Here is a 288358-nt window from a genome sequence, read left to right as displayed (position 1 = left end):
AGTATAATGTTAATTAAAAAAAAGTGTCAAAGATTATTGGAATAAATATCAAGTGCTAATCAGTGCATTAAGCTATGCATTGATATAAATAGCATTCTATTATTAACTTCAATCCAGTATACTAAGGTTCTCATGTAGAAACATAGGCATTGTGTGCAGCATACATGATGGAGGTGCAATATTCATAAGCTTGCCATGTTGAATATTGAAATGATAACTGTTTTCATATTAGAGTTTTGCGTACAGTGAAACTTGTGATAAGTAGGTAATAAAACCCACTTACTACATAATTGCATTATTATACACAAATCACAAAGAGACAACACATACAAATATGAATATATACAAGGGAATTGAAGTAGGAAAAAGAAACAGCAATTGTAGCAGAAAGTGTTCATAACCTAACTGATTACCTTTATGCAAAGAAATGATTGCTCTGTTTCAAAGCTGTTACTTACCCTATCTATATATATCACATGATGTGTCTGGACCCTAAGGAAAATAGTGTGAGTACAGCATATAAAAATATGAGCATATACAGGGAAAGTACAGTAATAAAAAAACATCAAAAGTATCAGAAAGTGCTGATAAATCTACTGATAATTTTAATGCACAAAAAGGATTGCTGTCTTTCAAGGTTGTGACTTCTCCTATGTATATGTTTCATATGACATGACTGGACCATAAGGGAATTATTCTAAGAACATACTTGAAGGATAAGTCTACGAACATAGTAATTTACAATTTTTAGTTCCTGACTGTTACTGAAGAAAATCATGTGGCCTAGATATGTCAGGAAAGGAAAAAAAGGGAGAGCCAGCCATGTGATGTCATCAGTGATGTCATCAATCACATTTGTGATGTCATCTTTGATGTCCTGGGTGTTAGTGTTAGCAGTGCACGGTGGTGGCGTGAGTTATGGTTGCTTATCTTACCATAACTGCCGAATTTCAGAGGTTTTTCGGTTTTACTTTGAACCATAACGTCCCTTTAACAACGTTTTTTCACTGAATTTCATAGGTTTTTAGTAGCGCAACTTAACCATAACGTCCCTTTAACAAAGTTTTTTTACTGAATATATATATATACATATATATATATATATATATATATATATATATATATATATAGTCACAAAAAATAAAAAACTTTGTTAAACGGACATTATGGTCAACTTGCTGTACCAAAAACATGTGCACTTCACTAAAAAAACTTTTCAAACGTGCCATTATGGTTCAAAGTAAAACCGAAAAACCCCCTGAAATTTGCCAGTTATGGTAGGCTAAGCGACCATAACTGCCCGCACCACTGTGCTCTGCTAACACTAACACCCAGGACATGAAAGATGGCATCACAAATGTCATTGATGACATCACTGATAACATCACATGTGTAGCCACTTTGTTTTTGTTCACTGCCATATCTAGACTAGGTGGGTGTATTTACTTGGACTGAGCGCCTGTCTGCGGACGGGGGCGGAAGAGGTCAACACTACCCAAAAAGTCAGGGGGTATCTGAAATTGTACTATTGTGTTACACACAAAATGCTCAACTTTGAAAAAGGACACATAAAGACATTATACGTACTAGTAAATAAGTAGGGAAACCTAAACGTCTGAAACCATAAGCATGCATTTAATGACCATGTAGAATGAAATGGATTATACCATAATAAAAGAAAATATGCCTCCAACATAATTACCTCACAGAAACTCTGCGCCAAGACCGACAGTAGATGCACGCACTACAACGAAGACAAATTACAACAAAATAGTAAGTGAACTTAATTTTTCTTATATGTGTGTGTACTTTTTTGGTATGAGTGGCAGAAAAAATAATTTCTTTCTGTTGTTTTGACACAGAAATATGCAGCACTTTGGAGTGGCTAGAGGAGAATTTTTCCGAATGGGGAAATGTCCGAAGATAGCGATAATTATGCTACACACTGCTCTGCATAAGCAAAATAATGGTCAGTATTTTATGGGCATTTAACATATGTATATTTATTATTAACAGACCAGGAAAAAAAAGAAGAAAGGCCAACAAACGTAACAGAGGAAGACAGGCTGAAAAGGATAGAACTGAAAATGGACACACCAAATGACGATTTTTACACTTTAATACAATTTGTGGAGGAGTTTGTGAGAGGAAAAATACGTTATCACTGTCCCACCTGTACCTTCTCCATTTCCTAGTGAGCCATCCCCAAACCTGCAAGAAAAAAGTAACGGTTTTGAAGAAACATCCATCCCTTCATCCCATCACAAATCATCCCCTTCCAACCAGCCGATGTTGAACCCTAATTCCCCTATATCCGTGTCAGTATCCGCTTCCCCCTTTATTTCTGTTGATTGATGTGTGTGTGTTTTTTTAAATGTTTTTTATATTAGTTATAGTCGAAGGGTTTGAGGAAAAAAACTTGTTTTAAAAAGACTTACAATGTCTGTGGACAGCACGCCTGTTCGAGCTAGCCGTAATCAATACAATATGGATGTTCTAACGGCAATACAACTACCAGTACCAATGCCAACCAAGATGAAGCTGATCTTGGTTGGCATTGGTCTGGCCATTTACGCACCATCTGTTCAAGTTGCGCGTAAATGACCAGAATGTGGCATCCTAAGGACATTGGACCTCTCTGTACTGCTCACAAATGAGATAAAACATGTTCGTAAAACACACCAGGTGTTCGGGATGTCCGTAATTGAACAAAAATGGGAGTGTCCTAAGGACACTATACCTGTCCGTACCGTCCTCAGCCAAGATGGAACCGTCCGTAGAACAGGCGTGGTGGCGTAGTCAAACAAAATGGAGATGTCCTAAGGACACTGGACCTGGCCGTACAGTCAGCAGATCATGTACGCACATGCGCAGTACAACGATAAGTGCTGCGAACCTTTTGCCTGTCCCTAACTGTCCGTCTCACTTTTAATTAGTTTTAGGACCTGAACACTGTCCGTAGAACACTTGCGCCCATGCGCACGTTTGTTAGTCTGCATTTGCTATCCAGCGGGCACCCATTTCCCTCGCGGATGTGTTCAGGATGTCATCATGCGACCGCACCTGCGCTGAGCGTGTTGACTAATTTGCACAGTTTGTCTGCTTCCGCAACATTGCAAAAGAATTTATACACACAGGGAAAATGATTTTACAGTATAAAATCACCCTTTCACATGTCCCATACAATAGCTCTACCCGTGAACGTGTTGTTTAGAATTTTTGCAGTGCTTTTGAGTGATCAATATGCTCTAGAGGCGCACCCCTCCACCCCTATAAATGGCCACACCCCTGAGCTCATCTTCATTGTGCTTCTGGCTATAGCAGATTGAGTTGTGCTGCCTTTACTGCTGTAGCGACCATTAGGCAACTAATCCTTATGGCATCCATGGCTACTGTTGCTTCATTAGCCTCAGCACCACCCCCAAACCCTCCACCGTCACCACCTCCCCAAGGGCCTGCAGAGGGATTTATGGGTGAGGATGTAGAGATCGAGGAATAAGAGAATGAGGTGGAGGAACTCCGCACTACAAGCACTTGCCGGGAGTAGAGGGTATGGCGGTTGTTTTCCGTTTTTGGGAACGTACCAAAAGCACGTGCGAACCTGGACAAGTGTAACCAGTGCCAGTTGGTCGCAGGAGACCTGGTGCATACAGCTTTGGTACGACAACCATGAAGCAACACCTAACTTTGTTCCACAGTGCAGACATTCACAAGGTGGTGCCATGTGAAGAACGTAGTAGATTGAGTTCCTCCACCGCATCCTCCGTGTCTGATCCTTTCACCACAAGAGACACTCCTGTGCGGGAGCGCATCCCTCCAGCTGCCTCACAAGCCATTTGCGATGCTGTTGACCCTTACTTTTCGAAGGTCACAATATTGTGTATGTCCTATGACGCAGTACTCTGCAGGGGGAGAGTTTTTGAAGTGCTTTTGAGGCTACGGTCACGGAGCACCAGAAGAACTGCTCCCTACCTAAGTAAACCCCACCCTATATCTTTCTCTGTCCACCTGCTCCTTCTTATCCCTGTGGTCGGTGTCCCTTCCTTACCCTCCTTTGCCCTCCTCTTCTAGTGTGCCATGTGCTCAAAAGCAGTAAACTGGAAAATAACAAAAATTACAAAAAAGGCTCTTTTCAGAGCCGCCTTTCTCAGTTTAACAATAGAACTATTAAGTGACCGTTGTAGGCCCCCGCGCATTTTTGAAAAAGTCAGCGGACAGTTGTAGGACACACTAAAATGGAGGGTGCAAGCAGAGCAAAACCAATGGACTTTTCGCTGGGAGTAAGTGGTGGCTCTGAAAAGAGCCTTTCGGTGGTGTTTTGTGTGCTTCAAAAACTGTAGGTTGGAAAAAACGGATTACCAAATAGGTGACTATGAATCCCAAAAAAGGTTGCAATGCATTTTGCACATTGCGAAGAAAAATCTGATTGCCAGCATATGTGAGATGGACTCCATCTCTGCCAAAAATGAAAGAGCTGCGAAACAAAATGTTTTCTTTGTGGAATGAGGACATGCCAACATCCCTTAGAAAGGCACAAACAGCCTTATTCACATTGCGCCTCGCTTTCTCCATTTGTGGACCAAATGCAGAAGAACGCAGCCATATTTGTCTTTGTGCAATACGGGAAAAAATTATTTGGCAATTTGGAAACATGTCCATGACCTTTGCAAGTCCTTCCTTCATTGCAAATTGCAAAGAAATTCCAGAGACATGGCCTAAACTGTTTCCTCCGCAATGAATGATAAGTATATCAGGATGACGCTCTGTTTGTAAAGTTGCACAGAGAGGTACCAAGTTCAGCCACCTCATTCCACGCACACCATGCCAGTGCACTTCCACATGAGGAAATCCAAGATCTGCACATAGACCGCAACTTTCTGCATGCACCTTCAACCAATGTATCCATGAGTCTCCCCAAATCCAGGTAATCTGTTTTCGAGCACACAGAGCCATGGCTGTCTGTTCTCCTGTAAGGGAGAAGACCTTCTCAACAAATTTCTCCGTTCAGAACACACCCACTGAACTTTACTGACCAATCCCTACCTCCCACATTCTCATTTGCATGCGTCTCCTCCCCAGAATCCCCGTTGGTAATACGCGCTGCCTGCAAACTACTGCCATGTCCTCGGACACGTACAGTATCAGAGTATGACGACTGTACATTTAAATATTATTTCCCTTTTCCCCTTTAAGGTGGGCTCTGCAAAGAGGCATTTTTTTTCTTTTGGGCAGATGCCTTACAGACACGTGTTATTTTGTTTTTTTAATATATTTTTTGTTCTTACTTTACTCCTACAACCATTACAGATCCTTATCCAAAGCAAGCCTTATAGTCCAAAAGAACATTGCATTTCCCAAAGAAGATAATGCAACACCATCTACTTCAAAATAAGCTGCATTACTGTGAACAATGTTCTCGTGGCTGCAAAAAAACATACCAGCTCGTAACATAAAAGCATGCATGCCGCGATTGATGTTACACCTCCCAATACTTTGATCAGGACAGAAAACAGAACTGTTGTCCCATTTTCCTCTAGGAAGTAACCCAGAAAAAATGAATTTCTCAGTTGGAAAGATGTTCATGACTGCTTGAAGCAACTGTTCCAAATCTTCCAACAAAGTACGTGAACTCACGTAGCCCAAATGGAAAGCACCGTAGTGCAAAGGTACCACATGAAGAGTGGTCATCGTACGCATCTCTGTGCAAACTTGGATAATTGCCGCAACATTGCGATCAGTGTCAGCGCTCCACACCACCTCCACTCCTCTCACATCGAAATTGTATGCCGCATGCCTACTTTTGGCATACTGCTGTAAACCATGGACAAAAATATCTCCAAGTACCAAAACCCTGACCCTCTGCACCTCTGCCATCTTCAGTATACGCACCGTCTTTCGACACAAAAGAGCAATGTGAACATCTGATTGACTGATGCCTACAGTACCCTTTCCATGCTGGATTTGCTGCACAAACCCATATGCGACACGCCCTACCCGCGGACAAGCGTTGTCTACGTGCAGAACGTAACTCTTAGCCAGTCCTTCTACCCTTTCCACATCACTCGCAAATCCATTCCCTCATTGGACACAGCTAAGCAGTCACACAACCATCCACCAATCAGATTCAACATCTCTACATCTAACTCCGTCATCAAAATTTTCCACTTCAAATGTATTACTGATCACTCTGAATGCAAGACGCATATCATTTCAAAGCACCTACTTCAAAAACTACTGTGCAAGTGTCACATATTTCTATTTACAGCTCCATGCATTCGCTCATGCATGAGTATAAAGTACTGGTACTGGTATGCATATTTTAATCAGAGAACATGTGCAACCTTTATGATTTCATTTAAACAAATGAATGCCACTAAATCTGCATAGCCAATACATGCCAATGCGCCCCCTTTAAGTGCAAGATGTCCGATTTTTCATTGATAAACCGCACTACTTCTTACTGTCTCCCGTATAACCTATACATATGTTACAACCCTCCCTATTTAGCGCGAAACTCGATTTTCCATTAGAAAATGGCACAATGTGTTACTGTGTCCCGCCTACATAAATGTTACTTCCGATGCGATTGTTTGAGAAAAATAAACGCTCCCGATTGCTGTGGTGACATCTCCCTCTGAAGGTCTCCCGATTTTTCGAAATCGTACTTATAATATGAAAGTAGAGAAATTGTTCCCATCTACTATAATGACCTATTGCTTACAAACCTATCTGCTATAGATAACACAGCTTACAAGAAACAAGGCATTTTCATAACCTAATAATTATACTCATTTATGAATCACGTGCAACTAACATACTGCAAGTAACATACAAAGACAGCACATAGTGAAGTGAAATGCACACATGCACTGTGTTGAAATATCAAAGGAGAATACTCTGACGAAAGATGCAAAATTAACGTGTACAGTAACATCACTGCTTTAAACACACAAAGTTACTAACTTCTTCTTTTTACAATCGCAGCGAAGACTAATTTCCTGAAAATCAACAGCACCTACACTGCAAAAGACATATCAGAAGAAACCTGGTCATTCTGCAAAAAAAAGTACAATTCTACTTTAATATTCTAACTATTCCTCAAAGAGACTGTGTGGGTTATGTATTTAATTTGCGCACCAAAGCAAACAGTGATTTCTGAACCATTCTACCCACAAATCCCTATTTATTAAACAAAGAATAACAGGCAGAAATGCTCACAAATCCTTGTGTGTTTGGAACTCAAATAACATACAGAAGCCTTAGAATGTTAGTACTAGAAAACAAATAGCTGTTTCAATTTTATGCCATTACGTTTACTATTAATGCTTCTCCTCACCACTAGCCCACTTTGTACTCTCATCTGAAGCACATTGTAGTAGTATACAAACAGAAAAATAGCCTTCCCAAATCATTGTAAGAGGCCAATGAACATTCACACACCACCAGAAAGAGCTTCCCCATCAAACTCATGCACGCATGCACACAGCACACATACATTGTACAACAGACCAAACCATGCCTTTTTTTCAACAGACCCCAAAGAATGCCTACCAAAAATCAAGTCTGTAGAAAGGAATGCAAAAGTAGAGAAAATAACAATGAAAGTGTCCAACCTAAGCATCCATCTGTAGCAGAGTTTGTAGAGAACGTTGAAATAAAACAGCTAATACAGTCGTTTAGCGAAACAAAGGAAGCTTCAACTACCGAAACTTTACCGCCTCCAACAAAATGTGGCACGAAACACAAAACTCTTCACAAAAAATTGGCTACCAGTACTGCTAACAATGCTCCTATCAATACTGACATAGTAACAAGAACCTATAGTAAAAAAGTATTTTAGCAAAAATGTTTCACCACAGAGTCCTTCAGAATCTAATAAGAAGAGGACCGAAATCATCCTCAACCCTTAAAACCTACCGTAGAAAATAAATCGAACAAGCTCTCGCGGTCAGTGCAATCCTTCTCAAAAGGAAGTTGTTTATATTAGTGTTAAATAGGATGATAACACTAACAAAACTAATTACCAAACTACAAAAGAAACTTATCAATAAATGGAATGTGAACAAAAATAACTTCTTACATATTTGTGGAGGTGAATGTGTCACACAACAACCACAGAACCATATTTTAATGAAGAAGCATACAAACAAAATCAAACAAAAAACAATTGCCATCCATAGCAGTGGACAAGGGTATGAAAAAATCAATAATACCATCATGCAACAAGAATCACTGCTTAGAAAAGTATCCCCTGAAAACTCAGAATTAGCTCTCGATTCGACTGAACCAGACCGTCCAATATATAAATGGCCGTGCACGTCAATGTGTGCCATTCCTAACAAATCTTTCAAATCTTTACGTCAGTTCCTCAATCAGTATGTGAAAGGTAAAGACAAAATTAAAATGAAAGTGCTGCAAAATGTGTATATCTGTCCACTGCGCAAATACACAGGACTACAAGGACATTAATTAGCCTGCATTTCTTGACCTATTTGCAAAAGCACCTTTCATGATATCAAAAGGATATCAATACATCATTCAATTGTAAGAGATCTAGTGTATAAAATACAATGCTAAAAGTCCAGCTTTAGAATTAGCCAGTTTAAATAAAACTCTTCTGCATGGTACACCCAAATACCTACAAGAAGAAATTTACCGTATCCAGAGAAAATATTTTGAAAGTGAAAGCCACTTACATAATGCATTCGTTTTAGAACAGACTAGCAACAATTCTGCAAATAGCAACCTTCTATTACACACATACAAAAAAGAAGTATTAAAATGTAGAAGTGCATCGGCTGAAATACCAAACCATGTGTGTGTGTGTTGCCGCAGAACGTTTTACAAAAGGAACACAGAAAATATAGACATAGCATACAAAATAGAAGACAATGAAGATTCCAAATGGTTTAATTAGCTAGGTACCTTTTAGCAGAAAACTAATATGAAATAAGTGAACCCCTAATATGTTGCAGTGACTGCACCACAAAACAAGACAACAACCAAACTCCTTCACGTGCTATCACAAATAATTTGGAATTGTTCCCAATACCAAAAACCCTGAAACAACTCAATTTGTATGAGAGCATCATCATTCAAACAGTTAACCCATTTCAAGCAATTATATGCCTTCGCCCAAAAACAGCAAAATTACCTCCTTCTGAATTGGTGAAAGGCATTTGTGGCAAAGTAGTTTATTTGCCATTAGATCTAACAGAAAATGTACACACTCTAGGAGTGCAATGTTCAATACAGCATTCTTTAATTGTCTTGGTAAATGGTGTACCAAGAAAAGACAACAAAATTTGGCAACAACTTTTGGATTTACATAAAGTTAGACATGCCTTGCCATATCTAAAAGACAATAATGAATACTACAATGAAATAAATGTTGAAGAAAGCTTAAGGGAAACAACTGAAATAATTGAAGAGTCATCAGAAACTGGACAATTCGAATTTCTGGATCCTGCTGCAGTATCCACTCTTTTGGACCAGTACACAATTCATCCATTGCATTCCAATGAAAGCATAGATGATGCACTAGAAACTTACCAAATGCGCCAAACCAAAGGTTCACCGATGAGCATATGGGAAAAAAGTATAGAAGCACATGCTTTTCCACTGCTATTTCCTACTGGCAATGGTAGAAGATACGATGATAGACCCACTCAGATTACAGCATCAGAAAACTGCTCATTACGAATGTATTCACAAGATCCCAGGTTTAGACAAAAAGTGGAATACATATTCCACCTACTCTTTGAAAGTGAACTAGCAATCCTATGTTACGAAGTTGCACACACTTTGAAATCTGGAACCCACTTTCAAAATATGTCAGCTACGAAATTAATACAAAAGTACAAGAAAAGGATGAGGTTTTACAATCAAGTATAACAAATTTGTTTGCAAACATGCGTGGTACAAAAGAATACTGGTTCTGACGGCATCGGGAACGTACATTGTATGATCAGAAACCTTGGACCACCGACTTGGTTTGTTACACTAAGTTGTGCAGAATATACATGGGGAGATTTACATGAGTTGCTACGCATATCAAACAACAACAACACCAACATAGATGTATTAACACCTGGAGAACTTTGCTCTCTAGATCCAATTAATGTGTCAAGATATATCCATCATTGTTTCATTGCTATGCTACACTTTATTTGCAATAAAATTGTTCCTCCCATTGGAGAAGTGGAACACTTCTTTTGGAGAAAAGAATAACAAGCGAGAGGAGCACCACATATTCACATGCTTTTATGGATCAAAGGTGCACCTAAATTTGGTCACAACACTGATGCCACTGTTTTGCAGTTCATCCAAAAATATGTCACTTGTGAAATCCCTTCACAACGGACACATAGTGACCTGCATGGGCAGACTTTACAATTTCAAAAACACAAATGTGGCAAATATTGTTGTTGCAAATATAAACACAAAGGGAAATACTACACCAAATGCTGCTTTGGTTTCCCTAGACTAGTTACAGAAAAAGGTGAAGTGAACAACTTCATGTCTTCAGTTCGACATAGTGTTAAAGGTAAATCACCTCAGAACACGTATTACATAAAAATACAGAAGAATCAAAATATATCAATGATTACAATGTAATAATTGCCTTCTTATGGAATGCAAACATAGATGTGCAGTACATTGCAGACAATTCCACTGCTGTTGCACAATATGTTACAGCCTACTTAACAAAAGCAGAAAAAACAGAGCTGCAAGACCTGTGGGATGACCTATCATCAGACAAAACACTATCTCAGAAATTGTACAGCCTAGGCATAAAAATGCTCTCTCATAGAGAATGTGGCGCCTATGAAGCGGCAGATCGTTTAACCGGTACTGCTTTGTACAGAAAATCAGACAACATAGTATGGCTAAGTCTTGTTCCTGATAAATCTAGAAAAAGAGTTCTGAAATCATATGAGGACATAGAAACAATTGGCAGAAATGATCCCAACAGCCAAGACATTTAAAAAAAACAATTTACTGGACACATACTATCCGAACAGGAGTAGCACTTTGGAAAGCATGTGTCTATACCACATAGCTCAAAACTTTGCATACAAAAATAATATAAAACCTGATGAAAGCAAAGGCAGATATAGAGTCACAGATCGTGAAGGCAGTTTAGTGAAACTTACCAAACGAAGCTTAATTAATCATGTTAAATTGTCATTGACAACTCCTCAACAGAAAGAACTATATTACATGTCTGTGCTACAACCTTTTAAACCATGGAGAAAAGAGGAGGAGATACTACATAACTATGACTGCCATGACGATGCTTTCAAAGCAAATGAAAGCGCTATCACCGATGTGAACTTTACCCAGTACAAAACAATGTTGCACAATGAACAGCAACATGAAGAAGAACTTCAGGCCTAACTAGATAAGGACTCTTCTGACAATAGTCAACCTTCTGTAACAGGAAGCCAAGAACCACTAGGACAGCCACTAATAGCAAATGAGGCAGAATTAGCTATGACAAAAGTGGAAAACACCATGTGTCACTACCAAGAAGATATACAAGACTTAACTGTACAACAATCAAAACTTAACAAAGATCAGCGCACCATTTTTGAAGATGTAACAAAACAAATTGCAAATGTTGTACAACACGAAAATAAAGAATGTACCTGCCAAAATTACAAACCTATACTGCTGTACGTCAGTGGTGAAGCTGTGTCAGGAAAAACATTCTTAATCAAAATCATCAGCAAGTTCCTTCAACAATTGACAAACAACAAACTGTCAGCTGTTGTAACTGCCCCCACAGGTTTAGCTGCCTACAACATGGGCGGTGTCACTTTACACCGATTACTACTTCTTCCAGTAGAACACCAAAACAAATTAAACTATTACAAACCTTCTGCAGAAGCTGCAATGGAACTACGCAGAGTATTAAAGCAAATGAAAATGCTACTAATAGATGAAGTGAGCATGGTCTACAACCTAATGTTGGCTTTGATTCACTTCAGATTGCAAGAAGTACTTAAAACAAACTACGAAGAACTCTTTGCAGGGAAACACATTATCGTTTTCGGAGATCTTCTACAATTGACACCAGTGAAAGGTGAACATATTATTAAAACCTTAGGACACAAACTTTGCCGTAAAACTGTTGGCAGCATAGGAAATGTCAACCTTTGTCAACATTTCCAATACAGAGAATTAACAGAAAACATGCAGCAATCTGCAGATCTCACTTATGCCAACATCCTAAAAAGTATTAGAATGGGTGTATTATCTCAAGAAGCACAAGCAATATTGAAAAAACGGCACAATCATGTACTTTATGGCGATAATGCTTGTGCTACTGATGTTATGGAACAATTAGCGCACACAAATGTCAATTGTATAGCCTTAATGCCAACTCTGGCAAGCTGTTTCAAATTTAATGAAACAATGTTAAATAAAGAAATGCAACCAATAATGGAAATTTGTGCAACAAACTAGACTTACATGGTATGACACTACCGATGTGTGAGCAAGCCGCAACAAGACTAAATAGCTTAGAAAATTCAATCTCCAACACAGCTGGGTTGGAAAAAATATTAAAATTATCCTTAAATTGTAGAGTAATGCTAAAACGTAACCTTGACGTGGATCAAGGGCTAGTTAATGGGGCACTGGGTACAGTTGTTGGCTTTCAATCATACTCACGTGACAACAATATTCAGTTTGTCAATATTCGCTTTGACAAACTTTCAGAAGTGAAAAGGATAGGGCGCTCAACTGCTTGATTCTTTCTCATCAAAGACATGTATGTACGTAGAGAACAATTTTCACTAACTCTTGCATATGCAGTCACCATTCATAAATCCCAAAGTCTTACCCTAGACAAAGCATTGATAGATATAGGAAACACAGTCTTTATAGAAAGCATGAGCTACGTAGCACTATCACTCTTAGGTACACTTGACGGTCCATTTCTAATTAACTTTGATGCAAGTAAAGTGAACGCTGATATTCCTTGCATTTTAGAACACAATAGACTGCGTTCACTGTACACCCCCCATCTGAAACTATATCCTGTTCCAGAAAAAAGTAAAACGTGGTAAAAGAAAACTTATTCAAAGAGAAATGCGACAGAATTTGACAGCAAATCCTTCAAAGAAAACAAAAGAAGCTAAAGGTTCATCAATTACCACAAGCAAAGAAGAACCTATCAGGGAAAGTAAACCAGGTACTTCTTCAAAGAAGGAACAGAGACTCTGAAAAAAGCACTCACATACAGAACTAGCTGGTCCATTCAAATTTTCAAATGAAACTGGTGTAAGTTGCTATGCAAATGTAGCAATGAATATTCTATTTCAATTGCCACCAATTGTTAACAATATTTACTTACACAGTACAGACCGATTGTGTTTGCAAATGTTAGTCCTTCATAGAAACGCAACAAACAATCCTGACAACATGTACAGTGTTCACGAAATAAGACAAGAATTGGACTACTGTGCTGGAATGGTGAGATTCACTATAAACTCACAAGAAGATCCACAAGAAATTCTAATGTACTTACTGCAAATACTGGAAAACAAAAGCATACCTATAAATGAAATCTTCCAGATTTCATACATGTGGAAACATTCATGCACTCTTTGTAGCAATGTGATACAGGAACAAATCCCAAATTAGCGATTTGTATATGTATCCATACCTAATTGTGAATCCATTCCATTTCAGCAACTTGTACAGAATGCAAACCATGGCAGATTATGTACTATGTGCAATTCAGACAATCACTCCACCTTACTGATACAAGCACATAGTAAATACATAATAGTTATGCTGCTACGTTATAATGCAGATGGTACCAAAAACAACTGCAAGCTGACTGGATTCACACACGGTCAAGTGTCACTTGGAAAGAAAACCTTTACAAAGTAGGTATAATCTACTATGCAGGAGCTACAACCAATGCAGGTCACTACACTGCATACATTAAAAAGAAATGTAGATGGGTGGAATGTAATGATAGCACCATTACTCTAAAGCAGAGATTGCCAGCTAATCTTACACATGCGTATTTAATCCTCTTAAAGCCAAATTATTTTAACTAATGTGTACTTCAACATTACCAAAGAATGAAGTGAAAGACTACACACAGTTAGAATATGCCAACAGGTATCTAACTGCCCAAGAGTGTATAACAATGACACAGATAAATGAATACCACAGAACCGTAACAACAAAAGCACAGTTAGAATACGCCAACAGGTATCTAAATGTTGTTAAAAATCGGCAACAAACATAACATTAATCAGAAAGAACAAGGAAACACTCAATTAAGCAAAGAAATTGTTTGTAGCATAACAAATAAAGTTTTTTTTTTTATCCGACAAGGATTTTTTTCCCCCAGACTCAAGGATTTGAAAAACAAACACAGAAAGTGAGCAAAATGCACAGTACACTGGTTTGTAAACTAAATATGAGGGTAAAAAAAGCTAAACTGTCTATTGTACAATGTAATAAGTCTTCATAAAATGCAAACACTAACATGCTTTTTTCTTTTATCACATAAATTAACAAAGGATAGTTCCGCCAAGTACTAAAATCATGTATAAACAGTAAGTATAATTACAGTCATTTCATACATATGCAAATCTACATGTCTAATCTATGGCAGTAATATGGTGCAGTGGCTGTAGGCTGGGCCTAACATCTTCGATGTATTACCTACCACCTACACCCTACGGCCAAGCAACCAAGACTATAGGTCCTACCCACAGCCATCGCTGCATATGAAAACCATGGTGCTTCTAATTTGACTACTTATCAGTTTAGTCTTGGGTGCATGGTCTGCAGCCATGCAGCCAAGATGCTAGAACGTGCACACAACCACCGCACCACACCACACCCATGTTCACTTATAACCTCACTGCTTATGACTTCAGTCTTGGGTGCATGGCCTTTGGCCATGCACCCAAAACTCTGGGTCCTGGCCAGAACCACCACAGCATATCGCAACCATTGTGGCATGGCCTTCGGCCATGCTCTCAAAAACGATACACCCTCCCCACAACCACCTGAATGATGTTTCATAGTATGAGTGTACCTATACCTGTGATATGCTGCAGTAGTTCTGGCCACAGGCTACAGACTTGGGTGTAAGGCCATAGATTTTTCAATGTATAGGTATGCAGTATATAAAATCCATAATGGCTTACAACTGCAGTGCTTATAACTTTGTTCTTGGGTGCATGGCCTTGCACCAAAGACTCTACGTCCTGGCCACAACTACCACACCATATCACACCCATTGTGGCTTGTAACTACACTACGTATAAATGTGCTGTTGGGTGCAGGCCCTCCCCACAGCCACCTGAGTGATGTTCAATACTACGGGTGTATCTATAGCTGTGATATGCTGCAGTGGTTGTGGCCAGGGCCTAAAGTCTTAGGTATATGTCCATACATATTTCAATGTATGGGTGTGAAGTGGCTTATAGCTACAGTGCTTATAACTTTGTTCTTGGGTGCATGGCCTTCGGCCATATAGCCAAGACTCTACACACTCCCCACAACCATCTGATCGATAACGAATCCTATAGGTGTACCCATTGCTGTGACATGCTGTGGTGGTTGTGGCCAGGGCCTAGAATCTTGGAAGTATGGCCTACTGCCTACGGCCTATGGCAATGCACCCAAGACTGTAGGCCCTGGCCACAACCACCACAGCATTTTACACCCATGGTTGATTATTAATCAGTAGCACACCCACAGAACGAAACATTGTAACTGCAGCATGTACTCAATTTGTACCCGAGACTCTAGGCCATGCCCACACCTACCAGTTACATAGTCGATTGGTTGTGATGTGTGAATGTGATATGCTGTGATGTGTGAATGTGATATGCTGCAGTGGTTGTGTGCAGTGTGTACATGCTTGGGTGTAAGGCATACAGCCTGCAGCCATGCAGCCCAAAAGTCTATGTCTTCCCCACAACCACCACACTATATAAAACCCATGTTGGCTTATAAGTTAAGAGGTAATAACTTTGTTGTTGGGTGCATGGCCTTTGGCCATGCACCCAAGAATGCAGGGCCTCCACACAACCCCCTGAGTGATGTGCGATACTACGGGTGTATCTATAGGTGTGACATGCTTCAGTGGTTCTGGCCAGAGGCTAGACTCCTAGCTGTATGTCCATAGATATTACAATGTATGGGTGTGCCTATGGCCTATGGCCATGCATCCAAGACTCACCCACGGCGGCGTACTAATGAATAGCACACCCATAGGAAAAAATAATGTAATAACGACATGTACTCACTTTCAATGTTCGCTAACATCATGCGTGTCCTTAGAACAGTTTCAAGGTGCCTCTGCACAGCACGAACTGAAATACTACCCTTATTAGACCCCTCATATTCTGTACGTACACACATCCCGAACAAGGCGGGCATAGAGAATACATCATTAACACCTACCGCCTGCAAAAATACATTATTTCACCCATCTCTTACTGTCTGAACCTCCCCAAGCACTATGACACAGCAAAATAGTTTTCGAAATAGCATGTTGCCGCTGGTCGGCGCTGCGCTGTCGGTGGATCAAAGATGTCGGGCGCATCCAAAAAATCTGATGCAGAACACATCTCACTGCAGCCAACGGGCAGTGACTTCGCATGTCTGTGGTCATGACGCCAGCCCCTTAGCCAATCAGTATCTTGTCCGCGGAGCAAACAGGGAAGTGTGACCGCGGAGCGGACATAGATATCACTAATTTATTGAGACCTATTTTTTGGTCATTTTAAATAAAAGTATTGCACGGATTGCCACCAAATTTACAAAAGCACGCTTTCAGGACCATGCCCCTGGCCCTGCTGCAAATTTGGTGAAAATCCGTCGAGCAGTTTGGCCTGTAGCCGTGCGCAAAGTTTTTCCCCCATTCAGTCTATGGGAAAAAAAGACATTTTGGGACCCCCCCTTATAACTTTTCCATCCCTAGACGAATCCTCACCAAACCTTTCAAAAAATTCAGAGTGAGGGAAAACCAAACACAAGATTACAACAAAAGAAAACATAGTGATAAATTTGTCCTCAAGGGTGCTCACATCGAAAGAGATTCAGACTCTACAGAAAGGACTCAGTTTTGTTCCTACTTATGACAGTACCCTCTTTGAATCCAAGATCAAACTGGATAAATTAATTTGCAAGATGAAGCTTAAAGTGTTTTTTAGTGAATTGGAAGAAAACCACCAAGCAGACGACGATCCACTAGATCTAAAAGAATTCAGGGTTAAGAGTAATTTCATACCTCCTATCACTGTACCATCCGTGGAGATATTTCAGAAGCAAGTCACCAGAGACCTTGAAAAGATCAAGTTTGGTCACTCCAAAAACCGCAACATGAAACCACATGAATTTAGATTAATCAGAGATCTATATGGAGACAAATCGATAACTATAAGATCTGCAGACAAAGGAGGCAGTCTTGTACTACTGAACAGTAAAAGTTATTACCAAGAGCGTGTAAGACAACTCAATTATACCAACACCTATGCTCGATTGGACACTGACCCTATTGAGGAGATAAAAAATAACCTTGAAAAACTACTAACAAGAGCAGAAGAACTGGAATGGATCAACCACAATACCAAGAATTTCTTGACTAAGTCCCATCCACGAATACCACATTTTTATATTTTACCTAAAGTACATAAAGATCCCTTAAAGCCACCAGGAAGACTGATAATGGCCGGTATGGACAGTGTTCTGGAACGATTGGGTAAATACATTGGTTACTTTTTACAACCCATCATCCAGAAGACCAGCACTTACATTAAAGATTCCACCCATTTTTTACACCGACTCAAGGCTATACCATTCAATCGCAGCCATATTTGCTTTACCATAGATGTCAAGAGTCTTTATACCTCCATTCCGCATGACCAAGGCCGAGAGGTAGTGGAATGGTTACTCCTGCAAGAAGATGAATTTCTACCACAGAAAGAATTTATAATGGCACTTCTTGAGTTTATTGGCAAAAACTCCTATTTTCAATACAAAAATTCATATTTCCTTCAAGTTGCAGGTACAGCTATGGGGGCCACCATCACGCCTCCATACGCTAACTCATTCATGCATAATTTTGAAACAGACTATGTGTTAAAGAACCCCTACTGGCATAACAACCTGTCAATATGGATCAGATACATAGATGATATCTTTGATATCTGGACAAGTACGGAACTTGAACTTTTTGCCTTCTTCAACTATCTGAATAGCATAGATCCCAGAATTCAGTTCACACATGAACATTCAAATAAAGTCATACACTTCTTGGATGTTGAAATAAAGATCACAGACCACGAGTATCGCACCACAATTTTCCGGAAGAGCACAGGCCTTAATAACCTTCTACAAAGACTGAGTTTCCATCAACTCAGTTTAATCAGAAAATCTTCCTTACAGTCAAATGCTTAAGGTTAAAAGGATAGTCAGCGACCCAACAGATTATCAAGAGGCAGTAAAAGAAATGGGAGATACATTTTTGAAGAGAGTTTACTCCAAGGAAGAAAAAGAGGCAGCTACGGCTCACACAACCACACAAGACAGAGAAGAATTGCTTAAATCCAAAACCAAAACAGCACTGACACCTCCGTTGGTCTTTGTACCCAAGTACTGCAGACAAAGCTGTCGGATAAACCATAATTAAAAATAATTGGAACACCATCACTTGTGACCAAAGAATAGAACATCTATTTAAGGAACTCCCCACTTTTGCATATCAACGCAGTCAAAATTTGAAAGATAAACTAGTGAACACTAAACCACCTCGAAAGAAGAAATTAACAGATCATACTGGCACATTCCCATGCTTGAACTGCAGTAACTGCAATTACATCATGAAAGGATCGACAGTCAATCATCCATATTCTGGAAGTAAAATCAAACTGAAGGATTATGCCACTTGTGACACACAGAACATCATCTATGGGATCAAATGCCCATGTGGGCATTTTTTCATGATGGACAAACACAATGTACTGTCAAGCTTCGGTGGAACGAGCACCGTTCGTGCATAAGAAATCGCACAGTTAGCTCGGCGGTACCCAGACACTGACAAGAGAAACATCACAATCTGGCACAAATCAAATTTGTGATTCTTGAAGTGGTCCAAAAACTGAATAAGCATGAAGATTTACAAAAGAGACTCGATCAACAGGAAACTTATTGGATTGATCGTTTTAACTTGCTTACCCCCAAGGGTATAAATGAAGAAATAACCTATATGTGTTATTTGTGATAACAGACAGACATTTGCATTAACTTATGGATTGTGTGGAAATTGCAAGATCTCCAGTTTGTTTGTTTTGAATATTGTTACTTTGGCACCTTCTTCCATAAGAAATATGTGTCATCATGATGTTTTCGAACATACTACTAGCCTCTGATGTACCCTTTAAAATAAGCTGTTGGAATATACTTTTTTTGATCTGTTTCAGTGATTGATTTTGCTATAGGATTTTGAACCTAATAGCTTTGCGCCTTGATACACTTACTTGTGATATTTACCTTTAGTATGCCCTAGTTGGGTGCACACACAAAAAGGTTTACACCGTTCAGTATGATCACCCATGAGATTTGTAATTAGTAGTTACATATGCTCACAGATTGATTTTCACTAAGCAGAAACCTTTACTTGGAGTTAACAGCACGGTTGTTTAGCCCAACCGTTTTCATCCTAGTCACCCTGATACTTCTGATTCTCCGCCACTTATTACACAGTATGCAATAATGCAGATACACATCTATATTGTTTTTAACGCCGCTTATTAGTGACGTTTTCTTCATCTTTTAACACTAAGGAGGATAGCTTGATGCATGAAAATTGGGTCATGCACTTGATTTAAATACTGTCCTACTCCGCCCTTAGTAGGTCGCACAAGCTCATTTTATACCTCTCTTTTGAGAACTATTAGTACTTTGTTAGTGTGAAGCCTTTATAGGCAGAGCGTAAGTGCAAAGCCTTTGCAGGCTCATCATGATTAATTCTCGCTGCTGCCGTGTGAGGGCCACTGCTTTACTTTCACTTTAGATTGTTGACATGCTGCAATGGTGACAGTACCGCCTTCCTTGTTTCAATGGAGGTGGGACCCAAGGCGTATGTGCCATGGCACGACGCCTTTAGCTCACCATGGCAACATATAAAACCTCTCGCTGACATTCGTGCTCACGCCCGTGTCAATACGCCAGTGTTTAGACACAGCGTTCTCTCTATAGCAAGGTAAGAACTCTCCTTGTAGTCCCCTTGATACTGGTATAACTTTTGATAGCCACTGATTAGTTTTCTTTGTGGCATTAACAGGAGCACGTACTCCAGCTAAATCGCTCTCTATGCGAGTTGAGGAATTATTAGAATCATAAGGTACTTTCAATCTTTACAATCTTTTTTACATGGCTAAACAAATGGAGTCAAAGTTACTGACACCTTGTTTCTTTTTCTCAAACATGTTGGGACATTTTGGTGCACTTTGATCCGGTATGTGTATTTTTTTTATAATGCATTTTTTCTAAATCATATTGTGGTTATTCACTTGATTTTAAAATAGCAGAATTGTTGGGCTTATTAGAACAACATATCATGTACCGCCCTGATGAAGGTTCTTTAACCGAAATGCATTGGCAATTATACATGAAACCCTAGCCAATTTTGGCCTGACCTCATTGAATATGAAACATGAATATTCGATAAAAGAAATACGAGATGTGAATAAACATTTCCTTGAAGAAAAGCATAAGTTGCACTAATAAACACCTATGCAATTCAATTGACAAATGTTGTTACAGGGATAAAACCGAAAACCCCCAGAAATTCACCATTTATGGTGAGCTAAGCAACCATAACTTGCGCTACCACTGTGCACTGCAAGGACTAACACCCATGACATCAAAGATGACATCACAAATGTCATTGATGACATGCCTGATGACATCACATGTGCGGCTGCCTCTTTTTTTCAGTGACATATGTACACTGGGTGCTTTTATTCACTCTGAGTCAGGAACAAAACATTGAAAAGGTACTATATGTGTTGACCTTACCCTTCTCATATGGTCTTACACTACGTTCACGCACATGATATGATACATACACAAAGGGGAAGAAGTAAGCCTAAAACCCAGCAATCATTTCTGTGCATGAAGATAATCAGTTAGGGTATGAACACTTTCTGGGAGTACTGCTACTGTTTTGCTATCTGTACTTTCCTTGTATATGCTCATATTTGTGTGCATTTTTGTCTCTTTATGTTTTGTAAAAGTAGTACCATTCTTTAGTAAGTAAGGCATTCTTAGCTACTTACTACATGTTGCACAGTACACAAAATATTGAAATGAAAGCATTTGTCATTTTCTCCTCCTCTCCTTCCCTCATCTCTGACTGTCCGTCTGCCATCCAGGAATGGTGTGCCGCCAACGACCTCTGCCTTAATGCCAGTAAGACTGAGATTCTCCTCATCGGCACACCCACTCCCTCCTTCCCTACAGCTCTCTGGCTGGCCTCTTTTGGGCCTCCTCCCACTCCCACCTGCAAGGCCAAAAACCTTGAGGTCATCTTTGACTCTTCACTCTCCTTCTCCCCTCACATCTCTGACATCTCTAAGAAGTCACACTACCAGCTGCACCTCCTTAGAGGTATTCTTCCTTTCCTCTCCTTCCCCCAGAAGCTCTCTGTCTCCAGAGCCCTGGTCCTCTCTAAGATGGACTACTGTAAGCGCCTCTATCTAAATCTGCCTGCCTCCAATCACCGCCCTCTACAACTTACCAGAACAGGACTACGAAACTTGTCCTTGGCCTCAAGCCCAGGGATCATATCTCTCCAGGACTGAAATCTCTGCACTGGCTCCCAGTGACTGCAAGGATTCAAAACCCTCTGCATTGTTCACAAGGCCTTCTGGGGTCTGGGTCCGCAGTACCGTCAACTCTCTCTCCCTAAATATCTTCCTTCTCGAGCTCTTCGCTCATCTGCCTCCAACTCCCTCAGGGTCAGTCGCTTCTCCAAGCAACAAGTTGGTGGAAGATCACTCTCTTCGGCAGGGGCCTTTCTCTGGAACAGCCTTCCTGCCTCCCTGAAACTCCAGGAGAACCATCTCCAGTTCCCGAAACACCTCAAAACCTTTCTCTTTGCTTTTGCCTTCTCCCCACCCATCCCCTGCCAAATTCCTGACTGAAACTGTACTGGTTACCTGGCCACCCTTTCTGATCGCTGGCCCAGGCCCTCATCAGTTGCCCACCTGCACTGCCTCCTTGGTAACCCCTGCACTTGGGGACTTTTTTTCTGTATCCCTTCAGTCCCCCTACCAGCACTTACGTCTGCACTTCCAGCACTTGCCACTAGCTGGCTGTTTTATTTGTCTTATTTATCTTATTTATTCCGCTTTTCCCATGTACTGCACTTCCCCTTTGCCCTTCCCCCCGTGCACTTCTCCTTTCCCCCCTTCCCGTGCACTTGCGTGATCTGAATGACACCTGGCCTAGTAGGATCGTTGTCTGTCCTCCCTCTGTCCCCCCCTTGCCTCGTCGCCCCTTGAAACACTTGTGTATAGGCACGTTATAAAGGCCATATCATATGATATCACATCATATCTATCCAACATGGGAACATTTTGAATAGTTCACATGTATGATGCATGCTGCCGGCAGTGGCTACGTTTCTTCATGAGTTGTGTCATGTACTGGAAATAACTCTGTAATGCTATGGTGTTTATAGAAATTCATTGATTAATGAACTGTTTATCTCATCATAGTTCTTCAAATGATCTCTGATAGTTTTCTACCAACATTACAATCCCTTGTGGAGGATTTTCATGAAAACTAAGTACACATGAGATGTCATCAGTCATGTCATCAATGACATCTGTGATGCCATCTTTGATGTCATGGGTGTTAGTCCTTGCAGTGCACAGTAGTAGCGCGAGTTATGGTTGCTTAGCTTACTATAACTGGTGGATTTCTGGGGTTTTTCAGTTATGCCTTTAACCATAATGTCCCTGTAACAACGTTTGTCAATTGAATTGCACAGGTTTTTACTAGTGCAATTTAACCATAATGTTCCTTTAGCAACGTTTTCTGTCAGTGTATTTCATAGCTTTTTAGTAGGGCACTGTAACTAGAATGTTCCTTTAGCATAGATTGTTCAGTAAAGGTGATAGGTTTTTAGTAGCACAACCTAGCCCTAACATCCCTTTAACAATGTATTTGCTAGTGAATTTCATAGGTTTTTAGTAGGGCACTGTAACCAGAATGTTGCTTTAGCATAGTGTTTTCTGTAGAGATGATAGCTGTTTGGTACTGCAACATTACCATAACATCCCATTGACAATGGTTTGCCACTGATTCCTTGGCTACCCTCATGATAAACGTTTGGAAAGGCCAAATTGTCTGGTGTATGTATCCATTTGTGCTAACCCTTCCTTATATGAATAGTGTTGGTGTATCTTTGCAATTACAAATGTACATGGTAAGTGTTGGTGAGTGTTTGAGTAGTTTATCTTATTGTGTTAACATTACAAGGTGAATCTGTGTCGCATAGTACTGGCTGAGATGACTACAGATGAGCAATATGGACGTTTCCTAGGGAGACTATACCTGGCCGGTGTATGTGCAATCACACTGCAAGTATCCATAGGACTCCATTAGCGCTGCGTGTCCACATCTTCTAATGCACTTTTAAATAGTTGCAGAAGTGCACGTGTATCCGTTGCACACCTATACCGATGCATAGGTCATACACTGTGTGCTGGTAACACCGCCCCTGTCGCCAGCCCTAGGGGTTCATACGGTAGGCTACTGCATTTCAAGGTCTCCTGCCGACTACGTGGGTGGCTCTGCAAACCTACCAATGTGTGGCTGAAGCACGCCTGGCTATACGACTCCCACTGATAAACAAGGAACAGCAACCTGCAGTGTAACATGGATATGTTAAATGTTACATTAATTTGAATGATGTGCTGCTTGCCTTACCATGACCCGTGAAACAGAAACATTCTGTCTGCACTGAGCAGTGTAAAGCAAAGTTTCAAGAGGTCGCCTGCGGGTTGTACAGTTGAAGAAAACATGTAACTGCAGGTGGGACAGTTTGTAGTGAGTCTGCAAAATGGCAAATCTGGTGCTGCTTGGTCACGCAGGTACTAGTGCATGTAAAGGCAAGTAAGCAAACAGTAGAATGTTCAGTGTTGGTTAGAAAAGTACTGTAGCTACATGGGTTGCACAGAATAAATGCCTTCCTGCTCCATGTAATAAAGCTGGGTATCACATTGTTGTAAACATTCTTGTGTTCCAGAATGTATGCATCTCCGTGAATGCTACTCCTAAGACTAATGGCGTAGCAGAAAGTGTTTGTACTCCATGTGACGACAACTGAAATGAAAGCATGAAGGACCAGTGGGCAGTCTACCGCCCTGCCAACAATTATGTAGGGTAATTTCATGTACAGCATTAGCCACTTCTGCTGCGGCCAACAAGAGGGGCACTCCTGTAGGGCAACAGAGCTCTAAAACATCACTGCAGACCAAATGCCACATCACAAACCCTTACTCTGCAGAGGGCATTGTATTATGCATGTACTGCAATGTGCTACTCTACAGAGGGAAGGTACTTGGAAGTGCATGGGAAGGGTCCGTCCAGGAGCATGACAATGACTGGTGCCTGGGTAGGTGAGGGCCACCCAATAATTCCGTCTCTCAGCATGTCCCCTATGGTATACATGCAGGTGCTGCCCCTTCTATACCGGGCCTTACCTGCCATTCCTTCTGTGGCGTGTGTCAGAACTGGGAAAGGAAAAAAAGGGAAATAAAGAAAGTACCTTTCAGAGATGAACAATGGAATTGTCAATGAACAGATGCAGGGCAGTAGGAGTGGCACTGTGCAAAACACTGTAGTTGAATCGGTTAGAAAGGGGGTCGGTGTAGAAAGAGGTTTCTTTACGTGTTGCACAGTGTTTTGAAGAGTTTCAGTGCACAACACTTACTACAAATATTTTTCCACTACTTTCAAGAAGGGCACCAAGGCAATTTAGATGGGATGTGCAGAAATTGTGACGGCAGGCATTGCAAGATGAACGTTATAGCTGGGTAAAACTGTTTGTGTTGTGAAACATCATATCCCCATGTGTGAAGTACGCCATTGGCACATCACGTAGAAAGACACAAATACACTTCTTTGCAATGTACCTTGCTTTCTCCATTTGCGGAAGAAATAAGAAATGATGCAGCCACATCAGTGTCTGCATAATGCTATAGAAAGTTATGCAGGAGATCAAAAACAAACACATGACCTGGGCAAGTTCCTCCTTCATCGCAAACGGCAATGAAACTCGTGTAACATGCTGTGCAATTTTCCCTCGCCAATGAACAACAATAATGTTGGCATGATTGCGTGTCACAAAGTGTCACACAGACAAACCAAAATCAGTCACTTCATTGTAGGTACTCCATAGCACTATACATCCACATGATAGATTTCAAAATGAGCAGCCAGTACACAGTGTTTTCCATTCACTTTCAATCAATGTATTTAAAACTCCCCCAAAACCTGCATGCTGTGGCTAGTGAAGCACACAGCCATAACCGCACCATCTGCATTTCTGTCCACAAATACACTGTGTACCACAGTCTGTGTGTACACACCACACCCAGAAACTTTATTGACCAATCCCATTGCATCTACAGGCCCATTTCTATGACCATCATCTGCAAAAGGGGCATATCTGCCAGGTGCCACCCTGCAACTATCACAATATTCGGGACTTTTCATGGTGTGGGTGTGTGGGAGAGGTGAAATAACTTTCAACCAGGGTAGGGGATGTCGTTAGTTGTGGAGGCTCTTAAAAGAGCCTTTTTTTTAAAAAGGTGCTTCCATAGAAACACCTTTTTGCGTTTTTGTGTGTTGTGTGTTTTCTACGTCAGCTCACATTCTTACAATAGGGTCTTCAGTGCAGCCTGTAGATTGTGAAACAAAATGTAATTGCCACTGGTCGACAAAGACATGCCATTTCCTTTGAAAAAGTTTATATATCGAGTATGAATATTCTCTTTCTCACAGGAGAACATCACAGCAGCGTTCAAGAAGTCACACATGCTTCTGTTGATGAGACCCATTCCGACCTCTGGCTGGTGACAGGAACCATTAAAATAGTTCCACACTATTCTTGGGGGTATACGTGAGTAAAGCACCTTGGCAGTGGGAAAAATGCACTGCACTGCTTTCATCATCTTCTTCAGTTGACGGGACATACAAGAACAAGGCATGGAACCCAAAAAGAAGGCTCCAAAGTGCACGACCACAACATGTACAGTTGCAGAACTTGTCATTTGTCGACATTCTACAAGCACTCCGCCGAAACAGCATGCTTCGACACTGCACCACAAAGCCTCCACTCCCTACAAACCGAAATTGCCACAAAGGCCTTCTTGGAGGGAATACACGAACAGATCTTCGGCAAAGGCATCACCCACGATGAAAACCGTGCATCTTGCCATGGTTACCAGCCGCATTACACACAGTAATGAAAACAAATGTTGCTGCCCTTTCCAGAGACGCACACCCTGAGCAGCTGGTTGGACAATACCCACTGTCCCATTTCCATTTTCCAGCAAGGTGAGGAGTGCAGAATGTGGCACATGCTCTTCCCCATGTACCGCAAGGGCCGCTCCCTAGTGAAACAGGAGGAATCCGTTTTCTTATTACTGCCCTTTCCTGTGAGGCACACCCTGAGCACCTGATTGGACATTCCCCACAGTCCCATTTCAATTGGCCACCATGGTGAGAATCGTAGAATGTGGCACATGCCCTTCCCCGAGTACCACGAGGGCCGTGCCCCAGTGAAGCAGGAGGAGTTCTTCTCCCTATTAGTGCCCTTGCCTGTGACACACACCCTGAGCCCCTAATTGGATAATGGCCACAGTCCCATTTCCGTTGGCCAGCATGCTGAGACGCACAGAATGTGGCATGTATGCTTCCCCAAGTACCGGGAAGGCGGTGCCCCAATAAAGGAGAAGGACTCTTTTGTTCCCTGTGCACTATTTCTTGTCCATCACTACCTCATTGGGGACTGTTCAGTAGTCACACATGCATCCACCAATGACATTCAAGACCTTAGCATCGTACACTGTCACTTCTGTACAACACGTCAGTAAAATAGTGCAAAATGTATGCATCAACATTCATCTACGTGAGCACCCATCACCAAAAACTGGAGGTATGAATATTATTTCTGTGAAATGTACAGAACTCTGTTATAAGTACCTGTGTGCATGGTATGTCCCACCAAGCATCCATTACAATAGTAAAAATATTACTCTTTTTTTCTCCCATCCACTGCCATGAAGTCACACATCAATTGTATATGCTTGCAACGTTTCCATTTACCCATAGCACCCATTGTTATATTGCAACAGGAACTCTCTTCTTTCCTTTCGACAATAGTAGAATTTAATTTAACCACTAACCCATGTCTTACAGAAATTGTGAACATGTGGCTTCAAAACCAGCACTTAATATACAGTAGCAATGTATATCAAGGTCCGAAAACCTCTCAGTCTCCACAGCAGTGGTTCTGTGTAGGCTGCACTATTGAAACAGCCTCTGTCAAAATGTGCCTCCTTCCACTCTACACCCTCTGCAACTCACCCAGGAGAGGACTGTGCAGCTTGTCCTTGACCTCAAGGTCAGGGATGGTATCTCTCCGGGACTGACATGTATGCACTGGTTCCCAGTACCTGCGAGCAATAAGGTCACAACCCTCTTTATAATGCACAATGCGTTCTGGGCCCTGGGGCTTCAATACCTGCAACTGTCACTGCGTAAATATGTGCGCGCTCCAGCTCTTCCCTCATCTGATTCCAACTCCCTCAAGGTTACTCGCTTCTACAAGCATCCACTTGGTGGTAGATCTCTTTCTTTTGCTGGGGCCTTCCTCAGTAATAGCTTTCCTGCCTCCCTGAAACTTGAGGAAAACCATCTCCAGTTCCTGAAGCAACTGAAAATCTTTCTCTTTGCCTCTGCTTTTGCTCCTCCTCTCCCCTGCTGACTTACTGCCTGAAACTGATGCTGCATTGGTTACCTCTGATATCGGGCCAGGTCCACTCCAGTTGTACCCCTGCACTGCCTTTATGGCAAAACCCTCACTTGGGGACTGTTTGCTGTATCCCTAACAGTTCCACCACCTCCAGATGTCTGCACGTATCCTTGCACTTGCCACAATCGGGCTTTATTTTCACTTCTTGTCAGTTTTTCTTCTTACAATGTAGTGTCATTTCTCCTCCCCCTTCCCATGCACTTGGGCGATTTCAGTGCCAACTGTGCTAGTAGGTTTGTTGTCTCTGTCTCCCCTCTGTCCCCCCTCCCTTGCTTCGTTGCACCTTGCACAGCTAGTGTATAGGTGCACTTTAAATGGCATATCATACCAGTTGACAACATGCATGCAAGGTGCTAGGCCCTCACCACAGAAAACACACCATAGCACATGCTATGGTTAAATGCTCATTCATGTGCATTGCACTCCTCATCTGCATTTGAGCCTGCAAGCTTTCACTCTGGGCACAGATTTGCATGCATAGCAGCATAACATTGCATTGGGTGTGCTGAAGGGTATGTAGGAGGCTGTGTACGTTAGCCATAGTTTACATGTGTGCTGCTGAGCATGGCCTTTCATGCTGCAATATCTTAAAGCACTCCCAAAAGCAAGGGGCTTGTAAGGGCCAAACCATAGGGAATGCACATGGTGGCATGTGGCTCCCTGCTGTTCAACAGGGGCAATTATGTGCACCCTATGGTAATGTATGCATACCAGCTCACTTCTGCTTGTCTACCAAGTCTACAATGTCATCCACAACCATTGTGTACAAGTCACCGTCAAGTGCATGCAGACACCATCGTACATGCTATGTTTAAATACACATGTCATGTGCACTACACTCCCCATCTGCAACTTAGCCTGTCAGCTTTCACCCTGGCCACATATTTGCATGCATGGCTGCATAGCGTTCTGTTGGGTGTGTTGAACGGTATGTAGGAGGCTGTTTACATTAGCAATTGTTTGCATGTGTGCCGCTGAGCACATACTTTCATGCTGCAATATCTTAAAGCACTCCCTAAAGCAAGGGGCTTATAAGGGGCAAACCATATGAAATGCACATAGTGGCATGTGGCACCCTATTGTCAACAGGGGCAATGATGTACACCATATGCTAATTTACGCTTAGCAGCTCTTTTCTGCTGGTCTACCAAGTGTACAATGTCCTCCACAACCAGTGTGTAAAAGTCACCTACTTCAAATGCATGTAGAGTGACAATTGCATGGCTGGATTATGTTGTCGTGTGGTGCTGTAATGAAGGCCTAGGCTACTGGGTGCAGGTGTGGTGACCGGTATGTTGGAGGCTGTGTACATTGGCTATATTTTGCATGTGTGCTGCTGAGCATGTCCTTTCAAGCTGCAATATCTTAGAGCACTTCCTAAAGCAAGGGACCTAAAAGGGCTTAAGCATAGCAAATGCAAATTATGACATGTGGCTCCCTATTGTATAACAGGGGCAATGATGTACATAGTATGCTAATGTACGCATAGCAGCTCACTTCTGCTGCTCTACCAAGTCTACAATGTCCTCCACAACAATTGCATACATGTCACCAACCTGACATGCATGCATACTGACAAGTGCATGACTGAATTGAATTCTAGAGGATGTGATGAAGGCCTGTTGGGTGCATGGTCTATGGCCTACGGTCTTCAGCCATGCACCCAACAGTCTAAGCCTTGCCCACACCCACCACAACATAACAAAGCCATGCAGGCGAACATGAAGGCATGTGCCACAATTCAGAAAGGCAACATAGGCACCAGCACTTCTAACCAACCTGTGCACCTTAAAGCAAGAATGCAAGCACACATGTTCCACTTACCATAATGCACAAACATACCACAGTGTTGTGCACCGCTACCCACTTCCATTCAGAAACCATTGTAATAATGACAACCAAACCATACAATCTTCACAACATTGGTCTTTCTCTCCATACTCTACTACGTACATACAAGCAATACTGCATAGTGCACTGCAACACTTAATAATCTGTGCAATGCACACTACACAATCACATATAAGAACCATTTGCACCGTAACCTCTTCAATATGTACACTATTACATTAGTGCACCCAGTAGATACACTTCACTACTAGTCACTGCAGCATCTCCACCCATACACCGACAACTTTAGGATGTCTACCAATCACCATACCCATGCAATCAACAATGTGAGCAATGCAGCCAAACCACACACACAAAGCAAGAACGTGGTGCCACCTTTCAACCAGTATATGTATATATTTATATATATATGTATATGTATTACATGGCCACTGTATTGGCCATGTAGTGATGGTTAAGTTGGTGTTTTCATAGGAAGAGCACTTTTTGGGCGGCTTATAACTTCGCTCCCCCTGGACGAATCCTCACCAAACTTTGCAAGAAAAGTATATGGCTCACTCATTTTTTTGCAAAGTTTGGTGAGGTTTGGTCCAGGGGGGGCAAAGTTATAGGGGGGGTCCCAAAAAATGTTTTTCCCCATAGACTGAATGGGAGAAAAAACGTAAACTTTGCTTGCGCCTACAGCTAAACCGCTGGATGGATTTTCACCAAATTTGGACCAGGAGCAGCGGCTTGGTCCCGAAAGTGTGCTTTTGAAAATTTGGTGAAAATCCCTCCAGTAGTTTTTTTTTAAATGATCAAAAAGTAGGTCAGAAAAAATTAGTGATATCTGTGTTCGCTTCGCGGACACACTTCCCTGTTCGCTCCGCAGACAGGTTGGGGATTGGGCAAGTGGCTTGTGTGATGTCCGCGGACATCTGACGTGCTTTTCTATTGGCTGCCGTGAAGCGTGCAGTGCGTCTTTTATCAGAGACGCCCGCCATCTTTGTTTATCGCATGAGAGGCTTTGTCAACAGAAGCGGGATCTTCTGCCTGCACAGTGTAGACGTGGGCTGCATCGGCTCTGCATCGGCCACGAGTGTACCTGTAGGCAGTAATGTTTCTTTCAAGGTGGTGAGGCGCAGGCCCTCGTGTCTCACTCCCCTTCCCACGACCCCCCCGCTCATGGCCCGTTTCTCCCCTGTAACCCCCCCCACTGATGCTCCGTGTGTTCCTCCTGTTTCCCCCACCCCTCGCTCATGCCCCGTGTCTCCCTCCTTTTCCCCCACCCCCTGCTCATGCCCCGTGTCTCCCTCCTTTTCCCCCCACCCCCGCTCATGCTCCGTTTCTACTTCCCGTTCCCCCCACTCATGTCCCGTGTCTCCCTCCTTCCTTCCCCCCACCCCCTGTTCATGCCCCGGGTCTCTCCCCTGTCCCCTCCACCCCCCGCTCATGCCCCGTGTCTCTCTCCCCTTCCCCCCACCCCTGCTCATGCCCCATGTGTCTCTCCCCTTCCCCCCCACCCCCCGCTCATGCCTCGTGTGTCTCTCCCCTTCCCCCCCACCCCCCGCTCATGCTCCGTGTCTCCCCTGTCCCCCCCTGCTCATGCCCTGTGTCTGCCCTGTTCCCCCCACCCCCCCGCTCATGCCCCATGTCTTCCTTGTGTTCCCCCCACCCCCGCTCATGCCTCGTGTCTCCCTTGTGTTACCCCCCACACCCACACATGCCCCGTGTCTCCCTTGTGTTACCTCCCACCCCCCGCTCATGCCCCGTGTCTCCCCTGTTCCACCCCACCCCCTGCTCATGCCCCATGTCTCCCTCGTGTTACTCCCCCACCCCCGCTCATGCCCTGTATATCCCCTGTTCCCCTCACCCCCTGCTCATGCCCCGTGTCTCCCTTATGTTAACCCCCGCTCATGCCCCATGTCTCCCTTGTGTTACCTCCACCCCCCCGCTCATGCCCCGTATCTCCCTTGTGTTACCCCCCACCCCCCCGCTCATGCCCCGTGTCTCCCTTGTGTTACCCCACCCCCTCGCTCATGCTCCATGTCTCCCTCGTGTACCCCCCACCCCCCGCTCATGCCCCGTGTGTTTCTTGTTACCCCGACACTCCGCTCATGTCCCGTGTCTCCCTCGTGTTCCCTCCACCCCCTGCTCATGCCCTGTGTCTCCCTCCTTTCCCCCCACCCCCTGCTCATGCCCCGTGTCTCTCTCTTTCCTTCCCCAACCCCTGCTCATGCCCCATGTGTCTCTCCCCATCCCCCTCACCCCCCGCTCATGCCCCGTGTGTCTCTCCCCTTCCCCCCATGCCCCACTCATGCTCCGTGTCTCCCCTGTCCCCCCCACCCCCTGCTCATGCCCCGTGTCTGCCCTGTTCCCCCCACCCCCTGTTCATGCCACTTGTCTCCCCTGTTCCCCCATCCCCCGCTCATACCCCATGTCTCCCTCGTCTTCCCCCCACCCCCGCTCATGCCCCGTGTCTCCCTTGTGTTACCTCCCACCCCCCGCTCATGCCCCGTGTCTCCCCTGTTCCACCCCACCCCCTGCTCATGCCCCGTGTCTCCCCTGTTCCACCCCACCCCCTGCTCATGGCCCGTGTCTCCCTTGTGTTCCGCCCACCGCTCACGCCCCATGTCTGCCCTGTTCCCCCCACATCCCCCCCTCATGCCACATGTTTCCCTTGTTCCCCCCACCCCACCGCTCATGCCACATGTCTCCCCTGTTCCCCCACCCCCTGCTCATGCCCCATGTCTCCCTCCTTCCCCCCACCCCCAGCTCATGCCCCGTGTCCCCCTCCTTTCCCCCGCAACCCCGCTCATGCCCCGTGTGTGCCCTGTTCTCCCCCACCCCCCGCTCATGCCCTGTGTGTGCCCTGTTCCCCCCGCTCATGCCCCGTGTCTCCCTTGTGTTACCCACCACCCCCTGCTCATGCCCTGTGCCTCCCCTGTTATCTCCACCCCCTGCTCATGCCCCGTGTCTCCCTTGTGTTACCCCCCGCTCCCGCTCATGCCCTGTGTCTCCCTCCAATCCCCCCACCCCCGCTCATGCCCCGTGTCTCGCTCCTTTCCCCCCACCCCCCGCTCATGCCCCGTGTCTCTCTCGCCTTCCCCCCACCCCCGACTCATGCCCCGTGTGTCTCTCCCCTTCCCCCCACCCCCCGTTCATGCCCCGTGTGTGCCCTGTTCCCCCCCACCCCCTCGCTCATGCCCCGTGTCTCCCTCATGTTACCTCCCCACCCCTGCTTATGCCCCGTGTCTCCGCTGTTCCCCCCACCTCCGCTCATGCTCCGTTTCTCCCTCATGTACCCCCCCACCCGCCGCTCATGCCCCATGTCTCCCTCGTGTTCCCCCCACCCCCCGCTCATGCCCCGTGTGTCTCCTGTTGCCCCCCACCCTCTGCTCATGTCCCGTGTCATCAGTGATGTCATCAATGACATTTGTGCTGTCATCTTTGATGTCGTGGGTGTTAGTCTTAGCAGTGCACGGTGGTGGCACAAGTTATGGTTGCTTAGCTTACCATAACTGTTGAATTTCAGGGGTATTTCGGTTTTACTTGGAACCATAACGTCCTTTTAACAAAGTTTTTTCACTGAATTTCATAGGTTTTTAGTAGCGCAACTTAACCTTAACCATAACGTTCCTTTAACAACGTTGTTTTCACTGAATTTCATAGGTTTTTAGTAGCACAACTTAACCATAATGTCCCTTTAACAAAGTTTCTTCACTGAATTTCATAGGTTTTTAGTAGCACAACTTAACAATAATACATTTGACTTTATGTACATGTAATATGGAACATACTGAACCCCTTCTACTGAATGTAATGTCCGCAAACTTTTTTGATGTCCGCGGACATGTTCGGACAACAGTACCACTACCTAAAAACTCTGGAGTGGTATGTTTAATTGTTATATCATAACATAGGAACATTTAACAAATTCACAAAGCAGCACACATACACATTATATGTAGTAATACATAAGAAATGTACCCATATATGTAACATACTAACCATTCATTTAAATACAATATGTTCTAAAATGGAATATACCAAAAGAAGATACATTGACTTCCAACAGAATTACCTCACAAACACTCCACAACTAAAAGCAAGACCAGACCTACAGAGTACTCAGAACATATCTTACCTGAAATAGTAAGTGTACTTCATTTTACTCATGTATTTATAAAAATGTTTGTATTGGATAAAAAATATATATTATCTTTTCTTTTTCTCACAGAAATGTGTAGTACTCTGGAATGGCTAGAGGAGCATTTCCCACATGAGGAAATGTCAGAAGATAGTGAAACTAATGGTAGACACTTTACAATATAAGCCATTTAATTATTATTATTTTATATACATAACATATATTTTTTTTTGGACAGAGCATACCAAAATAGAAAATACCTCTGAAGAAACTGTTAAGGATAACACTCTTTACAGCATAAAAGAAAAAATTGATTTATTGTTGACCAATTTTAATAATTTGAAAACTTTTGTTCAGGATCATTTTAAAACAAAAACCTCATACCATTGTCCCACATGTACTTATCCCCCCTCACCATATCCCAGTCAATTATCCCAAACCCTCTCCATAACCCAAAACGTTTTGATGAGACTTCCATCCCTTCTTCACCTGATTCCAATCATGTTGAAACCCCTAATTCTCCTGTTTTTGTTTCCGTTTCTGCCTCACCTTCTCTGTCATAAATTGTTAATATATGTTAAATAAAGTTACATTTTTATATTTTGTTGTAATTAGTTTCAGTTTAAAAAAAAAACAATTTAGCACGGTTGTTCTGAAATATTCGTAAATAAACAAAAATGGAGGTGTCCTGAAGAACACTATACCTGTCCGTACTGTACGCTAGCAAGTTGAAACTGTTCTAGAACACACGTGGTGTCCTGAAATGCTCGTAAAGAAACGAAAATGGAAGTGTCCTGAAGAACATTATACTTGTCCGTAGTGTTCGCTAGCAAGTTGAAACTGTTCTAGGAACAGACGCGGTGTTCTGAAATGTTTGTAAATAAACGAAAATGGAGGTGTCCTGAAGAACACTATACATGTCCGTACTGTTCGCTAGCAAGTTGAAACTGTTCTAGAACAGACGCGATGTCCTGAAATGTTCGTAAATAAACAAAATGGGGGTGTCCTGAAGAACACTATACCTGTCCGTAGTGTTCGCTAGCACGTTGAAACTGTTCTAAGAACACAAGTGGTGTCCTGAAATGTTCGTAAATAAACAAAAATGGAGGTGTCACAAAGAAAACTATTCCTGTCCATAATGTTTGCTACCAAGTTGAAACTGTTCTAAGAACACAAGCGGTGTCCTGAAATGTTCGTAAATAAATGAAAATGGAGGTGTCCTGAAGAACAGTATACCTGTCCGTACTGTTCGCTAGCAAGTTGAAACTGTTCTAAGAACACACGCGGTATTCTGAAATGCTTGTAAATAAATGAAAATGGAGGTGTCCTGAGGACGCTATGTCTGTCCGTATTGTTCGCAAGGAAGTTAAACTGTTCTAAGAAGAAACTGCTGTCCGTAACTGTTAGTTTGACGTTTGACGCACATTTAATTAGTTCAGGACCCGAACAGTGTCCATAGAACATCAACGCGCATGTGCAAACCATTGTCTGTGCATTTGGTATCCTGCGGACAGCCGCTTCCTTCGCGAACATGTTCGCGAAGTGATCATATGACCGCGCCCACGCTGATCACGTGTTCTGAATGCACAATTTAAAAGTACTTTTTCAAGTAATCCACAATATTTCTCAATAAAAACTCACCATAGCACAAGTCCCACATACTAATCCTGAGTTTCTACATACTTTTTGAAACTTTTTGAACTGTTTTTTGTGTTCAATCTGTCCGCGGACAGCTCGCATGTCCGTGAACTGCATACAAACACCCTTTATAAAAGACCACACCCTAGAGCTTATTCTCATTGTGTTTCTGGCTATTCTTCAGAGCACAGCTATTTTTCCTGCAACTTGCAGATTATACCATCATCGAGATGGCATCCATGGCTGCACTACTGCCACCTGTTGCGGCACCTGCTTCAGCACCACCCCCACCCCTTCCATCACCACCACCTCCCCAAGTGCCTGAAGAGGGGAACAGGAGTGAAGATGCAGAGGAGAAAGAAGAGGATGACGAGAATGAGGTAGTGGAAATCCCTACTACCCACACTCGGCGTGAGTCTTGGGTGTGGCAGTTATTTACCATTCATGGGAATGGTCCTAAGGCTTGTGCGAACTGAGTCACCTGCAATGAGTGCAAAATGGTACAACGTCGCGGGAGGCATGGTTGGTATAGCTTTGGGACCACCACCATGAAGCGACACCTCAAGTATTCCACATTGGGGCCGTTCGCAAGGTTGTACCTTGTGAGGAGCGTAGCAGGTTGACTTCATCCTCTGTTTCTGATCCTGTCACCACAAGGAACACTCCTGTGGGACAGGGTCTTCCTCAAGCTGCCTCACAGGCCCTACGCAATGCTGATGACCCTTACCTTACAGTCTGCAGGGAGGAACAACTTCGCAGTGCTTTTGAGACTATCGTCTCAGAGCACGAGAAGACCTGCTCACTACCCAAATAAAACCCACTCTACATCTTCCTCTCTCAGCTCGCCTTTCTTATCCCTGTGGTTGGTGTGTCCCCCTTTAGTCTCCTTTCCCCTCCTCTCCTAGTGTGTCGTGTATAAAAAAACAATAAAAATATAAAATAACAAAAATAAAAAGAAATAAGGCTCTTTTCAGAGCCGCCTTTCACAGTTAAAAAATAGAAGTGAAAATAAATGAAGCAGGGCCCTTTTTATTTTTTAGAAGTCTGCAGACAGTCCGCGGACATCTAAAATTTTGGGGTGCTACCCTATCATAACCATTGCAATTTTCTCTGGGAGGAAGTGGTGGCTCAGAAAAGAGCCTTTGGGAGGTGCTTGTATTTCAAAAATTATAAATACTCAACACCTACTTCAAAATGGATGCTGTAATTATAAAAAAGGTTGCAATGCATTTTGTATGTTTCTTAGAAAAATCTGATTGCCAGCATAAGTTAGATGTACTCCATCTCTGCGAAAAATGTATGTACTATGAAACATAATATTTTCATTGTGAAAAGAGGACATGCCACAATCTCTTAGAAAGGCACAAACAGCCTTATTGACATTGCGCCTTGCTTTCTCCATTTGTGGACCAAATGAAGTAGAACGAAGCCACATTTGTCTCTGCGCAATCCGTGAAAAAATTACTTGAGAATTTGGAAACCTGTCCATGACCTTCCCAAGTCCTTCTTTCCTTGCAAATTGCAAATTAATTCCAGACACATGTCCTAAACTGTTCCCTCCACAATGAATTATAATTATATCTGGATGTTGCTCTGTCTCTAAAGTAGCACAGAGAGGTAACAAGTCCAACCACTTCATTCCACGTACTCCATGCCAGTGTACCTCCACATGTGAGAATCCAAGATCTACAGCTACTCCACAGGTTTCTGCATGCACCTTCAACCAATGTATCCACGAGTCTCCCAAAATCCAAACAATCTGTTTTCTGAAACACACAGCCATAGCTATCTGTTCTTCTCTCAGCAAAAAGAGTATCTGAGAAACTCTCTGCTGGCACAACACACCCACTAAACTTTCCTAACCAATCCCTTTCTGTGCTGATTCTCATTTGCATGACTTCCCAACCCAAAAATCCCCAGATGTAACACCCGATGTCCGCGAACTACCGCCATGTCTGTGGACATATCGTAACATGGACAGCCCTTCTGCCATTTCCACTTCACTCTCGGTGCCATTCCCTCATTGGATGTAGCTAAGAAGTCACATGACCATCCACCAATCACATTCAAGACCTCTAAATCTTACTGCATCATCATCGATCAGCACTGCAAATGTACTGTGAATCTCTCTGAGTACAAGTGTCATATCATTGGCAAGCACCATCTACATGAAATACTGTAAAAGTCTCCAAGATTTCTACTTGCAGCTCCATGCATATCCATATGCATTTACACAAACTACAGTTATGCATATTTTCTGTACAGTACATGAACACATTTTCTAACTGACTTTTAGCGTGTATAATCTGTAAAATGAATCTACTGTCTTTTTTTCAATCTCCTAAAATCAACTGTCACTTACAAACCTTTACACTATTGAATTTCTTTATACACACACACACTCAAATCATGTTAAACTAACATTTTTTAAATAAAATATATAGACTACATATAGTCAAACAAAATTGCATGCACACTCTATGTTCAAATCTCAAACAATAATACTTGCACAATTACATATTTTTTAAATTTCTTTATTTATTTAATTACTTACATTTATATAGGACAATCAGCCCATGACATTGAGGCACTATTACTTGGAAGAGCATAGTAACAAGAATAGTGGTATTCAGTGGTACATTATGAATTTCACTAGGCATAGTAAAGATATTTTGTTTGCTACAGTTAGTCATTGCAATACAATTTATTCATTAAGAACATATGATATGTATTCAACTGGTGTGACGTATCTTATGTAAACAAGATAGTTTTAATGGTTTTGAGGAAGGCACTGAGGATTTCAATTAAAAAAAATCAATGTCTAAATTAAAAACAGTGCTATATACAAACAAAATTACTAATTTGTTTCTTTTACAATTGCAGTGAAGACCATTCTCCTGAAAAGAAGCAGCCGAGTTTGAAGTACAATGAAAAACTAAGAAGTAACCTGCTCATTTTAGAAAAAAAGTAAGTAGAATATCACCATAATATTTGTACTATTACTCAAACACACTGTAAGGTTAATTCATGCTATTTATGTGCCTAAAATAGAGATTCTGCACCATTCTGTCCAAAAATCCCCATGTTTTAAACAGCGATTTACAGTCATTTAGTGAAACAAAAGAAGTTTCAAGTACAAATATTTTGCCTCCTCTATCAAAATGTAAAACAAACCAAAAAACAATTAACAGAAAATCAGCTATCACTACAGATAAAACTGCTTCTTTAAATCTTGATATAGTGCAAAGTAACCATTCCAAGAAAAGTATTTTAGCCAAAATGTTCCGTCACAAAGTCCTTCAAAATCTTATAAAAACAGGAGAGAAACCAGGTTCAACGCTTAAAACATATCCTAGGAAATTAATCTTAGAAGCGTTGATAGACAGTGCAATTCTTCTCAAAAGAAAGTTATTTATTTTAGTGTTAAACAAAATGAAACCACTAACAAAACTAATAACTAAATTACAAAAAAGACTTCTCAATAAACGAAATGTCAACAGAAAGAACTTCTTAAGTATCTGTGGAGGTGAATGGAGTCACACTACGAGCACAGAACCATACTTAAATGAAGAAGCGTACAAACAAAAGCAAACAAATACAATTGCCATACATAGCAGTGGTCGAGGTTATGAAAAAGTTAATGATACCATAATGGAACAAGAAGTACTCCTTACAAAAATATGCCCTGAAAATGTACCCCTCCATTCAACTGAATCAGAACGTTTAGTGTACAAATGGCCATGCACGTCAATGTGTAACATTCCCAAACAATTTTTCAAGTCTTTACGCCAATTCCTCAATCAATATGTGAAAAGCAAAGACAAAGGGCCTCATTATGACCCAGGCGCTAATGGGTTAATGGCGCCATAAAAGGCTGCGGCGCCGTTGACCTATTAGCGCCTAATTACGAGGTCCCTTTGCGGGACCCGACCTTAACGGCTAGTCTGGACCAGCCGTTAAAGTAGGGCCCAGCAAAGGGACCTTGCTGCTAAGTACGGTGCCGCAATTTGCGGCACCGTACTTAGCCCCTTCCCCATTCCCATTGAGTCCTATGGGGCAAAAATGGGAATGGGGAAGGGCCATGGAGGAAGGGGGAATTACTGCCCCGCCAACCTTGTAATGGGGTGGTAATTCCCCCTTTCTCCATGGCAGAGTCGGTAACTTACCGGCATGAACCATGGTGCTAATAGCACCATGGTCTTCCACCAGGGTCGTAATGAGGCCCCAAATCAAAATGAAAGTATTGCAAAATATTGGATACCTGTCCAGTACGCAAGTACACAGGACTACAAGGGCATTCATTGGCCTGCATTACAGGACCTATTTGAAAAACCACCTTCCATGATATCAAAAGGATATCAACACATCATTCAACTATTAGAAATCTAGTTTATAAACTGTACTATGCTAAGTCCTGCTTTAGCACTAGCCAATTTAAATAACATTCTTCTAAATGGTACAGCAGAAGACCTACTATAAGAAATCGACAATATCCAGAAAAAATATTTTGGAAGTGAAAACCACTTACAGAATGAAATAGCTGTAAACCAAATTAGTAACAATTCTACACATGGCAACCTTTTACTACACACATACAAAAAAGACATACTAAGACATACTAAAATTTAAAAGTACATCATCTGAAGTACCAAACCATGTGTGTGTATGTTGCCGCAGAACTTTTTATAAAAGTAACACAAACAGGCCGATTCATTCCTCACAAAAGTGTCGCACGCGGCTGGCACACAGCGTGCCCGTGCGAATGTCTGCGCCAGCCGCGTGCGATAAAATCAATTTCCGCGCACAGCGTATTCATGGATTCTCGCCTCCAAAAGCAGACGTTGCGCAGAGTGGCGCAGCGACCCTGCAGCAGCGCCAGTTACACCCCCAAGAACGCCCTCGCGCAAGGAAAAGCCATCAAGATCGCAAAACCATCGCAAAGGGCTGCGCCAACCCTGTACCAGTTTACCGGACTGGCAAACAGCAAACGCAAAGCGGGGACCGTGTATTACGGGTTTTGGGAACACGCATGCGCGAGAAGTCTCACACGCGATCTGGCCTGGGGAAGCGTGTGCGTGTATTTCAGAGGTGCGCGAAAAGTTCCACACGCGATTGGCCTGGGCATGTGTATTCCAGAGGTGCGCGAGAAGTTCCACACGCAATCTGGCCTGGGGGAGCGTGTGCGTGTATTACAGGGGTGTGCGAGAAGTTCCACATGCGATTGGCCTGGGCGCGTGTATTTCAGAGGTGCGCGAGAAGTTCCACACGCGATCGGGCCTGGGGGAGCGTGTGCGTGTATTACAGGGGTGCGCGAGAAGTTCCACACGCGATTGGCCTGGGCGCGTGTATTTCAGAGGTGCGCGAGAAGTTCCACACGCGATCGGGCCTGGGGGAGTGTGTGCGTGTATTTCAGGGGTGCGTGAGAAGTTCCACACGCAGTTGGCCTGGGTGCGTGTATTTCAGAGATGCGCGAGAAGTTCCACACGCGATTGGCCTGCGCGCATGTATTTCAGGGGTGCGTGAGAATTTTCACACGCAATTAAAGCAGGGTACGTGTATTTAAGGGGTGCCGGGGAGTCCTACATGTGATTTGGCAGTGTGAGTCCTCCCAGGTGTCCCCTGTACACCCTCCACGGCCCCTGCAGGCAGCCCACACCACAGGGGACTACCCTGCATCCCTGGTCATGTCCCGCAGGCAGCCCACCCAACATGGGCATGCCCCCCAGCAAAGGCACATGTCTCCTTGCACTACTGATCACCAACTCATGTCCCCTTGCACCCCCACCCCCAGCATTGCGGGGCACATGCCAGCAGGCCCCCACTCATGTCCCACTCATGTCCCCCTGCACCCCCAGCATTGCGAGGCACCTGCCAGCAGGCTCCTGCTCATGTCCCACTCATGTCCCCCTGCACCCCACCCCCCAGCATTGTGGGGCACCTGCCAGAAGGCCCCCACTCATGTCCCACTCATGTCCCCCTGCACCCCCACCCTCCAGCATTGCGGGGCACCTGCCAGCAGGCCCCCACTCATGTCCCACTCATGTCCCCCTGCACCCCCACCCCCAGCATTGCGGGGCACCTGCCAGCAGGCCCCCACACATGTCCCCCAGCCAACATGTCATCACAATCTAGATCCCTGGCCCTTATGGTCAGCCTCCAAATGCAAAACACCCACTTGAGTATTGCATCCACCCACTTAGAAATGGCAATGACATGATAGAACCCCAATAACAAGTTTGGAAATGAACACATGGCCCTCACATACACCCAATGGGTGTCAGTGAATCTCAAAACCCATATCATGATATGCATGATACCGATGAGATGATACTACACATTGAAGTTTGATGAAGAAAATGTATTAAAAACAGCATAAATGGAATTAAAAATAAACAAATGACAATGGGAATCAAAAAACCAAAAGCAGCATGTCCGTAAAATAATGAAAAACGACAAATCATAATCCAAAGGAAAGGTGTCCAAAGTCACAGTTCAAGAAAGTAAATCCAAGGTAAAAACAAAACTGAAAACCATTGCTCCATGGGTAAATCCAAAAAAAAAAAAAAAAATCCAACAGTCAACTATATACAGATAAACAAACCAGGGTCCATGATCCCAACTGAAGAAATGAAACCTACATAAAAATACTACCTAATAAAATAAAACTATATACAAAAATGTGGCCCATTGTCCAAAAGGTCCAAAATAAATAAAAAAGCAAAGGAAACCTAACACTAACTACATAACTATTTACAAGGGCAGCGGGCTAGTCCGACGGCTCACTGGTTGTTGTCATGGGCCAGGGCATCATCGAACTCCTGTTCAATGGCTTGGAGGCAGGCATGTTCCCTGGCCTCGAGGTCCCGCAGGGATAATGCAGTGTCCAGCTCCAACTCCCTGCGAAGACCCTCGAGGCACTCAGCCTGTCTCAGCGCCCTCGGCATGGAGTTCTCCGCCCTGACCATTGTGAGCCGTTCCTCCTCTGCCTGCTGCCGCTCCGCACCTATCTGCTGGCCCAACCGCTCCCACATGGAAGCCACTCCCATTCCAGTGTTCTCCTGCCCTCCGGCCGATGCCTGCACCCCTGATGTTGATGGCCCCGAGCCATGATGCCTCCCACGTCGAGCCTGCCGCTGCCTCTGACGCAACTGCCTGTGCCAGGCTGATGGAAACCACTGACGCCGTTGTGCACGTGCCCTGCCCGATGATGCCGTCACATCCTCCATCTGCTGGGGTCCAGTTGCTGGTGTGTCCACCCCTGCTGGACCTCCGACTCCCGACTGTGGCAGGGATGGGATCCCCACCGAGGTGGCTGCATTGGTCGGGTCAGGTCCACAGGGGGCCCTGGTGGCATCTGGGCCGGAAGACGGCATGGAGTACGACTGGCGCATAGCCTTCACAGAGGAGGAGAGGGTCGCCAGAGTGCCCGACACATGTACGAGACCCCCGACCATGACCGCTCCCAACCGGGCCACGTTGGCACGATGCTCTTCGTGATGACGTGCGTGCTCCCCCCAGGAAGCACGCACCTCATCATGAATGACAGCCGTGCGCAACGCGACACCAATCAGGACCTTCTCCATACGGCCAGGGGTCCCCTCGTCCGCAGGTGGAGGGGAGTCAGATGACATGGACAACCCCCTACCTGCGGACAGGCCTGGGATGGGGCATCCCTCCTGGTGCATGGTGGTGCAGTCACAGTGTCAGGGACAGTGACATGCACAGGTACCTCCTACTGCCCCTGCCATTGGACTGCATCACTTGCACCAGCAGGGATGCCCCCACCAGGCCCCATGTGCGGCTCAGTAATGGCCTCCTCCTCCTCTGTGGAAACCCCCAACCTGGATGGCTCCACACCGTCTTTCGCCATTGCAAGCCCCTGTGGGGGCTCACCCACCCCTTTCGCTGCAGCCGTGGGGGCATTCCCACCGCTTAGCTCCACAGCACCGTCTCCGCCCTCTTCTTCACTTTGCGCTGTGTAGAAGGAGATGTAGAACACAAGCATCAGGGTACTGTACAATGGTCCCCTAGACAGGAAGCAATAGCAGATGAGTGGTACTGTCAAAGATCACTTCCATCATGTCCCTCCACAACACATGGGTCAGTGCAGGCAAAACACATGCAGTAACAGTCATGGCGCATGCTATGGACATAAGCAAACATGTCCAAGGGACTCTTGAAGCATACAATGTTGTTTTTGGACTCACATGCATCATGGGTCATGCCTATCACATGCACACACTTCAACGTACTTTCATCCATCTGGACTCGTACACCCCAGACACAGTGGGTGCAAGGATAACTAGGCTGCATCAGTGAATCTGAACATTGTCACAGACATGCATCCATGGCATCCACAAGTCACAGACACGCGGGTCAGAAACATAGACATGGACACCATACATGTACATGGCATGAGCACCCATCCATCACCCACACCCATGTCCAGGAAGAGAAACTGGCATGCTCTCATGTGTCCATTCCGCATAGGGCTCCCGATGTTACATTTAAACACATACACCAACCGTGTGCTTCACACATTACTGGTCTCACATGCATGACCATGATGTCCCTGCACACACACACGCGTACATGGCCTATGTCACACATAGAGGCAAGTATCAGACAACCAGCAGGCTGCAACATGCCCTGTCTCACACAGCAATGCTTGGCCACTTACCGCTTGACTCCAGACGGGTCTGCCTCTCAAGCATCTGGGCATGGAGCGCGTACGCATTCCAGGACCCTCAGCTGGATGGTACTCATGCTGCCCCGACCCCCCTCCATGAGGCGCCGGGCCTTTATGAGGGTCCTGGACCTGAAGTCCTCCCAGCGCTTCTTGACTTGCTTGATGTTGCGGGTTGCCACCCCCTCCGCTTAGATGGCAACCACAAAGTCGTCCCAGATCCTGTCCCGTCCTTCCTTGTCGGCGCGTGGTGATCCGAAGAGGGCATCATAATGCCCCAGGTCAAGCTCCACCAGGACACCAACTTCCTTCTGACTGAAGCTAGTGGCCCTCTGACCCTCTGGCTGGGGGTCGCCAGTGGTCTCGGATGGTGTTTGCCCCGACATGGCGACCCCCGAGGCAGGCGTGGTTGGGCAACTGGGTTCTGGGGCTGGGCTGTGGAGCGATGGTATCCCAGTCGGGAGTCTTCTGTTCCAGCAGGGGTGGACACAGCAACTGGACCCCTGCAGATGGCTGATGTGCAGGCACCAAATGGCAGGGCACGGTGGCAGCAGGCAGGCAGGCAGCAGCAGATGGCTCGTGGGAGGCTGCTCGGGGCTCTGGGGGGCAGTAATTTGGCCTTTTGGGCAGGAGCGTGGTCTTCCGTGTGCTTACGCATGGCCAGCTTGATACGGAGTGATTTGGCACGTGAAAATTCTGCACGTCAGCGTGTGAATCGAGGAAAGACCCTTAGCGCGTAAGCGCATCAGCACGCATATGCGATTCCTTTGGACCAAAGGCCCTTAGCGCGTATGCGTGTCTGTGACGTATCGCGCAAGGGCGTTGCTTTTTGTGGGGTGCGGTGCGTGTGTTTTGCAGGCGTTGGGGTTCACACGCTATTACTTCACAGCGGGTGGGTGTTGGCTAGGCGTTCTTCTACACTCAAGGCAGACGGTGAGTGGTACCCTGCTCCCCCAGGCCCGATCGCGTGTAAAACCACCCGCGAGCCCCTGAAATACACGTACCCCGCTCCCCCAGGCCCGATCGCGTGTAAAAACACCCGCAAGCCCCTGGAATACACTTACCCTGCTCCCCCAGGCCCGATCGCGTGTAAAAACACCCGCAAGCCCCTGAAATACACGTACCCCGCTCCCCCAGGCCCGATCGCGTGTAAAAACACCCGCGAGCCCCTGAAATACACGTACCCCGCTCCCCCAGGCCCGATCGCGTGTAAAAACACCTGCGAGCCCCTGAAAAACACGCGCCCAGGCCAATCGCGTGTGGAACTTCTCGCGCACCCCGGAAATACACGCGCCCAGGCCCGATCGCATGTTGAACTTCTCGCGCACCTCTGAAATACACGCGCCCAGGCCAATCGCGTGTGAAACTTCTGGCGCACCCCTGAAATACACGCGCCCAGGTCAATCACGTGTGGAACTTCTCGCGCACCTCTGAAATACACGCGCCCAGGCCAATCGCATGTGGAACTTCTCGCGCACCCCTGAAATACACGCGCCCAGGCCAATCGCGTGTGAAACTTCTCGCGCACCTCTGAAATACACGCGCCCAGGCCAATCGCGTGTGAAACTTCTTGCGCCCAGGCCAAACGCGTGTGGAACTTCTTGCGCACCTCTGAAATACACGCGCCCAGGCCAATCGCATGTGGAACTTCTCGCGCACCTCTGAAATACACGCGCCCATGCCAATCGCGTGTGGAACTTCTCGCGCACCCCTGAAATACACGCGCCCAGGCCAATCGCGTGTGGAACTTCTCGCGCACCCCTGAAATACACGCACCCAGGCCAATCATGTGTGGGAAACTTCTCGCGCACCTCTGGAATACACGCACACGCTCCCCCGGGCCCGATCGTGTGTGAAACTTCTCGCGCACCTCTGAAATACAAGCACACGCTCACCCAGGCCTGATCGCATGTGAAACTTCTCGCGCACCTCTGGAATACACGCACATGCTCCCCCAGGCCAGATCGCGTGTGAAACTTCTCACGCACCTCTGAAATACACGCACACGCTCCCTCAGGCCTGATCGCGTGTGGGCCTTCTCTGGCGCACATTTTTTTCCTGCGCAGGGATGCTACCGCCTGCTTTCGTGTGGCGGACATGTATGGGCCTGTGCGCGTCTTTTTCCCTATTCGATTCCATGAATACGTGTTGCAGGCGAGCGTGTGGGCGTTCTGCGCACTTGCCTCCTGTACTTCGCCCACATTTTCACCAGTTGTTCCCCATTCTGCGTGTGACGCCCCGTGTTACGTCTACTTTTGTTATGTGTGCCGCGCTACGTGCGAATTCGCTGTGGCCTTATCGCACAGCGTTCGATGACCTGTGCGCCAGCGTGCGCCGTGCACTTTTTCAGCGCACATCCCACATTTTGCGCATGCAAGGACTTCCATGAATTGATGTGCAATGTTTTCTGTGCGATAATTGCAATTGCACTGCGATTTTCGCTATTTCACTGTGATTCGCACGTTTTCGCATGCGTGCGCCGTTTTTTCGGCGCACATTGATTCCATGAATCGGCCTGAAAAACTGTAGACCTATCATACAAAATAGAAGACAATGAAGATTCTAAATGGTTTGAATTAGATCTCTACCTTATAGCAGAAAACAAATACGAAATAACTGACCCCATAATACTTTGCAGTTACTGCACTACAAAACTTGACAATAACCAAACTACTTCACGTGCTTTCACAAATAATTTGGAATTATATCCTCTACCAAAACCCCTTCATCAACGTAATTTATATGAGAGCATCATAATTCAAACAGTGCACCCATTTCAAGCAATAATACGCTTCAACCAAAAACTGCAAAATTACCTCGCTCTGAATTAGTGAAAGGTATTTGTGGAAAAGAAGTGTGTTTACCATTGTATCTAAAAGAAAATGTGCACACTCTAGGAGTGCAACATCCAATGCAACAATCTTTAATTATCTTGGTAAATGGAGTACCTACAAAAGACAAAAAAATTTGGCAACAGCTGGTAGATTTACATACCGTTAGAGAAGCCTTGCAATATCTTAAAGAGAATAATGAATATTACAAAGAAATTAATATTGAAGAAAACTTGAAGGATACAACTGAAATAATTCAAGAGACACAAGAAGCTGGTCAATTTGAGCTCCTAGATCCTGCTACAATATCAAACACTTTAGACCATTATACAATTCATCCATTGCACTCTAATGACACCATAGAAGATGCACTGGAAACGTACCAAATTCGTCAAACAAAAGGATCACCAATCAGTATATGGGAAAAAAGTATAGAAGCACATGCTTTTCCTCTACTTTTTCCTACTGGCAAAGGAGGAAGGTACAATGATAGATCTATTCAAATATCAGCATCAGAATACCGCTCATTACGGATGTATTCTGAAGATCCCATATTTAGACGAAATGTGGAATACATATTCCACCTACTCTTTGAAAGTGAACTAGCAACTTTACGATACGGAGTTGCACACATATTAAAATCAGGATCGCACTTTCAAAATATGACAGCTACACAATTATTACAAAAAGTTCAACAAAAAGATAAGGTTTTACAATCAAATATTACAAATCTATTAGCAAATATGCGTGATACTAAAGAGTACTGGTTTCGACGTCATGGAGATGTACGTTGTATGATCAGAAACCTTGGCCCACCCACTTGGTTTGTTACATTAAGTTGTGCAGAATATGCATGGGGAGATTTACAAGATTTCATAGGCATATTAAACAAAAACAAAACAAACATAGATATACTAACACCTGGAGAACTTTGTTCTCTGGATCCTGTTGATGTTTCAAGATATTTTCACCATGGCTTCATTGCTATGCTACATTTTATTTGTCTTAAAACTGTTCCTCCCCTTGGAGAAGTGCAACACATCTTTTGGAGAAAAGAATACCAAGCCAGAGGAGCACCACTAATCCACATGCTTTTATGGATTAAAGATGCTCCTAAATTTGGTCAAGACAGTGATGCCACTGTTTTACAGTTTATTGAAAAATATGTCACTTGTGAAATTCCATCAAAATCCACAAATAGTGTTCTTCATGCACACATTTTACAATTTCAAAGACACAAATGTGGCAAATATTGTCGTCGCAAATACAAAAACAAAGGGAAATACTACACCAAATGCAGATTTGGTTTCCCTAGACCAGTTACAGATACAGGTCAAGTGAACAACCTCATGTCTTCAGTTAGACATAATGTTAAAGGTAAATCACCTAAAAATACATATTACATAAAAAGAAAAGAAGAAGAAAAATATATCAATGATTACAATGCAATAATTGCCCAATTATGGAATGCAAACATAGATGTGCAGTACATTGCAGACAATTCTACTGCAGTTGCACGATATGTCACAGCATACTTAATCAAAGCAGCAAGACCTCTGGAATGACCTGTCATCAGATAAAACAGTGTCTCAGAAATGATACAGCTTGGGCATAAAAATGCTGTCCCATAGGGAATGTGGATCCTATGAAGCAGCTGGTTGTTTAACTGGTACTGCATTGTATGGTAAATCTGAAAATATAGTATGGTTAAGTCTTGGTCCAGCTAAATCTAGAAAAAGAGTTCTAAAATCATACGAAGATATAGAAACAATAGCCAAACATGATCCCAACAGCCAAGACATTTTAAAAAAACAATTTATTAGACACATACTACCCAGACAGGAGTACCACTTTGGAAACCATGTGTCTATACCACATAGCCCAAAACTACACATACAAAAATAATATAAAACCTAATGAAGAAAATGGTAAATACAGAGTGACAAAATTTGAATGCAGCTTAGTAAAACTCACCGAACCAATTTACTTAATCATATCAAATTGTCATTAAAGAGTCCTCAACATAAAGAAGTATATTACATGTCCCTGGTACAATACTTTAAACCATGGAGAAAAGAAGAAGAAATACTAGATATCTATGACTCTTATGAAGACGCTTTCAAAGCAAATGAAAGCACTATAACTGATGTAAACTTTACACAGTACAAAACAATGTTGCACAATGAACAGCAACACGAAGAAGAACTCCAGGCCAAACTAGATAAGGACACTCCTGATAGTAGTCAACCTTCTGTAACAGGAAGCCAAGAACCACTGGGAGAACCACTAATAAAAAATGAGGCAGAATTAGCTATGATAGAAGTAGAAAACAACATGTGTCAGTATAAAGATAAAGAAGACAACTATACTACAATCAAAACTAAACAATGAGCAATGTAGCATTTTTCAAGAAGTAACAAAAGAAATTGCACATGGTGTACAACATGAAAACAAAGACTGCACCTGCCAAAATTACAAACCTATACTATTGTACGTCAGTGGTGAAGCTGGTTCTGGCAAAACATTCCTAATCAAAATCATCAGTAAGTTCCTTCAACAATTGACAAACAACAAACTTTCAGCTTTTGTCACTGCCCGCACAGGTTTAGCTGCCTCCAACATAGGTAGTGTCACGTTACACCGATTACTACTCCTGCCAGTAGAACACCAAAACAAATAAGACTATTACAAACTTTCTACAGAAGCTGCAATGGAACTACGCAGAGCATTAAAACAAATGAAAATGCTACTAATAGATGAAGTGAGCATGGTGTCCAACCTAATGTTGGCTTTGATTCACCTCAGATTACAAGAAGTACTCAAAACAAACTATGAAGAGCTCTTTGCAGGAAAACACATTATTGTTTTCGGAGATCTCCTTCCATTGCTACCAGTAAAAGGTGAGCCTATTTTTAAAACATTAGGACACAAACTCTGCCATAAAACTGTTGGCAGCATTGGAAATGTCATCCTTTGGCAACATTTCCAATAGAGAGAATTAACAGAAAACATGCGGTAATCTGCAGATCTCACTTATGCCAACATCTTAAAAAGTATCAGAGTTGGTATACTTTCTAAAGAAGCAGAAGCAACATTGAAAACCCGGCACATTCAAGCACTTTATGGTGATAATGCATGTGCTACAGATGTTATGGAACAATTAGCCCACAAAAATGTAAATTGTATGGCCTTAATGCCAACTCTTGCAAGCTGTTTCAAATTCAATGAAATAATGTTAAGTAAAGAAATGCAACCAATAATGGAAATTAGCGCCACAGACAAACTAGATGTACATGGTATGACACTACCCATGTGTGACCAAGCCACAAGACTAAATAGTTTATAAAAATCAATCTCAAACAGAGCAGGCTTGGAAAAGATATTAAAATTATCCTTAAATTGCAGAGTAATGCTTAAACGTAACCTTGACGTGGACCAAGGACTAGTTAATGGAGCACTGGGTACAGTTGTTGGCTTTCAAACATACCCACGTGACAACAAAATTCAGTTAGTCAATATTCTCTTTGACAAAATTTCAGAAGTAAAAAGGATAGGACACTCAACAGCTCGATTCCTTCTCTTCAAAGACATGTATGTACGCAGAGAACAATTTTCTCTAACTCTTGCATACGCAGTCACCATTCATAAATCACAAGGTCTTACCCAAGACAAAACAATGATAGACACTGGTAACACAGTCTTTGAAGAAGGCATGAGCTACGTAGCACTATCACGCTTACGTACACTTGACAGTCTATTTCTAATCAACTTTGATGCAAGTAAAGTAAATGCTGATATTCCTTGCATTTTAGAATACAATAGACTTTGTTCACTATACACCCCCCATCTAAACACATATTCTGTACCACAAAAAGTAAAACGTTGTAAAAGAAAACTAAATCAAACAGAAATGCAACAGGATGTCACTGCAAATCCTCCAAAGAGAGTAAAAGAAACTAAAACTTCATCAAGTACCACAAACATAAAAGAACATATTAGGGAAAGTAAACCAAGTACTTCATCGAAGAAGGAAGACAAACTAAAAAAAAATCATTTAGATACAGAACTACCTGGACGATTTAAACTCTCAAATATAGTTGGAGTAAGTTGCTACGCAAATGTAGTAATCAATATTCTATTTCAATTGCCACCAATTGTTGACAACATTTGCTTACATAGTACAGACCAATTGTTTTTGCAAATGTTAGTACTTCACAGAAATGCAACAAACAATCCTGACAACATGTATAGTGTTTATGGAATAAGACAACAATTGGACTACTGTGCTGGCATGGTTAAATTCATTATGAACTCACAGGAAGATCCACAAGAAATTCTAATGTACTTACTACAAGTACTGGAAAACAGAAACATACCTATAAATGAAATCTTCCAGATTTCATACATGTGGAAACATACATGCACTCTCTGCAACAATGTGACACAAGAAGAAATCCCCAATGAACGCTTCATATATATATATATATATATATATATATATATATATATATATATATATATATATATATATATATATCAATACATAATTGTGAATCCATTCCATTTGAGCAACTTGTACAAAATGCAAACCATGGTATATTATGTACTACCTGCAATTCGGATAATCGCTCCACGTTAGTAATACAAACACACAGTACATACGTAATACTAAGGTTTCTACGTTACAATGCAGATGGTACCAAAAACAACTGCAAGCTGTCTGGATTCACACATGGCCAAATATCACATGGTAAGAAAACCTTCACAACAATAGGTATAATCTACCACGCAGGAGCCACAACCAATTCAGGGCACTACACTGCATATATAAAAAAGAATGCAATGATAGTACCATTACTCTAAAGCAGAGATTACCAGCAAATCTTACAAATGCTTATTTAATGTTCTTAAAACCAAAATTTGATAACTAAACTGTACTTAAACCTTAAGTAAACTTGTAGTAAAAAAATATAAACTGTTAGAATATTTCAAAAGCTATCTAACTGCCCAAAGATTCTACAACAACTAGCTCAGATAAATGAATACCACTAAATTAGAGCAAAAAATAGACAGTTAGAATACACCAATTGGTATCTAACTGTCCCAAAATTTAACAATATCCAAACATATAAATCAATACCACTAAAATATATAAAAAAATAGACAGTTAGAATACGCCTACTGGTATGTAACGGCTCCAAAATTTTACAATATCCAAAAAAATAAATAATATGTTACTGCTCCAAAAAACTGCAACAAGCCAATGTGTAAAGCATTAGCCAGAAACAACAAGTGAACACTGAAAACAAACACACAAATAAACTGTAGCATAACAGAAAACGTTTTTTTTTAATCCAACATGGATTTTTTTTTCTCCCACAGACCCAATGATTTTAGCTACAAACACAGAAACTGAGCAAATTGCACAGTACTCTGGTTTGTAATCTACTAAATATGAGGCTAAAAAAAAAATGTTGATTATACAATGTAATAAGTCATTACAAAATACTAATACTAACATGCTATTTTCTTTTATCACAGAAATGAACAAGAAATACATGTACTCCAGTTACTAAACCAAACAGTAAGTATATTATAATAAGTACAACCATCACAGCAAAGCACACCCATAGTGGCTTATCCATGCAAGACTCTATGCCCTGGCCTCAACCACTGCAGCATATCACACCCATAGAGTCAAACATTTCAACTATGGCCTGTGGAAACTTTTAATGTCCGTGGACATAATGACTGTTCTTAAAAGACTTTCAACTTGCCAGCGAACAATACGGACAGCGTCCTCAGAACACCCCCATTTTTTTATTTTTGACCATTTCAGGACACCGCGAGTGCTCTTAGAACACTTTTAACTTGACAACGAACAATAGGGACAGCGTCCTCAGAACACCCCCATTTTGTTTAATTGCGAACATTTCAGGACACCGCGGAACACATTCAACTTGCCATCGAACAATACGGACAGCGTCCTCAGGTCACCCCCATTTTGTTTATTTACGAACATTTCAGGACACCGCGCCTATTCTTAGAACACATTCAACTTGCCAGAGAACAATACAGACAGCGTCCTCAGGACACCCCCATTTTGTTTATTTACGAACATTTCAGAACACAGTGAGTGTTTTAAGAACACATTCAACTGCCCATCGAACAATACGGACAGCGTCCTCAGGACACACCCATTTTGTTTATATATGAACATTTCAGGACACCACGAGTGTTCTTAGAACACATTCAACTTGCCAGCGAACAATACGGACAGCGTCCTCAGAACACCCCCATTTTTTTATTTTTGACCATTTCAGGACACCGCAAGTGCTCTTAGAACACTTTTAACTTGACAACGAACAATAGGGACAGCGTCCTCAGAACACCCCCATTTTGTTTAATTGCGAACATTTCAGGACACCGCGGAACACATTCAACTTGCCATCGAACAATACGGACAGCGTCCTCAGGTCACCCCCATTTTGTTTATTTACGAACATTTCAGGACACCGCGCCTATTCTTAGAACACATTCAACTTGCCAGAGAACAATACGGACAGCGTCCTCAGGACACCCCCATTTTGTTTATTTACGAACATTTCAGAACACCGTGAGTGTTTTAAGAACACATTCAACTGCCCATCGAACAGTACGGACAGCGTCCTCAGGACACCCCCATTTTGTTTATTTACAAACATTTCAGGACACCACAAGTGTTCTTAGAACACATTCAACTTGCCAGAGAACAATACAGACAGCGTCTTCAGGACACCCCCTATGAACATTTCAGGACAGCGCGAGTGTTCTTAGAACACATTCAACTTGCCATCGAACAATACGGACAGCGTCCATAGGACACCCCCATTTTGTTTATTTACAAACATTTCAGGACACCGCGAGTGTTCCTAGAACACATTCAACTTCCCATCGAACAATACGGACAGCGTCCTCAGGACACACCCATTTTGTTTATATATGAACATTTCAGGACACCACGAGTGTTCTTAGAACACATTCAACTTGCCAGAGAACAATACGGACAGCGTCCGCAGGACAACCCCATTTTGTTTATTTACGAACATTTCAGAACACCGCGAGTGTTCTTAGAACACATTCAACTTTCCATCGAAAAATATGGACAGCGTCCTCAGGATACCCCCATTTTGTTTATTTACGAACATTTCAGGACACCACGAGTGTTCTTAGAACACATTCAACTCGCCATAGAACAATACGGACAGCGTCTTCAGGACACCCCCTACAAACATTTCAGGATACCGCGAGTGTTCTTAGAACACGTTCAACTTGACAACGAACAATACGGACAGCGTCCTCAGAACACCCCCAATTTGGTTATTTGCAAACATTTGAGGACATCGCAAGTGTTCTTAGAACACATTCAACTTGCCATCGAACAATATGGACAGCGTCCTCAGGATACCCCCATTTTGTTTATTTACGAACATTTCAGGACACCACGAGTGTTCTTACAACACATTCAACTTCCCATCGAACAACACGGACAGCGTCCTCAGGACATCCCCATTTTGTTTATTTACGAACATTTCAGGACACCACAAGTGTTCTTAGAACACATTCAACTTGCCAGAGAACAATACGGACAGCGTCTTCAGGACACCCCCTACGAACATTTCAGGACACCGTGAGTGTTCTTAGAACACTTTCAACTTGACAACGAACAATACGGACAGCGTCCTCAGAACACCCCCATTTTGTTTATTTGCGAACATTTCAGGACACCGTGAGTGTTCTTAGAACACAGTCAACTTGCCATCGAACAATACGGACAGCGTCCTCAGGACACCCCCATTTTGTTTTTTTGCGAACATTTCAGGACACCGCAAGTGTTCTCAGAACACATTCAACTTGCCATCGAACAATACGGACAGCATCCTCAGGACACCCCGATTTTGTTTATTTACGAACATTTCAGGACATCGTGAGTGTTCTTAGAACAGTTTCAGCTTGCTTGCGAACAGAACGGAGACATATTGCATCCTCAGAACACCCCCCCATTTAGTTTATTTAGAACATTTCAGAACAGTCGTGTTGCCCTTTTTGTAAATGGGAACTATTATTGCTTCGCGGCAAGACGCTGGTATCGTCATTGTTGATGATAATCTTGAGAATAAAGTTTCTATGAATTTCGCCTATTCAACTTTGTTGTTTTTCAGCATTATATTGGTTATTCAGTCTGGACCGGCGGGGTTTGAATTCTTCAAAGACCGAATGGCCGTTTTTATATCTTCAGCAGATATTTGAATATCCCATGAAGGAAGGTTTTGTTCAACGCAACCTTCCTCTTCGTTTTGTGGGTTGCTGAAAATATTTGCAAAATGAAGTTCCCATTGCGCTGAATCAATCCAGTTTGTTACGATGGCCTGATATATTGAGTTACCAGTGTTGAGGATTGCCCAAATTTCACGTGTGTTCTTCTGGACTATCTGTTTCATTCGTAACTCTGTCTTGTCTTGTTCTATTATGAATTTCTGAGATTTTAGCCAATTTCGATACAGTTGGCGACGTTTATGGATTGAAATTTTAATGGAGGTTGTATCGTTGGCGATCATATGCCTCTTCTTCAGGTTCCTCACATCCCGTCGCATCGCTTTTTTGGCTTGCATCAGTATCATTGATGATAGATGTTTATGTTTTTGACCCATAATAGAGTTTGACCCTCGTACAGTTACAAAATCTGAAAACAAGGGACCGTACTCAAACGACGATTCTTCGTCATTAGTGAAATTTTGATTGTTTTTTGTATTTTTGATCTATCGATCCTAAGACGATTTCCGCCAGCAGTCACTAAAACAGGAACGTCATGGGATCTAGTTTTTGTTGACCATTCCACTGTGCAAGTGAGCCGCATAAGATTGTGGTCACTATTTGGCATAGGTAGAATTGATAATGACAATTCTTTTTCAATTAGATTTTGTGAAACCCAAAAGTAGTCAATGATTGAATGAGCCTTGTCGAAAGCAGTGAAAAACTCATCACCCATTTCAGATTGGTTTTGATTAGATGGGGCTGGTCTCACTGCACTCGGTTCAAAAGGTCGTAAATCAAGTAGAGATAATAATGGTCTTTGTCGAGGACTGGCGGGGTGAACAGCCTCATTATCCAAGTCTGCCGTTGCAGCTGTGGCCTCAACTTGGCTCTCAGAGGCGAATTCGGACACACAAGGATCCGCAGGATTATTTACCTGACTCTGCCGCACCTCATCGATAACGAGATCGTCGGCAGACGTTGCATCAATACTTCGATCAGCGTGATCATACAGCGATGGACAGTTTAAGGTGTCAGCCTTATCGAGTGGAATGGTAAGACTCATTGAGCCTGCATTTTCGGCCCGATTCTCAAGTATGGATGTTTCTGCACTGGCTTCAGGTGCATTAGTAGATAAACCTTCAAAAGTTTTGTTTGTTATTACAGGGGGCGTACCGTCTGTGTGCAATTTGTCACAATCAATGGAGGTCAAGTGTGAGCAAGACTCCAAATTTTCTTTGGCGCACGTTTACGTGACACAGAGCTTACCTTCAAAGTCTCGAGTGACGAGTCCGCTTTAAGAGCAATTTCAATATTACAGTTGGTAAACGTGTTTTGCTTCCACTTTGTCTGTAATCCCAACTCCACTTCAGTACTTCTGAGGATTTGTTTACAACATTCACCATGCCTACTGGGTGCATGTCTTTTCTTGAGATAATCTGATATCATTGGTTAGGAGTTGGTCCTTCTGGTTCCTACCCGCTTTGAAAGAAAATATTGGTGATTCAAATGGAGTATCACCTATTGTAATATCTTTCAATTTCTGATCACAATCTTGTTAATGCTATTTGAAAGGTTCAAGAAAGTACTTACAAAAACAATATTATTATTTTATGTCTGGGAGCATCTTTTAATAAAGCTTCGTTGCCATCATGTTTTGCTTTGTTAATTGCATTCATAACAAGTTTTTTAAGATACTCTTGATTTCATAACTTAGTGCATAGTTTATCAGACTTCTGTATAAAGTCTTGTCTCTCTGAACTATTTATTTTTAACCTTAGAAATTATACAAAAGGGAGGTTGTTTCATATATGTTTAGAGTGGTGGCTCGAGGAAAGTAGAAGGGAGTTTTTTTCAGTCTCTGTCTTCCAAAAAATAGAACATCTTGAAAGTTGTCTCTTCTATTATGAAAAGTGGCTGTAAATTGTAAATATCTATCTTGGTTATTAAGCTAACATTCAAAAGACCTTGCTGAACATTCATCTGCTGTCCAAATCAATATTAGTTTATCATTATAGCATTTCCAGACACTTATTTGTTTCTGGAAAGGGTTTCGCTCATTATAGATTTGAGTTTCTTCTAGCTTCTCGACATACAGGTTTGCCACACTTGGTGCCACGGCGGCCCCTATGGCAGTGTCATGTATTTGATGGTAAAAATCATTCAGAAACATGGGATAGTTTTCATTCAGTGCCATCTCCATGCAGCAAAGGTTAAATGAGTTTGGTGTGACACGGTTTGTCCGCTTGGTGTATATTAGATCCCCTACCATGTAAAGTGAAGCAGCTTGTAGTACAAAGTGATGTGATTATCAGAGTTATTAACAGTTATTTGTCTGGATTGAATTGATGTCCCTCTATAAAGCTGATGACAATGGTTGTATCATTAAGGTATGATTTCATCACTTGTACATATGGTTGGAGTTAGACCCATGCTAAGGGTGGTGCAGGGAGACAGCAGATCTGTTTGACAGTCTGTTCAGGGCTCAGTTATGCCTAGTTTCCAAGTTCTATATCTTTGTCTTTATTGGATGCCACCTGTGCCCCCAGGGTGCTCAACCCACAACCGGTTTGCGATCATGCCAATGATCTATAGAGCGCTATATAAATGCCAAATAAAATAACTTGCCAGCTGCGTGGCAAGCGAACCAGAATGAGTCACCTAGGTTCCATATCTGGCTGTTTTGCACAGCATGAATAGATCCGCTGGAAGCAGTGGTCTTTGTAACATTGCTAGGCATAGCAGAAAAGCAGAGGGCTCGAATAGGGCTGTAAAGCCGTGCTTTCCAAGGTGGGAGTATTGTGTTAGTAGGTCCGTCTTTAATGTAACGTGTAATGCAGACTTTCTGTATAAGTACCATTGTGTAAAACGCGAAATTGTGTTTCTGGAGGTTACATTTATGGGACAGGGTTAACTGTCAGTTCCTGCCCATTACTGCAAATCTTTATGGAAATAATAATAGCTCTATCTTTGCTAGACTGGTTTCCCTTTTAGATTATTTGGTGAAGTGATTATCTTCTCTGACTGTGCTCTCCCTGAGGAAGGAGTTATCTCCCCACGATCCGTTTTAATGTAGGAACAGGGGCGACGGACCTGACTGCAGAAATTTGATTTGCATCTTGTGGGTGGGTGTTAGTCGTATGTAGGTGAGGACCCAAACGTGTCCTCCTTCTTGCGTTATGCTTTGCTTGGATTGTTCTTGTTCATTGCTGCAGGTTCTTTTTGCCTTGGTTCTTCATCTGTTGTAAGATGCCTGAAGGGGCCAGTGTTTCCGCTGTGATCTATAGTTCTGTCTGGCATTTATTTAGCTCTGGGATCACTGTTGAGATTGGTTCTGGGCCCCAATTTAGTCCCGTATTTAGCACATCGAGTGAAGTTTGTGAAGAGTCAGGTGTTGGATGTTTTAAAGTATTGTGGTCTTCCTTTGAGCAGAATCTCAGGGATTTAGTGAGTTTAGTCGATTGAAATGAGAATGCGGATCCATTATAGCATGCGTAGTTGAAACTTGTGTTGCTCTTAAGACTTCCTTGCCGTGCTTTGGTTGTCTTGTAGTGGACGAGTTTCTTAGTGGGCGACTTGTCAGGCCTTGACTCCTGCATTTGGCAGGGAACCAAAAGATGGAAAACGCCAATGCTTTCTCATGATGGCAGCACAACAAGGAAGAACTAGTGCAGGAGCTTTGCCTATTCTCTTGTGCGATATTGAAAACAGTGTGTGTCCTTCCATGGCCAATGATGTTTTTTTGAGTCATGGAGGATATTTATAAGCGACAGTTGTGGCCATTTCTAGTCTAATGTGAGCAATTTAATCCTAAATAGCCTTTTTAGTAGACTGATTTTAGCACACAGACGTGGCACCAGCCAATCGGGAGGCTAAGAACGCAGGCTTTCGTACTCCTGTGTTTATAGGCAGCCTCTACGCCACTCCTAGTGTAGCTAATTTTTGCCCACCATCACAGGTAAATCCCCCTCCACACTAGGTGCTTACTAAAGTAGCCACTTTATTGCAATGGTAGTTCAATTATGTACTCTGCTCCAACAGGAGCTGGCCTTGAATCAGCACAGGGAAGCAGAACACATTCATTCATGTAAAGCATGAATGGTCCTATGTACTGGACCGTTATGGTTGAATCTCAATGGGAAGTTAGATTTATTGCATACAGTAACAGAGAGCAAGGTGAATGAGTGATGAACCGTGTTATCACCTGCGTTTGGTGTATGTTTATTATATTGATGAGGGGTTCAAGAATGGATGCTGCATGTGCCTTGTTCTCGCGCCACACCCTAAGTGCCACGGGGGTTAACTTGGAGAAAAGGACCAACGGCAACTTCGTGCTTGCTATGTTTGTCAAGGAGCTCTCTCCAATGTTTTATTTGTCAACAATGTGATGGCACATTCAGTAAATGCAAGAGGCGTTACTCCAGTTTTTTTTTTTTTTTTTATATTGCAGAGTCTCGGGGCTTGTTTAATAAGTAACAATCGATCTGAAAAATAAGGGAAGCGGGCTACCCCTCCCATATTGGTATCCAGGCACCCGAGGTAGGGATCCACTGCATTTTTCTCATTGTTTTACTCTTGGGGCTACTGTGAACTGTTTTTTTTAAATTCCTGGTGTACCGTGTAAGTGCTGTTACGCTTGTGGTCTCTCTATCTGCTCCCCTTCCTTCCATGTTGCCTGGCCTCTCCCCTCGTCCCACCCGCTCTTCCCCATTGGCTGGTTGTGTTTGTACTCGAGCGAGGACCTAGTCCTGCGCTCGCCTACCTCACAGTCTCAACTTGGCATCCAGGCACCCGAGGTAGGCATCCACTGGATTTTGCTCATTGTTTTACTCTTGGGGCTACTGTGGACTGTTTTTCTTTTAATTCCTGGTGTGCCGTGTAAGTGATGTTACGCTCTTGTCTCTCTATCTGCTCCTCTTCCTTCCCTGTTGCCTGGCCTCTCCGCTTGACCGACCCTCTCTTTCCCATTGGCTGGTTGTGTTTGTACTCGAGCGAGGACCTAGTCCTGTGCTCGCCTACCTCGCGGTCGCCACTTGGCATCCAGGCACCCGAGGTAGGCATCCACTGCATTTTGCTCATTGTTTTACTCTTGGGGCAACTGTGAACAGTTTTTTTTAAATTCCTGCTGTGCCGTGTGAGTGCCGTTATGCTTGTGGTCTATGTACCGGCTCCGCTTCCTTTCTGTGTTGCCTGGCCTCTACCCTTGTCCCATCATCTCTTCCCCATTGGCTGGTTGTTTTTTGTACTTGAGCAAGGACCTTGTCCTGCGCTCACCTACCTCTTGGTCACCACTTGGCATCCAGGCACCCGAGGTAGGCATCCACTGTATTTTGCTCATTTTTTTACTCTTGGGGCTACAGTGCACTGTTTTTTGAATTCCTGGTGTGCAGTGTAAGCGATGTTATGCTCTTGGTCTCTCTATGTACTCCCCTTCCTTCCGTGTTGCCTGGCCTCTCCGCTTGTCCCACCCCCTCTTCCCCATTGGCTGGTTGTGTTTTGTACTCGAGCGAGGACCTAGTCCTGCGCTCGCCTACCTCGCGGTCGCCACTTGGCATCCTGATACCTGAGGCAGGCATCCACTGCATTTTGCTCATTGTTTTACTCTTGGGGCTACTGTGAACTGTTTTTTTTTAAATTCCTGGTGTGCCGTGTGAGCGCCGTTATGCTTGTGGTCTCTGTACCTGCTCCCCTTCCTTCCATGTTGCCTGGCCTCTCCCCTTGTCCCACCCCTTCTTCCCCATTGGCTGGTTGTGTTTTGTACTTGAGAGAGGACCTAGTCCTGCGCTCGCCTACCTTGCGCTCGCCACTTGGCATCCAGATACCTGAGGTAGGCATCCACTGCATTTTGCTCATTGTTTTACTCTTGGGGCTACTGTGAACTGTTTTCTTGAATTCCTGGTGTGCTGTGTGAGCGCTGTTATGCTCATGGTCTCTGTACCTGCTCCCCTTCTTTCCATGTTGCCTGGCCTCTCCCGTTGTCCCACCCCCTCTTCCCCATTGGCTGGTTGTGTTATGTACTCGGGAGAGGACCTAGTCCTGCGATCGCCTTCCTCGCGGTCGCCACTTGCCATCCAGGCACCCAAGACTACCCTGCCCCTCCGATTGGTGGCTTGTTGGTCATGGCTGCCCTCCCTAGGGCAGCCCTCTGCCTGGCAGCCCCGCGGCTAAGAACCCCAAGGCAAAGGGCGGTTCCTACAGAGGCGGCTCCAGATCGTGTTTGCAGGTGTCCGCAGGAGCAGCGAGAAGCCAGTAGCCTGCCGTCAGCCAGCACCAACCACTGAAGTAAGTGTGACACGGGTGTGGACTGAAGCATTCACTTCACTCCAGAAATCCCGGCCACGCTTAATGAACAGTTCTACTGTGTTAAATTTGCATCTAGATAGTGTGGCCAAAGAATAGTGAGTGTGCCCAAAAGTATCACTTTGTTGAATTTTGCACATAGACAGCGTGACCAAACATCATTGAGCGCCCTCTAAAAGTTTACTGTGTTGAAGTTTGCATCTAGATTATGAAGCCAAAGAATATTGACTGTGCTGAAAAGTATCACTGTGTTGAATTTCGGATCTAGAAAGTGAGGCCAATGATTATTGAGTGTCCATTAAAAGTTCTACTGTGTTGAATTTGCATTTATATAGTGTGGCCAAAGACTACTGAGTGTGCCCAGAAGTAACACTTTGTTGAATTTTGCATCTAGACATTGAGGCCAATGAGTATTGAGCATCCACTAAAAGTTCAACTGTATTGAATTTGCATCTAGATAGTGTGGCCAAAGAATACTGAGTGTGCCCAAAAGTATCACTGTGTTGAATTTTGCACCTAGACAGTTTGACCAAACATCATTGAGCGCCCACTAAAAGTTTACTGTTTTGAATTTTGCATCTAGATAGTGAGGTCAAAGAATTGAATGTGTTCAAATGTTTTAATGTAATACATTTTGCATCTAGATAGTGAGGCCAGTGATTATTGAACGTCCACTGAATGTTTTACTGTGCTGAATTCTGCAAAGGTTTTACTGTGCTGAATTCTGTACCTAGATAGTGAAGCCAAAGAATATTGAATGTTCCCAAAAGTATCACTGTGTTGTATTTTGCATGTAGATAGTGTGACCAAACAACATTGAGTGTCCTCTAAAAGTTTACTGTGCTGAATTTCGCATCTAGATAGTGTGACCAAACACAAAGAATATTTGAGTGTGCCCAAAAGTATCACTGTGTTGAATTTTGCATCTAGATAGTGATTATTGAGCGTCTACTAAAAGAATATTGAGTGTGCCCAAAAATATCACTGTGTTGAATTTCGCATCTAGATAGTGATTATTGAGTGTCCACTAAATGTTTTACTGTGCTGAATTCTGCAAAAGTTTTACTGTGCTGAATTCTGCACCTAGAGAGTGAAGCCAAAGAATATTGAATGTGCCCAAAAGTATTACTGTGTTGAATTTTGCATCTAGATGTTGTGACCAAACAACACTGAGTGCCCTCTAAAAGTTTTACTATGTTGCAATTTGCTTCTAGATAGTGAGGCCAAAGAATATTGTTCGTCCCCTAGAATGTCCATCGTGTTGAATTCTCCAGCTACATATGATGATCAAGCAATACTGAGTGCGCCCTAATAGTTTACTTGTTGAACTTTGCATCTTGACTTTATGGTAAAACAGCCTCTAGATAGTGTGGCCAAACTACTCTGAGAGTGCTCTAAGGTCTCATTGTGTGGAATTCGGCATCTACATATTATGAACAAGTGATGCTGAATGTGCCCAAAGCTTCACTGTGTTGAATTCTGCACCAAGATATTATGGTAAAGCGGCATTGAGTGTGCCCAAAGTTTCACTGTGTTGAATCCTGCATCTAGATACTTTGATCAAGCGATAACTCCCATTGCTCCACGCCATGACTCCATCCCATCCATCTAAATCGAAAATGAGAGCTTCACTCTGGCGGGCCTCACACCTTAAATCGTCCCCCTTCCTGTCCCAAACAAACCCACTGCTCCCATCCCACCCTCCACCCGCCATCTTGAACGCACCAGTGACCCTCACCATACCACCCCACCCCCTTTCCAACTCCCAAGCCAGAAGTGCCCAATGGCGCTCCAAACATCCAAAAGCTTCTGTCTCTTCCACCCTTCCCCCCCCTGTAATCATCTCCTGCTCTCACCCTCCTTTCCCTCAGAATCCACACCCTCATCCCATCACTGAACCACCCTCCCACCGGCGCAGAACCACCCACACCTCCCCATTCGCTGCCCTATCCTCCCTTCAACACCAACTAACATTCCCCACCCCCATATCTCTTCCCCTCCCTGAAAACTGAATGTCACACCCTAGCAGAACAGTGGCCTCATCCCCATCACCCTCTGCCCCCCACCCTCTCTCACACACTGACTGCACTGAAAAACCTGAAAAAGAGAAAACGAGCCTCGTCCCCTTCTATCTCTCTCTACTCCTCACCGCTCCTACCTCGGCTCACAATCTCTCAACCCCACCATCACCACCCTTCCCAATTCCCTCACCCGCTTCCAACCCCTCTCCCTAGACTTCTCCCCCAGCACACCTGGCATCCCCACCCCCATAAAATCCACACACAAATCCCCAGTCCCAAAGCCCTCCCGACCCTTTGACCAACTGCCCACCCACACCCACCCTGCCAACTCCATCCTCAAACCACTCACTCCCTCCTCCGCACGCCTACTCTTCCCAACCTCCATTGGCCAGTCCGCAACATCCACCAACCAGAACCCACTGCCACCCCATCCCCCTTCCCGTCCCACCCCTGTACCACACCCACCACCCTACCCCACCACCCCTCCAACTCCCCCCACCCACACCCCAACACCCTCCAGGACAACCCCCCACTCCGAAGTCAAATGCATCCTCTTTAATGCCCGCTCTGTAGAAAAAAACAGACGTAGCATCTTTGATCTCCTCTCCTCTGACAATCCCAACCTAGTCTTTATCACAGAAACCTGGTTATCCGATGACTTTGACCCTGTTGCTCATGAAGCCTTCCCCTCCTGATTACTCCCTCATCCCACTCAACAGACCCTCTAGAGCAGGCGGAGTGGCATTTGGTTTCAAATCTCACTTCTCCATCTCGCTCGTCGATTCCCAGACATGCATTCCTTCTTGTGAATCCCTTCTTGTTAAACTCTACTGCCCCCAACGTTCTCTCACAGCTTCCTAATCATTTACAGACCTCCTGGTTATGACCATCATTTCACAACCTACCTCTGTGACTCAATTGCCACCATCCAAGTAATCCACCCGTCTCTGACCCTTCTAGGAAATTTCAATATATGTCTAGACATTCCCACCAGCCACATGACCCACTCACTGGTTGACTGCCTTGATGCGCTTAACCTCTCCCTTCACATGAAAGGCCCAACTCATTCTAAAGGACACACCCTTGATGCCATCTTCAGCTCCCACGACCAGATACATCTAGCCCTGCCCGTACCTCTCATCTGGTCTGATCACTTCATGGTCCCTTTCTCCATCCGCTCCCCTGCCTCTGTGCCCAACCGTGAACCAGCCGCCCCCCTGCACTGCAAATGCTGGAAGAAACTAAAGATCCTCCCTGACCTAGTCAAAGCCCTGATTCACAGACCGCCCACAATCATCCCAGTGAGGAACCATTAACCATCGACTCCTTTGACGCATGGCTCAATAACTCACTAATCCTGCTCACCCCCTCTAGCAACTCCTCCTCATGCCTTGGTCCTTTTCCCAAATAGTTTACTCCTGAGCTGAAGATAGACAAACAACTAAATAAATCCCTGGAACGTAATTGGCGGAAAAGAACAATCAATCAGAGGAGATCCCCTTTGGCCTTGCACTATCACAACTATAAAGTTATAATCCGAAATGCCAAAAAAGCCCACTACAACAATTAAATTCTTAACTGTGGAACCCCCAGCAAGGAACTCTACAAAATCATTACTGAGTTCATCAAACCAACCTGTACCTCAGCCCAAACTACCCCTTCTCAATCACTCTGCGACTCGCTCTTACTCCACTTCTTCACCACCGCTTTTGACAGAATCACTTCTCTCAACAACAAACTAGCCCTCCTCTCACCACCACAAAATCCATCAGCCCTATCAACCACCCCCATACTCGCCACTGCAACAACCAATCCACCCATTTTTGACTCCTTCAAACCAAACTCGAGAGACACATTTCTCGACCTTCTCTCTGCTAGAAAACCATCCAGCTCCCCCCTTGACCCCTGCCCTGTCTCAGTCCTCAAAGAAATATTGCCATCCTCCTGCGCAGGAGAGTATGCAAGAACCATCCTAAATGACTCCCTCAGCTCTGGAATTTTCCCCAATGCCTTCAAAATTTCACATGTCAAGCCTCTTCTAAAAAAAACATCCCTCGAACTCAAAAATTACTGCCCCATCTCGAACACCAGATTCCTTGGAAAATTCATCCAACAACCACCTTGACCGTGCACAATCAGGCTTCAGACCGCAACACAGAACCGAAACCACTCTGGCCTCAATCTGGGATGATCTTAAGATCACCGCTGACTCTGCAGGATGAGCTGCACTAATCCTCCTAGACCTCTCTGCCGCTTTCGACACAATTAACCTCTCAATCCTACTTGACCGCCTCCATTCCCTAGGAATCCGTGGAACCACTCTGAAATGGATAGCCTCCTTCCTCAATGACAGGAAACAAATAACCCTCCTCTCCACTTTGGCCTTGGCTGCTCGTCCAGTCAATACCGGAGTACCACAAGGAGCATGCCTATCAGCCCTCCTATTCAACCTCTATATGTCCACGCTCCCTGGATTCATCCGCCCGCACAACATCCTGTGCTACAACTACACTGATGATATACAGATCATCTTAAAACTTCTCAACTCAGACTCCAACTCTCAGCCCGACCTCGCAGCCTGCCTCCTTGACATAGACTGTTGGATGACTACAAACAACCTCCTCTTAAACCCCACTAAAACCAAAATCAAGGTGTGCGGCAACACTGAGCATCTCCCCCACCCTTTACCTTGGCCCCCATCCATGGGCCTACCACCCACCTCTCCCACAGTAAGAAATCTTGGATGCACCCTGGACTCTGACATAATCCTCTCTCGTCAAATCAACAACGTATCTAAGTCTTGCCATTACCATCTCAAAATTCTTGCATTTTTCCCTACCTCTCCTTTCCTAATAGACTAGCCGCTGTTAAGTCTATTGTAATGTCAAGACTCAACTACGCTAACTCCCTTTATCTCAGAGTCTGGGCATACCACCTTATTAAATTGCATAGAGCAGAAAACCCTGCCGCCAAAATGCTACTAGCACTGGGCCCAAGAAAACACACCTCTCCAGCTCTCAGAACACTCCACTGGCTCCCAGTTGGATGAAGGGCCACTTTCAAGACCCTGTGCATCACACACCATGCAGTGCACAAGACCGGCCCTCTATACCTGCACGACAAGCTAAAACCCTACCTCCCACCACACACTCTAAGATCAAGCTCTGCACTTCTTTTAGTGATCGCAACCACTAACTCGGTCAGGATAGGAGGATCCTCATTTTCAGCCTTGGCCCCCATTCTATAGAACTTGCTTCCACCCCACATCCGACACAACGAAGACTTTTTGTCATTCCGCAGAGTACTAAACACGTGGCTCTTTCAATAACACCAATGACCACCTATAGAAGTGGCTGAATGCCCAGCAAACCAAATAATGAAAAACACAATGAAACTATCCTACCTGGTTTTAAAACCGCCCATCTTCCCCACAGGACAGGATAGAATGGATGGAACAGAAGGAATGGTTGGAGTGAATAGAGTTGATGGCTGGAGTAAACAGTGGGTAGAAAGAGTAAACAGAACTGACCGAGTTGATGAAATGTAGGGAATAAAGGAGTAAATGGAGCGGATGGAGCAGACGGAACTCGATGCATGGGTATAACTGGATGGTAGGACAGAATGTATGATGTGGACGGAATTAGATAGTGTATGGAGTATATTGAGTGGATTGAATGGATGTAAGTGCAAAGAGTGGATGGAATCAGAGTGGTTGAACTGACTGGAATTGTATTGAGTGTATGGAGTGGATCGAATGGAATAAGCAGAATAAATGGAACAAATTGAGGTGGATGGAGTGCATGGAGTAGGTGTAGGAAATGGAGCGAATAGAGAAAAAAGAGTGTGTTGGAGCAGATGGAACAGATGAATGAATAGAGTTGATGGAGTGGATGGATTGGATAAAATCAACTGGAACTAGACGGAGCGATTGGAAGTGGATGAAGTGGATGGAGTGGGTGGAATAGATGCAACAGGTAGGGTAGATGTATCGGTTCGAGTAGATGGAGTGGATAGAGTGGATTGACCAGATAGAACAAATAGAATAAATTGAATGGATAGAACAAATAGAATGGATGGATCGGATTGAATGGATGTAACAGATAGAGTAGAAGGAGCAAACCGAATGGATGGAGCAAAAACGGATGGAACGGAAAGAGTAGATGGAACAGACCGAGCGGAGGAAACTGAGAGAATAGATGGAACAGACAGAGTGGATGGAACGGAATGAATCGATTGGAACCGATAGAATGGATAGAACAAATAGAGTGGATGGAACAAATGGAGAGAATGGAACAGATAGAGTGGATGGAACAGAGAGAGTGGATGGAGAAGAGAGAGTGGATGAAATGTATAGAGTGGATGGAACGGACACAGTGGATGGAACAAACAGGATGTACAGAACAGATAGAGCGGATGGAATGGATAAAATGGATGGAACAGATCAAATGAATGGAACGGATAGAGTGACTGGGATCGATAGAGTGGATGAGACGGACAGAGTGGATGGGACGGATGGAGTGAATGGAACAGACGGAGTGGATGGAATGGACGGTGCGGACGAAATGGAAAAAATGAAGTGGATAGAGTGCCGAGTGGTTCGAATTAGATGACTTAAATGGGACTGGACAAATGGATGGAAATAGGTGGTGTGGACGGAACTGGATGAAATGAAAGGAATGGATGGTGTGAATTGAGTGACCTAGTGGATGGAGTGAATAGAATCAGATGAGATTGATGACGCGGGACAGAGTGCATGGAACTGGATGGAATAGTTTGAACTGGACAGAGTGGATGGTACTGGACAAGGTGGATGGAACTGGACAGAGTGGATGGAAATGGACAGAGTGGATGGAATTGTTGCCATATATCTGTATCCCCTATAAACGCTATGGAGGTAATTACGAGAATCTAGGTAGCCATGCCGCTATTTGCGGCAAGGCTACCTCCGCCATTCATACCTTCCCCATTCAGGTCCGGGTTCCCTGAATGGGGTTCCCTGAATGGGGAAGTACTGGGCCATTCCAACCTTGGAGGGCCAGGTATTTCCCAATTCATGGAACCCGGACCCGGTACATCCCCATTCCCATTTGAGCACCCATAGGGCTCAATAGGAATGAGAAGCATGCTAACAATGGGCGTGTTAATGCTGGGCTGCTCGTGGGACCCACTAAGGACGCCTGGTAAAACCAGGTCCATAGCGGGTCCCGCAAGCACACCTTGTAATAGGGCGGTAAGGGATTAACAGCTCTGGCACATTTACCGGCACCGTTAACCCCTTACCGCCCTCCTCGTAATGACCCCTATATATCTGTATTCCTGCACATATCTGTATCCCCATATATACCTGTATCAACCCTGTTGCTGTATATCCATATGTCGCTATGTATGTCCCCACCATCCTGTCCACGTGCCTTGTCTCAGGCGTTTCTACTGATAACCACCATATCACACCACTATGCTTACTGTCTACTACAAAACATCATTCAACTAGAACACAGCTATACCCCTGATAATTTGGCCTTGCTGTTCACTTGCAAATACAACCCCATGAACACCTCATAACCTTAATAAAATGCAGCTGGCTGAGCACAGTCCACCAGAGCAGTTCGCATAGGCGTTCCTCTGGCCTAACACAGCCAGAACCCAGTCTGGGTGTCCACCCACCAGACTACATCCAACTGATATCTTCACCACCACACCTATCACTAGAAAGCAGCTTTCAGAAACAACTACACCAGCCGCACACATATCCGGTGCACCCATGCACCATTTGACACTATCTCTCTCCACTGACTTGAATTACAGTTCCCGAGGGCGTTCAAACTACCAGCACTTTGAGGTCATACAAATGATATATAAGGCGCTATATAAATGCCAAGTAACATAACATAACATCTGCAAATTTAGACAGTGATCCTAATATAGAGTATATTCCTGATCCTATCAGTCTGCTTGGAGAATTTTCCAAAGATGTTTGGATCTTAGGTAGAATATAGAGTGTGGGGATTGTGGTGTCTCCTTAACTAAGGAAAGGGCTACTTATTTACAAATCTACCCTCTCAGTATTGCCTTTTCTACGTTTTCGGAAATCAAGTTCTTTAATCTCTCTGTAGGGTATTGTTGTTAAATTGACACATACACTTTTCTATATAGGCATTCCTACCTAGGAGTATGATGACACCTCCTTTGCCTGCTTTGTGAATTACGATATTATAGTGTTTTGCAACTTTAATTTTTTTTAAAACTTCTTTTTATTGATGGTGGTCACAACAAATACAACATCGCCACTCTCATGTCAAATTTCAAGTATCATATACAGGTACATCTCATAATCACAGTATTATATACAGTGGGTTACATAGTGGTTTCATCATCGGACTGCATTTCGCACAGGTAAGCTCGGAAGGGACCCCAAATGTCTTTCGGTCGACTTGAGCCGAGTTGAGTCAAAACACTTGTTGACATAAGTCAGTTCCCGAAGGAAAGTGTTCAAGCTTGGCAGTGTAGCACCTTTCCAAGCTAGTAGGATAAATGTTTTGCCACTGCACATGAGACATTGAATAGTCTTCTGTTTTTTTTCGGAGCACTTACCAATGTCATCAAATAGATATTTTTGAGGAGTCAACTGTGGGGGTATCTGTGTGATTTCGGCCAACATGTCAGCCACCTTTCCCCAGAATCCCCAGAATCCCACCTGTGCCGGACACCCCCAGTACATGTGAAAGGGGCCCACCTGTGGGGAGCCATATTTGGGGCAGTCACCAGAACACTCTGTTGCAAATTTGGCCACCTTAACCAGTGTATAATGTAGTCTATTTAGGATTTTAAATTAAAGCAGGCGCAGACCAGCATTTAGTGAAACTTTTTTCATAAGTGCGCAATATCTGTTCCATTTATCGTCGGGTATGGGCATCTGAAAGTCTGTTTCCCATTTATTCTTGACCCGGTTCATCGTTGGAGTATGGTTCTGTACTGATATATACAGTTTGGAGATTCCCAGCCTCCCTTTTGTGGTGATGAGTTGTAGAGTGGGATGTGGGAGGGGTTCATCAGGGAAGAGTGAGCACCGCTCCTGAAACGCAGATCTCATCCGATAATATTGCAGTGTTTTAAGTTGCACTCCACCCATCGCTCTTGTGAATTCTTCCAGGGTCGCAAATTTACCATTCATGCACATGTCCCAAACCCTCATCTCATTGTTAGGGTCCCAGGCCTCCTGTATACCAATATCGAAAGTCAGGGGGATACCTGGAAAGTTCCACAGAGGGACCTCCGAGTTATAGAGTGTCTCTACTTTCAGCCTTTTAAATATTGCGCTCCAGGCCCGGACCGTGTAGCTCACCGGGTCGTATTTGCATGTATCTTTGTGTCGGGGATTGAAGATAACCAATTTTATGTCTGTTGGGGATGTGGTGTGTGTTTCTATCCACGTATGGGGTGAACTGTCAGCCTCCTCATACCAATGTTTCGCAAACTGTGCCTGAGCAACCGGATTGTAAAGTTTGAAGTCAGGGGCAGCAATGCCAATGGTGTCATAGGACTCCGTCATTTTCTCCCACCCTAGTCTAGCAGTTTTCCCGTTCCAGAGGAATGTCACCACCATTGATCACAGTTTGGAGAAGAACTCCCTGCCCGGCCATATGGGTGCATTTACAAAAAAGTATAGCAGTTTAGGGAGAACAATCATTTTAAGGAGTGCCATCCTGCCGTGGAGAGATATGGGGAGATGCCTCCATATCTGTAGCTTAGTATTGAGTGTTTGTAGTGCTTGGTCATGGTTGTCCGTGTACAGGGTATGTCTATCCCTGGAGACCAGGACTCCCAGGTATCTGATACGTTGCTCCAACCACTTGAGTCCACCGGTATCAGCTGGGCATTTAGTGGAGGGGGTGAGCGGGAATATTTCAGACTTGGCTTTATATACAGTGTATCCTGAGTATTCAGCAAATTTGTGTATGTCGGCCATTATGGGTGCAGTGTTTTTATCTGGTTCTCGAATATATAATACTGTATCGTCAGCATACAGTGAGATTAGTTTGGGGGAGCCCTTCATTTTTATGCCCTTAGCCCCGTGTGTTGGCCTGATGGCTGCGGCCATTGGTTCTATATTTAAGGCAAAAAGTATAGGTGAGAACGGACAGCCCTGCCTTGTACCCCTCCACAATTGGAATAGCTCAGAGACGGTTCTATTGGTGCACACTCTAGCCCCAGGGGTGGTATACAGCAGTCGAACAAACCTAATGAAACTGGGCCCAACACCGAATGTCTCCAAGACTGTGATGAGGTAAACCCATGACACTGAGTCGAATGCCTTTTCGGCGTCAAGGGCCACTGCTACTGTGCTTCTGTCCAGGTCTATCTGTGCCATTATACCGGACAGCCTTCGAAGGTTCATAGCGGTGGACATTTGGGGGATCAATCCGTTTTGATCTGGATGTACCAGCGTAGATCTAATGCGTAGCATCCAATTCGCTAAAAACATCGCAAATATTTGGGCGTCAGCGTTGATAAGCGACAGGGGTCTGTATGACAACATGTCACTCGGTGGGCGTCGGGGCTTGGGAAGTACTGTTATTATGGCTTCTCTTATCGTCTGGAGCAGTATGTTTTTCTCTAGGGCTTCCTCCCTGGTTTCAGCATTATGGGAACTAGTTCCGCTCTGAACTCGGCACCCAGTCCGTCAGAGCACGGCGCCTTACCTGCAGAGAGTTCTTTAATCGCCTCCCCAATTTCTTCGGCAGTGATCGGTTAGTCAAGTGCCAGTTTATTTTCAATTGTGAGCTTTGGTAGATTTAGTGTGGCCAAATATGTCTTTATTTCAGCGGTTGTCTTTCTATCTCTGTTTGCATTGAGTGTTTGGTAAAATTTGACAAATTCACTATTTATTTCTTCCTCGCTCGTCACCACCCCACTTTGTGCCGTTTGGATGCTTGTGATCGAGTGTGATTGCCTTTCATGTTTAACTAGATTGGCCAATGCCATACCCGCCTTGTTTCCAACGCCGTATCTGCGTGCCCTGATCGGGGCTGCAATATATCGTATTTCTCTAACGGCCAGGTTATCGAAGTCCCTAATGAGCTTATGAATCTCAGCAAGGGTCTCCTTGTCATGAGTGTGGCTGTAGGTTTCCTCTAAATTGTTTAATGTGTTTTCTACCCCTTCGAGCTCCCTTCTTACTTCCTTTAGGAGGCCAGTAGATTTCGAAAGCAGCAACCCTCTGACCCAGACCTTGAAGGTTTCCCAGACTGTAGAAACCAGTTCTACCGAACCAATATTATTCGTAAAGAAGTCAGCTACCTCAACATGCAGGGACTCCACTACCTTTGGGTCACCCAGTATCCCAGCGGGCATTCTCCATCTCCGGGCCGGTCTAGGGGTGTTTCGTAGCCTAAGTTCCAGTAGCACTGGGGAGTGATCTGACAGTGTACGGGGCAGGATGTCGCATTTCTTTAGTGTCTCTCCCATGCTCGAGGACAGGAACCAGTAGTTTATACGTGACTCACTGTCATGTACAGAGGAATAATATGTATATCGCCTGTCGCCGGGGTGCAGTGTATGCCATGTATCAATCAGTGACAGTTGTGTGAGGAGTTGGCCCAGTGTCAGGACCGTTCTAGTGGGCCCCCTTGTTGTGGTGGTGGATCTATCTAGTCCGGGGTCAAGTGCCATATTTAAGTCCCCCCCATATTATGTTTGACGCATCTATCGCTTGGAGGGCCTCAAATATATTTAAGTAAAAGTCTGGTTCATCTATTTTGGGGCCATATGTATTGACCAGTGTTATTAGTTTACCTGCTATTTCCCCCCACACCAAAATGTATATTCCAAGTGGGTCTATCTTGTGTCCCTTGGTCTGAAACCCCAGTGAGGGGTGTGTCATTGTAATCACTCCTCTAGACTGAGACGAGTAGTCAGTGTAATATCGTAGTTTGCCCCATTTGGGCAACATGTTCATGTTTACAGTTCCTAAGGCATGAGTTTCTTGTAGCATCAAAATCTGAGGGCTATGCCTGGTGACATAGTTCCCAACCTTCCTGGCCTTCATCGAGTTGTTTAGCCCTCGCACATTCCAAGACAGCAAGTTTAACCTTAGCCCCTCGCCTGCGCTGCGCACGTGTGTATTATGCCAAACCACAACTCCCAATAAGACAGTACCTATTTGTCAGTTGTTGCGCAGTACCCGCGTGACCCCATCACATTTAAAATTTAAACATGTGCTTCCCCAACTTGCCCTCCAGGGGCCCAACTCAAAAACATTTCTGCATTTCCCCCTCCCATCGGCATCCTCTGCCCCAACCTGATGATGTCCCCTCACAATCTTGTGGAGTTCTCAAGGGGTAGCCACGATGCGCCACATGGCCATCTACTCCAGGCTCACCACCCCAGTCAAGAATGGCATGTGGGGCCACTCGCTTACAACAGCTCCAAACACAAGCGAGCATAAAAGGATATATCATGCGTCGTTCGACTGCCAACATGTTTTATCCCTGGTCCGCAGGTTGGGACCCAACATTCCAGTTGGGTCTGCGATCTTTCGATGGCCGTGATATGGAGGTCTCAACGTTTGTCATGGCGTCTGCCGGGGTCTCAAAAAAATGTGCCCTTCCATGTTGGATTCTCATTTTGGCTGGGAATATCAGGGCATACTGAATCTGGCGTGCTCTAGTCGAATTAATTGACTGGTTCATACAATCTTCTGTTTGCTTATACAGCAGCCGCGAAATCCGGATTTATGTGTATGCGACTTCCCTCGTGGTGCAGTGTGCCATGCTCCCTTGCCAACCATAGGATTGTGTCCCGGTCTCGGTAATTTAGAAGTATGGCAATAATCGTGTGTGGTGGTGCTCCAGGTTTGGGTATCGTTGCCAGAGTGTGATGCGCTCTTTCAATCAGGAAATGTTCCGAAAAGGATTCCATTCCAAACAGGGACTTTAGCAGGCCTTCAACTTGTTTCTCCATTTTTCCTTTTCCGAATGTTTCAGAAACACCTACTATGCGAACGTTGTTCCTTCGTGATCGAGATTCGAGATCACCGCATTTGTTCTGTAATGTGGTCATATTCTCCTTGAGCTGGGTGATGTCTCGGCTGTGGTGTGCGATGGCGTCCTCATTAGCGCCGATCCTGCTTTCTGCTTCGGTGGTTTGTGCGCTTTCCTTATCCACTCTAGCTTTCAACGACCACATGGTGGCTACAATGTCGTCCAACTTAACGTTGATAGCAAGGAAACCATTCTGCACTATTGATGTTAACCGGTCCTTTCGGCCGTCTGGTTCAGCCTCCATCGCCATGTTGTGACTAGTATGTACTCAGCCACTCCAGTTTGGATCTGGCTATTTGCATTTGTATATGTATCCATGGGGCCCTTTTTCTTGGATTTCGTGGTTTTTCCGGTTTCCCCATTTGTGTACTCCAGTTCCCACTGGCGTAGTGCTTGTACTATGTGTGGGTCGTACTCCGCTATTGCTGTAGTCACCACAATTCACAGTTCCTCCTCTCTTTATATTTTATGGGGTCAATTCCAGTGACCAGGGGCATTGGTTTTCTTTGCAGGGCAGCTTGGGCAGCTCCAGCCAGTTTACCAAGACCGCGAGTGGATCGTAGCCCCCCACATATGATGGTGTTGGTGTATGGAGCGTTTAGTTGCTTGGATCCTGCTGCCTTTGTGTTAATCTCTGTGTTCAGAGCAGCACCGCTGCAGCCTAGAAGACCATGTGACTTAGCCTTATTATCCCCCCCCCCACAGCATGCTCACTATGCACATCCACCAGTATCCTCAGCAAGGAGCTGTGTCTGAGGCACCCCCACCTGTCTCAACACCAACTCGGGAACAGGTGCTGCGCCCCTCCGCAGTCCTTATGGTTCGGGTTTATTCTGATGTCCACCAGTCGTGTATCTGTGCCTGTGCAGATGTTGGTCTATTCTCCTCTCAGGGGGGACCTGCTGTGCAGCAGCTCAGTGACACCTGCCAATGCCAACCTGGGTGCAGCACCGCAGTGGCCCAGTGCCTCAGCGGGTTGTCTATCTTATGCATGCCTTCGCCCTATGCCACAGACATGTAACTGCCCCCGCTTCAAGGCAAAAGCGGTATAGTTCTGCTCATTACAGGGTCTCTCTATTGTATGTCTCGCCGCCTCTCACCTGTGCATCTTTCCGACTGAACTGCGACTGCGGTCCAACAGGACTGCATCAAATGCAAGTGTGTTTGCCTCTCCCTCGTGTCACCATCGCTCGCTGCAATATTCCGCGTTCAGAAGGATTACGCGCAGGACCCGAACTGGTGGTACCTTTGTGAGTTGGTGTGCCCACTAGCCCCTGAGACCAGTATCTGGTCTCAGTTACTGTGCGCAATCCGTTATGCCCACGCAGCTGCTTCCATCCCTGGCGGAGTCCCAGGGGTCCTACGCGGTCGTGGAGTCCCTGCGGAGGCGTGAGGCGCTCCGTGACCGGATTACTTTGGTCTTCGACTCCAGGAGCCATACAGTGCTATGCAGGGCCCCGTGCACCGACGCCATGCTTCAGGGATTGCCGTTCGGTCTGAGCTTCAATGTGACCGGCAGCGTTAGCCTTCCTGCAGGCTTCCTCCTTTCACACCCCAGTCAGGAGTCAGGCTATGCCAGGGTACTGAACGGGGAGTTGGTTTAGGTCCTTCACTTATCGTGAGTTGCTTTGTGGCGCGCTTTGCTGCTCTAAGCTCCGCCCACCTGCGTCCCTTCGCCCAGCCGCATCCCCGGCCTGTCTGTGATTTCTCGTGGTTCCACCAAGCGGTACATGCTCTCGCCTTATACCGCTGGAATCTGTTCCGAGTTCTATTTCTGGATTCCTTTATCGTGGCTCACCAGGATTTCTGTCACTTGTGCCTGGGTGTCCTAGTTATTAGTTCAGCAAATCTCGAATTATACGAGCGGCTCCTTCAGGGTTTATTTAACTCAGGATTTTCATACGGGCAGGAGCTCCGGTGTCAGGCAGCCATTCCACCAGTGCGCAACAGCGCCCCACTGTTTTGCAACTTTCTTAAAAACCTCTGTTCTTTTTTAGTGGTACTATGAAAACATTTATTCTTTTTATCAGATTCAAGGCATTCAAGTGTTGTTAGTACTCTACACTTGAACATCAAACACTCTGCACTATGACTCTCTGTAGGTGGATGGAAAGTGGAGGGATTACATACCCCAGATTTATTTGTAAGGCCACAGGATCTTTGTCATCAAAAAAGTGTATGTATGCCATGGTGGTTGGTTGTCACGAAATCCAGGTCTTTTACTAAAACAGTAAATTCAGCAGGAGAAGGAGTGTATTTTGACAATTTACAACTAAACTCTTCTATTCCTGGTGTCTCAGGGTTCATTCATCAAATCAAATTGTTCTTGGTCTTTGTTATTAAAAAAACGTCTTTCCATATTGCCTCTTCTACCTCTACCTCTCTGATTTCCCATTCTTCTATTTCTAGGGCTTCCTCTCTGGAGCTTGGATATTCGATTATAATCTCTATTATGGGTCCTCCCTCCTTCATAAGGATTGTTGTCGCTTGAGTTAAAGTATTTCAAAATCTCACACGTTTCATTGAGATATTTCATTTAGCTTATCCAGCATTATGTCTATGATAAAAGTTGTTATTAGTATAGGGGAACTCATGACTGTCATGGCATGATATGGCTTTTTCATGACTGAAATGTGTACTTTGTTTTCATTCTCTGTATCCTCTACTCAGTATTATGGTCTTTCAACCTCATCTATTTCTACTATGATCTCATCAAGTCATGTTTCAAAAATGTCAAAGGTGACTAATTTCTTGATTTCTTCCTTCAGATTTCAGAGATCTATTATTATGTTATCCAACATTTCTTTGGTTGTGTCAATATTCAAGATAAGCCTGTCTCGTCCTCATTTGTTAGCTCAACAGCTCCATTGAATGATGACATTTTTGTTGTCAAGTAAAAACCCAGGTTCATTCTTAACTATCAACCCCTGCAGTAATGTCCCATTCCTTAAGTACTCTAATGTAATGACCATGTAGCTCTGTACAAATCTATCTCTTTTTCATTTGTAGCAGGTCATCACAGCTACTTCGGTTACTGGTTGAGGTAGCCTCTGCATCTTCCCCGAGCATCAAGGCTTTGGCAAGCAACTCAGTAACATATTTGTCTTCATAATCCTTACATTTATCCACAGCCATTGTAAGAACCAATAAGATCAGCCACTGAGCAAACAATATTATCGGAAGCACAGGTACAAGTCTCTCTACTAACTGTCTCATGGCTGATAGCCATATTGCATAGAATATACTCCCGACCGAGATATAAGAGTGAAAATGGGTGGACCACTCATAGACAATGCACAATTAATAACTACAAGGTCCATCAGATACATTTTTTAAAAAGACTCTTCATTTATGACAATCGTTATAAACATATAAAAATGACTTGTTAATGAAATGAGCCTAAACAGTTTTATAAGTATTGCTGTTTTTCATATCAATTGTGACAATTAATCATAAAAATGTACATGTTTTGCAGTGCAGATGTTTGCAGTGCCACACTGTGTAGGTAATGGTCTCACTGAGTGCATATTCAAACTCTCATTCAAAAAATAGAAACATCTAGAAAATTGACTGTTCTATTATGATAGTTAGCTGTAAACTGTGAATATCTATCTTGCTTCATCTCCTGTCAAAATTAATATTACATCATCTATATATTGTGTTTCCAGACCCTTATTTATTTCTGTAAAGGGCTATCTTCATTATAGATTTTAGTTTCTTCTAGTTTTTTGAGGTACAGTATTGCCACACTTGGTGCCACTGTGGTTCTGATGGCAGTGCCATGTATTGGACAGTAGAAATCCATCAGAAACATGAAATAGTTTTCAGTCAGTGTCATCTATATTCACCAAAGGTTAAAGGAGTTTGGTGTGACACAGTTTGTCCACTTGGTGTAAAGTAATTCCTCTAGCATGTTCAGTGAGGCATCTCGGGGTATCACAGTATAAAGTGAGGAGATATACAGAGTTATCAACATGTCTTTGTCTGGACTGAACTGAAGTCTCTCTATCAAATTGATGATTGTGGTGGTATCTTTAAGGTATGACTTAATGACTTAGTGACTTGCACATATGATTAGTGGTAAACATCTGCAAATTTAGACAATGGTCCTAATATAGAGTGTATTCCCGATACTATTGGTCTGCCTGTTGGATTGTCCAAAGATTTATGGATCTTAGGTAGAATATAGAATGTGGGGATTCTTGGTTTCTCCTTAACTAAACAAAGAGCTTCCTGTTTATAAATCCACCCTTTCCTTGGTGCCCTTTCTACTTGTTTAATCTCCATGTCAATTCTTTTTCAAGTTTATCATAGCACATATTTCCAGAATTTGGCAAATATACACTTCTATATAGCACTTCCTATCTAGGAATACAATTGCTCCTCCCTTGTCTGCTTTGCAGATTATGACATCATCACGTTTTGCTATGTTCTTAATGGCCTATCTTTCTTTTATGAAAAACATTTATTATTTTTATCATATTCAAGGGTTAAATTTCAATTAGCACTCTCCTCTCGAATACTGTAGACTCTGTGTAGGTGGTCAGAAAGTCAAAGGATTTCATAGCCCAGATTCATGTTGTATGACCACAGGATCTTTGTAATCAAAAAACAGTTTCAGTTGCATCTTGCGCATCAGTTGATTAAAACATTTAAATTTGTCATGGTGGTTTGTTGTCATGAAACCAGCCCCTTTTCTAAGACAGTAAATTCAGCAGGAGAAGGGGTATATTTTGACAAATGTATAACTAAAGTCTCCTGCTCCTGGTGACTCATGGTTCATTCATCTGATCTCCTCGATGTTGGTCTTTTTCTAAATAGAATTCCTTTCCATATAGCCTTGTCTACCTCTACCTCCCCAATGCCCCATTTGTCTATTTCTAGGGATACCTTTCTGAAAGTTGGATCTTTGATTCTAATCTCTATTCTGTCTCCTCCCTTCTTCATACAGGTTTTGAGACGCTGGTGAAAGGGTAATGCAATGTAACGTTTGAAATATGTTTCATTGTTTGCTGTTTCAAACTAAAAAGGGGATTATTGCAATGATTAATGATGGTCAGATTTGCATTCATAGTGAGAAGTGTGACACTGCCAAGAATTACACTGTAAAAATATATATATCTGTATGATACATTTTTACTATTTATATGAGAAACAACAGTACTTTTAACACTGTTGTTGGCTCATTTAATTAACAATGAAAGTTTTTTATTACTTTTGTAATGATTTGTTGTGAATGAGGAATCTTAAAACAATGTTTGGTGGACCTTGTAGACATTAGTTTTCTGTTGTCTTGGGGTGGTCCATCCATGCTCAACCCAGAGTCTCTGTTCGTAGTGGATTCTTCATAATTTGAAGTATCAATGGGCCTTCTTAGGCATTTGCATTTATGCATATCTGCCTGCATCTGGCATGTCCACATAATTGGCACAGTTAAACGTTGAGAGTCCTGTTCACAATCCAACAATACTGCAGAATATCCACCCCACACCTCACACAATCGCATTACCATTCCTGTGGGTAAATCTTACTCCGGCTGCTGCCCAAGCTATGGATAACATACAGCATCAGTAGATGTACACCATATACTCTTCCCATTGATGAATTGCATGTACAATGTACTAAGTACTTGTAATGGACTACTTTTTCCAGGGGCTCTCAGGAGCATCACAGATTCCAGATGCTGAGACCCTGTCTCATCTGTGATGTTTTACAGACGCTAAATTGACACAGTCGAGGGAATTCATCACGAAGTTGAAAGGTATGGCTGAGTGGACAAGGACTTGATTGTGGGCATATACTATATGTGGTAACTTGGTGTTTCTGGAATGAAAACAGGGATAGGCTGAAGATGTATTCTATTTTGTTCTTTCATGTTTCTCCCAGATCCACTGTGTAAAAAAGGGTGCCTGAGTTAAATGTTGCAACTCCCACAGTTTCGCCTCTTCCGCTATGACCTGTATCAGCTGGGATGCCCTTGAGTTAAGGAGCATTGGCCTTGGACTGACAAACTGGATCGTATTCTGCCAATTAATAAGTGGGAGTTAGAGTCATTGTAAAAATCAGCAATTGTTGTGCAGTTAACTCAACTTAATTGTCAAAGTTCTTTAGTATTTGAGGTTTGCAATTGTTAGCTTCATGTATAGTCCTAACTTTCTAATGATTTCAAGAACCCAAATGCTGTGACTTCTCTCAGAAGCCTTAACGTTTGGGAATCAATGTGGATGATCTAGATTAACCTGTTTTCTGTTCTTCCCTTATTGGTGATGGCGCTGCCCAGGTGATATCATGGACCAAAGCAACCTGGCCTGAAGTCTACCCTTTGGGTAAGTTGAACTCTGAAGTACTGTTAATTTACTGTGCATAGGTTTGTGGATTTTGGTAATTTCTAATTGTTCTTCTTTTGCAGGTGTGGATTCAGAAGTCTGGCGGAATAGAGTTCAGATAAATGCCCTTATTATAGCGGTGGTATCTTTAAGGTATGACTTAATGACTTCATGCCATGGGTTGTTGTAGGGTCGGGCCTTTTATCATCTGGCTCCACACTAACGTGAACAAATCTCCGAGAAATATCACAAGAGTTTAAAATATTTCAAGATTTCAAGATATCACCATTGTGCAGGATATTTCTGCTCTCATTATGTTGACAAGCAGTAGGCCCTCAGAGCAGCTGAAATATGTATGGCAGTTGGCAGCTGGCAGCTGGCAGCTTGCAGGGCATCTGTGGAAGTGGTGGTGTCCTTGTGATGTAGGTGTGGGACCTGCCGCCCCACTCCATTCGAACTCTGCCTAAATGGAACCCTGAGTCCCTGTTGCCTGCAGTGTGTGGTGGGTGCCTGTGTTGTGGTTGGGCATGAGAAGCACTGATGGGGTCAGGCAGGTCCAGGATCAGTGCTGTGACAGTACTCAGCCTCACTAAATGTGTGCTTTCTCAACACGGGACAATGAGGTCACTTCCGAGCAGGGTGATAATGTGAATGATGATGTTGATGATGCTGGACACATGAACGGGGTAAGTGAGAAAGAGGTGTACATGGAGGCGCACTCTAAACCTCCCTGGGACACCATGTCATCATCTGCCAGCTGCATAGAGCTCCAGGCCTCTTCAACAGCCGCAGTGCCCGGGCATACCACCTGAATGTCACAACAACTAAGAATGTCACTGGGTCTCATCCAGATCCACAGATGCTGGGATGTTCTTTTGATGGTAGACTCTTGTGGTGTTGCCCCATCTCCTCCAAGGCCATTGCTCACTGCACCTCCTCCAGTCAGAGTGGGTCCCGTCCCTAGCCAGGAACAGGTATCGACTGCCCCCTCCCTCTACAACACCATGAGCTCCTGTCCCTGTGCATGCCACTTTCTTGGCTGAATTAGTTCAGATAGTGTTAGTCATGGAGGCTGCCTAATCACAAGTAGAGGAGAATGGATAGGAACTGGTTGATGTCTGTCTCTCAGTGGGACTAAATATGACTGATGGGAATTTGTCTTTGGAGTAGGTGCTGTGAGAGTTACATGCAGCTGACAACGGAGGTATTGCTAGGGACGGTGTGGGCAGCTGGGCAAGAGGCCGAGCAAGATACCCCATTGGCCTGTGTCCAGACCGATGTTGATGTAGCTGAAGTAGTAGCTGTATTTGCATAGGAATGTGCTCAGGACAGGAGCGTTTCCTGACTGGCCCAGGAGCAAGCTGATGCTAATGCAGCTTCAGCTGTAGCTACATCTGTAGTTTCCTGTGCTCAGGATATGAGAATGAACGACTGTACAACTGGCTGGGAGCAGGCTGCTGCTGATGTAGTTACATTTGTAACACCCTTGACTGAGCTGCTAACCTACCAGGAGCAGTCCCTTGCCCATATGCCTCCACCTCAACCCTCTCTTTCTCTTCTTCTACATCTGCACATCTGTTGACCACCCATCGTAGGCAGACCTACTGCTCATTGGGTGCAGATGGTGGCCCAAGCAACCACCCAGCGGAAGCAGTTACAGCATCCCATCCCACTCCTTTTCAACTCTTCATTTCCTGGGAAGGTAGCCACATTATTTAATATGCGTTTGACTTCATACTGCATTTTGAAATCACCAAACATTGCACCCTTGTTTCTGTGGAAACCTCTGTGCCTTCTCACCATCTATGAGCCTGGATTTCCGATTGAATGGACTTTCCTTGGTCACATCACCAGATGGAAAATACAGCTGTCATTGTTGTATTAAAACATTCCCAAATGAGGCTGCAGCATCCTTCTCACACATCCCCCAGTCGGGAGGAGGTTCTAGTGTGTAAAGATGAACGAACCTCTATCAGTAGAAATTGTTAATTAGTCTATCAATGTGATCTTCTTGGTTCTGAGGCCTTGGTTCCTGCCCGCCAATGACATTGTCCAGGTCAGGATCATCATCGTCCTCATCAAACATGGGTGCAGATCTTATGCAGTATGCAAGGCATGGCAAGATGAAGCAGACCTTTTCCGAACAGTAGATAAAAGCACCACCTGTCCAGTGGAGGCACCTGAATCGGTTTTTCAGTACCCCAAATGCCCTCTCAATGGTCGGTGCGTTGTGGGAAGCATTATAGTGTTGCTTTCCTCGGTTAATGAGATTCCACACGGGTGCAGGGTGCATTCGGCTTCACCTGTGGAGGAGAGGGTATGGTACAGGTGGGCAGTGTAATGACAGTAATCAGTAAACAAATCCACATTTTGCTTTAAGGTGTCTTAATAGCGCTCTTATTGGTCTGTGCAATATGTATTCATTTTGTCAGGCAGCATCTGTAACAGATAATAATATCAATTTTTTATCGTAAAGGGGCCAGCCAACGTTAGCCATTATGTGTTGACGGCTCCCCTGCATGCAATTTAAGACATGTTGTGTACAACTGAAAAGTACATCTAGGTTAAATTGCCTTTAGTTTACAATTGTACTGCCTGTCCGGTAACAAATGAAACACTGTATTAAACACGAATCACAGACTACCTCCTTCTCCTGTTCAATGCGCTAAAGACCATAGATAGCTCCTATATGCTGTTGAGTACATTCACGCACAGTCAAATAAGGTCCCAGACTCTCTTGTCGTTTTCATACAAAACTTTCACTAGTTTATTAACATGGACACCTCATTTGTGGAGAGTGTTTTATCTAAAACAAATATATATCACATGAAAAACATAACAAAATTACATACATACTTGAATTTCATCAATCAAGGGTTAGTGTAGCAAGAAATCTTAACAACCATAAATTGCAGATGTTCAATTAGTTCACAAGCATCTATTATCAGAGAGGATAGAAAACAAAAGAGAGGAAATGAACTCCGTACTTTAATTTCCCTCATCGTCTGGGAAAGTGTATTTCTATTGTGAGTTCCTCGTATGTGTTTACCCTCCTACTGTCCTTTGTGTCACTCTCTTTTATCTATCTTAATCTCTGTGGGACTTTTTAAAGTCAAATATCCCTGTTGTTTTTATTTTTCAAAAGGATGTACAAATAATATTGTGTTGACACTCTGCCTTTCGACCTTTTATTCCAAGGATGACCCCATCCCAGATAAGGTTTCCCCGTTTGTATCCAGACGGTCTTTGTTAGGATAAAAAATAATTATTTTTCCACTGGTCGTAACTCTTCTAACCCAAATGTTTCCCAGATAACTTGAAAAAACAGACAAAAACACCAAGGCTTAGAACCCATGCTGGTGTGCAATCACACTTTCTATTAAGATTGAGATAAACAGGTCCACCCACTGACCTTGTTCAGTACACTTGACAGGAATGTAATTTTCTTTATTTCCGCTATTGTAATCAGCGAACACTTCCTCTACAAAGAACCATTACGTTCATTAGTTTAGGAAGGTACCCGTTATTTATCTTATGTTTTAGATTTGATATATGTTTTTTAGATACAACACTCTCCACAGACGAGGTGTCCATGTGAATAAACTAGTGAAAATGTTGTATGAAAAAGACACCAGGGTCTGGGACCTTATTTTATTCTGTGTGAATGTACTCATCAGCATACATTTTTCATAAATGGTAGCAGGCGCCCGTCTCCAGAAAGAACACAGCATGATAACATGTTCAGTGGAGAGTTTGCAGCCATCTGCTTTTGGCTCACTGTACCTTTCACAGATGGGAAATATCCATTTGCATATCAGTCTTTTTCCCACACACATGGGCAGACCAGCACCGAAATGCTGTGGCAATTCCTTTCTGAACAAGAGTACCAACAGCAACCCCATACAAGTGTTTCAGCCTTGTTGGGCCTCATCAGTGAGGTGAAGCTGTGCCTCTCTGAGCACAGTGAGCAGGGAGTCCACGTCTGGGTTCCCCTTGGTAACTCAGCATGACCATCATCAGCTTACAGGAGCTGTCGATGGTCGTTAGCCGCATTGAACAGGAGATGGGAGTAGTCTGTGATTTGTGTTTAATACATTAATATCACTTTGCTATATCACAGACCCCTCAACAACAAAAAATAAAAGGGTGCAACCTATTGTATACATAAACAAAGTAAACACTGCCTGAAGATTATGTTTTGCAGGCAGTGTCTACTAATTGATTCTTATGTAATCTGCCTGTTCTTTAGTGGGTGATGTAGGAACCCTACACTTTATGCCGCAGGAATGCAGGAATGCATTAAATGAAGTGCATGCACAGGACAGAAGAGGAAAACACGGTCGGTATGTGAACTCTGCTTTTTGCCATTTATCCACCTTGAAAGCAGATGGAAAAGTGGCAGATCCGCAAGTTAAACTGAGCAAGCATTAATGATTACACCTTGATTTCAGGTCTTCCTTTCCTGCACAACACTAAGGAAATTTGCCCCAGTGTCCACTCCAGATGTGACATGGTTGTCCCATTTCATGTTCCACATGCCAAGTAAGGTTTGATTCCAACTGTTGTGGTTTATTGCGCGGTCTCACTCAACTGAGGGAGGTCCTTTCCACCCAATGAATGTGGCACACAATAAAGCACTATTAGTTGGTTAAGGTTCACTTTGGAAGGGCCTCCAACCCGTCTCGCAACCAACCCCAACAAATACCTGGTGCCACAATGGACTAGGAACCAGGCCGTTGTGTAGTAAGACGATAGATGTATTAATTTATTTAAAGCAAATTTGACAAAGAGACTAACATCAGCCACCAATATCGTGGCAACACAAAAACAAAACGGACTTATGTAATGGCACCAACACAGAGATAATACTCAGATATGCAGTCATAATTTCCAACAGCTTTCTTTTCAAATCACCCACCAATACAAAAAGAACAATTCAAGACACACAGTGATTGCTGATTTGGTAATAATACTTTTTCTCCCAGCAACCCCCACCCTCCAAACATCAATTAGACTTGACCTCTCTGACTTGAAGGCCAATGGCAGAGAGCGGGAACACAATGGGAACATTGTTTTTTTACTTATTACCACAGATGCAATATGAGGGAAAGAAAAGCGATGGGAACATTTCTTTTGCCACACCTAAAAAGAACAGACAGGGCTTTGTGGTTTTGGTCAGAGCACAATGGGAACAAAGGGGTAATTTTGTTTTGCACCCTGCAAACTCACGTGAAAACAGGGCTTTGGGAACAATTCTTTTGACAAATCTTTTTGTCTATATGGGCTCAAAACACACTGGTAAGATCTTGCTAGTTTTGAATGCCAACAAAACACATTTCATGATTTCTATAGGGGAAATAATTGATTAACCTTAATTAAATATGCTAAGGATCTACACAGACAAACAGGATATTTAGCTATGGGGAAATAACTACACCAATGATTGTAAATTCAGGGCCTACATAATCTATGGCTCTGGTGATGGGTTTACTTACCGGAGATGCATTGTAATGAGCATCAGGGAACAGCAGGACACCTCTGGAACAGCAAGGGTGTCAGTCTAGGATATTCCCCTCTGGCTTCTCCAAGAGGGTCCCGGTCAGCTTCTATGTATCCTGGTCCCTGTCTCCAATCCACGATTTGGGACCTCTCTGCTTTGGTGTTTCTTGGAAGAGTTCAGTAGCAGGTTACCTCATGGAATAAGTGGAAAACCCCAAGTTCTGATGCAAACTGGTTTATTTATAGGGCAAATGACATCACAAACCTGTCATGATTCCTGCAAAAAGGATTGGTTGGTTGTCTCCACCCACCTTCCACCTGTGTGCTAATAGGACAAGGAGATGAGGGGTGTGAGCTAGGAAAGCTGTCGGAGAAGAAAGCTTTGTCATCCCAAACTGACATGTGGGCTTGGCATGTTCAAAACTCCGAAAATCTATCAACATGGCAAGTACCCTAATTTTTCTAATCTTGTTATGTGTGGATATATTTTTAAGAACTACCTTTTAAGCCAAATCAGATGATGCTAATCTGAAGTTGGCAGACCCTTCCTATGCAGGGATACAGTTTTTCTTCATTTACTAAGGAGTCGTGTCAGTGAAAAATATGCCACTTCATAGTTCCTATGTTAATTGTGTCCTTCATCCACACACCATCTTTCAAATCTCTCACAATCAAGGGAAGGTTCCAAATCACATGTTTATTAATAACTTTAGTAATGTTTACCACATGTTAGGGAGAATTCTCTGTTTAGGCTGAATTTCCTAACCTAGTGAGTCCCCCAGCAGCTTTGCTGGATTTCTGGAGTTTGTTTTTTTCCATCCTGCCAAGAGTGAGACTCTTTTTCTCCCACTATTGGACATGAGTGTGTGTAATTCCTTTGAATGTCAATGTGTTCCATAGGGTCTCATATGTTTTGCTATGTGTGTTACACTGCACCCTCCGTGCCGCAGCACTGGGGCGTCCTAGCGGACCTCCATCATAGACTCCATACCCGGGGACTGACTTCTGTCTCCCCGGGCATGTAAAGTCACCATTGGCTTTCCTAGACCTAAATTTACTAACAGAACTAGTACAAACCATCCTATTGTGGACGTATTAGTAGGGGTAATTCGATTACTCCTGGGTCTGTTATTCGAGGGGGCACTGTCCCGTCCCCCTCGTCGAGTTTTGGCTGGTGGCAGTGGAAACTACTTGTTATGTTCGACCCCGAATATAACCCTATGGGATTCTTCCCATTATTGGAGATTGATACTTTTCCTCATTAATCTCTAACATACCACCGGTTTACTTATCTTAAATAAGTCTATCGGATGGTATTTTCTGCCAGAACTCGGTTTTTAAAATGGCGTCTGTGTTCGTCTCTGTGACTCCTAAACCAAAGGTTGAGCCCTTTGTTCCACTTTTGGCGGGCTTCTGTACAGAGACCCTCCAAAGTGGTGCCATTCTGTCTGGGTTACCACAGGAATGTGGGAGGGGGTTTAGGCACCCTGGACTGAGTTGCCTTGCCAACTCCAGTCGCACTCTGGTGTGATTGGCCCAAGTGGTGAGCCACCCCGCTCACCACTTAGCGTGTTTTGATTGACAGCTAGGCTGAATGAATGGGGGTTTTCTGCATAAAAGCAGGGCTTTTGGGACTGGATCTTCAGAAGTCGCCACAGGACCTAAGAATCCGACAAGGGTAAAGCTGAGCCGACCTGCAACGACGACACCTCCGGTGGAGCCCTGCGGAACCGACTCACCACTTCCCGACCACAGAGGAGATCTCCCTGCCGGAGAGTCTCTTCCCCTGACTGGTGGGAACAACCAGTCCTCTTTGCTTTTTCTTCGCTCCAGGACGCAGTGGTCGAATTGCCCGTGCAGAGCACCTCGGCAACAGCATAGCCACTACCCCTGTACCGCGACCAAAAGGTGGTGCCTTGTGACGGAGCACTCCGCGGCTGGTCTCTTCCCTGGTGGTGCACCGGACTTCACTTTTCTTCGACGACGAGATCATCTCTACTCTTGGCAAAGACCAGACGTGCATCCACCACCAGGAACAACTGCCCCCGCGGGAGCTGTCTCTCCACAAACAAGGTACCGTGTCCGCCTGGCTTCCCTTTCTGCCGGATCGAGTGAGGTGTCTTAATCCTCGCCTTTCCATTGGGTCGCCTCCAAGCTTTCTTTAACGTGTTGTTCTGAACTGGTCCAATCTTTCCATAACAATTTTGCGATAAAGACTCGAAGCACATTTCCACTGAGACACTTTTTGGGACATATCGCCTTGCCTCTCTCTGAGTGGGCCTGGCCTCTGAACTTTGTGATCTGCAGTAGACCCTGCCTTACTTGCCTTGCATTTGTCCGAAAAGTATTGGTACCGAGTTGACTTCATAACCTGCCTTATTTTTCTCTCCCGTCCTAACGAATACTAGAGTACCATCTAGGTTAACGCATACACCTCTGTCTGCAAATAAGTGATGCCGGCGAACCCAGACTTGTCATACTATTGTTAGGGGGATTGATCTTTTTCTTCGTATAGTAATTGTGATTGAAGTTGTTTGCCGTATTAGTGCCAGAGTGTTTTCCATAGATGTGTTGTTATAAATAAATACCTTTATATCTTTACACCGAAGCCTTGTTCCGTGTTTGCTTGTTCTACTGTGTAGATTGCCCTACATTGTATACTCCACATACTGCCTAACTCTTCTTGAGGGAAGTCTGACTGTTCAGCCACAGCTACCAAGTGAATCTGTGTGGTACAGACTGCTACCAAGTGTGTTTACTGCCAAACACCTGTAGTCCTACATCTTTTGCAGTGGTCCCAGAGGGAACTGCACAGGTTTCTGCCTAACACTGGTGTACAGTGGTGGGATTTGTATCGAGTATACAGTTTAGAGTGCTTTTCGACACTTTAGGATAACTAACCACAAAGCTTAGCACTAAAAAGCAACTTTCAAAGACATGTCTACTATGGAAGCTTGCAGTCAAGAATCCTTGTCAGGTGAAAATGCTGAGGGTTTACAAGCTCTCTGTAGGCAAGAGAATCTTTCTGTAAGAGGCAAGAAGTTAGAACTGATAGCGAGATTGCTGGAAAACCAAAGTCTAGGTACTGGTTCAGAGGAACCAACTTCTCCAGCAAATGTAGATAACAGTGATGGTGTTGATCTAAATCATAATTCTGATGATAGTGATGAAGAGGCTAAAGGGGAAGGAGAGGCTAACGAAACTGTCTCCCCTGTCCCTCTGTCTGCCTTACCAGCTGTACCTACTGGGCCAATAACAGGTCCCACACTAAGTCCTCAAGTCCTTGAACTAGAAAAATGAAAATAGACTTGGAATTCAGAAGGATTACTGCTCAAACTGAACAGAAACACCAAGAAATGCAGCAAGTTCTTAGGCTCCGAGAAATGGAGCTCAAGCATGAGTTAGAAATGGAAAAGTTGTCTGTCGAAACTGCTTCTGTCTCTGGCTCCTCTAGAAGTTCCAGTCCCAAAAGACCCCGGATGCCGAAGGAATTAATTGGTATGTATGAACCGAAGTTGAATGTATTGGATTGGCTGAGTTTGTTTGAGTACAATCATGGGCTCCAGAACATCACAGGTAACGAGTTGCTTACCTGGTTGTTCTCTAGGCTTCCCCCTGTTGCAACTGGTGTGGTAATCGAGTTGGGGGAGGAGGATAGGAAAGAGTACGAGAGTGTGAAACTAGCATTGATAGCTAGATTTGGGAAGACCCCTTCCCAGTATCTTAAGAGGTTTAGAACCCTCAAAAAGCATGATGGTACCCTTTGGGCTACCTGGGTGAGTGAAGGGTTGAAAAACTTAGAGGGATGGATTAAGGGTTACAAAGTGAACACTTATGAAGGTATGAAGAATCTTTTTATGTTGGAGTCTATTTATGATGCCTGTTATCCTGAGCTCAGACAGCACTTGGCTGATTCGAAGGAATTGGATTCCCGTAAGCTAGCTAAGGCTGCTGATTTATGAGTTGCCAACAGGGCTACTCATAAGGATTCTGGGGCAACTCAGAAGAAGGATGAGGGAAAACAGCCTAAAAAAGACTCAAAAGAGAATTCAAATAACTCAAATTCCAAAGAGGGCCCCAAACAAAACCAGAAGGGTAAGCCACAAGGAAAACCGCAGCAGAATAGTGTGTCTTCTGGTGCCAAACCGGAAGGAGGGCAGAACAAGCCACCATTCCAAAAAGCATTCGGTAAATGCTTTGTTTGTGGCTCGACTGACAATGTGAAAGGAGATCCCAGATGTAAGGGTAAACCTTCATGGGTCCAGCTTGTCTCCTTAGCCTTCGCTCCAGAGGAGGAAGTCCAAATGGCAAGTGGAAATTTTCTACTGCTAGCTGATGAACCCATTGGAGTCTCAGCCAGCGTTTCTTTAGTATCTCTGGGGTTGTGGGAACAACAGAATTTAGATGTCTATAATTCTATCCCCGATAATACTAAAGAGTATTATAAGGACAGTGTCCAGGTGAATGGTCAGGAGACTCCTGCAATTAGGGACACTGGGGCCAGCATAACTGTGGTGGATAAATCGTTTTTTCAGACTGAGGATGTTGCTAAGGCACCCAAACGCCTCACCAAGTTAGCTGGATGGCCTGTGCAGATGCTTCACCAATTACCAGTTCTCATCCAGTGTAACGACATGACTGTGAAGATACCTGTCAGCATACAGAGTGAGGCACCAGGACGCGTACTGTTGGGTAACGATTTGAAAACTCTCGGAGTTGTATCGCATACTCCCAGACCTCCTAGTAAACGGTTACAGGAGCTAACCAGACCCGCAAGAGAGACGACCATGCGCGGTACTCTCCCGGAGATGATGAAGAAAGAGATCACTCCTGCTCCACTGGAATTGTCGGCCGCTGTCTCAAAGTAATCAGAGGTGAAAGGGAAACCTAAGACTTCTACCCCGAAACCAGCAGCCAGCATTTCAGTGCAGCCAACACGGACTTCCCCGCGGTTGTCAAAAGATACAACCGTAACTCCACCACCAGCTAAGGCTGAGAGGGAGGTACAACCCTGTGTGGTAGAATTAGACTCTGAAGAAGAGCTAATGGAAGGCCAGGAACTCATTGGAGATCTGGATCCTGTTGACCATTCTGAGCTGCAGTCTTTACTGGCAGAAGGTGGACCCAGCAGGGCAGACTTCAGTAAGGGACAGAGAGAATGTCCAACTCTGGAAGGTCTTTGCCACCAGGCAGAAGCTCAGGCTGAAGGGCAAGAGCCTGGGAAATACAGGTTGCACTGGGAAGATGGCCTCTTCTACAGTGAACCGACCGAGTCTGCACCTGGAGACTACAAGCGGCTTGTAGTACTCCAAGAGAACAGACCACAGTTCTTGCAGTTAGCCCACGAGAGTCCTTTGGCTGGTCACTTGAGTTTCAAGAAGACTAAGGAAAGGCTATCTCTCTACTTCTATTGGCCAAAAATGGGGGCCGAAGTAGAAAAACACTGCAGGAGCTGCCACACCTGCCAGACCTCTGGTAAGGTTGGCTCCAAGAATGTGGCACCTTTAGTGCCTCTCCCGGTTGTGGGAGTCCGGTTTGAGAGAGTAGGGATTAACATTGTTGGTCCCCTTGATCCTCCAACCTCCTCAGGCAACAGGTTTATACTTGTTGTAGTAGACCATGCTACTAGGTATCCTGAGGCAATTCCTATGAGGACTGTTACAGCCCCGGCTGTGGCTAAGGCCCTCCTTGGTATCTTTACTAGGGTCGGGTTTCCTAAGGAAGTAATCTCTGACAGGGGGTCAAACTTTATGTCCCACTACATGAAAGCCATGTGGAAAACCTGTGGAGTTACTTACAAGTTCCCAACAGCTTACCACCCACAAACCAATGGGTTGGTAGAACTGTTCAACCGAACCATGAAGAGCATGATAGGTGCTTTAGAGGATCCCTTTAAGCGTAAGTGGGACCTACTACTGCCATGCCTTCTCTTTGCTTATAGAGAAGTCCCTCAGGAGGGAGTAGGTTATTCTCCCTTCGAACTTCTCTATGGTCATCCCGTCAGAGGTCCATTGGCCCTGATTAAGGAGGGGTTGGAGAGTGCTCCTTCCCCCAAGCCAGTCAGAGTGACTGACTACGTGATAGGTCTCCGGAGGAGAATGTCGCACATGATGACAGAAGCAAGCGATAACTTGAAAGCTGGACAAGCATTGGTCAAGCACTGGCACGATCAAAAGGCTAACATGGTTGAGTTCGCTCAAGACCAGCTCGTTCTCGTTATGATCCCAACAAGGCAGAGGGCCTTGCAAGACAAATGGATGGGACCCTTCAGAGTTATGGGTAAACTCGGAGAGGTTAACTATCTGATGGACTTGGGCAATCCCAAGGAGGCTCCGACCGTCTTCCACACCAACCGACTCAAAACGTATGTCTCACGACCTGATATAGGAGCGTTGCTTCTAGCATCATTCGAGGAAGAAGAAGAGAGTGAAGCTCTTCCGGATCTCCTCAGAGGCTTGCCTTTGGGCGAACAAATTGAAGGAGTAAATCTCTCCTCCAATCTGACACCCTAGCAACAAGAAGAGTGCAAATCCATCTTGAATCAGTTTGCCTCTCTGTTCTCGCTTTCACCAGGCTTGACCCCTTGTGGCCAGCATGACATACTCACTGGTGACTGTCTGCCAGTCAAAAGCAGAGGATACCGAATGTCAGAACCCGTACGAACCCACATCAAAGGTGAGGTCAGCAAGATGCTTGATGTCGGGGTAATAGAGCCCTCTACTAGTCCATGGTCTAGCCCAGTTGTGTTAGTAACAAAGGCCGGATCTAAAGAGCTTAGATTCTGCGTGGATTATAGAGCTCTTAATGCAGTCACCAAGACTGATGCCCACCCTTTGCCAAGAACAGATGAGTTGGTGGATAAACTTGGCGCCGCCAAGTTCCTCAGCACATTTGACTTGACGTCAGGCTATTAAATAAATAGCCCTGACAGACCATGCCATGGAGAAAACTGCATTTTCGACCCCCGTTGGCTTATACCAATTTAAGGTAATGCCTTTCGGATTGAAGAATGCACCTGCTACGTTTCAACGGATGGTAAACCAGGTTCTGAATGGGATGGAGGACTTCTGCATGGCATACTTGGATGACATAGCAGTGTTCAGCAATTCCTGGGAAGAACATGTAACCCACCTGAGAGATGTTTTGCAGGCTCTTGGACGAGCCAATCTGACCATAAAGGCGAGTAAATGTCAAATTGGACAGAGTAAGGTAGGCTATCTTGGACATGAGGTAGGGGGTGAAGAAATCAGGCCTTTGCTCAGTAAGATTGAAGCTGTGCAAAATTGGACAACAACTACTACTCAAACCCAAGTGAGAGCCTTCCTAGGCCTCACTGGGTATTACAGGAATTTCATTGAGAACTATGGGACCATAGCCTCTCCACTGAATGTCATCTCCTCGCCCAAATTTCCTAAAAAGGCTAGATGGACCGAGGAGTGCAATCAGGCTTTTGAAAACCTGAAAAAGGCTCTTTGCCAAGCCCCAGTACTCAGAGCTCCTGATTACCGCCAACACTTCATTGTGCAGACAGATGCTTCAAATGTAGGAATAGGTGCCGTACTCAGTCAACTGGATGGGAAAGGTAGGGAGCACCCCGTTTGCTTCATCAGCTGCAAGCTGAAGGATCCTGAAACAAGGTGGGCAACAATCGAAAGAGAGTGCTTTGCTATCGTGTGGGCCCTGAAGAAGTTTAGGCCGTACTTGTATGGTTCTACTTTTGTCATTCAGACTGACCACCAACCCTTGAGATGGTTAATGCAAATGAAAGGGGAAAACCCGAAACTATTGAGATGATCGATCTGCCTGCAAGGGTTTGATTTCACCATTGAGCACATGTCAGGGTGTCACCACCAAAATGCTGATGGTCTCTCTAGGATGTATGTCATCGACTAGAGGTATGAGATTCATCCAGGAGTGGATTAAATCCTCCTGTCCCTTAGTCTGTGGGGCGGGGTGGCGAGTGTTAGGGAGAATTCTCTGTTTAGGCTGAATTTCCTAACCTAGTGAGTCCCCCAGCAGCTTTGCTGGATTTCTGGAGTTTGTTTTTTCCATCCTGCCAAGAGTGAGACACTTTTTCTCCCACTCTTGGACATGAATGTGTGTAATTCCTTTGAATGTCAATGTGTTCTATGGTCTATGGGGTCTTTTACTCCATAGGGTCTCATATGTTTTGCTATGTGTGTTACACTGCACCCTCCGTGCCATTGCACTGGGGCGTCCTAGCGGACCTCCATCATAGACTCCATACCCGGGGACTGACTACTGTCTCCCCGGGCATGTAAAGTCACCATTGGCTTTACTAGACCTAAATTTACTAACAGAACTAGTACAAACCATCCTATTGTGGACGTACTAGTAGGGGTAATTCGATTACTCCTGGGTCTGTTATTCGAGGGGGCACTGTCCCGTCCCCCCTCGTCGAGTTTTGGCTGGTGGCAGTGGAAACTACTTGTTATGTTCGACCCCGAATATAACCCTATGGGATTCTTCCCATTGTTGGAGATTGATACTTTACTTATCTTAAATAAGTCTATCGGATGGCATTTTCTGCCAGAACTCGGTTTTTAAAATGGCGTCTGTGTTCGTCTCTGTGACTCCTAAACCAAAGGTTGAGCCCTTTGTTCCACTTTTGGTGGGCTTCTGTACAGAGACCCTCCAAAGTGGTGCCATTCTGTCTGGGTTACCACAGGGGTGTTGGAGGGGGTTTAGGCACCCTGGACTGAGTTGCCTTGCCAACTCCAGTCACACTCTGGTGTGATTGGCCCAAGTGGTGAGCCACCCCGCTCACCACTTAGCGTGTTTTGATTGACAGCTAGGCTGAATGAATGGGGGTTTTCTGCATAAAAGCAGGGCTTTTGGGACTGGATCTTCAGAAGTCGCCACAGGACCTAAGAATCCGACGAGGGTAAAGCTGAGCTGACCTGCAATGACGACACCTCCGGTGGAGCCCTGTGGAACCGACTCACCACTTCCCGACGACAGAGGAGATCTCCCTGCCGGAGAGTCTCTTCCCCTGACTGGTGGGAACAGCCAGTCCCCTTTGCTTTTTCTTCGCTCCAGGACTCAGTGGTCAAATTGCCCGTGCAGAGCACCTCGGCAACCGGATAGCCACTACCCCTGTATCGCGACCAAAAGGTGGTGCCTTGTGACGGAGCACTCCGCGGCTGGTCTCTTCCCTGGTGGTGCACCGGACTTCACTTTTCTTCGACGACGAGATCATCTCTACTCTTGGCAAAGACCAGACGTGCATCCACCACCAGAAACAACTGCCCCCTCCGGAGCTGTCTCTCCACAAACAAGGTACCGTGTCCGCCTGGCTTCCCTTTCTGCCGGATCGAGTGAGGTGTCTTAATCCTCGCCTTTCCATTGGGTCGCCTCCAAGCTTTCTTTAACGTGTTGTTCTGAACTGGTCCAATCTTTCCATAACAATTTTGCGATAAAGACTCGAAGCGCATTTCCACTGAGACACTTTTTGGGACATATCGCCTTGCCTCTCTCCGAGTGGGCCTGGCCTCTGAACTTTGTTATCTGCAGTAGACCCTGCCTTACTTTCCTTGCATTTGTCTGAAAAATATTGGTACCGAGTTGACTTCATAACCTGCCTTATTTTCTCTCCCGTCCTAACGAATACTAGAGTACCATCTAGGTTAAAGCATACACCTCTGTCTGCAAATAAGTGATGCTGTGAACCTAGACTTGTCAAACTATTGTTAGGGGGATTGATCTTTTTCTTCGTATAGTAATTGTGATTGAAGTTGTTTGCCGTATTAGTGCCAGAGTGTTTTCCATAGATGTGTTGTTATAAATAAATACCTTTATATCTTTACACCGAAGCCTTGTTCCGTGTTTGCTTGTTCTACTGTATAGATTGTCCTATATTGTATACTCCACATACTGCCTAACTCTTCTTCAGGGAAGTCTGACTGCTCAGCCACAGCTACCAAGTGAATCTGTGTGGTACAAACTGCTACCAAGTGGGTTTACTGCCAAACACCTGTAGTCCTAAATCTTTTGCAGTGGTCCCAGAGGGAACTGCACAGGTTTCCGCCTAACACCACACAAAAATCATTTTAACATGGTTCAAAGGGGGTTACCGTCACCTTTAATAAGAGTCTGGAACAAACACTGTGGCATATACGCTGCCCTTTTTATGCAATAATATGTATTTTTCTTTTAAATAAACTCCAGTTTGTTTCTTTATTTGCTTTCAGTTTCATTTTCCGGTGAACATGTGATCAGCCAAAGACTGGCTCGTGTTTATCTTCGCCTGTCCCTTCACGGCCTGTAATGGCCCTGGCTGAAACTCAAATGGATATTTTATGGGAATTGTGACCCCAAAGTCACTTCTGCTGAAAGACCAGGCATAGCCTTATCTGTTATCACAGTGGTTTAAATATAGGCAGAGTATTGATTTCTATATTTTTAAGCAATGGCCCTGATTGATGGGTGGCATCCAGACTTCCCTCTCCAGGAATAGCAGAGGAAAGATTTTGGAGGTTAAGTTTCATCTTTAGGAAAAATGTCCAACTGCATGTACAATTCTGAAAGCAATGGCTTTTAAACTCACACACAATACATTTTACATGACATTTTATAAGGCATCTGGGCCTTATATGCATGTGTGATGTATTTCTTTAATCTCACATTTTCAAATTACATGAATATCACTTCTGGATTGTCCCTATGTATAGGGCAGTTATATGGGAAAACCATGTTCAAACTCTGAAAGTCTAGTGAGCACTTCATTTAGCATACTGTCATTTGAATGCGGAAAAAGGAAGTTCTTTTATTTCCTATAAATGCAATGAGCTTGGTTTCACTTGAGATGACTGGAGTACACTCTAGTATTACATTGTAGGTAATGTACACACTGCTATCTGTCTCTTTAAGTAAAAGTGCAGCTCTCCATTGATTTAGTAAAACAGCATTGTCAGCCACATAGCTTTCTTTTCCTTGCTAACATGCATTGCGCATATCGTCACACTTTTGAGATTCAAGCCCACTTTCTTTCCTTTGAGAATTATGCCTGTTTTTGGTTCAATAAGACTCATATCTGACATCTTCATTTCTGTGCTGGCCTTTGTTGGGAGAGAGGTGGTCTTTCCTACCCCTCTTACCATTCCCTCATGGACGGATCTCGCTTATGAAGGAGGGGGGTGACACCCCCCCTCCTATGCGTAGTTTGAACTAATCACCCTCTAACTATTAAAAAAGTAAAACACATAACCAAGCCTTATAGGAGCTTAGAAACTACATGTTGTGATACATCAAATGCCATCTTTCACTACACCCGAAAATGATATCTTGAAACCTGTCCCTCCCCTGCCCAGCATCTCGTACGAACAGCCCAACAGCCCAGGCAACCCTAGCCTCGTGCCAGCTCTGCACAAGTCTTTTTCTCACGGAAGTCCAGCCATTAATAGTTGCAATAGTTAGTATCACCCAGGTGGAAGATGAGCCCACTGCACTGTGTGAGACCGGAGCAGGCCGCAGACCAAGAACCCTTCCATCTCCACCAACCTGCCTGTGCCCCTTTGACCCCACTCCACTAAGTCACAGTCCACAAGGCCTGTGCCCCTCTGTTGTTTAATCCAGATACACATCTGACCCCTCGCAGTGACCAACTGAGGACACCCACTATAGCCCTAATCCTAGACAACAATATATTCTCCCTAACCGTAACACATGTCTATTCAGTGGCATCAGGAAGATCAAAACCCCAAAGGCGAGCATCTGGGTCGGGGGTACTGGCTTTATGGGTATCTGGGCGCAGAGGGTAGAATGCAAATATAACTTGTCAATCAACTCTGAGAAGCACACCATTCATGTCAACGTTTTATGCCAGTCATTTGTCTCATGCCCTCATATCTTGTTATTGTAGCTTAGACAGCTAGCAAAGTAGTGCTTTTTCCAACATGACCTTTACCCCCCTGGAGATGAACCCAGCTGACCCACGTGCTGCCCGTGTAATTTTTGGTAGAGTGCCTTCTGGGTAGCAGAGTTCTCTGCATGAACAATTTATCTTCTGTAAACTTTGTTCCACTTGCAATCCATCTCCTGATCTCATTTCCCAGTGGGGTGTGTCCATTATTTGGGTATTTGGATAATGTGTCAGTGAATGGGCGCCTTCACCTTATACTACAATGGGAATTCCCAAATCGCTCTGGCCTCTTTATTTCTGGCATAAAGGGGCTATATTTCACCCCACACAACCAGCATGTCATTTCCATCGTTGGGGAGTTCTGATCGTTTCACATGACATGTACATGTCTTCAACACATGATTATTTCTGGCAAATCTGTGGGAATCCATTCCAAATGTCTCCCACTGCTGTGAATAGAGAATGTCAATTATGCAACTTCCATAATGGAGTGGATACATGGACAGTGAAACCTACATTACCTCTGTATCATTATTGCATTTGCACTCTGTTCAGGTGTTGTGGACTGTGGCTCTGAGGAGGCTTTTGCACTTGAGTGCATACTATTACTGTTTTCTTCAGTTACATGACCATGTTTCATGATCAGACACCCTATGTACAGATTATCATGCCAATTGCAACGTTATGTGCATGAATGAAGGAGACCTGCACCTTTGTGTTTTTTATGCTAATGGACATTGTCTATAGCATTTCCACGTAGACCAGTAGTCCCATGCATGTGTGTGTAAGAGTAGGGCCTGGTACCCCAGTGAAAGACAATGACAGGGTGGTGGTGTTGGATATAATGTGGGATTGTGTGTGACACACCTCCATTCTCCCTCCATACCATTATCTAAAAAATGCAAATGTTGGACCCTTTATGTACAATGCTGTGTAATAATGTTGTCATCCTGGTTAAAGGGTGCTATTGATCACAGACTGAGGACTATGGTACGCGCCTAGATGACCCATCACTATTTGATATGGGAGGCAGTGAGCAGGGCCGACATCACAAGACAATGATTGCTCAGGAGAAATGAGAGGTCATACCAAAACAACATGTACTCAGGTGCTCTCCAAAGGGCGCCCAGCATTTCATCTGACATGTGTGATCACTTGTGTGTTTCAGTGATAGCTTGGAGGCTTTTCAGGCCGTAAGGCCTTTTGATAGGCCATTCTGCTCACATGCCACATTTATACACCCTGTCCCCAGGCATAACTGCACATGGCATCACATCAATGTGGTCAGGGAAAATAGTGTGGGTACCTTGTAAAGCCATACCTTTAACATCTCTTTGTGAACATTACCTGCTTCTTTCAGGATATGAACACCTTAGTGCAGTTCTGGTTTCATTTCATAAACATGTGTATTGTGTGTTCCCTGAGTATATTGCAACTTTAAACCTTTTTTACACTAAGAATCTTGGCCTCACAACGCCCTGTCATTGCCTCTGTATTCCCTAAGAATCATGCCTCCCTACGCACAGGCTACTTCTGGGCAGGTGTACTTATTACGACTGACACTATTGTTTTCTTCTGATACTTCCTTCAATCTCCCTGCCAGAATTACTTGCCCTCTCCTCATCCTGCTGTCTCTCCTTAATAAACAAGACTCCCTTGCTTCTCCCTCTCATATCTTCCTCCACCTCTCCTCCTCTTCCTTTTGTGGCCATGCCCTTTGAGCCACCTGTACGTTGCCCCTAGGCTAACCATGCCTCTAACCTGTAATCTATCCATCTCACCAACCCACAGTCCTCGTTCTCTACCACCCCTCCCAATACTGGCTGCTGGAAGACTAATGTGGTTGTACAGGCTGCTCCTTCCTACCTGATAAGTTGATTTATGACATGTCATTGCAGTGGATTACATTTCTCCTCTTGCCCGCCAATGATGTTGAGTTGGGATCCAATTAGGGATGAGCAAGGGGCATTCCTCTGGGGCACTCAGTTATTTTGTGTCTGTGGCATTTGGCCTTGAGGTTTCTGGCAGACATATCCTCCCATCCATCACACTACCCATCCTCCTGATGTTTTGTCTGGGAGGGCCTCTCATCTCCTTCATCACAGATGATGACATCATCTCATACTGAAAATCTACATATGGCTTGTCAGTCTCATTTATGAGCCAGTCCAACCCAACTTGCATCACAGCCACTATAATAGGAATAGGATGGACTGTCAATGGTTATTCACCCTTGAGACATATCTCCACCACAATTTTCATTTTCTCCATGTAGTGCTTGTCTTGGAGTACATGGCATGATATTGTTTATTTGTAAAGTGCTTATACACAAGTGAAGTGCTTAAAAAGTGCTTCAAGGCGAGACGGGAAAAAGGGAAGTCATTCTTAGGCCTTGAAGTTTCCGATTGATCTAACACAAAAAATAACTAGCATAGAAGGCCTTACGGCATTTCTATTAGTGCAAGTACATGCCAAGAAGGGGGGAGAGAAGGAGGAGAGGAGAGGGGAAAGAACATACAATTAATATTAGTTTTGTACTAGGCCTTATGATATTTCAGAACTGCAAGTGCATGACATAGAGTGAGGAAAGAAAGAACAAAGGGGGGGGGGTAGAAAAACATACAGGGAGGACAGTACCAACAATCTTACTAGGCCAAATACATACAGATCAATCAGGTGCACAGACAGGAGTGTGAGGAAGAGGGCCGGGGGGACAAGTGCATCCAGTCCAGTAGTGCCCAGGGTTAAGTGCAGAGAGGTTACTCCTCTCACGGAATGTATACCCAAAGTGTTGTAGTGCTGAACAAAGTGCAGAGGCCCAGAGGCAAGTGCAAAGACTGGCGGGGAGCCTGGGACTTGTGAGACTTGGGAAGTGCACCAGGTGACCAGTCAGCAAAACTGAACAGAGTTAGGGAAGAGAAAGAGGAGAGAAGCAGGAGAGAAAAGAAGGAGGTTAGCAGGGGAGAGGGAGACAGAAAGAGGAAGGTCTTGAGGAGTCTCTGGAACTTATGGAGCTCTGGCTCAAGGCGGAGGAGGGCTGTTCCAGATGGAGGCACCTGTGGAGCATAAGGATCTCCTCCAAGTCTCCGTTTTGAAAAAGAGCGCACCCGCAGAGAGTTGGAGCAGGCCAAGTGGAGGGCTCTAGCAGGAGAGTATTTAGGGAGAGGACATTGGGCCTCATCATGAGTTGGGCTGTAGTCCTTAAATTCGGTGGTAACGTTATTACCGCCACATTTAAGGGCTGGCCCTTTCACAAGTTGGGAGCTAAATGGGCTGTTTTACCTCCAGCCTTTCTCTGAAGGTGAAAATCCCCTGTTTTCGGCTGTATTAGCATGCATAATTAGCTGAAAATGCCCCATTGAATCAATGGACCCAATGGGGAATGGGGATTTACTGTTAACACCCAGCCCGTGATCCGGTGGTAATACCGCCAGACCGGTCAGTGCTAGGGCTATTACAGTCGGGCTGTATTAGAGCCGGGATACAGCGAACTCGTGATGAGGCCCATTGTATGTAGTGCAGGCCCTAGACCTGTACTATGCAAACGGTCTTGATCCTGATCTTTGCAGCCACTGAGAGCCAGTGAAGTGAATTCAGCGCCAGAGTGATGCAGTTCCTGTGCTTTAGGCCAAGGATAAGTCTTGAGGTTCTGTTCTGGATAAGTTGTAGAGGGTGGAGAGTCGAAGTAAGAAGATTGAGAAAGAGTCTGTTGCAGTAGTCCAGCCTAGAGAGAGACGGTGAGCCTTTGGGGGAAAGTGAGAAAAGGTACAATACCTCTGTGGAGGTCCAGCTGAGAGTGGGACTTTTTGGAGATGTCCAAGATGTAAGGAGAGAAAGAGAGAGTGGATTCGAAGATGACCCCCAGATTTTGTGCCTCACTGGCAGGTGGGGGTGCAGGGCCAAGGAAGGCCGTCCAGAGTGAAAGTGGGAAAGAGGGAGTTGGGGTCCCAATGAGGATGATCTCTGTTTTACTAGCATCGAGGAAAAGATCATTAGCAGCACACCAGCACCGTCTTCTGATCCAAATGTTCTACAATTTCTCTGAAATGGAAATGTGTGTCCTGCGTGCATAGTGGCATGGGGTTGGTTCACCCATAGCATAGTGATGTGATGGCATGCATTGGGTGCAGGGTGGTGTTCATGTTCTTAAGTGTCAGCCATGCCCAGTGTTGCTGTAATCCCTAAATAAAGTCTGGTGGGTTACTCTGAGACAAGCTCATGAAGTCATTAGTGGATCCGTGAAATCTGTAGAACACATTTGCATAGAACATGTCAGCAAAATATGACTTATTCAACTTTTGATATTTTGTTGACTGACATTTTATTAACCAGAATGCTACTCTAGAGGAGCAGGTAGACGCATGTACCCTAACTCCCACCCCTTCAATGCTGCCATAATGGAACAGCAGGAGAAGTGCTGCATGTGGGACCCCATGGGCTGTCCCTATACTGCAACAAGTGTATGAGAGATGTTGTGCACTCAGACAACCATACCGGAAGTACCCTTAAGTTGAGAAAGTGGATGGATGTCTGCACGCACCATCAGACATCATGGAGCGTTGAAGTGACGCCAGGAAGAAGATATACAAGAATATAATGAATTGGTATGAAAATGCTTACGAATGATGATGTAACTGAAGCAACAAAAGAAACATATACAAAATGGTAAAGTAATAATTTACGTAAAAAGAAGATGAAGTAACGTGTGGATCAATAACTGCAAATATGCTGCAATGCAAGGTAAATGAGACATATAGAAGTTTGCTATAGAGGAAAATATAACGTGGCTAGGACAGCCATGATTAGAAAATGGACGCTGACTCGTGTGAAGGTCCATTCTAACTACTTCAGAAACAGATCAGGGCTAAAGAGTCAGGAGATGCTGGAAAATAGCTTTTTGTGCAAATGAAGAGGTGTCTATGTTGGTGTACGATCAAGAATGCTATTTCATGAAATAACTGCAGAAGATAAAGGGAGGCAGACAAATGATGTCATGAGTGTGATACACATTCCTTTTAGATCAACGAAGATGAAAACATATGCAAGAGCATATAACATATAACATATAACAGTGAAGAAGGCTCATACAAGTTAAAGTGAGCAGGTCTCTAAAGGCCAAGGAAGCAATAACATCCAGCTATATTGAATCAAAGAGCCATAAATATGAGGTTGAAGTGGACAAATGGTTGGTCTCCTCACACGTGATGCAGAAGACAAAACAAGGGATATTCATTAGGCGGTGGTTGAAGATAAATGATGTGCTAATACTACCTTGAATGTCCTAGAACAGAGAGCAATGGCAAGGTCAACTACAGGTGGCAATCCTTGGCTTATGCTCAAACTGATGAGAGATGATGGCCTAATTGGGAAAGTGGGGAGTAATCTGACGTTACTCTAAGCTCCTGTCTTTCAATTTCCTTATGTGCTGCTTGCGAGCCGAAAGCCCAAGGTTGGGTGGGATGCCAACTAATGAGTGGGTCTGTGGGGCAACCTGCTATACAATGTTGCATAGACCAATCAGCTGCCTTTTTGTCTGCTAAAATCAGTATTATATGAATTTAAAGGTAGTTTGAGGTGTGTTTTACAGATAAGAGACCACCAATGAAGTACTAACCCGTATACATTCTATAATTAGACTTGTTCCCCTAACCAATCCCTCCTGCCATTAGGTTTGACACTTTGCCACATAGTGATTGGGGTACACGACCTCTATGTAATCAAGTTTGTGTGTGTGTGTGTGTGTGTGTGCAAATACCAGTTCGATGTTTGTTAGTGCACCCTGCTTTATTAAAATAAGAATAAAGTAATACTTTCCATCATTCTTTGATTCTGTTCGGGCTTTTGGTCTGAGATTGTTATTGGTAATTCCATCTAGCACAAGAGATGTTTCAAGGTGTTAGTGCACACTACTGAAACTGTTGCAGGTTAATAGAGTGTTTTGGATAATGGAGTGCCAGATTACAGTGCCTCGGAAGTCCTCTAATTTGATACAATTATTGTATATTGAATTTTCATCAGGTAAATCAAGACATTCATTTAACAGGATCACCTCAAAGTTTGCAAAGGAAAATTGTATGGCTACTAATTACTTTGCTTGTTTAGAATTTGTGGCAATTAGAGTCCACACTTCAAAGTAAATGCAGCTCACAGTGTCATCCTCTCCACACAGTTATCCATCTCCTAAGGTTAAACAAGTTTTCTCGGTGGAGGAAATTGTAAAGAGTGCAGGGGTAATCAATGCATCTTCAATTGGAATGTGGCGTTAACACCCGATCCGGCTGGCCATTAGCACTGCGGGTACCGTTGAATGAGGGAAAATCCTTTACAAAGATGGCTGCCATGGAAAGGAAAGGCAGGGCTGCATACAGAGCCCCTCATCCCTTTCCATCGATGCCAGTGGGACGCAAGGAGAATGAGCGGATGCAGTGGCGTGACTCCCCAACGCAGGAAAAAGGTAAGTGGAAGGATAACAAAAATTGAAAAGGGAACAAGGGGTGGGTTAAAACGGCAGCGGGGTGAGCCGGCCATCGGGTGGCTCGGAACATGCCTTGCACCGGCAGTTCAAGGCTGCGTTCCTAGCCTCTTGTTTGTTGACTCCCCTAGCCCAGTTGCTAATGTTGAAGATCCCTGTTTTTTCTAGCTTTTTTCTGAGAAAAAGAAATGTAATGCTATTTTTGTACATGTGGAATGTGTTCTACATCTGTTCCATTACAGATACATACTGCATCATGGACATATTATAGCCTTATAGATCAAGGGTGGGCTCACTATCACCTGTTAGAAACCTTCCACCAAGTTACGGCCTGAGGCAAAGCTGAGGGCCATAAGTTTGGGAAGGTTCATTATCACAAGTGATAATAACCTCTGCTGATGTCTATAAGGCTATTAGCACATACTGTATCATTACAGTTTGGTGGTAACCCTTAATGCACTGTTAACACTATTACCGCTGTATTTACAGGTCTGCCAAATCACGGGTTTGGCAGGATTTAACCCCAGCTCTGAGCTTTGGGAAAATCTGCCGTGATTTTGCTGATTGTTGGTGCTATTACCGTGCCCAATGGGGAATGGGGACTTCGCAAACGGGCCCACTGGGGAATGGGGACTTACAATTCCGCCAAATCCGTGATCCGATGCTAATAGCGCTGGGTGGTTTGTTGGAACGGTAATAGCCCAAGCGGTAATACCACCGGGGATACTGCCCAACTCGTGATGAGGCCCATAGTGTTATTAGCAATACATGTTTTGCGGTTTGTGTAGTGAATTCAAAATTCTACTTTAATATTGGGTCAAGTAAATAGGCAACTGAGTTAGTTAATGTGGTTTCATTCTGTCATATTTTGTCACACTGAAATAACATAGCTGTTCTCATACATTAAGAATTTTAGTTGTAAACTTGCTTTGACTGGAACAGGTTTCATATGGTGTCATGTAAAAGTTGCAGTTTCTCTATAAGAGAGAGAAAGCATTGTCCTTGTTTTTGTTTTAACTTGCTCCTTTATGTGTTAAATAGGATGTTGCAGCCACAAAAAGTTCCTCTCAGAGAGGAGATGTCTTCTTGAAAGGAATTGTGACTAGCAATTGCATTGTTGTTTTGCTGTCTGCTTTTGTAAACAGAATTCTCAGAGCGCAATCAATACCGGTAGTTATTGACTACACTCTGCATTTCCCTTTCCAGTGTTCACTTGTATTTCACCTACTTTTCCCTAGACGTGAATGTTCTGCTTCACTTATCCTTTCACTGCCTGAAGAATAGTCTGCAATGACATCTTGAAAGCTAGCAACCAGAAATAAGGAGCTTGCACAAGAAATGTATCAACTCTGCAAGATCGACAAGCATTGACCATGCCAACAGTGTGGGCTTGGATAGGCAAAGTAAAGGCACGTTTCAGACACTGCTGTGGTGGTGTTACCTGGGCATTAATGATATCAGCTGACAAATGGTACAACTTCGTGGGCAGTTAATAGCAGTGCCTGGCAAATGCTTAATACGTATTCATGAGCCAAAGCTGTTGGCTCTGACAATGCTGTTTTTAATGGGACTTCAGTGAAGGACACAAATCGAGTGACTCAAGACAGACCTGGTTAAGAAATGTATATTACACCAATAGCGTGTTTTCAGCTTCAATTAAGTCATTAATTCTCTAAAGACTACTTTGAAAAGGCACTGCCAGGTACCTTGAGTGCACAGTTTGATGGTAATGCCTGAATGAAGCGAGCTCAGAGAGTTCCCTAGAGTTGTGTTTTGAGCAGGGAGGGGCGGGAATTGGCAGGGAATGGCCATACGGATTAGCATGACCATGGGCAGTCAAGGGGTGGGCAAATAACCAAACAACATAAACAAGCTTTGTGTCCCTTCTCCCTATTTGTATGCTAATCAGACCTTCCAGGATTTTGCGGCATGAAATGGCAAATTTTGCGGCATGAAATGGCAAATTTTGCGGCACAAACCTTTATTTATTGCGGCATTTTTGCGGGACATTTTGTATTAACTGGAGGGTGTAAGATTGCCACATTTCAGGAAATAGGTAGAGTGCAAGGCTAGAAGAGAGCCAGGGTATCATTATTATGTGTCTTTTGTATTAATTTAATAGGAAGAGTCCCAGATGTCTCTGGCTTGGCAGAACAGTGTTTGATTTGGCTACATTTCTGGTTTAATGTTCATGCCTATTTAATAGTATTAACTAAATTGATCATTATCAATTGTAATGCTGAAAATATTCCCCTTCTATGTTCTCCAATCCCCCAAACACCCACAAACATCTCACCAACTCTCCATCATAACTTACATTCCTTAACCTCTCACTCTGTCATACAAATACTCACGTGCTATGTCACACTGTCAAGTCACAATCTGCACTGCCCAGCCCCTGCCACACTCCAAATCATACTCCCAACTCACACCTTACACTCTACAATTCCTCCCTCAATATACAGTCCTTCATTCTTTTGTGCTGCTTCTGCATCTTGCATCTTTTCTCCCATTCTATCACATTCTTCCCTCATCCTTTTTCCAAATCTGCAGCACACTGCCTCTTTCTGGCCAACCGCTTCCTCTACTTTCTGTACCTCTGCTCGCTCTCAGATTTCTGGCCCACCGCATCACTGCTTCCTCTGCTCTCTTGTGCAGCACTTCCTCCTCTGACCCACTGCTCTTCCTCTGCTTTCTTGCCCATCACTTCACATCTCACCCATCACTCTCCCTCTCTCTCATAGTATAACCATTTTTATTATTTTTTTTTAAATGTAGATTTTGTCCCAGTTCCTCAAATGAGGGGGCATTTAAAAAAAGAACGGAGGATATGCTATTTTTAGACAACCCATTTTTGGAAATGAGCAGGTCACCTTATTCTCAAAGGTGACCGGCGCATTTCCACAGGCTTGAGCTGTAGCGCAAATTGTGCGCTGGCAGCTGCCTTGAATGGTGTTCTGGGTTGTTTGAACGAAGTGTAATTATTTGCGGCGGAATTGACCGTAGTCAATTTTGCTGCAAATTGATTTGCACTTCAGCCAAACAACCCAAAATGTACCTTTCACCACCACCCGACCCCCTCCCCTACTTAACCGCTTGGTCGCTGCAGCTTCCCCTGCAACCCTGCGGTGCCAGATCCGTCCCTCTAACGCGGGTCGGATCCGTCCCTCTAACGCGGGTCGGATCCGACTCTGCAGGGTCCTTTTTTCGATATTTTCCTTTTTTTTCTGTCCCCGCCTCCAATTTTGAGGAAAAAGGGGAAAACACTTCTGCAACCACCCTAGACCAAAAATACTAAACAAGGGGAGCGGGTGACACCCCCGCAACACATGTTCAGTATTTATAAAAATCGATCGAATAGAACTGCACGTAATTGGTCAAATTGTAACATTCGATAGATTTTTGTCATCAAAATGGGGAGTACTTTGAATAGAATCGCTCTCCCGACAGTGTTCTGCAAGCTCCCAGCGCCTTTCACAGGGACAGGCACTCTAGGTGCCTGCCGCTGTAAAATGTGACCCAAAAAATGCATTTTTATCCTGTTTGAGGAACAGAAATGCAAGCGACTCAGCAGCGGTTCATACCTTAAAAGAAATGCATGACAGGGTCAGGAAAGACCCTGTCATGCAGTGGCAGCCCCACATCCCGTGCGCGTAGGGTTGCCTACAATTTCTGCACATTTAAAAGTGCATCTTGCTTGGAAATGCGGGATGTGCTTTTAAATTGACAGAAACGCCACTTTATTTGATCAAGGAGGTGAAAAATGCCATCTGAATGGGCGCGCCTATAAAATGTGCCCATTCATGTGTCCCTTGTGGATTGGGCTGCAATTTTTGGGGCGCAAGTGATTTCATTTCTTGTGTAAATAAAAACAAAAAAAAAAAGTTGAGCACCTGGCACCCTGAGGATTCTTTTTTTCAAAACAGTAATTTTTGCAGATTACTTAAAAAAAAAAAAAAAAAAAAAAAAAAATTTTTTTTTTTTTTAAAAGATGCTGTTTTTGCACAAAACGGCCATTTTTGCGGCATTTTGCGCAAAACGGCCGTTTTCGTGGCATTTTGCGGGATCGCAAAATCGCAATAAGCTGGAGGGTCTGGCTAATGCAATCGTTTTGGTTTATAGGTGGTGGAAGTACCACCTAATAGTCCAAACTAAAAAGCAATCTACTTACACCACTTACGGAAGAGTGAAAGAGAAGGAGGGACATGTTCAGAGGTCTCTGATTTTGGATTCTCCTATCTCAAATCTCTTTCCAATCTTCAACAATGGACTGAAGGCTGACATTCACACAAGCATATTCACCAGCACGGTTCAATCCCTCAGCATTATTACAAACTAATCCTATAGAGTGGAGGCTGAGTCCTCTAATCACCCCGCTCAAGTTCTCACCATTGGTCCTACTGATATATTGTGTTTCTGGGCAAAAGCATAATCACTGTTCTAGGGAAGAGGGCATCACACCGTTATCCAGATAATTAAACAATTATTTGCTGAAGACGTCCAGAATATAGGACATGTTTCACTGTTAACTGTCAATAAATTCGACAGAAAACTTCTGTATATTCAAAGGTGAACATATTTCACAGAGACTTCTTTTTAAACTAGCTCGAATTATGCAGATCGCCAGAGACAGGTGGCCAGTACTTCCAAAAAGGAAGTGCTGTATGAGCACAGGAAATGAGGAGTGAGAGACGTCCCTATGAGAAGAGAAGCCATGCCTACACACTCTAGGTCCCATAAAATGCATTTGAAGACCACTGAGTGACTGACAGGGTCCTCACGCATTATCAAAGTGAATAGCAGGGTGCTTCACAATTGCAATGTAATATCATCTGCCAGAGCCTCAACAGTTGGCAGGTATTGCGGTGATGTACTCAAATCACTGGCCAGGCATTGTGAAACTAGGGCAGTATAGCAAAAGAAAATGGCATTCTGGAAGAAGTGATTTTTGACATGTTATGCTGCAAGTGTACCCCTTGCTCTTAACATGGCTCTGTGGCTAAGCACTCTATAGCACTCCTGTTGTTACACCATTATTTGCATTTGTGGGATATATTAACCCACTCAACGGCATTGCCTCACATCACTGAGCTGCCTGTGTGCAAGAAACAGTAACCTGGCTGGTCATAGAACAGGTGACCCGCATTTATGAGGTACAAAAAACAGCAGATAACGAAAACACAAACAAAAACTCCAAACCAGCCAACACACCTGCTGCTGCTAAGGTGTCAGAGGTGAAGGTTGCCCCCATTCTAGATCTGGAGATGGGGAACCTAAAAATATACCTGTACCGAATCAACCAAATCAAAGATCCAGAAGGCCCTCGGGCCAATCCCAGACAGGTGGTAGTCAGGGAGTTAATCCCAGAAATGGGACCCCTAACTCCCCTGTTTACATTAGCCCCTGATACAAGGGTAACAGACCCATCCTGGGGTATGTGTGGACTCTCCCAGCCCAAGGGAGGGGATCCAACCAGGTAGGTACCACCCCAGGAAACTTCCCTTCTAACTTTCCCCAGGAGGGCAGTAATCCCCCAAATGCCGGGTCGAGTTTCTTTCCCCGGTACCCACAAAACCCCAACCTGCAGGACAACCCTCCTTTCTTTCTCTGCTTTCAGGAGCCCAGACAGCCCAATCCGGGAGATGGGGGGCCAAGGGTGGAGGGTTGCCCACATTCTCAATACCCAGGGTACTATGGGAGAAGGAATAGTTGCCCTTCCCGTGACTCACCTAGGGTTGACCAGAGACGCCCGTACCAGCCGGAACTGGTGTCACAACTGGAGCGCCAGGTCGAAAACCTATCCCAGGAACTGGGTCGCATGTTGAGGGCTCAACAGAACCCTCAGATGAACATGGTGGCTCAGAACTCCACAAACCAAGGGTTGGGTACTCCAGAACAATGACGGGTAGGGAACCCCGACAACTCACCGGTTCCAGAGGAGGAGGCATGGGGGATGGGAGGTGTAAAGCATTAGAGGAATCTTCCTTCCTTACTCGTGAAAAGCCCCTGGACACCCAGAAACTAGAACCAAAACCTCCTGACCCCAAAAACCTACCACCCAAGGAACAGAGGGCGGGTAGGAGAAATAAAGAACCCAAAAAAAGACCCATTTTGTGGAGTAGGTTAGTGTCCTCCAGTTCGAAGGGGAAGAAGCCTCAGAGGATTCTGGGGAACAAATATTCTCCTTCAGGGATGGGGGAACTCCTCCCAAAGAAAAATGGGTCCCAAGAGAACCAAATAAAGACTGGGTGAATGTGGGGACTGAGTCAGAATCACCCATCATTGAACCCCAGAATGAGCATCAAGGAAACCACACTGACCAAACCAAGTCTGGGGACTGCCTCCAAAAAGGGAGGGGGGAAGAGTCATATAAAGGGCATTCCCCAGCTCCCCAAAGCCATTCTGGTGACTGTGTCCAAAAAGGTGGTGACAGCCCAGTATCAGAAAGGGAGGAGCCCGAGACTCCTTGAATCCCTGGGTGCAAAATGTTCCTTTCAGATTCCCAAACTACCCAACTCAGTTGTGGGGACTGCCTCCTAGAAAGGGAGGGGGGCAGTCCAGAACCAGCACAAGAGGATTCCCAAACTACCCAACTCCATTCTGGGGATCACCTCCTTTTCGGGGGGTAGACCAGAACTGGCACAAGATGAACCCCAAACCTCACCAACCACTTCTGTTGTCTGCCTCAAATAGGGGGGGCATCCCAAAATCAGAAAAAGGGGAGCCTGAAACTCCCCAAATAGCGGTGTGTCAACATTTTCTGTCTGATTCCCCAACTCCAACACCAAATCATGACCAAACTATACCTGTGTCGGAGTCAAAAATAAGGAAATTGACTACACAACTTGCCCAGAATGCCCATTACCTTTGCCCATTGGAGAAGAAAGAAGGTAGATTCTACGCCTCGGTCCAAATGCAAGGGCAATGTGCAATTCCAGCACTGGTGGACACTGGATCCCAAAATACTCTTCTGTCAAAGAGGGCCTTTGAGCAGCTAAATTCAGGAAGGGGGGAGAGATACCAGATCCCTCTCACCCCTCTTTGTGGACAACTCCAGAACATTAACAGGAAGGAAATTCCTGTTGAGGGGTCTGCATAGCTGGAAATTAAAATAGGTCTACACAAGATGAAGCACCCGTTCATAGTCATAGCTCCAGAGGGAACCTACTTTCTATTAGGCAATGACATCCTCCGTAGGTTGTCTCCCCTAATAGATTGTGTGAATAAGGTACTCTGGACCTAGAGTCACAGGCCAATCAAATTAAAACAGAGTGTCAACCATGTTAGTCTAAATGGCACATGTCACATTGTTGAACAAAAACCAGAGCAAACTAAGTTTTATCTTCAGAATAATGAAATACCCTACGTTACAATAATTGCTGTGGGACAACAAACTGGTGATGGGAACTCCTCCCCATTTCTGGAAATCAACCTTCCTTCTAGTCTCAAGTGGCATTCCACAGTGGAAGGAAATACTTTGAACTTTTATACCAATCCACCATCTGAAAATCCCTATTCTATAGCCAAAACTGATAACCAACCAGCACAAAGTGTAGCTGGCATTCAGAATAAGGGCAAACAGTTCTTCTTTCGGATTCAATTAAATGACGGGAAGCAGTCTGTCCTCGCCCGAGTTAACTTGAATAGCGAAGAAAGCTTCATCAGCGAAGTATTATCCAGGAAACCCCCAAAAGACCAGTTCCTGCCCGCTGTTGAGTCAGTTTATCAATGGGTATGGGCCTGGAAATTCCCCGTTCAAAATATCTTCTGCTTAGCAGTTGTATGATCAAAATTTCTAGAGGTGACAAAAGCATAGAACACAATTGTTGGGTGATGCGAGGTGTTCCTTCTGCCTTTTATATGGGCAGTCACATCCTCAACCGACTCGAGATTAATTTGGATCCCAGTTATTGCCAAGCACGGTCCCAACTTTAGAGTAATTCTCAGGGCCCTGGCAGTCCTAATGAAAGCCTTCCGGTCAACCCCAATGCTATGGTAAGAAATTTAAGTTCAGAAATGGAGGAGAGGTCACCATTCCAGGCCTCGCCTACAGAATCCGAAACCCCAAAGGCGACTTGACAAAAGAGAAACGGATCCATATTAATCAACTAAAGAGCTGTCACCCTAGGCACACTTTGCAACAAATTGAAGAGCCCAGAGAGAATCAAACAGAGGAGACATCAGAAACATGTGAATGAGGAAAAGAAGAACCAGAAGGGAGCCAATAGGATTTATAGATCTGATTATGTAACAGGGAGTATTTTCTCCATTATCAATTGTTATTATTTAATGCCTGTGTATCCCACTGCTGTCAACCCAATTGGTGGGCAGTTAGTGGGAAATTGTTGTAACCGGTTTGTGTTCTCTGTCATAGATTCGTACTGGTTGCACCTATCTCACAACCAAGGAGGACAGCACTGGCATCCTGGAAGGGAGAAGCCAAAGGAGACCTGGGAGTGTTGCTCTACGCCATGAAAGAAAGAACCCAGGGAAAGCGGGGAGTGATGTTCCACGTTCCGTCCCTCTTGTCTGACTCCCCCTCGACTTGGAAAGCCCAGGAGAAGTCAGGGGTGGATGTGTGAGATATATTGAACCACTCAACGGCATTGCTTCACATCACTGAGCTGCCTGTGCGCAAGAAACAATAAACTGGCCGTGTTGGCTCCTGTGCACTGCAGGACCTCAAAACTGTGTTTGGCAGCTACAACAGAAAAATGGCTGCACCATTTTGCATCACACACTTCGGGCAAAATGGAACAAGGGGACATACTGAAAAATATACCAGTGTGTTCTGAAACATACATGGGATCAAGTGAAAAAGGAAAGCCTGTCATTGCTGCAAAAACCAAAATCCCCTTCAAAATGAAACCGTATTCACCCTTTCAAAATGCTGCTTTGATGCCAATAATTTCATCTGTCATTTTGAAATCACTGTGAGTAAAAAGGCCCAGTTAAAGAAATCAAAAGCAACTTAATTTTCACTCACACGGGAAACACGTGTTTATTTCTTGAAAACATTTATCCAGGCGCAGCAGTTCAAAGAGACTTTTTACTCTCTGAACTAGGTCAAGGAGAATTGTATCTATACTTTAGATAAGAGTTCTGCTGCATGGAAAATGACTACAGCAACCAAGACAGTGGCAATCTGAGGAGCTGCAAACCAAATTAAAGAAAGAAATGATAGCAGTTTTTGACACATGTAGAAAAATGGGCTGTGCTGACTGAAGAGAAAAAAAATTCCTGTTTAAAACTCAATTGTTAATGAAAGCCTGCCTACTTAGCAATATAAAGGAGTTATGTTAGTGGTGACAATACACACATAGGATATATTCTGTAATAGGTGGGTAATTCAAGACAAAGTAAGAAATTAAACACTTTAAAACACATAGGCCCTCATTACGACCCTGGCGGAGAACCATGGTGCAATTTGCACCATGGTCCATGGCGCTAAGCTGCCAACTCCGCCATGGTGGTTGGCGGACTTACCGCCCCATTCGACCTTGGCGGGGCGGTAAGTCCCCAATCCCCATTTACCCTTCCCCATTCCCATTTTTGCCCCATAGGGTATAATGGGAGTGGGGAAGGCGTTAATTACGCCACCGTAAATTACGGTGGCGTAATTAACAACAAGTCCCGTAGCGCCATGGATTTTTCCGCCTGCAAAAAGCAGGCGTAAAAATCACCATGGCGCTACGGGAACTAGTACTCAGGCGGAAAGGGGCGCCATGGTTTACGCCGGCGTAAACCCCTTTCCGCCAGGGTCGTAATGAGGGCCATAGGCTGGAGTTGCAAGTTCTCAGAAACCTGTAATTCCAGTTGCCAGCTATGAAACTCCTACTAGGAAGAGAGCTACACCCTAAATCCAGGACACTTAGGTGTGAAGTACCAGCTTGAAAAACTTTGAATGGGATAGGACAATGACAGTTCACATGCTCATCAGACATTCATCTTTGCTCCAGGGTGGGACAATAGCAGTCCTGGAACACTCACCTGCCAAGTGTGAAAGGGCAATACAACTTTCCATTAAGACTGGAAATCCCCTTGCCTGGAAGGAAATGACAGCTGCTTGCAGTTGAAGGAAGGAAAGAAAAACAGAATCAAGTAACAAAAGGACTGCCTTTTGGTGCCAGAGACTATATTATAAAGAAACTGTAAAGACTCTTATTTCTGTAGCAAGAATTAGCAGAAATGTAAAGGTTCGCAGTGTTAAATCTAATTCACATTTGTGTATAAAATTGTAGAGTTTTAGCCCAAATCTTTAATGTGAAAAATTACCAAAATGTGTCAGAAAGGCGAAACAAGGTCACACAGACTGGAGGTTTGGACTAATCTGTGCTGCACATCATATGTAACCCATGGGTATAATTTGCCAAGATAAAGTAAAGAAATGCATGTTTTTGGCTAAATCAAATTTTAAGTAAAATAAATGTGGGAGTGTCAGAAACATTGTAAACCTCACCTCATATACCTGATATCCCCTTAGAATTCCAACCAGCAGAGAGCAAGGAGGAGATTTCTACCCTTGCCCAATACTGTTACTAGTGGTGGACATAGTGAATCCTGCCACGGTCAGATACTGTAATGATGTCATCTGGCATTATAAATAAGGGCCCCTGACTAGCACTTCTGAAACACTGATTCCTGATTCCTATTCCGGCGTCCTGTTTCTGTCTGTTCCTGTCTTCATCTTGCATTCATCCATCTAAACTCCAAATCCCAACCAGAAGGTCACGCAATTGCTGATCCTGCTTCAGCTAGGCCTCAATTCTAAAATAATCCCCATGACCAAGGGAATCGCTGTGGTGTTTTTGGGAAGCATCCTGAAATAACCTGGCTTGCTGCCACTCACTGCATGCTGCTGCAATCCGGCTATCCTGATGACCTATAGTATCCAGTAACCAGAATTGCCAGTAGAGAAGAACTATCCTTTGGTATCCAGTCCCTGCCCAGCTGACTCTGTCCTGCTGAGTTTGTTCGGCTGTGCTGTGTTAGACCAGACCCGTGTGGTGATCCAGAGTGCTGACTGTCCAAAGTCTAAATGAAAAGTGGACTGTGAGTATCAATAGGAACCATAGAATCATAGCATAACTTGCCTTGGCATGTCCTATCCCAATTTCTTAACCATCCTATCCTTACCTTAATAACTTGTATCATTATCAGAATACGTATTGCAACCCTTTCATTGATTTATCTTGCTAAACGTCATTTATTTAGTCATTTTTATCATTTCTTGTAAATCCTAAGCTATCAATCCTATTTTGAGTGATCGGACTGGTTCCACCAGGGCGGTTAGTGGGGAACTAGGGTTGAACTCATGAATCAACCCTGGAGCTTACTGTGTCCCTCTTTGGTATTTTAGCCTGAATGCTCTAGTAAAGAGTAAAACTGTTCTTGTCGAAACTGAGTGTTTTTCTGTTTTCACTACACGATTTTTCTAAGAATGCCTCTTATTCTACATTGCATATCTCCCTGTAGTGTAATATATAGCACCTTGGAGTGTGTAGCAGCTCACTGAATGTGATGGCATTTTGTTGCCAGCAATAATGTGGCATACACATATAACCAGTCTATTCTGCCAGCATAACATGTGGGTATGTGGCTGGAGACATGCAAGGTACAGGATTTATAATACAGCAAAAAGCCATGTGAAGCTGCAAGTTTAAAAGTGCACCAGAATGTTTTTTTCTCTTCTTTGGAATGCCTCATGCATAGGAGACTACATTATTCATATAACTAACTGACTTAATTAACAATTACTAATTACTAAAGCTAACTCATTAGCATTTTAATGTAATCTCTGTGTAAAAAATGAGGTGAAAATGTACATTCTGAAATTCATTTTTCAAACGTGCACTGGAGTTTTGGTTTTCTTCGTTCTATTCCAATGTTTGCAGCAAGCAGAGAGCCTGCATACCAGGAAATGAGATTAGATACAGTTGCTAACTGTGTAACTGGCCTATTGTACTGAAGGAAGGGTGATGCTGCATTTTAACTTGATTTGTGCAAAGTATCTGCAACTCTATGTTTTCGCGGAGCACTTCAAACATCCAAGATTACAGAGTCAATCCATGCTGACCGGGCCTGCTTTTCTGAGGCGAGGGAAAGAAGGTCATCTGGGGGAGAGAACGACAAATCTTTGGTAAGCATCCAAATTTGAAGTGAGGTCATTGTGTCCTGTTGTTTGACGAGGGTCTGATCTCAAAATACCAGGCAGTCAGAGTAGCCAAGAAAAAGAAACTCGCCTGCATTTTCATTTGTCTTGTTGCCTATTTTTTTAAAATAAGTTTATTTGAACTGTATGTTTTTTTTCTTCTCTTTTCTCTTCTCATTATATCATAGGTAATGCTGATATATATGGTAAGAGTTGTGTCATGAATTGTAATTGTTGCAATATAACTAATTTAATTTTTTTTAAAAACAGATGGTTCAGAGTTTTATTGTTGTGGGAATATCATATGAGGAGTTGGGGAAGATTTGTGTTCTTTGGTAATACGTTTGCCAATTTGTTCATGCAGATAGAGTAACAGATAGACTAAGCGGTGATAAATATGTGTATGCGTGTGTTCCCCAGTGCATGTTGTTTGGGGAAATCTAATACAACATATAGATTCCTGGGGGTCTATGAACCAGTAATGAGGACTATGGGACAAATAGATCATTGGTGTAAATAAATCAGTGATACCAGCTACAGGCTGTAGGTGGCACTATATGTAAAAATTGTTGGTCATCTTGTGCATAGGTCCAAGGCCTCTATATATCACTAGGAGGTATTCTAATAAAAAGGAAGGTTTTGTGTATTATGGGGTTATAATGTAGGGAAGGGAAATCATGCTCACCACTAAGTAATACTACAACAAAATACTGCCAATAACACATATTAAAATTCTCCAATATAGTGTAAGAAAATATGGTCACTAGAATGATGTGAGACCAAACCCAATCTAAATGCAAGGATAAGCTGTTACCAAACTATCACTATATTTTTGGCGGTAAGAAAATCCCGCCAGACCCCAAAATTACACAAAATATCCAACATCCCTCCATTTAATAGCTAGAGACTTCATTTTGCTTCCTGATTGTACCTAAGGTCTACAGCTACACCCCAACCAAAAAAAAACACACTTCAAATCAGTGAAATCCACCCATTTCTATTAAAAACCGTCTGGTTAATTTCAGGCTGGAATTAATAATTTGGCAAAGTTTTACACATGTTATTTTTACTATCAATGGGTTTGAACCTTCCATTCATTTTCAAATTGTATGCTTTTGCTCAATCTATTATTTATGATTGCTTGTAACTTTCCAGTGTTGCTCCCGTAGAGAATTGTACTTATTTAAGGATTTTGCACACATTCATTGTTTTATTCAGTCATTTCCGAGTGTCATATTAACAATGCAAAGATTCAGATTCGTTTTTCTCTCTTGTTTGGAGAGGGAAGGTTGGATTTGAATTTGGTTTCTTATTCCCCATTCCTGATTACCTACTGCTTCCTTATAACTATTTAGAATTGCTTATTTGTGGGTTGCGGAATATTGCAGAAGGAAATCCTAACTTGAGTTCTATCTTTCCCAAAATTCAAAGGTGTCTCTATCCTGTGGTGTTTTGTCTCTGTGTTGCTAAAGGGTTAATTTAAGTGCATTGCCTACATTCCTATTGCTATTGTCACCACATTGGTGGTTGCTGCCCCATATGTTAAAAAGTGTATGATTTTCTTGAATTTTAAATAAATAAATAAATATTACCTATACCCACCAGACTGGTTCCTGGTCCACCGTGACCCGGGGTATTTGAATAAGGTGTGTGATGTGAGTAGTGTATCTCTCAAATATTGAACCTACATATATAACAAAATGAGCATTTTAGTTGTGCGCCGCATACTAGGCTGAGAACAGGGTGTATTGCCGGATTGAAATACTTAACACATTCACGATGATACACACAGCATGGAATGTGTGGATGCTGCAGCCAAAACAAACAAAGTAGGCATGTTGGCAGAAGTATTCACATGCTCTTCTCCACCATTTCAACAATTATTGTATGTATTTATTGTGCATACATTGTGTTTCAAAGTGACAATGTAGACAATGCTCTGCAATTGTAGAGTCGTCATTACCACTGTGGTACTTGTCCATCCCCTGAATTGTGGACATGCATCCCTTTCTCTGCTAGGCTCTCAAACACCTCTCAGGACTAGGGATTGCATTCATTTGGATGTTTTTGGGCAGGGTGAAATTAAGGCACTATCAATCTTCCTTTGATAAGGAACAGGGAAATGGGAGGTGGGAAATGGCAGGGTATGGGGGTGAATAGGTATGTTCAAGAATAGTAGTATTATATGCTGCTTAAAAAGAGACCACCTGGGACACATCTGAGTGTAAACAAAATCCACCCACTCACAGAACAGATATTGGAAAATGCGTTTTGCCATGCCCTGGTTCTATTTTCTGCAATAGGCTTCTTGGTCTGTGACGTTTCAACAGGACCCTGGAAATGATTGTCAAACAACAAACCTGCAGTATCGTTACCTCTGCTCTGGGTAATCTGAGGCCCTGTGAAGCTATCACATATTGGTAGGAGCATTACACTCGAAATAACTATCTCATCAGTTAACATGGATAGAAGAGGCTCCATCTAGGTGCTACATGGGCTGTCCTTTGCACATTTCACTTCCGTATACCATTTTGCGCTAAAGGCTGCCAAGCATATTTCTATAAGATGTATTTATATGTATGAGGAACTTACAATGGTGTGTGTACTTTAAAAGTTATCTTGTTAAACCGAGTATTGTTGAAAGCCAAACATGGGGGTGAAGAGGGGAAATGATGAGAGGGCAAGTGAGTCACAAATATGTGCACAGGGTGTGGCAAGAGAGCTTGCAATCATGGCGACTGGAGGGGTTAATTTTCCTGGTTGTATTCATGTGCTACTTTTCAGGGCACACATAGAGGGTATATGTGGGTAGACAACATCTGCCATTTTTTTCAGAGGGCAGACGCAGCCCAACTTTGGTCAAGTGTTTGACAACCAGGATTTTACCCAGTGCAAACTTTTATCCACAAGACCAAATAAAATTGTCATAAAGGCACATATCTCGTATCAGGATTTTGTTTTCCAGGAAATATTTCACTGTAGATTGTTGTAATTAAACGGTGGGCACCTTTTATACTTTGCCAGCGTAGTTATTGGAAAGTCTCCCCTCTCAGGTTATTTTCCGGTGTTGATGATTTTTTGGGAAAGTTCAATGCTCTTTTTTCTTGTGCACTTTCATCTAAGGGGAAAGTTCTATTAAACTAAATGCGTATATTTAACTTTAGGGTATCTTTACTTACTGTCTTACTGTACATATGTGTATTCAAATTTTCGGTATGGTAGCAGAAGTTCCAACACCTTGTGAAAAGAGGCAGCCATACCCTGTCCAAGGTCATAAACCCACCTTTTACAGCACACAGTTCAGCAGGAATATGAAAAAGCCATATGATTTACAGGAAGGTATAAACATATAACATCTCAGCAACAACCACTTAATCTGCTGAGTTGCCTTTGCAACATTCCTCTATTGAATCCTGTTTTTCCATGCTATTCACAAAGCCATCAAACAGCTTTGGCCTGCTCAGTCCATCCAATTAAGGCTTAGCGGGTACATTGATGAGATTCCCTTCTCGTTTTGAAGTGAGCAACACTCAATAGTTTTGCACGATGCATGCTAACAGGTCACCAAGCCTGAAATCAGTAGGATGGGAGACAGAAATCCTGTCTCATCAAGGGATTTATAGAAACACAGCACTGGATCCGGATGTGTTTATTCTTCTTCTCCCACATGCAAATACTTTGAAGAACCTCCTCAGTGGCAAAATCACACTCCTGCCCATATTATTCAAGGTGAATAGGTGCAACTGTGTCCTCTACCTCTTTGAACTCAGCTACTATGCGTATATTATTGAAACTCCTACCTTTTTCAAGACTTGCGCCTTGTTAATTTTGTTGACATTTGAAGACCTGCAAAAATGCTTACTCTCACTGGCTCAAGACCTTGATTTGATTTGATTTTGGATTTATAACGTACATATCCTGAAAGAACCAAGCGGCAAGCCATATCTAGCACAGATTTTATTACTGATACATGAAACACAGTAGCAGCTACTCAATTGCCATTACTCAAATAAATATGTTTTAGGTTGTTTCCTGACCATAACCAAAGATTACATTTTTCATAGACGGAATGAAAGACAGTTCCAGGCCCAAGGGACGGCCACAGAGAACCTTCTGTCCCACTAGTGAACCGATTTAGAAGGAGGAACTACAAGAAGGTCTTGATTCATGGACCGTAATAATCTTGCAGGTTTGTAGGTCTTGATCTTTGAGATTAGGTATGGTGGTGCCATGAAAAGCATACATCTAAAAACATGGCGCAACAGCTTAAACTGGATCCACTGATGGACCAGCAACCAATGAAGTTTCCGGCGAAACTCACAGACTGACCCTTTCCATGGTAGCAAAAAGATCAGATCAACTGCAGAATTTTGGGATATTGCAAGGCCCTGGGGTTGGTATTTTGGACAACCTATCAGGAGCCCATTGCAGTAGTCCAACCTAGCATGAACGAGGGTGCCTACCACTATTGATCGGTCCCCTTCCGAAATAAGGGGAAAAAGGGGTTTCAACATTTTCAATTGGAAATACACTGATTTAATCATCTGATTGATATGCAGGTTATACCCCAGGTTCGATTGCCAAATACAACCTAAGTTTTCTACAGCGTCTGTATACTTGGAGGCAATTCCAAACAAAGAAGGGCATGGAGCTATTGGAAAAAGAGTTTCCAATTTATTTTTGGAGCAAAAAAACATAATTTCTGTCTTATTGGGGTTCAATTGGAGCGTATTATCAAGCATCCACATTAAAATGTTTGCTGCACATTTTACGATGCGCTCAGCTGCCTCCACCAGTTGTCTTAAGCTAACATAAATCTGCGTATCATCCACATACGAATTATACTGAAGGTCAAACTGAGAAAATATTTTTAGCATAGGGCAAATATAAAGATTTAACAGTACACATGACAAAGATGAGCCCTGTAGCACTCCACATGATATTTTCAGCATTTCCGAAAGAAAAGGACCGAATTTCACCTGTTGCGTTCTATTGGTCAGAAAAGAATCAAACCATCTCACCGCTTAGTCGAAAACCTGTGCCAGGGAGCTAAGTCTAGCACGGAGAATGTTAAAATCCACTTTATCGAAAACTACCAACAAGTCAAGTATGACAAGCATGCTGATATCACCATTGTCAGCATTTTCGAGTATGTCATCCCAGACCTTAAGCAGCCCAGTCTCAGTTCCATGGCCCGGCCTGAAGCAAGGTAAATAGGATATATCGCACTATAAGGCCATCCTGTAGCATATGCAACCTGCCCTGTCTGCCTCAGGACAATCCCTGCCTTGACATGACATCCTTGAAGCCTGCTTGGAATTTATTTCTTTTGACAGTCAAAATAATCTTTAGCTGCGGCTTCGGAAATAAAGGCATATTGCTAGTTTGGACAATATGTTAAAATATATACATAATTAAAATGAAAACTGTTGTGACATTTCTGAAAAAAACAACAGTTAAGTTCAGTTAGAAAACGCAATCACCATATTTTTGGAATGACTTCCACAATCAGATGTTTTTTTGGAAGCAAGGTTTCAAAAAGAAGTTTTGCAAACAATATTTCTATCAATTGCATCTGGGAAGATATATGTACAAGGGCCTGAATTGCAGACTGATCTGAAATCTGAGCTTTACCTTTTAACCAAAGAGTGTGCTCCTGGGCAAATCCTTTTATCTCACTATAGACTATCTATCAACAATTAGAAGTCTCTAGAAGGCATTCAATTTGCAATACTACTTAACAAAAACCCTCTCTCCTGATATTGACACCTATGTAAATATTAACAGTGACTACTGGTTATCACAGTTTATTTATCTCCTGCCTTATTCATGACAATGTGTTATTATGTGAACTTCTCCTAATACCTTTGCATATTAAAGAGATAGGGCCCCATTCATGGAATGATTTTTATGAAAATCGGAAATTTGTGTGCCATTCTGCTTGCGAAACCTCGTTCGTCGATTCATGGAAACGATTGCGCTGCACTTTTTCGTTATTGCGGATTCTTAGCGCAGGCTCGGCACGTCTCTGCGAGCGGTTGAGTGCCTTGCATGAGACACCAGGCAGAGCGTGGCTGGGACCTGCACAGAGGGCGGAGTAGCAAACAGAACTTGGAAAATGAGGAAGAACAAGGGGTAAAGTGGGCATTACGAGGGACAGGCCGCAGGCAGTCCATAGTACGTCCACAAAAGCGCATGAATAAGCGTATTCATGGATGTGATCATGAAACCTCTCACCTACGAAATGCCCACGCAAATCCCTCCATCTCTCTGCCGCCTGGAGGTAGGCGTAAGAACACTTGAGCATAGGAATTGTAGCGCTGAGGTGGGTTTGCATGTCGGATTCAGGGATGCTTCTATGCACCGGGGATCCGATCGGATTTAGGGGTGGGCGTACGCAGTGTATTTGGGTGCAGGAATGGGTTGCGGGGGTTTGCACGCAGGCTTTCTGAGTTTTACCCAAGATACATCGGGGTGCCGAAAACAGCTACAGGGGACCCCTGCACAGGGTCCCCAAGATGCAGGCACGCACACACTGTTTGAAGGGTGTGAGTATTCGTGCCCCGGGGAGCAAGCAAAGTTAGCTGTTCTGCTGTTTTTCTTTTGCATGGGGTTTGTCAGGGGCTTTCTGGCTGTGACTTGCGTATACAGTTATTTTGCGCCAAAAATTCCATCAATAAGCAGGGCACTCATTTGTTACTCTGCACGCAGGCTTCCGTATTGTCGTTCTCTGCGCGCAGCTTTTGCAGGAATAATGCACACTTTTCCACGAATTGGCCACTCAATCTGTGATTTATTTTTCTGTAGTATCACTCTTGCCACTATTTATGCCCCGGGCCCCGCAAATCATAAGGCCGGCCCTGCTATGACTTGATGTGATGTTTAATAGGGATCACATCCCTATTAACGTACGTACGTCTGTTTAAAAAAAAAAGTTCCACATTTCGTTTAGAAGGGAAACCGAGCGCCTTTTGAAACTGCTGAACCAAGCAGGCCCTCTGTAAAGACACGCAACAGAAGTGCAAATACATGTATATAAACTTCACCTGACGTTCTAGCGTACCAGCATAATCAGGAGACGCACCTGTCGCGGATGAAACAAGAACAAGCACAGCGCAGCACTTCCCGGTGCCCTAACCCCCACTTTCTCTCTCCCTCGAGCCAGCAAATTAATTAAAATGCCACATGTCTAGGTTATTTATGGAATAAAACAATAAAACAATAAAAGGAAAATGTATAGTGAACCGCAGACTGCAATGCAAGACATAACGTTTGTTACAGCTGCGATGCTGGTACCTGTCTTGCCAACAATTAGCAGCGTCAATGTGAGTAGGGCGCAATTGCATGAACATGAAGGTTCTGACCATGACACAAGCAAACAGCGGCGCATAGGGCGTAGGGGCCGATGTTAGGAATTTCTGAACAGGGGGCGCCTGCGCTGTGAACTGGTGAGCCCAAGGAAGAGTTCACCCAAATCTAAGGGTGACATTTATTGCAGCCTATTGTGTCTCCGATACACCTGGATGACGTTGAGCTTTTCTGCTAGATTCATTGCATTTCATTTACCAGATGTTTCTAGCAACCAACTACAAAAGTTGGGATGGGTCTCTAAATACAACTATCTGGGCATTACCTTTTCTGGTTCCCTATAATGATCCAACCGGATAAGGTCATAATTTGCATGAAGCAGGTAAACGCCTCTATCTTTCATTTTGCCCAAAAAAGGCATTTCTCAATACAACAACTGGCACAGTTGTATCAAAGCTAAACAGTGGAAACGGTGGCATACGTTGCAGGCATTTGGGGTTACAAGAAGATGGCTCTGCTCAGGCGCTCCGAAAACGAGTTCCTTCGTAAATTATAAGGAGGTCCGCAAAAAGGCCTTGTCCTTGTCAGTTCATTTATAACTGTGAATCATGAATTTAATGCACTACTTGAGACTAAGACCTCTTTTGTTGTTGGTCTCTATTTGGACTAACCCCCAGGCTGTTTTAACACAAACTATTTTGGAAGATCTTCTGAGAAGCGAAATAGCCCATAAAATCCAATGGCTCGCTTATGTAAAAAGAAACAACTAACAAATATGGGGTTAGCTGACTAGTATGATAAAGCAGGCCAATTGACTGCTATCTCAAAAACACACTCAACTACCATTTCTATGAAAACTGTAACAGCCAGAGAGAAGGTTTTGAGTTTGAGAAGAAAAGGGTGAGAATGCATGCATACATGAAGAGGAGTGGGGATTGGGAGCCTTATCTATCCGGCTTATCTATTCTGGGTTGTGGAAAGGTGCCCTCATTCTCTGATAATTAAACTCAGATTAAATATCTTACCATTTAAGAGCATAACCAGTACATGGAGCAAAGGCATTGAGCCATCTTGGTGCAAGTGTGATCGAAGGGTAGCTGAGGATGTGTCACACACTATGTTTTTTTTGCCCAGTATACAAGGACATATGGCAGAAAATTATTCTTCAGATGTTATATGGTTTGTATTTTACAGGTTATCAATCAGCTCTCTCCTTTTCAATGATGTGTACTAATTCACAACTAAGCGATTTACTGAGGTACACAACAGTACAGATGCATAAGGGTGTGCTTTTCAGAGGTAACAATAAAACAGAAATTTAGCGGGTTGTAGGATACAGAAGGGCACAGAGGAGGGCTACAGCTGTACAGGTTGGCAGAGAGGAGAGGGGCGGACGGCGTCTAGCGAGTCAGGCGGCGCGGGTTGATGTGATGGCTTAGGTGTTGAGGAGGAGAGACTCTTTCAAGAGGTGGGCCTTGAGTTCTTTTCTGAATTGTAGGACCGTGAAGGCACGTCTGATGCTGATGGGGAGGAGGTTATATAGTCTTGCGGCATAGATAGAGACGGGGTGTTTTCTGGACCTTTCCTTTTTGCAGCAGCGGATTTCAAGTCAATATGTGTCCTGGCTGCTGGTGGTGTTCTGTCTGCCAGAGATGCTGAGTTTCTCCGCAAGGTAGCTAGGTGACTTGAGGCCATCTGCCTTATAGATAATGCAGTAAGACTTGAGGATGATTTGTGCATGGAGTGGGAGCCAGTGAAGGTCGATGAGGGCTAGGATTAAGTGGTTGTCTCTGCATAGACACTTAATGATGTGTGTGGTCCCGTGTAGGACACTTCTCAGGGGAGGATGACAGTGGGCCTTTTAGGAGGGCATTGCCTCATCCAGCGGGATAGGAAAAGTGCATTAACAGTGGATCTAAAGCAGTGCAGAGGAAGGAAGGGCTTTATGTTCTGCAGGAGGGAGAGCTGATACCAATCTGTCAGAGTTTTCTTAGCTAAGTGTGTCTTGAAGAAGAGGTGTTTGTCGATGTGGAACCCAAGGCACTTGGCACAGGAAGTGAGCTCAAGTGTGAAGCCCTCAGAGTTCTTGGTTGATAGCCAGGTCTTGTTGGCTGGGTGTTCGTTGTTGTTGGTGAGGAGTGGGAATTCAGTCTTGGGCGGTTTGAGCTTCAAGTATGCACTAGGCATCCAAGACTTGATCAGTGAGAGGCATGTTTTGAGCCTGTGGATGTCCTTTATGGAGACGATCTTGAGGTAAAGTTGTGTGTCATCGGAAAATTGTTGGAGTTGGATAAGTGTGTGTCTAGGAGGGCTCCCAGTGTCTCCAGGTATATATTGAAGATAACTGAGGAAAGGATGGAACCCTCCAGTACTCCACAGGTGAAGGGCTGCATTGGTGATCTAGAACAGTCCATCTGAACAAACTGCTGGCGGTTAATGAGGTATGACTTGAACCAGAGCAGGACAAGGGCACTGATCCTCATGCACCGATGTAGGTCAGTGATGTCAGATGCATGGGTGATAACTGAGCGGTCATTGGCGAGCATCAACTTCCGTGTTGTGGATGGTTAGGGGGTGCTGATGGGCTTGAGGCTGATGTGGTTGCGGTTGCTGCATCGAGGACTCCATGCCTTAGAGGATGGGTGATGTTGTTGACATTGGCATTGCCTGGTGATGGTGGGGATTGCCTGCAGAGATGAAGGGAGAAAACACATGTCGGGTTGTGGTTACCTGTTTTCTGTGCAGGAGTTTGGGCCCTGGGTCCTTCTGGTGTGAACAGGTGCAAAAAGAAATTGACCTTTTCTTCTTCTGCCCTTCACTGCCGACACCGGGGTGAGAGACACCCTTGACCTAAGAGTTAAGAGCAGAAAGGAAGAGGCAGGGCTAAGAGGCTGGATGTAGCTTAGGCCACATGACCTAGATCCTGCTCACCGACTGCAAAGGAAAAGAGGCTGGAGTGCTGCTTAAGTAGGGAAAAAGGGTGGCAGAACAGGAAGGCAGCAACAGTTTAGTAGTGATTGACAGGTATAGGAGGTTTAGGCCACGTGACCTAGATCCACTTGCACCTGCTCACAAACTGCAAAGGAAAAGAGCCTGGAAGACTGCTTAAATAGTGAAAAAGGGTGTTAAAACAGGAAGGCAACAACAGTGTATCCGTCATTGATACTTGAGCAGGGCCTCGGTCATGTGACCTACATCTGTTTGCACCAGCTCACCAACTGCAAAGGAAAAGAGTCTGGAGGCCTGCTTAAGTAGGGAAAAAGGGAAGGCATCAAGAGTTTAACAGTGATTGACAGGTGGGAGGGGCTTAGGCCACATGATCTAGATCCACGTGCACCTGTTCACCAACTGCGATATAAGGCAGGCTAACCAATGCCCACAATTCTCATCTAACTTATTCATTCACAATCTTCTTTCTTAAAAATATGCTGAAACTATTCTCTTGAATCATGTCCTGTTAGCCATGGCCTTTTTAGCCCTCTGTCATATCTGCATTCCTTTACAGATAATAAATGGAGTACTGCAAGTAGCAGAATGAGGCTATTTTGAGGCTAAACCTTAGGATTGGTTGATTAGTGCACACCCACAATGAGGCTACTTGAAATAACCTTTTCATGATTGTGCTCAGTGAAGTGCCAGATGGTACCAACAAAGTATACATTCTCGGAATTCCTGTGACTCAAGGTTTGGTGGCCTGCCACCTGAGAGTAGAAAGGGTAAGAAGGGGTGGGCCTTTCCCTGTAGGCCACATCTTGTCTATGCTTTTCTAGGGATCATACATAATGCTTTAAGCGTGGTGAGGAATTGAGCTGTGGCCCTGAAAATTCACAGAATAAGTATTTAAGGGTGCAGTCTTAAACAGCAAGGGGTGTGGCCTAGATAATCCAGGGGCATGACGTAGAGAGTGTACACAATACGATATCTTATGTAGAGTGCAATCTATTAACTAACACCTTGGTCTAACATAGACCTTAATCCATTTCTATTAAAATGTATGCTTCGCATAAGCAAAATATAAGTGAAGTGAGTTGTCATGACACAGTGGAGCTTTACATATCACCAATAAAATAAACAACAAAAAGTGAGAAGTTATTATTTAAAACAAACATTGCGTTCTTAGCCAGGGCAAACATACAGCTCTACCCACGGACGCCATCATACGTCCCCAGAGGTAAAATAGCACAGTGAGAGGCAGCAGCAACGCTCTAATCATGTTATATGTCTTCTCACTTTAGCTGAGGTTTCTCATAGTGACTTTCTTTAGCTGCCAACCACATTTCTACAAAGGGCAGTGGTTCCAAAGCTCTAAACCGAGGACCTTTAATTTTAAAGCATAAGCAGGACACATGAGTGGCTACATGGAAGTGTGCTCGAGAAGCAATTAGGCTCGTGGCACTGAAGCCCCTTTCACAGTCTATATCCCTTGCGTGGAAGGTTCCCACAGAAACACATAATGTCCTTAGTGCTAAATGCCCCCTCTTGCCATAAAGCTCCTTAAAGTATCTGAAGGAATTCATGATGTATCTGACTGGCAGTTGCAATGATATACACAGTCTGTCTGATTTCAGTTTCTCCATAAACTATGGTTTCATCACTATCAGGTATGCTCCCTTCATCCAGCAATGAATGTGTGCCTTCTTTATTGGTCTCGAGCCTGTCCTTAAGCAATATTAACGTTTTTAGAAAACTACCTTTCATTGGACAGACTGAACTGTCGGTTGTAATTGGCTATTTATATAGCGCTTAATACCCAGAGGTTTCTAAGCGTGGACCTGGGATCGAACTTGTGTTGCTCCCCGTCGTCTTGCTTCCCCTCTGAGCTATCCTCCCAAACACGGTTGTGGGTTGGGAATATTTTGATTTTGTCCATTAACTGCTGATCTCTGCAAAAGAAGTTAACACTCCAAGAGCATATTTCATTGCTGAAAATAAACATACTTTAACTACCGAAAAGTTTAAGAGTGACAATTGTGATGTCATAAGTCCTTGAATTCCTGGAGGGGAACACAGATCAGTTCTAAATCTTTTGCAAAGGAGAATGTGTTGAGCTTCTTTAGTAGCCTTCACATTTGCACCATTCTCAATGTGCTATGCTTCTTTAGAAGATCTTCCAATTGGTGCTTGGCTCCTATTGCCCTTAATGTGTCCTTTGCATCATCCTCTGTAGGCATGCACAATGCAGGAAAGCAGTTCAAACAGCTGGAACTGTTCTAAGGCTTGATGCAACGCACCTTGATCAAGCTGTGTTCTAATTTGCTACACCTGCACTCTCACATCAATGGCATATGTTCAAGGTGTCTTGTGTTTTTGGGGGACAGCTTGTAGGTGAAGTGCAAGGAATCCATGAAGATTTTACAATAAATGGCACCACTCACATCATCACTTTTACCAGCGGCAGTAAGTTCTAAATGGTGAGCTTGACATTGCCACACAATGCGAGAGTATGAGAATCAGCTGTCAATAAAGGTGCGCCTAAATCATTGTCACCAAATCTTGCAGCTGTGCCAACATAATACATGGCACCCCAGATCTCATGTAATACCTTTTTTGAGATTACAGCCTTTTCACAATATTCCACCAGAGTTATCTTTATGGCCAAGGCATTTGTTTCTTGCAGTCCATGTAGACCACAGAAAGTGGTGACACAATTACACTTATCTCAAAAGGACCAAGCAAATTAATCATTAATATTGACTTGTTGATGGCAGCTGTGCGCTTGTCCATGAATATAGAAACCTTTGTTGTGTGCTCTCCAATTTAATTAACTCATTTCTGTTGCGTTTGAAATTAAATGCAATCTGTTTGATCAATTCAGTTTCTGTCGCACTGCTGTGCAACACTGACGATTGCAGCACCATGTTCCTCAATGTCAATACAATCAGGATGATCCGTGAGCAGATCATTATTTTAGGTCAGATAGAATGCAGTTGTTGAAACTCTGCAATTGCTCTCCACGTTTTTGTAATGTGTCTGTTCCATTGCTTCCACCAAGCTGCTATGCTGCCTCTCATTGTTAAGTTTATCTGCAGAGCAATGACCAGCAGTATTCGTTTGTGCTAAAAGCTACCTTCTAAACTGCTTCTGCAAGCATGTTTTCCAAGACCATAAAAAACATCCTTTCCTTCTGCCCATTCCTGCCTCATACCCAACGGAATTCAGATATAACCATTAATAGTCCACTTTAAAACAACAGCGCTGTATTATGGTCCAGCAATCAAGGAGTTGACACATGCCAGATTAGACCAGTGGTTTTGGGCATTGCCCGAGGCCCGCCCAAGGCGAGGCAGGGTAACTGATGTTACCATGTGGCAGGCCTGGGAGAGGGGGAGCCCCCACCCCCAAGCCTGCTCCCACCCCCCCCACGGACATGGAGACACACAGTCTCCAGCATACAAATGCAAGGGGAGGGTGAGGTGTGAACAATCACCTCACCCTTCAACCAAGCAACAAGGTGCTAAGCACCAGGAAGGTAGCAATCAGGCAGGGTGCAGGGTCAAGGACCTGCCCCCCTCCTGGGGGCATAGACAGTAGGCTACACTGGCCTGCGGGCTGGACTACAACTCCCCCACTATGCACATCAAAGACCCAGAGCTCCCCTGGGTCTTATAAATAAGAGCAGCATGCTCTAAGAAAACGCTACTTGTTTGTGGACCGTGAACGGGGACCCAAACAAACAGGAGGTTTGCTGTGCACTCAGCGTCCTCCAATCTTCGTTTCTTTACTTTAACACATTTGCCGTGCACTCAGCATCGTGTATTTCTTGACTTCTGGTGATCGCGGTACATGCGGTGTCACGTTCTCTCTTGAAACATTGTACTGTTTCAGTAAATCCCTTGCGGCTCTCCCGCTTCGCCGTTAGTGTGGATAAACAAAGAAATGTGAGAGGCCCAGCTGAGTGATCCAACGAGTCGTGAAGCTGCAGCAGGAGCGGTCTGAGGAAGCGCGAAGGAAGGAACCCAGTGCTGCGGCGACTTTGCAACATTATTTCACGTAAGTCGGCCGTGGCGCCGGGCAGAGGCAGCGGTGTCCGGCACTCATGAAGAGTGGCTAAATGAAATAGACTAAGGCTCCGTTTGGAGGCAAGGCAACAAAACAAACAGGCTCACTAGAACGCGGCTGCCCTATCTACACAGGGGGGGGGGCTCGTACGCCACAATAAGGATCTTCATTAATTTCCAGTTGGAAGCAAGGCAGCACATAGCAACATGGTCCCCGATAATGTTGACTGATTAGTAAAAGTGCCAGAAAACAACATTTGTAGCCCCAAGGTTATATAGTACAGAGGTGAAGCGTCCTGCCTACAAACCTAATAACGGGGTTTCGAGCCTTGCGGTCGGTGGCAAAGCATAATTTCACGGATGACACTCAATATTTCTCATTTTTGGTACAAAATTATAACAAATCATAAAATTTAACAGGAGCACGGGGGAAGCCGAAATAGAAACAGCAGGCCAACAATTGTTTGTGTAATGGGACACGGGGATGCTTATATTCTAAAGGGGTGTGTGGGTAAAGCTGCAAAGTTGCAAATACCATCTGCAGACCCACGCTGTCCATACCTGGTCAAGTGGCTCAGCGAGTAGAGCGCCAGCGTCGACAGCTGTGCAGAGCCTGTTGATGCTGGTTTGAATCTTGGCAGGGCCTAACTCAGCCTTTTATCCCTCCAAGGTCAATAAATAATCACCACACACCCTGGACAATACTATTCACAATCCAATAAATGTTACAGAAGCCATTTGATATTTCTTGAAGGGGGTTTTCCATAATACTGAAACTGGATAGCAGATAAAGTGTACGATACAGGCCCAACAATAGCCAGCTACCCAAAGCACACAGCAGCATAGACAAGTGTTATGCATACAGACTTTTGTGACACAAACAAACAAATTGAATGGTGAATGATTAGTCACGTGTTCACAAAGGCAGTTAGGTAACTGCACAAAGTTCAAAAGGGAATAAAGTATTTCCAATTCTTTTACTTAAATGGGCAAAGAATAATGGCTCCCAAGCAAAAACCACAAGAACCCACAACACCACCACAGAAGCCCAAATCACCCCACTTGTTGGTGGCAATAGAAGCAGCCGAGCATTATGGCTGGGCCTGGGTCAGGGAAAACGTATACGGCCTACCTAAAGAGGGGGTAAGCTTGCCACCAGGCCTGGAGAATGACCCACCCCCAACAAAGAAAAGAAAGCCGACAGAAGGCATGGGAAAAGGTAACAAAAACAAAAAACGGTCTCAATTATGTGTAAACATGAGTGAAATGTAACAATTATTGCTTGAAATCAGGGGTCAACAGCCACCTCCCCAGGCGGGACCGTTTCCCCAAGCCCCACTTCTCCACTTGAACCCAACATCATTATAGACCCCCCACCACCCACAACAATATTAACAACACCTTTGTCACCACCTTTAACAGCACCCCTGCCACTCACAACGACAACACCAACAGCAGCCACTACAGGTCTGCTTGCGCCAACAGCGGCATCACCAGATCCGACAGGTGCACTGAAAACATGGGCAAACCCCAGTGCAAACACACCAGGGAAGACGGGGGGAAACAGCAACAGCCCAGCAGACATGTTAATGATCAGAGGTGCCCAACTAGACCTAAAACTGAAATCCTTCCAAAGAGAAATCCTGAAGCAGATACAAAAGATGCCCGGCATGGAACATTGACATTACAATCAAAGAAGCCATATGGGCAAAAGAGTTCATCGACATCTTTTCACTTATAGAAGCCCAATGCAAAAGGAGAGATGCTTTCAGGGATCCCGAAAAGATAGAGGAAAAATTCATAGCTAGGAATGCCCAGGTAGAACAGAACTGGGACAACTGGTTACAATCTTTCGCCATCCTAGCAACCATCTATGAGGAAATATTCCGCAGGGATGGTAGAAAACTATGGGCATACATGGACAAGATCAGAGAAGTAAAAATAGCACAAAGGGGAAAAACCTGGCTAGCATATGATATTAGATTTAGGCGGAGCATGTAAGAGGGGCCAGCCATAGAATGGGACGGAGTACAGAATGATCTTTACATGCTAAACACCGAGCCTCCATCTGAGGAAGGGGCCAACCAAGCAATACCCAAAAACAACAGAAATTTACAGGGCCCCAAAAATTCTGGAAATGAAAAATACTAGAAGGGAGAGCAGCCCTTTCGGAAGAACCAGCCATGGGCGGCTAGGTCTAATGCCCACAAACTGAACAAAAATCACCCCACCAAAGCCAATATCCCATGCAGGAACTTTGGGAAAAATCAGTGCAACTGGGTGAATGCTGGTACAAAACACATGCACCAACTGTAACAGTGACCATGCAGCAAGCAATTGCACCAAATTCCCAGCCAAAAATGCAAAACCCTAGCAGCAAACCCTCCCTCTCCACCAATCCCATTTCTAGAACCAGGAGAACGCCCATCAATCCTAACAACTTAAGAGATGCGCTGAGGAATTACCCAGATAAAGAAACCAGCAGGTCTATCCTGCAAGGTTTCACCAATGGTTTCATCATCCCTTTCAAAGGGACAGAGACACAAAAAATCCCCAAAAACCTGAAATCAGCCATGGACAACCCAGAAAGGGTAGAGACCAAAATTGAGAAGGAACTACTACTAGGCAGGATTGCAGGCCCCTGGGACTACATGCCCTTTGCAGAGTTCATAGTCTCCCCACTAGGCTTCGTCCCCAAAGACGAACCTGGAAAAATTAGGCTAATCCACCACCTGTCCTACCCAAAAGGCCAATCACTGAATGATGGCATCCCGCACACAGAATCTGCGGTATCCTACTCACACTTCCAAGAAGCAGTGAGACTCATAGAGGAGTGTGGTACGAACGCCGTTATGGCCAAATTGGACATATAATCTGCTTTTAGATTACTGCCAGTCCACCCAGACTCTCAGCAATGGCTAAGGTTCACTTTCAAAAACAAATACTATATAGACAGATGCCTCCCCATGGAATGCACAGTATCCTGGCCCTATTTGAACAGTTCAGCTCTTTTTTACAATTGACATTCCAAAAACAAAGGCCAGGAGCCAAAATACTTCACTACTTCGACGACTTCAGGGTAATGGGACCAGCAAATTCTGAAGAATACATCAGAGATCTGGCCAAGTTATAGGAAATGGCTGCACAGTGGGGCATCCGCCTGGCAACAGAGAAAACGACCAAACCAGCCACCAACATAATAATTCTGGATATTGAAATAGATTCTGCACAGGGCCTATGCAGGATTCCAAAAACTAAGATAGCAGAACTACTGGAAAAAATATAAGGCCTGACAACAAAAGACAAGGCCACAGTAAAAGAAATCCAGTCTCTGGCTGGAAGCCTCAACTTTGCAGCCAGAATAATCCCCCAGGGGAAGATATTCTCCAGAAGTCTGGAACTAAAAATCAAATAATACACCAAATCACATTTATACATCCGGCTAGGCAAAGAAGTAAAACAAGATCAGGAAGTTTGGGGAAATTTCCTCAGAAACTTCAACGGGACCTCACGTTGGGGCACGCCATTGAATGCATGGACAAAAAGGGTCCTTTTTACTGATGCAGCCGGGAGCAGGGGGTTTGGAGCCATACTTGACGCAGAATAGGTGGCAGGACACTGGCCCAATTCATGGCGTACGGCAGGGAGGACAAAAAACATCACCCTCCTAGAAATATTTCCCAATTGGCTAACCATACACATCTGGGGCAGGCAGCTAGCTAACACGGAACTCTTGGTCTGGTGTGACAACATGGCGGTGATAGGCTCCATAAACAGAAGATCTACCAAATGCCATTTAGTGCTGAAAACGGGGAGCTATTACAGCAGTCACAATGCATGAAATCATTGTGGTCGAAGTAAAACACATCGCTGGAGCAGACAACAATATTGCAGATGCTTTATCTTGCTTTCAGTGGCCAAGGTTCCGGGAGCTAGCACCACACACCTGAAAACAGATGACGGAAATACCAGCGAATGCTGGTCAATAATGGTAAACTAAGAAAAACAACATCAATGCCAGCGCCAGAGAGCCCAGGCCAGGATGCCCAACAAGAACCAGGCACCTCAAAAACAGGTGCCAACATCACGCTATCCACAGATAACAGGAACCCTGGCATGGGTTTCCTAACAGAAATGGCCGAGAAGGCACTGGCAGGCACTACCGCAGCTCAATACGTAAGTGCCTACAAACAGTATTCAAAGCTACAGGTTTAAACCATGTAGAATTAATAACTATTAAAGACATAGAAATATTTTTAAAATGGGCTCATAACCAGGGTTTCAAGAGGGACTGGGCAAAAAGACACCTGGTAGCAATTTCATATTTTCCAAAATACAGGGAGACTCAGACCACACTCAGAACTGATCTCCTATGCCATGAAAGGCTGGGCAGAACAGAGGGACCCCAGGTAGACACCCACCGCCCCTTAGATTTCAACAAACTAGTGAAAATAGCGGAGCAACCGGAGGCCATATGCTGGCACCCCTATGAGATCATGCTATTTAAAACTGCATTTTTTGTAGTGTACTTTGTGGCCTTCCGGGTAGGGGAACTCATCGCCTCCAGCACAAAAGCCAACAATGGGTTAGGCATCATGGAGGCCAGGGTCAGACAAGACAGTATCAGCATAGACAACCAACAGTCCAAAACAGGGGCCAAAGAACCATCAATATCTGCTGCATCGACAATGCAGAAAACTGCCCGGTGTGCATCACCAACCTTTACTACGCTCAAATGCCAAAAGTGGGGTCGAGGTTCTTAATCCACAGGGATGGCTCGGCACTAAGCCGCCACCAATTTAAAGGGGTACTGATGGGACCTTAAAGATTTTGGCACCCATTCCTTTAGAATGGAGGCCGCCACCTCAGCATGGGAAGGAGGCCTGGCTCCAGAACAACTACCACACCAACACCAACAACAACACCACCACAGCTAATATAGCCCCCCTTTTTCTTTCTCTCCACCCCTCCAGAAACAACTGCCGGGGAGAGGACACCACTCCGATCAGTATGGATAGTTGGCCACTCATTCGTCTTCAGGACAGGCCAATGGGCAGAAGAAACTAAAGAGTGCCCACCCTTTAGGAACACCATAGTTTCCTGGTGGGGATACAGAGGTCTTCTCTGGGCCGACATCCACGACACAATAGCAGAGCTGGTCGCATACAGAGGCCCCCCAGAATTCCTGATAGTACATCTAGGGGACAACGACCTAGTGTCTGCAGGAAGAAGAAAACTACTGGAACAAATGTGCTCCTCCTTAGCTGGCATTTTGCATAATTAGAGGGACACAGAAATCTACTTCTCGGCCATCCTGCCCAGAAAGAAATGGCAGGGGGCCAATTGTTACAAATCAATAGACATTTCTAGATGAAAACTGAACAGGGGCCTGGAAAAATGTTATATAGCACGAGGCCTGGGTTTCATAAAAAACCCGGCCATCACGTTAGGTGACTCAGATCTGTTTCTTAAAGACGGCACCCACCTATCAAACCAGGGCATGGAACATTTCATTTGAGAAATCACAGATACCCTAGCCTCCAGGGGTTGCCAGTAGAGATTCTTTCGGGGGAACACGGTCAGCCGGCAACCTGCCTGTGTGTGGCGGCACGGGGCAGTGGAGGTAACCTCTGCACCCGGTGCCCAAAAGTATGATGATATTATGATATGTGATTATTGATATTCCATAACCATATCTGCACAATAAAATCCTACTGCCTTTTATACTGCCTTTTATTGCCAACACTTGACAAATGTGTGCTCTTGCTTATTACTGGTGAGGGTAAGGGTTCGGCCCATACAATTTGCATGCATATGGGTTCATCAGTTATGAGGATGCACGGGCCCATCTAGACTCAGCAGGGCAAACATCAGAATCCAGTTGTTCTGGTTCACTCTCACCACCACCAACTACTCTGCTTATCCGGGCTACTAAGACCAATCACAATTCCATCACTATGAATCCGTTGACCACAACCAGCCTCCTACATCATAGACCGTCATTTAACCGCCAGAAGAAAACCAAAGAATAAAGTCTGCATTGACTTGCTTTTCAGAAATGATGCGCCCCGAAATTGTAGCCATCACTAGTTTGTGTGGAAGGTCTTAGGCACGAGCACTGCAATAGCATGCAAATGGGCATATAATCCCGCCTGCAAGTAATGTGTTTCTTCCAGCGTTCAAATCTCCTCCCTGGCTCGATGGAACAGCTCAGCTTCCAATCTGCAAAAGTAGAATCATGGCTTACTGCTCTGAAAAAGAAAGGTGAACATACTTGCAACAATAACAGTTATTATATTGGTAGTGAAGCATTTACCTCAAAAGCCAGCAACCTGAGAGCTTTGCAAATTGTCCTGCTCGTTTCAAGGCTCAGCGATATCAGTGAGCCGGGGTGATTGTCCGCTGCGCTTTTATCATTTGTCGACGCTGTTTGCTGTGCATGGTATGGATACAATCTGAAATTTAACAACACAAAGATTTTTGACCTGCTCAACTAGAAGACTGAAATGTACAAGAAGCAAGAGAACTCTGCCAGGATCGTTTTTATTTGGTATTAATTTCTTTAAGGCGTGCATGGATTATTCAGACATTGAGGGGTCTGTGTGGGGTTTGGTTTTGGTTTTGAAATGCAGAGGCTGTCGGCAGATTATGGCATAACCCTTAGAACTGCTAGGAAGGATCTGAGATGAGTAGGTCAAAAGACACTGTGCAGGGACATTAACTAATGTCTGCTACCAGTGTAACAGGCACACCTCGAAAGAAGGCACATGATAACGATTTAAAGTTATGTCTGTATAGTAATGGTCCAACCTCACTGCTCACTGTTAAGTGGACACCCTCCCCTCTTCTCTCCTTCCTGACCCTTGTCTTGTTTCTTGTTGAGCACACATGCCTTCACACATATACACCCTGCCTGCACAACGACGTTTGCAATTTTCCAGAAATTCAAATGTTCTTTTTCAAATGTGCAAGTTGTGTCAAATAATGAATATGGGTAGGTAACACTATTATAGTTTGTTTTGTTTTATAAAAGTATATCTTGGCACTGGGTGGTGTAGGCCCGGGCTGCCCCGCGGTGAGGCATACACCTGGCGGCATTCCGCCGCAAATAAGATGAAGGTGAGGTGAGCCATGGCGTGTTTCGCCCCGGCCGCGGCCCTCAGTGGTGGGGGTGCTCGTGCAGCCGGGATCCAGGCATAGTGGCACCCCTGACGCCTGCGACGTTCGTTTTGTGCAGGGGGAGGGGATGAACACCACCCGTTGGGGTGGCACATGTTGCGAATTATTCCCCGACATCCTGCCATGGGGAGGATGAGCGGGTGTGCCCCGGAAATGCAATGAGCGGTGTACGCCGCGAAAGGAGGGGCTGATGGCAGACCCCTGCGTCTGTGGCCCCGGTGCGCCTGCCGTTGCAAAGGCCCAGTGGTCATCCCGCCCCAGCGACTGCGGATGCTGCTCCAGTCGGGAGCAAGGCAGTGGTGCGCCCCCCTGGGAGTCGGACTGTCTTCCCCGGCCGCGAGAAGGTGGAGGCCGTGCTGGCCCGCCCCCGTGAAGAGGATAAGGACCAGCGTCTGCCGTGAAGCGGAAGGCCGTGCTGGCCCCGCTCCTGTACGGTGGGTCCTCCCCGGCCGCGGCCCTCTGCATGGAGAGTGCTTGTGCGGCCAGGGGAGGATCCAGTCTGCTGCTCCCTGCGGCGTTCGCTGTGCTGTGGGGGGGTGCCAGCCGAAATTTTAAAAAAGCACGCTGACAACGTGTGTGTGCTGTTCCGGCACCCCTCCTCAGGGTGCGGGGATGCCGGGCAGCAGAGAATGTCGCGCTCCAATCCCGAGCGAACAACGGGAGGTGCATTCCACCTGCAGGTGGCAGTGCTGACTGGTGTTGTGCCACCGCCGGAGTCCCCATAGTGATCACGGGCCCGGCAGAGTGGTGGGATGCTCCAGTCGGGAGCATGAGGATAAGAAAGTACCCGTGGAAGATCCTGGGCCGCTGGGGGTGAATGCTACTGCGCTCCGGCGGGAGCAGAATGGAAATAAAATACATATACGTGCTCCCTGCTGGAGCGTATTCAAGTACAGCTGATGGCCCTCTGACAAGCATGGGCCCGGTGGGGAAATAGAAGAAGAGCTCCAGTGGGAGTGGACGCATGGAGGTGGGTTTCCCATGCAGCAACAGCACGGTCATGCGTGTTGCAGTGCTGTTGGAGCCCAAGAATTATTCTGGGCCGACAGGCGGTGTGAAGTTGGGTGCAGAGTCCAAGTCCCTGCAGAAGACCATAACGCCCATACGACGGGAGACAGCAACACCACAGCCTATCAGTCAAGAAAGATGGCTGTTTTCCCCTAAGAACTGCTCAGATATCCATACAATTTGGAGAGGACAAGAAAGGCTAACCTCAAGTATACCAATGTGAAGGGTATTACGGCAAGATCTGAACTTGAGGCTATCCTTCCTCGGGTGCTGGTGCAGTTATCCTTTCCTACTACGGGGGTAGGTTGTGAAGGTCGTCGGGAATTGGATGAGCAGCAGCCCCCGCAGCAATACAAACCACACCCAGACCTGAGTGAGGTGGGCAAATATGGACCAGCAAATGCTTTTGGGGATTGGCTGCCTGGAGCTGTGTCCTGTCATCATCTCGAGTAGAGCACAACAAAGAACGCGGCCACAACAAGCGGGGGAAAATGCCCTATGTCAACTGAGGCAGATATTTGGCTCCGAACATTGGAGTAATACTGTAAAACCCGGAGGTCCAATGGCAGCAATATGTCACCAAAGCGGAGCATTTCCAGCAGCGCCAGGATGGTTCTGCCACGCTTCGGCTCATCAAAATTCCACACCTCGACAGTGGGATTTCCACCCTCATGTTCATCGAGGCTCTCAAGCCAGGACGTTGGAACGATCTGTGCACTGGACACCGCACTAGCAGCGCCATCAATGAGGTGCTGCATGGGATATGAAACATTCTGTGCTGCCGGACACTCAGAGAAAGATCAGGTGTCATTGCGTGCCTGCGGTGCCCGTGCTGTCCATCAAGGGATGTAGTGCTTGCGGGGCAGGAGGAGGAAAAGGCCCTCCAGCACCGGGGAAGTGGCGCGAGGTGCTATCAGGTGGCTCGAGAAGGTGGCTCTCACCACATACCTGTGACGCCAATCCAGCCCAGCGGTGGCAGCCGGGTAAGACCTGGTACACCGTTACAGTAGTCGGAGGGGAAGGCCAACCAGCGCAGAGGTTTTCGTCTCCCGGAACAGCACCATCAAGCATAAACCACCCTGCCCACCATATTGGTGGCCCTGACTGCCGGCCTCTGGCGGCCTGTTGCTGATGACACCTTGCGCGCGATGCCATCGAAGGGACAAGCTCGACGAGGCTTGGGGAAGATACCTGCCGGAACCCCTGAGTTCAGTCGACAACTTTTGTCTGACCAATTAACCAGGCAGCTGTGGGCCCTAAAACCAAGAATCAGTGCATCAGTCGAGAAATGGGTTGCAGCTCATCATGAGTGCTTGTGCGCCCTTCTGTGCCCCTGGAGGAAAGAGATGTGCCAGATCGGGGAAGCATCGCCAACAAAAAGGGGTGAGTGATGCCATATCACCCCGTACTTGATCAACAACACAGTGACCGGTCAACAGCACATGGAGCAGCCTGGATGCCCCGCAACTGGCGTCTCGCTGCTCTGCTCGGAACATCAAGGGACTAGGCCGATGTGGCCCCTGGTGCCCACCAGGTGCGGCTTTGCCGGCCGTGAACTATAGCATCAGACTAGGCCGATGTGGCCCCTGGTGCCCGCCAAGTGCGGCTTTGCCGGCCGTGAACTATACCATCAATGGACCAGAACTCGGGAAGTGTCTCCTGAATGGATGCGGATGGGAGATGGACTGGTCTCATGCTGCCCTGCGATTGTTTAAAGAGGACTCAGTAGTCTTGTGTTTTGATGCTGTGAACCTGCATAGTAACTATATGTTTTAAGTAGTTGCAGCAAAGAATAATAGGGTGAGGCTGTGATCCCACAGTGGCGAGGTGTGCATGTAATGCCAGCCGCCAACCATGGCGTTTATTTGTATATTTCCCGTTCCGAGCCCCAGGTTAATAAATGGTTTTCCAAACTGTGGTGGAACTGCCCCCATTCATCTGGCAGCTCACTTGCCACGACTGTCACCTGTTTCCGTGTGTTAGAAATGGGTTAATATATGTTAGGTTTGTAACTAGTATGTGTTAGGCCTTTAATGGTTTGAGCAGGCTAAGTATGTGGCGATGGCATGTCTCGTTATTTGCCTGCCCCACAAGTTTTAGACCGACAGGTATGTCATTGTTTTGTATCAGGTGGAATGCCTGTGTGTTTCAGCACTGTTTTGTTTGTTTATTATGAAAAAGGAGGATTGTTAGGTGGGACCCTCCTGTGTGTGTTGCCCCTTTAAGGGGATGTGTTTTCTTTATGTGTATGGCCCCTTTAAGATGGGCCATGACTGTGTCATGGCCCAAGCTAATAAAAGGAGCCCCTGCAGGCACATGCGATAGAGCGGCTGCAGACTCCCAAAGGGGAACGACTGAGTCTGTGTCTCATTATTGATGTAGGCCACAGGCCTACATGTGGAGGCCCAGGCCTGCACGCCCGGATGCCATGGGACCCGCACACCAGGATGGTAGCTGAGGTCCACACGGTCACGGGCCTGGCAGGCTGTGCCCCACCCCGATGGCGCTGGTGTCCATAGCGCTGAGGGGCATGCCGGATGCCAATGGCAGGCCCCAACCCCCACACATAGTGGGCCTGTGTCGTGCTCACAGAGAGAGCACCCCGGGGCGCCTGCTGGATGTCCATGGCAGGCGACCCCCAACACCCATGGTCCCCAAAGCACGGCGGGGAAAGTAGTGGGTGGTTCCTTCAGTTCATTCAGGGCTCGCTGGACTCCACCGTTCAACACACATTGAAGGTTTTCAGATCTCTTGGAAACCAACAATAAGCGATGAATGACATAGAGGGTGTAAGTTGTCAGGAGCCAGAGGAGCCGTGACGGTGCAACACCATTATTCATTGTACACATTGTACGTCATCCTGTGAGTGACTTGACGGCTGAGGTCCCGGTGGCAAAAGTGAGGTGTGCTCCTAGAAACTTGCAGCCTCTGACCTGTGACCTGGTTTCAGCTGGACCAGCAAGCCACTTTTTCACCCCTGGAAATACATAGGGGAGTGTGTTTACCCAGGTGGTAGGCAACGAGACAGCAAGACTATCAAGGCCCAGTAATTAGGACCCGAGAGGCAACTTTTGAGACAAGGCCAGAGGGGAGCATGTGGTGGAGGAGGAGGTGGCAACTCGGGCACTTCACTGGGCCATTTTACCTTGACCTCTATTTGACCAAGACCACGACATGATGGCTCCAGCCCTGCATGCCTAGTGATTACTTCCGGTGTACTTTATTGCTTAATTGAACTTTAACAAAAGGGAATCATAGGGGCGCCTTAGCACCATGTGCTATGCATTCTCCACGTTTTAGCAGCCCCGGAACTGCACCCCACATCTTGCATTTACTCCTACATTGAAAATGCCTCAACATTTAGAAATCATATGTTACACTTTCACTCGTTATACTCCATTTAAAATGTTCGGCCTGGGAGCCCTGTTTTATTTAAGGCTTTAGAAGCGTTTAATGTAGGATGTCCGAGTGATACGCTATTATATTTGATCTGATTCTTTTGCGTAACCCTGAATTGCATTACCTGGTACCTAAAGCCTGTAGTTTAATGGGAACTTCTAGCCAAATGTTGCTATTTATATCACAACTGTGGATTGTTTGTGGATTGCGGAGCCTTGGGAGGTTTCTGTGCTAAATGTATTTACACGTGGTGATGAGCCAGATAAGTCATAGATGTATTGTCTGGGACACTAACTTACTTATCGGATGACCAATGAACCCCAGGTATAATACTATTTGGAACTCTCGCCCTGTAAACATCCGCCGGAGGACCACCTTGCTTATGGAAAACCCTCACAACTTAGCTCTTACACTCTGCACCCTTGCATACGTAACCTAAGCCACTTGCCAAGCACGAAAAACAACCTCGTCATCCGCCTCAATCCACCCTCCAAATCCCAGTGCCCCAACCCCACTCACACAACCTGCACAACCCATCCATCAGCCTTCCTTCTTATTCATTTCAGATATGGCCGCTCGCCAAGTACCAGTGAATGACACTAAACGGAATCAAGCTCACTCAGCATAACACCTGTGGGCTGGAATGCGCTCTACAAATCCAAAAATAAATAAATAAATAACCCATTGTTGCCCTTCCCAGAGCCTACCTGATACCTGAATTTAAAATAATCTAGGCTCCCAACTCAAGCTGTCCCACCACTGACTAAACACTAAGCCCTCTTGTTCTGGTATTCATGAAAGGAGGTTCTCCTAAACATAAACTTCTCTATTCTCCCATGAACCCACCAAATTCTGAAGCCTTTCCGTGACTCGTCACTCCCTAGTGTGCACCCCTAGGTACCCTAGGCCTCTCTCATTCGTTCCCCTACCCAACCAAGGAAATTGGAATAGGCAGTTACAACTCTCACATGAGGGAAAATTGACAACCAGAGGTCTCAGGTGAGTGGGTGATCTAGGGGGCTGGTGAGTGGTTTCTCTCCAGGGGATCGGGTACTCCTGGAGTGGAGCTAAAGCAGGTGTTAACAGCGCCATGGCGCTAAGGGACCTCGTACTCAGGCGGTAAGGGTCGGCGCTGTTAACGCTGCCGTAAACCCCTTACCGCCTGGGTCGTAATGAGGCCCAATGTAATCACTTTTCCTTGACAATTCACTCCCCCCCTTTATGCAATATGAGGAGATGGAACGAAGACACACAGTTCTCAGGAATGCAATCAAATATAATTCAGTTCCCCCCTAGCAAGCGTAGAGGAAAACAGGTATGAGTTTTAACACAGGCAAGATACTTTGATGTGGTTGCAATTAAGTGAAAAATATGATAAAAAGGCTTTTAATTCCCTATAAGGGGTTCAGGGTGGGTGATATCTAGATTATATTAGTTAAGGCTCACTTTAGCAATGCTCTATGAGTAACTAGCAGGTTAAAACGAATTTTAGCAAAGGAAAGCAAGGAGCTGCTGATTTGTACACATGGCTGAAATTGCGCAAAATGTCAAATCACGGCAAATTAGTCGTGCGCGTCGAGCGTAATTACTGAGGCACTATAAGGAGTACGTTCCGAAGATACGGACGATTTTGTGAAGGTAGTTTTTCAGATTTGAAATTTAAAAGTTCAAAATTACAGGTGACAGTTTCCAGCTTCAAAAGGACAGAATGACACACACGATTCCTATGAGGTAGTTCTAAATAGGTTAAAATAGTTTTAATTAGATTATTTTAAACTAAGAGATTAGTCTGGCACAGTCCTAGAGTACTCACACTATCTTTTGGACAGGAATGGCTTTGTCACCGATCGGGTCAGGTTTGGCTGGACTTCTGCTAGCGTTTCTTCACAGCGGTCTGGTCTCTGGTTCTGCTCTCAGCACTGCACAGTTCTGGTCTCTCTGGATCTCTGGTCTCTCTGGATCTCTGGTCTCTGGAGGATGATGGATTTGAAGTCTGGATCTCTGGATGTGAAGTCTGAAGTCTCCCGGCAAAGCGTCCCGCAAGAAAATGGAAAGTGAATGTCCTGCCTGTCTTTCAGTGGTCCTTTTTATGTCTTTAGAAAGTGGGTGTGTGCGTTGGTCATAACTAAACCTGCCCCTCTCACTTATCATTGGCCAATTCCTCCTCCCTCCCTTGATTGGGGGAAGGAAATGTGAGTCAGAGTGATGCTGTAGGTTTTATGGTCCGAGGATCCTTCCCCTGTCAAATTGCACACAAATCTATATTTTATCCAAACACACATGTATCTAAGTACCATTTTTCTAATATTATAGTTCCAGTTAACATATTTTCTGTAGTACCAAACCATCCGATCCCTGTCTTTGTACGATGTTGTGTCCACTTTCGACAGAATTCTGCCCCTTTTCATCTAGATGACAACCTTTAAACATTTCCAGATTTGACACAACTGTACACCCCCCTTCTACACACATTCCAGTAAATTTTCATTTGTCTAGCTTAAACACAGTGTCTGCAATATCAATAAATAGCGGGGTTATGCCTCAGAACATGGTACAGAGTCCTAACGCCTTTTGAAATGTGCACGGAAAAATCCCAAGAATAATGATATTATTTATATAATTTTGACCAGTCCGCACTATGAGTTATCATTATGCCCTGGTCAAAAAGGGGTGTGGCTTCCCACATCACATGGTGAAATAACTGGTTTGTCCACTTCCCCCAAGCTCAGCTGGCTCTCACAGGCACTGCCCCTCCCAGTTTCTCCCAAGAGGAAGCCATTTCATGACCCCCCCAATATAACATTTGCCTGAGCCCAAGACAGGGCTTTGTTCAACTTCCTGCAGTCTGCAGGTACCCCTCCCTTAATTCAATCAGAGAGGTGTGATCTCCTTTTGGTGGGGGCAGCAGGATGCAGCCAGGCCTGGGAAGAGTGGCTGAGCAGGTTTCTCCGGACGGGGTTAGTTGTCAGGCAGAATTCAGCCAAATGTCACTTTAGTTCCCAGTTTAAATCAAACTTACAATTTTTACACATGCAGCTAGAATGCTGATTCTAAGTTCAAAACCATGTCATTTAACAGTTGCAAACTATGTGACACTCAAAAGTAGGTCACTCATTTAATTTAAACATTTCGATTTTAGTGGTTTTAGTCCAATTTCACTTATGCCGCTGACATCCACAGCTCAGCCAGTTTTGTTATAAACATTGTTTTGGGCTCTTCATCTTCCCAGATTTTGTATGCACAAAAGAATACATTCTGCCAAATGTCTGCTGGTGTTCATTGAGATTTTTGAATATCTTGTGATGTTTAAAATAGGCATTTTGAGCTTGCGTTCAGGGAAACAAAGGTGATTTTAAAGTGCTTTTAAGCTAACAGGCCTGTTATTTTTCCTTTGACACCACCTTTCACCCCTGGCGCTTCCGGTCCATCATGCTGGCACTTGTGGGTGGCAGGTTAGACAACCATTTTGGTGTGCGCACAACCGCGCGGTTTTCCTGGTTCTGGGATGGAATGATGGGCGGCGACAGCATATCCCCACATCCACCCAGTCTATTGATTTAGTTTTGTTCTGGGATAGAATGATGGGCGGCGACAGCTCATCCCCACATCTACCCCGTCTAATAATTCAACATGGGTCAAAACTTGACAAATTGAATGAATGTATCCAATAACGATGGTTTGTTAAAAGCATGCACAGAACTGGGATGGCATGTCTTTGTCACATGGGTAACTCTCACTATTGTCTCTTTTGGCAAGAGGGCAACCAGGTAAATTCTTCCCTGCCATCCTCCCTCTGCACATTTGTAAAGCACACGTCCACCATAAGGCATCTTGACGCTGGGAAGACAAAAGATAAAGCCATACCGTGTAAAACAGAAGAATTGTTAAAGAACACCTGAACAGTAAATGCTTCTCAGTGGTCATAAGAGAAAGTGGCAGTGAGTTCCAAAAAGCAGCCACAGAGAACACCTGATCCCTCAATCCTCAATAGCCTGAAGTGTGGGACTGAAGTGCAAAATACACTCTGGGATGCAAGGCTGGAAGTTAAGTTGAACATATTAAGCACCCTGGCCAAAGAAAGCCTGGTGCAGAGTGTGGAGCACAGGAGAGATGTGAGAGCAATAGTAGCAACTCTAGGCATGTGAGTCTGTGTGTGTGTGTGTGTGGGGGGCCGCGGGGTGTCAATGCATGGGCATTCACGTTTGTTTAAATACATGTGAAATTGATTGTGTGTGTGTGCACCCTTGAGGTCGTTTCTATCCTTGTAGACACATAGACAAAACTGTGGGCATTTGGTTTCACTACGGGGACCTGAACCCAAGACCTCAAAAGGTGTTCACGTCCACACATTGATCATGTCCTACACTTGATTAAAAAAAAAATGCTGATTGTAAATGGATCCTATACTATGATTTATTTTGGACTTGAACCTGTTGCTGATGTTTTCACGTTTTTAAACAGTAGGGAAGTTCTTTCCCCACAGCGGCTATCCACACATAGGTCCGCGCATAGGTCCCACACACAGTTTCAACAAGGCTGGTATCTACACAGAATCCTAACCAGGTAGAACACTTGTGTGTCTGCGTGTCGGTATGCATGTCAGGTGACATCTATACATTTTTTGCGAAAGTTGAATGGTGCAAGTGAAGAGAAGCGCCCAACACACTCTCTGGGCTTCTGGCACCCCGGGTTCAGGGAAGGCAAGCTGGACACCAAGCAGGAAGGCAGGTAGACACTCAGTCTGGATTTCAAAGACTTATTTTATTGCTTCACAGTATACCAGGAATCAATCAGCAAAACACCAGAACACAAGCAGCACACTGAACTCCCTCTTAACATAAACCCCTTATATACAGTTTCAAGGCTGATGTAATTTAATAATTAAATACACAAAACAGTCTAATTGGGTCTGATAAATAAAGACAAAACCGACACATGCCTGTGATTTGCTGGCTTAACTGCCACTCACCAGGCCCCTAGGACATCAATTGGCATACAGGCTAATTCAATTTTGTGAGATGCTCTCGACCTTTGATGTCATGATACAGAACATCTTTGACATCATCCTTGAGATAATTTTGGCAGGCAATAGCATTCTTCCTTGCCAAAAATTCTACATATGGGCATCAGTTGTGTGGACTTCCCATGAACTCAATACAATTGTTGCTAGTTTGAACAGCTGCCTGCTCTAATTGCAACCTCCCTTGAACAGTGCCTGGTCTCCTCCGGCTTATCAATGACAAAATTACTGCCAAGAAGTCTGAACAAAATGTCCAGATATGTCCTTCTCCAATGAACTCTTACTGAACTGCTATGAGAGAATTATTTAATTATAGCATCATGACTTTGTGAAATTCAGCCATTATATATTTCTAGAAACCATTTTAGGATCTGCCTGATCTTGTCCCAACCAGAATGGCCGGTCAAATTGCAAAATGACTGACCGATTTGTTCTTAATCAGAACTCTTTTCGTGTTCACTTTTTTAGCCTAGATTTTTGGTATCTACGATAAATGCAAACTACCCAATATGCCCTCTGCTGCATAAGGCACTCTGACCCCAAAATTGAATGTCACCCTACAATGTGCTTGTTTGACTTTTTAAGCACTGCAACTCTGATTCTCGCACTACTGGAATTATTGATCAACCCAACAATGTATTTGTATTCAGTTTGAGGGGGGTGCGGTCTAGCTTCTATACATTCCATTTGAGGAGGCAGGCGTGGGGTCTACCTGCATTAGACACTGTTCTGGGCAATTGTAAAAGTGACATGGCACCATGGAGTGGGGAAACCTGATAAATGCAAGGGGCAATAATCAGAAAGCTATATGATATTGGCATGCGGAAATGTGTTTAAGGCAATGAAAATATGGTTCTGGGGAAAGTTGTATGGGGCAATGTTCGGGACAATGTGACATTTTCCTGGAGAAGTGGTCAGATGGCTGTGTGAAAATAGCATCAGGAAACCTGTTGCGCGCATTGTGGAATGTGAATTGAACAATTGTTTCTTTAGGGCTATGTAAATCTGGCATGGACGCTGTTCAGAGGACAATACAAAGGTAGCATGGGGACATGTTTTAGATGTTTAGGGCAATGTGAAAGTGGCAGATGGCAATGCTGTTGAGAAATATGAAAGTTGTACTGGACACTATTCAGCCACGTCAAATTTATGAGAAACACCCTAATGCTACACTCAGATCCACTACAGAAGTAAACTGGCATGATCTGTGAGCACTCCTATAGAATGAATTCTGATTGTCTTTCATTTTCTGTCAGTTCTGAGTTCTGAGTGAGCTGTTTTCCCGATCACAGGGACACGTATATGCATGTTGTCTCCTAGTACCTTATTTAAAACTGATGTACATACAATTTACCTCATGCCACACTATTCAAAACGGTTGTGGTACCTAATGCATATCATTTCTGGTTGTCATTTTTCCCAGTGTGATAGTGATGCCTTGCATCATGCACAGATTCAGTGATGTGGCACATACGAGAATTGTTCCTGCATGCTGCGGCAGGCAGGACATCTGAAGTATAGCATCGCATTATTGCATCTGTTGCCCACAAGGACTGCTTGTAAACCATATTGTTTCATTCTAAATTCTTGACAAAACCGTGATGCAAAACACACCATTTTGAATTGTTATTTTTTTTTTTTTCCCTGGGACAACCCATTTCATGATCCTTTTTGGGATTGGTACCCAATTGCAGGTTCATCACACAAAACCTGCTAGAGGATTCAGGGCCTCCTATCATTAAAGGGAGAAGACTGGGTTAAGGGTCCAAGCTCACCTCAAAGATTACTTACTAAAAGGAAGGGTAAGAGTGAAGGTTGATGCATGGATTTTTTAAAAGACAAACATGCAAATAACAAGCCAGCCAATCACATACTCAGTACCTAATTCACAGGGATTTGCACTGCAGTGAAAAAAGAGCAGCATGTGAGCATTTCTGAGTTTATTATACCCGGTTCACAAAGCCTAAAAGTGGAGCAGACCTGGGGATGACTTTGAGATACCCTTGTGCAAACCATTGTGAATCTCATTTGAAAGTGAGCACCTCAGAGATGCACCAGTAACGACTACAAATGCATCGATTTTAGCCTTTGAGAATTGTGTATAATGTAAAAGGGGCAAATCAGAAATGCTAACGGCCATCGTTAATTTGCTCCAGTGCACATTATTGAGAATGAGACACAACATATTAATGCATAACCATACATTGCTAAACAATTAGGTTAATGATACAACTTCAATAAACAGCGTATAACAACCGTCAGTGTTCAATTCGCTACATACTTTGTTTCTTACAGTTTTACTGTATGTAGCCTCTGGTGAAAAGCTGAAGTGACTGTATTTATCATTGGGGCAGAATAGATTGGCAGAGCCTATAAGGCCACAGTAATTACATGGCGATGATGCACCAGCACAAAGTTTGCACCCGAGTCTTACCCCTCCAATTGTCACCATATAACGAGCAACACCTCCTAACCCCTCCGTTTTTGCAGCACACTAGTGGGAGCGCTCTGCAAAGTCCTAGAATAATTGGGCACTTGTTTCTCCACATGCAAAATAAGCAGGTCATAAATTAGATTTCCACAGGTGTAACTTCTTATCGGAGCAACCACTATACATTTCTACGGGTAAAACTCTCTGCACGGTGCACTGCACGAAAACACAGTGGCTGATGTCAGCCGATAAACCGTACACTCAAATGGAAGTCAATTCATATCGTTAATATATTTTATTTGATGAGTGATGGCTGCAAGTTTGGATTTAAGGTGAGTAGCACTACAGCTTCGTTGATATTGCTCATGGGCCGTGGTGTTATTTTTCTTTTAAATATCTAAACTGCATTCAACGTGTTTTAATAACAATAATAGTAAAAGTAATCATTACCATGATCATAACAATAATAATGATAATCATACTAATAATAATTATAATACATTAATAATATGTCACTTTAGTGAACAAATACAAAATGCTGCAAATTGCAAAACAATCACACCAGATCCGGAAAACGGTTAAAAGGATGCAAGTTGCATCCTCACATTAGCTGGAGAATAACCCTGTCTTTGGAGTGGAGGATGAGCCCGGACTTCCTGTCTGTCAGGTAAGTGGTCAATTCTTTTCCCTTGATGGCACGGCTAGTCATACTGCGCTGCCAGTTTAATTAACAGCGAGCGCAAGTGCCTCATTAGTTTGCAGCTTTTGCAACAGCTTCTGGGCAGCCCAACCTCTTTTGGACACTCTCTGCACTTACATATGAATCCCACCGGTAGAGCTGTAATTACGATTGAAAAGGTTAGCTTTTTTTTCCCTCCGTCTGCCCCTCCTTTTCATCTCCATTGTGCAAATTAACATTTAATCAAATGATAGGAATCATGAAGTCACTGGCGCCCTTTACATTCATATTTGTCTAGAATTCTTCATCGCAGATCGACTGGGCCTCATTACGACCTGTGCGGTAACCATGGCGCTAGTAGCGCCATGGTTGCCGCCGGTATTTTAGCGATTCCGCCATGGTGAATGTGGCATCAAGCCAAGCAACATGGTAGAATAAAGAACTCCTTCTGTCGGTATGGATGGGTTTTTGGTGATAACAAATCCCGAGTCATATGGGATAATTCACTGTCCATCCAATTAGAACGCTCACGGGCTGATTTGTCCTTTTCATTAGAGTTTGTTCAATCAATTGAGGGTTTTTGGAGCTTTCAAGTAATGTTTTGGGGAGCTTTACGGGATTTTAGGTGCTTAGTGTTGATCTTCTCTCTATTTTCTTGGTGATTAGTATGGTATGTATCGGAGATGTGTGTGCTCTTTTTTAGGGTTGGTTCTGTGTGTTAATAGTGTGTTGTTATTTTCCACATTTAAAGCATGTTGAGCTTTTTGTGACTTTTCCCTTTTGTGTTCCCTGTTAACATTTGAAAAGGACAAAAAAGGTACTATCCCTAATGCCCCCAAACAGCACACAAGAAAAAGTGTTTCCTTTTCTTCATTTCTGCGTGCATGTAAATTGTTGTCGTCCTGTCTCCTCAGTTGCAGGTCTGTTGGCTTGTTGTGTAGTCTTATAGTATTAGTATAGTTGGATGTGTTTACTTTTCTTTTCCATTGCTGTTGTGATGTGGTTCCTGTGTTTGACTTGGTGTTTCTAAATGTTGGATTCTGGGTATGTGCTGATACTCAGTTCCTACTAGGCTTGCCCAATTCCCATTTGAGTATCTGATCGTTTCCTGTGCTGCAATAGAAATGGAAAGAGCATTGCAGGAGAAGCAGAGGAAAAAGTGATACATTTCTTCTGAAGGAAAGAGCAGAATTCGCCCATTATTAATGAGGAGGGGGGGCTTGCACTATTTGAGAGCAAGGGTTTGACAGACAAGGTCACACAAAAATTGCTCATCTTCCAAGTTAATGGGGGATGCTGAGGCATTGTGGCTAATCAAGAGTAGATCAGGGGAGTATGCAGGGCAATTGGAGGAGGACCCGGCTTGCAGCAGAGAAGCTGGGGAGCAGGGCCTCTTGTTGGACACCACTTTTGATGCAGGTCTTCTAGAGCAAGAGATGATAGAGGCAGGGCCAACGTAGGAGCAGCAGGGCATATTCTTCATGTAGGAGGCAGTGGCGGACGCAGTAAGATTACTGGTGGGGGATAATGGCAGCTCCTCTCTTGGTAGGTGGCCTTCAGGAGGAAGTGGCCGTCATCCAGCAGGGTGAAAATGCTGCTGAGGAGAAGGGGAAGGTCTTTCAGAAGGCAGCTCTTGGAGAGGAACGGATTTTGGAGGTTCAGCAGCTGGTGGTTGATCTACCTGGGTGGCAGGAGGACCATGTAGAGGAGGGGGATAAAGAGGTAGTGCGAGATGACACTAATCCTGTACTGCCATAGTGGAGAGGGATGTCCTGGCACAGGAGGCACCCCAGTGGGTGGCTTCCTTTTCTCCCATAGACAGTTTATATGATCTTAATGTGGGACTGTTATTCCCTGTCACTAGGGAAAACAATCAGCGGGAGGTGTATGGGGTCTTCTACATGGTAGCAGGCTGTAGAAAGAGGATGAATGGTGAAGTAAGTGAAGGGGGCAAGGGCTGTACACTATTGATGGACCTATCACTTCCCAATTTGTTCAGAAGCTGAAGTTGAAACTTGAAGCTGTTTATCTTTTAAGCCCAGCTGGAAGAAGAAGGTTTGCTGCTGCTTACCATCGACAGAGTCTGAAAGCTGCCGAGTCTGTCGAGGACTGATCCAAGAGAAGACCTGGCTAGGAGACCTCTCCCAGGGCTACAAGATAACATCATGCAGAAGATGATCTTCATCGAGGCACCCTGGAAGCCTGTCCCAAAAGGCTGTTGATCAGAGATGGGGTCCGCTGAGAAACCTTGAAGTAAAGTACTAGGACATCAAGGCCGTCGATGCCCATCACTGTCGAACGGGGTTCGGAGGATCTGTGTGACCGCTGGAAGGCCATTGAATCGTGTTGCTGTGCTTTTCTATGACCGGAGCCACAACGCTCCACCTTGTCTAAGTACCATTGAATGAAGGGGCCCCTTGCCATTACCGTCAACTGCTTTATCCTGCCTGAGAAAGTCAAGGTTGTCGATGACCGAGAAAAGTCTGCCAGTGGGTTTTCTACCACCTGACGTCCACAAAGATGCTGATGAGTGAAGATCCAAAATCCAGCCATGGTCAAGTTCTGATTGTCAACCCTGACATCCGACACCTGCTGCAGGGCCTATGTTCTTCACCAAGTCTTCTTTGCAGCACCAGACTTTTTACATTGAGATGCACTGCATGCCTCGTCTTCGCAGGACTTCATGATCAATCATCGACGAGTACTGCAAAGGTCAAATCTGCTGTCTCAATGAGAGCGTTCACATTTCTTCAAAGGAAGACGCATTCACAAGGAGTTCATAGACAAACCGTTGAAGAAGCTCTTCTAACTCAGGTACATTGGGGTAGTTGAACATTTTGACCAGGAACCAAGAGTATTTTAACATCAATGGACTAGGCTTGTAAATACTCTTTTTTCCAGGTTGCCAAGGTGGGGGGATCCTCACACAGAACTGTGTCTTGGACAAAGTATTCTGCCATTGTTTAAACTAACTTGTCTTCCTTCCTATGTCCTATGTTGATCCACATTACTGTTTCATTTGTATGCCATCATAACTGTCAGCAGTGGATGAATTTTAAAGGAGTCAATAGCTAAGTGTGGTACCACATAGACATTGTATATATTTGCCATATTAGAAGTGCCAGAACACAAAGTGTGTTATTAATTGTGTATATATCTTGAACCGTATTTTTATATAAAGAACTGTGTTAGCACATAACATAGTGTGTGGATATTGCTTTGCAGGGAGCTTGGGGACTACACTGTACTTAATCAGCCTGCATCACCTCCTGAGAGCTTAAACCTTGGTTGCTTCCCGATTGCTACCACATAGTGATCCTTGGCTGGGGTGCTCTGTGCTTTTACTCTGCCATATAAAGGGACGGAGTACAGATAACGCCCCTTCAGTCTTTACACTGGGGGGAGCAGTGGGGTGTTAATGGTTTTAAGTATCAGTGTACAACCTTGCCACCTACAAAATATTGATACTTTGTTAATTTGAGTTATTAGTTGTGTACTAGTATAACTACATTACAAGGAATGGAATCTATTGCAAATAGTAGATTGACTGGGATGAGCTTAGAGGGTCTCCAGAGTGCTTGTGAACCCAGGGAGTTAGACTTTGAAGATAAGTTTAGGGCTGAGCTGATAGCGTCCCTGATGGACTACAGATTGTGATGCTCTTAATGAAGAGGGTGGGGGGTGAAACCACTGAGGACCCTGCCCCTGGGGTTGTTATTGAATCTGTTTCTGGGAGTGCCACCTCTCCTGCTGCCTTTATCCCGAAACCCAGCATTATCTCTTATGGAAATACCTTGGAAATTGAATTATTAAGGATGGCATTGGCCTTTCAATATAAAAAAGTTTGGAACTGAAGCTGAACTAAAGAAAGAGGAGTTGGCACAGCAAGTGATACTCAATGATAGGGACCTAGAATTTAAAAACAAGGACACTGAATGTCAGAGAATACAGCTAGAGAAAGCTAACCTCAGCCAAAGCATTTGAGTGTGCTAGGTACCCTGCGACCAAGTATATGAAAGATGTATTTAATGTGTATGTGCAGAGTTTGGATATCTTCCAATGGATTGAAGTGTTTGAAATGGCTCGTGCAATCCATAATGCTGATAAAAGACATTGGGCCTCATTACACGGATGGCAGTGAACCATGGTGCTATTAGAGCCATGGTTCATGCCGGTAAAATACTGGCACCGCCTTGGTGGAAAGTGGAATTACCGCCCTATTCCAAGGTTGGCGGGGCGGTAATTCCCCCTTCCACCATTGCCCTTCCCCATTCACATTTTTGCCCCATAGGGCTCTATGGGAATGGGGAAGGCGCTAATTACGGCACCGCAAATTGCAGTACCGTAATTAGCTCCCTGGTCCCTTTGCGCATTGGTTTTTAACGCCTGGAAAAAGCAGGCGTTAAATTCCCCAACCCGCAAAGGGACCTCGTAGTAAGGTGGTAAGGTTTTACTGGTACCGGTAAAATACCGGTACCGGTAAACCCTTACCGCCATCCGTGTAATGAGGCATTGGGTGAAGTGTGTGTTAAGTAGAGTGCCTCAGATTTGTTATGACTGTTTTTTGAAACTGAGTGTGGAAGAAAGGGTTAAGTATGAGTGCAAAAACCTGCTTTGATTGCCAAGTTTGGCAAGACACCTACCCAATACATTAAAAGGTTCAGGAAATGTAAAAAGAGAGAAAATGTGTCTTGGGTTGACTGGGTGAGTGCTGAACATATGAACATAATGAGGTGGATAGATGTATACAAGGTGAAAACCTTTGTTGAATTGTCCCACCTTTTGTTTTTGAGCATTTTTCTGAATCCTTTTCACCAGAGCTGTGACAGTATGTTGCTGATCAGAACATGTTGGATCTGTTTAAGCTGGCCAGGCTGGCTGACAAGTGGGTCTCCCACCGAGTGTCCCCTAAGCAACCCAGTGGGAAGGACAAGGACAAGGAGAAAGGGGCCTCTCAGAAATCTGACGAGTCCCCCAAGCATCCACATTCAAGTAAACCTATACCTTTCTCTCCTAAGAATGAAAAAGCTATTGTGGATAAGTCTTAATGGGTTGAGAGCAAGAGTAATGGTTCTTATGCTGTGAATCAGTCTTCCAGTGGACCCAGTACTTTACCTCGCATTCCTGGCACTTGTTGGGACTGTGGTGCTCTGGACCACAAGAAGGTTGACCCCAAGTGTAACAGTAAGGAATATGGAGTCCAGGCTGTCAGCCCGACCTACCCTTGCTTCATGCCTGAGGTGGACAACACTGTCCTCTACTCCTCTACAGGAATCACATCAGGTGTTCCTGCAGAGAGTTTCCTAGTTTCCCTTGGCACCTAGGACCAGTATGCAGAAGTTCTGGCTACTATCCCACAAACCACCTGCAGATTTTTGAGAAGTGTCGTCCAGAATGCCCAGCCTTATACTGGTTTGAGAGTGCCCATGTGTCATGACCACTCTGAGGGGGCACACGCTGTGCCACAAGCAGGCTCCCACCAGAAACCTGAGGGCCTTAAAACCACTGCAAACGGGCTCCTAGAGCCAGTCCTTGCCCCTTTGGCACCAGGCTCATATGTAGGAAGGAATGGCTGTTCAAACCAGGTCCCAATTATTTACATGAGCCTTTAAATCCAACATGGAAGCACCCACAGAGTCTAGTTCTGAGAATCAAGCCATGCGGTATACTGTTTGGGTGTGGCAGACCTGGAACTACTTTCCCTGGTACTACTTTACCTGGGCTATATAAACCACACCCTGACTGCAGAACACGCTTTGTGTTATTCATCAACCCGCAGCGTGACACTCACCGTGTCCAGAACCTGGTCTTCAGCATCATCCTGTAATCCTGCAAGAACAAGAACAAGAACAAGATTATTCTGTTTTACCTGAGAAAACACCATCCAGCAATCAGCATCTCAACTGGGCTGCAATCTGTGGAAACTGAGAAAAGAAGAAACATCACTCATCTGTGAGTACTAGCTTAAGGACTTCCGGCGAACTGCCACCAGAGCTGCTGTTTGAACATTGCAACCTGCAATAACGAGAAAAGGAAAAACAATATTAGAACGCGCGCTTCCAAAACATCGAATCGCATCAGTCTTACCTGAATTCCATCGTGCTATGCCACACTTCCATCCAGAGCACCACAACAACATCTGCAAAGGAAAAGAGACATATTCAGGTTTGCTTTCAATATTAAACAACCGCACAGCGCTGTACTTACCTTAACGGATTTCGGGGTCCTGTTTTTCATTGCGCTCTCATCCAGTCGCAGCACCACAGCGGCCTGTGAGGAGAAGATGAAGAAAACACAGGTTAGCTTCAAAAGACAATTAAGGTGCTGCGCGCTTTCTCTTACCTAGAAAACATGCCTCTCCATCCGGCACGCCAGCATCAAGACCTTCGCACCTGAAAGGAAGGAGATAAAGACATTAACAAATTCCCACCATAAACAGAACCAAGACTTACAATTAACAAACCTACCTGGCTACCAGCAGATTTGGGGTAACAACAGGCCTGGGCCCAAAAAAGGCATACTGCACCAGTGAAGCAACTCGGGCAGCTTGCCAACAAAAGTCTAGTGCCCCTGCACAAGAAACGCAGGACGGATAGCTCACCCTACAAATAACTAAGATTAATTATTCTGCACTGGGCAACTACGCATCCATGGTTCCAGATCTCCGAGCCTTCCAGACATCCCCGGGGATATCAGGTGAGCGTAACAGAACAAGAAGCCTTTAAACCTTATCCACCTGGGTGTCATGGAGACATGTGAAACTGATCAGTTAGCCCAGCTTTTGGGACAATTATGCGCCGAGGTACACGCAGCCTGGCAGGAAACTAATGCCTTAAGACGAGAGTCAATAGTCACAAAAGACTGTACGGATGAACTAAGCAAAAAGCGACTACAAACACAGACGGAGCAGGCCCCATTGCCCGGATTCGCCCCATCCATCGCTACACCATCCTCAGTCAATCCAGTACAGATAACGTTGCCGGGAGCAGTACTGCTGGCACCACCAGAACGGTTTAATGGAGAGCCCAGAAGGTACGCAACATTTATGAACCAGTGCCGCCTTCTTTGTAGGCCTGGGGCTTTCCCAAACGACCAGGCGAGGGGGTATTACCCAAATTGTTAATTTACAACTGTTCGAATGAACAATTGACCGAATTTAAAGGGTCACAATTGACCTTTTCACAATTGACTATATATATATATATATATATATATATATATAGTAAAAAACTTTGTTAAAGGGACATTATGGTTAAGATGCGCTACTAAAAACCTATGAAATTCAGTGAAAAAACTTTGTTAAAGGGACGTTATGGTTCAAAGTAAAACCGAAAAACCCCTGAAATTCGGCAGTTATGGTAACATAAGCAACCATAACTCGCGCCACCATGCACTGCTAACATTAACACACAGGACATCAAAGATGACATCAAAATTTCATTGATGACATCACTGATGATGTCACATGTGCATTTACTTTTCATAAAAACTCTGTACAAGGGATTCTTATAATGCTGACCAAAAACTGTCAAGGATCATTGTGATAAATATCATGAGCTAATTAGTGCATTAAGCAATGCACTGATATAAATAGCATTCTATTATGAAGTTCTATCCAGTATACTAAGCTACTCATGCAGAAACATAGGCAGTGTGTGCAGCATACATGATGAAGGTGCCATATTCATAATCTTGCCATGTTGAATACTGAAATGATAACTGCTTTCTTATTAGAGTTTTGCGTACTGTGAAACATGTAATAAGTAGATAATAAAACCCACTTAATACATAATTATTACAGACAAAACACAAAGAGACAACACATACAAATATGAGTATATACAGGGACAGTGAAGTAAACAAAAAAGCAGAAGTAGTAGCAGAAAGAGTTCATAACCAACTGATTGTCTTTATGCAGAGAAACTATTGCTCAGTTTCAAAGCTGCTACTTACCATATGTATGTGTATCACATAATGTGACTGCACCCAAAGGAAAGGAGAGTGAGTATAATGTATACAAATATGAGCATATACAGGGAAGGTAGAGTAATAAAAATAAAACTATGAGAAAGTGCTGGTAACCCTACTGATTATCTTCATGCACAGAAAGGATTGCTCTCTTTCAAGCCTGTGTCTTCCGCTATGTATATGTTTCATATGATGTGACTTGACCCTAAGTCTCCAAATATAGTACCTTTTCAATTTTTACTTCCTGACTGTTACTGAAGAAAACTATGTGGCTTCGATATATCAGTAAAGGATAAAAAGGGAGAGCCAGCCATGTGATGTCATCAGTGATGTCATCTCTGACATTTGTGATGTCATCTTTGATGTCCTGGGTGTTAGTGTTAGCAGTGCACGGTGGCGCGAGTTATGGTTGCTTATGTTACCATAACTGCCGAATTTCAGGGGTTTTTCCGTTTTACGTTGAACCATAACGTCCCTTTAACAAAGTTTTTTCACTGAATTTCATAGGTTTTTAGTAGCGCAACTTAACCATAACATCCCTTTAACAAAGTTTTTTTACTGAATTTCATAGGTTTTTAGTAGCGCAACTTAACCATAACGTCCCTTTACAAAGTTTTTTCACTGAATTTCATAGGTTTTTAGTAGCGCAACTTAACCATAACGTCCCTTTAACAAAGTTTTTTCACGGAATTTCATAGGTTTTTAGTAGCAAAACTTAACAATAATGACTTTGACTTTATATACATGTCATATGGAACTGACTAGATCTCTTCTTATGAACTTGATGTCCGCGAACTTATTTAATGTTCGCGGACATGTTCGTAGAACAGTACCACTACCTAAAAACTTTGCGGGGGGGGTATGTTTGATTGTTATATCATAATATAAGAACATTTAACAAATTCAAAAAGCAGCACACAAACACATTATATATAGTAATACATAAGAAATGTAACCCATATATGTAACACACTAACCATTCATTTAAATATAATATGTTCTAAAATGGAATATACCACAAGAACATAAATTGGCTTCCAACATAATTACCTCACAGACACAATAGAACTGAGAAGAAGACCAGACCCACTGAATACATAGGACTTACCGTACCAGAAATAGTAAGTGTACTTCGTGTTACTCATATATTTATAAACTTTCTGTATTAGATTAAAAAATATATTATCTTTTCTTTTTTTTTTCTCACAGAAATGTCTAATACTCTGGAATGGCTAGAGGACAATTTCCCACATGAAGAAATGTCACAAGATAGTGAAACTAATGGTAAACACTTTATAATCTAAACCATTTAAATATCATTATTTTGTATACATTTAACATATATATTTTTTTTTATACAGAGCATAACAAAATAGAAACTACCTCTGAAGAAGCTGTTATGGAAAACACGCTTGACAACATAAAAGAAAAAATTGATTTACTGTTGACCAATTTTAATAATTTGAAAACTTTTGTTGAAGATCATTTTAAAACAAAAACGTCATACCATTGCCCCACATGTACTTGTCCCTCCTCACCATATCCCAGTCAATTATCCCCAAACCCTCTCCATAATCCAAAACGTTTTGATGAGATTTCCCTCCCTTCCTCACCTAATACCAATCATGTTGAAACCGCAAATTCTCCTGTTTTTGTTTCTGTTTCTGCCTCACCTTCTCTCTCATAAATTATTAACATATGTTAAATAAAGTTTAATTTTTATATTGTATTGTGAACAGTTTCTGTTTTTTTTTTAAAAACAATAAAAGTGTCCGCGGACAGTGCGAGTGTTCTGAAATGTTCGTACATAAACGAAAATGGAGGTGTCCTGAAGAACACCACACCTGTTCGTACTGTTCGCTAGCAAGTTGAAACTGTTCTAAGAACACACGTGGTGTCCTGAAATGTTCATAAAGAAACAAAAATTAAAGTGTTCTAAAGAACACTATATCTGTCCGTAATGTTCGCTATCAACTTAAAACTGTCCTAAGAACACAATTGCTGTCCTGAAATGTTCCTACATAAACTAAATTACACGTGTCCTGAAGAACACTATATCTGTCCTTACTGTTCGCTACCAAGTTTAAACTGTTCTAAGAACACACGCGGTGTCCTGAAATATTCGTTTCACGTGTGACACACTTTTAATTACTTCAGAACCCGAACAGTGTCCGTAGGACATCAATGCGCATGCGCTAACCAATCTCTGTGCACTTGGTGTCCTGCGGACAGGCGCTTCCTTCGCAGACTAGTTCGCAAACAGATCAAATGACCACGCTCATCGTGTGTCCTGAAATGCGGACACTTTTCGTGTCCCCGAACAATTTAAAAGTACATTTTCAGTTAATCCATAATATTTTTCAATAAAATCTCACCATGCTACAAGTCCCACATAGCAATCTTGACTTTCTATATACCTGTTGAAACTTTCCGATCCTTTTTTTGTGTAGATTTGTCTGCGCACAGTTCGCATGTCCGCTGACCGCGCACAAGCACCCCTATAAAAGACCACGCCCAAGAGCTTATTCCCATTGTGTTGCTGGCTATTCTTCAGAACACAGTGATTTTTACTGCCACCTGCAGACTACACCATCATCGACATGGCATCCTTGGCTGCTGAACTGCCACTTGGTGCTGCACCTGCTTCAGCACCACCACCACCCCCTCCATCACCATCACCTCCCCAAGGGCCTGAAGAGGGGAACAGGAGTGAGGATGCAGAGGAGGAAGAAGAGGATGATGAGAATGAGGTAGAGGAAATCCCTACTACCCGCACTAGGAGTGAGTCTTGGGTGTGGCGGTTATTTACCATTCATGGGAATGGTCCTAAGGTTTGTGCGAACCATGTTACCTGCAATGAGTGCAAAATGATACTCAGTCGCGGGAAGCACAGTAACTACAGCTTTGGGACCACTACTATGAAGCGACACCTGAGGTCATTTCACTCTGGGGCTATTCGCAGGGTTGTACCTTGCGAAGAACGTAGCAGGTTGATTTCCTCTACTTCATCCTCTGTTTCTTATCCTGTCACCATACGGACAACCTCTGTTGGACAGCGTCTTTCTCAAGCTGCCTCACAGGCCATACAGAATGCTGATGACCCTTATCTTTCAAGGGTCACAGTTGTATGTATGTACTGTGACACAGTACTCTGCAGGGGGGAGCGACTTCGGAGTGCTTTTGAGACTATCGTCTCAGAGCACAAGAAGACCTGCTCACTACCCAAATAAAACCCACTCTACATCTTCCTCTCTCAGCTCGCCCTTTCTTATCCCTGTGGTTGGTGTCCCCCCCTTTACCATCCTTTACCCTCCTCTCCTTCTGTGTCGTGTCTGAAAAACCAAAAAAAAATACAAAATTACAAAAATTAAAAAAAAAATAAGGCTCTTTTCAGAGCCGCCATTTCCAGTTAAAAAATAGAAGTGAAAATAAATGAAGCAGGGCTCCTTGTATTTTTTAGAAGTCCGCGAACAGTTTGCGAACATTAAAAAAATTGGGTTACTACTCCATCACAAACATTGTAATTTTCTCTGGAAAGAAGTGGTGGCTCTGAAAAGAGCCTTTGGGTGGTGTTTGTAAGTCAAAAATTGTAAATGCTTAACATCTACTTCAAAATCGTTGTTGTAAATTTCAAAAAAGGTTGCAATGCATTTTGTACATTTCTCAGAAAATTCTGATTGCCAGCATAAGTAAGATGGACTCCATCTCTGCAAAAAAATGTATGTACTACAAAACATAATATTTTCATTGTGAAAAGAAGACATGCCACAATCTCTTAGAAAGCCACAAACAGCCTTATTGACATTGCGCCTTGCTTTTTCCATTTGTGGACCAAATGAAGAAGAACAAAGCCACATTTGTCTCTGCGCAATCCGTGAAAATATCACTTGCGAATTAGGAAACATGTCATAACCTTCCTTAGTCCTTCTTTCATAGCAAATTGCAAAAAAATTCCAGTCACATGCCCTAAACTGTTCCCTCCACAATGAATTACAATTATGTCTGGATGTTGCTCTGTCTCCAAAGTAGCACAGAGAGGTAGAGTATCCAACCACTTCATTCCACGTAAAACATGCCAGTGTACTTCCACATGTGGGAATCCAAGATCTACAGCTACTCCACAGCTTTCTGCATGCACTTTCAACCAATGTATCCACGAATCTCCTAAAATCCAAACAATCTGTTTTCTGAAACACACAGCCATAGCTATCTTTTGTTCTCTCAGCAAAAAGAGTATCTCAAAAAATCTCTCCTGGCACAACACACCCACCAAACTTTCCTGACCAATCCCTTTCAGTGCTTATTCTCATGTGCATGACTTCTGAACCCAAAAATCCCCGGATGTAACTCCCGATGTCCTGGAACTACCGCCATGTCCGCGGACATATCGTAACATGAACAGCCCTTCTACCATTTCCACTACACTCTCTCTGCCATTCCCTCATTGGATGTACCTCAAAAATCACATGACCATTCACCAATCACATTCAAGACCTCTACATCTAACTGCATCATCATAGATCAGCACTGCAAATGTACTCTGAATCTCTCTGAGTACAAGTGTCATATCATTGGCAAGCAGCATCTACCACAAATACTGTACAAGTCTTCAAGATTTCTACTTGCAGCTCCACGAATATCCATATGCATGAACACAAACTTCAGGTATGCATATTTTCTGTATAGTACATGACATAGCTCTCAACCATTTGCGTTTTACAGGCGGGTGAAATCACCCGATTTTGTTTTTAGCGGGTGAGACGCCCATTGGAATGAATGGGCGTGCAGGAGGCTTGTGACACCCGCCAAAAGCGTGTGACTTGAGAGCTATGGTAGATGAACACATTTTCAAACAGACTTTTACCTTGTAAAATCTGTTAAATGAATTTACTGTACTTTTTTCAATTTCCTAAAATCAACTACCACTTATACACCTTTATACTTTTTACTTTCTTTAAACACACACACTCAAATCATGTTAAACTAACATTTTTAAATGAAATATATAGACTACATATATTCAAACAAAATTGCATGCAAACACAACCTATGTTTAAACCTTTATAAAAATACTTATACAATTTCATATTTTATGTTTTTATTTATTTATTTACTTAATTACTTTAAATTAGACATGACATTGAGGCGCTATTACCTAGAACAGTTTACTTACAGAAATAGTGGTATTCACTAATATATTATACATTTCACAAGACATAGTAAATATATTTTATTTTTGCTACAGTTAGTCATTCAATACAATTTGTTCATTAAGAACATATCATATACACTGAACTGATGCAATGTATCTTATGTAAATAAATTAGTTTAATAGTTTTACAGAAGGCACTGAGGATTTCAATTAAAAAAATCAATATCTAAATTAAAAACAGTGCTATATACAAACAAAGTTACAAATTTGAAGCTTTCACAGTTGCAGTGAAGACCAGTTTCCTGAAAAGAAGCAGCCGAATTCGAAGAAGAAAGAAAAACTAAGAAGATACCTGTTAATTTATAAAAATAAGTAAGTAAAATATCACCATATTATTTATATTATTAATCAAATATACTACAACATTAATACCAGCTATTTTGGTTTCTTTAAATAGAGATTCTGTACCATTTTGTCCAAAAATGTCCATGTCGTAAACAGCGATTTACAACCAGAATGGCCCACAAATTTCTATTTTTGGACACACAAATTAGCCAACTGAACCACTACAATTTTCATATTATAGAACAAACAACTGTTTTAATTGTATACATTACATTTACTATTTGTACTTTTCCACACCACTAGCTTACTTTTTTTTGTCATCTGAACCCCAGTTTAGTGACACATAAATTCAAGAATACCTACCCCTACTAGTTTTAGTTCCCAATGCACAATCACACACCATTACATACATCTTTATCATCTTACTCAAACACTCATGCACACAGCACACATACATTCCAGAACGCCCCAACCCATATCTTCTTTATTTTTTTCAACAGACCCTAAACAATGCCTACCAAAAGACAACTCCCTAGAAAGCAACGCAAAATTAGAGCAAATGAAAATAAAGGTGTCCAACATAAGCATCCATCTCTAGCAGAATTTATAAAAAAAGTTGAAACAAAACAGCTAATACAATCATTTAGTGAAACACAAAAAGTTTCAAGTACAACAACTTCGCTTCCTCTATCAAAATGTAAAACAAACCAAAAAACAATTAACAGAAAATCACCTATCAGTACAGATAAAACTACTTCTTCAAATTTTAATATAGTGCAAAGTAAGCATACCAAGAAAAGTATTTTAGCCAAAATATACCGTCACAAAGTCCTTCAAAATCGTATAAAAACAGGAGAGAAATCAGGTTCAAAGCTTAAAACATATCGTAGGAAATTAATCTTAGAAGCATTGTTGGACAGTGCAATTCTTCTCAAAAGAAATGTATTTATTTTACTGTTAAACAAAATGAAACCACTAAGAAAACTAATAACTAAATTACAAAAAAGACTTCTCAATAAGCGAAATGTCAACAGAAAGAATTTCTTAAGTATCTGCGCAGGTGAATGGAATCACACTACGAGCACAGAACCATATTTTAATGAAGAAACGTACAAACAAAAGCAAACAAATACAATTGCCATAAATAGCAGTGGTCGAGGTTATGAAAAAGTGAATAATAACATAATGGAACAACAAGTACTCCTTACAAAAATATGCCCTAAAAACTTAGAATTACCCCTCCATTCAACTGAATCAGAACGTCTAGTGTACAAATGGCCATGCACGTCAATGTGTAACATTCCGAAACAATGTTTCAAATCTTTACACCAATTCCTCAATAAATATGGAAAAAGCAAAGACAAAATCAAAATTAAATTACTGCATAATATAGATACCTGTCCAGTGCGCAAGTACACAGGACTACAAGGACATTCATTGGCCTGCATTACAGGACCTACTTGTAAAACCACTTTCCATGATATCAAAAGGATATCAACACATCATTCAACTATAAGAAATCTAGTCTACAAACTGTACTATGCTAAAAGTCCTGCTTTAGCACTAGCAAAGTTAAATAACATCCTTCTACATGGTACAGCAAAAGACCTACTTGAAGAAATTCACTATATCCAGAAAAAATATTTTGGAAGTGAAAGCCATTTACAGAATGAAATAGCTTTAAACCCATTAAGCAACAATTCTACACATGGCAACCTTTTGCTAAACACATACAAAAAAGAAATACTAAAATTTAAAAGTACATCAGCTGAAGTACCAAACCATGTATGTGTATGTTGCCGTAGAATTTTTTATAAAAGTAACACAAAAACTGTGGACCTATCATACAAAATAGAAGACAATGAAGATTCTAAATGGTTCGAATTAGCTCTCTACCTTCTAGCAGAAAACAAATATGAAATAACTGAGCCCTTAATACTTTGCAGTTATTGCACTACAAAACTTGACAACAACCAAACTCCTTCACGTTCTATCTCAAATAATTTGGAATTATACCCAGTACCAAAACCTCTACAACAACTTAATTTTTATGAGAACATCATAATTCAAACAGTACACCCGTTTCAAGCAATAATACGCCTTCAACCAAAAACAGCAAAATTACCTCCCTCTGAATTGGTAAAAGGCATTCGTGGAAAAGTAGTTTATTTACCATTAAATCTAAAAGAAAATGTGCATACTCTAGGAGTGCAACGTCCAATGCACCAATCTTTAATTATATTAGTAAATGGAGTACCTACAAAAGTCAAAAAAATATGGCAACAGCTGGTAGATTTATATAAAGTTAGACAAGCCTTCCAATATCTTAAAGAGAATAATGAATATTACAAAGAAATTAATATTGAAGAAAACTTGAAAGATACAACTGAAATAATTCATGAAACACAAGAAGCTGGTCAATTTGAGCTACTAGATCCTGCTACAATATCAAATACTTTAGATCAGTATACAATTCATCCTTTGCACTGTAATGACACCGTACAAGATGTACTGGAAACTTACCAAATGCGTCAAACAAAAGGATCGCCAATCAGTATATGGGAAAAAAGTATAGAAGCACGTTCTTTTCCTATACTCTTTCCAACTGGCAAAGGAGGAAGATATGATGATAGACCTATTCAAATATCAGCTTCAGAATACCGCTCATTACGGATGTATTCTGAAGATCCCAGATTTAGACAAAATGTGGAATACATATTCCACCTACTCTTTGAAAGTGAACTAGCAACTTTATGTTATGGAGTTGCACACATATTAAAATCAGGATCACACTTTCAAAATATGACAGCTACACAATTATTAGAGAAAGTGCAACAAAAGGATGAGGTTTTACAATCAAATATTACAAATCTATTAGCAAATATGCGTGGTACTAAAGAGTACTGGTTTCGACGTCATGGAGATGTACGTTGTATGATCAGAAACCTTGGCCCACCCACTTGGTTTGTTACATTAATTTGTGCAGAATATGCATGGGAAGATTTACATGATTTCCTACGCATATCAAATAAAAACAAAACAAACATAGATATTCTAACACCTGGAGAACTTTGTTCTTTGGATCCTGTTAATGTTTCAAGATATTTTCACCATCGCTTCATTGCTATGCTACATTTTATTTGTAATAAAACTGTTCCTCCCCTTGGAGAAGTGCAACACTTCTTTTGGTCTTTTGGAGAAAAGAATACCAAGCCAGAGGAGCACCACATATCCACATGCTTTTATGGATTAAAGATACTCCGAAATTTGGTCAAGACAGTGATGCCACTGTTTTACAGTTTATTGAAAAATATGTCACTTGTCAAATTCCATCAGAAGCCACAACTAGTGATCTTTGTGCACAAATTTTACAATTTCAAAGACACAAATGTGGAAAATATTGTCGTCGCAAATACAAAAACAAAGGCAAATACTACACCAAATGCCGATTTGGTTTCCCTAGACCAGTTACAAATACAGGTCAAGTAAACAACCTCATGTCTTCAGTTAGACATACTGTTAAAGGAAAGTCATCTAAAAATACATATTACATAAAAAGAAAAGAAGAAGAAAAATATATCAATGATTATAATGCAATCATTGCCCACTTATGGAATGCAAACATAGATGTGCAGTACATTGCAGACAATTCTACTGCAGTTGCACGATATGTCACAGCATACTTAACTAAAGCAGAAAAGACAGAGCTCCAAGACCTCTGGAATGACCTGTCATCAGATAAAACAGGATCTCAGAAATTATACAGCTTGGGCATAAAAATGCTCACCCATAGAGAATGTGGATCTTATGAAGCAGCTGATCGTTTAACTGGTACTTCATTGTATGGTAAATCTGAAAATATAGTATGGCTAAGTCTTGGTCCAGCTAAATCTAGAAAAAGAGTTCTAAAATCATATGAAGATTTAGAAACAATAGTCAAACATGATCCCAACAGCCAAGACATTTTAAAAAAACAATTTATTGGACACATACTACCCAAACAGAAGTAATACTTTGTAAAACATGTGTCTATACCAAATAGCCCAAAACTACACATACAAAAATAATATGAAACCCGATGAAAAAAAAGGTAAATATAGAGTGACAGACTGTGAAGGCAGCTTAGTTAAACTCACTAAACCAAATTTAATTAATCATATCAAATTGTCATTGGAGACTCCTCAACACAAAGAAGTATATTACATGTCCCTGCTACAACTCTTCAAACCATGGAGAAAAGAAGAACAATTACTAGATAACTATGACTTATATGAGGATGCTTTCAAAGCAAATGAAAGCACTATAACTGATGTAAACATTACACAGTACAAAACAATGTTGCACAATGAACAGCAACATGAAGAAGAACTCCAAGCTCAACTAGATAAGGATACTCCTGACAGTAGTCAACCTTCTGTAACAGGAAGCCAAGAACCACTGGGAGAACCACTAATAACAAATGAGGCAGAATTAGCTATGATAGAAGTGAACATGTGTCAGTATGAAGATAAGGAAGACTTAACTATACTACAATCAAAACTAAACAATGAGCAAAGTAGCATTTTTCAAGAAGTAACAAAACAAATTGCACATGGTGTAAAACATGAAAATAAAGAATGTTCCTGCCATAATTATAAACCTATACTACTGTACGTCAGTGGTGAAGCCGGTTCTGGCAAAACATTCCTAATCAAAATCATTAGTAAGTTCCTTCAACAATTGACAAACAACAAACTGTCAGCTGTTGTCACTGCCCCCACAGGTTTAGCTGCCTACAACATAGGTGGTGTTACATTACACCAATTACTACTATTACCAGTAGAACACCAGAACAAATTAGACTATTACAAACTTTCTGCAGAAGCTGCAATGGAATTACGCAGAGTATTGAAACAAATGAAAATGCTACTAATAGATGAAGAGAGCATAGTCTCCAACCTGATGTTAGCTTTGATTCACCTCAGATTACAAGAAGTACTCAAAACAGACTATGAAGAGCTCTTTTCAGGAAAACACATTATTGTTTTTGGAGATCTGCTTCAATTAACACAAGTAAAAGGTGAACCTATTTTTAAAACATTAGGGCACAAACTCTGCCGTAAAACTGTTGGCAGCATTGGAAATGTCAACCTTTGGCAACATTTCCAATACAGAGAATTAACAGAAAACATGTGCCAATCTGCAGGTCTAACTTATGCCAACATTTTAAAAAGTTTGAGAGTTGGTATACTTTCTAAAGAAGCAGAAGCAACATTGAAAACCCGGCACATTAATGCACTTTATGGCGACAATGCACGTGCTACAGATGTTATGGAACAATTAGCCCACAAAAATGTCAATTGTATGGCCTTAATGCCAACTCTTGCAAGCTGTTTCAAATTCAATGAAATAATGTTAAGTAAAGAAATGCAACCAATAATGGAAATTAGCACCACAGACAAACTAGATGTACATGGTATGACACTACACATGTGTGACCAAGCCACAACAAGACTAAATAATTTAGAAAACTCAATCTCAAACACAGCAGGCTTAGAAAAGATGTTAAAATTATCCTTAAATTGCAGAGTAATGCTTAAACGTAACCTTGACGTGGACCAAGGACTAGTTAATGGAGCACTGGGTACAGTTATTGGCTTTCAAACATACCCACGTGACAACAAAATTCAGTTTGTCAATATACTCTTTGACAAACTTTCAGAAGTAAAACGGATAGGACGCTCAACAGCTAGATTCCTTCTCTTCAAAGATATGTAAGTACGCAGAGAACAATTTTCTCTAACTCTTGCATACGCAGTCACAATTCATAAATCACAAGGTCTTACCCTAGACAAAGCAATGATAGATATTGGTATCACAGTCTTTAAAGAAGGCATGAGCTACGTAGCACTATCACGCTTACGTACACTTGACGGTCTATTTCTAATCAACTTTGATGCAAGTAAAGTAAACGCTGATATTCCTTGCATTTTAGAATATAATAGACTTCGCTCACTATACACTCCCCATCTAAACACATATTCTGTTCCACAAAAACTAAAACGTTGTAAAAGAAAACTAAATCAAACTGAAATGCAACAGGACGTCACTGGAAATCCTCCAAAGAGAGTAAAAGAAACGAATACGTCATCAAGTACCACAAACAAAAAAGAATCAATTCGAGAAAGTAAACCAGGTACTTCTTTAAAGAAGGAAGACAAACTCCAAAAAAAGCAGTTTGATACAGAACTACCTGGACCATTTAAATTCTCAAATATAGTTGGTGTAAGTTGCTATGCAAATGTAGCAATGAATATTCTATTTCAATTACCATCAATTGTTGACAACATTTACTCACACAGTACAAACCCATTGTGTTTGCAAATGTTAGTACTTCACAGAAATACAGCAAACAATCCTGACAACACATATAGTGTTTTTGGAATAAGACGACAATTGGACTACTGTGCTGGAATGGTGAAATTCACTATAAACTCACAGGAAGATCCACAAGAATTTCTAATGTACTTACTACAAGTACTGGAAAACAAAAACATACCTATAAATGAAATCTTTCAGATTTCATACATGTGGAAACATACATGCACTCTCTGCAACAATGTGACACAAGAAGAAATCCCCAATGAACGCTTCATATATATAACAATTCCAAATTGTGAATCCATTCCATTTCAGCAACTTGTACAAAATGCAAACCTTGGTAGATTATGCTCTACCTGCAATTCAGATAATCGCTCCACGTTAGTAATACAAACACATAGTAAATACGTAATACTAATGCTTCTACGTTACAATGCAGATGGTACCAAAAACAACTGCAAGCTGACTGGATTCACACATGGTCAAATATCACTTGGTAAGAAAACCTTCACAACAATAGGTATAATCTACCACGCAGGAGCCACAACCAATTCAGGGCACTACACTGCATACATAAAAAAGAAATGTGGATGGTTTGAATGTAATGATAGTACCATTACACTAAAGCAGAGATTACCAGCACATCTTACAAACGCTTATTTGATGTTCTTAAAACCAAAATTTGATAAATAAACTGTATTTAAACCTTTAAGTAAATTTGTGTTACAAAAATATAAACTGTTAGAATACTCCAAAAGCTATCTAACTGCTCAAAGATTCTACAACAACTAATCAGATAAATGAATACCACTAAATTAGACCAAAAAATACACAGTTAGAATACGCCAATAGGTATCTAACTGTCCCAAAATTATAAATGTGTGTTAAAATAATATAAACTGTTAGAATACTCCAAAAGCTATCTAACAGCTCAAAGATTCTACAACAACTAATCAGATAAATGAATACCACTAAATTAGGCCAAAAAATACACAGTTAGAATACGCCAATTGGTATCTAACTGTCCCAAAATTTAACAATATCCAAATAGGTAAATGAAAACCACTACAATATATTAAAAAAATAGACAGTTAGAATACGCCAATTGGTATCTAACTGCTCCAAAATGTTATAATATCAAAACAAATGAAGAATCTGTTACTGTTCCAAAAAAAATACAACAAAGCAAAATATAAAGCATTAGCCAGAAACAACAAGTGAACACTGAAAACAAACAAACAAATAAACTGTAGCATAACAGAAAAAGGTTTTTTTTTAAGTCCAACATGGATTTTTTTTTCTCCCACAGACCCAATGATTGCACAGTACTCTGATTTGTACTCTACTAAATATGAGGGTCGAAAAAAAATAAAAGTATATTGCTTGTACAATGTAATAAGTCATTACAAAATACTAATACTAACATGCTATTTTCTTTTATCACAGAAATGAAGAAGAAAAACATGGACTCCCATTACGAGACCAAACAGTAAGTATACAATAATAAGGACAACCATAGCAGCACATCACATCCATAGTAGCTAATACCTTTGTTCCTTATACATTTGTTTTTCACCCAAAGCTATAAACAGATATGAATGTGATATGCTGCGGTGGGTGTTGCCAGGGCATAGAGTCTTGGGTGCAGCCAAATGGCCTTGCACCCAAGACTCTATGCCCTGGCAACAACCACCGCAGCATATCACATCCATAGAGTCAAACATTTCAACTATGATCTATGGGAAACTTTTAATGTCCGCGAACAATGTGAGTGTTCTTAGAACACTTTGAACTTGCCAGCGAACAATACGGACACCGTTTTCAGGACACCCCCTACGAACATTTCAGAACAACGCAATAGTTCTTAGAACACTTTCAACTTAGCAACGAACAATACGGACAGCGTCCTAAGGACACCCCCTACGAACATTCCAGGACACCGGGAGTGTTCTCAAAAACGTCTTCAGAACACCACCATCTTGTTTATTTGCGAACATTTCAGGACACCGCGAGTGTTATTAGGTCACATTCAACTTGACAAAGAACAATACGGACAGCGTCCCCAGGACACCCCCTACGAACACTCCCCAGACACCGGGAGTGTTCTTAGAAGCGTCTTCAGAACACCACCATCTTGTTTATTTGCGAACATTTCAGGACACCGCGAGTGTTCTTAGGACACATTCAACTTGACAAAGAACAATACAGACAGCGTCCTCAGGACACCCCCTACGAACACTCCCCGGACACCGCGAGTGTTCTTAGAAGCGTCTTCAGAACACCGCCATTTTGTTTATTTGCAAACATTTCAGGACACCGCGTGTGTTCTTAGAACACATTCAACTTGACAGAGAACAATACGGAAAGCGTCCTCAGGACACCACCTACGAACACTCCCCGGACACCGCGAGTGTTCTTAGAACAGTTTCACTTTGCTTGCGAACAAAACGGACACATTTTGACTCCTTAGAACACCCGCTAGTCAGTTTATTTAGAAAATTTCAGAACACCTGTGATGTCCGCAAACAAATCGAACACAAAAAGAACATCTAACACATAAAAAACACAACTTTCATCCTATCCCACACACTCCCACCCTCCCCAAACACTCCTACACACCAACACACTCTACAAAATACACATTTTGAACAAAGTTTCACCGCGCTGTCCGGGGACGTCCGCGAATCCAATATGGCGGGCTCTACCGAAAAATCTGACGCGCTTCACGCTCCACGCCGTCCAATCAGCGAACACTTTGCATATCCGCGAACATCACGCAAGACGATTGGCCAATCAGGACACTTTCCGCGGAGCGAACAGGGAAGTGTATCCGCAAACCGAACACAGATATCACTAATTTTTTTTTACCTACTTTTTGGTCATTTTAAAAAAAAAACTACTGGACGGATTTTCACCAAATTTGCAAAAGCACGCTTTCGGGACCAAGCCGCTGCTCCTGGTCCAAATTTGGTGGAAATCCGTCCAGCGGTTTGGGCTGTAGACGCGAGCAAACATTTTTTCCCATTCACTCTATGGAGAGTGAGTATAATTTATACAAATATGAGCATATAGAGAGAAGGTAGAGTAATAAAAATAAAACTATGACAAAGTGCTGGTAACCATAATGATTATCTTCATGCACAGAAAGGATTGCTCTCTTTCAAGCCTGTATCTTCCGCTATGTACATGTTTCATATATGATGTGACAGGACCCCAAGTCTACAAATATAGTACCTTTTCAATTTTTACTTCCTGACTGTTACTGTAGAAAACTATGTGGCTTCGATATGTCAGTAAAGGATAAAAAGGGAGAGCCAACCATGTGATGTCATCAGTTATGTCATCAATGACATTTGTGATCTCATCTTTGATGTCCTGGGTGTTAGTGTTAGCAGTGCACGGTGGCGCGAGTTATGGTTGCTTATGTTACCATAACTGGCGAATTTCAAGGGTTTTTCGGTTTTACTTGGAACCATAACGTCCCTTTAACAAAGTTTTTTCACTGAATTTCATAGGTTTTTAGTAGCACAACTTAACCATAATATCCCTGACATGTAACATAGAACATACTAACCCCCTCGTAGTGATTTTCATGTCCGCGATCTACCGCCATGTCCGCGGACACATGGAAAATCTGAGCATGGTGAATGTAAATTTAAATAGTGTGCCCCATTTCCCCTTTGAAGTTGGCTCTGAAAAGAGACGTTTTTTTTTTTACAGATGCTTGACAGACACCTGTTATTTTATATTTTTTTTCTTGGTTTTTTTTCTTACTTTACTCCTAAAATCTTCACATAACCTTCTCCAAAGCAACTCTTACATTCCAAAATAAAAAGGCATTTCCGGTAAAAGATAAACAAATGCCATCTTCTTTAAAATTAACAGCATTACTGGCATCAATATTCTCATTGTTACAGAAGAACATACCAGCTCTAAGCATGAATGCACACATGCCTCGGTTGATGACACACCTAGCAATGTTTTGCTGAGGACAAAAAACAGAACTATTGTCCCATATTGCCCTAGGTAGTAATCCAGAAAAAATTACTTTCGCATTTGGAAGGATCTTCACTACGGCTTGAACCAAGCATTCCAAATCAGCCAACAAAGTAGGGGCACTGACGTTGCCCAAATGGAAAGCACCATAGTGCAAAACTACCACATGCGGACTGTTCATCGTGGCCATATCCGCACAAACTTGTACAATTCCCTGTACATTGCAATCAGGCACAGTGCTCCACACCACCTCCACTCCTTTGACATCAAAGTTCTTTGCAACATGCCTGCATTCAGCGTACTGCTGTAAACCATGCACAAACATATCTCCGAGCACCAACACCCTGACTTTCTCCACTTCTGCCATCTTCACCACACACAGTCTCTTTCAACACAAATCCACAACCTCGACATCTGATTGGCTGATCCATGATTGGCTTTCCATGTTGGATTTCCAGGAAAAACCCGGATTTACCACACCCTGTCCACGAACAGCCGCGGTGTCCGCGGACGGCGTCCACTTTACTCTCTGTACCATTCCCTCATTGCATACAGCTAAGCAATCACACAATACGAATAACGTCCTCAGAACACCCCCATTTTGTGAATTTTCGAACATTTCAGGACAATTATCATTTCATTATTCTACATATTAACATTACAAATATTATACTTTTATCTTGTACTCTGCACACAATGCTATCTTTCTCCATTAGCAGCTCAGTATACTACATAGAATCCCATAATACAATGCTATTTATTGATATAAATGCATCGTTCAAAGCACTAATAACGGTATGATATTTATTGCAATATCCTTGAAACTTTTTTCAGAACATTATAATGAAAATCCCTAGTACACAAATTCCATGAAAAGTACATACACATGTGATGTCATCAGTGATTTCATCAATGACATTTGCGATGTCTTCTTTGATGTCCTGGGTGTTAGTCTTAGCAGTGCATGGTGTTGGCGCGAGTTATTTTTCATAGCTTACCATAAATTGCTATTTTCAGGGGTCTTTCGGTTGTACTTAGAACCATAACATCCTATAAACAAACTTTTTTTAATATCACACAAACAATATACAAACATGGCGTGCAAAAACCAACTTCTACAGATGTCTTTACACAGAATGTTGCAAAGTAAGAATTTATGCTAGTTCACAGTGAAGGTCAGCTGCTTCCATTTTTTTCTCGGGCCCCGGAGAGGCTCACGAAGCAGACTATAAGGTTGTATTGTGTTTTGACCTTGACAGACAGAGATTGTGATGAAAGACTTCTCTTGAAGGAGTGTTGCTAAAACGTAAGAGAAGATAAAGATGAAATTTCTGAAACAAAACCACTTTTACATATTATATCACTATGCGAAAGATCGTTGGCACACACGGAGTCGTATTTGGGGACTGCACCACTCGTAGACAATGGAAATTGCAATTGTACTGTAAGTAACCCTTTACATTACTTTATACCAAATATAATTACAATAGCGTAGCATTAAAGACCACTGAAGTTGAACTTGTTCGTTGAAAGTGGCATAATGTTTTCTACCGCGCACTATCACCGCCAAATTGATCCCCTGTCGTTTAGAGGGCTCTGAAAAAGGCAGACGACACAGAGTGGGTTAATATAAATAATTTAACCGGTTTATAGGCACTCTACTCGCTGTGCCGCTTCACTGTAGCCTGTCAAGTGGCACAGTGAGTACAGCGCTCGCTTTGACATGCGTGCACAGCTTGCTAATGCAAGTTTGAATCCCGGCAAGGCCAAACTCAGCCTTTCATCCTTCCGTGGTCGATAAATGAGCACCACACACCGTGGTTAATAATAAGCACCGCTTAGATACCTCACAGTTCTTAGCGCTATATGAATGGGAAAATATTATTATTTTATTATTAACATACTCTGTTGCACTATCTTCAATAGCAAATAGTTTCACGCCCTAATAAATAAAATGATGATTTTTAATGAAGATCGGCTGGTGAGACTAATTTATGTTTTTTAAAACAGGTACGTGGCCCCGTTTTGTCTATGTCACGATTTACAGACTCCAGCGGATGGGGTCTTCAACTGCCAGGTGCAAGTCCAAATATGCAACTTCATGACCCTCACCATTTTATGGGACAATCGCCAAGGACCAATATGCCCTTACGCAGTACTAGCGGCTACAAACAACATACCAACCAATACGGTGGTCTAATGGCTCCTTGTTGGCGCAACCTTCTGATTATCAGAGAGACCATTTACTGCTTTTATCATAAACCAACAGCCTATCTACCGCAAAGGAACAACGCGTGGCTCCAAATAAACTTTTGCTGATCGACAGCAGAGACAATAGCAAATCGCTGAATATTCACTAAACATTTCATGTGAAATAAATGTACTTTACCAAATGTACAATCCTGCTGTTTACTTTTAAACCACAGTTTCATATTCCAAATTGTGGCGCACTGAGTTGTAACCTGATCTAACACTCTCTGTACCGCAAAGGAACATCACTTGTCTCAACATGAACTTTTGCGTATTGACAACAAAGACAAATGCAAATTGCTGAATATTCTCTAAACATTTGATGTCAAATAAATGTACTTTACAACATTTACAATCTTGCTCTTTGTTTTTAAATCACAGTTTCATATTCTGAATTGTGGCGCGCTGTGTTGTGACATAATGTGTGTTGTCTTCCGGGTTCTGTGTAAAGTCGCGTAGTACTGGAGACGACTGGGCGCGTTTCATTACGCACCCTGTAACATCACGGAGAAAGGCGGGGAATATGAATGCTTTGATAATATCAGGCTTAGTGGCGGGAGATATGATTTAGTGTCGCAAAAGCAAGTCAGCCAGGTCAATAGCGCCAGTTATAGGATTATCACATAATGTCGACACACACCAGCCGGATTTATCGTTTCTTTAGTGGACAAAAACTCGGTTGACGCCCCTAGGAAATTGTACTATTAGCGAACAAAAGGAGTGCTCTTAAAACACTTTCACCCTGACAACGAACAATACAAACAACGTTCTCAGAACACCCCCATTTTGTGTAATTGCAACCATTTCGGGGCACTGCGAGTGTTCTTAGAACACATTCAACTAGACAGATTACAATACGGACAGTGTCCTGAGGACACCCCCAGTTTGTGTATTTACGAACAATTAAGTACACCGCGAGTGTTCATAGCTCATTTGTACCTTCCTTGCGAACAAAAATGACACATACTCCGTCCTCTAAACACCCCACCATTTAGTTTATTTACAAAATTTCAGAACAGCCGTGTTCTCCGCGGACAAATCGAACGCAACAAAAAGGTCTAGCACATAAAAAAACAAAGCATTGAACCTATCTCATACTCCCCAACCCTCCCCAAACACTCTTACACACCAACACACGGCACTAAATACAATTTTTTATCCACGTTTCATTGCGCTGTACGCGGTCGACTGCGAATACAAGATGGCGGGTGCCACAGAAAATCTGACGCGCTCCACACCCCTAGCCGTCCAATCAGCGAACGCGTTGCATGTCCGCGGACATGACGCAAGCCCATGGGCCAATGGGGGTGCTGTTCGCGGAGCGAACAGGGAAGTCCGTCCGCGAAGCAAACGCAGATATCACTAATTTTTTTGCCTTACATTTTGGTCATTTTTAAAAAAAACTACTGGACAGATTTACACCAAATTTACAAAAGCACGCTTTTGGGACCAGGCCGCCGCTCCTGCCGCAAATTTGGTGTAAATCCGTCCAGCGGTTCGGGCTGTAGCCGTGCGCAAAGTTTTTTCCCATTCAGTCTATGGGAAAAAAAAAGTTTTGGGACCCCCCCTATAACTTTCCCCCCCTGGACGAATCCTCACCAAACTTTGCAGAAAAATTCAGAGTGACCCAACTACTTTTTTTGCAAAGTTTGGTGAGGACCCGTCCAGGGAGAGCGAATTTATAGGCCGCCCAAAAAGTGCTCTTCCTATGGACACAGCAACTGAACCATAACTACATGGCTACTACCGTGGCCATGTAATATATATATATATATATATATATATATATATATATATATATATATATATATATATATATATATATATATATATATATATATGGGTTTTGGGGGTTTGTTATTGGGTGGGGGGTTGTCGGGGGTTTCCACCCACATATATGTTACAATTGACCTTCACAATTGGGTCAATTGTGAAAAGGTCAATTGTAATTCGAACAGTTGTAAAACAAACAATTTGTATACAACCGGCGAGGGTGGCCTTCGTGTTATCATATTTGAGTGGAAGTGCTGCAGACTAGTCGGTACCTTTAGTGAGCCAGGATAACCCATTACAGCAAAACTTCAGGGGTTTTCAACAGGAGATGGAAAAGTTATTTGCTCGACACTTGCATGGACAAGCTCTTGAAAACAAACTCCTGTTCCCCCGTCAAGGGAATCAAGATTTGCTGACTTATATTGCCACCTTTAATAGACTGGTTGTAGAAGCGGGGTGGCCAGAAGATAAAAGAACCATGTTGTTTCATCAGGGCCTACGAGGAGCCCTGAAGGATGTCCTTTCTCAAGTGGTAGACCCACCTAAAGACTGTGCAGAGTTTATCAACCTGACAATTCAGTTGGTCCTCAGATTACAGGATCGAAGAACCGACCAAAGTAGACTCGAAAATCTTGCCATGTACGTACGTTCAAAAAATAATGCTCAACGCCCATCAGAAAATACCACAGAACCCCTACAGATTGGAGGAGTACGACCCCCTTTAATCAAGGCTGAAAGAGACAAGAATAGACAGCTACAGTTATGCCTATACTGTGGTAAATTGGGTCAATACCTCAAAGAATGCCCAGTGAAACCTCCAAGAAAGGTGGTAGGCGCTACAGAGAAAGAAGATGATGAAAAGGAATCGGAAAACTACCAGGCCTGGCAAGCGTAGAGGTCCTCTCATCGAGTGAGAAGGATGAGTCACAGACCTCACATTTTGCCCTACCAGTAACCTTGATCAATCACCAACGACTGTCACGGATTCATGTCATAGAGGCATATATAGACAGCAGAGCAGTTGGAGCATCAAAGCTCCTCAGTTCCGGTTGATCTTAGGGATGCCATGGTTAGTAACTCACAAACCCCACATAGACTGCCGTGCATAGAGACTGACCTTTTCCGACAAATGCGCCCATGCTTGCTACCCGATATCTATTCCACAGCCAAACCTGAAATCTGTTCAAGGAATAGCATCAGGGATCGTGGAACCAATGGATACCTTACCAAAAGAATATCAGGATTATCAAGATGTTTTTCAGAAGGAACAGGCTAACACATTACCGCCACCTAGGACCAATGACTGTCAGATCGACCTAATACCTGGCGCACAGGTTCCTTGTGGTTGAATTTATGCACTTACGGAAACCGAAAATCTCCACTTGAAGTCCTATCTGGATCAATACCTGGGTAATGCGTTTATCCGCCCATCAAAGTCACCGGCAGCCTCTCCCTTATTCTTCGTACCCAAGAAGGAAGGAGATTTGAGGACTTGCATCGATTACCACGCACTTAATTGAATCACAGTAAAAAACCGCTACCCTTTGCCCCTTATCCCAGAACTGTTGGACCAAGTCAAGGATGCACGAATTTACACCAAACTAGAGCTCAGAGGAGCATACCACCTTGTACGTGTTAAGAAAGAAGATGAATGGTAAATCGCATTTTGCACCAAGTATGGCCTGTACGAATATCAGGTAATGCCTTTTGGGCTGTACAACGCTCCCGCAGCATTCCAATACTTCATGAATGATGTATTACGGGAATTAATCGATGTCTGTACCCTGGTCTATATTGACGACATCCTGGTGTATTCCCCCTCTGAAAGAGATCATGTGGAACATGTTTGTTCAGTCCTTGTAAAACTTTGCCAGCACAAACTGTACGCTAAACTCGAGGAATGCTCCTTCCATGTCACCGAAGTTGAGGCCCTCAGTTTTGTTCTCTCGCCAAAGGGAGTCAAGATGGATTTACACAAAGTAGATGCCATCCTTAATTGGCCATCACCTCCATCACTTAAAGGAACCCAAAGCATGTTTGGCTTTGAGAATTTTTATCACCGATTTATTCCAGATTTCTCACAGATAGTCCACCCAATCACATCGTTACTGAGAAAAAACAACAAATTCCAATGGACTGAAGAGGCGGAAAAGGCCTTTCAAGAACTCAAGAAAAGCTTCACCTCTGCGCCAAATTTACGACATCCTCACCCTGATCTCCCCTATGTAGTGGAAACTGATTCTTGCAGCGTAGCTATGGGAGCAGTTCTCTCTCAAAGAGATCCAGAGACAGGCCAATTACACCCCGTGGCCTTTTGGTCATGTAAATTCTCACCACCAGAACTTAACTATGCAATTACAGACAAAGAATTGTTGGCAATCCAATCAGCCTTCAAAGCCTGGCGGCAGTATCTATTAGGTGCCAGACATACCATCACAGTAATCACAGATCACCGAAACCTTCAATACCTAAAGTCAGCGAAAGCCCAATCGTCACGACAGTTGTGGTGGGCTCTATTCTTCGCAGAATACAATTACGTAATAACATACCAACCGGGAGTTCGGAATGGGAAGGCCGATGCCTTGTCTCGTATAGGTGTTGAAGAGAAAATTAACAGTACCCTGGACCCGTTGCCTTCATCCAAAGTGATAAACTTCTGGGACTCACCACCACATTGACTTTAAGTGAACTTTTGTTTGTTTGTTTATTATTTATAGCGCGCACCAAACCCGAGGGTAACCGGGCGCGTTGTTCAAGGATACTTTAAACTTTACAGGTTACGCATGCTTACAAATGGTGGTAACTTCATGATAAGATTTGAACCTTAATGAACCACAAGATCTTGCAGAAATGGAATTCCCTAAATGAACATCACACGGTTATGGATGGATTACCCTACTTCAGGGAACGACTATATCTAAAAAGTAAAGATCTGCAAGAATTGGTCATGTCTGGTTATCACATTTCCCTGATCGAAGGCCATCCCAGAATTGCTCAGACTCTAGCCAAGGTTAAACAGAATTATTGGTGGCCAACCTGGTGTTAGGACATTGCTCGATTTGTTCTATCCTGTGGGATATGTGCACAGAATAAATCACAAAAACAGAAACCAGATGGCCTCCTACAACCACTGGATATTCCATCCGCTCCGTGGCATACTCTTTCTCTTGATTTTATTATGAAATGACCTCCCTATCAAGGTTTTAATACCATTCTGGTGGATGTAGACCTGTTCTCTAAAATGGAACATTTCATTCCATTCAAAGGACTTCCTAACGCTACCGGTCTGGCAAAAGCATTTCTTGAACAGATTATAAAACTGCATGCTTTCCCCTCAGTCCTAATATCAGATCATGGAAGCCAATTTGTATCCAACTTCTGGAGGAAATGTTCTACCATGGCACAAATTGATGTTCGATTATCCACTAGCCATCACTCCCAAACGGATGGACAAACAGAAAGAACAAACCAGATATTAGAACAGTATCTACGTTGCATGCTGCATCAAGTGGAAGAGAATTGGAAAGACTTGTTATGGATAGCGGAATACGCATACAATAACTCCATTCACACCAGCAAGGGACAAAGCCTGTTCTACACAATATATGGAAGACATCCAAGTACCTATGAACTAGACTCCCCCACAACCTTGGAAATTCCAGCGGTAAAGGCTCTACACACAAGCATAACTCAAGCCTTCAAAAGGGCAAATTAACATTTACTGCAAGCCAAAGACAGACAAAAAAATTCTCGGACCAGCATCGAAAGAAAGCTCCGGATTACCAAGTTGGAGACGAAGTCTGGTTGGCATCAGAACATGTGCCCATAAAAGGTACCTGGACCTTTCGTCCAAGATATCTAGGACCATATGCCATTGAATCAGTGATAAATCCAGTGGCCGTCAAGTTAGCCTTACCACCAAGCATGCAAATTCATCCGCTGTTCCATGTGTCACTTGTAAAACCTGTACAACCAGGAACCCAAGTCTTAACACCACCAAAACCTGTGCTAGTTGATGGAGAGCATGAATTTGAAGTTAAAAACATCCTGGATTCAAAACGTACCAGATCTAATCTATACTATGTAGTGGACTGGAAAGGGTACGGGCCTCAAGACAGAACTTGGGAACCAAGTGAACATATTCACGCACCACGTCTGATTAAGAGGTTTCACCTGGATAACCCCACCAAACCCGGACCGGACAGGAAGGATACCATGAGAGGGGCCTTGGGGGGGAGTGCTGTCATGACCACTGTGAGGGGGCACAAGTTGTGCCACAAGCAGGCCCCACCAGAACCCTGAGGGCCTTAAAACCACTGCAAAAGGGCTCCTGGAGCCAGTCCTGGTGCCTTTGGCACCAGGCTCATAAGTAGGAATGAAGGGCTGTTCAAATTAGGTCGCATTTATGTACATGGGCCTTTAAATCCAACATGGAAGCACCCACACAGTCTAGTTCTAAGATAAGAACCAAGCCATGCAGTCTAGTAATTTGGATGTGACAGGCCTGGAACGACTTTCCCTTGTACTACTGTACCTGGGCTATATAAACCACACCCTGACTGCAGAACACGCTTCATGTTATTCTGCAACCCGCAGCGTGATGCTCACTGTGTCCAGCTCCTGGTCTTCAGCATCTTCCTGTAATTCTGCAAGAACAAGATTATTCTGTCTTACCTGAGAAACCACCATCCAGCACTCAGCATCTCAACTGGCCTGAAATCTGTGGAAACCGAGAGAAGAAGAAACATCATTCACCTGTGAGTACTAGCTTAAGGACTTCTGGCGAACCGCCACCACAGCTGCTGTTCGTACATTGCAACCTGCAATAACGAGAAAGGGAAAAACAATATTAGAACACGCACTTCCAAAAAACATCGAATTCCATCAGTCTTAGCTGAATTCCATTGTGCTGTGCCACACTTCCATCCACAGCACCACATCAACATCTGCAAAGGAAAAGAGACATATTCAGGTTTGCTTTCAATATTAAACAACTGCACTGTACTTACCTTAACAGATTCCGCGGGCCTGTTTTTCATCGCGCTCTCATCCACTCGCAGCACCACAGCGGCCTGTGAGGAGAAGAAGAAGAAAACACAGGTTATCTTTAAAAGACAATAAAGGCGATGCGCTTTGCGCTTTCTCTTACCTAGTAAATGTGCCCCTCCATCCGGCACGCAAGCATGAAGACCTTCGCACGCGAAAAGAAGGAGATAAAGACATTAACGAATTCCCACCATAAACAGAACAAAGACTTACAATTAACAAACCTACCTGGCTACCAACAGATTCGGGGTCACAGCAGGCCTGGGCGCAAGCAAGGCGTACTGCACCAGTGAAGCAACTCGGGCAGCTCACCAACAAAAGTCAAGCGCCCCTGCACAAGAAACACAGGACGGATAGTTTACCCTACAAATAACTAAGATTAATTATTCAGCACTGGGCAACAACGCATCCAGGGTTCCAGATCTCAGAGTCTTCCAGACGCCCCAGGGGATATCAGGTGAGCGTAACACCATGGCAAGTATGACATTGGTGGACAGGGCTCTGCTCATGCCAGAGGATTATGTAGGTGCTCATCTGAGAACTACCAGGTTAGCTGGTGGGCCTCCCAAATTATCTCCTGTAGCCCTAGTCACCATCATGATTGTGGACAAGACAGCAAAGCTTCCCATCCTGGTTCAGGATGATGTGCCCAGCCACATATTGTTGGAAAATGATCTAGTAGAGTTGGGGTTGATCGCTGATGGACTACCCCTGACTGCTGCTGCAGTCACTATGTCTCAGGTCACAGCAGTTCTGACTGCTAGTAAGTTACCCATGCCAAACGGGAGACCCAAGGCAAGAAGAAGAGTAAGAGGACTACATATGTGAAGGGGCTCTTTCTCTTCCTGCTGTTTCAGCAGCACCCACTGGGATTCAGGCTCTGGATGGGCTTGGTCCAGTGTTAACCCAAGGCTCAACCCCTGAGGGAGAAGAGCAAGAAGACCTTCCTGCGGGACAGGTGCTCAACCCAGAGGATTGTCCTGACCATCAATGCCTGCTGGCTGAACGGGTGCATCTAGGGGTGACTTATGTAATGGCATGTGAGAGTGCCACTCTCTCGGGGTATAAGAAAACAGGCCCAGTCCCATGCACAAGGTGAAGTGCATAGGTTGTTCAAGATTTATTGGGAGGGTGAGCTCCTTTGTAGTGAGCCCACTAAGCCTGAACCTGGTGCCCTCAAGAGTTTGGTGGTACCCACGGTTTACAGGACCTTCCTTTTGCAGTTGGCACATGAGGTGCCCTTAGTTGGTCATCTTGGGACCAAGAAGACTAAGCAAAGGCTCTCTTCACATTTCTACTGGCCCAGTGTGGGAGTAGAAGTGGAGTCCCACTGCTGGACCTGCCCCACTTGTCAGTTGTCTGCCAAGACTGGAGGCAGTGTCATTGAGAGGGTTGGCATTGACATTGTCAGTCCCCTAGACCCTCCCACATCAGGTGAACACCGGTTCATCCTGGTCATGTTTGATCATGCCACCAGGTACCCTGAGGCTATACCCCTTCGGTCCATGACCGCCAAGGTGATTGCCAGGTCTCTACTGGGCATTTTTACCAGAATTGGAATCCCTAAAAAGGTTGTCTCTGACAGAGGATGCAACTTCATGTCTAGTTACATGCAAGTGATGTGGAAGGAATGAGGAGTAACATGTACGTTTTCCACCTCCTACCATCCCCAGACCAATAGTGATGGTGAAGAGGTTTAATAACACTTTCAAGGTCATGCTGAGTGCTTTGGAAGTACCCCTAGGGAGGAAAACCTTCCCACGTCCAACTTGGGTCCTCCTCTCCGCTATCTCTCGCTCTCTGCCCGTGGTGTTCCCCAGGAGTCTAACATTTCTCCCTGGTTGTTCAACCAATACCTGGTGCCTCTTGCCCACCGCTTAGCTACTCTCAGCTCCAACCTCCAGCGCTATGCGGATGACACACATATCACTTTCAGGCTCCCCTCGTCCGTCTCTTCTCCTTCTCTCATCCAGGATTGTCTCTCTGCAATCCATTAGTGGTGTGCCACCAATGATCTCTGCCTGAATGCCTCCCTTGGCCCTCTTCCTGCTCCCACTTGTGAGGCTAAGAACCATGGGGTTATCTTTGAATCCACACTCTCCTTCTCTCCTCACATTTCCAACATCTCTAAGAAGTCAAACTACCAACTGCACATCCTCAGAGGTATTCTTACTTTCCTCTCCTTCCTCCAGAAGCTCACTGTCTCTAGAGCTCTGGCTATCTCTAGGCTTGACTACTGTAACAACCTCCTTTTAGATCTGCCTTCTTCTACTCTTTCTCCTTTTAAACTCATCCAGAACTGGGCTGCAAGATTTGTCCTTGGCCTCAAGCCCTGGGATCGCACCTCTCCTGCACTTAAATCCCATCATTGGCTCCCAGTGGCTGCAAAGATCAAGTTTAAGAGCATTTGCATTGTCCACAACGCCTTCTGGTGCCTCGGACAAAAATATCTCCAGCTTCCTCTTCTGAAATATCTTTCTAATCAAGCTCTTCTCTTCCCCACCTCCAACTCTGTGAGGGTCAGCCACTTTTCTAAAGCAATGAGTTGGGGGCAGATCTCTCTCTTCAGCTGGTGCCTCCCTGTGGAACAGCCTCCCTGCCTCTCTGAAACTTGAGCCGAATCCTTTCTGGTTCTGGAAGCAGCTCAAAACTTTCATCTTTGCTTCTGCCTTCTCCCCTCCTCTTCCCTGCCGACCTCCTGTCTGATACTGCACTGGTTACCTGGCTCCTCTCTGAATCACGGGCCCAGATACCGGCCCTCCATGTTGCATACATACACCGCCTCCTGGCTACATTGCACTTGTGGCTGTATCTGTATCCCCCTACCTGCACTATCTAACAACTTATTGTCTGCACTTATCCCCTGTACTGCCACTTTCTGGCAGAATTTCTTGTTTTTTAATGTCTTTGATCCTACATCTTGCACTTGCTCCACCACGCCTTCCCCTGGCACTATTCCCCTTCATGCTACCCTGTACTTGCACAATCTCAATGTCACTTAGCCTAGTAAGATCATTGTCTTGTCCCTCCTTGTTCCCCTCCCCTGCCTTGTTGCACTTTGAAACATTTGTGTATAGGCAAACTATAAATGTCTTATCATCTCATATCAATCCCCCACCGGCATTGACTACCGCTTATGTACATAATGAAAATTACATATAGTCAATTTTCTAATTGATTCCACTGTCTTCTCACTCATCTTCCCCACACATGGGTAGCATCCATGTCCATCTTTAGACACTGCAAGGCAATTGGTTCAGTTCAACTGGCACCACCTTTCCTTCAATCCTAATCACGTGATATACACCTGGTTATCAACATGAACTCAGAAGTGAACTTTGAGGTCAGTCTGGTCCCAGCAAACAAAGCAGCCCTATTCTCATCCCAGACATGTTGGCACCCCCATTGTGTCTCCCCACTGTATGGGCATTTTCATTGGCTCTCCCTGGCATGAAGATCATGTTGTTCAGTGCTTTCCTCTTTATCAGTTCCCCCCCAAGAGTGAATTTAGTGTCCCACTGATCAATCCAGTTCCTGAAGGATTTAGGACCCCTTTTCCTTCACATCTGGTAGTTCAAATAGAATGTCCATCATTCTGGGGGTGGTGAGGCGCTAGTATCTTGAATATTAGTTCATGTTTTGGCACTCCAGGACCGCTTCCACGTTACCCAAGAATACGACCTTTGTGCTAGGCCACAGCCCCTCGCCTGATCAACTACACACATTCCTGCCTAATTGTTCAAAGGCCTAGATGGTGTGGGTGTACGTGTGTGTTTATCGCTGTGCTTGGGAATCAAAACAGAATGGTCAGACAAGGAATGAGGCCTAGTTGTTCTGTATTTTCAATACAGCCTGCAAAAATCCAGGTCTACTCCTAAATGCAACAATACTGTATGTTATGATTACCACGTTTAAATGTACATTATATATCTTGCATAATTCGACTATAAAAATCAACTGGTTAATTCCCTCCTATGTGATTCCCCGCTCCCGCCAGTAAATCCCATCCATAATGTGCCCCCCTCCTCCCCACACCATCCTGCAGCTATTCTCCATGTTTCAATATAGTTTTCATGATCTGAATTGTCTGGGAGGGGCAACAATCTGCACATGCATCTCTATATTCCCCCATTTAGTTAATCCTTCATTAACTTACTTTTCCCATTTTCTCTCTCTCTATCTGCATCATCCTTAGGATGCATGCCCGACAAATGTGGCACAAACTATCTACATCTCGTGCATATTTCTCTGGAGTACACATACATTATATACAATCCTCATTGCCCAATAAATATACCCAATGTTCCATATAATTTTCAGGTTCTGGTGTGGGTGATGATAGTGTCCCTGGGGATAGCTAGATCACTCTATTCTTACAATACATGGCTTATTTGGATCCTCAGTTTTAGCCTGCCTATCCTTTGTTTTAGCCTGCCTATCCTTTGTATGCAAGAGAGCAATTCTTGCCCAACTAGTAACCATCATTATTGAGCTGTTCGGAATACTTTTGGCACAACATCGAAGCATCATCTGGCACATGCCCCAAGCCAGGATGGTGCCCAAGAAAACTGTGTATCAAACCAATCTAAGGCATGCACTCCTGCTTCACTCTACATACCAGTCAATACCAGTCTTTAACTTGTGCAAGGTCCATATGGTGTGGGTCAAAAATCCATTCTACGTATCATTTGGGTGTATGCATGTGCAACATGACAGCCCGCTCTTTTTGCACACACCCCTTCCCCTTCGCTGTTAGGAGCTCCAGGACGTGCAGGTTCTGAAGCATCATTAGCCGGATTTCCCTCAGCTTGCTCCTAATGGTGTCGAGGCCTTGTTTGGTATCATTTGTCAACTGAATCACATCCCACCGAATAAGCTGCAACCACTTGCCATTCACAGCAGCCTGGAGTACTGGAGTCAAAAGTGACACGAAGACGACTTCAGTTTTAATGTACAGCCAATATGTGTCTGGAATTACTTTGCACAATGTAAACGATTACTCTGACAAATAATTCAATCTTATTCTTAACTCCACCGGCCGCTTCTTCACCTGTGGGGTTGGATCGAGGGTTGAATGGATTGCGATATCTTATGCTTGGAAGCTATTGTCAAGTGTACTTCCGGCACCACTAAGATAGCCGAGTGCAAGGTTGAAAGTGCACAAGTTCCTCACCAGGAAGGTGGAAGAAGCAGGTATGCTTGTTGGGCCCACACGCAATACATGTCCATTAATGCTGCTGTTCCTTTTGCAAGATCTTGAATAAACAGTGTCTTGTTGCACTTGATGTTGGTGCCTACTGGAACAGTTCCATGCCTTTGTAAACAAAACTTAAATTCATCTACTTATAGCACTTTTACTGGCGTTTCACATCCTTCAATCTGTCTTAGTTTAGGTATATATGCAGGTCCATATCAGAAAACAGTTCTTATTGATGTTCCATATAAATTCTTCTCCAAACCCTGCCGACCCACCTGCTGCAGAGAACCCAACTGCTATCCCCCATCTGTTTTCCCCAAACAACCCTGCTTCCAATTTTAACACAGGCAGTGGCTTGCATTGAGGGGCACTGTCATCCTTGGCACATTTCTCTCCATCTCTGTCCATTAACACCACATGTACCTTGTGCCCTTGGATTAAACTGTGAACCGACACAGCACTATGTGAACCAAGGCGATATTTCATTATTCATGTGGGGAAGAGGTAGCCGACATAACAACCCGTAGTACCTCTGTTTTCCTACTGAGTTCATGTTACTATACAACAAGTTATCACATTCTGGGTGGTGCACATTAGACATTTTATCAAACATTACACCTTTCTAGTGGTCACATCCCTTTTCTTCCTCTAAACCCCTCACTTTCTCACTCACAATCATAAATTCCATATAAGGGTATTGTGTATTTTCATTTGTTTAAAATTTGCCACTGTAGTTAAATATTCATCACTTGGTGTTGTGGGGTTACCTGCCCGCATCCTTGTAAAGTGCAAAGCAGCCACCCCCCTTTATATGGCCTACCTATATAACTGCAACAGACATATATAAAAAATAAAACAAACACAAAACCACACATTAACAGAAACAATATTGTAGTGCAACTTTGTTGTGAACACATTCTTTTAAAACCATAAACAATGCACTCCTTGTATATAAAAAATCTGCAATCTCCTTGAACAGCCCATTGAGGAAGTTTGTGCTGTTGTCACTTTTAAGAGTATTGCACCCTCCCCATTGAGGACACACTTCTCTCACCAGAAATCAGGCAGCCGATTTAGGATCGGGATGTGTACATGGATTAGCCGCAATCCAACAGGAGAAGCGACAAACTACCACTATCAGATAGCGATATGTGTTACATTTTTTATTCCATGTTGGCAAAATCTATTTGCAAATCAGAAAATTGACCAATTGGATGTGGCAGGGTACCACTCAAGGTTTTCAATGTTTGCCCGGTACTATATGTTTGTTGGCGCAGTTAACCACTACGGCAAGCACAGACTCGGAAAGAGCCTCAATTAGTTGATCTAACAATGCTGCATGCTGCACTGGAGACCCATCCATCCTATGAATACCTTCCACATACATCTTGACAATCCCAAATGAAAATTAGTTGTGATGCATGCCGAGTCAGAATAAATTGTCACTCAGCACCTTTGTGCTGCCTCAAGTGCTACAATGAGAGCTATTCATTCTGCTGCTTGTGCAGAGTAATGACTTGGAAGCCTCTGAGCCAGTAAAACTTCATATTAACCATCCACCAACCACATGACTGCTGCCCAATATGTCTCTGACCAGTCTCTTGATCAATAATTGATGCCCCATCAACAAAATACACTGTTCCATCATCTAAGGTACAATCACGTTCCTTAGGAATACCATCCTCTTGTACCTCATAGGTAGTACAGTCATGCACCTCATCATCATCAGTGATAGGATGAGTCAATAAGTTGGCTGGATTCACTGTTTTACAGTGAACAATATGAATCCATGGGCTTGACAAAATCATTTCATATGCAGAAGCCCTTTATGTGGTCAAAGTGGATTTGTACCTCCCCAATATTACAAAAACAGCATGCTCCACGTACAACGTTAAGGAACACTCCATGACAATAGTTGCAGATTTCTCAATAGCAATGACAGAAGCAGCCAACACATGTTTGCACGGAAACTTTCCTTGCATAACAGAATCCAACATACCAATGTAATAGGCCAGGTGTCTGTGATCCATTGTGATGTGCTGTGTCACACGGCAGTCATCATCTGCCCATCAGAAAGAAAGAAAAAACTCTTTTTGTGCAATCAGATATTGCCAGGAGAGGAGCGGCAGGAATAATGTCTTTAATTCCTGAAATTTAGTAATCATTTCATCAGTCCAAATAATAGTATTTGGTTGTCTATTGCCCCTCCTTGAGGGCCTGAAGCAATGGTTTGGTAAATGACATGTAGTCAAAAATCCATGCCCTGCAATAATTACATAAACCAAGAAATGTTTGCATATCCTTAACTGTCACTGGTTGTGGGGTGGTGTGCACTGCTGCCGCACGCTCCAGGGTTAGTCTTTAACCATTCACGAAAAGTGAACTGTCCCAAGTACAACAACCCTTGCTGACAATATTGCAATTTTGTCTACCTTGTACCCCTTGTCAGTCAACAATATCAACTATACAATAGAATCCTCCCCGTACTTATGCTCTGTAGTGCTACATACCTGCAAGTCATCCACATACTGAATTATAGTACCAGAGACAACTATATTGCCGAAATCCTCATTTAACACCCTATTAAAGATGTTTTGGGACTCACAATACCCCGGTAGAAGCATATTTGAATCAGCTCCTGGAAAACGTAAATGCTGTTAGATACAGTGAATCAGGGTGCAAGGGTTCTGAGAAGAAAGCATTCTTCAATCCCACGACAGTATAATGGGTGGCCTCACCTGGTATTTTACACAATATAATAGCAGGATTTGGAACACCTGGAAATTGTGCATGAACAATGTCATTAAGGGGGCATACATGCAGAATCATTCTCCAACTAGCCCTCTCCACTTTCTTCACTGGGTAAATAGCTGTATTTCAGGACGAGTGAGATGGTACTATTATTTGCTGATGCAAAAGGGCCATGATGATGTCATATATACCCTCCTCTGCTGCCTTTGATAAAATACATTGTCTCACATGAGGTAATACAGCGGCAGGTTTCAAAGTGATTCATATTGGTGCAATACTTTGTAACAGTCTCACATCATGCGGAATACTTGTGCACAATTTATGAGGTACTTGAGACAAATCTGTAGAAGAAAAAGAAGTGACATTCCCTACCAATAACATGGGACAAACTCCAGTATTATTTCCCCTTCATTATCTATGTTCTCAAATAATTCCTCACAAGAGCATTGGGCGCCAGTCTGCACGTGCAATTGGGTGTTGTGCCACCTCCAATATTCAGATATCACAGAGGTTCCGTGAGGGAAACAGTGTACAGTCTACCACAGCGAAAACAATGCCCTGGCCTTATAGACCATCATGGCATGCCTGCCGCCGCATAACTCCACAATGCCCTCCACCAGCACCACACCAACCAACTCACAGGCAGGCAGCCCCAGGAGGAGGTCCATGGGACTGTATGTGGCATCTCAGAGGGACATTCATGTGTCCAAGCGTGGAAAGACGTAGTGCAGTTTGACTGACAATTGTTGCACATGTTGGCATATTGGGTCTGGGGCCTGGGAGGTGGGTGGGTAAGTTTGGGAATTGGAGGGGTGGTCCATAGTTGGGATAGGCAGTTGGGGCCTGGTATACGTTTGGGCATGTATTGTTGTAGCACATGGTTAATATTTAATTCATAATGCACTAGGTTGTAAATCAGAATAACGAGTGGACAACCTTCTTCTGTGTGTGAACAAATGATTTAATGCAAGTGTTCAAAATTCCATGTGGGATGATGTGCTCAATGTGCTTGTTATGATTATTTTTTTAATTGCGAATAAGTGCTTCCCGTGCATGTAGTCCATCCATGCCACCCCGCCCTGGTCCTCCTCATCTGCTGGGTCCATGTCCGGGGACATTGCAATGTTCGAGCGTATACATATATTGTACGGCATGGCATATGGCAGAACAATTTTGCCAACCTTCATAGGGCTATAGATTAATGCCCCGCCAGATCTGCTGAGGCAGCAGAACCTGGCCTTCATCAGTCGAAAGGTCAGCGGTATGATGCTCCGTGTCGTATGTGTGCCCGCTTGTTGGCCTCCTCATGCCTGTTCTGTGGTCGTCTGATGGGTGTCATGAGCCATGTCCTAAGGGGGTATCCGGCATCACCTGAATGGGAGTGACAGAAAGGTGTTCTGATGTTTATGGTGTGAATATTGTGCTGGCGATGATGGCATGTACGCAGTCTCAAGTATTTTGTTAGCATGGAACATGGCACATGACACAGATTTCAGAATGCAACCTGCTAAATTGTCTTGGATGTACTCTTCAACATTACACACTTGGCTCACGCATTCCTATAGAGACTGTTTGGCATGCTCAATGTCTGCATTCATGATACCATCTAGGCAACTACATGTCTTATTCCTTAAAATTAGCACAATGCAGTTTGTGTATGTACTAAGTGCCTCACATCTTGTAAGTTGCTGTCAGAATCAGTGTCATGCACCCGCAGCATGCAGGAGTGAAGACACTCCTCCGTCACAGGGTCCCATTAATGGCCTGCACAATCCTGGAACAGTGCCCAGCTCCAGAAAAACATCAGGAATTCTGATAAAACTGCTCATGTAATCCTCTCAAGGGTTGTGCACAAAGGGGACTGGTCGCCTCAGGTGGGTGCAGTCCTCCAGATGTGTGGCCAGGAATCCTCCATCCTTGCAGGGTACACTGGGATCATGTTTCGGTCACCAATGATGCAAGTTAACTCCACAGCAATCAGACCAAGAAAATACAACCGACTAGGGAAAAAATCTAGGCACACCCTTTTTCGAGAAAGACAAGAGTTTTATTTTGTATACAAAAAAGAAATGGGAACAATGGTATAATAAGTCCACTGCCAGAGAGCTCTCTCATCCTTGGTACAAGACTCAGATTATAAACACAAAAATCATTGGTTTTATCCAAATATATATATATATATATATATATATATATATATATATATATATATATATATATATTGCATGGCCACGGTAGTGGCCATGTAGTTATGGTTAAGTTGCTGTTTCCATAGGAAGAACACTTTTTGGGCGGCTTATAACTTCGCTCTCTCTGGACGGATCCTCACCAAACTTTGCAAAAACAGTATTTGTGTCACTCTGAATATTTTTGCAAAGTTTGGTGAGGATTCGTCCAGGGGGGGCAAAGTTATAGGGGGGTCCCAAAACTTTTTTTTTTTCCCATAGACTGAATGGGAAAAAAAAGTTGCTCGCTCCTACAGCCCAAACCGCTTGACGGATTTCCACCAAATTTGGACCAGGAGCAGCGGCTTGGTCCCGAAAGCGTGCTTTTGCAAATTTGGTGAAAATCCGTCCAGTAGTTTTTTTTTAAAATGACCAAAAAGTAGGTAAAAAATAATTAGTGATATCTGTGTTCGGTTCGCAGACACACTTCCCTGTTCGCTCCGCGGAAAGTGTCCTGATTGGCCAATCGTCTTGCGTGATGTTCGCAGACATGCAACGTGTTTGCTGATTGGACGGCGTGGCGCGTGAAGCGCGTCAGATTTTTCGGTAGCGCCCCCATCTTGGATTCGCGGACGTCCGCGGACAGCGCGGTGATACTTTGTTCAAAATGTGTATTTTGTGGAGTGTGTTGGTGTGTAGGAGTGTTTGGGGAGGGTGGGAGTGTATGAGATAAGATGAAAGTTGTGTTTTTATGTGTTAGACGTTCTTTTTGTGTTCGATTTGTTTGCGGACATCACGGGTCTGAAATGTTCTAAATAAACTGACTAGGGGGTGTGCTAAGGACTCAATATGTGTCCGTTTTGTTCGCAAGCAAAGTGAAACTGTTCTAAGAACACTCGCAGTGTCCGGAGAGTGTTCGTAGGGGGTGTCCTAAGGACGCTGTCCGTATTGTTCTCTGTCAAGTTGAATGTGTTCTAAGAACACCCGCGGTGTCCTGAAATGTTCGCAAATAAACAAAATGGGGGTGTTCTGAAGACGCTTCTAAGAACACTCGCGGTGTCCGGGGAGTGTTTGTAGGGGGTGTCCTGAGGACATTGTCGGTATTGTTCTCTGTCAAGTTGAATGTGTCCTAACAACACTCGCGGTGTCCTGAAATGTTCGCAAATAAACAAAATGGGGGTGTTCTGAAGACGCTTCTAAGAACACTTGCGGTGTCCGGGGAGTGTTCGTAGAGGGTGTCCTGAGGACGCTGTCCGTATTGTTCTCTGTCAAGTTGAATGTGTCCTAAGAAGACTCGCGGTGTCCTGAAATGTTCGCAAATAAACAAGATGGTGGTGTTCTGAAGACGCTTCTAAGAACACTCACGGTGTCCGGGGAGTGTTCGTAGGGGGTGTCCTCAGGACGCTGTCCGTATTGTTCTCTGTCAAGTTGAATGTGTCCTAAGAACACTCGCGGTGTCCTGAAATGTTCGCAAATAAACAAAATGGGGGTGTTCTGAAGACGCTTCTAAGAACACTCACGGTGTCCGGGGAGTGTTCATAGGGGGTGTCCTGAGGATGCTGTCCGTATTGTTCTCTGTCAAGTTGAATGTGTCCTAAGAACACTCGCGGTGTCCTGAAATGTTCGCAAATAAACAAGATGGTAGTGTTCTGAAGACGCTTCTAAGAACACTCCCGGTGTCCTGGAATATTCGTAGGGGGTGTCCTGAGGATGCTGTCCGTATTGTTCTCTGTCAAGTTGAATGTGTTCTAAGAACACCCGTGGTGTCCTGAAATGTTCGCAAATAAACAAAATGGGGGTGTTCTGAAGACGCTTCTAAGAACACTTGCGGTGTCCGGGGAGTGTTCGTAGGGGGTGTCCTGAGGACGCTGTCCATATTGTTCTCTGTCAAGTTGAATGTGTCCTAAGAACACTTGCGGTGTCCTGAAATGTTCGCAAATAAACAAGATGGTGGTGTTCTCAAGACGCTTCTAAGAACACTCACGGTGTCCGGGGAGTGTTCGTAGGGGGTGTCCTCAGGACGCTGTCCGTATTGTTCTCTGTCAAGTTGAATGTGTCCTAAGAACACTCGCGGTGTCCTGAAATGTTCGCAAATAAACAAAATGGGGGTGTTCTGAAGACGCTTCTAAGAACACTCACGGTGTCCGGGGAGTGTTCATAGGGGGTGTCCTGAGGATGCTGTCCGTATTGTTCTCTGTCAAGTTGAATGTGTCCTAAGAACACTCGCGGTGTCCTGAAATGTTCGCAAATAAACAAGATGGTGGTGTTCTGAAGACGCTTCTAAGAACACTCCCGGTGTCCTGGAATATTCGTAGGGGGTGTCCTGAGGATGCTGTCCGTATTGTTCTCTGTCAAGTTGAATGTGTTCTAAGAACACCCGTGGTGTCCTGAAATGTTCGCAAATAAACAAAATGGGGGTGTTCTGAAGACGCTTCTAAGAACACTTGCGGTGTCCGGGGAGTGTTCGTAGGGGGTGTCCTGAGGACGCTGTCCATATTGTTCTCTGTCAAGTTGAATGTGTCCTAAGAACACTTGCGGTGTCCTGAAATGTTTGCAAATAAACAAGATGGTGATGTTCTGAAGAAGCTTCTAAGAACACTCCCGGTGTCCTGGAATGTTCGTAGGGGGTGTCCTGAGGACGCTGTCCGTATTGGTCTCTGTCAGGTTGAATGTGTCCTAAGAACACTCGCGGTGTCCTGAAATGTTCGCAAATAAACAAGATGGTGGTGTTCTGAAGACGTTTCTAAGAACAATCGCGGTGTCCGGGGAGTGTGCATAGGGGGTGTCCTGAGGACGCTGTCCGTATTGTTCTCTGTCAAGTTGAATGTGTTCTAAGAACACCGGCGGTGTCCTTAAATGTTCGCAAATAAACAAAATGGGGGTGTTCTGAAGACATTTTTGAGAACACTCCCGGTGTCCTGTAATGTTTGTAGGGGGTGTCCTTAGGACGCTGTCCGTATTGTTCGTTGTTAAGTTGAAGGTATTCTAAGAACTATCGTGTTGTTCTGAAATGTTCATAGGGGGTGTCCTGAAAACGGTGTCCGTATTGTTCGCTGGCAAGTTCAAAGTGTTCTAAGAACACTCACATTGTTCGCGGACATTAAAAGTTTCCCATAGATCATAGTTGAAATGTTTGACTCTATGGATTTGATATGCTGTGGTGGTTGTTGCCAGGGCATAGAGTCTTGGGTGCATGGCCATTTGGCCATGGACCCAAGACTCTATGCCCTGGCAACAACCACCGCAGCATATCACATTCATATTTGCTTATAACTTTGGGTGAAAAACAAATGTATAAGGAACAAAGGTATTAGATACTATGCATGTGATATGCTGCTATGGTTGTCCTTGTTATTGTATACTTACTCTTTGGTCTAGTAATGGGAGTCCATGTTTTTCTTCTTCATTTCTGTGATAAAAGAAAATAGCATGTTAGTATTAGTATTTTGTAATGACTTATTACATTGTATAAGCAATATACTTTTATTTTTTTTCGACCCTCATATTTAGTAGAGTACAAATCAGAGTACTGTGCAATTTGCTCAGTTTCTGTATTTGTTGCTAAAATCATTGGGTCTGTGGGAGAAAAATAAATCCATGTTGGATTAAAAAAACACCCTTTTTCTGTTATGCTACAGTTTATTTGTTTGTTTGTTTTCAGTGTTCACTTGTTGTTTCTGGCTAATGCTTTATACTTTGCTTTGTTGTATTTTTTTTGGAGCAGTAACAGATTCTTCATTTGTTTTGATATTATAAAATTCGGGAGCAGTTAGATACCAATTGGCGTATTCTAACTGTCTATTTTTTTAATATATTTTAGTGGTTTTGATTTATCTATTTGGATATTGTTAAATTTTGGGACAGTTAGATACCAATTGGCGTATTCTAACTGTGTATTTTTTGGCCCAATTTAGTGGTATTCATTTATCTGATTAGTTGTTGTAGAATCTTTGAGCTGTTAGATAGCTTTTGGAGTATTCTAACAGTTTATATTATTTTAACACACATTTATAATTTTGGGACAGGTAGATACCAATTGGCATATTCTAACTGTGTTTTTTTTGGTCTAATTTAGTGGTATTCATTCATCTGATTAGTTGTTGTAGAATCTTTGAGCAGTTAGTTAGCTTTTGGAGTATTCTAACAGTTTATATTTTTTAACACAAATTTACTTAAAGGTTTAAATACAGTTTATTTATCAAATTTTGGTTTTAAGAACATCAAATAAGTGTTTGTAAGATTTGCTGGTAATCTCTGCTTTAGAGTAATGGTACTATCATTACATTCAAACCATCCACATTTCTTTTTTATATATGCAGTGTAGTGCCCTGAATTGGTTGTGGCTCCTGCGTGGTAGATTATACCTATTGTTGTGAAGGTTTTCTTACCAAGTGATATTTGACCATGTGTGAATCCAGTCAGATTGCAGTTGTTTTTGGTACCATCTGCATTGTAACGTAGAACATTAGTATTACGTATTTACTATGTGTTTGTATTACTAACGTGGAGCGATTATCTGAATTGCAGGTAGAGCATAATCTACCATGGTTTGCATTTTGTACAAGTTGCTGAAATGGAATGGATTCACAATTTGGTATTGATATATATATGAAGCGTTCATTGGGGATTTCTTCTTGTGTCACATTGTTGCAGAGAGTGCATGTATGTTTCCACATGTATGAAATCTGAAAGATTTCATTTATAGGTATGCTTTTGTTTTCCAGTACTTGTAGTAAGTACATTAGAAATTCTTGAGTTTATAGTGAATTTCACCATTCCAGCACAGTAGTCCAATTGTCGTTATATTCCCAAAACACTATATGTGTTGTCAGGATTGTTTGCTGCATTTCTGTGAAGTACTAACAATTGCAAAAACAATGGGTCTGTACTGTGTAAGTAAATTTTGTCAACAATTGGTGGTAATTGAAATAGAATATTCATTGCTACATTTGCATAGCAACTTACACCAACTATATTTGAGAATTTAAATGGTGCAGGTCGTTCTGTATCTAACTGCTTTTTTTGGAGTTTGTCTTCCTTCTTTAAAGAAGTACCTGGTTTACTTTCTCTAATTGATTCTTTTTTGTTTGTGGTACTTGATGAAGTATTAGTTTCTTTTACTCTCTTTGGAGGATTTGCAGTGGCGTCCTGTTGCATTTCTGTTTGATTTAGTTTTCTTTTACAACGCTTTAGTTTTTGTGGAACAGAATATGTGTTTAGATGGGTTGTGTATAGTGAGAAAAGTCTATTATATTCTAAAATGCAAGGAATATCAGCGTTTACTTTACTTGCATCAAAGTTGATTAGAAATAGACCGTCAAGTGTACGTAAGCGTGCTAGTGCTACGTAGCTCATGCCTTCTTTAAAGACTGTGTTACCAATATCTATCATTGCTTTGTCTAGGGTAAGGCCTTGTGATTTATGAATCGTGACTGCATATGCAAGAGTTAGAGAAAATTGTTCTCTGCGTACATACATATCTTTGAAGAGAAGGAATCTAGCTGTTGAGCGTCCTATCCGTTTTACTTCTGAAAGTTTGTCAAAGATTATATTGACAAACTGAATTTTGTTGTCACATGGGTATGTTTGAAAGCCAACAACTGTACCCAGTGCTCCATTAACTAGTCCTTGGTCCACGTCAAGGTTACGTTTAAGCATTACTCTGCAATTTAAGGATAATTTTAACATCTTTTCTAAGCCTGCTGTGTTTGAGATTGATTTTCCTAAATTATTTAGTCTTGTTGTGGCTTGGTCACACATGGGTAGTGTCATACCATGTACATCTAGTTTGTCTGTGGCGCTAATTTCCATTATTGGTTGCATTTCTTTACTTAACATTATTTCATTGAATTTGAGACAGCTTGCAAGAGTTGGCATTAAGGCCATACAATTGACATTTTTGTGGGCTAATTGTTCCATAACATCTGTAGCACATGCATTATCGCCATAAAGTGCATTAATGTGGCGGGTTTTCAATGTTGCTTCTGCTTCTTTAGAAAGTATACCAACTCTCAAACTTTTTAAAAGGTTGGCATAAGTTAGATCTGCAGATTGGCGCATGTTTTCTGTTAATTCTCTGTATTGGAAATGTTGCCAAAGGTTGACATTTCCAATGCTGCCAACAGTTTTACGGCAGAGTTTGTGCCCTAATGTTTTAAAAATAGGTTCACCTTTTACTGGTGTTAATTGAAGCAGATCTCCAAAAACAATAATGTGTTTTCCTGCAAAGAGCTCTTCATAGTCTGTTTTGAGTTCTTCTTGTAATCTGAGGTGAATCAAAGCTAACATCAGGTTGGAGACCATGCTCACTTCATCTATTAGTAGCATTTTCATTTGTTTCAATACTCTGCGTAATTCCATTGCAGCTTATGCAGAAAGTTTGTAATAGTCTAATTTGTTCTGGTGTTCTACTGGTAATAGTAGTAATCGGTGTAATGTAACACCACCTATGTTGTAGGCAGATAAACCTGTGGGGGCAGTGACAACAGCTGACAGTTTGTTGTTTGTCAATTGTTGAAGGAACTTACTAATGATTTTGATTAGGAATGTTTTGCCAGAACCAGCTTCACCAATGACGTACAGTAGTATAGGTTTATAATTATGGCAGGAACATTCTTTATTTTCATGTTTTACACCATGTGCAATTTGTTTTGTTACTTCTTGAAAAATGCTACTTTGCTCATTGTTTAGTTTTGATTGTAGTATAGTTAAGTCTTCCTTATCTTCATACTGACACATGGTGTTTTCTACTTCTATCATAGCTAATTCTGCCTCATTTTTTATTAGTGGTTCTCCCAGTGGTTCTTGGCTTCCTGTTACAGAAGGTTGACTACTGTCAGGAGAATCCGTATCTAGTTGGGCTTGGAGTTCTTCTTCATGTTGCTGTTCATTGTGCAACATTGAAAGCATCCTCATATGAGTCATAGTTATCTAGTAATTGTTCTTCTTTTCTCCATGGTTTGAAGAGTTGTAGCAGGCGCATGTAATATACTTCTTTATGTTGAGGAGTCTTCAATGACAATTTGATATGATTAATTAAATTTGGTTTAGTGAGTTTAACTAAGCTGCCTTCACAGTCTGTCACTCTATATTTACCTTTTTTTTCATCAGGTTTCATATTATTTTTGTATGTGTAGTTTTGGGCTATTTGGTATAGACACATGTTTTCCAAAGTATTACTTCTGTTTGGGTAGTATGTGTCCAATAAATTGTTTTTTAAAATGTCTTCGCTGTTGGGATCATGTTTGGCTATTGTTTCTATATCTTCATATGATTTTAGAACTCTTTTTCTAGATTTAGCTGGACCAAGACTTAGCCATACTATATTTTCAGATTTACCATACAATGAAGTACCAGTTAAACAATCAGCTGCTTCATAAGATCCATATTCTCTATGGGTGAGCATTTTTATGCCCAAGCTGTATAATTTCTGAGATAATGTTTTATCTGATGACAGGTCATTCCAGTGGTCTTGGAGCTCTGTCTTTTCTGCTTTAGTTAAGTATGCTGTGACATATCGTGCAACTGCAGTAGAATTGTCTGCAATGTACTGCACATCTATTTTTGTATTCCATAAGTGGGCAATGATTGCATTATAATCATTGATATATTTTTCTTCTTCTTTTCTTTTTATGTAATATGTATTTTTAGGTGACTTACCTTTAACACTATGTCTAACTGAAGACATGAGGTTGTTTTCTTGCCCTGTATTTGTAACTGGTCTAGGGAAACCAAATCGGCATTTGGTGTAGTATTTGCCTTTGTTTTTGTATTTGCGACGACAATATTTTCCACATTTGTGTCTTTGAAATTGTAAAATTTGTGCACGAAGATCACTATTTGTGGCTTCTGATGGAATTTCACAAGTGACATATTTTTCAATAAACTGTAAAACAGTGGCATCACTGTCTTGACCAAATTTAGGAGCATGTTTAATCCCTAAAAGCATGTGGATATGTGGTGCTCCTCTGGCTTGGTATTCTTTTCTCCAAAAAAAGTGTTGCACTTCTCGAAGGGGAGGAACAGTTTTATTACAAATAAAATGTAGCATAGCAATGAAGCGATGGTGAAAATATCTTGAAACATTAACAGGATCCAAAGAACAAAGTTCTCCAGGTGTTAGAATATCTATGTTTGTTTTGTTTTCATTTGATATGCATAGGAAATCATGTACATCTTCCCATGCATATTCTGCACAACTTAATGTAACAAACCAAGTGGGTGGGCCAAGGTTTCTGATCATACAACGTACATCTCCATGATGTCGAAACCAGTACTGTTTAGTACCACGCATATTTGCTAATAGATTTGTAATATTTGATTGTAAAACCTCATCCTTTTGTTGCACTTTCTCTAATAATTGTGTAGCTGTCATATTTTGAAAGTGTGATCCTGATTTTAATATGTGTGCAACTCTGTAACATAAAGTTGCTAGTTCACTTTCAAAGAGTAGGTGGAATATGTATTCCACATTTTGTCTAAATCTGGGATCTTCAGAATACATCCGTAATGAGCGGTATTCTGAAGCTGATATTTGAATAGGTCTATCATCGTACCTTCCTCCATTGCCAGTAGGAAAGAGTAGAGGAAAAGCACGTGCTTCTATACTTTTTTCCCATATACTGATTGGCGATCCTTTTGTTTGACGCATTTGGTAAGTTTCCAGTACATCTTGTACGGTGTCATTACAGTGCAAGGGATGAATTGTATAATGGTCTAAAGTATTTCATATTGTAGCAGGATCTAGTAGCTCAAATTGACCAGCTTCTTGTGTTTCTTGAATTATTTCAGTTGTATCTTTCAAGTTTTCTTCAATATTAATTTCTTTGTAATATTCATTATTCTCTTTAAGATATTGGAAGGCTTGTCTAATTTTATATAAATGTACCAGCTGTTGCCATTTTTTTTGTCTTTTGTAGGTACTCCATTTACTAATATAATTAAAGATTGCGGCATTGGACTTTGCACTCCTAGAGTATGCACATTTTCTTTTAGATTTAATGGTAAATAAACTACTTTTCCACGAATGCCTTTTACAAATTCATAGGGAGGTAATTTTGCTGTTTTTGGTTGAAGGCGTATTATTGCTTGAAACGGGTGTACTGTTTGAATTATGATGCTCTCATATAAATTAAGTTGTTGTAGAGGTTTTGGTACTGGGTATAATTCCAAATTATTTGTGATAGAAAGTGAAGGAGTTTGGTTGTTGTCAAGTTTTGTAGTGCAATAACTGCAAAGTATTAAGGGCTCAGTTATTTCATATTTGTTTTCTGCTAGAAGGTAGAGAGCTAATTCAAAACATTAACAGGGTAATTCATAGAATTTCGCAGAAAAGTGTCGCAAGCGGCTGGCGCAGAGTGTCCGCGTGCGATTGACTGCGCCAGGCACGTGCGCTAAAACCGATTTCCGCGCACAGCGTATTCATGGATTTCAGGCTCCCAAACCAGCCGTGGCGCAGAGTATCGCAGCGACCCTGCAGCAGCGCCAGTAACGCCCCCAAGAACGCCCTCGCGCAAGGAAAAGCCATCAAAATCGCTAAATCATCGCAAAGGGCAGCGCTAACCCTGGACCAGTCCACAGGGCTGCCAAACAAGGAACGCAAAGCGGGTAACGTGCATATCAGGGGTACGCGTGAAGTTTTACACGCGATTAGCCAGGGCACGTGTATCACAGGGGTACGCAGGAATTATCACACGCGATTTGGCTGGGTACGTATATTACAGGGGTGCGCGGGAATTATCACACGCGATTTGGCTGGGTACGTGTATTCCAGGGGTGCGCGGGAATCATCACACGCGATTTGGCTGGGTACGTGTATTCCAGGGGTGCGCGGGAATTATCACACGCGATTTGGCTGGGTAGGTGTATTACAGGGGTACACGGGAAGTTCTACACGCGATTCGGCTGGGTACGTGTGTTACAGGGGTGCGCGGGAATTCTCACATGCGATTTGGCCAGGTACGTGTATTACAGGGGTGCGTGGGAATTATCACACGCGATTTGGCTTGGTACGTGTATTACAGGGGTGCGTGGGAAGTTGTACACGCGATTGGCCAGGGTACGTGTATTACAGGGGTATGTGGGAATTATTACACGCGATTTGGCTGGGTACGTGTATTACAGGGGTACACGGGAAGTTCTACACGCGATTCGGCTGGGTACGTGTATTACAGGGGTGCGCGGGAATTCTCACATGCGATTTGGCCAGGTACGTGTATTACAGGGGTGCGTGGGAATTATCACACGCGATTTGGCTTGGTACGTGTATTACAGGGGTGCGTGGGAAGTTCTACACGCGATTGGCCAGGGTACGTGTATTACAGGGGTATGTGGGAATGATCACACGCGATTTGGCTGGGTACGTGTATTACAGGGGTACACGGGAAGTTCTACACGCGATTCGGCTGGGTACGTGTATTACAGGGGTGCGCGGGAATTCTCACATGCGATTTGGCCAGGTACGTGTATTACAGAGGTGTGCGGGAATTATCACACGCAATTAGGCTGGGTGGGTCCTCACAGGTGTTCCCTGTACACCCTCCACAGCCCCTGCAGGCAGCCCACAAAACAGGGGACTACCCTGCACACCTGCTCATGTCCCCCTGCACCCCCACCCCCCAGCCACCAGGGTCACCCTCCACCAGGCCCCCACTCATGTCACCCACCACCCCCACCCCCCAGCCACCAGGGTCACCCTCCACCAGGCCCCCACTCATGTCTCCCACCACCCCCACCCCCCAGCAGTGCAGGGGCAGCCTCCACCAGGCCCCCACTCATGTCACCCACCACCCCCACCCCCCAGCCACCAGGGTCACCCTCCACCAGGCCCCCACTCATGTCACCCACCACCCCCACCCCCCAGCCACCAGGGTCACCCTCCACCAGGCCCCCACTCATGTCTCCCACCACCCCCACCCCCCAGCAGTGCAGGGGCAGCCTCCACCAGGCCCCCACTCATGTCTCCCACCACCCCCACCCCCCAGCAGTGCAGGGGCAGCCTCCACCAGGCCCCCACTCATGTCTCCCACCACCCCCACCCCCCAGCCACCAGGGTCACCCTCCACCAGGCCCCCACTCATGTCTCCCACCACCCCCACCCCCCAGCCACCAGGGTCACCCTCCACCAGGCCCCCACTCATGTCTCCCACCACCCCCACCCCCCAGCAGTGCAGGGGCACCCTCCACCAGGCCCCCACTCATGTCCCCTATCACCCCCACCCCCCCGCCACCAGGGGCACCCTCCACTAGGCCCCCACTCATGTCTCCCACCACCCCCACCCCCCAGCAGTGCAGGGGCAGCCTCCACCAGGCCCCCACTCATGTCACCCACCACCCCCACCCCCCAGCCACCAGGGTCACCCTCCACCAGGCCCCCACTCATGTCACCCACCACCCCCACCCCCCAGCCACCAGGGGCAGCCTCCACCAGGCCCCCACTCATGTCTCCCACCACCCCCACCCCCCCGCCACCAGGGGCACCCTCCACCAGGCCCCCACTCATGTCTCCCACCACCCCCACCCCCCAGCCACCAGGGTCACCCTCCACCAGGCCCCCACTCATGTCTCCCACCACCCCCACCCCCCAGCAGTGCAGGGGCAGCCTCCACCAGGCCCCCACTCATGTCTCCCACCACCCCCACCCCCCAGCCACCAGGGTCACCCTCCACCAGGCCCCCACTCATGTCTCCCACCACCCCCACCCCCCAGCAGTGCAGGGGCAGCCTCCACCAGGCCCCCACTCATGTCTCCCACCACCCCCACCCCCCAGCAGTGCAGGGGCACCCTCCACCAGGCCCCCACTCATGTCTCCCACCACCCCCACCCCCCAGCCACCAGGCCCCCACTCATGTCTCCCACCACCCCCACCCCCCAGCAGTGCAGGGGCACCCTCCACCAGGCCCCCACTCATGTCTCCCACCACCCCCACCCCCCAGCCACCAGGGTCACCCTCCACCAGGCCCCCACTCATGTCTCCCACCACCCCCACACCCCAGCAGTGCAGGGTCACCCTCCACCAGGCCCCCACTCATGTCTCCCACCACCCCCACCCCCCAGCCACCAGGGTCACCCTCCACCAGGCCCCCGCTCAGGTCACCCACCACCCCCACCCCCCAGCCACCAGGGTCACCCTCCACCAGGCCCCCACTCATGTCTCCCACCACCCCCACCCCCCAGCCACCAGGGTCACCCTCCACCAGGCCCCCACTCATGTCTCCCACCACCCCCACCCCCCAGCAGTGCAGGGGCAGCCTCCACCAGGCCCCCACTCATGTCTCCCAACACCCCCACCCCCCAGCAGTGCAGGGGCACCCTCCACCAGGCCCCCACTCATGTCTCCCACCACCCCCACCCCCCAGCCACCAGGGTCACCCTCCACCAGGCCCCCACTCATGTCTCCCACCACCCCCACCCCCCAGCAGTGCAGGGGCACCCTCCACCAGGCCCCCACTCATGTCTCCCACCACCCCCACCCCCCAGCCACCAGGGTCACCCTCCACCAGGCCCCCACTCATGTCTCCCACCACCCCCACACCCCAGCAGTGCAGGGTCACCCTCCACCAGGCCCCCACTCATGTCTCCCACCACCCCCACCCCCAAGCCACCAGGGTCACCCTCCACCAGGCCCCCGCTCAGGTCACCCACCACCCCCACCCCCCAGCCACCAGGGTCACCCTCCACCAGGCCCCCACTCATGTCTCCCACCACCCCCACCCCCCAGCCACCAGGGTCACCCTCCACCAGGCCCCCACTCATGTCTCCCACCACCCCCACCCCCCAGCAGTGCAGGGGCAGCCTCCACCAGGCCCCCACTCATGTCTCCCACCACCCCCACCCCCCAGCAGTGCAGGGGCACCCTCCACCAGGCCCCCACTCATGTCTCCCACCACCCCCACCCCCCAGCCACCAGGGTCACCCTCCACCAGGCCCCCACTCATGTCTCCCACCACCCCCACCCCCCAGCAGTGCAGGGGCACCCTCCACCAGGCCCCCACTCATGTCTCCCACCACCCCCACCCCCCAGCCACCAGGGTCACCCTCCACCAGGCCCCCACTCATGTCTCCCACCACCCCCACACCCCAGCAGTGCAGGGTCACCATCCACCAGGCCCCCACTCATGTCTCCCACCACCCCCACCCCCCAGCCACCAGGGTCACCCTCCACCAGGCCCCCGCTCAGGTCACCCACCACCCCCACCCCCCAGCCACCAGGGTCACCCTCCACCAGGCCCCCACTCATGTCTCCCACCACCCCCACCCCCCAGCCACCAGGGTCACCCTCCACCAGGCCCCCACTCATGTCTCCCACCACCCCCACCCCCCAGCCACCAGGGTCACCCTCCACCAGGCCCCCACTCATGTCTCCCACCACCCCCACACCCCAGCAGTGCAGGGTCACCCTCCACCAGGCCCCCACTCATGTCTCCCACCACCCCCACCCCCCAGCAGTGCAGGGGCAGCCTCCACCAGGCCCCCACTCATGTCACCCACCACCCCCACCCCCCAGCCACCAGGGTCACCCTCCACCAGGCCCCCACTCATGTCTCCCACCACCCCCACCCCCCAGCAGTGCAGGGGCAGCCTCCACCAGGCCCCCACTCATGTCTCCCACCACCCCCACCCCCCAGCCACCAGGGTCACCCTCCACCAGGCCCCCGCTCAGGTCACCCACCACCCCCACCCCCCAGCCACCAGGGTCACCCTCCACCAGGCCCCCACTCATGTCTACCACCACCCCCACCCCCCAGCCACCAGGGTCACCCTCCACCAGGCCCCCACTCATGTCACCCACCACCCCCACCCCCCAGCCACCAGGGTCACCCTCCACCAGGCCCCCACTCATGTCTCCCACCACCCCCACCCCCCAGCAGTGCAGGGGCACCCTCCACCAGGCCCCCACTCATGTCTCCCACCACCCCCACCCCCCAGCCACCAGGGTCACCCTCCACCAGGCCCCCGCTCAGGTCACCCACCACCCCCACCCCCCAGCCACCAGGGTCACCCTCCACCAGGCCCCCACTCATGTCTCCCACCACCCCCACCCCCCAGCCACCAGGGGCACCCTCCACCAGGCCCCCACTCATGTCTCCCACCACCCCCACCCCCCAGCCACCAGGGTCACCCTCCACCAGGCCCCCACTCATGTCTCCCACCACCCCCACCCCCCAGCCACCAGGGTCACCCTCCACCAGGCCCCCACTCATGTCTCCCACCACCCCCACACCCCAGCAGTGCAGGGTCACCCTCCACCAGGCCCCCACTCATGTCTCCCACCACCCCCACCCCCCTGCCACCATGTGCAGCCCCCACCAGGTCCTCACAATGTGCGTAATGGTCAGCCTCCACAGCCAAAAAGCCCTACCAAGTAACCCATTCACCCACATGGAAATGGAAATCACATGTTACACCCCCAATGTACATGAAGCAAATGAACCCATGTCCGTCACACACATATTTTCCAATTGAATGGGAAAACACACAACATGACATGCATGAAACCAATGAGATGAAACCACACAGTGAACAATGTAAAAAAAAATGTATTAGAAAAAAATACGAATGCTAAAGAAAGAAAACTAACTACAATGTAAATGTGAAAAAAGAAGCTGCATGTCCGCATAAAAACACAAAACTAGAAAATCTAATCCAAAAAATTTTGTCCAAAGTCAAATGTCAAAACTCTCCGTGCAACAAAGAACTATGTACAAAAATAACAAGGGTCCATCATCACAACAGAACTAAGGAAACCTCCTAAAAAACCTACCTAAATATCAACTATATACAAAAAGTGGAGCAGTGTCCGTCGACTCCAAATCATAAGAAAAACCAAAGGAAACCTAAAACTAAAGAACTATATACAAAGGCGGCGGGCAAGTCCAGCGGCTCACTCTGTGGTGTTCCGGGCCAGGGCATCATCGAACTCCTGTTCGATGTCCCGGAGGCGGTCCAGTTCCATGGCCCCGAGGGTCCGCAGGGACGACGCCGTGTCCTCCTCCAACCCCCTGCGGATAGCCTCGAGGCACTCGGCCCGCCTCAGGGCCCTCCGCATGGAGTTCTCCGCCCTGACCATTGTGAGCCGCGCCTCTTCCGCCCGCCGCCGCTCCGCACCTATGGCGTGGCCCAACCGCTGCCACACGGAAGACACTCTTTGTCCTGGGTCCTCCTGCCCTCCGGCCGATGCCTGCCCCTCCGATGTCGAAGGCCCCGAGCCTTCATGGCTCCCACCATCTTGCTGCTGCTGCTGCTCTGCCTCTGCCCGTGCACTGCCTCCTGCTGCCTGCACATCCTCCGCCGGCTGGGGTGCACCTGTTGATGTGGCCACCCCTGCTGGACGTCCGACTCCCGTCTGTGGCAGGGATGCCTCCTCCACCAGCCTGGCCGCACTGTCAGAGGCAGCTCCACAGGGCACCCAGGTGACTGATGGGTGGGAAGATGGCACAGAGGACGACTGGCGCGTAGGGGGTCCAGTTGAGGAGGGGGTCGGAACAAGCCCCATCAGATGGAGGACTCCGGTCTGGGTGACCTGTCCCAGCAGGCTGACGTGGTCAATGAGCCATTCGAGATGACGTGCAGTCTCTCCATGAAAAGACTGCAGGTCACCTCGCATGGCCCGTTGACGCAACGCCACACCAGCCAGGACAGGCTCAACCCGGACCTGGATAGCCACGTCCGCAGGCAGAGGAAGGCCAGTTGACGTCAGCTCATCCCCTGCCTGAAAACGGGTCTGGACGTAGGCATCCCTGCTGGTGCAAGATGATGCAGGGACAGGATCGGGGACAGGATTGCACACAGGCACCTCCGCGGCCGCCTGTGCTGCCTCCTGTCCCTGGTCCTGGACTGCACCACTAGCACCAGTGGGATCCCCACCTCCAGACCCCGTCTCTGGTGCTTGCACGGCCTCCTCCTCCACCAGACCCCCCACCAACCTGGATGACTCCGTGCCATCTTCCCCTGTTGGGCCCTGTGGGGTCCCAGCTGCCCCTTCTGCTGCCGAGGAGTCCAACTGCAACCTCCGCCTCTTGGACCTCCCCCCGGCAGCTGCGGCCTGGGACGCGGCACCGGACTCCTCACTCCCCGACGAGATGACAACACGGGAGGGGAGCCGGGCCTTGCGTCTCCGGCTGGCGGTCGGATCCCCGCCGCTGTGCTCCACAGCACCTTCTCCGCCCTCTTCATCAGTTGATGCTGCAGACAGGGAGAAACAAAACACAGGCATCAGGGCACTGTACAATGGACACATACACGCATGACAGTTGCACATGAGTGGCATTGGCAAACCTCAGACATGTCATCACAATCCCCAACACACATGTCATTGCAACTGGCACACATGAGCCATACCACAGCCATATCGCAACTGCCACCACCATCCCTACACATACAACAGCATCAGCAGCCAAAGGGGAGCCATACATCACATGCAACACAGGAAGTGCACCACACATGTACACACACCACCACACTTGCATGCATGTCTACACCTCTGCCAAGTGTCGCACTGTTCAGACGGGCATCCATGTCACATCTGCCAATCAGGCTTCCACATACCGCTGTCACATGCATCCATGTAGCATCACTGTTGCACCTTTGACAAATACACACACATGCACATGTACACAGTGCTCATACATGCAGCCGAAAACAACATACATGCCTGACATCACGGACATGTCTACTTACATACACATTCATCCAAACATGTGTGCACGCACAACTGCATTTGCCATGCAAGCCCACACACACAAGCACCATCCATGTCACACACATTACAGCCCTCGCATGTGTCAGCCCCACGGCCCTGTACACCCCCACCCATACTCCACCCCATACAAACAGATGTGCAACCGGCACAATGGGGAATGATCACCACACGCCCTGCTCACAACCAGGATGCATGTACACTCACCGCTCGACTCCAGACGGCTCTGCTTCTCTAGGACCTGGACGTGGAGCGCTGGGGATATGCGTTCCAGGACCCCCATCTGTTCTTCCGACAAGTGGTCCCGGCGCCCCTTGGCATCCGCTGCCTTCAAGAGGCGCCGGGCCTTGTTCAGGGTCCTGGACCTGAAGTCCTCCCAGCGCTTCCTGACATGTTGTAAGTCCCGGACTGCCACCCCCTCCGCGTTGATGGCAGTCACGATGTCAGTCCAGATCCGAGTCCGTCCTTCCTTGTCGGCGCGGGAACTTCCAAAGAGGGCATCATATTGCCCCAGGACTTGCTCCACCAGGACACCAACTTCGGTGGCACTGAAGCTGGTGCCCCTCTGCCTCTCTGGCCGGGGGTTGTCAGTGGTCGCAGATGGTGTTAGCCCCGACATGACAACCCCAGAGGCAGGAGTGGGTGGGCAACTGGGTCCTGGGGCTGGGCTGTGGAGCGATGGAATTCCAGTCGGGAGTCTTCTGTTCCAGCAGGGGTGGTCACAGCAACAGCACCCCTGGCTGATGTGCAGGCAGCAAATGGCAGTACACGTGGGCAGCAGGCAGTCAGGCAGCAGCAGATAGCAGGTGGGAGCGTGCTCGGGGCTCTGGGGGGCAGTAATTCGGCCTTCTGGGCAGGAGCGTGGTCTCCCGTGTGCTCACGCGTGGCCAGCTTGGTACGGAGTGAATTGGCACGTGAAAATCCTGCACGTCAGCGTGAAAACCGAGGAAAGGCCCTTAGCGCGTAAGCGCGTCAGCACGCATACGCGATTCCATTGGACCAAAGGCCCTCAGCGCGTAGGCGCGTCTGTGACGTGACCCGCACGGGTGTTTCCCACACAGCACGTGATGACAGCACACGTGGAAAGACTGCACGTCAGAGTCTCATTGCGTGTGATTGGTGGAAATGGCCGTACACCGGGATACAGGTGCGCTGACGTACTTGCGTGTGTAAGTGTCCGCGCACACCTCATATACACGTACATAGGCCAATCGCGTGTACACGCACTTTTGTCCAATTACACGCGATGAGACTGTGACGTGCAGTCTTTCCACGTGTGCTCTGTCATCACGTGCTGTGTGGGAAACACCCGTGCGGGTCACGTCACAGACGCGCCTACGCGCTGAGGGCCTTTGGTCCAATGGAATCGCGTATGCGTGCTGACGCGCTTACGCGCTAAGGGCCTTTCCTCGGTTTTCACGCTGACGTGCAGGATTTTCACGTGCCAATTCACTCCGTACCAAGCTGGCCACGCGTGAGCACACGGGAGACCACGCTCCTGCCCAGAAGGCCGAATTACTGCCCCCCAGAGCCCCGAGCACGCTCCCACCTGCTATCTGCTGCTGCCTGACTGCCTGCTGCCCACGTGCACTGCCATTTGCTGCCTGCACATCAGCCAGGGGTGCTGTTGCTGTGACCACCCCTGCTGGAACAGAAGACTCCCGACTGGAATTCCATCACTCCACAGCCCAGCCCCAGGACCCAGTTGCCCACCCACTCCTGCCTCTGGGGTTGTCATGTCGGGGCTAACACCATCTGCGACCACTGACAACCCCCGGCCAGAGAGGCAGAGGGGCACCAGCTTCAGTGCCACCGAAGTTGGTGTCCTGGTGGAGCAAGTCCTGGGGCAGTATGATGCCCTCTTTGGAAGTTCCCGCGCCGACAAGGAAGGACGGACTCGGATCTGGACTGACATCGTGACTGCCATCAACGCGGAGGGGGTGGCAGTCCGGGACTTACAACATGTCAGGAAGCGCTGGGAGGACTTCAGGTCCAGGACCCTGAACAAGGCCCGGCGCCTCTTGAAGGCAGCGGATGCCAAGGGGCGCTGGGGCCACTTGTCGGAAGAACAGATGGGGGTCCTGGAACGCATATCCCCAGCGCTCCACGTCCAGGTCCTAGAGAAGCAGAGCCGTCTGGAGTCGAGCGGTGAGTGTACATGCATCCTGGTTGTGAGCAGGGCGTGTGGTGATCATTCCCCATTGTGCCGGTTGCACATCTGTTTGTATGGGGTGGAGTATGGGTGGGGGTGTACAGGGCCGTGGGGCTGACACATGCGAGGGCTGTAATGTGTGAGACATGGATGGTGCTTGTGTGTGTGGGCTTGCATGGCAAATGCAGTTGTGCGTGCACACATGTTTGGATGAATGTGTATGTAAGTAGACATGTCCGTGATGTCAGGCATGTATGTTGTTTTCGGCTGCATGTATGAGCACTGTGTACATGTGCATGTGTGTGTATTTGTCAAAGGTGCAACAGTGATGCTACATGGATGCATGTGACAGCGGTATGTGGAAGCCTGATTGGCAGATGTGACATGGATGCCCGTCTGAACAGTGCGACACTTGGCAGAGGTGTAGACATGCATGCAAGTGTGGTGGTGTGTGTACATGTGTGGTGCACTTCCTGTGTTGCATGTGATGTATGGCTCCCCTTTGGCTGCTGATGCTGTTGTATGTGTAGGGATGGTGGTGGCAGTTGCGATATGGCTGTGGTATGGCTCATGTGTGCCAGTTGCAATGACATGTGTGTTGGGGATTGTGATGACATGTCTGAGGTTTGCCAATGCCACTCATGTGCAACTGTCGTGCGTGTATGTGTCCATTGTACAGTGCCCTGATGCCTGTGTTTTGTTTCTCCCTGTCTGCAGCGTCAACTGATGAAGAGGGCGGAGAAGGTGCTGTGGAGCACAGCGGCGGGGATCCGACCGCCAGCCGGAGACGCAAGGCCCGGCTCCCCTCCCGTGTTGTCATCTCGTCGGGGAGTGAGGAGTCCGGTGCCGCGTCCCAGGCCGCAGCTGCCGGGGGGAGGTCCAAGAGGCGGAGGTTGCAGTTGGACTCCTCGGCAGCAGAAGGGGCAGCTGGGACCCCACAGGGCCCAACAGGGGAAGATGGCACGGAGTCATCCAGGTTGGTGGGGGGTTTGGTGGAGGAGGGGGCCGCGCAAGCACCAGAGACAGGGTCTGGAGGTGGGGATCCCACTGGTGCTAGTGGTGCAGTGCACGACCAGGGACAGGAGGCAGCACAGGCGGCCGCGGAGGTGCCTGTGTGCAATCCTGTCCCCGATCCTGTCCCTGCATCATCTTGCACCAGCAGGGATGCCTACGTCCAGACCCGTTTTCAGGCAGGGGATGAGCTGACGTCAACTGGCCTTCCTCTGCCTGCGGACGTGGCCATCCAGGTCCGGGTTGAGCCTGTCCTGGCTGGTGTGGCGTTGCGTCAACGGGCCATGCGAGGTGACCTGCAGTCTTTTCATGGAGAGACTGCACGTCATCTCGAATGGCTCGTTGACCACGTCAGCCTGCTGGGACAGGTCACCCAGGCCGGATTCCGCTGTCTGATGGGGCTTGCTCCGACCCCCTCCTCAACTGGACCCCCTACGCGCCAGTCGTCCTCTGTGCCATCTTCCCACCCATCAGTCACCTGGGTGCCCTGTGGAGCTGCCTCTGACAGTGCGGCCAGGCTGGTGGAGGAGGCATCCCTGCCACAGTCGGGAGTCGGACGTCCAGCAGGGGTGGCCACATCAACAGGTGCACCCCAGCCGGCGGAGGATGTGCAGGCAGCAGGAGGCAGTGCACGGGCAGAGGCAGAGCAGCAGCAGCAGCAAGATGGTGGGAGCCATGAAGGCTCGGGGCCTTCGACATCGGAGGGGCAGGCATCGGCCGGAGGGCAGGAGGACCCAGGACAGAGAGTGTCTTCCGTGTGGCAGCGGTTGGGCCACGCCATAGGTGCGGAGCGGCGGCGGGCGGAAGAGGCGCGGCTCACAATGGTCAGGGCGGAGAACTCCATGCGGAGGGCCCTGAGGCGGGCCGAGTGCCTCGAGGCTATCCGCAGGGGGTTGGAGGAGGACACGGCGTCGTCCCTGCGGACCCTCGGGGCCATGGAACTGGACCGCCTCCGGGACATCGAACAGGAGTTCGATGATGCCCTGGCCCGGAACACCACAGAGTGAGCCGCTGGACTTGCCCGCCGCCTTTGTATATAGTTCTTTAGTTTTAGGTTTCCTTTCGTTCTTATTATTATTTGGAGTCGACGGACACTGCTCCACTTTTTGTATATAGTTGATATTTAGGTAGGTTTTTTAGGAGGTTTCCTTAGTTCAGTTGTGTTGATGGACCCTTGTTATTTTTGTACATAGTTCTTTGTTGCATGGAGAGTTTTTACATTTCACTTTGGACATGATTTTTTTTATTTGATTTTCTAGTTTTGTGTTTTTATACGGACATGCAGCTTATTTTTTCACATTTACATTGTAGTTAGTTTTCTTTCTTTGGCATTTGTATTTTTTTCAATACATTTTTTTTTCCATTGTTCACTGTGTGGTTTCATCTCATTGGTTTCATGCATGTCATGTTGTGTGTTTTCCCATTCAATTTGAAAATATGTGTGTGACGGACATGGGTTCATTTGCTTCATGTACTTTGGGGGTGTAACATGTGATTTCCATTTCCATGTGGGTGAATGGGTTACTTGGTAGGTCTTTTTGGCTGTGGAGGCTGACCATTACGCACATGATTGGGGATTGTGAGGACCTGGTGGGGGCTGCACATGGTGGCAGGGGGGTGGGGGTGCAGGGGGACATGAGTGGGGGCCTGGTGGAGGCTGCCCCTGCACGGCTGGGGGGTGGGGGTGGTGGGAGACATTAGTTGGACATGGGTGGGGGCCTGCTGGCAGGTGCCCCACAGTGCTGGGGGGTGGGGGTGGTGGGAGACATGAGTGGGGCCCTGGTGGAGGGTGACCCTGGTGGCTGGGGGGTGGGGGTGGTGGGAGACATGAGTTGGACATGGGTGGGGGCCTACTGGCAGGTGCCCCACAGTGCTGGGGGGTGGGGGTGGTGGGTGACATGAGTTGGACATGGGTGGGGGCCTGCTGGCAGGTGCCCCACAGTGCTGGCGGGTGGGGGTGGTGGGAGACATGAGTTGGACATGGGTGGGGGCCTGCTGGCAGGTGCCCCACAGTGCTGGGGGGTGGGGGTGGTGGGAGACATGAGTGGGGCCCTGGTGGAGGGTGACCCTGCACTGCTGGGGTGTGGGGGTGGTGGGAGACATGAGTGGGGCCCTGGTGGAGGGTGACCCTGGTGGCTGGGGGGTGGGGGTGGTGGGAGACATGAGTTGGACATGGGTGGGGGCCTACTGGCAGGTGCCCCACAGTGCTGGGGGGTGGGGGTGGTGGGAGACATGAGTGGGGCCCTGGTGGAGGGTGACCCTGGTGGCTGGGGGGTGGGGGTGGTGGGAGACATGAGTTGGACATGGGTGGGGGCCTACTGGCAGGTGCCCCACAGTGCTGGGGGGTGGGGGTGGTGGGAGACATGAGTAGGGCCCTGGTGGAGGGTGACCCTGCACTGCTGGGGTGTGGGGGTGGTGGGAGACATGAGTGGGGCCCTGGTGGAGGGTGACCGTGGTGGCTGGGGGGTGGGGGTGGTGGGAGACATGAGTTGGACATGGGTGGGGGCCTACTGGCAGGTGCCCCACAGTGCTGGGGGGTGGGGGTGGTGGGGGACATGAGTTGGACATGGGTGGGGGACTGCTGGCATGTGCCCCACAGTGCTGGGGGGTGGGGGTGCAAGGGGACATGTGTTGGTGTTCATTAGTTCAAGGAGACATGTGCCTTTGCTGGGGGGCATGCCCATGTTGGGTGGGCTGCCTGCGGGACATGACCAGGGATGCAGGGTAGTCCCCTGTGGTGTGTGCTGCCTGCAGGGGCGTGGAGGGTGTACAGGGTACACCTGGGAGGACCCACACTGTCAAATCACATGTGGGACTCCCCGGCACCCCTGAAATACACGTACCGTGCAGAAATCGCGTGTAAAACTTCCCGCGCACCGCTGAAATACACGCGCCCAGGCTATTCGCGTGTAAAACTTCCCGTGCACCCCTGAAATACACGCGCCCAGGCTATTCGCGTGTAAAACTTCCCGCGCACCCCTGAAATACACGCGCCCAGGCTATTCGCGTGTGGAACTTCCCGCGCACCCCTGAAATACACGCGCCCAGGCTATTCGCGTGTGGAACTTCCCGCGCACCCCTGAAATACACGCGCCCAGGCTATTCGCGTGTGGAACTTCCCGCGAACCGCTGAAATACACGCGCCCAGGCTATTCGCGTGTGGAACTTCCCGCGAACCCCTGAAATACACGCGCCCAGGCTATTCGCGTGTGGCACTTCCCGCGCACCCCTGAAATACACGCGCCCAGGCTATTCGTGTGTGGAACTTCCCGCGCACCCCTGAAATACACGCGCCCAGGCTATTCGCGTGTGGAACTTCCCGCGAACCCCTGAAATACACGCACCCAGGCTATTCGCGTGTGGAACTTCCCGCGAACCCCTGTAATACACGTAGCCCGCTCCCCCAGGCCCGATCGCGTGAGGAACTTCCCGCGCACCCCTCAAATTCACGCGCCCAGGCTATTCGCGTGTGAAACTTCACGCGAACCCCTGAAATACACGTAGCACGCTCCCCCAGGCCCGATCGCGTGAGGAACTTCCCGCGAACCCCTGTAATACACGTAGCCCGCTCCCCCAGGCCCGATCGCGTGTGGAACTTCCCGCGCACCCCTCAAATTCACGCGCCCAGGCTATTCGTGTGTGGAACTTCCCGCGCACCCCTGAAATACACGCGCCCAGGCTATTCGCGTGTGGAACTTCCCGCGAACCCCTGAAATACACGCGCCCAGGCTATTCGCGTGTGGAACTTCCCGCGAACCCCTGTAATACACGTAGCCCGCTCCCCCAGGCCCGATCGCGTGTGGAACTTCCCGCGCACCCCTCAAATTCACGCGCCCAGGCTATTCGCGTGTGAAACTTCACGCGAACCCCTGAAATACACGTAGCCCGCTCCCCCAGGCCCGATCGCGTGAGGAACTTCACGCGAACCCCTGTAATACACGTAGCCCGCTCCCCCAGGCCCGATCGCGTGTGGAACTTCACGCGAACCCCTGTAATACACGTAGCCCGCTCCCCCAGGCTCGATCGCGTGAGGAACTTCACGCGAACCCCTGTAATACACGTAGACCGCTCCCCCAGGCCCGATCGCGTGAGGAACTTCACGCGAACCCCTGTAATACACGTAGCCCGCTCCCCCAGGCCCGATCGCGTGTGGAACTTCCCGCGCACCCCTCAAATTCACGCGCCCAGGCTATTCGTGTGTGGAACTTCCCGCGCACCCCTGAAATACACGCGCCCAGGCTATTCGCGTGTGGAACTTCCCGCGAACCCCTGAAATACACGCGCCCAGGCTATTCGCGTGTGGAACTTCCCGCGAACCCCTGTAATACACGTAGCCCGCTCCCCCAGGCCCGATCGCGTGTGGAACTTCCCGCGCACCCCTCAAATTCACGCGCCCAGGCTATTCGCGTGTGAAACTTCACGCGAACCCCTGAAATACACGTAGCCCGCTCCCCCAGGCCCGATCGCGTGAGGAACTTCACGCGAACCCCTGTAATACACGTAGCCCGCTCCCCCAGGCCCGATCGCGTGTGGAACTTCACGCGAACCCCTGTAATACACGTAGCCCGCTCCCCCAGGCTCGATCGCGTGAGGAACTTCACGCGAACCCCTGTAATACACGTAGACCGCTCCCCCAGGCCCGATCGCGTGAGGAACTTCACGCGAACCCCTGTAATACACGTAGCCCGCTCCCCCAGGCCCGATCGCGTGAGGAACTTCACGCGAACCCCTGTAATACACGTAGCCCGCTCCCCCAGGCCCGATCGCGTGTGGAACTTCACGCGAACCCCTGTAATACACGTAGCCCGCTCCCCCAGGCTCGATCGCGTGAGGAACTTCACGCGAACCCCTGTAATACACGTAGACCGCTCCCCCAGGCCCGATCGCGTGAGGAACTTCACGCGAACCCCTGTAATACACGTAGCCCGCTCCCCCAGGCCCGATCGCGTGAGGAACTTCACGCGAACCCCTGTAATACACGTAGCCCGCTCCCCCAGGCCCGATCGCGTGAATAACTTCACGCGAACCCCTGTGATGCACGTACCCTGCAAATCGCGTGTGACACTTCCCGCGCACCCCGGTATACATGCACACGTATTTTTTGTCAGCGGGTGTCCGTGTTTGTGGGTACCCCTTTGCACGTCATTTTTCCTGGAGGCCCACAGTATGGGACATTCATCATGGCAGTATATAGGTGCTATTTGTTGGCGCACCTTTTGGCGCACATTTCTTACAGCCGCAGAGACGCTACCGCCTCCTTTCTTGTGGCGGTCGTGTTTGTGCCTGTGCGCTGGTTTGAGCGTGCGCTTTTTTCCCCTATTCTATTCCATGAATACGTGTTGTAGGCGAGCGTGTGGGCGTTCCGCGCACTTGTGCCCTGTACTTCCCCCGTGACGCCCACGTTTTGGCAAGTTGTTCCCCATTCCGAGTGTTACGCCCGTGTTCCGCCTACTTTTATTGCGTGCGCCGCGCTATGTGCGAATTTCGCTGTGGCCTGTGCGATTTTCGCTGTGACCTGGCGCACGCTGTTAGATGGCCTGTGCGCCAACGTGCGCCAACGTGCGCCGCGCACTTTTTTATCGCACATCCACTGGTTTTCTCGCGCACGGCCTTCCATGAATCGACGTGCGCTGCTTTTCGTGCGATTTTCGCACTTGCACTGCGATTTTCGCTATTCCACTGCGATTCGCACGTTTTTGCCCACTTGCGCCGCGCTAATTATTCCATGAATCGGCCTCTTTGTCTTACTTTTATAAAAAATTCTACGGCAACATACACATACATGGTTTGGTACTTCAGCTGATGTACTTTTAAATTGTAGTATTTTGTATGTGTTTAGGAAAAGGTTGCCATGTGTAGAAGTGTTGCTTAATTAGTTTAAAGCTATTTCATTCTGTAAATGGCTTTCACTTCCAAAATATTTTTTCTGGATATAGTGAATTTCTTCAAGTAGGTCTTTTGCTGTACCATGTAGAAGGATGTTATTTAACTTTGCTAGTGCTAAAGCAGGACTTTTAGCATAGTACAGTTTATAGACTAGATTTCTTATAGTTGAATGATGTGTTGATATCCTTTTGATATCATGGAAAGTGGTTTTACAAGTAGGTCCTGTAATGCAGGCCAATGAATGTCCTTGTAGTCCTGTGTACTTGCGCACTGGACAGGTATCTATATTTTGCAGTAATTTAATTTTGATTTTGTCTTTGATTTTTACATATTTATTGAGGAATTGGCGTAAAGATTTGAAACATTGTTTGGGAATGTTACACATTGACGTGCATGGCCATTTGTACACTAGACGTTCTGATTCAGTTGAATGGAGGGGTAATTCTAAGTTTTTAGGGCATATTTTTGTAAGAAGTACTTGTTGTTCCATTATGGTATTATTCACTTTTTCATAACCTCGACCACTGCTATGTATGGCAATTGTATTAGTTTGCTTTTGTTTGTACGCTTCTTCATTAAAATATGGTTCTGTGCTTGTGTTGTGATTCCATTCACCTCCGCTGATACTTAAGAAGTTCTTTCTGTTGATATTTCGCTTATTGAGAAGTCTTTTTTGTAATTTAGTTCATTTTGTTTAACAGTAAAATAAATACATTTCTTTTGAGAAGAATTGCACTGTCCATCAATGCTTCTAAGATTAATTTCCTACGATAGGTTTTAAGCTTTGAACCTGATTTCTCTCCTGTTTTTATAAGATTTTGAAGGACTTTGTGACGGTATATTTTGGCTAAAATACTTTTCTTGGTATGCTTACTTTGCACTATATTAAAATTTGAAGAAGTTGTTTTATCTGTACTGATAGCTGATTTTCTGTTAATTGTTTTTTTGGTTTGTTTTACATTTTGATAGAGGAAGCGAAGTTGTTGTACTTGAAACTTCTTGTGTTTCACTAAATGATTGTATTAGCTGTTTTGTTTCAACTTTTTTTACAAATTCTGCTAGAGATGGATGCTTATGTTGGACACCTTTATTTTCATTTGCTCTACTTTTGCGTTGCTTTCTACGGACTTGACTTTTGAGAGGCATTCTTTAGGGTCTGTTGAAAAAAATAAAGAAGATATGGGTTGGGGTGTTCTGGAATGTATGTGTGCTGTGTGCATGAGTGTTTGAGTATGATGATAAAGATGTATGTAATGGTGTGTGATTGTGCATTGGGAACTAAAACTAGTAGGGATAGGTATTCTTGAATTTATGTGTTACTAAACTGGGGTTCAGATGACAAAAAAAAGTAAGCTAGTGGTGTGGAAAAGTACAAATAGTAAATCTAATGTATACAATTAAAACAGTTGTTGGTTCTATAATATGAAAATTGTAGTGGTTCAGTTGGTAATTTGTGTGTCCAAAAATAGACATTTGTGGGCCATTCTGGCTGTAAATCGCTGTTTAAGACATGGAAATTTTTGGACAAAATGGTACAAAATCTCTATTTTTAGAAACTGAAATAGCTCGTATTAATGTTATAGTATATTTGATTAATAATACAAATATTATGGTGATATTGTACTTCTTAGTTTTTTCTTTCTTCTTCTAATTCGGCTGCTTCTTTTCAGGAAACTGGTCTTCACTGCAATTGTAAAAGCTTCAAATTAGTAACTTTGTTTGTATATAGCACTTTTTTAAATTTAGATATTGATTTTTTTAATTGAAATCCTCAGTGCCTTCTGTAAAACCATTAAACAAATTTATTTACATAAGATACATTTCATCAGTTCAGTACATATGATATGTTCTTAATGAACAAATTGTATTGAATGACTGTAGCAAAAAAAATATCTTTAATATGTCTTGTGAAATTTATAATATATTAGTGAATACCACTATTTCTGTAAGTAAACTGTTCTAGGTAATAGCGCCTCAATGTCATGTCTAATTTAAAGTAATTAAGTAAATAAATAAATAAAAACAAAAAATATGAAATTGTATAAGTATTTTTATAAAGGTTTAAACATAGATTGTGTTTGCATGCAATTTTGTTTGAATATATGTAGTCTATATAATTCATTTAAAAAATGTTAGTTTAACATGATTTGAGTGTGTGTGTTTAAAGAAAGTAAAAAGTATAAAGGTGTATAAGTGATAGTTGATTTTAGGAAATTGAAAAAAGTACAGTAAATTCATTTTACAGATTTTACAAGGTAAAAGTCTGTTTGAAAATGTGTTCCTCTACTATACAGAAAATATGCATACCTGAAGTTTGTGTTCATGCATATGGATATGCATGGAGCTGCAAGTAGAAATCTTGAAGACGTGTACAGTATTTCTGGTAGATGCTGCTTGCCAATGATATGACACTTGTACTCAGACAGATTCAGAGTACATTTGCAGTGCTGATCTATGATGATGCAGTTAGATGTGGAGGTCTTGAATGTGATTGGTGCATGGTCATGTGATTTTTGGGGTACATCCAATGAGGGAATGGCAGAAAGAGTGTAGTGGAAATGGTAGAAGGGCTGTTCATGTTACGATATGTCCGCGGACATGGCGGTAGTTTGCGGACATCGGGAGTTACATCCGGGGATTTTTGGGTTCAGAAGTCATGCAAATGAGAATAAGCACTGAAAGGGATTGGTCAGGAAAGTTTGGTGGGTGTGTTGTGCCAGGAGAGATTTTCTCAGATAGTCTTTTTGCTGAGAGAACAAAAGATAGCTATGGCTGTGTGTTTCAGAAAACAGATTGTTTGGATTTTAGGAGATTCGTGGATACATTGGTTGAAGGTGCATGCAGAAAGCTGTGGAGTAGCTGTAGATCTTGGATTCCCACATGTGGAAGTACACTGGCATGGAGTATGTGGAATGAAGTGGTTGGACTTGCTACCTCTCTGTGCTACTTTGGAGACAGCGCAACATCCAGACATAATTGTAATTCATTGTGGAGGGAACAGTTTAGGACATGTGACTGAAATTTTCTTGCAATTTGCTATGAAATAAGGACTTAGGAAGGTTATGGACATGTTTCCTAATTCTCAAGTGATATTTTCACGGATTGCGCAGAGACAAATGTGGCTTCATTCTTCTTCATTTGGTCCACAAATGGAAAAAGCAAGGCGCAATGTTAATGAGGCTGTTTGTGGCTTTCTAAGAGATTTTGGCATGTCTTCTTTTCACAATGAAAATATTATGTTTTGTAGTACATACATTTTTCGCAGAGATGGAGTCCATCTTACTTATGCTGGCAATCAGATTTTTCTGAGAAATGTACAAAATGCATTGCGACCTTTTTTGGAATTACAACGATTTTGAAGCAGATGTTAAGCATTTACAATTTTTGACTTACAAACACCACCCAAAGGCTCTTTTCAGAGCCAACACTTCTTTCCAGAGAAAATTACAATGTTTGTAATGGAGTAGCAACCCAATTTTTTAATGTTCGCGAACTGTCCGCGGACTTCTAAAAAATACAAAGAGCCCTGCTTCATTTATTTTCACTTCTATTTTTTAACTGGGAAAGGCGGCTCTGAAAAGAGCCTTATTTTTTTTTGATTTTTGTAATTTTGTATTTTTTTTTGGTTTTTCAGACACGACACACTAGGAGAGGAGGGTAAAGGAGCGTAAAGGGGGGACACCAACCACAGGGATAAGAAAGGGCGAGCTGAGAGAGGTAGATGTAGAGTGGGTTTTATTTGGGTAGTGAGCAGGTCTTCTCGTGCTCTGAGACAATAGTCTCAAAAGCACTCCGAAGTCGCTCCCCCCTGCAGAGTACTGTGTCACAGTACATACATACAACTGTGACCCTCGAAAGGTAAGGGTCATCAGCATTCTGTATGGCCTGTGAGGCAGCTTGAGAAAGACGCTGTCCCACAGAGGTGGTCCTTGTGGTGACGGGATTAGAAACAGAGGATGAAGTAGAGGAAATCAACCTGCTACGTTCTTCGCAAGGTACAACCCTGCGAATAGCCCCAGAGTGAAATGACCTCAAGTGTCGCTTCATAGTAGTGGTCCCAAAGCTGTACTTACCGTGCTTCCCGCGACTGAGTATCATTTTCCACTCATTGCAGGTAACACGGTTCGCATGAGCCTTAGGACCATTCCCATGAATGGTAAATAACCGCCACACCCAAGACTCACGCCTAGTGCGGGTAGTAGGGATTTCCTCTACCTCATTCTCATCATCCTCTTCTTCCTCCTCCGCATCCTCACTCCTGTTCCCCTCTTCAGGCCCTTGGGGAGGTGGTGGTGGTTGAGGGGGTGTGGGTGGTGCTGAAGCAGGTGCAGCACCAAGTGGCAGTTCAGCAGTCAAGGATGCCATCTCGATGATGGTGTAGTCTGCAGGTGGCAGCAAAAATCACTGTGTTCTGAAGAAAAGCCAGAAACACAATGGGAATAAGCTCTTGGGCGTGGTCTTTTATAGGGGTGCTTGTGAGCGGTCTGCGGACATGCGCACTGTCCGTGGACAGATCGAACACAAAAAAAGGATTGGAAAGTTTCAGAAGGTATATAGAAACTCAAGAATGCTATGTGGGACTTGTGCCATGGTGAGATTTTATTGAAAAATATTATGGATTAACTGAAAATGTACTTTTAAATTGTTCGGGGACACGAACAGTGTCCGCATTTCAGGACACACGATGAGCGTGGGCGCAGTCATATGATCCGTTTGCGAACTAGTCCGCGAAGGAAGCGCCTGTCCGCAGGACACCAAGTGCATGTAGATTGGTTAGCGCATGCGCATTGATGTCCTACGGACACTGTTCGGGTTCTGAAGTAATTAAAAGTGCGTCACACGTGAAACGAACATTTCAGGACACCGCGTGTGTTCTTAGAACAGTTTAAACTTGGTAGCGAACAGTAAGGACAGATATAGTGTTCTTCAGGACACGTGTAATTTAATTTATGTACGAACATTTCAGGACACCAATTGTGTTCTTAGAACAGTTTCAATTGGGTAGCGAACACTACAAACAGGTATAGTGTTCTTCAGGACACCTCCATTTTCGTTTACGTGCGAACATTTCAGGACACCAATAGCGTTCTTAGAACAGTTTGAACTTGCTAGCGAACAGTACCGGACAGGTATAGTTTTCTTTAGGACACTTTAATTTTTGTTTGTTTACGAACAATTCAGGACACCGCGTGTGTTCTTAGTACAGTTTCATGTTGCTAGCGAACACTACGAACAGTTGTTCTGTTGTTCAGGACACATCATTTTCGTTTATTTACGAACATTTCAGGACACCAATTGTGTTTTTAAAACAGTTTTAAGTTGATAGCGAACATTACGGACAGATATAGTGTTCTTTAGAACACTTTAATTTTTGTTTCTTTACAAACATTTCAGGACACCACGTGTGTTCTTAGAACAGTTTCAACTTGCTAGCGAACAGTACGAACAGGTGTGGTGTTCTTCAGGACACCTCCATTTTCGTTTATGTACGAACATTTCAGAACACTCGCACTGTCCGCTTTTATTGTTTTTGAAAAAAAAAACGGAAACTATTCACAATACAATATAAAAATTAAACTTTATTTAACATATATTAATAATTTATGACAGAGAAGGTGAGGCAGAAACAGAAACAAAAACAGGAGAATTTGGGGTTTCAACATGATGGGTATTAGGTGAAGAAGGGATGGAAATCTCATCAAAACGTTTTGGATTATGGAGAGGGTTTGGGGATAATTGACTGGGCAATGGTACGAGGTTTTTGGTTTGAAATGATTTTCTACAAAAGTTTTTAAATTATTAAAATTAGCCAACAATACATCCATTTTTTCTTCTATATTGTGAAGACTGTTATCCATAACAGGGTTTTCTGAAGTTTTTTCTATTCTGGTATGCTCTGTACAAAAAAATAATATATATGTTAAATGTATAAAGAAAAATAATAAATAAATGGTTTATATTATAAAGTGTTTACCATTAGTTTCACTATCTTGTTTCACTATCTTGTGACATTTCTTCATGTGGGAAATTGTCCTCTAGCCATTCCAGAATACTAGTCCAGAGTACTAGACATTTCTGTCAGAAAAAAAAAGATAATATATTTTTTAATCTAATACAGAAAGTTTATAAATATATGAGTAAAATGAAGTACACTTACTATTTCTGGTAAGATAAATCCTATATATTCAGTGGGTCTGGTCTTGTTCTCAGTTCTGTTGTGTCTGTGAGGTAATTATGTTGGAAGCCAATTTATCTTCTTGTGCTATATTCCATTTCAGAACATATTGTATTTAAATGAATGGTTAGTGTGTTACATATATGGGTTACATTTCTTATGTATTACTATATATAATGTGTTTGTGTGCTGCTTTTTGAATTTGTTAAATGTTCCTATATTATGATATAACAATCAAACATACCCCCCCATCCCCCTAACAGTTTTTAGGTAGTGGTACTGTTCTCCGAACATGTCCGCGAACATTAAATATGTTTGCGGACATCAAGTTCATAAGAAGAGATCTAGTCAGTTCCATATGACATGTATATAAAGTCAAAGTCATTATTGTTAAGTTGTGCTACTAAAAAAACTATGAAATTCAGTGAAAAAACTTTGTTAAAGGGACGTTATGGTTAAGTTGTGCTACTAAAAACCTATGAAAAACTTTGACGAACGATCGCCGAAAAAGCAGCCGAAAAGCAGCACAAAGGTTGAAGCTGCTGTCTCAACGCCAATGTTCCACTTTTCTTTGAGGAATCTCAACACCCGTGTGCTCCTGCTTTAAAGGGAGTCTACCCTCGAAGGATCCGTCGATGAACCGTCAAAGAAACTCTTATATCTAAGGTACATTGGGGTAGTTAAACTATTGACAAGGAAACAAGACTGATTAAACATTAATGGACTAGGCTTGTTCATACTTTTATTACAGGTTACCCAGGTGGGGGGATCCTCACTCCGAATTGGGTCTTAGTAGCTAAAGAAAGCATTCTGCCATTGCCTGACCTAACCTGCCTTCCTTGTTATGATCTATGTTGATAGACCTTGCTGCATGGTTTGCATGCTACCTTATAACTGTCAGAAGTGGATGCATTTGACAGGAATCTAAAGCTAAGTGTGGTACCACAAGACCGGAGTCGGAATGATTTTGGAGGCAGCCATGGCGCTAACAGCGCCATGGCTACCTCAAACCTCATAATGAGGCCCATTGTATATATTTGCCAAATTAGAATTACAAGAGTACAAAGTGTGCTATTAATTGTGTATATATCTCTGAACCTTATTTTTATATAAAGAACTGTGCTAGTACATAACATAGTGCGTGGACATTCAGCAGTCAACTTTCTCGCTGTGCTTGAGAATCAAAATGGTATGGTCAGACAAGGAATGAGGTCTCTTTGTTATGTGATTTCAACACAGCCTGTGAAAAGCCAGGCCTACTCCTAAATGCAAAAACAAAGAGGTGATGGCTGGAAGGTTTAGAATTAATCTTAACCACTGGCATTGTTTTTTGCAACCCACCAGACCATCGTTCTTTGCCTGCCAAGCCATTAGAAGGGGAAAGATCATATGCAAATCAGACTTGGCCCCACCCCAAAAGGGCCAGTTCAGCCCAAACTGCTTGGTCACATCCCTTCTGCACGAGACCACAAGCATCCCCAAACATGTTTCGGCCTTGTTGGGCCTCATCAGTGAGAAGTAGCTTGAGTCTCTAGGCCCAGCAGGCACGGGAACCATGTCTGGGCATACCCGTCCCACTCGGGGTGACATAGCAAAAACAAAGAAGTGATGGCTGGAAGGTTTAGAATTAATCTTAAACACTGGTATTGCTCTGGGCAACCCTCCAGACCATCGTTCTTTGCCTGCCAAGCCATTACAGAAGGGGAAAGGTCAGATGCAGATCAGACTTGGCCCCACCCCAAAAGGGGCAGTCCTGCCCAAACTGCAAGGTCAAGTCACTTCTGCACGAGACCACAAGCATCCCCAAACATGTTTCGGCCTTGTTGGGCCTCATCAGTGAGTAGTAGCTTGGGTCGCTAGGCCCAGCAGGCACGGGACCCACGTCTGGGCATACCCGTCCCGCTCGGGGTGACATAGCAAAAACAAAGAGGTGATGGCTGGAAGGTTTAGAATTAATCTTAACCACTGGCATTGCTCTGGGCAACTATCCAGACCATCGTTCTTTGCCTGCCAAGCCATTACAGAAGGGGAAAGATCATATGCAAATCAGACTTGGCCCCACCCCAAAAGGGGTAGTCCAGCCCGAACTGCTAGGTCACATCCCTTCTGCACAAGACCACAAGCATCCCCAAACATGTTTCGGCCTTGTTGGGCCTCATCAGTGAGTAGTAGCTTGGGTCTCTAGGCCCAGCAGGCACGGGACCCACGTCTGGGCATACCCGTCCCACTCGGGTTGACATAGCAAAAACAAAGAGGTGATGGCTGGAAGGTTTAGAATTAATCTTAACCACTGCATTGCTCTGGGCAACCCTCCAGACCATCGTTCTTTGCCTGCCAAGCCATTACAGCAGGGGAAAGATCATATGCAAATCAGACTTGGCCCACCCCAAAAGGGGTAGTCCAGCCCGAACTGCTAGGTCACATCCATTCTGCACGAGACCACAAGCATCCCCAAACATGTTTCGGCTTTGTTGGGCCTCATCAGTGAGGAGTAGCTTGGGTCTCTAGGCCCAGCAGACACGGGACCCACGTCTGGCAAATACCCGTCCCACTGAGGGTGACATAGCAAAAACAAAGAGGTGATGGCTGGAATGTTTAGAATTAATCTTAACCACTGGCATTGCTCCGGGCAACCCTCCAGACCATTGTTCTTTGCCTGCCAAGCCATTACAGAAGGGGAAAGTTCATATGCAAATCAGACTTGGCTCCACCCCAAAAGGGGTAGTCCAGCCGGAACTGGTAGGTCACATCCCTTCTGCACGAGACCACAAGCATCCCCAAACATGTTTCGGCCTTGTTGGGTCTCATCAGTGAGGAGTAGCTTGGGTCTCTAGGCCCAGCAGGCACGGGACCCACGTATCGGCATACCCGTCCCACTCGGGTTGACATAGCAAAAACAAAGAGGGAATGGCTGGAAGGTTTAGAATTAATCTTAAGCACTGGCATTGCTCTGGACAACGCTCCAGACCATTGTTATTTGCCTGCCAAGCCATTACAGAAGGGGAAAGATCATATGCAAATCAGACTTGGCCCCACCCCAAAAGGGGCAGTCCATCCCGAACTGCTAGGTCACATCCCTTCTGCACGAGACCACAAGCTTCCCCAAAAATGTTTCGGCCTTATTGGGCCTCATTAGTGAGGAGTAGCTTGAGTCTCTAGGCCCAGCAGGCACAGGACCCACGTCTGGGCATACCCGTCCCACTCAGGGTGACATAGCAAAAACAAAGAGGTGATGGCTGGAAGGTTTAGAATTATTCTTAACCACTGGCATTGCTCTGGGCAACCCTCCAGACCATTGTTCTTTGCATGCCAAGCCATTACAGAATGGGAAAGATCATATGCAAATCAGACTTGGTCCCAACCCCAAAAGGGGCAGTCCAGCCCGAACGCCTAGGTCACATCCGTTCTGCACGAGACCACAAGCATCACCAAATATGTTTCGGCCTTGTTGGGCCACATCAGTGAGGAGTAGCTTGGGTCTCTAGGCCCAGCAGGCATGGGACCCACGTCTGGGCATACCCGTCCCACACGGGGTGACATAGCAAAAGCAAAGAGGTGATGGCTGGAAGTTTTAGAATTAATCTTAACCACCGGCATTGCTCTGGGCAACCCTCCAGACCATCGTTCTTTGCCTGCAAAGCCATTACAGAAGGGGAAAGATCATATACAAATCAGACTTGGCCCCACCCCAAAAGGGGCAGTCCAGCCCGAACTGCTAGGTTACAAACCTTCTGCACGAGCCCACAAGCATCCCCAAACATGTTTCGGCCTGTTTGGGCCTCATCAGTGAGGAGTAGCTTGGGTCTCTAGGCCCAGCAGGCACGTGTCCCACGTCTTGGCATACCCGTCCCACTCGGGTTAACATAGCAAAAACAAAGAGGTGATGACTGGAAGGTTTATAAATAATCTTAACCACTTGCAATGCTCTTGGCAACCCTCCAGACCATCATTCTTTGCCTGCCAAGCCATTACAGAAGGGGAAAGATCATATGCAAATCAGACTTGGCCCCACCCCAAAATGGGTAGTCCAGCCCGAACTGCTAGGTCACATCCCTTCTGCATGAGACCACAAGCATCCCCAAACATGTTTCGGCCTTGTTGGGCCTCATCAGTGAGGAGTAGCTTGGGTCTCTAGGCCCAGCAGACACAGGACCCACGTCTGGCAAATACCCGTCCCACTCGGGGTGACATAGCAAAAACAAAGAGGTGATGGCTGGAAGGTTTAGAATTAATCTTAACCACTGACATTGCTCTGAGCAACCCTCCAGACCATTGTTTTTGCCTGCCAAGCCATTACAGAAGGGGAAAGATCATATGCAAATCAGATTTGGCCCCACCCCAAAAGGGGTAGTCCAGCCGGAACTGGTAGGTCACATCCCTTCTGCACGAGACCACAAGCATCCCCAAACATGTTTCGTCCTTGTTGGGTCTCATCAGTGAGGAGTAGCTTGGGTCTCTAGGCCCAGCAGGCACTGGACCCACGTCTGGGCATACCCATCCCACTCGGGTTGACATAGCAAAAACAAAGAGGGGATGGCTGGAAGGTTTATAATTAAGCTTAACCACTGGCATTGCTCTGGGCAACCCTCCAGACCATCGTTCTTTGCCTGCCAAGCCATTACAGAAGGGGAAAGATCATATGCAAATCAGACTTGGCCCCACCCCAAAAGGGGCAGTCCATCCCGAACTGCTAGGTCACATCCCTTCTGCACGAGACCACAAGCATCCCCAAACATGTTTCGGCCTTGTTGGCCTCATTAGTGAGCAGTAGCTTGGGTCTCTAGGCCCAGCAGGCACAGGACCCACGTCTGGGCATACCCGTCCCACTCGGGGTTACATAGTAAAAACAAAGAGTGATGGCTGGAAGGTTTAGAATTAATCTTAACCACTGGCATTGCTCTGGGCAACCCTCCAGACCATTGTTCTTTGCCTGCCAAGCCATTACAGAATGGGAAAGATCATATGCATATCAGACTTGGCCCCAACCCCAAAAGGGGCAGTCCAGCCCGAACGGCTAGGTCACATCCGTTCTGCACGAGACCACAAGCATCCCCAAATACGTTTCGGCCTTGATGGGCCACATCAGTGAGGAGTAGCTTGGGTCTCTAGGCCCAGCAGGCACGGGACCCACGTCTGGGCATACCCGTCCCACATGGGGTGACATAGCAAAAGCAAAGAGGTGATGGCTGGAAGTTTTAGAATTAATCTTAACCACTGGCTTTGCTCTGGGCAACCCTCCAGACCATCGTTCTTTGCATGCCAAGCCATTACAGAAGGGGAAAGATCGTATACAAATCAGACTTGGCCCCACCCCAAAAGGGGCAGTCCAGCCCAAACTGCTAGGTTACATCCCTTCTGCACGAGACCACAAGCATCCCCAAACATGTTTCGGCCTTGTTGGGCCTCATCAGTGAGGAGTAGCTTGGGTCTCTAGGCCCAGCAGGCACGTGTCCCACGTCTTGGCATACGCGTCCCACTCGGGTTAGCATAGCAAAAACAAAGAGGTGATGGCTGGAAGGTTTAGAATTAATCTTAACCACTGGCAATGCTCTTGGCAACCCTCCAGACCATGATTCTTTGCCTGCCAAGCCATTACAGAAGGGGAAAGATCATATGCAAATCAGACTTGGCCCCACCCCAAAAGGGGTAGTCCAGCCCGAACTGCTAGGTCACATCCCTTCTGCACGAGACCACAAGCATCCCCAAACATGTTTTGGCCTTGTTGGGCCTCATCAGTGAGGAGTAGCTTGGGTCTCTAGGCCCAGCAGACACGGGACCCAGATCTGGCAAATACCCGTCCCACTCGGGGTGACATAGCAAAAACAAAGAGGTGATGGCTGGAAGGTTTAGAATTAATCTTAACCACTGGCATTGCTCTGGGCAACCCTCCAGACCATTGTTTTTGCCTGCCAAGCCATTACAGAAGGGGAAAGATCATATGCAAATCAGACTTGGCCCCACCCCAAAAGGGGCAGTCCATCCCGAACTGCTAGGTCACATCTCTTCTGCACGAGACCACAAGCATCCCCAAACATGTTTCGGCCTTGTTGGGCCTCATTAGTGAGGAGTAGCTTCGGTCTCTAGGCCCAGCAGGCACAGGACCCACGTCTGGGCATACCCCTCCCACTCGGGGTGACATTGCAAAAACAAAGAGGTGATGGCTGGAAGTTTAGAATTAATCTTAACCACTGGCATTGCTCTGGGCAACCCTCCAGACCATTGTTCTTTGCCTGCCAAGCCATTACAGAATGGGAAATATCATATGCAAATCAGACTTGGCCCCAACCCCAAAAGGGGCAGTCCAGCCCGAATGGCTAGGTCACATCCGTTCTGCACGAGACCACAAGCATCCCCAAATATGTTTCGACCTTGATGGGCCACATCAGTGAGGAGTAGCTTGGGTCTCTAGGCCCAGCAGGCACGGGACCCATGTCTGGGCATACCCGTCCCACACGGGGTGACATAGCAAAAGCAAAGAGGTGATGGCTGGAAGTTTTAGAATTAATCTTAACCACTGGCTTTGCTCTGGGCAACCCTCCAGACCATCGTTCTTTGCATGCCAAGCCATTACAGAAGGGGAAAGATCATATACAAATCAGACTTGGCCCCACCCCAAAAGGGGCAGTCCAGCCCGAACTGCTAGGTCACATCCCTTCTGCACGAGACCACAAGCATCCCCAAACATGCTTCGGCCTTGTTGGGCCTCATCAGTGAGGAGTAGCTTGGGTCTCTAGGGCCAGCAGGCACGGGACCCACGTCTGGGCATACCCGTCCCATTCGGGGTGACATAGCAAAAACAAAGAGGTGATGGCTGGAAGGTTTAGAATTAATCTTAACCACTGGCATTGCTCTGGGCAACCCTCCAGACCATTGTTCTTTGCCTGCCAAGCCATTACAGAATGGGAAAGATCATATGCAAATCAGACTTGGCCCCAACCCCAAAAGGGGCAGTCCAGCCCGAACGGCTAGGTCACATCCGTTCTGCACGAGACCACAAGCATCCCCAAATATGTTTCGGCCTTGTTGGGCCACATCAGTGAGGAGTAGCTTGGGTCTCTAGGACCAGCAGGCACGGGACCCACGTCTGGGCATACCCGTCCCACACGGGGTGACATAGCAAAAGCAAAGAGGTGATGGCTGGACGTTTTAGAATTAATCTTAACCACTGGCATTGCTCTGGGCAACCCTCTAGACCATCGTTCTTTGCCTGCCAAGCCATTACATAAGGGGAAAGATCATATACAAATCAGACTTGGCCCCACCCCAAAAGGGGCAGTCCAGCCCGAACTGCTAGGTCACATACCTTCTGCACGAGACCACAAGCATCCCCAAACATGTTTCGGCCTTGTTGGGCCTCATCAGTGAGGAGTAGCTTGGGTCTCTATGCCCAGCAGGCACGGGACCCACGTCTGGGCGTACCCGTCCCACTCGGGGTGACATAGCAAAAACAAAGAGGTGATGGCTGGAAGGTTTAGAATTAATCTTAACCACTGGCATTGCTCTGGGCAACCCTCCAGACCATCGTTCTTTGCCTGCCAAGCCATTACAGAAGGGGAAAGATCATATGCAAATCAGACTTGGCCCCACCCCAAAAGGGGTAGTCCAGCCGGAACTGGTAGGTCACATCCCTTCTGCACGAGACCACAAGCATCCCCAAACATGTTTCGTCCTTGTTGGGTCTCATCAGTGAGGAGTAGCTTGGGTCTCTAGGCCCAGCAGGCACTGGACCCACGTCTGGGCATACCCATCCCACTCGGGTTGACATAGCAAAAACAAAGAGGGGATGGCTGGAAGGTTTATAATTAAGCTTAACCACTGGCATTGCTCTGGGCAACCCTCCAGACCATCGTTCTTTGCCTGCCAAGCCATTACAGAAGGGGAAAGATCATATGCAAATCAGACTTGGCCCCACCCCAAAAGGGGCAGTCCATCCCGAACTGCTAGGTCACATCCCTTCTGCACGAGACCACAAGCATCCCCAAACATGTTTCGGCCTTGTTGGCCTCATTAGTGAGCAGTAGCTTGGGTCTCTAGGCCCAGCAGGCACAGGACCCACGTCTGGGCATACCCGTCCCACTCGGGGTTACATAGTAAAAACAAAGAGTGATGGCTGGAAGGTTTAGAATTAATCTTAACCACTGGCATTGCTCTGGGCAACCCTCCAGACCATTGTTCTTTGCCTGCCAAGCCATTACAGAATGGGAAAGATCATATGCATATCAGACTTGGCCCCAACCCCAAAAGGGGCAGTCCAGCCCGAACGGCTAGGTCACATCCGTTCTGCACGAGACCACAAGCATCCCCAAATACGTTTCGGCCTTGATGGGCCACATCAGTGAGGAGTAGCTTGGGTCTCTAGGCCCAGCAGGCACGGGACCCACGTCTGGGCATACCCGTCCCACATGGGGTGACATAGCAAAAGCAAAGAGGTGATGGCTGGAAGTTTTAGAATTAATCTTAACCACTGGCTTTGCTCTGGGCAACCCTCCAGACCATCGTTCTTTGCATGCCAAGCCATTACAGAAGGGGAAAGATCGTATACAAATCAGACTTGGCCCCACCCCAAAAGGGGCAGTCCAGCCCAAACTGCTAGGTTACATCCCTTCTGCACGAGACCACAAGCATCCCCAAACATGTTTCGGCCTTGTTGGGCCTCATCAGTGAGGAGTAGCTTGGGTCTCTAGGCCCAGCAGGCACGTGTCCCACGTCTTGGCATACGCGTCCCACTCGGGTTAGCATAGCAAAAACAAAGAGGTGATGGCTGGAAGGTTTAGAATTAATCTTAACCACTGGCAATGCTCTTGGCAACCCTCCAGACCATGATTCTTTGCCTGCCAAGCCATTACAGAAGGGGAAAGATCATATGCAAATCAGACTTGGCCCCACCCCAAAAGGGGTAGTCCAGCCCGAACTGCTAGGTCACATCCCTTCTGCACGAGACCACAAGCATCCCCAAACATGTTTTGGCCTTGTTGGGCCTCATCAGTGAGGAGTAGCTTGGGTCTCTAGGCCCAGCAGACACGGGACCCAGATCTGGCAAATACCCGTCCCACTCGGGGTGACATAGCAAAAACAAAGAGGTGATGGCTGGAAGGTTTAGAATTAATCTTAACCACTGGCATTGCTCTGGGCAACCCTCCAGACCATTGTTTTTGCCTGCCAAGCCATTACAGAAGGGGAAAGATCATATGCAAATCAGACTTGGCCCCACCCCAAAAGGGGCAGTCCATCCCGAACTGCTAGGTCACATCTCTTCTGCACGAGACCACAAGCATCCCCAAACATGTTTCGGCCTTGTTGGGCCTCATTAGTGAGGAGTAGCTTCGGTCTCTAGGCCCAGCAGGCACAGGACCCACGTCTGGGCATACCCCTCCCACTCGGGGTGACATTGCAAAAACAAAGAGGTGATGGCTGGAAGTTTAGAATTAATCTTAACCACTGGCATTGCTCTGGGCAACCCTCCAGACCATTGTTCTTTGCCTGCCAAGCCATTACAGAATGGGAAATATCATATGCAAATCAGACTTGGCCCCAACCCCAAAAGGGGCAGTCCAGCCCGAATGGCTAGGTCACATCCGTTCTGCACGAGACCACAAGCATCCCCAAATATGTTTCGACCTTGATGGGCCACATCAGTGAGGAGTAGCTTGGGTCTCTAGGCCCAGCAGGCACGGGACCCATGTCTGGGCATACCCGTCCCACACGGGGTGACATAGCAAAAGCAAAGAGGTGATGGCTGGAAGTTTTAGAATTAATCTTAACCACTGGCTTTGCTCTGGGCAACCCTCCAGACCATCGTTCTTTGCATGCCAAGCCATTACAGAAGGGGAAAGATCACATACAAATCAGACTTGGCCCCACCCCAAAAGGGGCAGTCCAGCCCGAACTGCTAGGTCACATCCCTTCTGCACGAGACCACAAGCATCCCCAAACATGCTTCGGCCTTGTTGGGCCTCATCAGTGAGGTGTAGCTTGGGTCTCTAGGGCCAGCAGGCACGGGACCCACGTCTGGGCATACCCGTCCCATTCGGGGTGACATAGCAAAAACAAAGAGGTGATGGCTGGAAGGTTTAGAATTAATCTTAACCACTGGCATTGCTCTGGGCAACCCTCCAGACCATTGTTCTTTGCCTGCCAAGCCATTACAGAATGGGAAAGATCATATGCAAATCAGACTTGGCCCCAACCCCAAAAGGGGCAGTCCAGCCCGAACGGCTAGGTCACATCCGTTCTGCACGAGACCACAAGCATCCCCAAATATGTTTCGGCCTTGTTGGGCCACATCAGTGAGGAGTAGCTTGGGTCTCTAGGACCAGCAGGCACGGGACCCACGTCTGGGCATACCCGTCCCACACGGGGTGACATAGCAAAAGCAAAGAGGTGATGGCTGGACGTTTTAGAATTAATCTTAACCACTGGCATTGCTCTGGGCAACCCTCTAGACCATCGTTCTTTGCCTGCCAAGCCATTACATAAGGGGAAAGATCATATACAAATCAGACTTGGCCCCACCCCAAAAGGGGCAGTCCAGCCCGAACTGCTAGGTCACATACCTTCTGCACGAGACCACAAGCATCCCCAAACATGTTTCGGCCTTGTTGGGCCTCATCAGTGAGGAGTAGCTTGGGTCTCTATGCCCAGCAGGCACGGGACCCACGTCTGGGCGTACCCGTCCCACTCGGGGTGACATAGCAAAAACAAAGAGGTGATGGCTGGAAGGTTTAGAATTAATCTTAACCACTGGCATTGCTCTGGGCAACCCTCCAGACCATCGTTCTTTGCCTGCCAAGCCATTACAGAAGGGGAAAGATCATATGCAAATCAGACTTGGCCCCACCCCAAAAGGGACAGTCCAGCCCGAACTGCTAGGTCACATCCCTTCTGCACGAGACCACAAGCATCCCCAAACATGTTTCGGCCTTGTTGGGCCTCATCAGTGAGTAGTAGCTTGGGTCTCTAGGCCCAGCAGGCACGGGACCCACGTCTGGGCATACCCTACTTATGATATGATTACCACATCTATATGTACGTTATCTATCATGCATAATTCTATTCTATATATTTGATTCCCTGCTCGCTCTGGTTAGTCCAACCCATAATGCGCCCCTTCCCCCTTACATCATCCTGCACCTATTCTCCACATTTCAATGTAGTTATTGCAATCTGAATAGCCTGGGAGGGTTGACAATATACACATTCATCCCAACAGTACCCCATAGCTAATTGTGATAGGGCAAGTGAAAGTGAGTTGAATGATTTTCTCAATTGGCCATGGACAATTCTGGCCTCCCCATTGCACACATTTAATGCAGATGCACAGTGTCATGATCTTGAGAAGCACATCATCTCCAGTCTCTCGCTCATTTTGGTGCAGACATGTTGTTCCAAACCTTTCATGCACTCACTGACTGGTATGTTACCCACCTCCCAAAACTACTTTTTTAACAATGTTATCCTTTTAGATCTGGCTTCGGTAGTGGAGCATTCTAACGCGCTTAGCTCAACTAATTCCAGCCCGTATTAGATTGGAACCTTTGGCCATCATAGTCCTGAGTCGATGAAAGATATACCCTCTTTTTTGATGGAACATCATTCTGCTTTGCAGGAAGATGCACTCTCCTCAGTGAGTTCAGTAAGTGTTCTTTTTACATACCTTATGCGAACTGTATAACAATGTAAAATTGTCTTCTCCATCAATCTCAGCTCTCAATATGGTGCTGGGATAAAATGTTTCATTGTATGATAATATTAAAGTAGAATTAATATCCATGCTCTCACTTTATGTGATATAAAATTGAAGTTGGAAACGGTGCACTTCCTCTGGACGAGTTCCAACATCAACACAGACAGGGGATCTATAAATGACCCCGAGGAAATACAACAGTTTAAATCACTCAGTCAAATCAATATATTTAAGGATGTAACCACAGGTAATTGAACCACCTTAACTAATAACTGTATAACCGTTTGGAAAGCTATAATAAATAAACAAAGCTCAAGAAAATTCCTGCAGAACTTACACAAAATGGAAGAAGAGCCATGCAAAGCCTTAGGTACTGAACACGTGTCTGCGAAAGAAGATTCTCAGAGCAAGGCCCAAACAAGTCCCACTTTGTCTCATAAGTTACATTTTAAATTATTATTAACTCAGTGAATTGATGGGAATTCTACTATTTCTGATGTGTCTGAGCCTCCATTTCTGGATATTTTCAATCTAACTATCTTTTATCTACCACATCAACTAATGGGCTCCTGAACTGTCCAGAGTGATACAGTATGTTCTGTGGAATTTTAAATGGTGGAAAAATGCATCACTCATTGTTTACTATCCCTGCAGGCCCACCAGTCTTGTGCACAGCATTCATTCTGATAGTATTAAATCAATAGGGAATGACAGTAATGACATTGCCATGAAGAACCTGCCACAACATCTCCTTTTTGAATTTCTTTTACATACAGATAACCCTGTAATTTACAGATAACCCTGTTATTTTAAATCGTATGAATGCACTTAATGCATTCCCCTAAGTTCAGTGCCTCCACCTATTAACCTCTAAAAGCAGAGAACTGTAGTATATTTTTTGTAAATTTGGGGTTTGGCAGTATTTTCTTACCGCTAAAAGATGAGCAGTAGTTTGGTAATACTTATCCTTGTGGTTAGATTGGGTTTGGCCTCATATCATTCTAATGACCATAACTTGTTACATTAGATTGGAGAATCTATTAATATATACTACTGGTGGTATTTTGTGGTAATAGGTTATTTGGTGGTGAGCACAGTTTCCTTCCCTATATTATAACCCCATCATAAACACAACCTTCCTTTCTATTAGAAAACCTCTTGGTGATCTATAGAGGTCCTTGGACCTATACACACAAGGGGACCCAACACTTTTATATAGAGTGCCACCTACAGCCTGTGGCCGGTTTCAGTGATTTATCTACACCAGCTGTCAAATGAGAAATTATATTGTGCCTCCTATTGCAATGAATATATGTATATTGGCCTACGCCAAGCTGCTTGTAAGCTACTTGCGAAGAAATAAGGTCCTGACCTTAAAATCAATGTAAGCCGCCATTTTAGGTCAATCCGCCATTTTAGGTTTGCTTTGTAAAGTTACCCTGTGAGTTAAAATGGTGGACAATGTCATTCCCAAATACAACATGGCCGCCCTGACCTGTGTGTAATTAATATGTAACTTGCCTGCAGGCCACTTGTTGAGGTTGTGAACTGAGACCTTGTCCTTTGCTGACCTGTGTGTAAAGGATTACTCGCGTCAATGAAACTAATCCGCGAGCATATGTTAAGAACAATGTATTCAAATACTGAACTGAGAACACTTGTTTAACTACATTGTATTAATGTTTGAGAAGACCTGTATGGGAAATCCCAAAATACACAGTTGCCGTGTAGGCTTGTTGACGTATGTATTAAAGACAAACTAGTTATATGTGGATATGCGAACTTGGTATGAACCCTAAATCAGTGATGTATTAGAGAAATATTAACCCGAAGTAGGGTTGGACATCATGTTCGCAAATGGTATAAAAGAGCAATGAATTCTAATGTACAGCGTCTCTCACTGAATACACCGAACCACGCTGGAATTGGCTGTGTTGCACTGAGGGCCGATAGCTATCTGATTTTGTTCTGTTCTTTGTAATTGATTCAGTATAAATTAAAGATCTTCGTATGTTCCTTTGTAACCTGTGTTCGGTGTATTTCCTTTTGGGGTACTCAGCCTCGATATTTTGATTTTGTTTTCCCAGTTGGCACCCGAATAGGGACTCTCAAGATTGATGCTGGATAATCGAAGGTTGACCATCGCTATCGGACCGGGATCGCACGGTGTGACAAAAAGGGGCCCCACTGAACGAGACGCGACACCTCAGCAGCGCTGCACGACCAGATCCCTGGATGATTAGCTTGTGGTTCGAGAACGGCATCTTGATGAGGGTCCACTTATTGAGGCGGCCAGATTTGCCGAAATCACTACACACGAGGTAAGATTAGTTAGGTAAGATTTTTTGAAATCCGATCGGGCCTCCTTAGGAAATCGATCAGGTGAGTCGTGACCCGACTCTTAAATAATCCTGATAATTTGATTTTGGCGTATTGTATCTGCAGACACAATTATTGACCAGGTAATACCAATAATTGATATGCCTGGGAAATTGTCTACCTGCTTCAGGGCGTTATTCCGCAGTGATAGACAATCTTTGGAATTTAGCCATCCAGCACCACAGGAGGGGTCGCCGGCATGTACTATGTACTGTAAGCATGGCGTTGGAAGTACAGTGTTTAATGATATTTCGCACAGACAAACCAGACATGCCTCCGAACTTCAAGCTCATATTGAATATTTAGAGTAAATTCTATTAAAGAAAAAGGCTAGACCTGCAGCATTTGATGTTTTCAAGAATTGGAAAAAAGAAGCGTTGCAGCAACTTAAGTAGAGAAAAACATGCGCGCCGTCATAAGACGAACACTGAAAAAGCATTATTGTATGACCAAGATGAACATTCTGAATCCACTAGGAATATGGATAGGGCTTTTTCACTTGTAATACAGAAAACCTATCTTTCTAAAGACCTTTGTGTTTCCAACAAATTCATAGACTAATTGATAAATGAACTAAGGCCTGGTGCCTCTGCGCCACCTCTGTATGTTCCTCTTCCTGCTGCTTTGCCTCTTCCTGCTGCTATTCCTGCTCTACCTGGGGTTGTTCCTGTTGTTCCTGCTCTTCCTAATGTTCCTCTTCCTCCAGTTACGGTACCTCCACCTATTCCTTCACCCCTTCCTATTGCACCAGTAACAGTACCTCCATTGAATTTGCCTGCCCCCCCTCTTCCAAGTGGTCATGTGCCGCTTGCAGTTGATCAGGGTGCGGGTCGAAGGTTGTCACTCGCAATACCACCAGAGAAGAAATGTGAGTTGACTGCATGGGCTAAACATTGTATGGAGAGAGATGATCAAGCTAAGGGTTTTGCCACATTTTATAATATGGATAGTTTTCCTGAGAAAAATGTTTTTATTGAAGGTTTAGGGATTCATTTATGTGTAATGTGGGGCAAATTAAATAAAACAGATCTCCCGCAGGGGTTAAGGGATCTACATACTTTAGCATTTTCAAGAGACACTGTGGAGAATGTAAATGAGCATGGCGAGAGGTTATTTGAGTATAGAAAGGAGTTGGAAAGGTTGCAGAATGAGGATGACGAGGGGGAAAGTATGTAAGTACAGAAACGGTTCCTTCCTTGTCGAAAATTGATATCTGAGGAAGCACGAATTTGTACAACGGATGCGCTTAGATGGATTTCAGATATTTAGTGGGGTTTGACAAACTATGGAGCTGTAGGCGCTGGTGGGATTGGATAGTCCGGTTTTGGCAGTTAGGCAGCTTAATCAGGTAATGGATGAGTCAGGTTTATTTGTGTCAAACAAGAGGTTTGTTTATTTCCTTAGTTAATCAGCACTAATGAAATACGTTATTAGACGTAGAGGTGCCAGTTTTAACATGTTGATACGTTACACAGCCGATGCGCGTTTCAACCTTAGTCTTTTTCAAGGCTGTGATTTTGTGAGTTGGTGTGGTAGTGATTTGGTATACCCAGTGTGGTGACATTCAAGGCCAATTTGTATTGAGGATATTCATTTTACATCCATTATGCACACATTGATAGGAAGTTTTAAAAAAACATTGAAGTAAAACCAATTGCGAAATAAACAAAGCATATTGTGACACCCAGGAGAGGTGATTTACCATGTTTGGTGATGGTAAGTGATGGTGACAAAGTGTAATAATTGAAGAAAACGATATGGCAGTTAGTTACAGATTGAGAGCCCAATTTGCAGTATGATTTATAGCAGGAGAGAAGACAATGTACCAAGGGAGAAGAAAAGAAAAACAAGAGTTATAGTTAGTTAGGGGAAGGGCTGCAGAAAAATTCCAATTTAGCCCGATAGGAGAAGGTTCCAAGGTCTTACCCAATTGAGTTATTTGGTGAGTTTCAAAGTACGGTGGGCTGGTCCTACCCATGTATGGGTGCCAGGAGGCTGGATAGCCGTTCTGAAAGGAAGATGGATACGATTGAAGGAAGGGATGCACTTTAGGACAGTGTGGAGGGTGGGCAAAGGAAGGGTGGGTCGCGTATGTGCGCTGAGGTTGAGTCTGGCTATCAGAAATGCTCATTGCCGTGATTAAGTAGGTGGTGCTTCTCATACTGGACAATGCCAAGGTCAAAGATTGTTTATAAAGATTGTGGGAGAATTGGATCCATCATGTGATGCCTCAGAGATTGTTTAGGGCAATTAATAGGCATGAATACAAGGCGGCAGGTCAGCCAGATGGGCATACCCATGTTCTATAAAACGAGTGCAGTTGCCTGGTAGTTGCGTTGCTATTAAGTGTTCTAGTGGCTGGTGCCTAGTTACAAGAAGGAGGGCTGAGGTGGTGTGGAGCGGTGCCCATAAAGGAGATGCCTAGAGTTGTTATCGGCAGAGTGAAAGAAGTTTAGGCATTGCGCGTAGTGGTCTGTTGCTGTAAAGTCAATTGAGCCGGATAAGTGAGCGGCTTCAGTAAGAATGGCAGAGGCCGGCGTGATGCGGATCAATCATGTGATGCCTCAGAAAGTGTTTGGGGCAAATAATAGGCATGAATAAAAAAGTGGCCGGTCAGCCAGATGGGCATACCCATGTTCTATAAAAACGAGTTCAGTTTCCCGGTAGTTGCGTGGACACGCGTTGATATTATGTGTTTTAAAGGCTGGTGCTTAGTTGCATGGACACGCGTTGATATTACGTGTTCTAAAGGCTGGTGCTCAGTTACAAGAAGGGGGGCTCCGGTGGTGTGGAGCGGTGCCCGTAGGGGAGGTACCTGGTGTTGTTATCGACGGAGTGAGAGAAGTTTAAGCATTGCGCGTAATGGTCTGTTGCTGTAAAGTGAATTGAGCCGGATAAGTAAGCGGCTGCAAGCAACAGTGGCAGAGGCCGGCGTGATGCGAGGGTTAGTGCAAGTAGCGTCTGCAGTGGAGCGTGGGGAGGCACACGAGATGCTTACCTGTGGCCGGTTCGGCAAATACGGTGCGGAGTCGACGGTCGTCTGGTGTAGAAGCGCATTAATTCCTGTAGATAAGGAAGATGTGCTGTGATTGGTTCAATTAACAAGCGATGTGATTCGTTCGTTACGAACAGCCCGCGGGTAGGCTGCTTTGTTTAGATCGTGTCATGGTGCTGGGTCAGGCACGGGCAATGTTAGAAGTGAATGACAAGAGGCATGATTTCAGTGGTAATCACGGGGGTGGTCATGGGGAGTGAAAATTGATAATATTCAATTTGGAGGTCACATGGGTTGTGAATTTGAGGGAAGGCGATCTCAAAAGGGGGACAGGGTTGGGGACTCAGAGGGTTGAGTCAAGTTGAGGGGTGGAGGTAGAAGAAAAGTGGGGTTGCCCCTGGGTAGGTTGGCAGGAGGCCTCAAAAAGGCCGGTTGGTGGGCAATTGAAGGTGGTGAAGAGGGCAGATTTGTCCAATACTAAGATAGCTAGAGTATGCAGTGGGGTGAATAGGCAATTTCCTAGGTAAAGAAAAGAGCAGGTAGCCACACATTGGTTGGAGGTGTAGGGGGGTATAGTGGCATTAGGTAGAATTTTCGGTTCTGGGCATTTCTTCGCCATTGCTCGTAACGTGGAACGTGGAACCAACAATCGTTTGACTTGCTCAAGTCTGCATTATGCTCTGCACCAGTTTTGGGCACACCAAACTATGAAAAGGCCTTTGTGTTGTTTGTGCATGAATGTGATGGATGTGCTTTGGCTGTATTAACGCAGGAACATGGAGGGAAGAATAGGCTGTGCGGTTACTTTTCTTCCGCCCTATATCCTGTAGCATGCACTTTGCCAATATGTTTGCGAGCTGTCGCTGCTCCTGCTGCGTCTGTAAAACAGAGTGAGGGAATGGTCCTAGGCCATGATCTAACCCTGATGGTGCCTCACTCTGTAGATGTTCTACTGAACCGAACGCAAACACAACACCTCACTTCCGCACGGTTGACGAGATATGAATTGATCTGGTTTGCTCCTCATATCCAAATGAAGAGGTGTTGTGTTCTTAATCTGGCTGAACTCTTACCTTTCCCGCAAGATACTACTTGCAGCGATGAAGAGCAACATGACTGTCTGTATACTACCGAACAAAAGACAAAGGGTAGAATTGATTTGAAAGACATTCCTTTGGATAATCCCCAAGGAGAGTTGTTTTGTGATGGCTCCTGCTTTAAACGTCGGGATGGTACATCCACAGCTGCTTATGCAATCACGACATTAAGCACGGTTGTGGAAACCAAGAGAATCACGCATAACTCTGCACAACCGCAGAGATTATAGCATTGACCCGAGCTTGTAAACTTTCCAAAGGGCTTGCAGTAAACATATATACTGATAGTCAGTATGCCTTTGGGGTGGTTCACAACTTTGGGAGACTTCGGTCAGAGGGAGGGTTCTTAATTTCACATGGCACTAAGATCCAACATGGCTCCCTAATAGTACAACTACTCTCAGTGCTTGCGCTCCCTACTCAGTTAGCCATTATGAAATGTGCAGCACATCGAAAGATTACAGATGACATAGGAAAAGGGAATGCTTTCACTGATCAGATAGCTAGACAAACTGCTACTGATCTCCGTATGGCGATGTATGTTTCAAGGGAGACTGTAAACGCTTATGCAATGGAAGAGGGTGTTGGGTCTCTACGGGATATCCAAGCTGATGCCACGTTAGAAGAATCCAAGAGGTGGGCTGAAGGCTTGGGGAAACTTGATGATGACGGGTGTTGGGTTGACATAGTTGAAGGAAAATGGCTACTCCCTGACACGTATGTAATGATGATGGTCATCATGGCCCATAGTCCTACGCATGTATGTGCCCAGAAAGTAACGAAAATGTTAGAGAAAGTTTGGGTAAATGACAAAATTTTGAAAACTGCCCAACGCTACGTCCAGGATTGCATGATTTGCCTACAGCACAATGTGGGAAAGGGGACAGCAACTCCAAGAGGAAGTTCTTGTCAAGGAGTTCCCCCCTTTTCACCTGAATCCATTCTTTACCGGTGTCCTTGGAAGTGGCCTTCTTTCGGATGGATCGGGTTTTGAAGAAGGCGCCCCGTGTCTCTGTCAAATCCAGAATGTTTTCCAGGAGGTCGAATCCAGGAATCCAGGAGGCAAGGTAAGTTTGCTAGAACTAGAATCCAGGAGGAAGAAGAATGCGGGGGTTAGAGGAAGGGATAGCGGAGTGGAAAGGAAAAGAACCGCGAGCTACGGAGCACACGACTGGTCGCTAATCGCTATAGCATTGAGACGCGCAGAGCCGCGGAAGGCGTGGTCAAGATATAGAGAAGGTTACGTCCAACGCATGGAGCGAGAAGGGAATGCGTTGGACGGCCATATTGGAGGTATTAATGAGTATAAGTCCGTTGTGACAAGGACCATGAGGCCCAAAAGGGGCGCACCCTGCGATTCATGACAGCATGCCTCCTCCGAAGACCCTTCCCACCTGGTTTTCCCGGGTGGATGAGGTGGAACCTTCTGAGCAGCAGTGGGGCCTTGATGTTTGAGAGAGGCTCCCAGGTTCTTTCGCTAGGAGGATATCCTTTCCATTCAACAAGGTATTGAAGCTGGCCCCTTCTATACCTGGAATCACAAATCCGAGATACCTCATATTCCAATTGGTCATCGACCAGTATAGGAGGAGGTCTGGAGGGTTTTTGGGAGGATGGATAGTAGGGTTTCAGTAAAGATGTGTGAAATACTGGGTGTATCTTCTTCCAGGATTCAGGCAACTCGATCCGATAAGAAACAGGATTTATAATTTCTTTAATGGAAAATGGACCATAGTACCAAGGGGCCAGTTTACTAGGCCGTAGATGTCGGGGTAGTAATTTGGAGGACAACCAGATCTGATCACCGACTGCAGAAGAAGGCTCAGGTCTTCTTCTGGAATATGCATATTTCTTGGTCTGTTTCCTGGTCTTCTCCAAAAATTCCTTGGCTTCTTTATGTATGTTGACAAGGGTTTAGATCCAGGAGTCAACTGTTGGTACTGGTGTAGATTGGGGAAGAACAGAAGGTAGGACAGACGGATGAAATCCTTGACTGCAATAAAAGGGGCTGATCTTAAGTGCTGAATGGTCAGAATTATTGTAAGCGAATTCAGCCACGGGTATCAACAGCGACCAGTCATCCTGGACCTTGGTGGCGAAGCATTGAAGATACTGTTCCAGGGTTTGGTTGACACGTTCTGTGATTCCGTTGGTTTGAGGGTGGTAACCTGACGAAAGGGCACGTTTGATCCCTAAGCGTTGACAGAGATGTTTCCAGAATTGTGAGATGTATTGTGGTCCGCGATCCGAAATGATGTTGTAAGGGAGTCCATGCAAACAGAATATGTGTTCCGGGAAGATTCCTGCTAGTTCAGAAGAAGATGGTTATTTACACAGGGGCATAAAAGGAGCCATATGAGGAACAGGTCTATGGTAACTATGATGGTGGTATACCCACGGGATGGTGGCAGTTCCACAATGAAGTCCGTAGCAATAATCACCCAAGGCCTAGTTGGCAATTTAGGTTGTAGTAGAAGGCCCGCTGGTTTCTTGTTATTGTGTTTATTTTGACTGCAGACAACACAGGATTGAATGTACTGCCGTACGTCGGGTCTCATTCTAGGCCACCAGAATTGCCTTTGTATCAGACGGAGGGTATTGGTGACACCACGATGTCCGGAGTGTAGGGTATCACGGCAGAGATTCATTATTCTCTGTTGTAGTCTTCTTGTAGGGATGACCAACAGATTGTCTTTGAACAAATAGCCTTCCCGGACCTTTACATTCCAAGGATTTATTTTGGATTTGTCCTTCCACAGATCAGAGGATTGCGTTTGGCCTTGGATTTCTTCGAGGAGGTTGATTTCCTGGGCCACAAAGATCGTGGGGGGAAAACATCTGAGGATATGCCTTGTCTTCCGTGGGCTCGTAGTCAGGTCTTCGAGATAAGGCGTCGGCGAACAGGTTTTGTGATCCAGGAACGTGAGTGATATGGAACTGGTACTGGGCAAAGAAGTATGCCCAACGTGCCTGACGACTGTTCCTACACTCCAAAGACTGTAGAATTTGGAGGTTTCGGTGGTCAGTACGGACCTGAACTGGATGTTTAGCTCCCAAAAGTAGATGTCGCAATTCAGTGAAGGCTTGGCGGATGGCTAACAATTCTTTTTCCAGGACTGAATAATGTGTTTCACTAGAAGTCAGAGTTTGTGAGAGGTAAGCAATTGGGTGTTCCAGTTTATCTCCTATTTCTTGTTTCAGGACTGCGCCAATGGCATCATTTGAAGCGTCCGTTTCTACCAGGAAAGGACGGCTAGTATCGGGTTGAGCCAAGATAGGAGCTTGCGCAAACTCTGTCTTTAAACGCTGGAACGCCATATCGTGTGGTGTTGACCAGAGGAACGGAGTGTCTTTCTTCAGGAGAACAACAATCGGTTGAACTATCTCGGAGAAATTAGATATGAATTTCTGGTAGAAATTGGCGAGTCCCAGGAAAGATTGAATTTGTTTCATGAAAGTAGGAGCGGGCCAGGTCAATATGGCTTTTACCTTTGAAGGGTCCATACCGATTCCTTTGGGGCTAAGGATAAACCCTAGGTAGTGAACGGAGATCACATGGAACAAACATTTTTCAGGTTTGGCCAGGAGTTTATGATCTCGGAGTCTCTGCAACACTGCCTTCACATGCTCTTCATGTTGTTTAGGATCCTTGGAAAAGATCAGTATGTCATCCAGATATACAATAACAAAGAGAAACAGCATGTCAGAGAACACCCTATCCATAAAGCGTTGGAAAACTGCCGGGGCGTTAGCCAATCCGAAGGGCATGACTAGGTACTCAAAATGGCCAAAGGGTGATCTGAAGGTGGTGTTCCATTCGTCTCCTTCCCTGACACGGATCAAATGATAGGCGCCCTTGAGATCCAACTTGGTGAATATCACTGCGCCTCTCACGGCTTCCAGGATATCCGAAATCAGGGGTAATGGGTACCGGTCCTTAAGGGTACATTGATTTAGCCTGCGATAATCAAGGCAGAGTCTGAGTTCCTTGGTATCCTTCTTGGGAACAAAGAATAGAGAAGCACCAGCAGGAGATTTCGAAGGTCTTATGGCGCCATTTTGAAGGTTGGTATCCAGGTATTCTCTTAGGCCCTTCTTCTCGGGTTAGGAAAGAATGAACATCCTGCCGAAGGGAATCACTGCAGAGGGTTCCGTATCTATTGCGCAGTCTTCAGGTCTGTGTGGGGGTAAGGCCTGGACAATGGCAGTCGAAAACACATCAGCATAAGCTTGGTAGACTTCAGGAACTTGTATGACATTGGATACCATTAGTGGTGTCTGTTGTTCCTTTGTTGGTTCCTTTGGGTGTGTTAATGGAGGTTCTAGGGATAGACAATGAGACATGCAAAACTCTGAGCCTAGGAATAGGGAACCCGCAGACCAGTTGATATATGGGTTGTGTTTCTGTAGCCAGGGCATGCCCAATACGAAGGGGTAATGAGCTGACTTAAAAATTTCAAACCTGATCAGCTCTCGATGGTGATTTATTGAAAGCTGGATCTCCTTGGTCTGAAAGCTTATGGGTCCTGATGTGAGGGGTCTTGCATCGATAGCCTCCACAGGCTGCATGGTGCTTTGTGACTCATAGGGAATCTGATGTTTATCAACCCACTCATGATCGATGAAAATTCCCATAGCTCCGCAGTCTACCAGGGCCAAAATGGAATAGTTTGTATTCTTATATGGTGATAAAAAGGCCTGCAGTACCACCAAATTGTTTTGTCCAGGAGAGTTCAAGGATGGAATGGATGTGGAGCAAAACATCTCTCTCCTGAAGCTCTGCTCCATCTAGGATCGGGAGCTGGCGTTTCCCGAACGCCGAGGGGGTGCTAAAGGACACTCCCTAACCAAATGCTTATCTGAGGCGCAGTACATGCTCAAGCCCGTATGAATTCTCCTCATACTCTCTTGTGGAGATATGGGTCCACGAAAGGCCCCAATCTGCATGGGCTCGGATTCTGAAACTGGGCTTGGGTTGATTTCCGGTCTGGGGGTACCCTCAAATGATACCTTGGAAGGAGTTCCCCTGGATTTCTTCTTTTCCGACTTCCTTTCCTGGATTAGAAGTCAAATTGCATGGCAAGATCCATTAATGCCTGGAATGAGCTTGGTCGTGCCATTCTGGCCAGCTCATCCTCAATTTCTTTGTTCAATTCTCTCCTGAACAGGGTAAAACTCACATCAGTGGACCAGTCGGCTTCCTTTGCCAGTTGTTTAAATCGGATCATATACATGAGCATATCCTGGGTCCCTTGCTGAAAGTCTAACAAGCGTTCTTGTGCGCTATAGACCTGCTCAGGGCGGTCAAATATCTCTTGTAGGGCCCGTATAAACCCATCATAATCGTCCAGGAGGGCATCACTAGAGTTAACGAGGGGAGTGGCCCAAGTCAAGGCATTCCCAGAAAGGTGAGAGATTATAAAACCCACCTTCGCCCTGGGGGTCGCAAAATAGTAAGGCTTGAAGGTAAAGTGAACCAAGCACAAATCCAGGAATGCACGAAGGTTCTTGGCTGAGCCGTCGTATTTATCCATGCCTCCGCCCAGTATAACACTCTCTTTTGTAGCAGAATCCCGGGATAGGACCAATTGTTTGAGAGCGGCGTTCTCCACTTTCTGATTCTGTACCTCAGTTGATAGTTCCTGCATACGACGCATCAAGTCCTGCACGGCAGCCTCCATGTCGATATCACTTTCGATTGGGTGGCGTCTCAAACTGTCAAGGAGTTCCCCCCTTCTCACCTGAATCCGTTCTTTAACAGTGTCCTTGGAGGCGGCCTTCTTTCGGGTGGATTGGGTTTTGAAGAAGGCAGACCGTGTCTCTGCCGAATCCAGAATGCGTTCAGTTTTCCAGGAGGTCGAATCCAGGAATCCAGGAGACAAGGTAAGTTCGCTAGAACTAGAATCCAGGAGGAAGAAGGAGGGGGGGGGGTTCGAGGAAGGGATAGCGGAGTGGAAAGGAAAAGAACCGCGAGCTACGGAGCACACGTCTGGTCGCTAATCGCTATAGCATTGAGACACACAGAGCTGCGGAAGGCGTGGTCTAGATATAGAGAAGGTTACGTCCAACGCATGGAGCGAGAAGGGAATGCGTTGGGCGGCCATATTGGAGGTATTAATGAGTATAAGTCTGTTGTGACAAGGACCATGAGGCACAAAAGGGGTGCACTCTGCGATTCATGACAGTTTTGGGCCACCCTCTGTCCCCTTTGAAGTCATCCACTTTGATTTTATTGAAATGGAACGCTGTAATAATATGAAGTACGTACTGGTGGTCATCTGTGCTTTTAGTAAATGGGTTGAGGCTTTCCCTGTCAAAGATGCTACAGCCATGACTACGGCGAAAACCATGTTAAAAGAGTACTTCCCACGGTTCGGGCTACCAAGAGTCATCTGGTCGGACAATGGTCCACATTTTGTCGCTGCTGTAATTCTGCAGATATGTGGGGCATTACAGATTGAGAAACGGTTCCATTCGGCCAGACACGCTCAGAGCGCCGGACTAGTAGAAAGACACAATGGTACCATCAAGAAAAAGCTCGCTAAGACGTGTGCTGGCACTAAATTAAAATGGCCGGACGCCTTACCGATCGTGTTATTATCCATGCGTACAACCCCTCAAACTAAGACTGGGCTCTCTCCATTTGAGGTGGTCATGGGGAAACCTGCCAATATCTGGAACCTTCCTAAATGTAGATCTTTGAGAGATGTTAAAAATGTATTACTTTCAGATTATTGCAGCCAGTTGACTAAAAACCTGTATTTGATCTATCTCCAGGTGCGAGAGGCTTTACCTGTGCGATACGAGGGCCCGGGCCACAGCATACGGCCTGCAAGCTGGTTGCTCATCAAGGCATTTGAGCGCTCTTCCTGCCTTGCACCTTGCTGGCAGGGCCCATTCCAGGTCCTGTTGGTCACACAAATGGTGGTGCAGGTTTCTGGAAGAAAGAATTGGATCCACGTGTCTCACGTCAAGAAACTTCCTCACCCAGTCCCACACGATACAGAAGAAACAGAACCCTTCGCTAACGCTGCAACCAACGATCCCAAAGCAGTAGATAGCGCGAAGAGTGTATCGGAGAATCTTTCTGAGCACGTGAGGCTTGAGAAGCCTGCCATTTCATCTCCACACTCTCCAAAAGTTTTGCTTCCGGAAACTGCTGTTTCAAATTAGGCATCTTCACTTGTCTCTGATATGTTGCTTCCAATGGGAAGTGACGATACATTGTTTCCGGATCAATCAGTACCGTGAAAAGCAAGGTACAATCTGCGTTCAAGAAAATAGACTTACGGCCCAGTTTTCTGTGCATCTGATAGACTTACGGCAGTGTTCGGCTGTGCATTCGGAGAAGGAAAGGATCATAGAGGGCTTGTTTTTGCCCAAAGTTGAGAAAGGGGATTCTGTTGGCTAGGGTTGTTGAAGGACTAAGAAGTCGCCCGGCTTGGAGGTCGCCAGCAACGAACATTGGCATTTCCATTTGAAGACTACAATGCCTGCCACTGCTACCGCTCGTATGGGACTTGTAAATGATTATGTGACCAACTGGGACAATGGACAATGCACCTGGGCCCCGAAAATGTATTGCTGTGTTTTTATAATGATATTTGGTTTTATAATAGTCACTGTCCTAGGCTTATGGTACCTCGAGGAAACTAAACCTTTAGAGTCCTTGTTACCGACTGAAAATGTACCTACTGTTCCTACTCCCTTTGTACATTTGCATCCTTTGTCCCCTAGGGACTCCCAGCATAGACAAAGTTACCACAATAATACTCTTCTACACATCATGAATGCTACGCATGCCATTTTTAATAAGTCTAATTGTTGGGTCTGCTCACATTTACCGTAACACGGGGATAAGGTGCTAGGTTGGTATATTCATCCTTTACCTTTGACACTGCTTGTTATGCTTCTCTTATAGCACTGTTCTTTGGCTGTTGGAACGATAGCATCTCGGGGAACTTTGATGTCACTAATTTGAATAGCTTTGAGAAACGTGTTCTGACTCCCCTGGGATGCTTGCTTTTCGCAAATAGGAGTAAGCCTAACATTGCTTCTATTAGGCCTTCCGATAGACCGTCTTGTCCTTTCCAATCTTTGATTTCCTTTAAGATGGCTCTGATAGGCAAAAAGGATGCCATGCCTCCTTCTTACACTATTAACCATAGCCCCGATTCAGTTTCTTTTGCCATACTGAGGAATGGTACTCAGTTAATGGGAGATTTTGAAGGTTGTGCCAACGTTGCAAATTTGACTGAGGAAGACAGACCTTTGTATGTAGGCGAACCTGTCTACTTTGTTTGCATGTAATGTAGCATGTCCATGGTAGCCCAGGGATTGGGAGGGAACCTGTTATTTAGGGATCCTGTTACCTGGGGTGTTTATAGCTAGTACAATAGAAGTTTCAAAGGCTCGTCCACGGCGGGACGAGAATGGTGACACTCCAGCACAAATCTTGGGAGATATAGCAAAATCAGTTGTGCCATTTTGGGGGCAAATAGCGAATTCCGAAGATATCAGAAGGCTAGCGAGAGTACTAGAAAGAACCATCAACCGAACCACAGACATACTCTATAATATGACATTAGAACAGAAAGCGATAAGACTAGTAGCGCTTCAGAACCGGATGGCAATAGATGTCATTCTGGCTGAACGTGGTGGAGTGTGTAAATTAGTGGGGTCCGCTTGCTATGTTTTTTGCACCAGATTCCTCCCCAACTATCTTCAAGGCAATACAGAATCTGCACTTCAGAAGTGCATGTTCCCGAGGGAAACTGGGATCTTACCGCTTGGATCTGGGACTTCTTGCGATCTTGGGGTTAGAAGTTACTTTCGGTCTTACTGATCATTTTGGGAATTCTGTTGTTCCTTTATTGTTGTATTCAGTGTTTACTAGTATATGTTCGATGCTAGGGGGATGTTGCGCACATGCTTTAGATACGATAGGACATAAAGTGTATGCCCCAGATAAAACTTCCAAGGAATATGTGTTAAAAGAAATTTTAGCAAATGACCTGATGGCAATAGATATTTCTGACAGCGATTCAGGGTGCATGGACGATGATGCATGGAGTTATTTGCAAGGAGATCCGAAGTAGTTTGGCACTTGGATAGGCCAAAAGGAGGGTTTGTCAAATAAGAAATTATATCGTGCCTCCTATTGCTATGAATATATGTATATTGGCCTACGCCAAGCTGCTTGTAAGCTACTTGCGAATAAATCTGTGTTGCAAGGTCCTGACCTTAAAATCAATGTAAGCCGCCATTTCAGGTAAATCCGCCATTTTAGGTTCGCTTTGTAAAGTCACCCTGTGAGTTAAAATGGTGGACAATGTCATTCTGAAATACAACATGGCCGTCCTGACCTTGTTGAGGTCGTGAACTGAGACCTTGTCCTTCGCTGACCTGTGTGTAAAGGATTACTCACGTCAATGAAACTAATCCGCAAACATATGTTAAGAACAATGTATTCAAATACTGAACTGAGAACACTTGTTTAACTACATTGTATTAATGTTTGAGAAGACCTGTATGGGAAAATCCCAAAATACACAGTTGCCTTGTAGGCTTGTTGACGTATGTATTAAAGACAAACTAGTCTCATGTGGATATGTAAACTCGGCATGAACCCTAGATCAATGATGTATTAGAGGAATATTAACCCGAAGTTGGGTTGGACATCGTTTTCGCAAATGGTATATAAGAGCAATGAATTATAATGTACAGCGTCTCTCACTGAAAACACTGAACCACGCTGGAGTTCGCTGTGTTGCACTGAGGGCCATTAGCTATCTGATTTTGTTTTGTTCTTTGTAACTGATTCAGTATAAATTAAAAATCTTTGTAAGTTCCTTTGTAACCCGTGTTCATTGTATTTCCTTTTGGGGTACTCAGCCTCGATATTATGATTTTGTTTTCACACAGCGATCTAGGTGCCCATAGGCATTGCTGGCTCATGGACCTCCAGCAATCTACATTATATTAGATACCCTCCAACAACATGCAAGGAGGGCACACACGCAACACCTGTTTATCACTGCTTATTCTTGGTTATTATTCTGTCTGCATCAGCAAAATGACAAATGTAGTACCAAAGAGAATACATCTCCCCTGTGTCACAAATACAATCCCAAATGCAATATATAAAAAAAACTCTACACCATCTGCTTTTATATATTATTTGCATTGCAAACAAATACAATTCACAATAACAATCTTACCATGTGCATTTTCCATAATCTGTAACAGAAAGAAAAGAAGAAAGAATACAGAAACAGAGAAAACAAGCCTTTTTCTTTTTAAACATATGACTTGCTTTTTAGAATTATACACATGACAAATCAAGATGTAGAGGGCTTCCTTTGCTACTCTGCCTACCTGATATTTTTAGATCGGTCATTCGTCAAACAACGGCACACAGTAACCTCACTTAAACTGTGTCTGCTTACCAGATATATTTGTGGCTCTCTCCCACACACAACCTTCCATCGCTCGCCTCTAAAGAACAGGCCCAGTCAGCATTAATTATCTCTGTAATCTTGGTGTCTGGGATGCACGGCGAAACTTCCAATCAGGTTGAAAGGCAGCATCACCCTTCACTTTTACACAATAGAACCTTTGCTCACAGAGCAACTGTTTCAATTATTATTTCCTTTCGCTCATACTTTCTTCTTTCTGCAAACACAGAAAGAGAAAGAAAAAAAATATCAGTGCAGTTTGAAAAACGAATTTCAGAATATGTACTCTCACCTCATCTTGTACATGGGACTACATTATAATGTTAAGGTTAGCATTAGTGATTAGTAATTGTTAATTAAGTCAGTCAGTTATATAGATAATGTTGAATAATGTAGTCTTCTCTGCATGAGGTATTCAAAAGAAGAGAAAAACAATTGTGCACTTTTACACTTTGCAGTTTCACATTGAGCTTTTTGCTGCAATATGAATCCTGTACCTTGCATGCCACCAGCAACCTATCCACATGTTATACTGGCAACATAAAAATGGCTATATGTGTGTGCCACATTATTGCTGGCAACAAAATGGCATCAAATTTATTGAAGTGCTATATACTCTAAAGCGCTATAAATACTATAAAGCGCTATACACATTACTACAGACCTTATTCACTTTATAGATAATGTAAGAACAGATATAGTGCCTCATCAGGAGGCTGGAGGTAGCCATGCCTGAAACACAGGCACGGCTGCCGCCGGTTTTCATTTTTTTTTCGGCACCAAGAAATGGGCAATTACCGGGTCATTACGTCCTTTGAGGACCTGGTATTTGCCGATTCCTGGGCGCCAGAAAAAATTCTTCCCCATTCCAATTTGAGCCCCATAGGGCTCAATGAGAATAGGGTGTTTGGATGCACCGGCACCGTTTATAACCGTGCCGGTGCATCTGACATGCTGTGCTTGCGGGTGCCTTTCATTCCACCAGGTTCGACCTGGCGGAATGAAAGGCACCCGCAAGCACAACTCAGAGTTTGCCAGTCCGGATACAATGGTACCGGCATGCTTGCCGGTACAGTTGTATCCGGACCGGCAAGCTCATAATGATGCCCAGTGTTGTGCTAACCATATAGTTATGAAGTTGTATCATTATATGTAAATTTGTACTGACAGGACTGATATAAAGAGACTATAGAATGTATCATATACATGATGTATTATATTTCTGTGTGGAATTCTATGCTGTACTATAGGTCTGTGTGGAACAACACACAGCCTGGTTGGTTCTAGAGAATGTTTTTGTTCAAGCCTGGTTCTATTACAGTTTTTGATGCACAGCCTGGTGTAAGGTTGTGCTGGGGTTCTGTACGTTATGTCTTGGATTAAACATATGTTTAACTACTTAATTTGTGCCACATCATCTTACATTGGTGATGAGGATCAACTAACAGACCCCCGGCACCACAAGGAAATGGATTAGAGACCCATTTCAATTTCAGCAGTCATATTCTTGCTGCTCCGCCATCCTGCGTCAGCAGTGGCCAACGTGGAAGCAAGGAAGGGGTTTCTTGTGCGAGTTTGTATGCAAAGAAAAGCTGCTCTTCCTTATTCCTGAGTCATATGCAGGGGCCAACAGTGGGCAAGTACAAGATAACGTTCAGCAGATGCATAAATAAGGCAGTTGGAGCGCTTTCATAGTGTAACGTGATTTAAGTAAAAGCTTACCACGAAGCAAAGCCGCGTCATTCACAGGTAAGTGCACGCGCATTACCGCTTGACTGAATTATTCAAGACAAATGTGATGCGCATGTGTAACGAAGGAGTGAGCAAGTGCACGAGCCGCATGTTCCCCATTAAAGTAATATACACGCGTGTAACTGGATGCCTGGCCTCTGTTCAGACTTTAATGAACCGTGCATGTGCGAAGAAGGACAAGTACATTCTTCAATAAACCGATTGGACAATAAAGAAGTTTAGACACGCTCAGGAAATAAAATTAAGGCGTGTGACACGCATCAACTGTGTTAACTAAGACAGAAAAGGCAAAAGATGCCATAAATGCTTCCCAGAGTGAAAACAAGCATACAATAACTACTTACGCAATTAATGCCTTACAGCAGCAACTAAGAGAAAGAAAGAATATTCAAGTGAATAAGAGAAAGGTACACAGCGGACAGTAGAGATACAACTGACAGCCACAGTTCCACTAAAATAAAAGAAAAAGAAATTGAGGAATATCATAAGAACATCCATTTTACATGCATTCAAGAAACCACTTACTTTCCATAAGAACATGCCAATGACAGGTATACCGGCACCTGCATTATTTATGCCATTTCCAGGAAACCCAAAAGTGAAGTGGTCTCAGTGGAAGAAAGTGTTTCAACATTATATCCGGGCGACATGTGGTATTTCATATTGCATGGACAGAAAAGTAGCTCTGCTCATGCACTTTCTAGGGTATGAAGGACAGAGAATATATGAAACACTGCCAGATATACCAGAAGCAGGAGACAGAGATGGCATGTCGGACTTGTACATGGCACTTAGAAAACTGGATATACATTTTGATCCTAAAACGAGCACAATACTCAAAAGATATAACTTTGGAATCAGAATACAGGAACCTGGTGAAAGTGTTGAAGAATTTGTGACAGTATTGATATATTTAGCTCTATCTTGCAAGTTTAAAGATTTAACGAACATATCAGGGACCAATTTATGATCAATTGTAGTAGCAATAAGGTATGTGAAGAGTTGTGGTTGAGAGACGAACCATCATTAGAGAAGGTGTTGTGCACTGCGAAAAGAGTGGAGCATTCAATGGCATGTGTGGCCAAGATATCAGAAAAAGATAACACTGAGTCGAATATAGAGGTTCTCAGTGTTGTTGGGTCAAAGCAGAAGAGAAAAGGAAGGGATAAAACATATAGTAAGGAGAGGGAGAAGATTGAATTCAAAAATAATGTATGGAAAGGGGAAAGAAGAGATGAGAAGGAGCGACTTTGCTTCAGATGTGCCAGCAAAACACACTTTCCGGCTCCATTGGCATGCCTGGGAAGGAGATGTGCAAAATGTAAAAGAAGAGGGCATTTTTCCAACTGTTGTGAAAATTACCAAACAAACCAAAGAAGAGTTATGGTAATAAATGATGAAGATGGAATTGGGTATTCAGAAGAAGAGGAAAGTCCCAATGTAGAAAATGTCACTGTAAATGTGATACATGACAATGATGATATTGAGTGTGAGCATCCATATGCTTTTGTAAAACTTAATGTGAAGAATGCGAGAATGATGGCACATTCAGGGTCTATGATTTCTTTGATGTCTAGGAAGGTATTTGAGGAGGAAATGAATGGGGATGTCAGGAACTTACTCAAGCCAGATATAAATCCAGGGGGTTATAACCAAGAGCGGATAGATTTATTAGGATTTTTTATGGCTGATTTTGAATTGAAGGGAATATGTGGCAGAGGAAAGGTGTATATCACTAAAAAGGGATGACTTTGTTTGGTTGGAGAGACCAAAAGAGATTAAAGGTAAGATTAGATGTTAATCAAGATGAACAGGTGTTGCAGATAAATAACTCAGTAGTGGTGGAAGACAAATTTGAGGGAGCGTTCAGAAAAGGAATTGGTAAAGTGAAAGGGATGCAACATCAGATTCGGTTGAGGAAGGGATGTGTGCCTGTGAGAGTGAAATTGAGACCTGTTTCATTTTCTTTGAAAGAGAAAGTGAAAAGTGAATTGGAGAATGTGTTTAAGATGACCATAATAGAGAGAACTGGTGGTATTGAATGAACTTCCCCATTAGTGATAGTGAAAACGCCATTTGGTGATTTGAGGATGTGTGTGGATTTAAGGGAGGTGATTGAGTGGTCATGGTGGACAGACATCCTTTGCCTAATATGAGTGAAATGCTATCGATGATGGGACAAGGACATTTAAAAAAAAAAAAAAACTGACATGGCATCTTCATACCACCAAGTGGAGCTTGAAGAGATATACCGAAAATGAACAGCTTTTATTACACATGAGGGTGTGTTTCAATACAGGAGGATGCAATTTGGCTTGGTATCCACTTCTTCTGTTTTTTTAGGATCATGGATAAATTGTTTAGTAAAATCCAGGGTGTATTTTTTTCATGAGTACATCTTAGTTTCTGTTGAGAATGTGGAGAACCATGATGAGAAGTTAAGTGCAGTTTTGAAGATTTTGAGTGAAAGAGGTATAACAATTGGGAAAGAAATGTGTGTTTCTTGTGAACAAAGTAAAATATCTGTGTCATGACATTTAGGCCCAAGGCATAAAACCTAAGAGTTCAATTGTGTGTGCAATCAACGAGATTATGGTACCTAAGAGTAAAGTGGAGTTACATTAATTCCTTTGTATGCTCGAAAGTTATCAAAAGTTCATAAAGAACTATGCTGAGGAGGTTACCAAAATGAGGATGTTATTGAGGAAGGCAGAAGAATTTGTGTGGAATAATGTGTGTCAGAGGGAATTTGAAAAGATTAAAGCAGAGATAGATTTGGCAGAGGCATTGAAGGAGAAGAAGTATTCTCACCGTAGATTCTAGCGATGTGGGTTTAGGGGCAATGTTGTCCCAAGTGAATGCTGAAGTAGGCGAAGTGATCATAGCACATGCTTCAAGAGCATTGAAGGGTGCCATATTAGAGTATTTGGTTCTGGAAAAAGAAGCTCTAGGGTGTTTTTGGGCAGTGGAGAAATTCAAGAGTTTTGTGTGGGGGACACCATTTTTGAATAATACTCATCATAGGCCTGTTAAGGCGATTCTTTAGCACACAGGTTTAGATAAAGTTTCCAGAAGAGTAGCAGGATGGGTTACTAGGTTACAAAGTCACAGTTTTGAAGTATGTGTCATACCAGGAAAGGATAATTGGGGTCATTACGAGTTAGGAGGTAGCCATGCCGCTACCTATTAGCTATTAGCGGCATGGCTACCTGCTTACTGGGTACTGGGTCCAGGTTCCTTAAATGAGGAATTACTGGGCCCTTCCAACCTTGGAGGGCCCGATAATTCCTCATTCAAGGAACCCAGACCCAGTACACCCCCATTCCCATTCGTGCCACCACAGGACTCAATGGGAATGGGGAGCATGCAAACAACAGGCCTGTTAATAACGGGCCCGTTGTTAGCATGCTGAGCTAATACCAGGCGGCCTTTGGTGCACATTGGTGTTAGTAAAACTAAAGCGGTTTTGAGGTCCGATTATTGGTGGCCTGGATTTGATAAGGAGGCTGAGAAGAAGCTGAAAGATCGTACGGGTTGTGTTCAGAGTTGTGAAAGGTTAATGGCAAAAAGGCAACCCATGATACTCAAGGATGTTCCTGGAAGTGTTTGGAAGAGAAGGGATTCCGAACTATATACTTACCGATAATGCTCTCCAGTTTACGGGAGGATGTTTTAACGAGTATATGAGGAGTTGTGGTATAATACATAAAAGAGCAGCATTGTATCATCCTGAAGGGAATGGATTAGTGGAAAGAATTAACCAATGTATAATGTAGGGTATTAGATTGGCGAGTGCTTGTGGTGTGAGTAGGAAGTTGGCTGTTGAACAAAGAATGGGTGCTTTGAGAATGGCACCACATGCTGTCACTGGAGTGTCCACATTCAAATTAATGAGAGGGCGAAAGGGATATTAAGTAGGGTGCCCTCCATGGATGGAGAGGAGTGGTGAGTCGGATTGTATAATTGGTAAATTGAGGAGCAATCTCAAAGAAAAAAAGAACAGTATGTCATGAGAGAAAATGTGAGAAGAGGTGATAAGGAACTCAGAGTGGAGTGTGGAGCTTATGTAAGAATTAGGAAGGCTGTGATTAAGAGAAAGGCAGATTCTTTATATTCATATCCTGTACGTGTGGTTGCAGTGCTGTCGGGTGCTGTGACAGTGAGTGGGGTGCAGGTTTGGAATAAAAATTGAATAGCTGTGGTGAGACGATCTTGTGTGGAATAAGACAGGGAGATATGTTATGAAGTTATACTCATTATATGTAAATAGTTGCTGATAGGACTGAAATAAAGAGACTATAGAATGTTTCATACGCATGATGTATTATAGTTCTGTGTGGAATGATATGCTGTAATATAGGTCTGTGTCGAACAACACACAGCCTGGTTGGTTCTAGAGAATGTTTGTGCATTATGAGGCCGATTCATGGAATCAATGTGCACTGAAAATTCCTGCGCAAGCGTGCAAAAGTGTGCGAATCGCAGCGCAAGTGCGAAAATCGCAGCGAAACCCATGCACAGCGATTCATGGAAGTCCGTGCGCGTGTCAATCCCTGGATGTGCGCTAAAATCCTGTGTGGCGCACGCTGGCGCACAGGTCTCCAAACAGCGTGTGCTATACGCACAGCGAAAGCGCACATAGTGCAGTGCACACAACTAAAGTAGGCGTAACGGGGGCGTAACACACGGAATGGGGAACAACGTGTGAAAATGTGGGCATCACGGGGGAACACATAGGTCTCATCATCCGACTCAGCACCTGAATAGAGGTCTGGGGAGCTGCACCCAGAGGCACCCCTCGACAGTATGGTCTGCAGTACCAAAGTGTTTTCAGCCACCACCACACCACGTCCCCCACTGGTGCCTGGTTGTGTCTGAGAATCCTCCTGGGTCTGCACCATCTCTTGAACCTCACCAGCATCGAGTGTGTCGTCACCTGCAAAAACATGAAACACAAGAAATGGAAACAGGCATGAGCACCATAGCACACACATAGGCCTGACAAGACAGAGATCCTGTACATGGTTAACACATGTCCCACATGACCATAACCGTGGCATGCATGCAATGTCAATGATTCTGATGGGGAGTCAAAGTGGCAGACAATGAGGACACCAAGATGGAAAAGCAACACATTTGCAGCATGTTGTGTAGCACTGGCATCACACATCAGCCTGTGAGTGGCATGTACAATACACATACATGACACATGCCAGCACACAGATGTCATGTAGCATAGCCATGGTAAATTAGACAACTACAGCGATATGTCAGTGAATGAGTACTGTCACACATCTATGTCACATGGACATGATGAGAAGATTAATGCAGAACAGTTTTGCAAAATATGCATGTGCCGCACACTGCAACTCATCCAGTGTACAATTAGACAGTGAATGTAGGCAGATGTACACATCAATGGTTGGTCACTTCAACATGACAGGAAACAACTATCATGTTCCAGGCCCTAAAACAGGCCCTAAAAATAAATTTCAGCCGGCCAATACTCCCTCGCCCTGAATGGTTTAAACATTCAAATAACCAGGTAAGTAAAGTGGCACAATGTGGGGTGTAAACAATGACAGAAGCATGTCACATATGTGGCATCAGGGATGAAAAAGGCATATGAAAAATGGGACAATCTAAACAATCAGCCTGAATGAACACAGAAAAAATCAGAATTATGTTGTTGCAAGATGATAGTTCAAGTGCAATAGCAGTAATGCGGGGCTAATTGGCTACTGTGGGCAGAAGGGATACTGTCATACCCAAATCAAAGGCACATGAATGGATTGGAGGAAGCACATGGGTGACCCATTACACTGAGGAGTACACACCCTCACCTGGCACTCAATCAGAACCCGTCACCCAAACAACATACACATGGATTACACACACATGCATGGGCACTCACCAGACAATGCCTCGTAATCAGGTAGCTCTCCCATGCCTTGGATCTGTTCTTCTGTGAAGAAGGTCCCAGCAACAGACTCATGTTCAGTGAGTTTGTTGTCCTCTGGTGGAGACCCACCGCCAGTCACCAGAGTAGCGGCATGATTTGAGGCCAGCTTGTTCTTTACTCTGCATTTCATTTCATTCCACCGCTTGTAGCAATCATCAGCTGTGTGCCTCACAAATCCAAGGGCACTTATGCGGTCCGCAATGGTCTGCCAGTGTGCCCTACATTGAGCAGGTGTGGTCTTGCACCCTGCAATCACCACCATTTTGCAGCTATGTGCCGACACATAGGTCACAAGCGCATCAAGTTCGGGGTCATTAAAGTTAGGCTTCCTTGACGTGCCGGACTGTGTAGCCGTGTTTGGGGTCTCAGCCTGTAGTGCCAGAGCACCCTTCTTCCTCTTCTTCAAAAGTGGAGTAGAGCCTGAGTGGCTTGCGCCACTCTGGTCAGTAGGAGCAGAAGTGCAGGTGGACTGGGTACTGGGAGTGTGCAAAGGCACAATGACCATAGGCATTGGCTTAAGTGTAATGTTGGCAGGGGCAATGTCAGTTTGATGGACCAGGACCAACACTGTCCTGGCTGGGAGACTCAGAGCTGGGGTGGATAGAGCTGCAGCTGCCCTGCAGCCTCCCCACCCTGCCTACTTGGGGCAGCAGATGACATCGCTGCCCCAGATCCACGTGGCCTGGTGACACCAACTTGCACCGGCACACGTGGCTTAGACTTGCTGACCTGGAAGTCAGCCTGGGAGTCATCCTGTGCCGGGTTAGGTGCCACAGTGGTCTGGTCTAACATGGGCTGAGCTGGGATGGTGTCAGCCACGTTTCTCTCAACCATGGGGGGGAGCGTGGGTGTCCCTGATTGGTCCACCACACATGAGGGTCTAGGTGCACACTGCAAATCATGGCCACGTCCCCTACCGCGCCCACCACGCCCATCTTTGGGAGGTCATCCACCTTTGCCTCCCTTACCGCTTGGTCGCCTCCCAACCATGGCACTGATGTAGTTGTGCATATGGGAGTTGCAGTAAACAATTTTCCTGGGCAATCGGGGGTGAAAGGGGTAGGGTACTAGATGGAATTCATACCCTAGTACTCTAGCAAGGCAGTCTGTGACCCCTGGGGGAAGATAACAGGTCACGCAACGCACAGGCACCCCTAAAACAAAAAGTAACATGCACGCAACCCCTCGTAGACCATATGCGTGGAAAAAGGAACCTGCACTACGCTGTGGCACCCAGAAACAAAAAAATAAGCGTACGCGTGTTACACGCAGCCTACAATGACCTCTGAAGGGGTACGCAACACATGGGGCAAGCACAATTGGTAAATGCGTGTGCGACTCACCGTCTGCCTGGAAAAAGAATGTGAAAAAGACGTGCGTGTGCGTGTTGGCAACACCCCCGCCAAAAGAAGAATTGTACGCTGTCTGAGGAGACAGGACAAAAGAAAAAAACAGGCCCAAAAAAAAAAAAGAGTGCTGTCAGAGGTAACAGGGAGTACGAACTTGAAACGCTGTGAAGTAATCGCGTGTGAACCAACAAGAAGTACAGAATTCACCCACTCACTCTCCACAAAAAGCACGTACAAGGAAATGGGGTCCTACACGTACCTTTTAAAGTGGCCCACAAGTATAGCGTCACTTACGCGTGTACGCGCTAAGGCCCTTTCCTCCAATTACACGAGCTGACACTCGGACGTGTAGTTTTTGGATGTGTACGATGAACATGCACCCGTGTTGATGGATGGAAACGCCCGCACGCATCACGTCACTTATGTGCGTAGGCCCTTTCCTCAGATTACATGCATTCACACGCGGACGTGCAGTTTTTCACGTGCGCTGAACCACTATGCCCACGTCACGAGGGAAACGCCTGCGCGAGTCACGTCCCAGAAGCGCTTACGCGCTAAGGGCCTTTGGTCCAATTAAACCGCGTACATGTTCTGACACGTTTACGCGCGAAGGACCTTTCCTCGAATTACACGCTGACGTACAAGATTTTCACGTGCCAAATCACTCCGTATCAAGCTGGCCACGCAACAACACACGGAAGACCACGCTCCTGCCCAGAAGGCCGAATTACTGCCCCCCAGAGCCCAAGCACGCTACCACCTGCCATCAGCTGCTGCCTGCCTGCCTGCTGCCCACGTGCCCTGGTATTTGGTGCCTGCACATCAGCCAGGGTTCCAGTTGCTGTGTCCACCCCTGCTGGAACAGAAGACTCCCAACTGGGATACCATCGCTCCACAGCCCAGCCACAGGACCCAGTTGCCCACCCACGCCTGCCCAGGGGTTCGCCATGTCGGGGCAAACACCATCTGAGACCACTGGCGACCCCCAGTCAGAGAGGCAGAGGGCCACCAGCTTCAGTGTGAAGGAAGTTGGTGTCCTGGTGGAGCATGTCTTGGGGCAGTATGATGCCCTCTTTGGAACATCACGCGCCAACAAGGAAGGGCGGGAGAGGATCTGTGACGACGTAGTGGTTGCCATCAACACAGAGGGGGTAGCAACCCGCGACATCAAGCATGTCAAGAAGCGCTGGGAGGACTTCAGGTCCAGGACCCTCCACAAGGCCCGGTGCCTCGCGGAGGGGGGCCGGGGCAGCATGAGTGACATCCAGATGAGGGTCCTGGAAAACGTATGCCCAGCTCTCCATGCCCAGATCCTTCAGAGGAATACCCGTCTGGAGTTGAGCGGTAAGTGGCCAAGCATTTTTGTGTGAGAAAGGGCATGTTGCAGTGTGCTGGTAGTCTGATACTTACCTGTATGTGTGACATGGGCCATGTATGGATGTGTGTGTGCATGGACATCATGTTCATGCATGTGAGACCAGTAATGTGAGAACCACATGGTTGTTGCATGAGTTCCAATGCAACATGAGGAGCTGTATGGCAAATGCACACGTGAAAGCATGCCAGTGATGTCCTTGCACATGGTGGGGGTGTGAGGGATGGGTGCTGCTGTCATGTACATGTATGGTGCACATGTGTTTGTGTCTGAGAAGTGTGTCTGTGACTTTGATACGCCATGGATTCATGACACATGTCCGTGATGATGTGTACATTCACTGATGCAGTGCGGTCACCGTTGTATGCACTGTGTCTATCCAATGTGTCTGTGGTTTACAAGGCATGATGCATGACCCTCCGGTGATGTGTGTGCATGGGATCAGTGTGAGCCATTATGCATGTGAGTTCGAAGGCAACATTTGGATTAATAGAGGCCCTTGTACATGGATGCTGATGTTAATTGCAGGCGCCGTGCCTGTTTATGCATGTGTGTTGCGTGCATTCACCCATGTGTTGTGGAGGGACAGGATGGAAGTGATGTTAGACACTGCCACTCATATGTTATTGCTTCCTGTCTAGGCAAATATTGTACTGTACCCTGATGCTTGTGTTATATGTCTCCCTCTACGCAGCGTCAAGTGAAGAAGAGGGCGGAGACCGCACTGTGGAGTCAAGTGGCGGGGATGCCTCCACTGGGCGGCGACGCAAGGTCCAGCCACCCTCCCAGGACTTGCCATCATCCGGAAGCGAGGGGGCTGGTGCCGCATCTGCCACTACGGCTGTGGCGGAAGGGCCAGGTGAGCCCCCACAGGGGCTTGCAATGGCAGAAGAGAGTACAGAGACATCCAGGTTGGTGGTCTCCACAGAGGAGGAGGAGTCCGCTACTGAGCCACACATGGGGCCTGGTGGGGGTAGCACCACTGGTGCAAGTGGTGCAGTCCAGGGCCTGGATCAGGAGGCAGCACAGGTCACTGCGGAGGGGCCTGTGCATGTCCCTGTCCTTGACCCTGTGACAGCACCACCATGCACCAGCACGGATGTCCCATCCCAGGCCAGTCCGCAGGTAGGGGAGAGTGCCATGTCATCTGCCTCTCCACTACCTGCAGATGAGGGTCCAATGAACGTATGGGCTCTGTCCTGATTGGTGTCGCGTTGCGCACGCATGACATTCGTGATGACGTGCGATCTTCCCGGGCGGAGAACGTACGCCATCACGAACAGCAGCGTCGCGACGTGGCACTGTTGGGAGGGGCCCTGGTTGGTGTGTTCCTACATGTGACGCGTACTCTGGCGGACCTCTCCTCCTCTGTGGAGACTATGCGCCAGTCATTCTCCCTGCCGTCTTCCGGCCCAGATTCCACCAGGGCCCCCTGTGGACCTGGCCTGACCAAGACAGCCAGCTTGGTGGAGATCCCATCCCTGCCACAGTCGGGAGTCAGCGGTCCACCAGGGGTGGACACCACAACTGGAGACCAGCTGATGGAGGATGTGCAGGCATCATCAGACAGGGCACATGGACAGCAGCAGCTGCAGCTGGAGCAGGATCTAGGTGGGAGCAATGATGGCTCAGGGCCATCGACATCAGGGGGCAGGCATCGGCCAGAGGGCAGGAGAACCCTGGAATGGATGTGTCTTCCGTGTGGCTGTGGTTGGGCCAGCATATAGGTGCGGAGCGGCAGCGGGCAGAAGAGGCACGGCTCACCATGGTCAGGGCAGAGTTCTCCATGCATCAGGCGTTGAGGCGGGCAAAGTGCCTCGAGGCAACTCGCAGGGAGTTGAAACAGGACATGAGTGCCTCCCTGCAAGACCTCGGGGCCAGGGCAGAGGCCCGCCTCCAGCAAATAGACATGGAGTTCGATGATGCCCTAGCCGAAAACATCACGAGTGAGCCGCAGGACTTGCCGTTCACCATTGCAAATATTTTATAGTGTTAGGTTTCCTTTTTTTTCTTTATTTTGGGGCTTTTGGACTATGCCCCACACTTTTGTAAATAGTTTTTTTGTTAGGTAGGTTATTAGATAGGTTTCATTTGTTTTGTTGGGCTCATGGACCCTTGGAAATTTGATTGTACGTAGTTGGACGTTGGATTGATTTTGATTTTGTACATGGATTAATGGACTTTTCTTTTGGACAATGGATTGTACATAGTTGGACAATGGATTATTTTGAACTTTTTCTTTTGATTTCACCATGGATCAATGGATTTTTTTTTACGTTTCCTTTGGATTTGCGTTGGTGGAGGGAGAGTTTGGACTATTTTTCTTTTGGATTTCTTTGTATTGGTTATAGTTTTCATTTGCTCTTCTTTTGCACATGGTTTTCATTTCATGTTTGCTATTTTGTTATGCTTTCATTTTATTGATTTATTTTTGTACATAATACATTTTCATATTTTAGTTCCATGTGTGGGATTTGCTCATTTGGTTGATGCATGTGAAAATGTGGGTTTACACAATCAATGCCAACAAGTGTGTGTGTGTGTGACGGACATATGTTGATGTACATAGTTGACTTTTGGTTTGTGTCTTGAGATGGGCATGTCAGTGTGGGTTTGATTGGGAAATCATTGCATCTCAGTAATGGGGTGACGTGCTGTGGTATTTTGGTGCAGAAGTGGGCCATGATTGTGTATCTTTATTTCATGTAGGGGGGCATGAGTGGGGGCCTGCTGGCAGGTACCCCTCACTGCTGGGGTTTGAGGGTGCTGGGGGACATGAGTGGGGGCCTGCTGGCAGGTGCCCCTCACTGCTAGGGGGTGGGGTTGCTGGGGGACATGTGTGGGGGCCTGCTGGCAGGTGACCCTCACTGCTGGGGGGTGGGGGTGCAGGTGGGCATGAGTGGGACATGAGTGGGGGCCTGCTGGCAGGTGACCCTCACTGCTGGGGGGTGGGGGTGCTGGGGTACATGAGTGGGGCCTGCTGGCAGGTGGCCCTCACTGATGGGGGGTGGGGGTGCTGGGGGACATGAGTGGGACATGATTGGGGCCTGCTGTCAGGTGACCCTCACTGCTGGGGGTGGGGGTGATGCGTACATGAGTGGGGGCCTGCTGGCAGGTGACCCTCACTGCTGGGGGGTGGGGGTGCTGGGGGACATGAGTGGGACATGAGTGGGGGCCTGCTGGCAGGTGACCCTCACTGCTGGGGGGTGGGGGTGCTGGGGGACATGAGTGGGGGCCTGTTGGCAGGTGACCGTCACTGCTGGGGATTGGGGGTGCTGGGGGACAGGAGTGGGGGCCTGCTGGCAGGTCCCCTTCACAGCTGGGGGTGGGGGTGCTAGGACACATGAGTTGGTGATCACTAGTGCAACGTGACACATGGCCTGGCTGGGGGGTGTGGCCATGGTGGACGAGCTGCCTGCGGGACATGTCCAGGTGTGCAGGGTAGTCCCCTGTGGTGTGGGTTGCCTGCAAGGGCCATGGAGGGGGTAGAGGGGACATCTGGGTGGACCCACACTGCCAATTCACATGTAGGACTCCCCGTGCACCACCCTGGATACATGTAACCCGCTCTGACAGCAAATTTGCATGTGAAAGTTCCCGCGCACCCCAGTAACACACGTACTCCGCTCGCACAGGGCCAATCGCGTGTGAAAGTTCCGGTGCACCCCAGTAACACACGTACCCTGCTCGCACAGGGCTAATCGCGTGTGAAAGTACCCACGCGCCCCAGTAACACACGTACCCCGCTCGCACAGGGCCAATCGCATGTGAAAGTTCCCGCGCACCCCAGTAACACACGTACCCCACTCGCACAGAGCCAATCACGTGTGAAAGTACCCGCACACCCCAGTAACACATGTACCCCTCTCGCACAGGGCCATTCGCGTGTGAAAGTACCCGCGCACCCCAGTAACACACGTACCCCGCTCGCACAGGGCCAATCGCGTGTGAAAGTACCCACGCGCCCCAGTAACACACGTACCCCGCTCGCACAGGGCCAATCACATGTAAAAGTTCCTGCGCACCCCAGTAACACACGTACCCCGCTCGCACAGGGCCAATCGCATGTGAAAGAACCCGCGCACCCCAGTAACACACGTACCCCTCTCGCACAGGGCAAATTGCGTGTGAAAGTTCCCGCAGACCCCAGTAACACATGTTCCCTGCTCGCACAGGACGAATCGCATGTGAAAGTACCCGCGCACCCCAGTAACACACATACCCCGCTCACACAGGGCCAATCGGGTGTGACAGTTCCCGCGCACCTCAGTAACACACGTACCCTGCTCGCACAGGGCCAATCGCATGTGAAAGTACCTGCGCACCCCAGTAACACACGTACCCCGCTCGCACAGGGCTAATCACGTGTGAAAGTACCCATGCACCCCAGTAACACACGTACCCCACTCGCACAGGGCCAATCGCGTGTGAAAGTACCCACACACCCCAGTAACACACGTACCACGCTCGCACAGGGCCAATCGCGTGTGAAAGTACCTGCGCACCCCAGTAACACACGGACCCCGCTCACACAGGGCCAATCGCGTGTGAAAGTTCCCGCGCACCCCAGTAACACACGTACCCCGCTCGCACAGGGCCAATCACGTGTGAAAGAACCTGTGCACCCCAGTAGCACACGTAACCCGCTCGCACAGGGCCTATCGTGTGTCAAAGTTCCCGTGCACCCCAGTAACACACGTACCCCACTCACACAGGGCCAATCGCATGCGAAAGTACCCGCGCACCCCAGTAACACACATGCCCCGCTCGCACAGGGCCAATCGCATGTGAAAGAATCCACGCACCCCAGTAACACTCATGCCCCGCTCGCACAGGGCCAATCACGTGTGACAGTACCCACGCCCCCCAGTAACACACGTAGCCCGCTCACACAGGGCCAATCGCATGTGAAAGTTCCCGTGCACCCCAGTAACACACGTACCCCACTCGCACAGGGCCAATCGCATGTGAAAGAATCCACGCACCCCAGTAACACACGTACCCCGCTCGCACAGGGCAAATTGCGTGTGAAGGTTCCCGCGCACCCCAGTCACACACGTACCCCGCTCGCACAGGGCCAATCATGTGTGAAAGTACCCGCGCATCCCAGTAACACATGTACCCCGCTCGCACAGGGCCAATCGCGTGTGAAAGTACCCACGCGCCCCAGTAACACACGTACCCCGCTCGCACAGGGCCAATCGCATGTGAAAGTTCCCGCGCACCCCAGTAACAGACGTACCCCGCTCGCACAGGGCCAATCGCATGTGAAAGAACCCGCGCACCCCAGTAACACACGTACCCCGCTCGCACAGGCCAATCGCATGTGAAAGTTCCCGCACACCCCAGTAACACACGTACCCTGCTCGAACAGGGTCAATCGCATGTGAAAGTTCCCGCACACCCCAGCAACACACGTACCCTGCTCACACAGGGCCAATCGCGTGTGAAAGTACCTGCGCGCCCCAGTCACACACGTAACCCGCTCGCACAGGACCAATTGCGTGTGAAACTCCCTGTGCCGGGGTGTACATGTATTCGGAGGGGTGTGCAGGGAGTTTTACTGGCGTTTCAGTGGTTCGGGGCCTGTGCGCCATGTACGGGATTTGTGTGCTGTGCATGGTGCACGGGGAGGAGTTGGGGGCGTAACTGGCGCTGCTGCAGGGTCGCTGCTCCACTCTGCGCCACAGCTGGTTTTGGAAGCTAAAATCCATGAATACGCTGTGCGCGGAAATGGATTTTAGCGCACGTGGCTGACGCGGAAAGTCGCACACGCACACTGTGCGCCAGCTGCGTGCGCCACTTGTGCATTGAATTCTATGACTTACCCTGTTAATTTTCAGACAAGGGGTTGAGAATGTAAGTTTGGTAAAAAAAAGTACCAGGGATTATCGGGACATGTCTAATAAACTTCATACTTTAGCATGCAATGTAGTGTTGTAAAGAAAATTCCATTGCAGTGTTCTTTCTAGTACAGGAACCTACTCATACAGAAACATAGGTATTGGCTGCAGCATACACAACAGAGGTGCTATATTTCTACTTTCCAAAGTTGTGCCATACAATGATGAATGCTTCTGTACCAGCCTTTTGTAGTCTCTGAAAAATGTACTCAGTTGTTAATAATGCATCACTCAATACATATTTGTAGTAATGCACACAAAACATAAATACACTGCAATGCATACAAATATGGGGCTTATATATGGAGTGTAAAGTAAGCATACAAGAGGCAGTATCATTAGCAACTGTGTATAAGGTACATGATTTTAGTCATGTACAAAAATTATTGCTGTGCTTCAGGCCTGCTTCTTCCCCTATATATGTACATCATAAGATGCGATTACATTCTAAGAAAATTAGTGTAAGAACATGTGAGAATAACAATATCTATAAATGTAATACCTTTTAAAAGGTAACTTTCTGCATGTCAGTAAATTCACCTACCTGGCCTAGATATGACAGTGAACAAAAACGAAGGGGCTACACATGTGATGTCATCAGTGATATCATCAATGACATTTGTGATATCTTCTTTCTTGTCCTGGGTGTTAGTGTTAGCAGTGCACAGTTGTGCGGGCAGTTATGGTTGCTTAGCTTTCCATAATGGGGGAATGTGCAGTGTTTTTTGGTTTCACTGTGAAGTATAACATCCCTTTAACAAAGTTTTTTTTACTGAATGTACATATATATATATATATAATATATATATATATATGGCAGGCAACAAAAAGAAAAAGGCTAAACATGTGATGTTGTCAGTGATGTCATCAGTGACATTTCAGAGGACAGCTTTCATGTTCTGGGTGTTAGTGGTAGCAGTGCACAGTGGCGATGGCAAGAAAGGGGGCTCAGTCTCCCATAACTGGCAAATTTCAGGGGTTTTTCATTTTTAATTTTAACCACAATGGGGAGGGCGAACTTTTTTCTTTAGTGAAGTGCACAGGTTTTTCATAGGGCAACTTAACCATAACGTCCCTTCAACACATTTTTTTTTGTAGTGAATTTTACAGGTTTTTGGGAGGGCTAGGTAACCATAACCTCCCTGTAATAAACTGTTTTTAACTGAATGCCATAGGTTTTTTGTAGCATAAATGCATCATAACATTACTGTAACAAAAAATGTCAACTATATTTTTCAGGGTTCCAATAGTAACACGTAAGCATACGACTGTAAAGGAACATTTGAAGTAACTGCCCACCTTTCGAAGAATTCCACATTGTTATATGCTGACGTATAGCATGGGGGCATGTTCGAACAGTCATACGCACTTCACAATGACATGTGTAACTGGTTGATAGTCGAAAATACATTCGGTATTGTTGTAAGAACTTCTAACTGCACAATTTCCGCCACAGAACTCCACAATGCAAGTGTGCAACACAATATAAGCAAGAGTGCATACCAACGTTTCTGGATCATTCACCCCCATTCCTCCCCAAAGAGTGTGGGATGAATGCCATTGGCAATCGAGATTTTACAGCAGTAATTCGTCATACCAAGAAAGAGGATTTTTTGTCTTCAACCAGAAGGCCTCCGGCGTTCCCGGCTGAAGAAAACAAATCCTTTTTCAAGATGGCCACCATACAAAGGGAAGACGGGCATTGGATAGAAAGCTTTCTTCACTTTCCATTGCAGGCTGTAGAAAGCAAAAAAGAAACTGGGCCTCATTACGAGTCCGGCGTTAACCGAGGCGGTAAAACCGCCTGGTTAACGCCGGACTCGTATTACCATTCCGCCTCCGTGACTCCCGGAATTACCGGGGCATCACAACCCCGGTTTTCCGGGAATCACGGAGGCAGAATGCTGTAAATCCCCATTCCCATTGAGTCCTATGGGACTCAATGGGAATCGGGATCATGGAAACACCGGCAGCATCTTGTAATGCTGCCGGTGTTTCCTCGTCCGCCTGCAGGCGGGCGGTGTTAAACCCGCCAGGTCAGACCTGGCGGGAACATCACCTCCCGCCTGCAGGGGTCGGGATCAGGCGGTTCGGAAACAACGGTGGCGGCGGGTTTACCGCCACCGTTATTTCCGGACCGCCACGATCGTAATGAGGCCCACTGTGTCACCGTTATGGCAGCACCACATTTGTGTTCCTTGATAAATGTGTGGTTATGAGCAAGACTTTTACCAGAAAGCCAGTCCCTGGTGGTCATGGCGACCTCAATGCAATGTTCTCTCCCTTGCAGTAAAGGGCAGTAGCCACATCCCCGACATTGTGGGCACTACCCATACATAGAGGCTACCCCTCAGAGACGTAAGCTGTACCGTTAAATATGAAAAGACTATCACATGCAGAACACAAAGCTTTTCAGTCGTTGTCATTGACCTTTACATACATGTGTTGTATATGTACTAATTTTTTTCTGTAAAAATATGCGTAAAAACTGCAAAGGAGTACTGTACTTACGTTGCCATAAAATACCAAACAAACTCTGTGATGCGAAGCGCAATGACGTCAGAAATACTGGATGCAACACTCACCGTTCGACACAAAATTTTGTAAGTGACACAGGTGGAAAGGTGGAAAGATATGTGTATTGGAAGGGTGTAACCATATATTATTGTACAAACATTTCTGTGCATAGGGCATCTGCGTGACAGAAATTGGGCTGACAGTGACAGAAATTGGCCTGGCGGCACTATTGCATATGAGATGGGCCAGACCCTCCCATAGCCAATGCAAGTGGTATGGAGTACCTTTCTCCATAACGTTCCTTGGCAGCTTAAACAAATGCGTCCATATGGACGTACGTGCCGTGATGTAGCACCTACAAAAGAATACATTACGACCTGCAACGTAGCATGCCACATTGTGCAAACAGAGAGTACATTTGTAAAGAAAAGACTAACATTTAAAAATGTGCACAGTACTTTTATTTCACAGTAAAGTGAGCAAAATCATTGCCTTATACAAATAGTAAAGTAGTTTTTCACAATGAACTGTACGAAAAGATAGCACTAATTGCTTTTCCATAGAAGTCTTAAGTTTGTCTCTTTGGTCGACATTGACAATGTTAAAGGTCACATTGCTTTTTCCACACACAGAAAGTAAGCATTGCCGCCACAATAGTCGTTTTCCTCCCACATTGTTATGTTATGTTATGTATTTACTTCTAGAGCGCCGGTAGCCCGAAGGCATCAGGGCGTTTTACACAAAGACAAAGACCTACGAATATAAAATAACATGCACCTTAACAATTAGGTCACTCACTTTCAGGGACTGCTCCTAAGGATATATTTCTAATGTGCAAGTTCATTTGAACAAGAAGGTTTTCAGTTTCTTTCTAAAGATCTGGTGGTTTTCCTCCAGTCTTAGTGTTTCAGGAAGACTATTCCACAGCTGTGGTGCACAAACCACAAAAGACCTTCCTAAACCTTGTTTATTGATGTGCAAGACGACGTCAACCGCTGTGATCAACAGCACCAGAAAGGATGGATTGTTACTTCTTACAGCGACAGCAGCGTAAGGACAAAAAGGGCCCACACGATCATCCCAGTGAATTATAATGCTGAGACAGCCGGTTATAAACAGTTGCATTTGACGGTTAAAAAACCATCACTAGGCATCTGTAATCCGTGACAATCACAATAGGGAAGAAAGTATCTGAGGAGGAAATGTGAATGATAAGATGTATGAATATACAACTTTGGATAAACCACAGTTGTACTACATAAGATTTTCAGAAAAAAAAATGGATGCAATAGGAGGAAATGTAGTGGGACCCTAGGGACGGTGACAATGTGCAATGTCCATAATTAGAAAAATAACTCGAACGGCACAGAAAGCTGGAACTCGTTATTAATAATAACATTTTTCTTTGGAAGTAGCTTCGTGGTGGAAGGGGAAATAAAACGTGTATCACTGCACAACCTTTGCACAAAAAAAAATTGTAACACATACCTTTCTTATTAAATATAATTTTAATTTGGGGAAATGTAGTGGCACCCTACAAACAGTGACAACGTGCAATGTCCATAATAGGGAAAAAATTGCAACACCACATAACACTTGTAAAACATTAGGGAAAATATATATATTTTTTTTTACAAACTAAAACATAACGTCAATTCGGAATTTAGGTGGCAAAAATACACTTAAATGATGTGGAGCGCCTCCATTGCATTAGCTGTAGTCAGACACTAGTGTATCTGGAACAATGCCTGTTCGGGAACTGCTTTCTCATGGTCGGTGCAAAAGTTTTTGAAGCATAACCTTAACAAACGATATATTTTTCAAACTGTTACTCCCTACATTCTTTCTACTCTTTCCCTGTACTTAAAGGTTAAAAAACAAGGGACCCTTATGGGTTTCGACAAATATGCGGCCGTACTGAGCTCATGTTGAAAAGAGAAAATGCAGTGGCCTTCACTCCGAATGCAAATACATTCTCATTTTGCAACAACATATCAGAGTCTATTCATGAGAACTGCTACTGGCATGCACATGCAAAAGGGCTGTGTGTACGAAATAGAGCAGGTGGCTGCCTCAGATTCCCGCCACTCTGACCGCAGTAATGTTGTTTATGGATTATAAAATGGACGAAGTAAGTTAATGTCGTACAATAAGAAGCATGTCCCACTGTACCCCATGCCAGTTGCCTCAGATTCCTGCAACTCTGACCGCAGTAATGTTGTTTATGGATTTTAAAATGGACGAAGTAAGTTCATGTCGTACAATGAGTAGCAAGTCCCACTGTACCTTATGCCAGTGCTAACAAGAATACTGCAATGTTTGACTTATTACCACGTCTCATTAACGCTCACCTTTCGAAACAGTGTTCCATAAATTTTGTAAGTGCATTGGTGCCTTCTTCGTTTACGTATGTTAGCGCCGATGTTCGCGTTCAACAGAAAACAAAGTCAACATGGCGGACGGATCGAAAGATTATGACGCACTTCACGCTGTGCCACAACCAATCAGTGAAAGTGAAACATAGTCGCGGGCAGCACGCCACGGAATAGCCAGTTGCAATGTTCTCCACGGAGCGAACAGGGAAGTGTGAACACGGACATAGATATCACTAATTTTTAGAGACATACCTTTTGATCATTTTTAAGGGAATTACTGGATGTATTGGCACAAAATTTGCAAATACATGCTTTCACGGCCGAGCCCCTGCCACTGTCTCAAATTTGGTGCAAATCCATCCAGCGGTTTCGCCTGTAGCCGTGCGCAAAGTTTTCCCCCATTCAGTCTATGGGGAAAGAAAATGGGGAAAATAAAGTTTTGGGACCCTCCCTATAATTTTACCCCCCCCGGGACCAAACATCACCAAACTTTGCAAATAAAATTCTGAGTGAGCCATATACTTTTTTTGCAAAGTTTGGTGAGGATTCGTCCAGATGGAGCGGAGTTATAGACCGCCCAAAAAGTGCTCTTCCTATGGAAACAGCAGCTTAACCATAACTACACGGCCACTACTGTGGCCGTTTAATATATATGTATATATATATATTTATATAGGATTGGTTTTATATATATATATATATATATATATATATATATATATATATATATATATATATATATAATGGGGGTTGTGGGGGGTTTCCCCCCCGCATATATGTAACAATTGACCTTCACAATTCGGTCAATTGTGCAAAGGTCAATTGTAATTTGAACAATTGTAGTTCGAACAATTCGTTTACAACCATTGAATGATAACAACCCCCATCAATTAGTGATTGCAATTCCTGCAGTAACAGAAGTAAACTGGATGACATACTATTGCAATTTATTTGCTGAAATATCCTAGGACTTCCAACACCCTGTGACCTTGAGTGATTCTCTGTGGCCAATTTATTGATAATGAAGAAATAATTGATCTAATCAGGAAGCTTAATCCATCTATTGCAGCCGGCCTTTATGGCTTGAATAATTTCATAATAATACAGAATCCAGTGAAATGGGCTGAATTTTGGAAAACACCAAAAATCGTGCCAATTTTCAAGAGGTGTGATAGGAGAGATCCCAAATACCATATACCTATCGCCCTCTTGTCTCCTTCGGCATGATGTATGCCTCAATCATTCTGAGCCAACTAAAACAATGGGATCTACCTTCAGGAATTCTTGACAAAAGACAGGCAGGCTTCACCAAAGGTGTCGGAAGAAATGTATATCTGTTCTTGTTGAACATTTTGAAATTGAAGGCCATAACAACACAAAAGAAAATCTCTGTAGCCTTCATTGACTTAGAACAGCTGTTCAATATCATCAACAGAGGCCGACTCCGGAACACATTAAGCAAATGGGGTTGCCCGGCTGAACTTTTGAAAGCAATAATAGCCCTCTACTCATCGACCTCAATAAGTATCGGAATATCGCGAGAGGACCTGTTGAGCCAACCAATTAGAACATGCAGAGGCATAAAGCAGGGATTTACTCTTGCTGATGCTCTTTTTGCCTTGTATTTGTATGACATGACATTAATGCACAAAGGCATAAGAGCCCCCCCCAAAAAAATTATGACCAAGACATCCTGTGAGTATTATAATCAGATGACCTGGTCATGATAGACCTAACCCTTATTGAATTGCAAAGACAATTGCATCAGTTGAACTTCTATATTAAGGAGAACAACATGAGAATAAACATAAAAAAAACAAAAATAATGCTCTTATAAAATAAACGCGGTAGAACGAAGTGTGAACTTAGGTCGACTATCGACAAAGAAATCTTGGAAAAGGTTGATTCAATAACATATTTTGGTGTACAATTGAATTTTACCCCTAAAGAGAAAATCTGAACCAAAGGTATTAGATGTAAATGTTTTCGCCTATCAAGCCCAATAACACTAAACAAATTCGGGAAATTCACATTAATTCTGGTAGTGGTGTTTTACAAACAAAATGTTGCTCCAATTTTAATGTATGGAGCAGACACACTGACAAGGATCGCACAAGAGTGTTGAAGGTCAATTTTGGAAAAAAGTCCTCCGATTACTGAGAGCTCTCCTAATAACACAAATACAGGCTGAATTGGGCCTACAATCTTTAAAGTCCATGATCAAATTTTGAAAACTAGATTTAAAACCGGAAATGTATCGAAAAAGGGTTACTGCTTCCTTTTGAGACACTGAAGAACATAGATGATTCGAAGAAAGAGCAGGGGCTGGATGATTGGAAAAGAGAGTGTCAAGATTGTATTGACTCACTAGGCCAATCTAAAGAAACCTTAATAACAAATCCAGATAAGATCAAACAGTATGTAAGAAAAACAAGACTGGATAGACACACAGGCCAAGAGAGCCACATACAAAGCATCCTTGGAGTTAGGTCATTAAGTTAAAGCATCAAATAAACGGCTGAGATATTTGGAAAAGTTCCCTAGTTGTAAACAGTGAGAGACATTTATGCATCTAAGATTAAATATACTGCCCACAAGAGAGATTCAAGGAATGAGAAGGTTAACTCCCAGTAAAAGGTCTACATGTCGATTCTGTGAAAATATTGACAAAGTGGAAACCATAAAACATCTGTTAACTGAATGTGAGAGTCTAGCATCAGTAACGCAGAGATATTTGAGCAACGTGGTTGCTGACTATGGCTCATTAAGTGTAGATGAATGGTGTAATGTATTATTAGTGGGCAAAAAAATGTAACTTGAACTTAGCAGGAACACAATATTTAATTGAACTGTTGCATTTGTAATGGAGTGCAATGAACTAAAAGCAAAATTAGTGAGAAAAGGCAAAGTGTGGCAGAAATGTACTTATTTATGACAATACAAGACTGACTTTTTTTCAACGTTTTTTTAAGAATAATGAGATACATGATTTATGGATTTGATGTAATATATGATGCTTTAAGAATGAATTGTGGAATAGATTTTATGAAAGGTGTGTAATTCTCTGTTTGCTACCCTGGTTCACTTTCATGAGAATAACTGCTTGAAGTTGAGGTTGAACAGGCAGGGTAGTTTAACTAACACCTTTGTTATGCATAGAGGACTACGCCAAGGGTGTGTCCTCAGGCCCGGCCTGTTCAACCTCTATTTAGTGGGCCTTGGTTATTCATTGGCATTTACTACAATTGTGAAGCCAAAAATCAAAAGTTGTCCTTATATTGGCTGACATATGCTGATGATGTTATTCTCCTGGATCACATTCAATTGGGTCTACATTGTATCATTGATGCCACTGTCAGATATGCTGACTTCAATTAGGTCATGATGAATCCAAACAAAACTAACATTATAAGCTTTGCTAGAAATCTAAGAAAACCTTATAGGTTCACCTGGAAAATTGATAAAGTCTTTTTAGTGCCAGTTGCTCGTATAATTGAATTAGCTTTTAATGTAGATGCTAGAGCAAATGTCACTCTGTGTAATTCAAGATTAATGGTCAGAGCAACTCAGTTGGCAGCTCAAATAAAGAGAGTTCACAATAAATATTGTAGATTCTCATTGCTCCCACTTATTGGCTGCTACAAGATAAAAGTGATCCACTCCACTTTATGGTCAAAAAGTTTTCATCTCTCCAGATATATTGATCGTGATGACTTTGAAGCAATCATGTGGGAAAAAAACACTAATTCTTCCCGATTGTCTCCCTATCTCTGACTTTCTTTAAGAGTTGGGTCTAACATCTGTAAAGGGGTGATTTGATTGGAAGGTGCTGTCCGTTTATAGGAATATAGTGAATCCTTTAACTGACACTCTATTGATATAAAAGAAAGTATTTTGAATAATGGTACAGACCCATTGAAACAATTTGCAGATATGGGAAAATTTGTTCTTAACAACATTGCTGATACTGCCGGAATGATGAATGAAAATCCAACCTAAACTAAAATGAAAAGTGCTGTTTTAGAGAGGCTGGATAAATACCATTGAAAGAATGTGCAAGTGCTATAAAAGTCGTTCTTCTGTAGACAAACCTCTGGGAGTCTGGCATAGATATGAACTACTTTGAGTGGATCAGCCAAAAGTATACTACCATCGAGTCACTGAAGCTACTGTTCTTCGCCATCGCCTGTTCTTCAAGTTTTACCTTGCTGCATCAAGCCACTCGGATAATAGCTGCAGATCCCATACACTTGAGGCCATCTGAATGCATTGTGCCAGCATGACTAAATCAACTGTTTTTAATCTTCGAACCACCTTTTCATGGCCTGTAAGAATGTCATTGTTTTTTCCCTTGTTCCCTCCCTTGCCTTGAAGCGCTTAGAAACACATTGTGTATAGGCGCTATATAAATAAACTAAACTATCATATCATATCATATCATATCATATCATATCACCTGTCGAGTGATAGAGCAATGACAACTGGAACCATTGCCTCCTTCATCTGGATGGTGACGGGCTGTTTGAAAAGCCTTTGTACAGTGTGAGGAACTTCCATTTGGCTAGGGAGTCAAAGCTCTGGCATTTTTATTTGTTGAATTAATAAAATTATGCGTGTAATTCCATCTCCTAAAGAGTAATCTGCTAATCAGATCTACAATTTTTATAGCTCCATACCAAATGTATACTGTACACGTGTGCCGTGTTGCATCAGTATCCTGATCTGCAGAACCTGCTCTCTAGTTGCACAGAGCAGGTCCAGAGGTCACAGGTGCCCATTTAACAACTGCAGCGACAGCCAAATCCCTGCAGCACAGGGGCTGGATAAGATATTAACTTTTGTTCTAAAAACACCATAACTATCAGGATGCTGTCCAAGTGGAACATTAAACTGTAAATATAAGACATACCTGAGTTTAAGTTATGGTGGCCGAAATCTCTCATAATTATCCAAGAAACAGACATTTGATATCACACATGTCAGTCCAGTGAGCCCAGCACAGCTGTAAAATGATGTCCATTCTCCCAGCAAGGATGTGCTTGCTGCACCCAGCAGGACTGTAGCACTTGGGGTTGCCGCTCATTGTTCCTTTGTGAGGGCAAGTAGTACACTCCCCAGATAGACAGTAAGTCCAGAGTAAGCGTTCTCTGCAACAGGAATCAAAGGGCACATGCATTCATAATAGCAGTAGCCTCACACCAGGGTGCTGCTGACATAAAGTCCTTTGTTAAGAGGGTTTTTCATTCCAAAGTCCTCGTATACAGTTCATTTGGGTACCTGTTTCATCTTTTTCAAAGGATCAATGATTTGCAAATAATAGCGCAGGGTTGAAAACAGTGCTTAGCAGCCATTGCTCTCTCCAGTAGTATTGATGGGAAACAGCCATTTTTATCATAGAGACAATAATGATGTTTTTCCTAAGAGGAAAACAGTCATGATTGTGCAGTCTGCCAGGAAAGATACTGCACCAATTGAGACCTGCACAGTCACTCCTGGAAAAATGTATGTGAGGCCACTTGTGACATCATAAATGTGACCTCATAAAAGTTTTTTTCGGAGCACAGATGATGATTTTCACAGGATTCCCACAATTCTATACTCTCTGTGATTCAGTTTTGCTTCAGAATGTAAGAAAAAGAGAGATAACAACAGGAAGTCAATCACCCCTTATCAGAAAATGCTCAGCCTTTAACAATAGAGATCTTAAATAAACAGTTATCAAAGGCTAGTCTAGTGATCTTAAAACCGCTGCTGTGCAAAAGGTTCAAGCCATGTTCGGGTGCAGCATCCTGAAACACAATATTGTATAATCAATACAAGCATACCCTGAAGAGGAGGTCACCAGTATCACCTGTTGGCAATCAGAAGCATGTCTCATGCGCTCTGTGTAAAAGGTGTTCAGAGAAGTATCTGTGAAAATGGAGTATAGATCAGATGTTTCTCTTGAGGACTGATCCAACTTCAATGTGTCAGGTTTGGTCAAACTATAAGGAAAATTCCAAAGGATGAGTGTCCCTTAAACCATGGACCAGGGGAACAAAGTAATTCAAAAAGCAAGAACAGAAGGTTACACGGATAAAAACACAATTGATTCAAATGTGATTGACTCTGGAAGGTGTGAGGAGGAGAGAAGGCTCGGTCAGATATTTAACTTTATGTTAGCACCTTTATATTGACTATTGTGCACTGCTTCAGATATGAAGAGGGTAGGAACAATGCTTAGTAGTGTCTTACAGGTTTACTTTTAGAATGTTATATGTTTATATACATTTTATGATGTTGCGTGAATGATTTTTATTCTATTGTGAATGTTGATAATAATAAAGAATGGCAATAAAATGAAATATCTGACCGAGCCTTCTCTCCTCCTCACACCTACCAGAGTCAATTACATTTGAATCAATTGTGTATTTATCCGTGTGACCTTCTGTTCTTGCTTTTGGTTAAACTACAAGGCATTAGGGTTCCTAGTAAGGTAGGTATATACCTTACCCTGAAGAAAATAGTAAACCAACTTTCACCAAGAAAGGACTACAAGAATGACTTGAGTTTTCTGTTGTGATCCAAGGGAATCAATATGAGACATTCCCATAGAACCTAGTGGATTTTCCTCTACAACGAATCTGTGTATTCTGCTATGGCAATGTGGTAAAGAAAACAGAGTCAGTGTGGGTCCAAATATAGCAGCAGGTTTATATTCCTCTATTCTCAATACCACAAATACCATTTCAGCAGAATAGCACCCAGCCATGCCAAATCTTGGCGCATTTCATAGTTATAGGATATAATGGTGATCTGCTTCTGGACTCAATTCACACTAAGAAGGACAGTGTCCAGGTGTTTCTTCTTCTTCAGATTGATAGGAATATTGTGCTCAGATTTTTATTTGCTGCAATTCATCTTCAAAAGGAAAAACATCCTGGGATAGAGTGCCTAAAATCACTTGTATGTGATATTGTGCCTCCCCACTACCAAGGGGTATAGTGCCATTCCACTATTGAGGAATATTGTGCACTTCCCATTAATAGGGCCTATTGTGCACTTTAAATGAAAAATATTTACAGATATAATGTGCCGTTCCGACTTTTGAGGGATATAGTGTATTTCACTGGGGCAAGCATTATTTCTCCCTTCAGGATTTCCAGGAGTTCCCACTCCAAGTGTCTTTCACCTTCACTGCATCATCAGCTTGGTCAACCTGCCAGACTGCCCCAGCTCTCCCAAGGCTTCTGGCTCTCCCTCCCTGTGTCCACAGGCTCTCTTGGAATGCCCCTGCTTTGACCCACCAATCTGCAACTCCCCTCTTTCTACTTTGCTGGCTCCTGGAAGGCTGTAACTGTCCTATATTGGCTTTGTTCAGGCCTTTTATAGGGGGTCCTTTCCATTCTCTACATACATTCCTTTCTGATTGGACCTAAGTAATATTGACTTGTTTGAGATTCATGGATTGTCATGATGATCTAACTCTATTATTTTCCCCAGATTCTTGTTGTAGCCTGGATGTTGAGTGTGACTGTCTGTGTGAGTGCAGGGTTTCATGCAATGCTGATGTGGATCTTGAAGTGTTTGGGACCTGGAGGTACCAGGAACTGACGGTTGGTACTTGGAGTGGGCAGGGAACCAGGGTAGAGGCTTGTAGATCTTCTCTCCTACTTCTTATCTACACTATGTAACCAACAGACAATAAAGCATGTTTCCTTTTCTACTTACCTGGGTAAGCCTGGTTCATGCTCCTTGTACATCACTGGCCCAGGCACAACTTGCAGGAGGCAAGTTACAACACTACTGTGAGTCAACAGTTCCCTGCACCTAGAAAAGTCTTGGTACCCCTCTTAACTCCAAGCAGATGCCTGCACTATGCTTCGTGGTTTGCATGGTATTCTCATGGCTCTCTGTCTCCTGCAGAAGCTATGTACTTCGCATTTATGTACACAATGGGAAACAATGGGAAACTCTAAGCCATCATGACTTTCTCAATCTTCCTCAGGGATCCCAATTCAGAGGTGGATCTCTGTGACTGTTTACTGTAAATGACTTTCTTTGATCAATTGTGAACACCCAATGGCTATCACTTATAACTCCTTTGGGATCTGCTGTGTATTTTGAGATCCCATGGTCCTGCACCCGGGGCATAGATAGTATGGCTGACCAATTTTTTCCACCTAATACTAGACCATTTATGGGCTGGTCAACTGTGATCCTTGAGTGCCCACACAGAAGGAAATCCCAGATATTGGATACTTGGCTGTGCCTATAGGATATAAATATTTCCTTTATGCCTGTAAACATTTGATGGCTAACATCACCCTACCAGAATGCGTACCCGAATTGGGGGGCATATTCGTGGCAAGAGGAGAACAGTCTTCCTCAAGTTCTGTGTATTCTAACTCTATGATGATATAACTATGGTCAGGTCAAGTCCAGGGGATTGGAGAGGGGCCCTGCAGCTACGGGCCTGTTTCTCCTGCAGGTAGGCTCTTGGCTGTGACTAGAATGTCACTCTGTTTTACTGTGCTTCAAGATTTCATGGCAGTTAAAAGACCAAAACGGGTACACTCATAAACAAACTAAATAGACTGGAAGAAACCCACACAAAGGGAAAATATCAGAACCTTCAAAAAGCAAGATCATTTTTTTTTTTATCACCAGCAAACATAAATGATTGAAAGGGCATAACTATAGGCTCTTAAAGCTAAACTCGTACTGGGAATTAGATCTTCTACAAAGGCTAGCCCCTCCATACATGTTGCACAGAATAATCTCAAAAGACATGATCAAATTAATGTATATGGATTGTACAATAGAGGCCTAAAAAACCTGGGTTGTAGACAATCATCACAATTTTAAAAATTGTGTGTTCATAGGGAAAATAAAATCATCTTCTGATGGTCATTACATTTGGCCTTAATTGGTATTATGTGGAAGTATCTTGGCCCTCCGCTCATCGCATTCATTTGTGAGCCTTTTGCTTGTCTTGTGATATTAACCCTCAAATTATTGATGGCATAAACTGTAGTTATGGTCTCGTGGGGGACTTTGCATTCTTGCTCAATTTTTGAATCTCACTCCATGTGCTTTTTGTGACCAGTTAAGCTTATCTACGTCTACGCATGTGTAGCAAGCACTTCAAGACCCATGTCTGGTGCTATTGGAATGGTCAGTTTTAGTAACTCAATGTGAAGGTCTGCTTTGCAGATATCCCAACACCATGGCAAGGCAATGATCACATTCCAGGTCAAGTATCACAATGTTCTAATGTCATCCTGCAGATCCTTTAGACCTTCAATATTGTCATGCCCTTTGGTCCCTGGCTGAGATCATTCTCATTTAAATGGACTTCTCCAACTGATAAGCATCCTCATTGACCCATTTGTCTATGCTCACTGTACATTAAACCTCATACTCATTGGCGCCTCCTAGGGAATTGAAAACATGTGCAGTTTGTTGTGAGCCATGGTGGTGATTTTGTTGTGCACTTGGGATTCCCACAGTTCCCTCCACCTTGTGCACTGGCCACAGAGAAGGCCATGTTGGCCGGGATTAGTTGGAAGGGAGTGATGGTGACTCCAAGAGAGTTTTCATTAACGTTAACACTAGAGGGTGTGTATGATAGTGCCTGGGGGTTTGCCCAACCTGGATGTAAAGCTTGCTCTGAGAGGACCAGTCTATGATTAATTGTGATGAATGCACAAAAAAAAGACTACACTTGTATTCACACACTATCATTATTCAATGTAGGCAGAGGTAAATCACTGTTTGGGTGTCGGCTCTAACTGTTTTAGGAACCCCTAAATATTTTTTAGGTTCCCCTTTTGTTTTTATGTTTTCTGATTTATTGTGGCGTTCAGAGAAACATATTTTGTAGCCCCACTGAACCTGCACCCAACATATGGCTCCTAGGAGAAGGGTGACTTTGCAGTCCTCCATTTGAGCTATAGGGTGATTTGATCAGCTAGAATTTGGATTTGGGGCATAGGTGTTTGGCAGCTACAATGTAGATTTGGCTTCACCATGGGTAAAATCCCATTTAGTACATAATACAACATTGTAGCCTTACGTTAGCCATTTTTGCTTTTGAAACTAAACAAATAAATAAATAATAATAATTATGTTAGCCATTAGGGCTAATGGAATTGTCTAAGTCCTGCTTTCAGCCATTTTGTTTCTCGTGCCTTTCTTCATTTAGGATAGCCATAAATCATGCCTAAAATGGCATCTCTGCAGAGATGGAATCTTTGTGTGTGCAGCCATGCACCTCCCTATAATGATTTAGACGGGTTTGGACACTACCCTATTCCTAATTCAGCCAATGCACATCTTGTGGGTTGCACCATAGCATTTTTAAGTTATTGAGGCCAACCTGATTTGGTGGCTAGCATAACCTTTGTTTATAATACCTGGTGTGAGATTGGAGGGTTGACTTTACCCAGCCCATGTGTTTGAAGGGAATTATACATGGGAAACCTACCTCACTTCTGATTAATTTTTTCTGAGATTCCTGTTGAGGTCTGCAGGTTAACTTACCTGCTGGAGAATTCCCACTGTTTTTGAGCTGTTGCTGCATTATGAGGATTAGATGTGAATATAGTGGCTGATACTTTATTCTGGGCTATTCTCCAGTTTCTATTGGCTCTTGCTGGATAACCTTCCTGTGCAGAGGTTCTCCTCCCTAAGTCCTTCGTGTTGGCTACACCATACTGCAACCACCTCTGGGCTATTTTATGTTGCTTCAACTTTTTACTACCTTATTTGTGCACCTCCATTGTAATTATAAACGCGTCCTGCAATGTTTGCATGGGAGGCAATGCTTACGATGAATTCCCATGGAAACATCCTCCTTTTGCTGGTGCTAAAAGCAGGCAGTTTCCATAGTAAATAATTACTACCTTATTTGTGCGCCTCCATTGTTTGTCCCAGCTGTCCTGGGTCCCCTCCACCATGGAATCATGTCTGCAGCTGGCCAGCCAACGGAATCGGATTGGTTGTGTTCCTACGACTTGTTCAAGCCAATCCTTACAGCGGATTCCCTCCTTGCTGGTGGGTCCTACTCCTGGGATGGTCGTTTGTTCTTGTTTTCTGCATTCTGGTTCAATGGTCTTCTGATGTCTAAGTCACGGGTGTTTTGGATGCTGAAAACCACTCCTGGAAAATAAGCCTTTTACTCACTGGGTTGTTTCTGGTCTACTGTGCTGACTTTTTTTTTTAGAACCTTCACTGAGAGTATCTACATCAAGGTCCGTGGTTGTTGGGTTATTCTGCCTATTTTCCCTCAGGAGTCCATGTGGCAACTGCATTTTCCCATCGCTTACCATTGGGAAAGACCAGTTGTGTTCTATCTTCTCATAGGGCTGCTAGCCCATGAACCTGACTGTGGAACTCTTCTTGATGGTCTCCTCTGGTCTGGTGTCCCCCAGGGTCCTTTGTCACTGTATTCTCACCTCTAGGGGAGAACTAGGACTTACCCCGGCTTCTTACAATAACCACAGATCTGACTACAGACGTGTTCCTGTTGTTTGCCATGGGGCACTATTCTCAACACTAAAGAGTGCCTACAAGTGACATTCTAAGATACTTACATGAACAGTGAGCTCTTTCCTGGGTCCCTGGAGTTTTCTCCAAACATTAGAATGTTTAGCAACCACTAGTGATTTGTTCGACATTTTCAGATCTGTGTTTTACGCTCCTGCCTCTGGACAGTACATTGTGTAATTCATGCCTGCTTATGATTCCTTCCTTGGAGTGAAATATGATCTTCTGGGTGTGGGTAGTTTGAGCTTAAAGAATATCCTAAACTGTGTCACCCCTCCTGGCTTTGTTGGTTAGGGAGCACCCCTGTTTCCTACCTCTAGGTACGATACAACTGTGCAGTGCCCACATGTGTCATGCATATTACTTCTTTGTTAGAGTATAGGAGGAAACCAGTAATGATTTTGGTGTGGCATCTTGGGTCTGAATATAATGGTATTAATACATGTGTATATTGCATCGGGCTCCCTTCTCTGCAAGCTCTTCAATTCTATGTGTATAGTGTCCTAAAATGTAAGTCCAACAATGTATGAGGCTTACATTTTGGTGTAAAGAAAAGGTTAGTTCTTTACTGACCATTTAGTATGTTTATAACTACACAATGATGTACTGGATGTTATGTTTAACCCAGAGGCATTGACCTGAGGACTCATGAGGATAGCCCATGGGCAGCATGCTTGCCTTGGAAGCAAAGAGGATGCAGAGTAGCACAGGTTCGATCCCGAGGTCCGCGCTTACAAACTTCTGGGTATTAAGCGCATTATAAATAGCCAATTACGATTGCATATTTTCCTCTTATAGATATTATATCTGTGACCTTGTAAT

This window comes from Ambystoma mexicanum, chromosome 3q (genome assembly GCF_040938575.1).
Source record: "Ambystoma mexicanum isolate Mex_15411 chromosome 3q, UKY_AmexF1_1, whole genome shotgun sequence".
NCBI classification, from domain to species: domain Eukaryota; kingdom Metazoa; phylum Chordata; class Amphibia; order Caudata; family Ambystomatidae; genus Ambystoma; species Ambystoma mexicanum.
Note: the sequence above shows the minus strand (reverse complement) of the source record.